The sequence below is a fragment of the Acartia tonsa genome, chromosome 9, assembly GCF_053477335.1.
Source record: "Acartia tonsa isolate MP-2025a chromosome 9, ASM5347733v1, whole genome shotgun sequence".
Taxonomy (NCBI): Eukaryota; Metazoa; Arthropoda; class Copepoda; order Calanoida; family Acartiidae; genus Acartia; species Acartia tonsa.
In genome coordinates, this window is record NC_137268.1 from 5,648,456 (window position 1) to 5,885,032 (window position 236,577).

The 236,577-nt window shown below is 33.4% G+C and overlaps 2 protein-coding genes across 3 annotated transcripts; one reads left to right on the top strand and one right to left on the bottom strand.

The window, feature by feature from the left end:
• Positions 1 to 518: 518 nt before the first annotated feature.
• LOC145328077 (uncharacterized) lies at positions 519 to 32,831 on the bottom strand. The gene is made up of 9 exons (XM_080171638.1): positions 32,705 to 32,831; positions 20,628 to 20,676; positions 16,436 to 16,524; positions 15,574 to 15,636; positions 11,975 to 12,048; positions 4,165 to 4,313; positions 3,648 to 3,723; positions 2,224 to 2,306; positions 519 to 1,001 (listed from the first exon to the last, which is right to left on the bottom strand). Coding segments are annotated over exons 1-9 (672 nt in total). The 5' UTR covers positions 32,707 to 32,831; the 3' UTR covers positions 519 to 914.
• A 32,951-nt stretch (positions 32,832 to 65,782) lies between these two features.
• On the top strand, positions 65,783 to 196,638 carry Ypel (Yippee-like). Of its 2 annotated transcripts, none has more exons than XM_080171639.1 (11): positions 65,783 to 66,044; positions 144,157 to 144,321; positions 144,901 to 144,963; positions 150,046 to 150,085; positions 159,718 to 159,796; positions 163,835 to 163,876; positions 164,263 to 164,332; positions 174,621 to 174,702; positions 187,651 to 187,784; positions 190,259 to 190,401; positions 190,853 to 196,638. In XM_080171639.1, exons 3-10 carry the CDS (start codon positions 144,904 to 144,906, stop codon positions 190,310 to 190,312), a joined length of 561 nt encoding a protein of 186 aa, XP_080027765.1. In that variant the 5' UTR covers positions 65,783 to 66,044; positions 144,157 to 144,321; positions 144,901 to 144,903; the 3' UTR covers positions 190,313 to 190,401; positions 190,853 to 196,638. The 2 variants fall into 2 exon arrangements, with proteins under 2 accessions (XP_080027765.1, XP_080027766.1); XM_080171640.1 differs by having other exon boundaries at positions 190,259 to 190,400; positions 190,857 to 196,638.
• The last annotated feature ends 39,939 nt before the right edge of the window (positions 196,639 to 236,577 follow it).

The following is a 236,577-nucleotide window of genomic DNA, read 5'->3' on the forward strand; positions in this document are numbered from 1 at the left end:
GAAAGAAATAACTATTATTACATTTATACATAAACAAATACAATTTCTTAAATTACTCTAATATAACTGGTAACTATAGGTTTCAAGCATTCTAGGAAAGCACCATCACATTTGTAGAACTGATATCCCAGCATGGCTTAGAAACCGATATAGATCCACTGGATTAGAACCAGTTCCCAGCAATACTGAAAAATAATGTATAGCATCGTATTATAGACAATTTTCTACGAATAGTAATGAAAAATTAAAACATTAATACCTGGGCTAACACAACCTGAAATAGTCTTATAATTTATCGTTATTACTATTCGCGGAAAGCTGTATATAATACGATGCGCTAAATAACTATTACAACTAATGTTTTTAAGTCTGTAAGCATTACAAAATTTAAGAATTTAGTGAAAATTATTTGGTATAAAAATAAATATAAGGATTATAATGTAAGCTTTTTTTTTGGGGGGGGGGGGGGAAGAAAAGTCTCCTCTTTACCCCCCCCCCCCATATGGACGTCTTTTGAATCAATCACATTATTAATACATTAAAAATAAACTAAAACTAATGGTAGCCAAGACTTTAAACAATATTTCAACTATTTTGATTCAAATTGTTTAGTTTTAGATCAATTTTATTTAACTAATTGAAACCTTTATTTAGGAGCAATTGAGTTTAGTCTTACTATATTCCAGGGTTCGGCAGCCGCGACTATGCATCAAATATAAAACCGTTTTGATGCTATGAAATTTTTTTTTGTACAGAAGGATTGCCATATTTGGGACAAATTTAGACTTCATGCTGATTTTAAAATTGTTAAAGGTTAATTTCTCTAAGGCTTACAAGTTGCAGACGTCGGTTGCCGAGCCCTGATATATTTTCATGTTCTATTTATTTGTGGTTCATCTGTAGTTTGCTTTATTCTATTTTTCCATTTTATTATCTTGTCCCCCATATTCTTCAATGGCAATATCTAGAAGGACGTCCCAGTCTACAGGTCCATGGTCTTCCTGTAACAATTAATATATTAGTTTAGATGTATAATCCACAGGTCCATGGTCTTCCTGTAACAATATATATATTAGTACAGATGTATAATCCACAGGTGCATGGTCTTCCTGTAACAATATATGTATTAGTACAGATGTATAATCCACAGGACCATGGTCTTCCTGTAACAATATATATATTAGTTTAGATGTATAATCCACAGGTCCATGGTCTTCCTGTAACAAAATTGTATTAGTACAGATGTATAATCCACAGGTCCATGGTCTTCCTGTAACAATATATATATTAGTACAGATGTATAATCCACAGGTCCATGGTCTTCCTGTAACAAAACTGTATTAGTATAGTTGTATAATCCACAGGTCCATGGTCTTCCTGTAACAATATATATATTAGTACAGATGTATAATCCACAGGTCCATGATCTTCCTGTAACAAAACTGTATTAGTATAGTTGTATAATCCACAGGTCCATGGTCTTCCTGTAACAATATATATATTAGAACAGATGTATAATCTACAGGTCCATGGTCTTCCTGTAACAATAAATGTATTAGTATAGATGTATAATCCACAGGTCCATGGTCTTTCTGTAACAATAAATGTATTAGTATATATGTTTGAACCAGACAATTAACTGGCCCTAGTGGTAGAGACCCTTTTCATTTGCTAGCAAATAACTTTCTTTTCTTTTGTAAGGACTCAGCTGTGTTTATATTTCCGACGCTAATAGCTGATTTCAAAGATCCAATACAAGAGAGGGACATAAGGCAAAGTTCATTCTTTTCTTTTGCTTTCATCATGTAACAAATGTAAATTATTTTTAGAAGCAAAGCTACACCTTAATTATTGTCTACATTAGGATAGATTTTCTATCAGTCTTTATAATTTATATATCTCCCTCCAAAAATATGTACGTAGTCAAAATTCCTTTCAAATTCTCATTGCTGAAATTTAAACACTAGTGACTACATATTCTGAATTTTGTCTGTATTTTAGTCTATTACAGATTACTGTTCTTTTCAATATTAAATATTTTGTACTTGTTTCTGATATCATACAAAAACATAATTAAAGAAATGTGGAATAGATGGCTGAAAAAGTACTTAATATGCTTTTTGCCACAAAGAAATAAAATCATAATTTCAAGACTAACATACAAAAAAAGACGTACGGACAGACAGACCATATGAACAAGAAGTGGTGCTACTATATAATTACCTTAGAACCCATATTAATTCTACCATACGCGTCGTAGCATTTCATGGCTCTCTCGTCGAAAAATTCAAACTGGCCCAACGCTCCCTTTTAATCCAAAATACATAATTATCATGAATCTGTAGACCGATATGGTTCTCCTTTAGAGTGATAGTTTTTACAGGTACAATAAAGGTTTATAAATATTCTAAAATAGGGAACCTATTATCTCAACCCTCCCCCCAAAAAAATTCTCCCACCTTCATTATCATTATTTTTACTTTTTCTTTTTAAAACAAAACTTGAAAGTACCACTAGAGGCCTCTTTTTAAATTAAAAAGTTATTAAATCATCTATTTTATTTTGAGATATTTAAATGACAAAGAAATCCCCACAAAAAGTGTTAAAAGAAGGTGTATCAACTTTTTTTTTTATAGCTAGCCGGTTCTTTTAGTAAGTAGTAGATGTAAAATTTTTCATAGATTTTAGATATGCAATCGTTTTTTTTTGTAGACCTCTTATTTTTTAAGTAATTTAAGTTTAAAAAAAAAAATTAAGTCGATTTTAAGGTACTAAAATGCAACAAAAAAAGAAAGAAAATGGCCATTATGAACAAAAATAGTAAGATCTTTAATTTGACACCTTACTTTTTCAATTCTGTCAGGTAATTATTGAAAAAATCGATTTTTTTAAACCCACGAGAATAAAAACTCTGAATTTAATTTTATTATTTCACAGGTAAAAAAATATGGGTTCATATATACCTTTAGAATCAGAAAAATATTACGAATTCATTGTAAGCAAAATTGAAAAAAAAAGTTTACAATATAGTATATAAACTAAAATAAAAGGAATTATATGAAAATATCATATTATATTGTACAGGCAACGTCTTAATTCTTGAATTGAGTATAAAAATGGGAAGGGGGTAAAGAGGGGGTAAAAAAGGGAAGACAATAGTGTTGCCTGAACAAAAAATATAATTGGCCATTTGTTTATTTTTTTATTTTTTTACTTTTTTTCAATTTTGCTTACAATGGATTCGTAATATTTTTCTGATTCTAAAGGTATATATGAACCCATGTTTTTTTATGTCTGTTTGTGAAAATATTTAGGTCTAAAGTTTTTATTAAACCGAGGTTAAAAAAATAGATTTTTTCAATAATTACTCAACAGAATTTTAAAAGTAAGGTGTCAAATTAAAGATCTTACTATTTTTGTTCTTACTGGCCATTTTCTTCTTTTATTTTGTTGCGTTTTAGTACCTTAAAACCGACTTAATTATTTTTTTTAAAAACTTAAATTACTTAAAAATAAGAGGTCTACAAAAAAACCGATTGCATATCTGAATTCTATGAAAAATTTTACATCTACTACTTACTAAAAGAACCGGCTAGCTATAAAAAAAAAGTTGATACACCTTCTTTTCAAATTATGTATTTTGAATTCCTTGAGTAATCTATCTTTTGTTGTTCGTCTTCTATTTGTTGGTTTCTTTGCTAGCTTGGCACATATTATATCTTCCTAGATAGATAGATAGATAGATAGATAGATAGATAGATAGATAGATAGATAAATAGATAGATAGATAGACAGATAGATAGATATATAGATAGATAAAAAGATAGATAGATAGATAGATAGATAGATAGATAGATAGATAGATAGATAGATAGATAGATAGATAGATAGATAGATAGATAGATATATAGATGGATGGATAGATAGATAGATAGATAGATAGACACATAGATGGATGGATAGATAGATAGATAGATAGATAGATAGATAGATAGATAGATAGATAGATAGATAGATAGATAGATAGATAGATAGATAGATAGATAGATAGATAGATAGATAGATAGATAGATAGATAGATAGATAGATAGATAGATAGATAGATAGATAGATAATTAGAAAGATACATAGATGGATGGATAGATAGATATTGCATAATTCTACCTGTTGTTTCGTTTTCTTCCCTGTTCTCGTGGATGCGCTGAATTTGATTACACTCGTTCTTGGCGCACTCTTCTGCCCTGTGGGTGGAGGCGCTGTCACTTTAGGGGTGGGTGCACGTGGTGGCGAAGCAGGGGGATCATCTGGATCCTCTGAAAATTGAAAGTTGTTTTAAAATTATAGATAATGTTTCCCAAGTGCATTTAAACTATACTTTAAAATAGGATGTTTTAATAAACATTTAAATTACGTTTTTACAATAAAATTATACAAAAAAGTTGAAATTAATAAAAGTAGTACTTTTGTGGTATCCGCCGAGGATAAATGGCAGACACCGGAGTTCAATTAGATTACGGCAGTGTGAACAGACGTGGACACCTTACTATAGAGAAGCTACGCTTCTCTAGCATTCACTAAATAATAATCAACATCTATTTCAGTTGTCACTTTATTGAAGGTCTAAAGAGTACTAAAGCTATATACAACAAACAATAGTTACACAGATAGGAATAAATAATCATAACATAAAAGCATTATAATACATATACAGTAGTCAGTTTGGGCAATAATGATCCCCCATCCCTGGAAAGGGTGGGGGGAATTAACAATGCAGCTTAACCATAATAAAGCTTGTCAGATTCAATCATTAATTTAAGGCATAGGGAGGGGGTCGGCAGACCCCTTCCCCAGGACTCGGGGGAGGGCCTGTGGCCCTTCCCCGAACCCCGGTCAGGGGTGCCATAGGCATGGCTCACGGTTGCCGAATACCACAACTCTCCCCTCGGAAGGCTGGGAGAGGGTTTCCCTACCAGACTTCCGACAGTGGTTGAGGCCTTCGGCCCGCTCCTTAGGGCTAAGCTATATACAAATGATAATGATTCAATGGAATCCTAGTGGTGAGTCTTTTCAGGGCTGATGGGCTCCCAACGTGGGATAGAAGGCAGAGGCTGGCTTTGGTTGGACACGTAGCTCGGCGCCGGCAGGTGTCAGGTTGGCGTGGGGCACAGCTGTTGCTGGGACGGTCAGCAGCGGGGCATTCTGGTTGTTATTGGCGGCGGCTGGGGCACTGGCTGCCAAGTTGACCGTCTGGGCGGCAGCCTGACCTCCCGAGGGGCCGCGGGGTCTTCCAGAGGGCGGTCCTGGCCTGCCTGGGCGGTCATGCCCGCTATCGGCTGATTGCATGGACACCATTTCCTCGGCTGCTTCCCGGCCGATGGGAATGGCATCCCAGTCTACTGAAAAGTCCCGAGACTTGGCATGGGTGAGCCGGGCTCTGGCCAAGGCCTTCCTGTACAAAGTTGGATGGTACAGGAACACCTGTGACATCGCATTCATGGCGGCCCGTACACCTCCTTGTGCGGCTGCCAGGGAAATGATGGTCAGGTCCCCCAGCAGTTTGAGGATTAACAACAGCAGGCACAGTATGGCTGCGCCATCTCCCCACTCGTGGATAGCTTGTCTGAACCCAGCCCAGACATCCAGGGCGGCCTCTCCTTCCTCCGCCAGTCGGTCGATATTGTAGGACACTATCCCATGGTCCCCAGTGGCTGAACAGCTACCTTGCTGAACGCATGAGCCATAGGACAGGCCGGTCAGCATGGCGCTTTTATACGCTGGGAACGCCAGCAGTTGCTGCCAGTCGTTCAACTCAGCCTGCGAATACAAGCCCCCTGAACTGAAGTCATCCAAGGGTTCTGTCAGCAGCTGCTTGGGCGTATCCAGCGGGGGTGGTCTCTTCTTAGGTGCGGGGGTTAACTCTATCCAGCCTTCCTCCGCGTGCACAGTCAGGGGGTATGTGGAGGAGCAGGGAATCTTGGTGGCGTGGCCGCTATACACTCGTGTCACGGCGTCTACAAATCCTGTGGGTTCCACTGGTACTTTGTCCCAACATTCCTTGCTTTCACGGACAACGTATTTGTTGCGTTGGCAGGTAAGTTGGAGCAGGACATCTCCCCTCAGCACTGAGAACGTGCTCCCCTGGACACGCACCGGGTGGGCCGGGTCTAGTTGCTGGAGCTTCCAGCAGTTGGCCGCTACTTCTTCTGCTGCTGTGCTTTTCATGCGTGTCTCCAGAGTAAATCCAATATAACCTGCATGTATCTGGGCCTGCAGGGGGACATCCACATCCCTGGCCGATACCCTGGGCAGCGCTGCCGCGGCTGGGTCGGCTGCCACGAACAATGCTGGGTGGTTGGTGGCATGGGCCTCAAAGTCGCAGTTCACTATTGAGGTGGGGTTGGTCATGTTGATGAAAAACTGGGCTTGATGGTCAACCAGGAACGCATCCATCACTAGGCTAGGCTGGAGGCTGCGGATCAGCCTCAAGGGGCAATCTCTCCCCAGGTGGTCCCACACGTAGGTTGCTTCCCCAGTGATGCAAGACAGCTCAGAATGGGGACATTCTAAGGCCAGGTGGTCAGATTGGGACTCCACCCGTCCATCCTCTACTACGTAGGTCTCTTCCTTGACCAGCAGCCGTCGTTCCTGGAGCACTAATTCATTGCGGTACAGCTGGCCCTCGAAGTGGACGTCCTCCCCTTCACACCCCACCCCCTCGGGGCTGTTGACAAGGGCGCCCACCATATCGAGGGTGAAGAACAGGGGATGGTTCAGCTGGAACGTCAGTGGCTGGGTCTTGCCTGGCAGCGTGTAGACTCGGTTCCTGGCCAGGTCTCAGCACGTTTCTGGATCGATCTTGGTTGGCCTCATGAGGGTGGGGACCGAGGTCACCTTGAGGTGACCCCATACCCCACACCTGAATGTCCACTGGGACACAGTGAGCTGACAACTGTATCCTGTTGTTTCCCTAATCTTGACTTGCTGCAGGACGTGTACTTCATGGCCCAGGGGCACCTCCTGGTGTAGCGGTTCCGTGCTACACATCTTTTCTTTATTGTAGGCTGTGACGTGGGTGGGGTTGGCGCAGTCCCACCCCACCAGGACGTAGCTGGTTGTAGGCCACACGGCTGCCAGCAGTAGTCCCCACAGGACCATCCACCAGTGTGAGAAGCTACCAGACGGCCATCTACCTCGCACACGCGGCTGGGGATCTTCGGCTCGGGTCACGGCTGCTTCTCGGGGCTGGACACGGCTGGGCTGCTCCTGGCTAGATACAAATTTCCATTGAGCGTTATCTTTGTGTGGCCGGGGCACCCCGATACCCTCCCCAATGACAGACTGGCAGGCAACTGGCGCTTGCCTGGGTGTCGGCTCCCCTAGCCCCAAGGGGTCCCTTCCCTTGTCCATGGCATGCCCAGTGGCATGGGGCTGAAGTGCGTGTGGCACAGGCTCGCCCTGACTCACGTCCCTCCCCTGCCCTAGGAACTCAGGTGCATGTGGCACAGGCAAGTCCTTATATCCCCAAATTTCAATCTCCCCAGCCTCTGGTGCAGGGGGCACAGGCAAGGTTGGGGTTTTACAATAGTTTGGATACAACACATTTGTTAAATTTAACTTATCCTGGCTCGACTGGAAGTGCTGGGCAGCGGGGTTCCTTCGGCTGGCAGGGGGCGCTGGATGGTGTATAGTTGGGCTCTCCCTACAGGCTGGTGGCGCTGGCTGACTGGGGGTGACGGGTGTCACCCCTTCCTCTGGGACTGCTGGCTCGTTCCAGGATCCAGGTATCTCGGTGGCGGCGACGGTTGTCGCCCCAGGCACCAGGTTGGGGGCTGGCTCGTTCCAGGATCCAGGTATCTCGGTGGCGGCGACGGTTGTCGCCCCAGGCACCAGGTTGGAGGCGCTGGATAGCACCCCCCAGTCATCGCAGGTGGCGGCGCCGGGTGGCGCCCCATACATCGACTCTGATGCGCTGGCTAGCGCCTCCTTCCTCTCGTTCAGCGGCCGCCAGGGCCTCCCCGTACACCGCCTCAGTGACGCTGGGTAGCGCCCCTCCACTCTTGCTGGGTAGGCTCGGTCGAGCAGGCTCCATCATGTTTAGGCTAAAAGGCTGGGGCCTCAGAACTTCTGGCTCGGCGATGTTGTTGGGTTGCACCAACTCCGGCCCCAGGTGGTTGAGACTGAAGCCCAGGCCAACCCGGTTGGGTTCAGCCGCGCCTCCCAGTACGTTGATCCTAGCTGGAACGGTCCCAAACTGCGGCATTCCGTCGGCTCGGCCCGCTGCGTTGGGGGCGGCTGCTTGCTGCGGTGGTGCTGGGGGCGCGCTCCCTTCCATGTGGGCTACTCTGCTGGGCTTCCCTGGGGGAGCACCCCTGTCTGCGGTGCGCCTACGGCCGGCTACCTGGTCCCAGTCAGCTCTGCACTCGGCCGCCGTATGGCCGGCATAGTGGCAACGCTCGCACTTGGCAGGACGGTCACGGCGTGGCTGGGTGCGTTTCTCCTCTAGGCTGACTTCCACAGGCGTCGGGCAGTCTTGAGCTCGGTGGCCTTTCCCTTGGCAGCGGAAACAGTGGCCTGGAACCTTGTCATCTGGAGCGACCTTCCCCATCTGGTGGAGACCCGGAGCCAAGGCGCCAATCTCCATTGGCTCCGACTCGTCGTAATGGGGCAACTGGATGCTGGCTGATCCCGTGAGCCCGTCGGTGGCGTCCACTAGGCACACACCCTCCTTCAGCTGCTTGGTAATCATTGTGACGGTGAACATGGCTCGCCTCGTGTACTCAGGTACAGAGGCGATCTCATGACTCATCATTACACGTTTCACATTAGCGTTACGAATGCCACGATTTAATTCGTCGACTAATAATTCGAGATCCTCATGGCTGTAGGAGTCCCTATACAAGGCACACTTTGTGGATATGTATGCTTGTATAGGTTCTGTCGAGTGTTGCCTGTAATCCCTAAACGCTTGTTTCAGCGTCTGGGATTCAAAGGCGGGACGAAATAACATTTCACACTCGGCCTTGACTTGGTCGTATGTCAAGGCTTGGCCTGCCTCGCCAAACAGATGAGAAGCCATTTCCGCCGCTTGCCCTACCAGTGACAGTAAAAGGACGTTGCGGCGGTTGAGGGAGTCATGGGGCGGCACGCGGTAAGCCGCCCATGACATCTCGAGTCTGCGGATGTGGGAACTCCAGGATTGCTTGGGTGGTCCTCTATACTCCGGCAGGTTACTCAGCATCAGCTTGCGGTACTCAGCTGGAGCCGGCTGAGGGTCATCCTGGAGCCATCCTGGGGCTTGGTCGCCTCCTGGCGCTTGCGGCTGCTCCATCGGGTCAACGGTTCAACGGCGGGACACAAAGTTATAAGTCAATATTATAAATGGTTGGTCACTTGAGGCTTTCTAGCCTAACAGCCAACACTGTTTTATCACTAGGTTGGTAGTTTAGTTACAAAGATATAACTTAGCTGTACTTATCACTAGTTTTATTCTGAGGTTGTAGAGTAGGCTGGTAGGGGTAGATAGCTGTGGAGGGTCTGAACTGCTGTCAGGAACTGATTTGGTTTTCCTTTATCACACTATAGATAGGGGGGAAGAAGCTTGTAATTCTTTATTTTCTAAAAATACCTCTGTTAGATGCTATGGAGTAGCTCCGCTCCTGTGTGTGTGTGTGTGTGTGAAATCTCCTGTCCTTGCAGCGCGCTTACGCACCGTCAAATCCGCGCACACAGGTAAAACGCGCACTTATCCCTCAACTCGCTCTCTCATTGGTCCGCTTTGTCCGTTGAATTTTATGATATTTCCGAACTCCGTTGCGCGACCCGTAAATGGCGCTCTGTGTTCCCGGCCGCTAGCTCCACACCGTGGGCGGACTTAGTCAAGTGTGGGTAGGAGGGGGGAAGCGCGTGAGGGGACGGGGTAAATCCGTCCGTTCCCCCTGTGAGGAAGGGGGGAGTGCTGTGGGTTTGAGGTAACTGTGTGATGAGGTAATGGTGCCCTTTCTCCTTAATCCTAGGCTTATCTGTTATGTCACATTGATTGTATTTCCTTCAATGGAGAGTGGGCCCCTCCCTTTCCTCTGGAATAAGGGGTGTATTTTTGTTGTGCTGTAGGCTTGGGTGGTTAGATTGTTTATCAAGACATTGTTATATTACATCTAGATTCTATTTTTGGCCTTATCACAATACATAACAGATTTGCTTACCAAACCTGTTCTATTTTTAGTTGTTATCACAATACACAACAAATCCAAGCCTGTTCTATTTTAGTTTTATCACAATACACAACAAATTGTTTGCCAATCCTTGCTCATAAATCTATTGTTTAACCATCACACTAGGGTGGTAATCCCTACAATGTGATATAATATCTGCTTTTCTAGATGGGTGGCTGCGCTGTAGCCTCTCAGGATACTTGGAGTTGACGTAGTTTTCTCTGCTTTGGTACACTACACTCGCATGTTGGCTCGCAGCTCGCAGCTATGTGGCGTGTTTCAGCCTATCGGCGGCAGGGAATGTCCCGTCCTGCTAGCGCCGCTTATCCAAATCCGGCTGATGGCGGCAGGGAATGTCCCGTCCTGCTAGCGCCGCTGGTTCGGATCCTGCTATCTCTTGCAGTAAGGTTGGCCTATTTTCAGCTGTTTGCACTTATTTGGCCTGTTTCAGCCAGTCCGCAGGCCTGTTTCAGCCCTTTGAGCGCTCAATTCTCCGTTAGATGTCGGCGCTTCTCGCGGTTCTCCGTCAAGTTTCGCTGTTTCACTTCCACAACTGCCGGATGCAGAGTTAGACCTTGCTATCCAGGGTGGGTAATTCAGGTTGCTTGTGTCAGTTTTGCCAGTTTCACTGCTGGGAGTACCTTAGCCTCAGCTGCGCGTCTGCTCTACACTTGTGGTTTGCCGTAATCTCACACAGCTGTCACCAAAAGTTGTGGTATCCGCCGAGGATAAATGGCAGACACCGGAGTTCAATTAGATTACGGCAGTGTGAACAGACGTGGACACCTTACTATAGAGAAGCTACGCTTCTCTAGCATTCACTAAATAATAATCAACATCTATTTCAGTTGTCACTTTATTGAAGGTCTAAAGAGTACTAAAGCTATATACAACAAACAATAGTTACACAGATAGGAATAAATAATCATAACATAAAAGCATTATAATACATATACAGTAGTCAGTTTGGGCAATAATGATCCCCCATCCCTGGAAAGGGTGGGGGGAATTAACAATGCAGCTTAACCATAATAAAGCTTGTCAGATTCAATCATTAATTTAAGGCATAGGGAGGGGGTCGGCAGACCCCTTCACCAGGACTCGGGGGAGGGCCTGTGGCCCTTCCCCGAACCCCGGTCAGGGGTGCCATAGGCATGGCTCACGGTTGCCGAATACCACACTTTCAATTTTCATTAAATGATAACAATATTGTTTAATTAATAGATCATTGAAATAAAAAACTATATCTGTTGGAATTTTAATATAGTTAATTTTCCTAATTCATTAAGACGTAATGAATAAAAGTCGTACAGACACGCCCTTCTTGAATAGTTGCTGCGATAAGAAAAAGTATTTCAGCTACATAAATCATTACCATAAAAAAAGTAAAAAATGCCAAAGGTAGATGTATATTTGGTATAAAATAGCACAAATCTGCCAAAAAACACATCCAAATTAACAACTTTGACAAAATTACATTAATTGTATTTATACCGGTTGTTAAATTTGCTGGTAATCTCAACCACCAATGGATATAGGATATGTGGATATATTGACAGGGGAATTTTTTGTATAATCATAATATAGGTTGCTTATACGGACCTATTTTATTGGTCAGTTCGTTCATTCAGGAGGAGGGGAGTGGATGGGAAAAAGGGGGTGGATGGGGGGTATCGTTATATTAGCCTGCGGCAAGAATAACTTTATTAGAGTACATGAAAATGTTGTGCAGCATCCAAGTAATAATATATTTATTGGCCTACCTTGTTCGTTTGTCTCTATTTCATGTTGAGCGCAGAAAGCTTCTATATACTCAGAAAGAACATTATTCACCTTACTAAATAAAACATATATAAAAGTAGGTGGATGTTTGCATGTCTGTCTATTATGATCTCGTATACTGTATGTAATTGTACAGTGTGACTTTAAAGCTTCTATATACTCAGAAAGAACATTATTCACCTTACTAAAGATAAAACATATATTAAAGTATTTGTATGTTTGCATGTCTGTCTATTATGATCTCGAAAACTTTATATTCAGCATGACTTTAAAGCTTCTATATTAAGAGATATAAGTTTTCCGGAATTTTAATGTAGGGAGTAGATTTGAAATCTGCATCAAATTTTAAGGATTTTTTATAAAATTCGTTTTTTGTAAAATTCTTTATCTAAAAGCGAAAATACATTTTAAGTTAATTAATTTTGACCAATAGGATAGGTGGATTTTAAACTACCTGCGCTCTAATTGGTTGAATGATGTACGACATCCAATCAGAGCGCAGATTTTTTAAATCCACCAATCACAGATGCCAAAATTAATTAACTTAATTTGTATTTCCGCTTTTAGATAAAGAATTATACAAAAAACGAATTTTATAGGGTCAAGCGGGGCATTAACCGGTAAGGGGCATTACCCACCTTCAGAAAATGACATTTTTCTCCATGTTCTAATCGACTGACAGAAAAAAACATTAAAGCAAATTTGTTCCTTATTAAATTGCCTACAAAAAAGTATAAAATGAAATTTTTGTGAGATGAATTTAAAGGGTACTTTTTGGGTCTCAAAGTCGGACGAAAATTTTTTTTTTTCAAAAATTTTTTCACCTAGGTGTATAAAGATCGACCTACACAAAAATTGGTAAGACCTAGAACTGATCCGTAAAGACCTTTTGAACTAAGAATTGCCCGCTCTTTCCTAATCCGTTGAGAGCTTAAATGTAGAGTTAATATTTTTTTCAAAAATGACCAAAGTTCGCGCGGGGTATTTTTCGGTAACGTCGAAAAAAAAATTCAAATTCGATTTTTAAGATAAATTTTCAGGTTTTCTTTGGTAAAATCTAAAATTCAATATGGGCTTTTTAAGAATTAGGCCAAAAAGTGAATAGAACAGGTTTTTTTTATATTAAAAAATTTAAATTTTATTTTTTAAGAAAATTTTTGTGAAAAAAAAATCGAAATTTCTCGTCTTTTTAAAAAGATGATTTTTGACATAGAAGGAATAGTCCGATCTTTATGAAAATTTTTGTGGATAATCCCTATAACCTATACTAATTATGATTATTTATGTTTGACTGGCCGTTTGGCCGTTTTTCATCGATTTTTTTTAGGTTGAAAAGACGTTACCCACAATGCCCCACCGTGGGGCATTTATCGGTAATTTCTTTGAGTCCAATTATGACAAACTTCTAAAAGTCCTAGGATAACGTCCTATTAGGACCTGATAGTCCTTTCCGTAAGCTTTCTAATGGTCTTGGTCCCATTTAAAAATATTAATATTTACCCCATTTTTTTTTCAAAAAACCAAAAAAATTACCGGTAATGCCCCGCCTCACCCTATAAAATCCTTAAAATTTGATGCAGATTACAAATCTACTCCCTACATTACAATTCCGGAAAACTTATATCTCTTATTCTATATACTCAGAAAGAACATTATTCACCTTACTAAATAAAACATATATTAACCCTTAACGGTCGGGGGGGGGCGTTGAACGCCCCCCCATCCGGTTTTTTCTATCTCATTTTCTGTGTGTGAAAGATAAAGAGCCCAAACTGCTTGACTTTTTAAGTATGGGTATGACACATAACTGAGAGTTGGATTTTTTTGAATATCTCCATCCTGGCGGGCACAGGATGCCAGCAAACCTGGCAGGGTCATCCAGGTAAAGAGCAAAAATATTTTTTTGACTAAAACAAAGCATTTTATCATACCAAAATACTAAAAATTCCTCTAGTAGTACATCCTTATATGAAATACAGGTGTTCAAGTCACTTTCAGGTTCCAGGTATGATCCTGCAGGTCCTGATCCTCCAGGTCTCCAGAAATCTTTAAAAGTCTCCTGTGGCCGCAATTTTTGACTTAGAGACTTCAAATTTTAAACTTAAGCTTTTCTGACATGTCTACATAACGTATTAAAATTTCATGAAGATCCGCCGCCGTTTTCCCGCTGACCGCCGACTGCGGCGGCTGGCAGCTGCCAAGTACAGCTGCGGCCGCTGAAATTTATATTTTGATATTTCAAATGTAAAATTTACACAAAGTTAAACATTTTCTGGAAAAAAATTTTTCTTCTAGCTTCAAAAATAAGAAAATTACAGCCGTTTGAAATTTTTAAGTAAAAAAAGACCTAAAAACAAAGGTTGTTAAATAAAAGGGTGAAGGAAGCGAAAATTGACTTAAACTTATAAAAGGTCGGAAATTCATTATCAAACAAGGGACTTGCACAAAAAAATTTAGCCCTCTAGCTCTAATAGGAACTGAGATAATAAGGGGGGGCGTTGAACGCCCCCCCCCCCCCCCGACCGATTAAGGTGCGGCTAGGGGCCCGACTGTAAAGGGTTAAATTATTTGTATGTTTGCATGTCTGTCTATTATGATCTCATAAACTGTATGCACAGTATGCTTTAAAGCTTCTATATACTCAGAAAGAACATTATTCACCTTACTAAATAAAACATATATTAAAGTATTTGTATGTTTGAATGTCTGTATATTATGATCTCGTAAACTTTATGTTCAGCATGACTTTAAATATATTAAAGTAGGTAAATGTATGCGTGTGTGTATGTCTGTTTATTAAGATCTCGTAAACTGTATGTACAGTATGACTTTAAAGCTTCTATATACTCAGAAAGAACATTATTCACCTTTCTAAATAAAACATATATTAAAGTATTTGTATGTTTGCATGTTTGTCTATTATGATCTCGAAAACTTTATGTTCAGCATGACTTTAAAGCCTCTATATACTCAGAAAGAACATTATTCACCTTACTAAATAAAACATATATTAAAGTATTTGTATGTTTGCATGTCTGTCTATTATGATCTCGAAAACTTTATGTTCAGCATGACTTTAAAGCTTCTATATACTCAGAAAGAACATTATTCACCTTACTAAATAAAAAAAACATATATCAAAGTATTTGTATGTTTGTATGTCTGTATATTATGATCTCGAAAACTGTATGTTCAGCATGACTTTAAAGCTTCTATATACTCAGAAAGAACATTATTCACCTTACTAAATAAAACATATATTGAAGTATTTGTATGTTTGCATGTCTGTCTATTATGATCTCGTATACTGTATGTACAGTATGACTTTAAAGCTCCTATATACTCAGAAAGAACATTATTCACCTTACTAAAAATAAAACATATTAAAGTATTTGTATGTTTGCATGTCTGTCTATTAAGATCTCGTAAACTGTATGAATAGTATTCTTTAAAGCTTCTACCTAAAGGTGAAACATAAAAAATACTCCCTTTAATTTTAATTTATTTTTGAAAATAAAGGGGAAGGGGTTCTGTGCTCTGAAGTCACTTTGAGGGAAAAGATCTAATTGTAAATAAATACCTTCCAGAACTTGATTTCTCTGTGGAATTCTTGTCTATGTTTGATTGTGCTCTAGATTGTAACCTAGAAATAGTACATTTCAGTAAAATTACCAATGTTGTAAAACAAAATTACCTCTTTTATTTATTAGTCAAAAAGTTGGCACTTTGACCCAATTAAATTCGAAAAAAGTACCCATAGTTTAAGAGACAACGAATATGATAACGTGGTTTTAAAACTTTGTGTACCAGTGTAATTTACAGTCCAATGTCCCCTCCCTCTCTCTCTGTCCTTTAGGTTTGCTGGAAATTGAAGTCTCCAAGGTACACTCCAATATCCCTTTGATTATATGATCTTTGTCTCTATGTCTTTACTGTGTCCTCTGCTTCTCGTTATCTTATGTCAGACGCCACACATAGCAGCAAGTACAAAATATTATCTTCTATTATGATAGTAAGTTGTGAGCAGTGATCGGCAGCCGCGCCTCAGCCGCGCATAAGCCTTTGTTTTAATACTGCTTGTGAGCAAAAAAAGAAATTTCAAAAAGAAGGATTGTCTGCTAAAGAGCAGGTTTAGACGTACAGCTAAATTTTAGAGTGATCAAATGACGATTTCACTGAGGCTTACATGCGGCACACTCGCGGCTGCCGATCCCTAGTTGTGAGGTCAAGACTCGAACTTGCACCCACCAGAAAAAAACGTAATTATACCGTAGGTTCAGCAAAGTCGTCCAACAGTGGGAGTAAAGGGTCGTTTAACCCACTCAAAATTCTAATAATTACATTTAATAATTACCCCCCCCCCCCTCAAACCTACCTTTAAAACTCCTCATTTTACCCCCCTCAAATAAAGAGCTTGGACGTCCTTTAGGTTGAGCTCTTACCTTGTGGAAGATCTTAAAGAAACTGTTGACATGATGACAGGTTTGGTATTATTGACGAGCACACTACGCTCCTCCGGTTCATCGTTCTTCTACAATGGATATATTATTACTTGCTGTTGCACCAGATTCTCATGTACTCTAAAAAGTGGCTAAAATAACTATGACAAATATTTTTTACTTTTGAATTAATTTTAAAATGTTGAAAAGGATGTTAACAAACATATTTCTCTCTCAGAATTATTCGAGAAAGTATATGAATTAATCAACTTTTTATTTAACTTTTAGCTTTTTCTACAATCAAATACTTGCAATAGTTATTTTAATTACTTTAATTTGTAGCATTTGTTGTCTTAATAGTGATCTTTTTATGACTGATTATAGCTACAATTTATAACAATAGTTTTTCTTGAATTGCATTATCAATATCAATGGATATAATATGCTTGGATATATTGACAGGGGTGATTTTGTCGCCAATTTAGTCCTATCATGGAACTCATTTATAGGTCAGTTCGTTTAACCAGTAGTAGGTGTTGGGGTAAAGGGGTGGATGTGAGTTATCGTTATTTTAGCCCGCTGCGTGTTTCACTTTATTATAAAACATGAAAAACTGGTGTAAGATCCAAATAATAATATCCATTGTTGCCATATCATTATCAATATCCTAATAATAACTAGCTTCCTTACAAATTTTTCTCAATAATTAGTTAGACAATACAGCGTAAGAGCAGCGTGCACATAATTTTGTCAGTGAAGTGCGCGAAGCGGTACAAGATTTTTACGCCCAAATTTTGGTTTTTCATTGGGTGAATATTACAAATTTAGATCTGTTGACTAATCAAAAATCGGTTCAGTTAGAGGGGTACCCAACGTCTCATTATACTGCTACCCAAAGTCTTATAACCACGTTGCAATTATATAAAAACCCCTAAATTGAGATTAAGAAAATGAGAAAAGTACACATTTAAATCACGCCCGCACCGCGTGGTTTAGTTTAGCAATCCTTGGTCTACAATCCCCCTGTTTTTGGTATGTGGGGGGGGGGGGTAATACTAACAACTCTTATATTTGCCCATGCACGTCCATGCGATGTAATATTATAGGCTTTGATTTCCTTTAAATTGAAAAATCATTTAAGTATCATTTGTAATTAAACCATGACAATTTATTACTTAGTGTTCCAACATTTTGTCAGTAAAATAGTAAATTTTATTATAGTATTAGTATCCGCAATATTGGTTTGCTTTTTATTATTTACTATCGGCTACGCCCCTAGAGGCCTCTAGGAGCTGGCACTTGATGTGGGGGGGGGGGATAGTTGTTTTTAATAACCAAAATTTTATTTTAGATTTTAAAAGAAAAAGTAAAAAAAAAATTTTTTTGGGGGGGGGATAGTGTTCGAACACAGTTAGTGATACAAAGATCATTTTACTACATTAAAAGTAAATAATAAAATATCTTAACTAATAGCGGCTTCGCATGAAAAAAAGCCTTGGGGAGTGGAGTCGATCCTAATTTTTTAAATTTTAGATTGAAAAAGAAAAATTAAAAAACTATTGAAGGATGGGTGATTTTCTATAAGAGATTTCTTTTGGGAAGTACTGATTCAAAGGTTTAAAACTCGTAAAATTTGAGAAAGAAATTCTTTTGCGTATTTGAATAAACGCTGTATCCATCGGACATTGATACCAATTAATTGTTATTGGGTTACAGGGATAGTACAATATAAGATGATTTAATTTCCCCCCTAATAATTAACAACCCTTATAAAATAATAATCCTAAAATTGGCCAAAATGCTTACATGGGTTCCACGACAAACGCAGGAGTACCAAACGTCGGAGTGGACAAACGCAGGAGTGTTAAAATATTAATTTAAGTAAGTAATTCTATACAGGTTTTGTTAGGTTAAGATATGAATGTTCCAATAAGCCCCCCGCAGGGGTTAGGCATTTAAAAAACCCAAAATATGGTTTAAAATAGGTTAGGTTAGGTTAAGTGTCCACTCCTGCATTTGTCCACTCCGACGTTTGGGACTCCTGCGTTTGTCCTAGGACCCTTACATGAATTGCAAAATTGCTTCAATAAATGGTATATCAATGATATGTCATCAATGACCACTTATAAAATACAATTAAGTATAATTGGACTTGAAATTTGAGGTCCAAACAATACTGCCATACGACAAATATAAAAAAAACTTGCCTAAAAGTTGTACAGTTCTTTCGTTAAGAAATGTTTACTGCAACAAGGAATGCAATATCCACAAAAAAAAGCTTTAAGTGTCAGTCAGACAAGACATACAAACGAATATAAACAAAAAATACAGAGTAACCTTATGGTCGTAGATGACAACATCCATAAAAGCGAAGCAATGAAACGGTAGGACAAACGGACATGAACACTTATATAGTGTCAGAACTGAATAATCAGAATATAAATGTAATAGAGTCGAAGCAAAATTGTAAGTAAATTTGTTGAAAAACTGCTTTATACAGGATGTTTATGGACATACTTACATATTTAGGACTTTAAGGACGGACCTACCCTAATTATAGAAAAGCTTCGCTTTTAATATAGAAAATCTTCGCTTTTAAAAAGTAGGGTCATATTACATAAACTATTGTGTTTACAGACTGTCAGGTAATAGTTATAGAGGTGTCATGCTTTCTAAATTAATTGTATCTAATTGATACAGGAATCACCATGTTAAGTTTGAAATATATAAGACAATTTTAACATGCCAAATTTTTTATAAGAATTATCTATTACGGTAAGACGGACTAACTTACAGACCTAACCTAAATATAGAAAACCTACTTTAAGATTTATAAAGTTAAGTAACATGTAACATATGCCATTCGGCATTTCAAACAAAAGTGATTTGACAAAAAGGTAAAATTTTAATTAGCAAAAAAGCGGTAAAATTCGATCTTAGCTTTTGAGATCTTAAAGGACTGACTGACAATCATCCTTATTTAATATCTAAATAGAAAGTATTTTCTATTTAGATATTTATTAGTTAGGATATTTCATTAAAACAGTTTTTTTTGCTAAATTGCATACTACATACGTATATGTATAATGTATATGATACTTAAATAAAGTTTATTTAGAAATGTTCTTTCACTTCCGCATATTGTAAAATACACAGAATGTTAATTTTTTTGCTTTTTTATTTTGAGGGGGTAAAATAAGGGGTTTGAAAGGTTTGATAGGGAGGTAACTATTTTTTTCATGTTGAGAGAGAGGGGGGGGGGGTAACTAATCTAACCCTTCCCTTTGGACGTATATAAATTGCGCTGTAAAAAAAAATGCAGTCATTGTTGTAGATAAAGTGATACATCTGTGGTAATGAATGCACACCTTTTTTTTAGGTGTTATACAATTAGGGATTTTATTTTCAACATCTTTATAGTTTGGGGCTATGATTTTTATCAGGAGAATCTTTAGGGATATGTCCATCCACAATGATAATAAATAAAATGACCCTGGACACTGATTTGCAACCAACTAATTAGAATTAAATAAAGTACCCAAAGTGTTAAATCCTCCGGATGAGATAAAAGGTTTGAAAACTTTGGGTACCACTGTAATAAACAGTCCAATGTCCCTACTCCCAGATTATTACTGAAGTCAATTTATTGGCTGAAATATATAAAGGTAAACAGGAATGTACATATCCAAGAAACAGATCTATAGTATATATGTATATACAGACAACTACCTCCCTTACTTTTTCAAAGACCTCTTTCGTCTGCTTCTAAATCATTTTCTGCTACTTGGCTGTGTTAATATAAGCGACACCATTGGTTGATTTTTAATGACCCAATAGAAAGGTTGCACAAAGCGGTTACAGTTATTTAACACTTTATCCCTCTAGTGTTTTACTCTAATATCCGATAAGATGATAATTAGACAAACAAATAACTTTAATTATATAGAGTAGCAATTTTGATAAAGAACTAATGGATATAGTCCCTTTCGTGACAACGTCTCTTAAGGGGCATTTCTTCGCATTTTCACAGTAGATTTTCTCCTATTTCTAGCCCCTGCGGGGAAATCACCTAACCTAACTTAACCTAACCTAACCTAACCTAAAATAACCTGTCAAAAGCTACTATAAAATTATGACGAAAAGCCCCTTAAGAGGCGTTGTCACGAAAGGGACTATACCCAAACTAATATTTTACCTTCTCGGGAAACCATTCTTTCTGCCAGCCATTAGCGGTCAAGAAATCCCTGAAAAATATATTTAATATTACTCAAATATATTATCCGTATAAAATGTAAAAAGCCGCTGATTTCACTTGAATCAAAAGTGGACCACAAACACGGTTTGATCTCCCCACAAGGGCCTGAAGCACATCTCTACAAAGATTTACAACGCCCCACATGGTTAGGACCCACTAGAGTTAGTTACAAAGAAATAAACAACCACTCATTATTTACAATTTGTTTACATATCCTTAACAAAAACCTTCAAAACATATAGAATTCAAATGAATAGCCCCAAAGTAAAATTAAATATCTGTTTGGTAGATCTTAGAGTAGTTTTAAATGTCTAAAACTATTTTATCTCATAAATGAATTATAATAAATCGGTTAATAATCACTTCTTAAAAGGCAATACGCTTTAATACGCCACTACTCTACGTATGGATATAATCGTCCCTGTATGAAAAAACTCAACGTTTCAAATTAGTATCACTAGAATATAAAAAGAGCTTATATCCAGCTTTCTACGAATATAACAATCATTCATACATACATTCTATATCCGCGGAAAGCTGGTTATAATACGATGCGAGAAATAACTATTCTAGTATGGCTTCGAAACCGATCAATATCCGCTGTTTTTGTACCAGCTCCGAAACTAAAAAATCATATATAGTATAGTATTACAGACAATTTTCCACTAATATCAAAATAAAAATCATATAATTAATACCAATATTGTTAGCTCGGACCCCTGGTTTTAACTTAAAAGTTTTCATTTCAATATCCGAGGAAAGCTGTCTGTAATACGATGCGATAATTAACTATTAACGTAGAAGAACTCACAAAGCCCACGGGTCCGAGTCCATGTTAACTTGAAGCTTAACTGAAGTCCTCAAATTTTTACTATTTATAGATTAAAGTAAAAAGGTCATGGATAAAATGATAAAAAAAATTCTCGAAAATTTGACAAAATCTAAATAATGAAAGAGGGGAATAGTTATTTATCGCATCGTATCATAGGCAGCTTTCCGCGGTTATTAAAAAAAAGAAAGATATTAAAATCAGTTTCGTTAGACCTGTGGGGCCGATGTCTTGGCCTAGCAAAACTGGTATAAATCTTATTATTTTTATTTTAATATTCGTAGAAAATTGTCCGTAATACGTTGCTATACAGTAAGTTTTCAGTATTGTAATGAACTGGTTTTAATCCAGCGGATATTAATCGGTTTCGAAGCTATACTGGAAAAATTACGCAAGCTTAACTATCCTTAAATCTTTATTAAGACGTTTCCCCTATTTCCAAAAATTCTCCTCCATAAAATATGTTTGCGGATCTACCACAAAAAGCGTTGTCTTATGCCGCGTTCATATTTAAACAGGGGGAAAAAAGGTACACAGAGACTAATATTCTAAAATCAAAGGGTTATGTACAAGAAAACTATAATTTGATGGATTTTTTTGTCATTAATATTTTCCTTTATTTTTCATCTGTAAAAAACAGAACTAAAATTAATCTTAAATTTTTTAATTTTACTGTCCGCGGAAAGCTGTCTATAATTCGACGCAATAAAATAACTATAATTGCATTCTACAACAGTAAACCGCAGTTAAAATCATTATAAAAAAGAAAAGAATTAAAATTGCCTGACAGAAAAGTTACTAGTAAAGTATAGTTTTTTTTAATGTACTACAATCCCTTTTTTTCTTAAGAATATTTTCTCTGTTCTAAAATTCATAAAATATAAAATACAGCCGGCATTTTTATTAGCGAAGCTACTCTAAAAGTTATGCAACTCTGTACGTCTGTCTGTCTAACTTCTTTGTCCAACAACTATATGCGAAAGTTAATATATCAGATTGTCCTACCCTATCATATTTTCAAATTGTGATGGATCTTTTTTTCGGATCCGCCAACTTACCACAAAATTGACCTTGTTTTGAGAAATAATGCGTCTGACTTATTTGAAAATCTAACCAAAACAATTTATATTCATTTTAGTATTTAAATTAATGCTGCATATGCTGTTTTTAAAAGCGAAGCTACTCTATAATTAGGGTCGGTCCGTCCGTACGTCCGTCCGTCCGTCACGGATAGCTTTTTTTCGTTAATTTAGGCATGTTAGAATTGTCCTATCGACTTCTAACTTTGCATGATGATTTCTGTAGTAGTTAGGTACAATTTAGAAAGCGTAGCAACTCTATAATCGTTAACATAATGTCCGTACGTCCATTTTAAACATGTTGATTTTTTAACTTTATTAACAACAATTTTTTATGGGATATAATCATCCGATTGATCTGATTTTTGGAGAAATGCTTCCTATTACAATAAGGTAAATATTATAAGCGAAGCATCTCTAAAATCAAGTCCTAAAAATGTCAGTATGTCCTTAAACAGAATTCGGTATTTAAGAAGTTCCGCAACAAATTTAGGTATAATTTTGTCAAAACGTATGTATTTATATTTTGTATATTCAGTTCTGACACTTCACAAGAGTTAATGTTCGTCTGTCATGCCGTTTCAGAGCTTCGCTTTTATGGATGTTGTCATCCTTGTTTAAAACATGCGTTGTGTGTTTTATAAAGTTTAAAGAGGACGTCTAAGAGGTTGGGGGGGGGGGGGTAAGGGGTGTTTACACCCCTCAAACGAATTTGGGGGTGTTTGAATCTATTATCTAGGTGCTCTGCATTTCAAAGGAAAAAAAGGGTAAAAATAACCTAAAACCATCTCAATGCTTTAATCTATAGATAAATGGCATGAAACCATTCCAGAAATTATGTGAAGCCTCCCCAAAAAGGAAAACTCAATCAGTTCAGTAGTTTTTGAAATCTTAAGCTCCAGACAAAAAAAATATCTACATGATATAATAGAACTCATTATTTAGAATTTATAATCAGCCATTTCTTAGTAGACCCATTTTATTGAAGATAAATATTTTGGTTCTAAATTTTGGTGAAAAGTGGGAGAAAAGTAGGGAAAAGTCGCCACTTAACTTTAATTTTCAAAACAGAATGGCTTTAAGAAATAGCGTATAGCCCATGAAACAACCAATATTTATACTTCCTATTTTTAGCTATAAATAATTCAGAAATGTGCTCTGAGAATTTTTTTCCAATTGGGAACACAGTTGCCCCAATACAACACCCCTTATTCATTTAGTTTAGATTTTTTTTCAGGGGGGGGGGAGGGAGGGGTGTCATGATGCACACTTATAATGTACACACCCAAGACAACTGTCGGGCTATTTTAGTTTGTAATAATGTAAACACACACAAGACAATTGGCGGGCTACCTTAGTTTGTCATAATGTATCCACACCCAAGACAACTGGCGTTCTACTTTAGTTTGTGATAAAGTATTCACACCCAAGATGACGAGACAATAATTATAGTTGAAAGTGGGCAAGACGTTTCTTCAATGGAGCAAATACTTTATATTCTAGATGAAAGCTGTAATTTTAGACTTACTGGTCCTAATTTAACGATAGTTATTTTCAGGCATACCTATAACTATCTATTCAAATAAAAATCATCAAATAAACAAGTATGACATGATCCATAAAAGCAAAGATTTGAAATAAAACGGTAGAACAAACGGGCATAAACACATAAAAGGTAATACAAAGAATGTTATTTAAAAGTATGAATCAAGTTGTATATAAACTTGTGGCAAAATTTGCTTCAAATATTGTATCTTGTTGTCATAGGAATCATTGTTCCAAAAATCTGATGAAAGGATAATTGTTGATAAAAAAGTTAAAAAAATAGCATCTTTTGAATGGATGTACGGACCTTCTGGTAACGGTTATAGAGTTGTTACACTTTCTATATTGTACCTAATTTTTGAGGAGACGTCATATTCATAATCGAATGGACGGATATTCATAAGGGAAAAGCTTCGCTTTTAAAATGTTATATTCTCTAGAATGTCAGAACACCTAATTGGGCAACAAAAATGTATAAAAGTGGGGGTGGGGGGGATTTGTAAATTGAAAGACCAAGAAATAACAAGGATGACAACTTCCATTAAAACAAATTCTAATAAAGCCGACATTTATATCCTATTATAAAAAGAAGTTAAGCTTTTTTAACTGTAGCTCAAGATTTCAATAATTACTGAAATTGAGTTCTTCATTTTAGAGAAGCTTTAAATAGGTTCTAGAGCTATATTAATTTTAGATTTAAGTCTTAGGTTGGTTTAAGCTATTTTAATCAAAGAGCTTAAATTACAGAGCCCTTAGATGCTAAGGGTACAGCCTCTAGTATGAACATAGAGAGACAGCGTTTTCACATTGAATACACAAAATTACCCCTTTTATGGATAAAAATTAATCTTGGGAAAAGTTTTAAAATTTCTGATATATATACAACCCAATCAAAATTTAATAAGAGTCCTCAACAAAAAAGAGAGCGTGTTTTAAAACTTTTGGGACAAGCATAAATTACAGTCCAAACACATAATACCATCTTCTGTGTATTGTCTAAAATATTCAATTTGTCTTGAAGGTTTGAATAAAAAGATGTCTAGAAAACAACAACCTATTAATCTACATCAGCCATTTTATGTAGATTTTTGTCAGCAAAGCTGCTCTAAAGTGATATCAACACCACAGTTATCAGCGTAAAAACGTATGTAAATTTTGTTTATTGACGAATTTTTAAACATATGAAACCTTGATTTTTTTTTATGAACAATGTCTTTTTTTCAATTTTTTCAATTTAGATTGTAAATCTTCTTTATTTTCGCCGTATTATACTCTACTTTACTTATTTTACTAAGTAAGATAATTCTCCATTATTGCTGGGCAACTTTTTAGTTTTTAACATAAAATTGCACTTGTCTATAATCTTAGTTAAGCGCGGCAGGGACATGGACATGGCAGCTGAAAAAAGTAAGAATGTTAAAAGTTTTGTTGGGAGCCAAGCTTTTGATCATGGAAATAGTTATTTCTCGCATCGTATTTTTAACGGCTTTCCGCGGATATAAAATGTACAATTATAAGATTAAAACCAGTTTTTTAAGCCCCGAGGTGCCGAAGGCACCAGCTAAAAAAACTGGTTTTAATCTTATAATCGTACATTTTAAATAAAAAATCTCTGATAAAAAAAAATTATTGCGCGCTTCGCGCGCATTTTTAATACTATATATTTAATAAAATTTAAATTACCCCCACCCCCAAAAATTTGACCCCGGGGGTAAATTTTGGGGGGGATAAACTAAATTTACCCCCGCCAACAGATTTCAGAGGGGGTAATTACCCCCCCCCCAAAACAAATTTTACCCCAGGGGCAAAAATTTTAAGGGGGGTAAAAAAAATTTGCGAGGCGCTTCGCGCGCCATTTTACCCCCCCTTAAAAAATTTTTACCCCCCCCCCCAATAAAAAAAGTTTGGACGTATATGATGCTAGACATTTTCGTATGTTTTTTCGTATGTATAAGAACCGGTTCCTATCCACCGGATTCGAGAAAAAATATTTATTTTATAACTGTTCAACTAATTATTTTTCCAGAAAAGTTTTCTTTTGCCAGCTTAAAGGACCTGTTTGCTGTATAGTGTAACGTCTCGGTCAGGGAGGAAGAGATATTGTGCTGTTTATTACACTAGTCCCCAATTTAAAAAAAAGTTTTCTTATTCGTTGGCTTAACAGTTTCAGGAACTTTTGTTGAATTTTGTTTGTTTGATTCATTAAATTGAGTGTCTAAACGTATCAACCATTAATTATGATCTACACAAGGTGTAATTTTAAGTGTATCATTATTGGGGATGTACATCAAATAGTCGGCCATTGTCTTATCCCTTTATATCCCTGTAAAAGACCTGTTTTCTATATAGTGTGACCTAATCGTTCAGAAAGACCTATGATGGGTCGTGACAAGGCAGTTTTTTTTCATATTCTACACATTGATTTTCCATACGCAAAAGTACGCAAAACCATTTACTTATAGATAAGAAATATGATAAAAATAGCCAAAATCATAGAAAAATTAACCGAATCAATTTCAGGAAAGAGCCATGTGGGACCTGGGCAGGTTTTTCGCTATTTTTCTCTACAAGTTTTGACTATTTTCAAATGTAAATAATTTTTTTTTTGCTTTTTGAAACTTTTTTTATGTAATTTAGATGTTATAAATAAATAATTTTATTATATTATTGTCAATTTGTTTTATTTTTGTTCATTGAATTAAATCATGAAAGTTTTGATTAAATAATATAGATTAATATCAGTCAAAATTAAAACCACGTTTTACATAACTCTGTGGATATTTTTCACGTTCAATAACTTTTTACAAATGCACTAAGGCAAGCGGAAAAATTGTAGCTTTCATATCCAAACAGAATGGCCGCATAAAAGTTTCTTTTAAAAAGTTTATCGTTGGTAGCGAGAGTAATTCTAAATTGTCTGGATTCTAAAGCTAAATTTTATTTTCCAGTATTTATGGATGGCTTCAAAGCCGATTAATATCCGCTGGATTAGAACCAGTTCTGAAAAATACTGTAAATCATCGCAGTATAGACAATTTCCCACGAATATTAAAATAAAAATCATAACATTAATACTATTTTTTAAGCCCGGGTCTACAAAACTGGTTTCATCTTATCTTATAATTTTTCATCCTAATATCCGCGGAAAGCTGTCTATAATACGATGTTATAATAAATAACTATTCCAATATGAACAACAAATTTTAAACTGAAAATTTCGGCACTCCTTCTGATTGAGTTACTAGATTAGGCCTACAAAGTTTTTATCTATGAAACAGCAGGGAGGGAGAGGACTTTGGGTTGTTTATTACACTAGTACCCAAACTTTTACAAGACCGTTCTCTTATTCGTTGGCTTAACAACTTTAAGGACTTTTATTATAAATTTTGATTGGTTGGTTCATTAAGTTGAGTGTCCAAACGTTTCAACAACTAATTGTAATCTACAGTTTCGGAGTAATTTTGTGTATCATTATTGGAGATGTATATCCATTTATCGGCCATTGTCTTACCCCGGCCCTTTAGATCCTTGGGTATTTGGATGTTCTATTGTTTGTTTTGTTTGTCTGAAACAACAGATCTCAAGAATAGCTAGACTGGTTAGCTTTATACTGGTCCTAAAATATTGCAAGAGAATGACTAGGTATATTATTATTGGCTGGCTAAATAAAATGTTAAAAGCAAAACTTATTTCTTCAAAGTAAATATCCCTTACGTGATTAAATTGCACATTGTCAGACATACAATAATTAACCCAACTAATAAAATAAGATAATAGTTATTTATCGCATCGTTTTGTTAGCCCTGATTGGCCGAACGCCCTGGATAACAAAACTGGTATTAATTTTATGATGTTTATTTTAATATTTGTGAAAAATTCTCGTCATTTTAGGCTGCTAATAGGAACCTCATTTATTGAACAGTTCGTTCATTCATTAGGAGGGGAAGAGATTGGGTAAAGGGGTTGGATAGGGGTAGCGTTGTTTTAGCCATCTGTGACTATCACTTTTTTTTATAGTACATCAATCTTTGGTGCAACACCCGAGTTAATGCATAACGATTGATGCCCAAGAATCTAGACGTCTGTTTGATGCTTATTTTAAATATCACAAGAACATTTTGGTGCTTTTTGTGCACCTTAGCAAAGAATTACGGTTACTACATGACTCCACTATGGCCCTAGAAGCCTCTAGGGGAAGTTAAGGGGGGGGGGAGGTGAGTAGTGAAGCCTTCCAATTTTCTGGAACTATAAGAAGCTTCATTGTAAAGGAGATCTATATCGGTTCAGCGATTAGCGAGATCCACAACAGGCAAAAAGCTTAATACTTTATTTGAAAGGAGGAAAGACCGTGTTTTTAAATTATTGCAGAACTTTCTGTAAAAATTAATCATATGAGTCAATTTAGTCAATTATTTCTTTTAATAACACAGTATTTCTTATGTTTGCATTCTACTAAAAGATTATTTATTATGTAGATATACTTGAATAGCTTGAATTTCAAGTATTGGTTTTATGTTAACTACGATACAATATTAAAATTAGAGGCTGCGCCTTAGCAGAATAGACCGTGACAAAATGCGAACCTAGTAATAGTGTCTAAATTTTTATCTTTGTGACGTAACAAAAATCGACGGATGGGAGGGGAGGTGGGAAAGGAAACCCCTAAAAAAGAGATGGATTTTTGTTACGTCACAAAGATAAAAAGTTAGACACTATTACTAGGTTCCAAAATTCTGTCTTTATGACAATTTCAATGTTTAATGCCGATATAAAATTAAGACGAAAGATCAAGACTTAATTTTCCTTATTAACAATCTGAAAAGAGGAGTGAAAGCTAACCCATGCTGGGCTACCCAGTTCGCATTATAACCTATCCTTACCAGACATAAAGCAGTAATCATACAAACGAAAAACTAACCCCCCCCCCAGGGGCGTCCAAGCTTTTTTTTTTGGGGGGGGTAAAAAATTTTAGGGGGGGGGGGTAATTCGTGTTTGGGGGGGGTAAAATGGCGCGCGAAGCGCGCCGAAATTTTTTTTTACCCCCCCCAAAATTTTTACCCCGGGGGTAAAATTTGATTGGGGGGGGTAATTACCCCCCCTAAAGTCTGTTGGGGGGGGGTAAATACTCCCCCCAAATCTGTTGGGGGGGGGGTAATTACCCCCCCCAAACTAATTTACCCCGGGGGTAAAATTTTTGGGGGGGGTAATTTAATTATGTAAAAAAAGCACCTACCTAATCTATTAAGTTAATAATAAGTACTATCTCATAACATAAAGTAGTAAGTAAGGTTTATTTGACTATAGCTTCAGATTTCATTACTTTTAATACTGAGTTCTCCTTTATAGGAAAGCTTCACATAGATCCCATGATGGTTCCACACTATTATAGGTCAATCCTTTTAGTGGTTTTAGGCTATTTTTCTCCTCCCTTTTTACCCTTTAGAAAACACGAGTTCTTAGATGCTAAGGGTGCCACTACTATTCAAATATATAGTAGTATCTCATTCTTTAGAACATAAAAATACAATAATTAACTCACTAACCAATGAACCAATATGATTTTACTTTAAAGTGAAGCGTCTTATAGGTCCTGGTAAGTTTTATAACTAGTTTTGAGACACCCTGACATCCTCCCAAAAGAAATCGCCTATAGAAATTCTTTTTCATTATTTAATGAAATATTTAATTTAGTTAGGTATCTATTTTATGGAATCTTCAGTGCTTTACAATTACATCATAGATCCCCGGGATGGTTTTAGCCCTTATAAAGGCCCAAGCAAATAAAACATGATCAAACTATTAAATTTTTTGTTATCATGGTTAAGAACTGTTTTAACTGGTTGGACAGTAAAATTTTTTTTAAAGAACATTCAATTTGGGGGGGGGGGTAAATACCCCCCCCAAAAAATTTTTTTAAAGAACATTTATTTTGGGGGGGGTAAATACCCCCCCCAAAATCGTTGGGGGTGCCTACGGCACCCCCAAGGTAGGGGTAATTTTTTTTTGGGGGGGGTATTGTTCACAAAATCGTTTGGGGGTGCCAAATGGCCCATTACCCCCCCCCCTTGGACGCCTATGCCCCCCCCCCCATTTGTCAATTTATATTAAGGGGGTTCCAATGTTCAATAAGGTATTTTGTGTGAAAGCACACCAATCACTGGGTTCAAAAACCCTTGGCTATAAGAACCTGTCTGTTTATGTTATGAGTTGCATTATTCTAAGTACTTTCTTGCTAAGCTATGCAAATACAAATTCTTAGAGAACAAAAGTTCATGGATTAAGTGTCAGATAAATAAAACATTGTTTCTAGTACGCATGGCTTCGAAACCGTTGATATCCGTTGGATTAGAACCGAAAAATCATGTATAGCATCAAATTACAGACAATTTTCCTTGGAAATTAAGATAAAAATCATAAAATTAATACCATACTTAAATGGTTTTACACCCCTCTTGGGAATCGTCACTGCTCAAATATACATAAGTATATTCCATTATTAACTATCCTGAATTTTAAGCAATTTTAAAGTTTGCATTTCGAAAACAGTAAAAGTGTCTGACTATGACGTAAGAAAAAAAAAAACAATTAACAAATGAGAAGCCAGTATTCACAATGGTAAAATATATAGCGGCCTCTCATTGGTCAATTGTTATTTTTTTCTGACGTCATAGTCAGACACTTTTACTGTTTTCTTGCATTTCTTTAATAGTTGTTTATCGCATCGTATTATAGACAGCTTTCCGCGGATTTTAGAATGAAAAAATGTAATATTAAAACCAGTTTTGTTAGGGCCCGGGCTTTCAAAACTGGTATTAATTTGAAAAAAAATTAACTGTGCTATTCATGATTTTTGCGTATGGCGGAGAACCAGTTTAAATCCTGTGGATGTTAAATAAAACTGTGCATTTCAGGAGAGCCATAGGAACAATGTAACAAAGTATAAATAGTGCACGTTTATATAATCTTTTATAAACAAAACTATAATAGCTATTTCTCGCATCGTATTATAAACGGCATTCCGCGGATATAGAATGTACAATTATGAGATTAAAATAGTTTTTTTAGCCCCGAGGTGACGAAGTCACCGGCTAAAAAAACTAGTTTTAATCTTATGATTGTACATTTCTATATTCGTAGAAAGCTGGATATAATACGATGCTAGACATAGTTTTTTCGTATGGATGAGAACCGGTTCCTATCCACCGGATTCGAATGAATACGAGAAAAGTCATTATAACGAAAACCATAATAAAATGCCATCGGCAAAATTCGAAAGTAATTACACATTAGAATCGCTCGTTCGGCTTCCTGCATAATTATCCTATTATATAAAGTAGTAAGCTTTTTTTGTCTGTAGCGAGGGATCTAGCTAACCGCTCAACCGATATGGTTCTCTTTTACAGCGAGGCTTCTTAAATGTTCTGAGATTGTTTTAGGCTATTTAATTGTTATGAGAAAGCCTGGGTATTGTTTGAGGCTATCTTTCTCCCCTTCCTTATCCCACCTAAAAAGAGTCTCTAGAGGCTAGGGGCACAACCGCTAGTTAATTTTATAATCGAATCGAGTTAGAGGCGAATCTGATCTATAATTAGGCTATTTTTGTCTGTACGTCAGTTTAATCGACCCTTTCTTTCATCAATTTAGGCATGTTAAACGTGTCCTATCGAAATCAAACTTTGATTCCTGTAACAATACGATATAAATAGCGTAGCAACTCAATAATCGTAACCAGAAAGTCCATATGTCCATTTAAAACGTGCCTATTTTTTTATATCTTTTTTTGAATTTTGAATTTTGTAAAATCACAATAAAAGATTTTGACCACCTTATTATAAGAATTAATAATTATGATAAATTTGGTGCTTATTTAGTCTGTATTTATAGCAATTTATCAGCTTTGGATCTGAGTGAAATGATATTTTGGCATGGTATAATCGTCATATTGAATTGCGACTTTAAAAGCACCATTCTAATTTATCTAGTAGTGATTCCTAGGACAATAGGACATAATTTCATGAGCGAAGCATATATATAATGAAGTTTAAAAATGTACTTGCAGGTTCATATTAATCAAGCAAATTTATGATGGATTTATGTCAAATTTTTGTTCAGACTTCTAAATAATATTCCGTTCCTTCAAAACGATGGCGCTCTATATTTGTTGGTAAATGTAAATTACCCGCGGTGAGGGGAAGGGGATGAAGGGGTATACTACTCTCCCTAAAATTATTATGGGGGATATCTGACTTTTACTTTACTATGTAATCTACTTGAGCTCAGTAGTATTATATAATTAATTTCAATAACCTAATAATTTTTATGGTCGGGTGGTCAGACATATTTACACAACTTATAGAGTAGCTGCGCTACTAATTATTTAAAAATATTTTGTCAATATGATATGGCAATTATATCCTTCTCTTAATAACATTATAAAAAATATTATTTAAGTAAAATGTATTTAATTTTAAAATGTATCATTATAAGGAACTTTTTATTTCAATTTTTTGAAATAATACATAAAAAGATCGAACTAAAACTAACAAACAAATGTAAATACTTACATTTTAACCAAATTTGTAAACGAAGTTTTCACAATTTTTAAATATGTTAATTTTGTAAAATTCTCACAATTACAAAAATGGTCTGACGTCACCCTGGTTATGAGAAAAACTGACAAAAATGCTGAAGTTTTAGATAATGGCAAGCTGATATATTGATAGATAGATAGACAGACAGGAAGAGAGAGAGAGATAACATTTTAGTGTAATATTCAGGGGGTAGTTTTGTAAATTTTGGTTTCTCACAATGCTACACCCACACACACACACACATACACACAAACAAACACACACACACACACACACACACTTTGAAGATCATTAAACAAGCCGCTTCTCTATAAATAGAGTTTGTCAAAATCCGTCTCTTAAATATTACATTTATGTAAAAAATCTTTAATATTTAATGTTTGATTTATGACCAGAAATAAATATTTAAATCAAACAAAAAAATTGAGTAATATGAGCGTAAAATATTGTACTTTTGTTATTTCTTTAGGCAAGTTAGAATCATCCCCTAGATTTAAAACTTGTCCTGTTACAATAGGCGTAGTTACTCTAAAAAGTTAACAGAAATTCTGTAAATTGCGTCAATTATGAATATTTTGATTGAAGTTTTATTGCCTCTTGGTTTTAAATGGATAGAATTGATTTTGTTTTAAAAGCGAAGCTTTTCTCTTATCAGGGTCGTTCCGTCCGTCCGTCCGGAGCGAATAGCTTTTTTCGTTAATTTAGGCATTTTAGAATTGTCCAATCGATATGACACAATATGGTACAGTTTTAATTACCGTTTTTCCTAGCGTTTCAGAGCTTCGCTTTTACGGATGTTGTCATCCTTGTTAGATAATGAATTATAGGCTAAAAAAACACTCTGTAATATCTTTTTTTCATATGAAAATACCAGATTTCATTCTTAAATATTTCCTTTTGTCTCTTTCGAAAGGTTTTACTTCAATAAGATTTTATCATCCTTCCTTATTAAGACGTAGAAAGTCCCTCAAAAAATCAGCATGTTACGTCATAAAAACGAGGGATTATCCATCTCTTTTTTAGGGTTTTTCTTTTCCACTCCTCCTCTCCTCAACCCTCATTTTTATGACGTCATTGAGGGACTTTCTTCGTCTTCATCCTTATTTTCATAGCGACGCTACTGTATAACTCAAAATGTTTATCCATTCTTAGAAACAGGTAGGGGGAAAAGTGATTTTATTTTTCAAGTTAGATGTCTGAAACTTTTTGTCCACATTCAAATTATGTGGTAGTATATTTAAGTACTAGCGGCTTCGCCCATAGCCTCTAGGGGCTTTACCCCAAGAGGTTTGATCAACCTAATTTTCTTATTTTAGATTTAAAAGAAAAATTTTAAAAAAAATATTTGGGGGAGGGGGGGGGGGGTTAGTCGACCACACTATTTTAAGTTTAGTTTTAAAAAGAATTATAAACCTTCCCGGGACCTTTGAGAACCTACCTTGTAAAGGAGAACTCGATCGGTTTAGAGGTTAGCGAGATCCTTCGGTACAAACAGACAGACAGACATTTTTCTACTTTGTATTATAGATAAGACATCCAAAGCGAACAGACAACTTTTTGGCAGTTTTTATATATTACAATTGATTTCCATATATCTTTTAAACATATACAGCCAACATATTACAGAGCATTTAAAGCAGAGCCAATCCTATTATATAAAGTAGTAAGCTTTTTTGTCTGTAGTAAAGGATCTCGCTAACCGCTTGACCGATTCTTGGTTCTCCTTTACAGTTAAGCATCTTACAGGAAAGTTTGTAACTATTTGAGGGGAGATCATTTCGACCGTCAAAAAATACCCCCCCCCCCCCCTAAATATTTTATTTACTTGAGGAGGGGTAAGAGATCGACCCTTCCCCCCACCCTGAAGTTAAATTGCCCTACAGGCTTAAAGGGGCGTAGCAGCTATGTTATAATACAAATGAATACAAATTTGTATATAACTGAAAGGTTGCGTGATTATTCTAATTTATTTTGAAAATTATATATCTTCAACAAGGGCAATCATATTCATACATATGGGCCAGAAAATAACCTATTTGTCAAATTCTAGAATTGAAGATACAGTAAACTCTCTTTAAAATCTTTGAGTTAAGGGCAGTATGCATTACATACTGTATATAAGTTTTTTTTCAATTTTATTTGGAAGAAGACTTTTAAACTATAAGAAACAATTGTTAATTCACAGGAAAACCTTTCTTGAGAGCCAAATTGAAAGACAAAACATTGGTTTTAGAAAAGTGTGTTCCTAAGATCTTTAAAGTTTTACGTTAAAAAATGGCACATCTATCATTAAAGTACAATAATAGAGGGGTCATGAGCTTTATGTAACTCTGCGCACAGAGCCAGATTGTCTGGATTATACATTTATTCTTATATGTATATACATATATTCTTCTATCAAAAGGTCATAAGAAAAGAGCTGTCGTGTTTAGTCTTATAACTACTATTTTTAACATGTCTACATTGTCTGTACCTAGGACGGGCTGGGTAAGGTTCACATTTTGTTGTCCTTTTAAGCCTTTCAAAGACAAAGTTTACAGGAAGGGCTCGGCAGCCGCGACTAAGCCTCAAATTGCAATTTTTTTTCGGAAAGAGATTTTGCCATATTTCGGTCAGGTTTAGACTTCCAGCTGATTTATAAAATAAAATTGTATAAGGTTGACACCCTGAGGCTTACAGGCTGCAGATGTGCGATCTCTGGGTTATAGGATCATCTTGTAAATTGACTTAGTACACCTAAAACAACCTAGGTAATGAAATACCTAACGGAAAAGTAACTCTTGCGTGATTTTTGTTTTGAGATATATGATAATGAGTTAAGCCTGCTTATGGGCAAATGCATTCCTCCCTTCTCATTACTAGTATGTTGATATTAAATGTAGCTGTAGTAATAATTGCCATTTTACAAGTCCCATGGACTATAAATTACACAGGTACCAAAAGTTTTATTATAACATTCCCATTCATTGACTGATGATATTAAAGGACTTTTAATTCATGAATTAGTTCGAAAAAAACTATTTGTAAAGTTTTTATTATTCTCTTGGGCAACACACCTTACTAAAGACCACCTTTTTATGAACAAAAAAAATTATTTTAGATTTATTTCGAAATTAAATATCATACCTAATTTTAATTGGTTGGTTCCAAACTAGTTGTGCCCACAACTTTAACCATTAACCCTAATCTATTTATCATCATTGGGGATGTATATTTGTTTATCGTACATTGGCCTTAAGCTTTCTGCATTTTTACTATTATTAAGTATTACTTAATTGGCTTAACTTGGTTATGACTCATTTTTCTGCGGATTTTCCATTATTAAAAGTAATTCCCTTCATAATAATAGTACTATTCATTTCATGACGTTTTTATTGGAAAGTTAAACTACATACAAATTATTACAGTATTTATTAGCAGCTACTATATAACTAGAATAGCGGCTCCGCCCCTAAGATGTGGTGAGGGTGGAAGTTGCAACATTTCTGCTAAATTACATGTTTGTTTGGAGGGAGGGGGGCGACCCAAAACAGTTGCAAACCTTCCCATGACCTATGAAAAGCTATATTGTAAAGGAAAACTATATGGATTTAGCGGATCAAACAGAAACACACAGATCCTTCACCTTTATCCAAGGATTATACATAAATAAAATATATATAATTTAAATCATCTAAATGCTAAAAAATATATTTCCTTTAAATTCTTATAATAAAATTATTAATAAAATAATTGTCCTTGATTATATTTATTTTGTTGTAATACCCAATAATTAATAATTACAACAAATCATTTTAGGTGAGTTTGTTTGTTATTTTTGATCTCTTTAACGGCTAAACCTTTAGAAATTTTAACCAATTGATTTTAACCAACAAATCAACAAACCTCTTAGCATTTGAATTAACAATAAACAATTGCATAAAATATATTATCATGTATCAAAGTATCAAAGTATAACGATGTCTTTCTGTAAGTCTTTGCGTATATTCTTCTTCCTTTATCCTTTATGCTTATAAAGTATTATAACTTCAGAACGTTTCAAGGTTTAAAGCTATATGGAATCATCAGTAAACAAGGATGACAACATCCATAAAAGCGAAGCACTGAAACGGTAGGACAAACGGACATTAACGCTTGTATAGTGTCTGAACTAAATAATCAGAATATAGAAGTATAAGAGTCGAAGGAAAATTAAAAGTAAATTTGTTGAAAAACTGCTTGATACAGGATAATGTTTATGGATATACTTACATTTTTAGGACTTGATTATAGAGTTGCTTGGCTTATAATATTGTTCTTTGTTGTTCCAGGAATCAATATACAAAACATACTGACATTTTAGGACTTGATTTTAGAGATGCTTCGCTTATAATATTGTACCTTATTGTAATAGGAATCAGTTCTCCAAAAATCAGATCAATCGGATGATTATATCCCATAAAAATTTGTTGTTAAAAAAGTAGAAAAATCAACATGTTTAAAATGGACGTACGGACATTCTGGTAATGATTATTGAGTTGCTACGCTTTCTAAATCGTACTTAACTACTACAGGAATCATCATGCAAAGTTTGAAATCGATAGGACAATTTTAACATGCCTAAATTAACGAATAAAAGCTATCCATCTCGGACGGACGGACGGACCGACCCTAATTATAGAAAAGCTTCGCTTTTAAAAATTTAGCCTTCTATCTTAAATACCAGCTGAGAAAATTACATGTTCTCTTTAACGTTACGGACTATCTGACAAACTGACAGACCTATTGAATTTTAGAGTAGCTTCGCTACTATAATAACAATATTATCAAACTAATGCATATTACTGTATTGTCATATTTTTGAAAAATGTGTGTGAAAGAAGTAAAGCTTTTCTATAGTATACTTTGACTGTATAAAAAGTCTCAAAGAGTTTAGTAGTATATATGAAAACTGCCATATAGTAACGGTTTCTTATCCTACAATGTAAAGTAGTAAGGTCGTTTTGTCTGAAGCTAAAAATCACACAAATTACTGGTCCTAATGGGTTTTGCTTTTAAGTGAAGCTTTATAGATGTCTTGGGGTGGTTTTAGGCTATTTTCTGACTCCCCAGGGGCGGAGCAACTTGTGTATTATATTTTGCCCATTTTTTGATTAATATTGGGGGAAGAAAGGGGTAAAGCTTGATAGCTCAACACTTCCTTTGCAACAAAATAAATTTCTTAGAATATTATAAGTTTAGGTGCTTTGGGTAGGGGAAATCATTGGAAGTTGAGTGTCAAACCAGTGTGGGGATATTCCCTAAAAGTAGAGCCCAATCAGCCCAGGAATAAGCAGGATCTTCAGCTTATTCAGAACCAACAGTTGTACAATGAATTTATTATTACTTGGATCTTACACCAGATTATCATGTTTTCTAATGTATTACACTTTGTAGCTGGCTAAAATAATGATCCCCCAATCCCCTCTCTTTACAACATCAACTCCTCTCCTACTGGATTAACGAACTGACCTATGAATGAATAAATGTTAATTTTTCTCCTGTTATAATATCCATGTATAGTTTACATCCATTAGTTGAACAAATATGTAAATATATATTTTTTTATTTTGTAGTATAGACTGCCATTGATTAAATTTGTTCTTGTTTTGTATGCGAATATGTAAAAGTGCAGTTATGTATTTTATTGTACATACAATATACATATAAGTTATATGTAAAATCAAGAATATAAGGATAGGAAAATGGAAGATTAATTATTCCAGCAATGCTTTGAAACCGATCAATATCTGCTAGATTAGAACTGGTTCTCAGCCACACCCAAAAGTTAATCATGGACAGTTTTCCGCAAAAATTAAAATAAAAATCTTAAAATTAATACCAATTTTGTTAGATGACATGATGTTTGTAAATCATGGAAAATAAATATAGAGGTAATCATGGTAAATGGCGATTATGATAATGTTTGATATTATAATGTGGTGCTGTTCTGATTTTGTTAAGTGTAAATCCATTCAATAGATGTAGACTATACGTAAATATTAAGACAAGAGAAAAATTGCCGTGATTTTAAGTTGCTAACATGGACCTTATTTATTGGTCGGTCGTAAATTCAGTAGAAAGGGGAGGGGATGGAGTAAATGGGAAGGATGGAGGGTATTTTTAGCTAGTTGGAAGTATCACTTTATCATAGTAGATGAAAATCTGGTGCAATATCCAAATAATAATATATCAATTGGCGTATGTCATAGATAGATAGATAGATATGTATTTCAACATAAGCATACAAAATAATAATAATAAAATTATTACACATATTCACATATTTTTATGCATAGTTTGGTACCTTCATAACCTGGGTTGGCCGTTGCATAAGCTGAAAATACCAGTTCATGACAAACATATTCAAAAAGATTTTATAAGGTTTCTAGCTACATCGAATTTTAATAAGATAATCATATTGGATATATACATATAACATATAAATAGGTTAAAACAGAACAAATAAATAAATTAACATATCCATACATCTCTAAAGCAAAACGCATTTATCTAATTTATATGATGGATTTTCAAAATAAGGATTTCATTTGATAAAATTACAGTATTTTTTGGAATTAGCTTTATAAATTTTGCATTATTATTTTAAAAGATACTAAAGGCTACTCCACTAGAAGCCTCTAGGGGCACTTAAAGTAGGAGGGGGAAAAGTCGACCTCATCCCATTTTAAATTTGAGTTTCATAAGAGTAAAAAGATATTTTTTTTGGGGGGGGGGGGGGATTGAAGACACTCTCTCCAAAAATAGTTTAAAACCCTCCAAGACCTATGAGAAGCTTCATTGTAAAGGAGAACAATATTGGTTCAGTGGTTAGCGAGTTCCTTCGGGACAGACAAAAAACGCTTACTACTTTACATAATAGGATATACAAATGATTACTTCATCCTGTGACTGTGGTTAAAAATTCTAAATAGCCTTAAACTTATCTGGATCAAAACTAGGCTTGTCAAAATTTCGAGGAAAGGACACTCCAACTTTATATAAAATCTACATAAAAGACACTTTCACCTTCTAGTTTTAATACAGGGATCTAAAGGGATAAGACAAAGGCCGTTAATTTTATGTAGGCCTCCAATGGCGATTCACAGAATACTCCTTCTGTAGATTATAATTGACACAAATCAATCAAAATTCATTAAAATTATAAAAAGTAATTAAGCTAATAAATAAGAAAAAAGGTATTATAAAACTTTAGAGGTTAGTGTAAAAAAACAGTTCAATGTCCCCTCCCTCCCTGGTTTTTTCTTAAAGCAGGTTTATTTTTTAGTACTGTGTATAATTTTATAATCTTTATCGTAAAAAAATGAGTAATTTATTTACTTTTCTAGCTATTTGAGTAAACTTATTTGTCGAGTTGAAACTTATCACCAAGCCAAGTTGAAACACAACAAGGATGACAACATCCATAAAAGCGAAGCACTGAAACAGTAGGACAAACGGACATTAACACTTGTATAGTGTCTAAACTGAATAATCAGAATATAAAAGTACAAGAGTTGAAGCAAAATTGTAAGTAAATTTGTTGAAAAACTGCTTGATACAGGATAATGTTTATGGACATACTAACATTTTTAGGACTTAATTATAGAGTTGCTTCGCTTATAATATTGTTCTTTGTTGTCCTAGGAATCAATATACCAAAAATCAGATCAAACGGATAATTAGATCATATAAAAATTTGTTGTTAAAAAAGTAGAAAAATCAACATGTTTAAAATGTACATACGGACATTCTGGTAATGATTATAGAGTTGCTACGCTTTCTAATTCGTACCTAACTACTACAATAATCATCATGCAAAGTTTGAAATCGATAGGACAATTCTAACATGCCTAAATTAACGAATAAAAGCTATCTATCTCGGACGGATGGACGTACGGACGGACGGACGGACGTACGGACCTACCCTAATTATAAAAAAGCTTCGCTTTTAAAAATTGTTGGCTTTTTTTTGTTTAAAAACTTTACTAGTTTTACAAATCAGGTTAATTTGAGACAATTCAATACTACCTCGAACATGAATAAATAACCCCTTTGTGTTCCACCCCCTCCCAAAAAAAGGGCTTGGACGTCCTTGCTTCTTAGGGAGTTTGCCAAAAATTGGTCTATTTTCATTTGCTCCATTATAAAAATGACATATTCTGTAATCTGTAAACACTATTATATACTTTTATACATAACTGCAGTTTTTGTTTATTCTTTTAATAAAAGTGCGTTTCCCTAATATTTATAGTTTTTTAAAGATTGAGGAAAATTTAACTGTTTCATCTATAATACAATGTAGAACGATGTCTGTCTGTTTGTTTGTCTGTCTGCTAAACCGATCGGGTTGTCCTTTACAGGGTAGGTTCTCATAGGTTCCGGGAAGGTTCATAACTATTTTCTTGGGGGGTGGGAGGGACACCCCCAACCCCCCCCCCCCCAAAATTTTTCTTTTCTTTTTAAAACTAAAATTAAAATAGTGGGGTGGACTACCCCCCTCCCCCCCCCCAAAAAAAAAATCCCCCCCCAAAGAAATTTTTTTTTACATTCTTATTTTAAATCTAAAATACCAAAATTTGGTTTTATAAGGACATTATAGATTTGCTACACTTTCTTAAATGTACCTAACTACCACATGAATCACCATGCAAAGTTTAGGATTGATAGGATTGTAACCTGTTTAAATTAACGAAAAGAGCGAACTGTACGGACAGACAGACGCTTTTAAAAAATTTCTTGAAATCCTCTGTAAGTAGGAGTTATTATTTTAGGAAAATATCTCTCCCTTAAAATAACTTTAAAACTTCTTAAGGTTAGAAGCAAAGCCACTGAAAAAGATAAAATCCACAATTTTAGTCGTTTTATATTTTGTTATATAAATGTTTTTTCTTTGCAAATAAAGTTCGGAAAACAATTACTCATTAGTTTTTTGCCAATTTAGTTCGCAATTTATTTGATATTAAGTCGTCATTTTTGCAATAGATTTTATTAGCAAAATTAGTACGGAACAAAACGTTTAAAATCTTTATTACGAAGTATCTTACACCAGATTTCCATGTAAGTCTTTGAATAAAGTGAAACTTGCACCGGGCTAAAATAACGATTCCCCCTTTCCATCCCCTTTACCCCATTCCTCTCTCTCCAACTGGATGATCGAGCTGACCAATAAACGAGTTCCATGTTTGCAAGCTTAATTGACGACAATTGAATCTGTTTTACGCTATTAAAATTGTACCTAACTTTTACAGAAATCACCAGAAATCAATAGGACAATTATGACATGCTTAAATTTTAAAACAAATCCTTTAAATACTCCAAAAATTATTTTTGTATAGGAAATAAACTGTTTTAGACTTGCAAAAAAAATTAGAGGCAAAATTGTTTAACAAAATCAAATTCTGCATTAAAATTTCTACGTATTATGTTTGTGTGTTACTATGTTAATAAATTGATAAATAAAATAAAATTGTGTCATTAGATTTTATCTTTCTACAATTAAGCAAAAAAACCAGGATATCTCTGTGAGTGTCTGTACTGAAGGATCTTGCTAATCGCTGAACCTATGTGGTTCTCCTTTCCAATGTAGCTTCTCATAGATCCTGAAAAGGTCTACAACTATTTTGGGGGAGAGTACTACCAACAATCCAAGACAAATCTCATCTAGAACCCCCCCACAATTTTTTATATTTTAATTTTTAAAACCACAATTAAAAATGGAGGGTCAATCGACTCCTCCCCCCTCAAACTTTATTTTTAAAACTAAAATAAAAGATTGTGTTATCGAATTCAACCATTTTAATACCCATTAAGTTAATGAGGGAAGTTCTTAGTTTGCGCAGAATGTTTTTGAGCTACTTTTGACAATTTGGTAGTTTTATATGAGCACTGATTATTTATAATTAGCAACAATGATAACAATTTATTGCGTACATGTCAAACATCAAATATCTTATCAATGAAATTACATAATCGCGTTACAGTTTTATATAGCGCTGATCATGTACTTATCATAAAATAACAAGGGTGATAATATCCATAAAAGCGAAGTTCTGAAAAGGTAGGACAAACAAAAATTAACGCTTGTAGAGTGTCAGAACTGAATCAGCATAATATTGATGCATATGTTTAAACAAAATTCTGAGTAAATGTATTGCAAAACTCCTTAAAGGCAGGATACTGAAAAAAGAACAAACTTACATTTTTTGGACTTGATTATAGAGATGCTGCGCTTATAGTATTGTACCTTGTGGTAATAGGAATCAGCATTTCAAAAATATGATGAATAGGATAATTATAACATAAAATGTTAATAAATAGCATGTTAAAAATGGACGTAAAGACTTTATGGTAATAATTATAAAGTTGTTACGCTTCCTAAATCATACCTAACTGTTATAGGGTTCACAAGACAGAAAGACAATTCTATAACATGTCTAAATTAACGAATATATCTATAGATGTATATAATGTATAGTGAGGTTGTTTAATTAGTTTATTAATTACTAATTAGTATGATTTTATTTTAGATAAATAGATAGATTATAAAACAATTATATTTTTGTAGATAGCTTTTAACATTTGAAAAGTGAAGCACGATTTGTTAACTTTACGACAAAGTATGTTTCATCATATTAACCAAATAACAAGGACTACATCATTGGATTTAGAATAAACATGGATATACTGTGGAGAAAATTAGCCGTCAATGTACGTTGCTACATGGACCTCATTTATTGGTCAATTCTTTTATCCAGTAGGAGGAAGGGGATAAGGTAAAGATGTTGGATTGGAGGTATCGTTGTTTTAGCCAGCTGGCTGCGATTACCACTTTATTAGAGTACATGGAAATATGGTGCAACTTCCAAGTTATATTATATCTATTACTACAGCGTCTGTACGGTAAGGTAACGGTTCGAATCTTGCCCTTAATGGTATAACAGTAGTTTAAAATACTACCTGTTACAAATCCAAAATTGTAATGTCTTGTCCAATTAGTCTTCAAGTAGGTTGTGGACAATCAAAGGGCCCGTTGTCTATTAGATGTTACTTTAATCATTTGCCATTTCAGCAGTTTTTTTTTCTCTATTCCGTCGATTGGTTAAAACATTCGCCAACCGAATCATAGCTTAATACGTTAAAATTTGTCAATACTGCTTCTATGTCAGATGCGCGACATTAATAGAGAGAGTTAAGGTAATGCTTTTCTTTTCAAAAACTTCATACCGTGCACAGTTAGGACTTACAAACAAAGGTCGTACAATCAAAAATGTTGGTTGTCTGCATTGTTACTAACTTGTGAATTAGTATAAAGGTCTGACCCAACGTCCACAGAATTATTATTAAGTTTTATACGATAAATAGTTATTGTTACATTTTTTTTTGTGCTACAACGTATAAAGACCTGTAAAATATATATTAAGAAATTTGAAAGTCACCATTGCGCTATATTTCAAATGGTTACTCTTTATTCTACTTTTTATTTCTAGCAGCTCTATAATTTGAAATGTACGTCTGTCCGTTTGTCTGTCCATCAGTTCGTAGAAACGTAACAATGAAAATATGAATTTCTCAGATTTTATTGAAGATAGACAGCTGAAATTTTTGGTGAAGATTCCCTGTACCGATGTGGCTCCAAAGTTAAGAAAAATATAATTTTTCGCCAATTGTCCAGTCACTGAATCTCTGTGCACTTTTATTCATCTATTCCAACTGAATAAAATTTTATTAAAAACTACTGATATTCAGATTAAATATAACGATCTTCAGAGTAGCTTGGCATCAAAACTAAATAAGTATAAAAGTTTTTTTACTATTAAAATTAAATAGTAGAAAAAAATATAAAAAATAAAGTTTATACGCCTTATTTAATTTACAGTTTAATCAACAAGGACAATTATGTTTATAATTATCGCAGCATCAAAATTTCAAATAAAAGAAGGACAACAAATTGTTATGTTGTAAGATACTAGTGGCTACACCCCTGGCATCTCGGAGCCATGTATTCTAAGTGATAAGAAAAGAAGAAAAACAGCTCCAAACCACCCAAAGTCTTATCTAAAAAATAAGTATCCTAAAACTATCCAGAAACCTATGTAAGCTTCCATAGAATAGAAAAGTCAATCGGTTAAGTAGTTATTGGAATCTTAAGCAACAGACTAAAAAAACCTTACTACTACATATTATAGGATAAGTTATAATGTAATATATAGAATAGCTTGTTTTCTTTGCCTACTATTTCATATCACTCCAATTGGTTGGCTATAGGGGAAAGGGTAAACTATTTACTCCGTGTTGGCTCCACACTGGTCGCCGGAAGGGAAAAGCAGTTTTTTGAAAGGGGCTATCTGAGATTATTACATATTCTGATTTATACATATATAGACTAATGAAAAATGCAAAAAACAAAATCAAAAGCGTTCCTTCTTGGGAGAAAATCCGGGAAAAAGATTTTAGCTATTTTTAACCTAAAATTCACATTGACAAGCCTGCAAAAAATATAAAGACATTTTAAACATGTCATTGCTCAGCACCTAGAAGTGACAGAAAAATGCTACGCATACCATTGGAAAGCTCATAACCTCTAGTTTTCATAAAGGTATATCACGTTTTTGAACTATTATTAGTTTTTGAGCTATCCTCTGAAGTATACACATGTTTTAAAAAAGCAGTTTTTTCCTGAATTTTAAGTTTGATACTTGTTACACAAACATTTTTAAAATTATATTGTTTAGCACCTAGGAGTTATATAATTATTTTATATAGGTACATTTGTATATTTTGGGTAATTTCAATTTTAGCTTAATTAAAAATTGTCTTTGAAATGCATATAGTTTGTAGTAAGAACCAAGGAGGAGGGCGAAGTTTATACACTTATAGGAAATAAAATGCAGTATAAAATTTAGCCCTGGATGTTTTTGGGCTTATTGTTATAGTTATTAACCTGATTCTTTTTGGAAAATTACATGATTTAATATACCAGTAAAACTTGAAAATTAAATTTTGGCACTTTCCTTCTAGGGGCTAATAGGGTAAAACAGCCCCTAAGACACTAAAATCTAATGTCTGAGCTTATTTTTAGAGATATCAAGCTAATTTTTTTAATGTAAATCTATTTTACATAGTTTAGCTAGGTAGCCACTAAAGATTTCATTTTTGCACTTTCCTTCTTGGGGCTAGTGGGGTATTTCACCATCCAAAACACTAAAAGAGGACTATCCACAAACCAGAGCCAGTAAAGCAATATCATCAAATGCTTTGTTGAGTTCAAAGGACAAAATAAAATAAAACTGCAGAAAAGCATCAAATGTTGTAAATTGCAAAGTACATTAATTGAAATGTTTACAAGTTACCAATCCTTTTTTAAATATACATTTTTAATCACAATGATATACTTTTGTGTCAAAGCTTTTAAACAACAGTTTGAACTCATCAAAACATTCGATGTTATTGCACCAAACAATGCAATGCTTAACATTTCAAAGTTTTTTTCATATAAAACCATGGTGAAACCTAACTTTTTAGTCGATAAAGCAAATATTAAACATAAACCTAGTATATTTACTAAAAAAATACTATGGGTCAATGCTGGAAGGTGCTTAGAATCAATTGCTCTTGTTAAGACTTGAGGTTTTTTTTTGAGATATTAAGCTGATTTTGTAATGTAAACTTCTTCACATAATTAAGCTATGTAGTGGGGGGGGGGGGAGTTTATACACTTATAGGAAATGAAATTTAGTATAAAATTTTGCTCTGGATATTTGGGCTAGTTGTTATAGTTTAAACGTAATCATTTTTTTGTAAAATCTCTTATATGATTAATTATCAATAAACATTAAGTTTGACACTTTCCTTCTAGTGGCTAGTGGGGTAAAACTTCCCCCAAAACTACTAAAACTTTAAGTTCTGGGCTGATTTTTAAAAATATTGGGCTGATTTTGTTAATGAAAACTTTTTTTTCAAATAACTTAACTAAATAATCACTATAGGTTTCAATTAGGCACTTCTTTCAAGGACTAAATTATTTTTTTTTATGATGTGAAATAAGTTTTCATTAAAGTTCAACATGAAATCTTTGAAAATAAGCTCAGAAATCATATTTTTTGTATTTTGGGGGTGTTTTACCCCACTAGACTCCAGAAGGAAAGTGCCAAAATGAAATCTGTACTAACTCCTCAGTCCAAACATGTGAAAAATTTTTACATTAAAAAAATTAGCTTAATGTCTTTAATAATCATCTCATATCTTATAACCAATCACATCGTAGAACCAACTTTAAAAAAATAATTAAAACAACAAGTCCAAAACAGCGAGGGCAAAATCTGATACTGACTTATAATTTTGATATGTTTTAGGAAGCCCTAAGAAGGAAAGTGCCACATATGGCTACATATCTAAATTATGAGAATAAATTTTAAGTTAAAAAAATCATCTTGATATCTTTAAAAGTAGGCTCATAACTTAAAATTTTAGTGTTTTGGAGGGTGAAATACCCCACTAGCCCCAAGAATGAAAGTGACAAAATGAAATCTTTAGTGACTACTTTGCTAAAATATGTCAAAAAATTTACATTAAAAAAATTAGCTTAACATTAAATATGTCCAAAAATTTTTACATTAAAAAAAAATAACTTAATGTTGTTAAAAAAAATCTCATATCTTATAATTTTAGTGTTTTGGGGGCTGTTTTACCCCACTAGCCCCTAGAAGGAAAGTGCCAAAATTTAATTTTCAGAGTTTTACTGGTGAATTTAATCATATAAAAGATTTTACTAAAAGAATCCGGTCAATAACTATAACAAAAACAACCAGGATTAAATTTTATACTGCATTTCATTTACTAGTGTATAAACTCCCCCTCTCCCTCCTTGGTTCTTACTAAAAACTATACACATTTCAAAGCTTAAATTGAAAGTACCTAAAATATACAAATATACCTATATAAAATAATATATATAACTCCTTGGTGCTAAGCAATATAATTTTAAAAAGGTGTGTTTAACAAGTATCAAACTTAAAATTCAAGAAAAAACTGCATTTTTAAAACTTGTGTATACTTTAGAGGATAGTTCAAAAACTAATAATAGTACAAAAAAGTTATATACCTTTATGAAAACTAGAGGTTATGAGCTTTCCAATGGTATGCGTAGCATTTTTCTACCACCTCTAGGTGCTGAGCAATGACATATTTAAAATGTCTTTATATTTTTTGCAGGCTTGCCAATGTAAATTTTAGGTTAAAAATAGCTAAAATCTATTTCCCGGATTTTCTCCCAAGAAGGAACGCTTTTGATTTTGTTTTTTGCATTTTTCATTAGTCTATATATGTATAAATCAGAATCTGTAATAATCTCAGATAGCCCCTTTCAAAAAACTGCTTTTCCCTTCCGGCGACCAGTGTCCAAGACTATATTATTTTTTTTTATGGAAAAACCTTCTACTTTTTATAATAGGATTGGAATTTGTGTTAACCGTTTGTTTAACCCTTAAAGACAAATTAGAGTAAATTGTGTTTTGGATATTTTAAATGTGTAAAAACGTGCAGAATGGGCTTGTATGGGGCTGTATCCTTTGATACACTCGCCAAAAATTAGGGGTTGGAGGGTCGGCACGATTCACAGAACCCTGTGCAAGCCACTGAATATGACACAGCTGGATAATATTTACATGATGAAGTATAAACGTGGAGAAGCTCCTTTTAATAGGGTTGGGCCGGATATCCGGTGTGGCCGGATATCCGGCCGAATATCTGGCCACACCGGATATCCGGCCACACCGGATATCCGGCCCAACCCTACTTTTAATTTTACTAAAACTCCCTACAAAGGGAAGCAGTAAAAAGAGTTTCTTTTTTTTGTTTGGCGTTTTTATAACATAGTAATCATTTAAATAAATGGATGTATGTGTGAACGTTTGTCAATTAAGATCTCGTTAACTATTGGAACGAAATGATTCTTCTCTAGAGGGAAGCCTAATTTAGGTTCAGAGCCTCTATTAAAGTAATGTTATAAGGATAATTGAATCTCTCAAAGAGAAATTTATGTAGTTGTTTTGATTGGACGTTATATGTTTTTATAGCTTATGTAAATTTGTATACAACCCTTTCACCCCTGCGGGGGCTTTAAAACTATTAGGTTAAAAAACTAATCATGACTAAATTTCGGGAAATAGTTATTTATCGCCTCGTATTATTGACAGCTTTCCGCGGATATTAAATTAAAAAATGATAAGATTAAAATCAGTTTAACTAAATCGACTTTAATTTTATGATTTTTATTTTAATATTGATTTTCGTGAAAATTGTCTTTAATTTGATGCTATACATGATTTTTCAGTGAAAACCACCGAAAATTCATCGGTTTCTAATCTAAACCGGAAAGTTATTTTCCAACTTTTAAGAATTCTGTGGGTCGGCTTAGTTGTTCTATTTTTGATGGCTGTAAAAAGTATGAAATCTTGGCCTTAGATCATATTTTATGAACTACAGTTGGGGACATTAAACATGTATTTAATTAATAAAAGCATGGCACATGTTTGATCAGTAAAAGGCAATAATTTGTATTTAGGAAGATTATAATTCTAATATCCTTTTAAAATCAAATTAATAGGATAATTTTATCACATAAAATTTAGTTGTTTAAAAGGGTAAAAATTAGCAAGTTTCAAATGGACGAGGAAAGGCTTTTTGCTCTCTTTAACTGTAGGTATACAATTACAACATTTGACTCAAGCACACAGACAAACAATAAACAATAACACATACACACACACACAGATTGTGTGTGTATGTGTATGTGTGTGTGTGTGTGTGTGCGTTTGTTAGTGTGTAAAGTGTGTGTGTGTGAGTGTAGGTTTCATGGTGTGAGAATTCGTAGCGCCAATTTCTTTCCTGGTAAGAAATAATAGAGTTAGGAAAAGAGTTCTTTTTTATTGAAGAGCTATTCTACAAGTAATTTGTCTATCTTATTTCGTAACTGGTGCATATTAAACCATAGACGTCCAATGGGTGTTTTGTTTACCCCCCTCAAAAATTTATTTTACCCACTTCAATTTTTTTAAAAAAAATGTAGATTACCTCCCCTCAAACCTTTTCACCCCCATCACAATAAAAAGCTTGGACGCCACTGATTCTAACTACAAATTTGTTATGAATGTACTCCATAATTTACTCCATAAATGCTACTACGTGTAGCTGATTTAAATAACTCTTTGTATATGTGTTGATTTCTAAAACTTGTCTGAGCATATTATTTTTCTTAAGCAAAATAACCTGATAAATACGCAAAAGCACTTAAATTATTTGCAAGCACATTTTTTTGTAGCATGATCAGTCTATTATTTGTTGCTTATACTTTCTTATTTGCGGGTCTTTGAACTTGTTACCCCTCTTTTTAAAACACACTTATACAACCAGGAGAGGGAGTAGTAATCTAATTTTAATCTAACAAAGATTTGAGTTATTTAGGGGTTTGGATTTTTAATATTTTGTGTATTTTTTTGTTATTAAATTTATTTAGACTTCTTTATTTTTTAAGGAAATATTTTTTTAAAATATTTTTTAGCAGTGAGGCTACTCTTAAAGTTACTTTGTCTATATGTCCGTACTTCCAACCGTTCGTCAGACCCGTAACATCATGGAAAAATGAGATTTATTCAGCTCGTAAAAAGCTGGACCTCTGATTTTTCTTGTTTTTATTCCCACCATCATGGAGCATTTTTAAGTATATAACATCCATGGGAGTCCGACATCTTACTTTTTAACTGCTTTTAATACACAAAAATGAAATTATGTCCTTTTACTGTATCCTGTATTTATGCAATTTAGCAATTTAGCATAAATTTATATATAGTTTTATTTAGACTTACAAATTAAAAGAGTCATTATCGTTTTTATTGGTTCCTTGTTTGGGAAAAAGACGAAAAAATTTTCTCCATAATTTTGATCTTTGTCAATGTGGGTTTCAACCACTTTTCGTTATAAATGCGTTTGTAACCCGCTGCCTCACCTGGCGTGTGACTTCATTTCCGCATTTTATACTAGGAATGAAAAGTAAAATAACAGGGATGACAACATCCATAAAAGCGAAGCTCTGAAACGGTAGGACAAACGAACATAAGGAATTGTATAGTGTCAGAACTGAATAATCAGAATATAAATGTATAAAAGTCGAACGAAACATAATTGTAAGTAAATCTGCTAAAAAACTGGTTAAATACAGGATATTGTTAAAGGACATACTTACATTTTTAGGACTTTATTAATATTATAGAGATGCTTCACTTATAAAAATGTACTTTGTTGTCCTTGGAATCAGTATGTCAAAAATCAGACCAATCGGATAATTTTATCACCAATAAAGTTGATGTTAAAAAAGTTAAAAAGCAACATGTTTAAAATGGATGTACGGACTTTCTGGTAACGATTATAGAGTTGATTTGCTTTTTAACTCGTACATAACTCCTAACGGAGTCATCATGCAAAGTTTGAAATCGACAGGACAATTTTAACATGCCTAAATTAACAAAAGAGCTATCCGTTACTTACGGACGGACGTAAGGACCGACCTTAATTATAGAAAAGCTTCGCTTTTAAAAACAAACAGTTATCTTTTCAATAAATGCTTTCATATAAGTAAGATCTTTAATGGTGGCGGATAAAATCGTTTTTTTATTAGAAAGAAGAAGATAAATGAATTAAAACCCAGAGGAATCTACACAGAAAAAATCAGTTGTTTATTTGTACTAACAGTCGAGAAAACGAAAGTTGTTCGTAAAGGCAGATGGACAGACAAATCAAGTCAACAGAATAATTTAACACCTCTCACAAACAGCTTAAAACCTGTACACATTGCGTTTGAAGGTGCTTTGACTTTTGTGTCAGAACCTAAATTGGGACATGGTGCATTTCATTACCCTAGGTTAGGTAACTTCATTTCACTTTTCAATAAAATCTAAAATGCAGCCGTTTTTGAGAAAATTAGATTTGAAAATTTCAAGTTCAATTTTCATCCACTAGGAGTTACCGCATAATCATGACAAGAAAAACAAAGATTATTTATTTACAATTTTGAACAAGTTTGCTTTCATAAGTTCAGCATAAAACCACTCCTTAGATGAGTGGATTCATGGCCATTTTTATCATTTGCTTTGCTAAGGTCACGGAAATTCAGCCTTAAATAAATCATATATAGAGAGGTTTTATGACAGACTTTATAAAAGAAAAGTTGTTCAAAATTTTAAATAAATAATATTTGCTTTTATTGTCATGATTTTGCGGTAACTCCTAGTGGATGAAAATTGAACTTGAAGTTTTCAAATCTAATTTTCTCAAAAACGGCTGCATTGTAGATTTTGTTGAAAAGTGAAATGAAGTTACCTAACCTAGGGTAATGAAATGCACTATGTCCCAATTTAGGTTCTGACACAAAAGTCAAAGCACCTTCATACGAACTGTGTGTATAGAACCAATGCTGAAAATTGTTTAAATTTTTAGTCCAGCTTAGCCGTTTACCAGATCTTTATGGAGTTATAAATATACAAGAATGACAACATCCATAAAAGCAAAGCACTGAAACGGTAGGACAAACGGACATTAATACTTGTATAGTGTCAGAACTAAGCGTCAAAGTAAAATCCTATGTAAATTTGTTAAAAAAAAATGCTTGATACAGGATAATGTTTATGGACATACTAACATTTTTAGGACTTGGTTATAGAGTTGCTTCGCTTATAATAACATTATACTTTGTTGTCCCAGGAATCAATATACCAAAATTCAGACCAAACGGAGGATTAGATCACATAAAAATTTGTTGTTAAAAAAGTAAAAAATCAACATGTTTAAGATGGACGTACGGACATTCTGGTTATGATTATAGAGTTGCTACGCTTTCTAAATCGTACCTAACTACTAAAGGAATCACCATGCAAAGTTTGAAATCGATAGGACAATTCTAACATGCACAAATTAACGAAAAAAGCTGTCCGTTACGGACGGACCGACCCTAATTATAGAAAAGCTTCGCTTTTAACAATTCAGCTTGTAAACAATATAGTACCTACAATAATATTTGTTTATCGCATCGTATTATAGACAACTATAAGCCCATCGGGGTTATAAAATCAAACTTAATGATTTTTTTATTATTTGTGGAAAATTGTCAATAATATGAAACGATACATGATTCTTCAATATGGGTAGGAACGAGTTCTAATCCAGCGGATAATCTATAGTACAAAGTAGCTTGATGTCTGTTAGTACGTCTGTCAGTACGTACGTCCGTCTGAAGCTTAAGATCTCGGTAACCACTGAACTGATTGGATTCTACTTTTTAGAGAATATATCTACTGGTCATGTTGGGGTTTTAAGTGGGACACACCAACCCCCCGTAAAGAACAAAAATATTCCAGCCCAATTTTTTTATTTACCTATTTTTTTTTCAATTACCTCTTGGGGCAAAGCCTCTAGAGGCAAAGCCGCTAGTAAGCCATATTGCTATACATAGTACACATTTATTTACTGGAAAGTTACTAGACTAAAATTAAATACTGTAAAATAATATTACTATGGAAAAATACTATATAGAAATAAGCTTTAAAAATCTAGTTATTTTATTCCAGTATGACTTTAAACTGATAAATATCCGCTGGATTAGCCATACTGAAAAATCATGTATAGCATCGTATTACAGAAATTTTCCGCTAGTGTAATTTTCCGCGGAAAACAGTCTAAAATACTAATCTGTCCCCTTTCATACGTAGAGTCCAAGATAATGAGGGCGCAGCCGCTAGTAAAATAAAATAAACAACTAGGGAAAGAGAGAAGAAAAAAATAGATACAGAGAGAAAAAGGTATGTGTGTCTAATGAAAAATAAAGTTCTATTATTGGATATATTATTACTTGGATCTTACACCAGATTTTCATGTTTCCCAATAACGTAAACTTGCAGTGGGCTAAAATAACGATTCCTCTCTTCCACCCTCTTTAACCAATCCCCTCCCCTTCTACTAGATTAACGAACTGACCAACATATGACAGGGGAAACAGCAACCCAGATTTATGATATTAGCTAAATAGTTCCAGTTGACACACAATTTGTCTACCAGTGTCATTTAATACAGGGAACTCTATCAGGGAGTAAGGGAAGGGACAATGCGCAATTAATTCAATTTAAGAGTATTTGCTGAAAGACCTTGTAATCCAGATTAATCCAGAAAATATGGAGGAAATTGTAAAGGAAGAGTTAATACAATACAGAAAACTATAAAATAAGAAGAAGGTTCCAAGAAAAAAGCATTCATTTGAAGATTATATTACAGCACATCAGACTGACATAACCATTCCGTAATTAATAACTAGAAAAATCTCCCTGGAACCCATTCAACCCAAAGCCCCATAACCCAAAATTTAATTGGATTTTTAGATTGTTTATTTAACAAATATCACAATAAAGTTTTATCTATGAAATTATATTTTCTGGAGAAAAAAAATTTTAAAACCAGCCACATCATAACAAAATTAAGTTTATTGATACTTGTCTGCAATATTTAAAACTAACAAACGAATTAGCAGCATTTTGTGCGCTAGTACCAAAAGTCAGTCAGAAACGGCTAAATTCTTGCATATTCCCTTTAAGCCAGTACCCAAAGTCTGAGACTCCTAAAAATTGAATATTCGATCCATTGTCTCCTCCCTGGAACTCTATGCTTTTTTAACCCTTAACAGTCGGGCCTCATGCCACACCTTTTTTGGTCGGGGGGGGGGGGGGGAAGGGGGGGTTAATCCCCCTCCCCCTATTATCTCAGCTCCTATTAGAGCTAGAGGGCTGACAATTTTTTTGCATGTCCCCTGTTTGATAATGAATTGAAGTGAATAAAAGTAAATTTTCGCTTTCTTCACCATTTTATTTAACGACCTTTGTTTTTAGGTCCTGAAGTCAAACAACAACAACAGGTCCTGAAGTCAGCGGTCGGCAGGAAAACGGCGGGGGATCTTTATAAAATTTTAATACGTTATGTAGAAATGTAATATAAGTTTAAGTTTAAAATTTGAAGTCTCTAAGTCAAAAATTTATGTCACATGAGGCTTTTAAGATTTCTGGAGACCTGGAGGATCAGGGCCTGCAGGATCATACCTGGAACCTGAAATTGACTTGAACACCTATATTTTATATAAGAGTTTTCTACTAAAGGATATTACTAAAGTATTTTGGTATAATAACATGCTTAGTTTAAGTAAAAAAAAATAAAACTTAGGCTTACTTTAGAGTCGCTGCGCTTAGACCCTGTAATAAGGACTTTCAACACCAGGTAAAAGTAAACATTCAGCGGATAGACCCTTATCCTACAGAGCTGAGCTTTAACAAAAATATCCTCATTAACCGCTGAACCGATACGGTTCTTCTTTACAGTTAAGCTTCTCATATATACTGGGAAGGTTTTTAGCTATTTTGGGGGAGGGAACTACTATCACCACGAAAAATTTCCTAATACCTACTTTTTTTCTTTTTTCTTATTGAGACTAAAAAAATGTAGGGGGGTGGGGTCGACTTCATCCCCCTGTCTGTCTGTGTGTACCGAAGGATCTCGCTAACCGCTGAACCAATCGGGCTCTCCCTAACCGGGTAGCTTCTCATAGGTCCGGGGAAAGTTTATGACTATTTTTTTTGGGGGGGGGGGGATACCACCACTAGATCTTTTCATGAAAATACCCTTTCTCGAATTTCATTCTTCTGCTAACCTAAAAAGTTACTTTAGGGGCCTAGAAATACATGTACAAAATTTCAGCTCTTTATCTCTACTGGCGACCTAGCGCCAGGCATGTAAAATATCAACAGATAACGGTAGCACGGCGGTTTTAACAATATCTCAGTAATGTGCAGGTTTTAAGCTCTTCTGCATATTTCAATTTAAACACATAAGACCAAAGATATTATATCCAAAAAATCTTTTGTCAAAGTCTACTCTACACCTAGCGCCAGTCAGTTTTCTAAAATCATGCATTTTATACCTGTGAAAAATGAAATCGCCAGCGCTAGGTGTAGAGTGGACTTTGACAAAAGATTTTTGGGATATCATATCTTAGGCCTTATGTGTTTAAGTTAAAATATGCAGAACACCTAAATTCACCTTCCAAACCATTCTCTATGCATTTTAATTTTTTTTATGAAATAACGGGATTTCAAAACTGCCTTTTGAAAAGGCCTAAAAAGTATCTTTTTTTGTCCCTTTTTTCACTGTTTATAGTTACAACTTATTAAGATATTATTCTCAGTTAAAAAAAAATTGGCGCTTCCCCCTAACAGACCCCCCCCTCTATCTCGGCTCCTGTTACAGATAGAGACGTAAAACTTTTTTCTGGTGGTTATGTGTATTTTTAGAGAAAATTACTTTTCTAGTCATAGCGGCCAGACCGCTCCTTATCCGCTTTTTAGCTGCCAGCCGCTAAATATTAAAACTGCTGTAGAGCAGCCAATTTTAAAGTTAAGAAAACCAAATTTTATGACGAACTATTATTTTTTATAACAAAAAAATACCTTTTCTGACCATCGCCGAAAAACGACAAATAACGGAAACCGCCAAATTTGGCGGTAAAATGGCGGTTGGCGGCGCTAAATAATATTTTTATTTGTTTATAGTTACAATTCATTAAGATATTATTCTCAGTTAAAAAAAAATTGGCACTTCCAGCACCAAAACCGGCAAAAACAGGCAGTTAAACTTCTGTACCCCTACTTAACCCCCGAACAAACCCCCCCCTCTATCTCGGCTCCTGTTACAGATAGAGACGTAATACTTTTTTCTGGTGGTTATGTGTATTTTTAGAGAAAATTACTTTTTCTAGTCATAGCGGTCAGACCGCTCCTTATCCGCTTTTTAGCAGCCAGCCGCTAAATATTAAAACTACTGTAGAGCAGCCAATTTTAAAGCTAAGAAAACCAAATTTTACGACGAACTATTATTTTTTATAACAAAAAAATACCTTTTCTGACCATCGCCAAAAACGACAAATAACAGAAACCGCCAATTTTGGCAGTAAAATGGCGGTTGGCGGCACTAATTAATATTTTTATCTGTTTATGATCACAATAAAAGACTTCATACAAAAATTGGCTGGTTAAGGTCCAGAAAGGGGCAACACAGTTAATTGTTGAAACTAATGTAATAGATTTTATTTAGTCAGATGCCAGACGCAGGCAATTAAATAAATTAACATTTAGAAATAGGAAAGAAAACAAAGTCATTTCTAATTAGGACAGAAGTCACTGGAAATTGATCTAATTGATCTAAGGAAGGCTACTTATGTCCTTCATCTAACAAAATCTAACTTAAGGGAGGTGACTTATGTCCCTTGTCTGACAAATTCTTACATTAGGAAGGCTGCTTATGTCCTTCATCTTGCAAAACTTAGCTTTTCTGTCCTTCACATAGCAAAACCTCACAAAACATAGCTTTTCTGTCCTTCACATAGCAAATTCTTGCAAAACATAGCAAATTCTTGCAAAACATAGCAAATTCTAGCAACACATAGCAAATTCTTGCAAAACATAGCAAATTCTTGCAAAACCTAGCAAATTCTTGCAAAACCTTGCAAATTATTGGAAAACTTAGCTTTTCTGTCCTTCACATAGCAAATTCTTGCAAAATATAGCAAATTCTTACAAAACATAGCAAATTCTTGCAAAACATAGCAAATTCTTACAAAACTTAGCATCTTCTTGCAAAACATAGCAAATTCTTGCAAAACATAGCAAATTCTTGGAAAACTTAGCTTTTCTGTCCTTCAAATAGCTAATTCTTGCAAAACATAGCAAACTTTTACAAAACATAGCAAATTCTTACAAAACATAGCAAATTCTTACAAAACATAGCAAATTCTTACAAAACATAGCAATTTCTTGCAAAATATAGCAAATTCTTGCAATAAGGGTCCCAAACTCAAAAACGAAATTTCAGCGCGATCTGACCACCGGTTCTTGAGATACGGTGACCTGGTGTCCTTGGTACTGATGGTAAGATTTGGGAAAGGGTTCAAATCCTTAGTAAATTTGGCTAAGTCCAAAAATATTTTGACACTTTTTTTGAAGAAAAAATACCCAGGTGACACCAAGCGTACCTACTGAGAGGACACCAGGTCGAAAATATTCTAAGTGTCAAAAAATTTACTAAGGATTCGAACCATTTCCCAAATCTTACTGTCGGTACCAAGGACACCATGTCACCATATCTTGAGAACCGGTGGTCGGATCACGCTGAAACTTCGTTTTTGAGTTTGAGACCCCTAATGCAAGAATTTGCTATGTTTTGCAAGAATCTGCTATGTTTTGCAAAAATTTGCTATGTTTTGCAAGAATTTGCTATGTTTTGCAAGAATTTGCTATGTTTTGCAAGAATTTGCTATGTTTTGCAAGAATTTGCTATGTTTTGTAAGAATTTGCTATATTTTGTAAGAATTTGCTATGTTTTGTAAGAATTTGCTATGTTTTGCAAGAATTAGCTATGTGAAGGACAGAAAAGCTAAGTTTTCCAAGAATTTGCTATGTTTTGTAAGAATTTGCTATGTTTTGCAAGAATTTGCTATGTTTTGTAAGAATTTGCTTTGTTTTGCAAGAATTTGCTATGTTTTGTAAGAATTTGCTATGTTTTGCAAGAATTAGCTATGTGAAGGACAGAAAAGCTATGTTTTGCAAGAATTTGCTATGTTTTGCAAGAATTTGCTATGTTTTGTAAAAATTTGCTATATTTTGCAAGAATTTGCTATGTTTTGCAAGAATTAGCTATGTGAAGGACAGAAAAGCTAAGTTTTCCAATATTTTGCTATGTGATGGACCAAAAACCAATTTTATGCAAGATTTTGCTATGTGAAGGATCAAAAAGCTAGGTTTTGTGAGGTGAAGGGTGGCTACTTATGTCCTCAATCTTGCAAAATCTTTGTTAAGGGAGGCATGTTATGCCCTTCATCTAACAAATTCTCACATAAGGAAGGCTATTTATGTCCTTCCTAGGAAGGTGACTTCTGTCCTAATTTAGGAATGACTTTGTTTTCTTTCCATGATCCTAGAAATATTATCAATTTGTCTACAAAGGGTTAAAAACAAAATCAAAATATACAAATCTAATTATTAAAAACATCAAGATGATCTTTTCCATCCTATTACATATTATCTTTCTTATTTTCCTTTTCAAATGCAAGATGTATTTTCAAAATTTAACTGTTGATAGAAAGATTCTGGATCATTGACAGAAAACGAAGTTGCCGGTGATTCTTTTGTGCTAGTATGCATAAAATGACTTTAGAAATGTCTTCTGATTTTAGTTGAAAGGTGGATACAATAAGTGAAGGACCTATTTTTATAGTATCTAACAAAAAAAAAGTTTAAAATCAGTGATAATGAGAAAAATTGTGTCTATGGTTGTCTTTATATAAACTTTTGTAAAATATTTAATATTGATATAGTGTAAAAAATAATTGTAGTAATATTACCATTCTCCCCTTCAAGGACGTCCAATGTGTTTATTAGGTGGGGGGAAGGGGAAGGATATTTTATTTAGGGGGGATAACAGGATGTCTGTTTTTATGTCTCTCTGTACTGAAGGATCTCACTAACTGCTGAACTGATATGGTTCCCCATAACAGGGTAGCTTCTCTTAGGTCCTGGGAAGGTTTATAACTAATTTTGGGGAGGGTAACACCACCTTCCCAAGAACTTGAAAATCTAGGAATCAATCTGATTTGACACACAAAAAGTGTAGAAAAGTATGAATAAATATATATGATTGATCACTTGGTACATTCTGAATAAATTTTGACAAATAAAATAAAAATGAGGGACAACAAAACTTATGTAGTACAATAAAAAAATATGGATTTTTTTGGTATAAAAAATAATAGTTCGTCATAAAATTTGGTTTTCTTAGATAAAAATATTAATTAGCGCCGCCAACCGCCATTTTACTGCCAAAATTGGCGGTTTCCGTTATTTGTCAATTTTTGGCGATGGTCAGAAAAGGTATTTTTTTGTTATAAAAAATAATAGTTTGTCGTAAAATTTGGTTTTCTTAGCTTTAAAATTGGCTGTTCTACAGCAGTTTTAATACTTAGCGGCTGGCTGCTAAAAAGCGGATAAGGAGCGGTCTGACCGCTATAACTAGAAAAAGTAATTTTCTCTAAAAATAAACATGAACCACCAGAAAAAGTATTACGTCATTATCTGTAACAGGAGCCGAGATAGAGGGGGGGGTTCTGTTAGGGAGTTAAGTAGGGGTACAGAAGTTTAACTGCCTATTTTTGCCGGTTTTGGTGCTGGAAGTGCCAATTTTTTTTTAACTGAGAATAATATCTTAATAAATTGTAACTATAAACAGATAAAAATATTATTTAGCGCCGCCAACCGCCATTTTAATGCCAAAATTGGCGGTTTCCGTTATTTGTCGTTTTTCGGCGATGGTCAGAAAAGGTATTTTTTTGTTATAAAAAATAATAGTTCGTCATAAAATTTGGTTTTCTTAACTTTAAAATTGGCTGCTCTACAGCAGTTTTAATATTTAGCGGCTGGCTGCTAAAAAGCAGATAAGGAGCGGTCTGGCCGCTATGACTAGAAAAGTAATTTTCTCTAAAAATACACATAACCACCAGAAAAAAGTTTTACGTCTCTATCTGTAACAGGAGCCGAGATAGAGGGGGGGGGGGTCTGTTAGGGGGTTAAGTAGGGGTACAGAAGTTTAACTGCCTGTTTTTGCCGGTTTTGGTGCTGGAAGCGCCAATTTTTTTTTAACTGAGAATAATATCTTAATAAGTTGTAACTATACACAGTGAAAAAAGGGACAAAAAAAGATACTTTTTAGGCCTTTTCAAAAGGCAGTTTTGAAATCCCGTTATTTCATAAAAAAATTTTAAAGGCATAGAGAATGGCTTGGAAGGTGAATTTAGGTGTTCTGCATATTTCAACTTAAACACATAAGGCCTAAGATATGATATCCCAAAAATCTTTTGTCAAAGTCTACTCTACACCTAGCGCTGGCGATTTCATTTTTCACAGATATAAAATGCATGATTTTAGAAAACTGACTGGCGCTAGGTGTAGAGTAGACTTTGACAAAAGATTTTTTGGATATAATATCTTTGGCCTTATGTGTTTAAATTGAAATATGCAGAAGAGCTTAAAACCTGCACATTACTGAGATATTGTTAAAACCGCCGTGCTACCGTTATCTGTTGATATTTTACATGCCTGGCGCTAGGTCGCCAGTAGAGATAAAGAGCTGAAATTTTGTACATGTATTTCTAGGCCCCTAAAGTAACTTTTTAGATTAGCAGAAGAATGAAATTCGAGAATGGGTATTTTCATGAAAAGATCTAACCACCACCCTCTCAAGAGAAATCGCTTCTAGAAAAAAATTAACTAAAATAAAAAATAAGTGGGGGGGTTAACCCCCCCCACCCCCCAGCAAAAAAATAAAATAAAAAAAAAATAAAAAAAACTAGTGGCGTAGCCGCCATTATATATAAACTAAGGGGAAATGAAAAAAGGAGAAAAAAATGATTTTTAGCACGTTCTCTTTTTTAAGTGTATCCAATATCTCCTCTCCAAGAATATTTATATACTAAGAAATAGAGAGAAAGAAAAACAATAGAGAAATAAAAATGTCCATGCAAGGATCTTAAAGGACAGGGCAAGCCACAAAATTATGTAAAACAAAATTACCCCTAATACAATTTTGATTACTAGCGGCTTTGCCCCTAGCCTCTAGGGGCTTTGCCCAAAGAGGCTAGGGGCAAACAAAACCAATTGTAATATTTTGGAATTAAAATAAAAATGAAAAAGAAAAAAATTTTTTTTTTGGGGGGGGGAATTGATTTTTTTTTTTTGGGGGGGGGGTTAGTCGACCCCACTATTTTAATTTTAGTTTTAAAAAGAAAAAAAAAAATATTTTTGAGGGGGAAGGGTATTTTTCATTATTGGGGGGGTTGGGGGTGTCCCACCTCCAAGAAAATAGTTATAAACCTTCCTGGGACCAATGAGAAGCTACCCTGTAAAGGAGAACCCGATCGGTTCAGCGGTTAGCAAGATCCTTTGCTACAAACAGATAAACAAACACAAACAAACAGACAGACATCGTTTTACTTTGTATTAAAGATTTGTAAAAAGATTTGATACTATTTTTAGTAGCGAAGCTACTCTATAATTCACTTTGTCTGTCCGTCAGTCAGTCAGTCAGTCAGTCAGTCAGTCTGTAAGTCAGTCAGTAAGTCAGTCAGTAAGTCAGTCAGTAAGTCAGTCAGTAAGTCAGTCAGTCAGTAAGTCAGTAAGTCAGTCAGTCAGTCAGTAACGCTATGGGGGAAACGTGATTTTCTCGGCTCCTATTAAAGATAGACAGCTGAAATTTTTAGTGAAAATTACTATGACATGTGCGCATCCAATCTATACATTGTTTTGTCCAACTGTTTATTAATTGGGGTGCTAGATCGATTCCTAGATTTTTACTTTTTTGCAATTTTCTCAATTCCTGTTCAAGATGAATGGCTGGAATTTTAGGGATTAAATAAATTCAAACTCTACATATTTCTATCAAGTTTTATTAAGATGCCTTTATTGGTTTGGGTGCTAGATCGATTCCTAGATTTTCAGGTTTCCTTGATTTTATCGATCCCTATACAATATAGACAGCTGAAAATTTCAGGGATTGAATAAGTTTAAACTCTACATATTTCCATCAAGTTTTATTACGATACCCTTATCGATTCCTAGTTTTTAAAGTTTTGTCATTTTCTTAACTACTGTTCAAGATAAACGGGTTGAGTTTAAAAAGGTTTCGTGATTTTTATTATTGAAGTTTTTTTTATAACATACTCTATAGATCATTTTCCCCAGATGTCTATTCATAATTTTGGAGCTTCGCTACTTATGGATGTTGTCATCCTTGTTTTGAAGATATCAATCATTAATAAGCAAATAAGGGTAAATTTTTTAAGACTGTGAATAGCAATTAGTTATAAAGTTTTCATTTTTTACTAGGGGCGATTTCTCTTGGGAGGGTGGTGGTACCATCCCCCAAAAATAGCTTTAAACAGTCCCAGGACCTATGAGATGTATACAGTAAAGGAGAACCATATCGGTACAGCAGTTACAGAGATCCTTTTGTACAGACGTATACACACAGACAGACACTTTATATACTTTACTAGCGGATTCGCCCCTAGCCTCAAGGGGCTTTGCCCTAAGAGGTTATTAAAAAAATTTAAGTACCTCTGGTGCTGCGACCACCAATTTTGAATTAAATATTTTTGGGGGGGTTGGGGGGTTCGGGCTGTCCCCCCCGTCCCAAGAAAATAGCTAAAAACACCACAAGACTAATAGGTATATTCCTTGAAGAGTAGAATCTAATTGGTTCAGTGGTTACCGAGATCTTAAGGGACCGACGGACAGACAGACGGACAGATAGACATCATTCTAAGAATTCCACTATTGTATTTTTTATAGTTTTTGAGGGTTATATATGTTTATATCATAAATAGGGTGTTCAACTGCTTTATACTGAGAAAACCAGCTTACTTGAAAAGGAGAAAGAGAGAGAGAGAAAGAAAAAGAGAGCGTGAGAAAGAGAAAGAGATTGGTTAAGAAAGAAAGAAAGAGAGAGTGTGAGAGAGAGAGAGAGAGAGAGAGAGAGAGAGAGAGAGAGAGAGAGAGGGTGAGAGGGTGAGAGAAAGATTCATTTCACTCAAATTAGAGCAATCTTTACTTACAATTTTAACAATAAAAAGAATAAACTAAGAACATTGAGTCATAAAATTGCATAGTGTTATTCTTAATGCGTAAATGATAAGACGAAATGAAAATATAGGCCAAATGTTATTATAATATTTTTATATCTGTTGATATAGCGAAAGCTGTACATATATATATAGGAAGAAAGCAAAAGAGCCAAACCTTCTCTTTATTTTGCACGTCCCCCCCGGTAATTTCCCTTTGAGGGGGATCCTCGATGACCCCATCCCCCTTTGTATTGCATGAAGGCAGCTTCCTGCTCTCACTTTCCCCTTTTGTTTCTCCGTATGTGGAAATCCCCCCAGGCCTAATAGGTCTCTCTCTCTCTCTATTTCCTTAGCAACTCAACTTAACACACCTCTCCTTAAATATTTTTGGATAAAGAGTACATTTCAAGGCGAAAAAAAAGTTAAGATCTCGCTAATCGCTGAATCATTTAGGTTCACTTTTTAAGGAAGGTTGACATAAGTCCTGGAATGGTTTTAAGCCATTATATGCTCAACATTCCCATCTGAATACAAAGTCCTGAGATGCTTAGGACTTAGACGTTAGAATAGTAACACGTTTTTTGGGAGGAAACTTAATTTGTACCTCTTTGCAAATTAAGAAATTTTAAGAGGATTTTTAAATTTTGTATTTTATGTGAAACCTATTGAATGGGAGCAGAGAATATGGTATATTCTAAATTTAAAAATAATAAATTCAAAATTTAGCCACATTTCCCCTAAAAGTTTTGTTCAACTGTAAGTAAACTATATTTAAGCTATTTTCTAAAACTCAAATATAGCTCTAGCTGAAAGAACCAATTCATACCCAACTGCTATAAATTACATTGCTTTAAATCTGCATTTAGAAAAGTGTTTATATTTTGTTAGGAAAAGATGTGAATATGAACATGAAACTTAACTTGGCCCTCTCTCTCACTCTCTTTCCATCTCTCTTTTCTTTCCCTTTTTCTCCTATCTCACCCCTCCCTCCCCCTCCAGTGCATGACAGAAGATATATATATGCAACCCTTCTTTTTTACCTTTCACTTCCCCACTTTCAAAAGAGTAAAGAGCAACTCCGATGGCTTAGCCTAAAAATTGCATTATTTTTTAATAACCAAATTTATATCTAAATTAAAAAAAAAAATAGCTTACATTTTTCATAAGGTTTTATTCTTGAAGAGTAAAGCTACCCATACAAAAATCACGTAAAAACCTTTCCAGGACCTATCTATCGGTCCAGTGGTTAGCACGATCTTTTGATAAAGATAGACAATCTTTCCACCTGTTTTATCGGTCAATTTGCCTATCATATTTACGAGAGGTACAGGGATCGAAAGGAGAAGACAATGGCCGATAAATTCATGCACATCCCCAATGCTGATACACAAAATTACCTCGTTTGTAGATTAAAATTAGTGGTTGAGACATTGGACACGCAATTTAATGAACCAACCAATGAAAATACAATAAATGTCCCCAAAATTTTTAGGCCAACGAAAAGGGAAACTATAAAACTTTGGGGACTACTTTATTTCTCATATTTTCAAGGGGTGACGCTTTGAACCTACACAAAAAATATTATAAAATCTTTTTAGGACCCCTAGAAATATTCTCTGAAAATTATAGATTTTTTGATATCTTGCTGTACATACTGTAGACAATAAGTAAATATCAAGGAACAACAACTTGTTCAATATAGAGCTACAATCTACACACAATTGCTTAAATGAAAGTTAGGTAAAATCATAATAATATTTCAGACTCTAGGAAGAGAAGGAACTATTGGGGAATGAACTGATCTACATCCCTTTTTTCTCCAGTTTGCTCCCTCCATAAAAGGGTATTTCAAACATCTAAAATTGGGAGAATATGAACTAATTGTACATTTTCCGATCCTTCTAATTTTGTGCTCTAAGCTTTTATAAAAGCCCTACAAAATAATGGATTTATTATTACTTGAATGTTTTACCAGATTATCATGTTCTGTGATAAAGTAAAACTCACAGCGAGCTAAAATAACAATATATCACCATCCATCCCCTTTATCCAATCCCCTCTCTCCTACTAGTGAACTAACTGACCAATAAATGAGTTCTTTGTTAGCAACCTGAATTAACGACAATTTCCACCCTGTCATAATATTCACGTATATTCTATAATCATTTACAAAAATGTTTTAACCAGCCATTATATCTAAAAGTGCGTGAGTGTCTTTTTGACAAACCTCACTTCCCCCGCGCCCCCCTCCGCCCTGCCCCCCCTCTCAGCTTGAAAATTACGCAGTTTTGGCGAAACCGTGTGTCGTGACACTTGCAACTATACATACACACACACAAACACACACAAAAACACAGCTTTTTGTTGTGTCCTATCCACAGAAAATAAATAATAACATATATCCATATATATATGTACGATATATCTACATTTAAGTGAAAGTTATTTAAAAAATGAGATAATATAATTTTGCTGTTAATATTTAACAGAATGGTGATGAAGGAAGGATAGATAGAGGCTATCTTGTAGTTATTATGTTCAAAGGTATATATACATTTTTAATTTTTTTATTTGGTGAAATTTATAATTTCACAAAGGCTTATTTTAAAGAAAAAAGCACCAAAACAAAGTTGGATTCATACAAAATAATACAATTTTTTAGAAATCTAAACTAAAGTGTAGTTTTTTTCCATATATATTATATATAAATTATTATTATTTATATATAAACCATATATGAAACTTATTATGTATGTATGTTTGTTTTGTATCTTGTACGAAATAGCTTTGAAATAGTGACATATATAGTTAGATAGATAGACAGATAGTTTAATATGTAGATGGATAGGCACATAGATAGACAGAAAGATAGATAAACTAGATAGATAGATAGACAGATAAATATATATATAGAAAGCATATTGCGAGACATATTAATAGACAGACAGATAGATAAACAGATGAATAAATAGACAAATATATATAGAGAGAAAGAAATATAAAGATAGGTATTTTCAAGACATATATAGATGGATGAACAGATAGATAGAAAGATGGATAGATTAACAGATAAATGAATGTACAGATATAGGGGTAGGCAGATTTATAAATAGACAGACAGACAGAAATATAAGAAGAAAGATTAACAAAATATAATACATAGGTTACAGAAATAGAATAATAATAAAAAAGGCATAAGCTAATTACATTAGTGCTTTCCAGAGAAGCTTCATGCATGCCTATGGAAGGTTTTAGGCTAAAAAAAGAGAGCAGGAAGTGAAAGATTGAAATCTTAGGTTTAAAAATACAATTTCTTAAAGATAATTTTTTTGTAATGTATACAGAAAAGAAAACGATTTTAATGTATACCAAACACAGTATATAGGATATATTTGCAAAAAGAGAGCGAGTAGAAAAGGAGAGAGAGTGAGACAGAGAGAGAGGGGAGAGAGAAAACCAAGAAAATGGATAAAATGAGAAATAGAGAAAACCAGGGAGGAAGAGAACAATATTTGCAACAATTTACTTCCACTTCTATTTTAAATATAAATAAGAATTCTACATTATAAAGTTGAGAGAAGAATAATTTATCCTTCTTAGTCGTATCCCTGTATGCGTGGTCTTGTGGAAATGCATTGTAATGGGTCCCGAGTCTCCATTGTCGTATCCCTGTATGCGTGGTGTTGTGGAAATGCATTGTAATGGGTCCCGAGTCGACCTAGAAAATTCAGAAAAGAGAAACATTGACATTCAAATTTTATTTAAATAAACACAAAAATAGATGGATAGATTATTAAAAAGAAAATAGATACAGTAATTAATGACTTGATAGATAGAGAGGCTTATTGATAAATAGATAAAAGGGAAATTAAATTATTAAATCTCAATATATATATCATCTATAATACAAAGTAGCTTGATGTCTGTCTGTCCGTCCGTCCGTCTGAAGCTTAAGATCTCGGTAACCACTGAACCGATTGGATTCTACTCTTCAGGGTATATAACTATCGGTCCTGTGTTGGTTTTAAGGTATTTTCTTGGGGGTGGGACATTCCCAACCCCCCCCAAAAAAATCCCCCCCCCCATTTTTTTTTTTTTTTTTTTTTTTTTTTGCTGAAGATTTCCTAGGTTCTTTAGGTTTAGTAGAAGATTTCCTTGGTCCTTTAACGAATTTCGCCTTATTTTTTTAATCACCTCTTGGGGCAAAGCCCCTAGAGGCTTGGGGCGAAGCCGCTAGTCTATAATACAAAGTAGCTTGATGTCTGTCTTTCCGTCCGTCCGTCTGAAGCCTAAGATCTCGGTAACCACTGAACCGATTGGATTCTACTCTTCAGGGTATATAACTATCGGTCCTGTGGTGGTTTTAAGCTATTTTCTTGGGGGGTGGGACACCCCCAACCCCCCCAAAATGAAAATTCCCCCCCCCTAATTTTTTTTTCAGAAGATTTCCTTGGTCCTTTTTTTTGCAGAAGATTTTCTTGGTCCTTTTTTTTGCAGAAGATTTCCTTGGTCCTTTTTTATGCAGAAGATTTCCTTGGTTCTTTTACGAATTTCGCCAAAATTTTTTTTGATCACCTCTTGGGACAAAGCCCCTAGAGGCTAGGGACGAAGCCGCTAGTATAATTTAAAGTAATAAGCTTTTTTTGTCTGTAGCGAAGGATCTCGCTAACCTCTAAACTGATATGGTTTTTCTTTACAGTGAAGCCTCTTATAGGCTCTGAGAGGGTTTTAGGCTATTTAATTTTTTCAAATAAGTCTGGGTATGGTTTTAGGTTATTTTTGTACCCTCCGAATATAGAGCCCCTAGATGCTAGGGGCGCATAAAAGGCTTAAAAGCTGATATGGAGATGGATGGATGGATAAATGTTTAATTTTGTGAGCTAGATCAATATTATTTGATAAATTGAATAATAAGATATATCAGTAAATTAAAAGATGGATTGATAGCAAAATTTATCAATGAAATAATGGATAAAAATACCTATTTGATATTTTTTGTTGACTAAAGCTTAAGATCTCGGAAACTGCTGGTCCGAATTGATTGTACCTTTCAGGAAAGCTTTATAAATATCTTTGGGTGGTTTTAGGCTATTTTTTTTACCTCCTTTGCCCTCCCATAGAGTCTAGGGCTGAACCAACTTGTTGATAATAATATAGAGATGAATTTTTAGATAAATAAGGAAATATTTTTCCATAGTAAGCGCAGCAGTAAGAAAACAGAAAATATTGAATTATAGAGTAGCTGTGCTATCTAACAAATACAACATATAAAATTTGGTTTAATGGACTTTAACAAAATGTTTAATGTTTACTGATATCTTTTTAAAAAATAGGTCAGAGTTGGGTTCTTTAAAAATCGGAAATTTAAATATGGAATGGACATACTTAAAAAAAACTACCCAGTATGTCTGCCTGTCACAGGAGAAATTTGAAAAGCTTGAATTTCTCACCTGCTATTCATACAACTGAATTGTTTAGTGAAATTTCCATTACCTTTGATTATCTTTTTTTGTGATTTCTGAAAATCTGCTCTACAAATCACTTTGTTTGGTATTTAATCCATGATTTGTTTGGTACTTCGCTACTTATAAATGTTTTTATTTCTTTTTTAAAAAGATATAATATTCACAAAAATAATTTGATGGTTCTGCTACCCTTTAGCAATGGATTTAGAAAATACATGGATATTATGACAGGGGAAAAATTGTCGTCAATTTAGGTTGCTAACATGGACATCGTTTTTTGGTCAGTTCGTTCATCCAGTAGGAGGGGAGGGGAACGGGGTTAAGGGGGCAGATTGTTATTTTAGCCAGCTAAAATTTTCACTTTATGTTATAAATAACATGAAAATCTGGTGTAAGATCCAAGTAATAATCAATCCCTTCTCGAATAACAGATTCTATTTTTAAGAATCCACCATATACATAGCTTTATTCCCATTAATGTAATATATTACCAATTTAGATATCTATAAAAGAGGTCAAGTATGTCCATAACAAACGCAGCACAACATTTCCAATAAAATTAGACAGTAAATTGTAATGCAGTTCAATTAGAAAAGAAAAGTAAACTGCTTCGAGTGAGTTATTCCTTTCTTTATCTTTTTATTTTGTTTTTTCCTATTAAGCCTCTGAGAGAATTTGTTAAGAAGTTTGAATTATTTGGAAAAAACTAGACTGATTTAATTTTGCTTTTAAATACAGATTCATAAAATCATCTTATAATAAATTTAAGGATATTGGGTTCTACTTTTTAAGTAGCTATTGATTGTTTCAGTGCATTTTATTTTATAACTCTTCGCCAAAAAAGTTCCCAAAATGCGCACACAAAAAAGAGAAAATAATCCTACAGATGCACATGAAAGTTTTGTAGTTGCTACGCATCATGGTTAGAACAACGCAGTGTGTCTGAGTTTTATAGCACAATCTTGTGAACGTGATTTTACACAAATTTGTTGGAATAAAGTAGCAGATGAAAAGAAATCAAGAGCATTATTTTCATTTTCTGCTGGGACAAAACATCACTACTATCATATGGAGCCATTTTTATAGTAGCTTTTTTTCTAAAAGTTGTTATACACTCTACCCCCTAAATTAGCTTAGCCCATACCCAGGAACAATTGGAATCTTCCTTAAAGTAGAGATCCATTAGCCGTTTTAAGATCTAATTTATCAATAGTGACATGACAGATGACTCAACTAGAACATCTGAACAAAATATTGTATTTCCCATTATAAAGTAAAAAAAGTCTTGCAATTGATTTTTCATTTGAAGTATATGTTTGTAATACAACATACTATATAATATTCTAGCGGCTTCATTTCTAGGGGATCTGTAGCTTAAAACCATTCCTATACTTAAACACAAAAGCAAAATAGCCTAAAAGCCCCCCCAGGGCATATGTCAATCTTCTGCAAAGAAGAGTCAACAGCCGATTCAGTATTTAGTATATCATTTTCTTTTTTGATTTATTATCCTCTTATTTTTTCTATATATCTTCCAATTTCCTGTCCCTGTATCCACATGTAAAAATGGTCTAATACTGTGGACTAAATAATCCCCCGCCCCCCCCCCCCCCCAACCTATATCTATCCCTCAATTCCTGTAAAACTAGACATTCTCAATGGATATAGAATACATGGATATTCTGACAGGGGAAAATTTGTCGTCAGTTTAGCATGCCAATATGGAATCATTTATTGGTCATTTCGTTTATTCAGTAAGAGGTAAGGTGATAGGGTAAAGGGGGGTAAATGAGGGGTATCTTTATTGTAGCCAGCTGTAAGTATCACTTTATCAGAGCACATGAAAATCTGGTGCTTCATCCAAGTAATAATATATCGATTTCTCTCTCTAAACTGACAATATAATTTAGATTTAGCTATCTACTACAAATAACATGAAAGAATTCTTTCCAAAGTCAGAGTAGGGAGAAATCTTAACCCTTAACAGTCGGGCCCCTTGCCGCACCTTAATCGGTCGGGGGGTGGGGACGTTCAACGGCCCCCCCCCTTTTATCTCAGTTCCCATTAGCGCTAGAGGGCTAAAAATTTTTGTGCAAGTCTCCTGTTTGATAATGAATTTTCGACCTTAAGTAAGTCAAAGTTAATTTTCGCTTCCTTCACCCTTTTATTTAACAATTTTTGTTTTTAGGTCTGTAACGACTGTAATTTTCTTATTTTTTTAGCTAGAAAATATTTTTTTAGCAGAAAATGTTTATCTTTATGTAAATTTTATATTAGAAATGTAAAAATATAAATTTCAGCAGCCGCAGCTGTACTTGGCAGCTTCCAGCCGCCGCAGTCAGCGGTCGGCGTTAAAACGGCAGCGGATCTTTATGAAATTTTTATGCGTTATGTAGACATGTAAGAAAAGCTTAAGTTTAAAATTTGAAGTCTCTAAGTCAAAAATTGCGGCCACAGGAGCCTTTTAAAGATTTCTGGAGACCTGGAGGATCAGGACCTGCAAGATCATACCTGGAACCTCAAATTGACTTGAACACATGTATTTCATATAGGGATGTACTATTGGAGGATATTTTAGTATTTTGATAATTGACTTGAACACCTGTATTTAATATGAGGATGTATTACTTGAGGATATTTTAGTATTTTGGTAAGATAAAATGCTTTGTTTAAGTCAAAAAAATATTTTTGCTTTTTATCTAGATGACCCTGCCAGGTTTGCTGGCATCCTGTGCCCGCCAGGATGGTGATATTCAAAATATTCCAACTCTCAGTTATGTGTCATACCCATACTTAAAAAGTCAAGCAATTTTGGGCTCTTTATCTTTCACACACAGAAAATGAGATAGAAAAAAACGGAGGGGGGGGGGCGTTCAAGGCCCCCTCCCCCCCACCGTTCAGGGTTAAGGGATAAGACAATAGACGATAAATTGAGATACATCAAAACCAATTGAGATTAATACCAGTTTAATTTACAGTCCAATGTTCCCTTCCTCTTTGGAGTATAGCGAGTACTTTCTGCTGTTAAATCAGGCTAATGACATTTGATGGCAAGGGAAATTTCAAGACTAAGAAACCCTACAAATATTCAGGACTCCTTGACAAAAATCGTATACCTACTCAAAATTTACATTAATTCTTAAAATAATTTAAATGATTAAAATCCCTATACTCAATATACCTAATTTAGATTAAAGGAGACTTTTTCTCGTATTCATTAGAATCTGGTGGATTAGAACCGGTTTTTATCCATACGAAAAAACTATATCTAGCATCGTATTATACCCAGTTTTCTACGAAAATAAAAAATGTACAATCATTAGATTAAAACCAGTTTTTCTAGCCCGTGCCTACGGCACCTCGGGACTAAAATAAAGTGGTTTTAATCTTTTAGTTGTTTATTTTATATCCGCGGAAAGATGTTTATATTACGTTACGAGAAATAACTATTATATTTCTGTTTTTGTTAAATATTGTCCTAGATATGAAACACTAGTTTAGTCACTTTTACTTTTATTGTTAAAAGCGAAGCTTTTCTATAATTAGGGTCGGTCCGTCCGTACGTCCGTCCGTCCGTAACGGATAGCTTTTTCCGTTAATTTAGGCATGTTAGAATTGTCCTATCGATTTCAAATTTTGCATGGTGATTCCTTTAGTAATTAGGTACGATTTAGAAAGCGTAGCAACTCTATAATCATTACCAAAATGTCCGTACGTCCATTTTAAACATGTTGATTTTTTTACTTTTTTAACAACCAATTTTTATGTGATCTAATCATCGGATTGATCTGATTTTTGGTATATTGATTTCTGGGACAACAAAGTATAATGTATTAAGCGAAGCAACTCTATAATCAAGTCCTAAAAATATAAGTATGTCCATAAAAATGTTCCTGTATCAAGCAGTTTTTCAACAAATTTACTTACAATTTTGCTTTAACTCTTATAAATTTATATTATGATAATTAAGTTCTAACACTATACAAGTGTTAATGTCCGTTTGTCCTACCGTTTCAGTACTTCGCTTTTATGGATGTTGTCATCCTTGTTAAGCTTCAAATACGTACTATGCTGGTTTTATAATAAAATTGTCAGCAGTAAAATAGATAAACTAACCAGCATTAGGATACAAACTACTAAATAAAGTTACTAGCTAGGAGCTCAAGAAAGAGCAGAAAAATAGCTTAAAACCTTACTATACATACTTCTGTACATTAAAATTAGTGGTGAAAAAGTTTTGACACTTCTTGTTTTTTTAACCCAATTAAATTTTAACAAAAGTTTTAAAGCCAAAAGTAAGAGAAAATGTTTTTAAGATTATGGGCACCAGTGAAATTTAATTCCTATGTCCCTTCCCTCCCTACGAAAACCTGAAATTAAAATTTGAACTCTTTAATTGTTTTTATGTTGATTTAAATATAATAAGATTTATGATAAGTACTTTTTCAATAATATTATAAAATAGATAAATTAAACCGCGTTGTAAACATCATTAAAGTAAAAGAATAGAGGGTCATGTTCCTATTTTGTATTGGGTCCTTAAGATCAGCTAATAGCATCGGAAATATAAACACAGATGAGTCTCTACAAAAAAAAACAGAAAACAATTTGTTAGCAGACAAAAAGGGTCACCAAAATTATCTTGTATTGTTATATCCCTGTATCCCTGGCAGTAACAAAAGAAAAGATTTGTATTGCTGCATAAATATTATTCACGGATAAACAGAAAGTTATTTTGCATCAAAATTTTCCGCCAGTAAAAAAACATAATAGTATTAATATTCCATTTTCAAAAGGCGGAGAAGCTAGAAAAAGAAATTTTCTCGGAGGTGATATAACACTGACATTAATAGCTTAAAAAACTGCTGCTATGCCAGCTGCATAACTAAAATAGAGACTGTCAGACAAAAACCATGCAATTAATGGGTAGATTTTTCTCCTTATTTATTCTAACTGTACCTTTACTTCGAACAAAATAATATATTCATATACATACTTACATATTGGAATAAAAAATAGAGGTATTACCCTGTATTTTGTTTATGGAGTGTTATACCCCCTTCTTCTGCCAAAATTTTTATAATTGCAGCTTCTCTATTACTGGAATGCGAAGGTTGGTTGACTATCCGTCGAGGAAAAAAAATCTTTGTTTATTGTCTAATTTTAAGAGCTTACAACTTTATTTCTAGAATAAATTGGTTAATATAAACTAAAATTTTTTACTGCCTTTATTGTTTATGAAAACAATTCGATAATCAATTAGTATAAAAGTCACACAAACAAAACGTATTTGTAATGCTTATTCTAGGTTAGGTTGGATAAAGTAAGGGTTAGAAGAGCCCGGTATGGATATTACCTCGTAGGAATATTACATCGTAGTTCTATAGCCACCGGTGAGGCTTAAAACTTTTATTTCTTGTTTCCTAAAATTTCTTTTATACAAGCAAAACCAATATATTGCTAGGTCCTAGCCCCACAGGGTTCTAATCTAACCTTTTATCAACCTAACCTAACCTAATATAATTAAGCAACTTCTCTTTCTTTTATGCAGAAACAAAGTTGGTTGGGTTGAGTTCTCTAATTGCATAATACAGTTACATTCCATGTTGGGAAAATTCCAGAGGAAGATAGATAGATAGATGTGGAATAGATAGATAAATGAGAGTATAAAAGATAAATTAGTCTTTTACCTAGACATGATATCTTACCAGGGCTATCTAGTAAGATTTATCAACTCAGATTACACAAAAAACAGATCTATAGTATAGATGTATAAACAGATAACTACCTCATAACCTCTCCCCCTTTTTCAATGACCATTTTCGTCTTCTAGCAAATTGTTTTATGATACTTGGATGTATTAATATTCCCATTATCATTGGTTGATTTTCAAAGACCCAATTGAGAGTCGGAAAAAGGTCATTGCGATATGAAAATACAGTTATCTAACCCTTTCTCCCTCTAGTGTTTTACTTTAATAAACAAAAGACGTTAAAAATATCAATTTATTGGAGTGTTAAGGCGCTAAAATACCCCTACAAGTTGAGACACCTAGACAAATGTCTTGCAATTAAAAGGTCTGTTGTCTGTATGGCTGTTTTTGTGCAGGGGCTGCTATTCATCAAAATAATTGAAATTGACGAAAATTAAATATTTTGTTGGAGTAAAGTTGGAGTAAAACTTGTTTTTTGTCAATTTTTTGATTGGCCATTCAAAGTTTAAACTGAAGAATTATTTGTATACCTTGATACATAACCTAAAATATTTGTACACTTATATATTACCATTTTATGCCCTCTATTTTTTGTGGCTTTAACCTTTCTTTCCTATAAAAATACCAGGATGTGTGTCTGATTGTTTATACCAGATTTAAACCTCTGGGGATTGCACGACCTTTGCCTGTAAGTCCTAACTGTGCATGGTAATGAGTTGTGCCTGTTTTGAGTCAAGTCATTCCCCTTAATATTGTTATTGATGTCACGCATCTGACAAAGCAATAGTAGATACAACTTTTAACTTCTTTAGTTTTGTTTCGGTTTTAGCCCAAAATTCGAAACCATTACCCACCTTCCTGTGGTTTCTGATTGATGGTATTTTTTATAGAAGCTTTATAATTGCAGAGGTTTTAGAGCATTCTTATACAAAAGTATTGATAGAAAAAATAAATTTAGTCCTTCTGTACTTTGTAAGCATGCAATAATTGCAATCAACAAAGAAAATTTAAGACTGTACATTCTGAAATGACCTAATAAATGTTATTATTATATAAATATACATACAGATATGTTGTAAAGCTAATGAAGTATTGTTTTTACAACAGTTTTCCTGCAATAAGATATTAGTTAGTGGCACAGCTACTCTATAACTAGTGTCTCATCATGTTACAGATCTATAGTATAGATGTATATACAGACAACTACCTCCCTTCCTTTTCAACGACCTTCTTCGTCTGCTCCTAAATTATTTTCTCGTATTCATTCGAATTCGGTGAATGGGAACCGGTTCTTATCCATACGAGAAAACTATGTCTAGCGTCGTATTATATCCAGCTTTCTACGAATATAAAAATGTACAATCATAAGATTAAAACCAGTTTTTTTAGCCCGTGCCTTCGGCACCTCGGGGCTAAAAAGCTAGTTTTAATTTTATACTTGTACATTCAATATCCGCGGAAAGCCGTTTATAATACGATGCAAGAAATAACTATTCTTCTACTTGGCTGTGTTAAGCGACACCATTGGTTGATTTTTAATGACCCAATAGAAAGGTTGCACAAGACGGTTGCGATGGGAACATACAGTTATTTAATCCTTTCTCCCTCTAGTGTTTTACTCTAATAAAAATAGAATGACCTAAAATCATCACAGGAGAATGTATATAGAATTTATGTGAACATTATGTCAGGGGGAAAATTTTCTTCAATTTTGGTTGCTAACGTGAACATAATTTATTGGTCATATCGTTCATCCAGTAGGAGGAGAGGGAATAGGGTAAAGGAGTGGGCTTGGGGGTATCACTATTTTAGCCAGCTACGCGTTTCACTTTATTAGAAAACATGATGATCTTGAGTAAGATCCAAGTAATAATAAATCAATTCACAAGAGCTATATAAAGCTTACAAAAAAATAACTCCATTGGCTCAGTAATTATTGAGATCTTAAGCTTCAGACGAAAAAACCCTACTAGCGGCCACCTCCAAATAGTTTTAAACCTTCCCAGGACCTATGCGAAGGGACATTGTAAAGAAGAACCATATCTGTTAGGCAAGTAGCGAGATCCTCCAGTACATACAAACAAAATTCATAATCAATTGCTTTCCAAACAAGGATGACAACATCCATAAAAGCGAAGCACTGAAACGGTAGGACAAACGGACATTAACACTTGTATGGTATCTGAACTGAATAATCAGAATTTAAAAGTATTAGAGTCGAAGCAAAATTGTAAGTGAATTTGTTGAAAAAACTGCTTGAAGCAGGATAAATTTTAGGACATACTTACATTTTTGGACTTGATTATAGAGTTGCTTCGCTTATAATATTGTTCTTTGTTGTCCCAGGAATCAATATACCAAAAATCAGATCAAACGGATAATTAAAACACTTTAAAATTTGTTGTTAAAAAAGTAGAAAAATCAACATGTTTAAAATGGACGTACGGACATTTTGGTAATGATTATAGAGTTGCTACGCTTTCTAAATCGTACCCAACTACTACAGGAATCTTCATGCAAAGTTTGAAATCGATAGGACAATTCTAACATGCCTACATTAACGAATAAAAGCTATCTATCTCGGACGGACGTACGGACGGACGGACGGACGTACGGGTGGACGGACGTACGGACGGACGGACCGACCCTAATTATAGAAAAGCTTCGCTTTTAAAAATTGTTTTATCATTTATTATACTTTTTCTAAAAGTATCTTTTTTGGCAATTAGTTGTTGCAACTGCGCTACTGAAGGACATGCTTGTTCTTGTAATATTGTTATTTGATACCTTTTATTGTTTTTTTTCTTGTTATATTGACAGTACTTTTGTAAATCTATATATACTAGTGACCTCTACCCTAGCTTCTAGGGATTTAATAAAAATGTGTAACGATACAATCGCTGTTTTAAAAAGATATACAAATGTATTTTTTTACAGTATAGTTTCAAAACAATTAATATCCGCCGGTTTATAACCGGTTCTAAGCCATACTGAAAAATCGTGTATAGCATTGTATTAAAGACAATTTTCTACGAATAATGAAATAAAAATATAAATACCAGTTTTGTAAACCCTACCCGGGCATTCCGGGCTAAAGAAAAAACTGGGAGGTTTTTTCTTCTTATACGTTTAGGCCCACTTCAAACTGGGAAATCTCTTGCAACTCGGGGAGGCATTATTTACCTCTCATTTACCTCTCCCTGTATCTCTGATATCGATTAAAGTCTCCGATAGAAGAAAAAAAAATGAATCACTTTTTTCCCAATTGAAAGTGGAGAAAGTTTTATAGAGCGACGGAATTGGAATATTGAGTTTCTCTTCAATCCCATTTTGTAAAATTGGGTCATATTCTCCCCCTCCCCACTTTCCTACTTTTAATAGAATGACTTATAATTATATTTGTGGTAGAGGGAATTCAACTTTATGGGCTTAGAGCTGGAAAGCGAAGCTACTCTATAGCTGGGGAAGTAAGGGGAAATACTACATATTCATTGCTTTTTAAATACCTTGCGGCTACGCCTCTAGAGGCCTCTAGTGGCACTACAGACGTTAAATAGTAATAGAGAACCAGCGGTAAAGCGAGATCCTTCAGTAATACAGACACAAACACACATTGAGACCCTGTTAATTTATTTTAATAATTGTTCTATGTATAATTTTAGGTATGTTATGCTCTTCTTGTGAATTTGCAGCTGTGTTACTTGTTGATCTGTCAGTCTGTAATTCACTGATACTTTAACATGCTCCTACAAAACACTATTGAATAAAGTAGTAGTCTTTTTTGGCTTTAGCAAAGGAACTTATATTGAACTGATATGGTTCTCCTTTACAATGAAGCTACTTATAGCTCCCGGGATGGTTTTAGGCTATTTTATTTATAAATTTAAGTCATGGTCTTCAATTACAGAGCTTTTAATGTTGGAAGCGCATTCGCTAGTTTATTTTAAATACTTTGCTACTATTAATAGACCTTCTTACTTTGTTAATAATAAATAAAAAGAAAAAAAATCAGCCTAATATATTTTGTATATATTAATCCTCAGATTAGACGATAATCTACTATACCTTTCAATGTACTAATAACAACATAGATAGATGGATATATGAACTATTTATAAAATGTTCCTGAGCGTACAGATCATACCCGCACACCATTTTGAAGCAGCATAAGAAGGCCTACAGATAATTTGGAATAGCCAAGGTCTAATAATGCACAGGGAAAGCTTCACTGAAGAAAAAACGCGTAAAATAGGTCCTTTTCGCGCATTTCTCTGCACTGCGAGATAATTATGCATTATTGATTTATGGCTATTCCAGATTATTTGTAGGCCTTCTTATGTCGCTTAAAACAGTGTGCAGGCATGATCTGTACGTTCAGCCGTTTGACAGCTAGCAGCCTTTAAAATTAATAGATTTTTCGAAAATTGCGTTACCATCAATATTTTACCGTGGAACTGCAGTAGATCCGAAAATTGTCGTCAAATTATGTTGCTAACATGGAACTTGTCAGTTCGTTCATTAAGTAGGATGAAATGATACTCTAACGATACCCCCCCCCCCCCGTAAAATCTGGTGCAATATTCAAGTAATTATATGTCGATTTTGGTAGTTTATAGATAAGATTAAGTGGGAATAGTCCCTCACGTGACAACGCCCCTTAAAAGGGCGATTCGTCGTATTTTTAAAATTGCTTTTTATACGTTATTTTAGGTTATGTTAGGTTATATTGGGTTAGGTGATTTCCCCACAGGGTTAGGCAATTGGCCCCGCAGGATTAGAGCCCCCCGCAGGGCCTAGAAATAGGAGAAAAGCTACTATGAAAAATACGAAGAATTTGCTACGAAAGCAACTTTACCCGGATAAGTATATCTAATAATGCTTTCAAAAGTAAATCAACCAAAAAAGTTAACCTTTATTCTTTATAAAATCAATATATTACATAATCTACCGAATAACCTTTACTGAAAATGTTATATTAAATTATATCCATGAATATACCAGGATAAATGAAAAGTAATATTACCAAAAATAGTACTTAAAAAGTATTATTTGGCGGGCAGAAAAAAATCATGAATATCTATTTATCGCATCGTATTATGGACAGCTTATATCAAAATGAAATTTTAAGATTAAAACTGGTATTAATGTTATGATTTATTTTAATATTCGTGGAAAATTGTCTGTAATATGATGCTATACATGATAATTCAGTATGGAAAAGAACCGGTTATAATCCAGCGAATATTTATCGGTAATACTGGAAATAGTTTTCCCTGTCAATCTGGTAGAATTGTGTCCACATACAACTTCTGCTTATTTTATTTAACACCAGGTATTGACATTTTAACCTATATAAACTAGTTCTATTACAATCTTAATTAATACTAACTAAAGAAAGCAATTTTGGTAATGAAATATAACTACGCTTTAACTGTAACTATAACATAATAGATCTTGAATATACGTGGATATTATGACAGAGAAAATAAGTCGTCAATTTAGGTTGCTAACATGGAACTCGTTTATTAGTATGTTCGTTCATCCAATTGGAGTGGATGGGATGGGATAAAGGAAGTTGATTAGGGGTATGAAATATTAGCCCGCTGTTTGTTTCACTTTATTAGAAAACATGAAAATCTTGTGTAAGATCCAAGTAATAATAAATTCAAACATGCCTCAATTGTTGATTCCACCTAGCCGTTACAGAGAATCCTAATATATAGAAAAGAATCACTGTTTAAAAAAAGTAGATTTTTAGAATATGAATACCTTAATTTCTGGCATTATTTAATTAGTCTAGCTACTACGTACGTAATATGTAATAAAAGTTTTTATATTTGTTTTTTTTCTATGACGTAGTAGGTTAGTGCCTCAATATATTAATATCATTACTGGTAAGAAAATATTCATAGTTGACACAAAATAATGTGAATTTATTGATATTTAATGTAAATAAATCTTTAAAATTGACAGAACTTTACAGTGAAGCTACTTATAGGTCGTGGGAAGGTTCATGACTATTAAGGGGGAGGGAAGGCTATTCCATTCCCGAAAGAATATAGACCTCTGGGAAAAATACCCCCCCCCCAAAAAAAAATTGCTGCATAATCATGACAAGAAAAGCAAATGTTATTCATTTTAAATTTTGAACAACTTTGCTTTTATAAAGTTCTTCATAAAACCACTCCTGAAGGGAGTTAATAAATGGCCATTTTTATCACTTGCTTTATTAACTCCCTTCAGGAGTGGTTTTATGAAGAACTTTATAAAAGCAAAGTTGTTCAAAATTTAAAATGAATAACATTTGCTTTTCTTGTCATGATTATGCAGCAACTCCTAGCGGGTGAAAATTAAACTTGAAATTTTCAAATCTAATTTTCTCAAAAAGCCCCCGCTGAAATATTTTGGTTTTACCTGGAATCATCATGGTTTTATGTCTATTTTCACCATACATAGGTCCCAGGGCTCGGCACTTACTTTTGTCTTGATTCAATTCTAGCCAACAATGCTCTGTATAAAGTTTGTAATATAGATATGTTTCAGGGAGGGAGGGGACAATGGGCTGTATATTACATTAGTCCCCAAAGTTTTATAATAACGTTTTTTTTTTCGTTGGCTGAAAAACTTTTGGGACTTTTAAAGAATTTTGATTGATTTATTTATTATGTTGAGTGTCCAAACGTTTCAACCACTAATTGTAAACTTCAGAAGGGATATTTTTTGTTTGTTTTTAATCTTTGAAGAGGAATATAACTTTATAGTTCATTGTCTTATCCCTTTAGATCCTTGGATATGTTTAGTCCTCCACTTTATTAAAGTTTAGTGGCTACGCCCGTATACTCTGTTGGGATTTCGATTAAAGGGATGAACGGTAACCCACATCCCCCCAAAAATTCTGTTTGGAGGAATAAAGAGGATGAGGGGTGATCAGCCTAATTTTCCATTGGAGGACAGTTTAGAACAATCCCCAGGGCCTATCGAAAAATAGTAGCTGGACAAAGTGTCTCAAAAATTTGCCATGTGACGTCATAAAAATGAGGGAGATGAGAGGAGATGTAGGAAAGAAAACCCCTTAAAAAGAGAAGGTTAATAATCACCCATTTTTATGATGTCACATGGCTGATTTTGAGACACTTTGTCCCGCTACAAAAATAGTCTGAAACCTGTTTTTTTTAAATTCTGTGGTAGTTAAAAGTATTTTGTGTTCAGAACCAGCAGATATTAACATTGCATTGTAATAGAAGAAAGAAAAAATATGTTTATTTGATTCTGACTAATCTCTGTAAATCTTTGAAAATTTAGGGTTAATATGTACTAATTTTCCTTCTAGTATAACTGCAATTTGTATCTTATTTCTGTTTCTTTTAAACATTAAAAAAAGTATATGGCTTCATTTTACTTACACTAATGTGGGTGTGCACCCAAATCCGCAAAATGATTATTAGCAAATAAAAAAATTATGGGTGTTTCAGCAATGAAACAGGAGGAATGGCTGTTATTGTAATAATATGCAGTTTTGATGATTTACTAATGTTATACATATGTGGAAATGTCTGCACACTACGGATATGATACTATTCTTTTCCAGTATGTGTTCGAAACCGATTAATATCCGCTGGATTAGAATAGGTTCTCAGCCCTACATGAATAACATCGTATTACAGAGAATTTTCCACGAATATTAAAATAAAATAATTACAGTTTTGTTAGTCGGTTCTTTGACCACTCGTGGCTAACAAAACGTTTAACTAGATTAGAATTTTCCTACATGAATTTTGATGTTAAATAATTTTATTGTCAATTGTCCTGTATATAGATAGACAGATAGATAGATAGATAGATAAACAGACAGACAGACAGACACAGGTAGATATGTATGTTATAATTCATTAAAGCAAACATGCGAGGATATAAATAAGAAAGGCTTAGAATAGTTATTTCTCACATCGTATTATAAACAGCTTTCCGTGGATATAGAATGTACAATTATAAGATTAATACCAGTTTTCTAAGCCTGTGCCTTCGGCACCTCAGGGCTAAAAAACTGGTTTTAATCTTATAATTGTACATTTTTATATTCGTAGAAAGCTGGATATAATACGATGCTAGACATAATTTTTCGTATGGATGAGAACCGGTTCCTATCCACCGGATTCGAATGAATACGAGAAAAATAAATATATACAAATGTAGACAGTATAGTTGCATGATAAGATAGATAGACTAGTTAGTCTCTTCTATATATAGAATATTATCCTACAGTTTTATTTTTTATCTTTTTAGGTAAGCTTTGTAATGGTCAAAAGATATTTTTATGCTATTATTTAAGGGGGTAAGTTATCTAGTGGTTTTCTATCAAGTGCCAAACTATAACCATCATCCTTATTTTTAAATAGGGAGGGGGGGGTAGTTTCTATTCCATATACCTAACCTCTTCAGGAGGCCCAGATCCTAACTTATTTTTAATTTTTAAAATTAATATATGGAGGGGGGGGGGGGGGTTCTGTGGTCTCAAGGTACATTTAGGGTAACCACTATTTTTACAAAGTTTCTCCAGCTAAAGGGTTACCCCTCAACATTTATTGCATATAAGCAAGGGGTGAAACCAAAAATGAATGTATATAATATATGTAAAAGATAGAGAGGGGATAATGCTCTGTTTATTACACTATTCGCTAAAGTTTTATGATAACATTATCTTATTCGTTGGCTTATCAACTTAGGCGACTTTCGATAGTTTGTTTCATTAAGTTGAGTGTTCAAACATTTTAACCACTAATTTTAATCTACAGAAGTGGTAATTTTTGTTTATCATCATTTGGTATGTACATTAATTTATCGGCAATTGTCTTATCCCTTTAGATCCCTATAATATGTAGGTACATAGATTAATTAAGAAAATCATGCAAGGCTAAAGAATAACAAAACCTTATATTAGATGGAAAAAACCATGGGTGTTGTACTTTCATCATGTCTTAGGATCAACTTCATTTCCATTAAATAAAATACGGTTCTTGACCGTGATGAAAAACCATATTTTGTACCTTATTTATTTTTATGTAAATATGACAAAAAATTCTAATAATAATTATATGATTTTTAGTAGCAAAGCTACTCTATAATTCGCTATGTCTGTCCGTCAGTCAGTCTGTAACGCTATGGGTTAAACGTGATTTTCTCGCTTGATCGCTGATAGTGAGTTACTTTTTAGACAAACGAAGGTTTTAAGCTATTTTCTTGGTGTGTTGGACACCATTTCCCCCTCCACCCTCTAAAATGTCTAAGTCCCCTCACAAATAATTTTTTACACAAATGATTTCAGACGAGTAAGAAATTTCACATAACCGCTAGGGGTGAAGCACCTAGCAGATTCTATAAGTATAAGTAGGTTAATAGGTCAATAAAAATAACATAGTACGTATATATATATAAATATTAAGCTGATAGACTAATATATTTATCTTATCAATATAGAGTTTTTCTTTGTTTTGTTATGAGGCTTTTTCTTGCAGTCAAGATACTCTACAATTAGTACCATGCGCTTTTCTATGTTGTGTCTATGTATGTCCAGTTAGGTCTCTTAAATAGCTGGACATGTAAAGTCATGTTTAGGGGCTTTGTCATATTAGGGTGATGGGGATCTCCTAGCCCCTAGAATAAAAAACTAACCCCCCAATAAGAAATTAAATGGGGTATTAGAATACATAATGCTGATTGTAAGTAAAGATATAGTGTAAAATTCTATTGAAAACATTATTAAAATCTTCGTTAGGTTGGAGAATTTTTTTTTGGATAGAAATACTAATGCTTAATTGATGTACAGAGTTTTTCCATTAATTAATACGTTTTTATTAACAATATTACAGTTTTATACTATTTTGATATAAATAGAATGCCAAATCGTTATAGGATTCAATTTAAAAGACAATTTCATGTACAAATTTTTCAAATCAACATGTTTAAAATGAAATTGCTGGGCTTTATGTTATAGGAATCCTATAGATTTCATTTTAAAAATCAATTTCTTAAGATGGATGGTTAAAGTATAAAATTGCAAAATAACTTCGTCATTATATTTTAGACTAAAATATAAGAATGCTTATGAATTCAGGTTTATAACGTCATTCTTTTAACTTTATTCTGTCAGCTAGACATTATATATTACCTTCTTGTATATTTCTTTTTTTTTATGTGCTTTTACATTATTGCCCTATTCATGATAAAATTTGAGAGTTTTATTCTCCTCTAGAGTTTTTATTTTAAGAAAAAAAAACTATATTTTTGTTTATGAAAGTCTTCTAGGGGTTTACCTAACCTTACTGAAAAGTATCCAAATACGTACTGCTTGGCAAATCTATTCTAAACCAAAAAGAAAAGGGTTAGCAGAGGTTCCACCTACCTTTAAAAGGTACAACATGATTTTATTAGATATATGGCATTTTTTAAAGTTACTATGCTTTGATTGGTTTGTTTCTTCTGGTTTGTTTATTTGGTTACAAGTTTAGAAAAAAGAATAATTTACATAATAACTATTATTAGGTACCTAGCATGGAATTGGCCGAACTTCGTCTCCACCTAGTTGCCAAGCCAAATTCATATAGGATAAAAAAATATCATTTTACAAGAAAAATTCCATGCAACATTGTACCAGATAGTTGGCATAACCCTTTAAGGGTTGTGGAGCCACTGGTGTACTTTGACGCTTGCCAAGCCGATACAATGTTATATGTGCAAATACAAATCTTAACAATAATAAACAATACAATATCTTTCTGTGTGATTCAGACATCCTCCTACTATCAGTTGCAACTCCTCCAAGCATAAATTCGGAACAATTAAGGAACCGAAACCTTCGTGAGAAGTCGCTATTCCCGTTGTGATCCTTTGGCAACCCTGTCCTGACTGGTTCCTTGTAACAAATTATTTAATTATAGAGTGAAATTATGTCCGTGTCTAAGGACAGTTTCACACTAGTAATTACAGGGTAACGATAAATATCTCGACAACGGCGGTCCATCCCTACGGTGTTATCGACGAGGAGATCCTCTCCTGTATGTACGGGAACTATGGGCTGGTTGTTAGATTAATTCAAGCTTTGCCCACCTACGCCCGGTCCTTCCACGCTAATATGGACGCCATCGCCTCAATGGACCGCCTGGTCACAGCTCAGCAGGACATCCTGGAGAACCTACTTGACCAAGAGCCCGTCTATGGCGCATACGGCGACTCCAGCGAGGAGTACGACGAATAGATGTGCAGGAGCTTATGTACAAGAGCTTAGGACCAGTCTACGATAAAAGTCTATTTTAAAAAATTTTCGATATCAAAATTTAAATAAATAATAAATTTTTGGCTAAAAATTCAATTAAAATTTGTTGTTTTATTTGTTAGATAGAGGTTGCGTGATTCGTTAGCTGCTAGATAAAAGGAAAACAAAATGAAATAAAATAAAATGAAATAAAATAAAAAACATGGTTAAAATGGATAAAAAACAAGCTAAGCTAAGCTACTCTATACTTAGGTATGTATGTCGGTTCCTACGGAACCTATTCCTTGTATTTCGAGATTAGAAGAGAAGAATATAGTTTGGTTAGGATAATATAATATCATTTGATAAGTTTATGCTTACAAGAAAGTCAAGGGCAAGAAATAGAAACTTTTCCTGGTTGGTTTGAATATATGAAAAAAGTTTGGGTATATTCTTTCTTGGATAAGAAAGATAATATACATTGCATTTTACTTAAAATTCGATTTTGTTTATAAAATAAGTAAAACATTTTTTCTTAAAAATATTTTTGTTATCAATTGTCTTTATTTCAAGTGGAAGACTGTTAAAGATAGTTGGAAAAGAGTTAAGAGGGGCGTGCAGGAGAAAATTTCTATTTGTGCCCGGTTCGTAAGCAAAGTTATTCCTGTTCCTCGTGCCGTATGTATGTCTGTCTTGAATAAAATTCCAAGTATTTTCAAAAATTTTGGGGAAATTGCCTAATTTATAGGCGTGCATGAACTTACAGACATTAAATTCGATTAATAGGTTGAATGGGAGTATGCCATTAGATTTAAATAATTCTGCTGTGTGAGCTCTGCTTGGTAAATTTTCAATTATTCTAATGGCTTGCTTTTGGAGTTTAATAATTGGGGCTAACAAATACATAGGGCAAGCAGTGAACAGGAGACAACAGATATTCGACTTAATGTAAGAAGTATAGAGTAACTTTAAGTGTTTTTTATCCAATAGGTGTCGCATTACTTTCATACTATAAATTATCTTAGAAACTTTACTATAGACTTTTTCAAGGTGATAAGAGAACTTCATTTTTTCATCGATTTGAATCCCAAGGTGTTTAATACTTCCCTCGTTGGTACCGCTAACAAGATCCAACTTAGTAATTTTTAATTCATTATTTTCATTATGGTTATTCATATCTACGTAAACTTCGAAGTTGGTCTTGGCTGCGAGCTCAACGGGGGTGAGTGTCTCACGGGGGGAGGAGAAGACCATACATTTGGTCTTGCGGGGGTGTATAAGAAGTTTATTGGAGTTATACCATTGGGTCAGTCTAGGGACAAGCTCTTTTGCGAGGTTTATTAATTGGATTATATTCTGTTTTTCAAGGAAGCCCATCGCGTCATCAGCAAAGAGATTGATTAAGATCTCTTCGCTACATGAAACGAGGTCATTTATGAAAATTAAAAAAAGAATAGGTCCCAGGACTGACCCCTGGAGTACGCCAATGATAATGAATTCAACGGTAGAGGAAAAGAGACCCTTAAAAAACACCCGCTGCTTCCTATTTGCATAATAACTACGGAACCACTCAAGGGCAACCCCTCTTATCCCTGAATTCTCAAGTTTACTAAAAAGGATGTCCCTGTTAATCATGTCGAAGCACTTCCTTATGTCCAAAAATATGGCCATACAGGAAGCGCTTCGACTGAGTGCCTGGGTAATCATTGTGCTTAAATTTAGTATATTATGGAAGGTTGAGATTCCTTTCATAAAGCCAAACTGGCGATTGCTAAAAAAAGACCTGTCTTCTAGAAACTTAACCAGCGTGTCACAGACGTATTTCTCAATAGGCTTAGAAAAATTATCAATGAGACTAATGCCTCGATGATTATCTGCCTCGCTGAGTGAACCAGATTTATGAAGAACAACTATTTTTGAGGTTTTCATTTTTTCTGGGAAAATGCCATTCTGGAGTGATAAATTATAAATATGTGTAAGGGGGTGGCAATGGTATCAGCACAGCGAGACAAGACAAACATCGAGACATCATTGATGTCCGTGGAACGCTTAGGTTTAATACTGCGAATAATATTAATAACCTTAAAGGACGCCTGCAAGAAATACCACGCTTAAACTGCTGAAAGACTGCCACAAGTAGACCCAATACCCCAAATTTAAAGCCTTCAGCTTCAATAACAAAAAAGTTCTAGGCATTTCAAAATAGCATTTTATGTACAATAAAAATTTTCAAAGATTTCCAATGCTTATAAAAGAAAAAACAATATTAAATTACGTCGCCTAGACACAAAATTATGACTTTATCTTTGTCAGAAACTTACATTGCCGGTAACTGATTACATTTTTTCAATAAAAACACCACATCTCATAGTCAAAATCCATGAAAAAAATTCGATTTAAATTGCATTTTTAAACGAAAATCATAGCGGAAACAAAGGGAGAAACTCAGCTGTGATTGGTTGCTGAGCTGATTCAGCCTTCTGATTGGCTACAGTACATTCGGTACAACACAAGTTAAACTTAATTTTTTTTAATGATTTTGACTATAAAAATGGGTATTTTTATTGTAAAAATATAATTAGTTACTGGTTGCCTAAATTTATGACAAAAATAAGCTTATAATTTTGTTTCTAGGCCACGTAGTTTAATTTCAAAATTTCTAACATTAGCACTGTAATTCTTTCAAAATTTTCATTGTACATAAAATGTCATTTTAAAATACCTAGAACTTTTTTGTTATAGAAGCTGAAGGCTTCAAATTTGGGGAATTGGGTCTACTTGTGGCAGTCTTTCAGCAGTTAAAGCGTGGTATTTCTTGCAGGCTTCCTTTAAAGGGGTACAAGGGTACGAAAAAGAGGGAATCCTGGCATGGGGGGGGGTAAATATTCGAAGAAGTTTTTAGGGGTGGAAGGAATTTCAGGCCTTAGGGAAGACCCAATCTGGCTAAAATAACGATTAAATTCATTGGCTATTTCTTGGTTGTTTTCAATTTTGTTTGGTCCTACTTGTAGGTACGTACACTCAGGAGAAGATTTATTAAAACCAATGACTTCTTTTAAAGTTTTCCAAAGTTTTTTTCCATCCCCGTTTGCGTCCCTAATTTGTTTCCTATAATAATCAATTTTTGCTCTTCTTACTTGCCTATTATAATTATTCCGATAGACATTGTAAATACTTTCATTTTCTATGGTTTTGTTATTTAAAAAGTTACTATACAAAATGTCTCTATGCAGTCTACAACGTAGTAGATAATCTGACATGAAGGGTTGCTGGGGTTGGGTGCGTTTGTTTTTCCGTTTTTTTCTAACTGGACACTTTTCATTATAAAGTTTAATAAAGGTAGAAATAAAATTGTTATAAGCAATGTTTACGTTGTCTTGACTTAGGACATGATTCCAGTTAGTGTGGTAGAGTGCATATTTTAAGACATTGAAGTTTTCGTCATTTAATTCTCTTTTTTCAAAAAAATCCGGAAGTTTAGGTTTATTTACTTTGTCTATTCGGAATGAATTAATGATCGGCAAGTGGTCGGAGATTTTTGAAGTTAGAACAAAAGATGACATCAGGTTTTGGATGAAGTTCCCCACCCCGAATAAATCAAGAAGGGTTGCTGTGGTTCTAGTAACTCTAGTGGCTCTGGTAATGGTATTTATGATACCGTTAAAAGAAAAAGATTCAATGATTCTCATAGAATTGCTATTTATATTATTTATTTTGAATAGGTCAAAATTGAAATCTCCCATGATAAAGTAGGGTATATTTAATGAAGCTATTTTATCAATTAAATCAAGAAACAATTCAAAGAATTCTTCAATTTCAGCATTGCTTTGGTTAGGTGGGCGATAGCAATTTAATATGCAGAACTTCATGCCATTATAGGAAAGCTTTAAGCAGATAGACTCAAGAATGTTTTCTTTAAATGAGAAACTGTCAAATAATTTATCTACTTTATAATATCTGCTTACTAGGATACCCACCCCCCCCCCCCTATTTTTTACTCTCAATTTTACATGCCAATCATAGTTATTAACCCCATAGCAATCCATATTTACATCCTTTTTTAGCCATAGTTCTTGGAAGCACAATACATTTAAGTGGATATCATGTTGTCTAAAGAAGTCTATAGTGGAGACAATGTCGTTATATTTAGAGTGTAATGACTGACAATTTAGACTGAAAATAGAGAGAAGGTTTTCGTTAAATGTTTTCAATTTTTGTACTACTCCTTGTTCATTAGAAAAAACACAATTAATTCCGAATTCATTTTCAAAATCGTTAAAATAATCACCGAAAATTGGATTCATAAGGTTCAGACCGACGTTATCGTTCAAGTTACCGTTATCCTGGTCAATTTGTTCGTTAGGGAGGTTTGTCATGGTAGGGTTGGTTCAGGAGCACCACAGGAGGAATCGTTTTAACGTCTAGTATGGACATCTGAAACACAGTAGATATTAATAAACATATAAAGATAGTTAATATATAAGATAATATCGTTGAAACGAAAAAAACTACTATATTCATTTCGATCAGGTTTAGTTTATGTGTGTGTTGGGGGTGGCAACACATTTATAAGCTAGTTTAGTTCCCCTTACTCATTCTCATTCTAGTTCCTTTATATTTTATATGATAAAACAAACAAAAACAAAAACAGAGATATGGAGGTGACTGAGACTTTAACTTAAACAAAGAAAAATTGAGTAATATGTATTAAGTATTAAGTTCTTTTGATAGGTATTAATTATTTAATCGCTAATACACCGGTTATTTGAATATTCTGACATACAGACTGTATTAATAAGTTGATAGAATAGAATACTACATGATATTATAATGTTCATATTATATCAATCAAAAAGTTCTGCTGGAAGTCTTTAAGTCATTAGATGAACAAAAAAACAAAAAGTTTGGGTTAGGTACCTTTTTTCACTGTTTAAGATACTTAACTTCATGTTGAGATTACCGCCTTCGTTGCTGTACGCTTTGGTTTGATGGCGGTGTCTCTCACCTCCTTGGTTTCTCTGGATCTGGCCCTCGTGGCAACAGGATCAGCAGTGGCCGCGGCGGAATCAGCGGCAGATGCGGCGGCAGGTGCAGCGGCGAGTGCGGCGGCAGGTGCGGCGGCGAGTGCGGCGGCAGGTGCGGCGGCGAGTGCGGCGGCAGGTGCGGCGGCGAGTGCGGCGGCAGGTGCGGCGGCAGATGCGGCGGCGAGTGCGGCGGCAGGTGCGGCGGCGAGTGCGGCGGCAGGTGCAGAAAATGCGGCGGCAGCATGTGCAGCATGTGCGGCGGCAGCAGGTGCGGCACTAGGTGCGGCGGCAGTAGTTGAAACAGTGGCAGAGTCGATGTCACCCCCATTTGTAGTGATTGGGGGGAAGGCAGCCAGGTCCTCAAGGGCTGGGGCTGGGGTTGAGGTGGGATGTTGCTGTACAGAGTTTGCTGGGTGAGCTGTGATTGTATTAAACTGTCTAGGGAAATCCTCTTCTGTTAGGTCAACTTGGTCCGAAAAAAATGATTTCCTTTCCTCAAGCGATAATTTATTGTATTGAAGGATTGGCGGTGCCTCAGATAGAAAGAAGTCATTGCTTCCAGGGATGGGCAGAGACATTTCTTTCAGATCCTTGCCGAATGGATTCAAGCAGCGGATCCAGCGGCTGCCATTCTTAAGCTGGAATTGTACATGTTGGCCAGCAACTTTGGCCCTCGAGATCAAGTTGGTGGCGTATACGAAGGTTATTGTCTTCCTGTTAAGGTCGGACATGTCCTGCTTAGCCTGTACAAATCTGTTGGGGAAGAAGGGGACCGGTGACGCGTTGTTTCTGGGGTTGAACCTCTTAATCTCAGCGTTGTAGCGGTCAAGCACGGTCTTCTTATTGTTCATCCATGCATCGAGGTAACATCTAGACATAAAACGAAAAATAAATACAGGGATTTGACCCTTAGAGTATGGGAGCATATGAGCGCGCTCAACAATATCACTAAAATGCGTAGGGATATACTCTAATTCCCCTCGTTTAACTGCGGTTTCAAGGGTGGGTCTTATGATATTTCTAAATATGACAAACTCTGTGATATTTTCGCGGCTCCATGGCTGTTGAAAATTTACTATCCTACAGCTCCAATCGCGACATCTTTGCTCTCTTATCGAGTTTTGTAGCAGCTGATATTTGACGAAATTTTCTCTCGACGTTTCGACAGAGCTTAAATAATCCTTTTGATGTGTAATCGTATCCCTAATCGCTTTTTGTTCACTTGCTACAGATTTAGCATCAACAAAGTTTTCAATACCTTCGATGGAATTTAATTTAACATCTAAATCTGAGACTCTCGATTTAATATCATTTATTTCGGATTTATTGCTGGCAAAAGTACTATGGATAAGCTCATTCCTTACCTTGGCTATATTCGCATCATATTCACGGAACTTAAGATCCAGGGCTTCGTCTAAGTTTGATTTAAATTTTGACCAATATTCAGGGTTGTCACACATATTACAGGCCATGATGAAATGAATATGGCGGATCCAAGGGTGCTTGATGAGTGTGGGTCAGCTGACCAATGGTGAGACGCGAGAATATGTTAGCCAATGGGAGAGCGTGTATGTATGAAGTACTTTGCGCCGGTAAACTGTTGCCAGACTGATAAATTATTAATTTATTAGACAGTATTTTCACTATAATGAGATAAATTGTTCGATAAAGCGATTAGGGTACACATATATATATTAAAATTCAATTCATTTAATATTAATATTTCACATTTTGTGTTAACAATTAACCGATACGTTAACACACACACATTGCCAGGCCTAAATACGAGGTGCCCTCTGGCTACAGTGTCTTCCCTTTCCTCCAACTGCGGAGTGACCACGGGCAGTGGGGAGAGGGGAACTAGTTAGAGAGAGGGGGGGGGGGTAGAACTGAGCTAACACATGGATAGGGCGGGGAGAGGACTTGCAGAATGCGTGTTCTCAGCCCGACTCTCTGAACTAAACATACACTGAAGATATGGAAAAAGTGTTAAATATATTTATAAATAGCCTAAAACCTGCCAAAAAGGCAGTCTGGCCGTCATGGTTATTTCCTTTAAAGACGGGAAATTTAATTTTGATATCTACAACTGAAAAAAATTTTGAAAATCGGACTATAAACACTGAAGATATGGAGAAAAAGTGTTAAAAATATAAAAAAACAGCCTAAAACCTGCTGAAAAGGCAGTCTGGCCGTCATGGTTGTCTTCTTTAAAAGACGGGAAATTTAATTTTGATATCTATAACTGAAAAAATTTTGAAAATCGGACCATACACTGAAGATATGGAGAAAAATGTGAAAAATATAAAAATAGCCTAAAACCTGCTAAAAAGGCAGTCTGGCCTTCATAATTGTTTCTTTAAACGACAGGAAATTTAATTTTGATATCTGTAACTGAAAAATTTTTGAAAATCGGACCATAAACACTGAAGATATGGAGAAAAATGTGAAAAATATAAAAATAGCCTAAAACCTGCTAAAAATCGGTCCGACCGCAAATGATGTTATAAAGTCAATTGTGCTCCTTAATAATGGGAATGTTGTCAAAAAATTTCTATCTTTTATAGGAGCTGAGTAAATCCCATTTCCCCCATAGCGTTACGGACTGACGGACTGACGGACTGACTGACTGACGGACGGACGGACAAAGTGAATTATAGAGTAGCTTCGCTACTAATAAGTGGATATTATGACAGTGGAAAATTTGTCGTCAATTTAGTTTAATAATTAGGGTAATAGTTTAGCCAGCTCCAAGTTTCACTTTATTAATTAGAGTACATGTTAATCTGGTGTAAGATCCAAGTAATAATAAATCCATTCTTGCAGTTCTAATAACCATTATATAACCTTATCTAAGAACCACAGGATATTTATCTAATTTGTGCTTTTATGTAATTCGTGCTTAAGCAATGCAAATAAGAAAACAATATTGGACTTTGAATCTACTCACCTCTGCTGAGTACTACAGCTCGAGACCTAGCCCTTGTTGAGAATTTTTTCTCTATTTGAAATTTTGTAGATAGTCCCCATAATGTTGAGAGTTTTTGATGGACGAATAAATTGCAAAAAGAGGGAGGAGGATTTGAAAAGAAATATGTTTGAAAGGACCTTAAAAGTTTAGTTAGCAGAATGCCTGAGCAAATAAACCGTAACGAATAATTTTAGAAAATTATCAATAGATTTCGAATACCTTTTTTATTGAGAATATATTTGACTGCCTGTCCAAGAAGTTAAATATTCTAATGACATTTAAATGAATATATAAAAAGGGCTCCTAAAATACAGAGATAGGTCTCTTGTAACTTTAAGTACATTATTCATTACTAGTGCCTTTGCCTCTGGCAGGGAATAAGTAGATAAAAAGCCTATAACCATGCCGAGAACAAAATAAAGCTTTTCTAAAAAAAAGATCAAGTTTTCAGTGGTCAGCGAGATACTACTCGACAGACAATGTATATAATATAATAGTTTACAGATTGTCTAATAACCATATGCTGTTGCTTCATTGTCTAATGTGCTGTCATGTATAGGGACTTCGGGATCTAAAGGGATAAGACAATGGCCGATAAATTGATATACATCCCCGATGATGACAGGGCGAAAAAAAGGTGAATGAGCAAACATACAGACATACAAAGAGACCAAGGATGTCCAAGGTTTTTTTTTATTTTTGGAGGAAAATGAGGGGTTTCAAAGTTTGTGGGGAATAAACAACCCTTTACCTCCACCCTTGGACTTTTACTCTACAGACAGATATAATATACAAAAAGGAACCTCGTAAAATTGTCGAACTATGACGTCAGAAAAAAATAACAATTAACCAATGAGAAGCCAGTATTCACTGTAATTGACCAATGGTAAAATATATAGCGGTCTCTCATTGGTTAATTGTTAATTTTTTCTGACGTAATAGTTCGACACTTTTACTGGGTTCTACAAAAAGCTAACTTTGTTAAACAAGGAAGATAGACATTTAATACAGACATACATTGAAATAGATAGATATAATTAATATATGGATGGATAGATAATTAAGTATGAAGAGGAAAATTGCAGGGGAAATTATAATTCTACTTTGAAAACTTCATTTCAAGTATGTGAGTACTTATACATACTATATACAGGGTCTTCCTAATTCGCCTAATTTTTAGCACAAAAAAAGCATGTTATCTTAGCTTTTCAAGGTGTCTAAAAATAAGCAGCCATGTGATGTCATTAATATAAGGGATGAGAAGAGAAGTGAGAAAGAAAACCCCTACGAAAGAGATGGATAATCTCTCATTTTTATGACATCACATGACTGATTTTTAAGACACTTTGTAAAGTTACCATGTAATTAAGAGAATATTTATATTTCTATTCTTTCTGCGGGGCCCTAACCCTAACTGGTTTAAAACCCCCGCAGGGGATTGGCCCAGTAAAAAACTACACTCTACTAATTTTCATTTTATTTAGAAAATAAATGCTAGGGGTTAACAGTGCTTAAAGCCTTAATTTCATGAATATATTAATTTTCAAAAATTTAGGTTAAGAAACACCCTGTATATGTATTATGTATGACTAGGTATTAAACTCAAACTTATCAAAGTAATAATGAAAGTACTCTAACAGTCAATTAGCGCTTTTGTTGGCATGCATAGCAATGAAATACAGCCAGAGAACATAGTTTTATCTTACAATCATACCTTTCTCCATAAGTCCTATCAATAGATCTATTGTATCCTTACACTAAAGTAACAGGATGTCTGTGTGTTTGTTTGTCTGTGTGTCTGTACCGAAGGATCTCGCTAACCGCTGAACCGATCGGGTTCTCCTTAACAGGGTACCTTCTCATTGTTACCGGGAAGGTTTTTTTTGGGAGGAGGGTACCACCACCATCCCACGAGAAATCACAATAAATCGAAATATTTTTCTCTCGAATAGAGACTCCTACGTAACATTGCAAAGTATCGTAGAATATTGATAGAGACTCTTTCGAAAGATTGCAAGGTATCGTAATATTTTTTTAAAAACCAAACATTTAAAGTGCCACTAGAGGCCTCTGGGGGCGTATCCACTAGTAGATGTATATAGTAATAATTACCAGCCTCTCTTTTCCAAAGTCCTTTTTCGTTTGCTAGCAAATTGTTTTCTGCTAATTAGCTGTTTTTATATTTCTGACACTACTGGTTGATTTTAAAAGACCCAATTGAAAGTCATCTTAAGGTCTAGTTAGTGTCCTATCTTAATTTTAAATTTATGTTTTCTTCAAACATACAAAATATTGATGATTTAGACAATTTTAAGCATTTAAAAAAAAAACTTGTAAAATGAATTTAGTGCATAAAATCTACAAAGGTTAAAAGGCATAATTAAATGTTTCTTTGAAGTTCAGAGATATTGCACCTACATATTAAATACTTTGCCTCCAAACTTTCTTCCAGTAAGAAATACTCATTATTTAGCAAAAATTCAGGTTGGCCGCTTTATTTAAATTTTAGGGGTATGTTAATCCTCTACACCTCTCGCTCGCTATGTAATTAAGTTCTGTCATTTATAAATCCTTATTTGGGCGTATCAGAATTTATAACGTTGTTTTTATTATTTATATAGAAAATCATATTCTGTTGAAATTAAAAGTTTTAGTAAATGATTCTAAATAATTTTCACATTAATCTTAAAAGCAAATTCTTTTAAATAAAATTTATTTATTATATTTAAACTATTTATATAAAATATTTTTTCTATTTCTAGGTATGTAAATTTTTCAGATTTCAGATTAATTTACACGGTAATTTTTATTCCAAGAAAAATATACAGGAATATAAGAAATATGGATGTAGAATATACGTGGTCATTATGACAGGGGAAAAATTGTCGTCGATTTAGGTTGCTAAAATAGATATCATTTATTGGCCAGTTCGTGCATCCAGTAGGAGGGGAGAGGGTGGTGTAAAGGGAGTTGAAAGAAGGGGATCATTATTTTAGCCTGCTGCATGTTTCACTTTATAGAAGATCATGAAAATATAGTGTAATATCCAAGTAATAAAACATTCATTATAAGAATTAAAATAAAACATGCAGGTATATTTAAATTTGCTAATCTACTTACTTACTGTATAAAAACGTGCCGTTGGTTTTAAATTTCTTTCATAAAGAATGCATTAGTAACAAGGATGACAACATTTATGCTAGCCAACATAAAAAAAACATATAGACAAGTTAGCATTAGATAAGTGTAAGCCTAATTGTCATAGAAATCAGCAATCAAGATAAAAAATATCATTGTAAATTTTGGTTTTAGAGTTTCTTTGCATTCAAATTTATTTCTTATTTCTACAGGAATCTTCATCTAAGGTTTATAAATGATAAGATGATTCTGCTATGCTCTAATTTACGACCAAAGTAACCCGTCAGACAGGCTAACATACACTCTAAATGTGGAAAAGCCTCTCCCCCATAAAAAGAGAAAAAGGGGGGGGGGGGGGATAAAAAGAGAAATAGAGATGTCTCTTCAAGTTTGAAACATAATTTTTACGCATTATCAAACGTCACACACATAGAAAAACGTTTCTTGTCACATCTCAAGATAATGGTATGCCTTAGCTATAAAACAGGCACAACCCAATATCATTAAAGACTTATTAATAATGGTTGCAAAATCAAAAGGTTTGCTCTTTGCGTTTTCTGTCCAATTGATGTGTCTTGCCACTAAATATATACCAATTCAAAATAGCTTTAAATTCATAGGATGATTCTTTTATCTCATTTATTACATTTTTCTTCAGTAAAACCTTTTTGCGTTTTGGAAGTCCATTATTAAAACAAATGATTTTTTAAGCTGGTAATGGGAGAAAGAGTGTGAGAGAGAGAGAGAGTGAGAGGTTAAAAAAAGAGAGAAATGGAGAAAAAACGAGGCCAAATGGAAAAGAGAGAGATAGTTTGAACAGGGAATGCGTAAGATTATAGAGAAGACACGTTTTTAAACAGACACTAGCCAGGGAGGGAGGATAAATTGGGCTGTTTATTACACTAGTTCCCAAAGTTTTATAATGTCTTTGATTTAACAACTTTTGGGACTTTTATCGAATTATGATTGGTTTGTTCATTTACTTGAGTGTCTGAAATTTTAAGCCTCTTAGCATAATCTACAGAAGGGGTAACTTTTGGGATGTTTTTCGGCCATTGTCTTATCCCTTTAGATCCCTGTACACTATAGTGGATAGAAAAAAAGAGATGAATATAGAAAGGGGAAAGAGGGAGAGGTATATATACATGCTTTAAGAAAATGAAAACTAAGCATTGAATTCATTTTCATGCTGTAGCATGTGACTAACTTATATCTACAAACAAGGATGATAATACTTATTCCACTATGGCTTTGAAACATATTAATATACGCTAAATTAGAACAGGTTCCAAGACATGTATCGTACTGTATAATAGATTTTTTCTACGACTGATAAAATAAAAATGTCTATAATATGATGCGATAAGTTACTATTTTTACACTTCCAATAGTTGTCGGGTTTTGTTTTTTTATCAAACCACGTCATATAAGAGATGTTGCTATTATTACCTACTTCTGTTTTGTCGAATGGGTGACAATTAATCTAATATATATTCTCTTCTTGTTAAAATGCCCATTAAAAATACAAGAAGAAGCACTAAAAGGTAATGTAGTCAGAAATTTTGATTCTTTGATAATTTTTTTAACATAACAGGTATAATGTTTATTGTCTTAATAAAAAATGCTGTTATATTCGAACTACTTGGATGTACACCAGATTTATATGTTCTATAATAAACTAATACTCACAGCTGGCTAAAATAATTATATCCTTACTCCATCCCCTCCCCTCATACTGGATGAACGAACTGACCAATAAATGAATAAACTGATTACAAATGTTCCCCTGTCAATATATCCATTGCTGTTATTGTTATGGGTTAATCAGTGGACTGACGTACAAATAAAATTGAAGAGTAGCTACAGTGAAATATGACATACATTAAAAGAAACATAATAACAAAAAGAAACCCTACAATTTACAATTAAAATTTCTAATCGCAATAAAAAGAACATTATACTTTTTTTGTTTTAATATCTTTCATTTAAAGAACGCAATTTTTTCTAGTATGGATTTGAAACCGATTAATATCCGCTGGACTAAAACTTGATTTCAGCCAAATTGAAAAAGTATATATAGCAACGTATTACAGACAATTTTTACGAATATCAAAATAAAAAAAAACATAAAATTAATGCCAGTTTTGTTATCATGGGCCTTCAAATACAATGCGAATAATAATTATTTTGATTTAATCTCTTTTTTCATATACTGGGATATATCAATTGTAGAAAATAAAATTGTTATTATAAATAGCATTTTATAGTACAATAAAATTCTGAGAAAAACAATGTACCTGAAAAAAAGCTGTTAATACACAATTACGTTTATTTTCTGCTGACATTATAATTTCTTCCTTTCATTAGAATTCATTGGGCTGGTAATAGAAATTTTATTCCAGAGAGAGAGGGGACAATTAGCTGTTTATTACACTAGTCCCCAAAGTTTTATATTATTGTTATCTTATTTGTTGGCTTAACAACTTTGGAGAATTCATTATGTTGAGTGTTTAAACGTTTCAACCACTAATTTTAATCTACAGAAGGGGTAATTTTGTGTATCATCATTGGGGATGTACAATGTACATCAATTTATCGGCCATTTTCCTATCCCTCCAGATACCTGATGTTATTCATATTAACCATGGATGGACATGGTCATAAAAACATAATTTTATAGAAGAAAAAAACAACAACACTTTTATTGGTTTAAAGGGTGGATACTAAGAGCTTTGAATCATACAATTAACATTCAATAAAAGTACCCAAAGATTTTGATTTCCTATAAAACTTTGGGTGCCATTGTAATTTACAATCGTTCAAGTGTTCAATGGTCAAATATATTACCACAAAAAAAGCAGCCACAAGAGTGACGGACAGACAGAAGGACATTTTCAACTAAAGAACAGCTTTGCTTCTAATATGTAAAAAAAAAGTGGAAGCTAGACAGACATTGTAACTTGATTATAAGTGTTGTATGTAGTTTTTTTTTACTAATCTCTGAACATTGTTTTATTTATTTGACCTATTTTGTCCATTTTGAGTATTTGTGTTTATTTATGTTAGACTAGCGGCTTCGCCCATAGCCTCTAGGGGCTTTGCCCCATGAGGTTCGATCAAACCAATTTTTCGTATTTTAGATTTAAAAGAATTTTTTTTTGGGGTGGGGGGAGGCATTTTTCTTTTTTGGGGGGTGTTGGGGGTGTCTTTCCCCAAGAAAATAGTTATAAACCTTCCTGGGACTTATGAGAAGCTACCCTGTAAAGGATAACCCAATCATTTAGTGGTTAGCGAGATCCTTCGCTACAAACAGACAAACAAACAGACAGACTTGGATCTTACTCCAGATTTTCATGTACTCTAATAAAGGGAAACTTGTAGCTGGCTAAAATAACAATCTCCTACATTTATCCCCTTTATCCCATTTGCTCTCCTTCTGTTGGATGAACGAACAGACCAATAAATGGTTAGTTAGGAACCTAAATTGACGAAATTTTTTCCCTGTCATATTATCCACTTATATTCTACATCCATGTATTCAACCTTTTTCAGGATATTCTTCAATTGACGTTTCCCTATCTATACCCTCTATTAAAAAAAAACAAGCATAATAATTGACAGGGTATTTCTGCCGTCCAATCAAAGTAAAAGAAGGGAGGGGCTAGAGCTATATGTACCCTTTCAACCCTATGTAACCCTGTGTCGACTTTCAATTGGATCTTTTGATATCAGCAAATAGCATCGAAAATATAAACACAGCCAAGTCCATATAAAAGGGCAGAAAGCAATTGGCAAGCAGACGAAAAGGGCCATGTAGTTGTCTGGTTTATAAATCTATACTTGTACATTTATTGGCATTCATTAGAAATGATGTTAAAAATAAATTTTAGTTGATGTACAAGGAAAATAGATAAAGATTAATTGATATACATCAAGGATTCAACATTATAAGGTTGTAACTTGTAGACGTCCAAGCTTTTTATTATAAAGGGGGGGTTTCAAAAATTGAGGGAAGTAAACACCTTTTTCCTTCCACTCACCACTTACACTGAATGAAAGACAAGGGTCGATGACAAATTAATGCCACGCTGTATCATGGGATGGGGGCGTGATTGAAATGTGTAGTATACTCCTTTGATTAAACTCAATTTACGGGTTTTTATATAATTGCAACGTAGTTATAAGACTTTTGGTAGCAATAAATTGAGACGTTGGGTATCCCTCTAACTGAACCGATTTTTGATTAGTCAACGGTCTAAATTTGTCTCGGCCAGGATATGATTAAAAGCCTAAATCGGCCAAGGAATAGCCGAGTACAATATTTTTAAACTTAAAAAATTAAAAATAAAGAGCTAAATGATTTATTGCGTCTTTCTCTTTTTATCGACAGACGCACTTGGATATATTATTTTCATAATTAATTATATGTATTTCCCATGTTAACGTCACCTTATGTGTAAATTTGGTGAGCTACATTATTGAATAGCGTTGTTAAGTTAGGATGGAAGAATTTTGTAATGAAAGCAAAAGTGGGGTAGAGGATAAGGGATGGGGTAAAACGGGTTATCATAATGTTTTATTTTCTTGACTTTAAGTTAAACTCTATCAAGACAAGGGCGTGAATAAAGGGGTTGCATGGAGTTTTATCAAACCCCCTGGAATTTTTTTTTGGGGGGGGGGGGGAGGAGGATACACCTCCTAATACCCATCTACACCCCCTTTACAAAGGTCTCTACCTCCTAAGATAAAACGAATGTATGAAACCCCCTAATCTTTCCCCTATGTATTTTCAGTCACATCCCACCTAAAACAGACAATGGGACTGAAAAGGTAAAAAAGCCACACACCTTTTTAAGTTTAAGTGAGGTGTTGAAACATCCCTTTGGCAAAACCCTCTGCACGCCACTGAATACAAAAATAAGCTACAATCTTGCTTACTAATGATAAAAAAGGTCCACAGGTTATAAATAAAATATTTATAACATTTTGCTATATTACGTTGTAGACTTCTTTCCTATTAAGGTATATGTATAATATATAAATACAGTGTGATCTAAGAAAAAGTCCATGCTATAGGGGTTGTAGCCTTTATAGTTCCATGTAATACAAAATGAGTTTTAGTACAAGCACTCTGTAATTGTCTACATCAATATTAATAAAAGAAAAGCCTTTTGAAAATTTTAAATTAAAGAAAAAAAATAAATTCCAAAATTTGGCTTACATAAGTTATTTTCCAATTATTTGATTTTTCTTCATAAGAAGATATTTAGACATATTTTAAATCTATTCGATTTAAGTAGTCCTGGACATACATCCTTATGGCTTTCATAAGATACTATCAGCTGCACCCCTAGCATCTAGTAGCTCTTAATTCGAATGGGAATAAAAGATTAAATATAACAATCAAATAGCCTAAAACCACACTGAAACTTTATGAATCTTCCATAAAATATAGAACTCAATCGGTTCATTATTTATCAAAATCTTACGCTACAAACAAAAAACCCCTTGCTACTTTTTATAATAGGATCATGGAAATGGTTTGACACCCTGTAGATGTTATAATGGTAGATATACAGGAAATGTTCGTATATTGGCAGAATCCATTTACAATATTTTTACCCCCTTTCCTTTTTGATGACGTCAAAAAGTTAAAATACCAAATTCTGTCAGAGATCTACAGGGATAAGACAATGGCAGATTATTTAATGTTTATCCCCAATGATGATATACAAAATTATCCCTTCTATAGATTACAGTTAGTGGTTGAAACACTCAGTAAGCTAATAAAAGTCCCGGGGGCAAATGTCTTTATTTAATTTTGTGGAACTTGTCCGTATACTGCGTTCTATTTGATTTTCGGAGAAGAAAAGTGAAAGAGAAAGAAGGAGAAATAGAAAGAGAAAGAAGCGATGGAGAGTAAGAGTTGGTTTGTGTGTGTATGTGTGTGTGTGTGTGTGTGTGTTTGTGTGTAGAGTAGGAAGAGTGTATTCCTAGAAAAGGAAAGTATTCCAAAAGAACTGATATTAATAATACAGTTTAGACAATAATTTTTGATTAATTTAAATCATACTTTTATTTAAAACAACACTTTAATGTCACCTCCTTTGTCTATAAGTTTTAACTGTCATTTTTAAATGTCATTCGATTGCTCCTGTTTTTGAATTTTTGACCAGAGTAAGTTAGGACAAACTAAATAAGGCAAAAATTACGCATACATGTTAAATGAAAAATTATTAAAATCATCCATTGTCTTATCCCTGTTTCCCTAAACCAAATACTTATCTCTAACCCGGAAAAGTATTTTGTCTAATATTAGAAAATCAAGAATGGCTGCTAAATCTGCGGCAACTCACAGCTGACCTTGTAAGGGGTGATACATTACCACCCTGTCGGCTACCTAGTTCCCGGCTACACAAGAAAGAAGATCTATAAAATTGTACATATAATTATACTAGTTGCTAATTTATCTTTCTTTGTGTGTCAAAATAAATCTAATCTAATCTAATCTAATGGAAGAAAGGATGTAGAATATATGTGGATATTATGACAGGGGAAAAATTGTCGTCAATTTAGAGTGCTAACATAGACATCACATATTTGTCAGTTCGTTTATCTAGTAGAATGGAAGGGGATAGTGTAAAGGGGGTGGAGAGGGGGGTGTCGTTATTTTAGCCAACTACAAGTTTAACTTTATTAGAATACATGATAACCTGGTGTAAGGTGCAAGTAATCCATTATCGGATGTCTGGACAGCGAACAAAAAAAATTTCCCTACAATTCTTATGAGTTGAATACTGCCTTTGGTAATTATTTGTAGAAAGATGCATCAATGAGTTAATTAAAATCTAATGTCTTAACATTAGAGTAAAACACTAGAGGCAGAAAGGGTTAAATAACTGTATCTCCCCATCGCAACCGCCTTGTTGAACCTTTCTATAGGGTCATTGAAAATCAACCAATGGTGTCGCTTATATTAACACAGCCAAACAGCAGAAAATAATTTAAAAGCAGACGAAAGAGGTCTTTGAAAAAGGAAGGCAGGTTGTTGTCTGTATATACATCTATACTATAGATCTGTTGTCTTAACCGTTCCAAGAAATACTTCCCCAATTATGATAGGTAAATCAACCCATAGCCCCCACCCAACCCAAAAAAAATAAATGTTTATTTCATTTATAATTTCAAATATATCTTAGATTGGCTATGAGCTGTATATTGGTCTGCAATACTCTTATCCTAATTAGTGTTTTATTTAACCTAATATCCATGGGTGTTTGGACAGAGAAGGGTGCGTACCAGTCATCCTTAGTTCTCCTGGATTGCTGGACCAGGACCTGGACAGTACACCAAGTCGATAAGGTCCTTGACTGCAATCCCGCCCGTATGAGGTAATTGAAGGTAGTGTTTTATTGCTTTTATTATTACACATTATGTAAAAATGCCCTAAATAAATTATTGAGTTGCTAAAATCTAAAATTGTCCTATTGATCCTTGTTTTTGATGTAAAAACTTAGGCAAGAAGTTGTTTATTGAAAATAAAAGAATTGATAATGTTTTGTGTTAAGTTAATGGTTCTAGATTTTGTACTTTTAAAGATTAAAGTATCTAATGGATTTATTGCCCTCTAAAGAATTAGATTAAGATACAAAGTATTGCTAAGCGGAATATCTTAGCTCCTAAACAGGCATAACTAATTTCAATGTTTGTAAAGTTTTCTCAATGGAAAAGGGGCAGTTTATTTTAAAATCACTAGTAGCTTCGCCTTTAGCCTCTAGGGGCTTTGCTTGAAAAGGGAGTTGAGATAAACCCTGAAATCTAAACCACACTAAAATGCACACTTTTAACTCTAAAACCATCACTGGACCAGTGGTTAGATCCATGAAAAGTACAGTCAGCAGTTACAGAGATCTTAAGCTTCATACTGACGGAAAGACAGACATCGTTTTTGTATTACAGATGAGATAAACTTAAACAAAAAATAACAAACTAATTTGTGGAAAATAAAACTCAAAGAAAATCTTCACGCAACCTTTGCTTTGGTATTTTTCCTTAACATAATCAATCAATAAAACCTTTTAATCTATAACAGTGTTATAAGAAATATTTAACATTCGAGAATTAAATCTTTTTCAGACAGTTTTCCACGAATATTAAAATAAAAATCATCTAATTAATACCAGTTTTCTTAGCCCGGACCTTCGACCAATGGGCCGGCTAACAAATATGGTTTAACTTAATAATTTTTCATTTTAATATCCGCGGAAAGCTGTTTTTATTACGATGTGATAAATAACTATTCTATAACAGTCTGTACACTAGTGAGCCAATTTAAAAAGGGACATTTAATTTATGTCATTTTTTAGTGATTTTAAATAAATATTTAGAAAATCTACTTTATCCAAAAAAAGCTCAAAGATACATCTAAATTAAAAAAAACATATTTTATGTATAAAAAATTAACTTGCTGCTGCGTCTATTACATAGCTGGAAGAGAAAGTAGTAACTTAAAATTAAATAAACATAGCTATAGCCTAAAACCATCCTGGGACCATGTGAATCTTTTGTACCACATGTTTGAATTAATATTTTATGTTTTTTTTGCAGGTATGTTTAAAAACATTTGTTTTTGGAACACCACTTTAATTGTGTAAATGCAAGTGCGTTCTTTTTCGTACTAGTGGCTACGTCCCTAGAGGCCTCTTTAAAAGGAAAAAGATATAACAAATTGGGGTGGAGTTTTTCGTCTAGGGGGGATTTATCTTAGGAGGATAGTTGTAACCTCCCCAGAAATAGCTATAAACCTTCCCAGGACCTATGAGAACCTACATTGTAAAGGGAAACCAAATCGATTCGGCGGTAATCCTTTGGTACAGACAGACAGACACATAGATACTTAAAAGAATAACTGTTATTGCTGCGCTAATTATAAAAATATCATTCTTCGAACTATAAAGGAAAAGGGAAGTAAATGAAAATAAGGAAATATGAATCAATAATAACCTTTTTAGAATCCTTTCAAAAGTTTACATTGAAATAAAAAGGAAAACGGGATAAAAAGTTAGAATATAAATAGAGTTCTTCTTTATAAGTTTCCATTTAGATAGAACTATCAAGTTTATATAGAAAGGAAGATTTTATGCATTTATAACATAAATTTCAAGGTGAGAGTGGACATTGGGCTGTTTATTACACTAGTCCTCAAAGTTTTATGACATTCAACCACCAATTATAATCTACAGAAGTGTAATTTTTTATGGCCAAGTTCTTATCCCTTATTCGTTTATATCTACATATCCATGAAAAAACATTGTATGACTATATAATGAGTAAGTGAGAGTGAGTGAGCGCGAGAGAGAGAGAGAGAGAGAGAGAGAGAGAGAGAGAGAGAGAGAGAGAGAGAGAGAGAGAGAGAGAGAGAGAGAGAGAGAGAGAGAGAGAGAGAGAGAGAGAGAGAGAGAGAGAGAGAGAGAGAGAGAGAGAGAGAGAGAGAGAGAGAGAGAGAGAGAAAAGAAGAAATTTATGTATTGCAATTTATTTACATTTACGTGTATTCGCAGAGAGTTTTTTTTCTTGGGATGAAGGGAGAGGTCATTAGATGATACCATAATATTCTATAGTTCTATAGATAGGCACCACGAAAACGTTTACAAAACGTCAAAAAGGTTGTTAAAATTCAGAGCCTTTTTGTGTAATACTACAGTGCCCCAACTTGAAAGACAACAATATATGACGCTAAATGTCATTAAACATCTCCAGGTTGTACAGGAATTGTAGTTTATGACATAATTCATAAAATTAAATTTACTTCCAGTCACCAACCCCTCTATCCCTGATATATTCTTTTTCTGTGCATGTTTTTCACAATTAATTGATGTACTTTTGGTTGTACTTTTTCTTTAGAAGCGCAGCTATTCTACAGGGATCTAAAGGGATAAGCCAATGGCCGACAAGTAAATGTCTGTGTGTCCCGTCTGTAGATTGAAATTATTGGTTGAAACGTATCCAAAGTTGTAAAGCTAATGACTAAGGAAACGATATGATAAAACTTTGGGGACGAGTGTAATAAACAACCCAATGTCCCCTCAATCCCTGGCTATTCTATGATTGTTTGATAACATACAACTAGTAGTCTTAGAATAAACACAAGTTGTAAAAAGTATAAATAACCAATTAAATAACAATTGCAGTTAAATGTTGAATTGAAATTAAGTCTTTTAAAATTATTTTCTCTTTTTAGAAAATAAACATTTGCAAAAACGTCCCTGATTCTACTTTACTAGAAAACAAGGATGACAACATCCATAAAAACGAAGCACTGAAACGGTAGGACAAACGGACATTAACACTTATATAGTGTCATAACTGAATAATCAAAACATAAATGTATAAGAGTCGAAGCAAAATTATAAGTAAATTTGTTGAAAAACTGCTTGATACAGGATAATGTTTATGGACATACATTTTTAGGACTTGATTATAGAGTTGCTTGGCTTATAACATTATACTTTGATGTCCCAGGAATCAACATACCAAAATCAGATCAATCGGATGATTAGATCACATAGAAATTTGTTGTTAAAAAAAGTAAAAAAAATCAACTTGTTTTAATGGACTAAATTAACGAAATAAGCTATCTCTCTGTGACGGACGTACGGACGGACCGACTCTAATTATAGAAAATCTTCGCTTTTAAAAAGTTGTAAAAAAAACTCAATACAGTTCATTCTGTTTACATAGTATTTATTTGCTATTTCATCAGAAATAGGAGTGATATAACAATGAATATAATTCAATATTTTTGTTTCTAGATTATTTGGGGGAGAGGTGGGTGGAGGGTTATTTATTGCATCGTATTTTAGACAGCTTTCCGCGGATATTAAAATGAAAAAAATATGAGACCAAAACCGGTTTTGTTAGGCTCGAGGGGCTGAAGACACGGGCAAATAAAACTGGTATTAATTTTATGATTTTAATTTTGATATAGTATACATAATTTTTCAGTATGGACTAGAACCGGTTCTAATCCAGCGAATATTAATCGGTTTTGAAGCCATACTGGAAAGTATCTTATCCCTGTATTCTTATAAAGTAAACAATCAAACATTTATCGAAAAACAGAAAAGTTAATTTTTGTACTTTCCAGTTACCGTCACTAAAATTAAACATTGATGACAGGTAAATTCAGGTTCTGTAATTGTACAGTAATTATTGGTCTTTCTTATATCTTTTAATATTTTTTAAAGGTTTATTTTTATCTCTCATTCATTGGATATGGAATTTGTGTTTTTAATTTGGTTAGTTTAATTTAGGTTTTGTAAAGTTTATAACCCCCCCCCCCACCCCTGTTGCTATACCGTGTAAAATATCTTCAAAGGTAAGGGCACCAACAAACATTAGAAAAAGGCTTAAAAATTAAGGAGATATGGTTCAGGTCATCGTATTGTGAACTAAATGTTTTTACATTGATTTTAAAAAGATTTTCCTAGTTTTTATGTCACAGTCAACTGCCAAAAAGTGGATCTATTATTTTTGTGCAGTCTGATATGTGTTGCAACGAAACACCTGACAAATTCCAGATATAAAGTCATTAAACTTTGATATCTCCAAATATATACAAATGCATATAATAGAAATAAAAACTACTCAGATATATACATATACTGGGAGATTATACTGTATTCCTTGAGTTTCCTTGAAATGGAAGTAGTCCTAACATATATCAACATTAAAGGGGTGTTAATACCCCTTACAATCCCCTTCTGCACGCCTCTGGATAGATATTATATATACACAAGTAAAAAGATTAATTAATTAGAGCTTTAAACATTTCTTTTTTTTTGGTGGGGGGTAAGGGGGGGGGGGTTATTTTGTTAGATTTTGTCTTGGATTAAAATTATATTTGTAAAAGATAAATTTTTTTTAATATGTTAACCCTTTTTTTTATATTGTTTTATGTTTCTAAAGAATTTTACCTCTATTATGTGTACTGAGAAGATAGTACAAAAGTCAAATACAAAATTTTAACAGGAAATATTTCAAACTCGGAACCAGAGTACAAAATTTGTTTTGAATTTAATATGTAGGTATACTTTAATATTCTAGCCATGTATTATTACAAATTATGATATTAAAACATATTTTTCCAGTATGGCTTCAAAACCGATTATTATCTGCTGGATTAAAACCGGATCTCAGCAGTACTGTAAAATAAAATCATGTATAGCATCGTATTACAGACAATGTTCCACGAACATTAGAATACAAATGATAAAATTTTTAGAATTTTTATTTCTGCTCCTCGGGGCTAACAACACTGGTTTTAATCTTATAATTTTTTATTTTAATATCCGCGGAAAGCTATCTATAAAACGATGCGATAAATATCTATTCTTTATATGGAAATAAACAACATCTTTTGAATATTATTTAGGTGCTATACAGCCAGGGGGGAATAGGACATTGGAATACAAATTATACTTGTCACCAAAGTTTTATAAACACGAAAACTTTGGGTACTTAATTGAATTGTTCAAACTGGTTTTAATCTTATAATTTTTTTTTTAATATCCGCAGAAACCTGTCAATAATACTATAACTATTGCTTTATTTTAATGTAAATCAATTTATAATCCAAAGTCTTATCCCTTCAGATCCCTGGCGCTATAACATACACTTAAAAGTTGAGAGTATTCCAATATTTCTCAGAAAAAAAACATACATGCATGTATTATGTATTTTTCAATAAAATACATTCAATATTCTATAAGTATTGAAGTTATAGCGAGGTAAAGCTACTCTATAACTCACTTTGTCTGCTGTCCGTCTCTTCGGGGATTTTCTCATCTACTATTAGAGATAGACGGCAGTATTTTAAACATATTATGCTATAAGACATCTAATTTCAATAAGAGAGAAGTGTGTTTATTATATAGACCACAAAATTTTTATTTACTCGATTCTTCTATCTGTCTGTAATGCTCTTGTTGACATAAATAGCTGCTCTTACAAGACCTTATAAAAATAATTCAGTGAATGATTTTTTTCTGTGATTCGCTAAATATGGTTGCTGTCATCCTTGTTCTGTAACATGGTAAGTTGAGTAATACAGTATTTTTCTTCTTTTTAAGTAAATGCACTTAGTTCAAAAAACCTTTTTGATGTTAGGCAACTTAATAATTTGGAAAAATTGCAACATGTTTTGGTTCTCATAATTAAAGAGTTTTTTTAGAGTAAAAGTTATAGTAAATATTTTTATATAAAAAAAAAAGATTTTTCTTTTGCATTATTTTATCATTTTAGTACTAGCGGCTGCGCTCCTAGATTCTAGGAACTCTATATTCTGTACTTTTAACAGTTGTAATTCTATCTCAACCATAACATTTAAAATTAGTAACTACTGCTGCTTCATAACGATCTTCATTATTAATCGCATCTGTAATAAAAAAACAACAACACAAATAAATGAAAAAAAAGCATTAAGATTTATACAAAAGTAGTGAAATTGTTAAAATATATCATAAAGAATAAAATCACAGCTGCTGTATTCTGTATTTAGGAGTAGGGAAAGTAATAAAATAGCCTAAAACCAAACTTAGATAAAAGAATTAAATAGTCTAAAACCATCCAGAGACTTATAAGAAGCTTCCATAAACTGGAGAACGCACTCGGTTCATTTTTTATTGAAATCTTAACCCTTACAGATCGGGCCCCAATTCCCACCTTAATAGATCGGGGGGGGGGGGGGGGGCACTTTGAGCCCCCCCCCTCTATCTCGGCTCCTGGTACAGATAAAGACGTAAAATGTTTTTCTGGTGGTTCATGTGTATTTTTAGAGAAAATTACTTTTTCTAATCATAGCAGTCAGACCGCTCCTTAGCCGCTTTTTAGCGGCCAGCCGCTAAATTTTAAAACAGCTGTAGAGCAGCCAATTTTGCAGCTAGGATGACCAAATTTTAGGACGAACTTTTATTTTTCATAACAAAAAAATTACTTTTTCTGATCATCGCCGAAAAACGGCAAATAACGGAAACCGCCATTTTCGGCGGTTATGGCGGTAAAACGGCGGTTGGCGGCGCAAATTAATATTTTTATCTGTTTATTATTGCTCAAGGATTTACCAAAAAAAATTATAGGTCTCTAGCTGTGATAGAAGCCACGATATTCATGATTTATATCTGTAGTAAAAGCCGGACAAAAATCGGTCATAAAGTCGGTCAGGGAGCGGTCAAACGGTCATAACACCACTTTTCTCAGAAGGTCATTGATATCTAAGTATTCACCAAAAAAATTTTTGGTTTCTACCTTATACACAAAAGTCATAATGTAGAAATTAAGATTTATTTAGAATTTTTTCTAATTTTTTTTGCTACCCAACCGACTTTGACCGGACACCACGACCGACACAGACCAGACATCCTAATAAAATCAACTCTTGCCGACGTATAATTACTAAACTTTAAAAGTCATGAAGTTACAGCTCTCCATCTTACCTACAAAGAAAATGAGATTGAAAAAACTAGAGGGGGGGGGGGGGCTCTTTGCGCCCCTCCCCCCCGATCTGTAAGGGTTAAGCGACAGACAAAAAAAACTTACTACTTTTTATAAAAGGATATGAACAGCACTAGTTTGCACTAGTTTAGAGGCAAATATATTCAGGAAAGTAGGAGACATTAGGAATTGTATTACACTACTTCCCAAAGTTTTATAATAACGTTTTCTTATTCGTTGACTCAACAACTTTAAGGACTTTGTTGAGTGTTTAAACGTTTCAACCACTATTTGTAACATACGGAAGGGTTAATTTGTGTATCAACATTAGGGGTGTAAATCAATTTATCGGCCATTGTCTTATCCCTTTAGATCCCTGAATTATATTGCATTTCTCTTAACATTATTTTCTGAGTAAAAAATAAACAAGTGAACTCCAAACTATCTTTCTCTGAGCTCTCATATTTACATGAAAACCATGAAAAACTCTCGGAACCCCCATGTCATAAGATATGTAACTACCAGAGCTGAGTGAAATTCAAACAACATGGTTTTCCTTTCTTCTCTCTCTCTGTATCATATCTGGGATCTAAAGGGATATGACAATGGCCGATAGATTGATGTAAATCCCCAATGCTATTACACCAAATTATCTCTTTTGTAGATTAAAATTTGTGGTTGAAACATTTGGACACTGAACTTAATGAACCGACTAATCAAAATTCAAGTCCCCAAAGTTGTTGAACCAACGAATAAGAAATCTGTATAATAAAACTTTTGGGACTAGTGTAATAATCAGCAAAATGTATTCTCCCTCCCTGATATGATATCGTTGGTTCCTTATCATTGTTCCTTTCTCTAACTTTCCCTGATATGAGATTGCATTGATGAATCAAGTTTGTTAGCTCTCTCTTTCTCTCGTTCTCTCTCTCTCTCAGGGGCGTCCAAGCTTTTTTTTTTGGGGGGGGTAAAAAATTTTAGGGGGGGGGGTAATTCGTGTTTGGGGGGGGTAAAATGGCGCGCGAAGCGCGCCGAAATTTTTTTTTACCCCCCCCCAAAATTTTTACCCCGGGGGTAAAATTTGATTGGGGGGGGTAATTACCCCCCCTAAAGTCTGTTGGGGGGGGTAAATACTCCCCCCAAATCTGTTGGGGGGGGGTAATTACCCCCCCCAAACTAATTTACCCCGGGGGTAAAATTTTTGGGGGGGGTAATTTAATTATGTAAAAAAAAGCACCTACCTAATCTATTAAGTTAATAAGTACTATCCTATAACATAAAGTAGTAAGTAAGGTTTATTTGACTATAGCTTCAGATTTCATTACTTTTAATACTGAGTTCTCCTTTTTAGGAAAGCTTCACATAGATCCCATGATGGTTCCACACTATTATAGGTCAATCCTTTGAGTGGTTTTAGGCTATTTTTCTCCTTTTTACCCTTTAGAAAACACGAGTTCTTAGATGCTAAGGGCGCCACTACTATTCAAATATATAGTAGTATCTCATTCTTTAGAACATAAAAATACAATAATTAACTCACTAACCAATGAACCAATATGATTATACTTTAAAGTGAAGCGTCTTATAGGTCCTGGTAAGTTTTATAACTAGTTTTGAGACACCCTGACATCCTCCCAAAAGAAATCGCCTATAGAAATTCTTTTTCATTATTTAATGAAATATTTAATTTAGTTAGGTATCTATTTTATGGAATCTTCAGTGCTTTACAATTACATCATAGATCCCCGGGATGGTTTTAGCCCTTATAAAGGCCCAAGCAAATAAAACATGATTACTCCCTCCCCCCCCAAAAAAAAAAATTTCAGTAAAATTTTTTTTTAAGAACATTCAATTTGGGGGGGGTAAATACCCCCCCAAAAAAAAATTCTTTAAAGAACACTTATTTTGGGGGGGGTAATTACCCCCCCCCAAAATCGTTCGGGGGGGGTAAATACCCCTCCAAAATCGTTGGGGGTGCCTACGGCACCCCCAAGGTAGGGGTAATTTTTTTTTGGGGGGGGTATTGTTCAAAAAATTTTGGGGGTGCCTACGGCACCCCCAAAATCGTTTGGGGGTGCCAAATGGCCCATTACCCCCCCCCTTGGACGCCTATGTCTCTCTCACTCTCTTCTCTCCTTTATCTCTCTAATTTGTCTTACTCTCTCTCTCTCCCTTTCTCTCTCTTTCTCTCTCTCACTCTCTCTTTCTCTCTCTCTCTCTTTTTCTTTCTCTCTTTCTCTCTCTCTCTCTCTCTCTACCTCCAATTTGTCTTACTTTTTCTTTCACTCAAAGTGCTCATTGATTGCACTAAAATTTTAGTAATAATAATAGCAAAAAAGCACTTTTAAAAAATTGGAACATTTTGTAGATTTAGTAATAAAACATGTTTTACATTCCTAAAGGTTTTGTGATTTTTCCAACATGTTTTTATGTTGGTTTGCGGGAAGTCAACTGCATTCTCTCTCTCTATATATATATATCCCTCTCTATCTCTCTCGTTTACTTTTTCTCTCTCTCTCTCTCTCTCTCTCTCTCTCTCTCTCTCTCTCTCTCTCTCTCTCTCTCTCTCTCTCTCTCCCTCTCTCTCTCTCACTCACTCTCACTCTCACTCCCACTCTCTCTCTTTCTCTCTGAAGCAGGATACCATAAATGCATTTCTTGAGTGTACAGAAAGTTCATTTGTCTAGCTTTATTAACTTTACTTAAATTGGTTTTCCATTATCTCTGTAGTCGCCTTTAAATTAAGTAATTTTTATATTTCTCATTTTAGATAATTTAAAATGTCTTTAAATTTATGTCTTTAAAAAAACAAGCATTTAGTTTTATGTTATGTAAGAAAAATTTGGGAAATTAGGTCATTCTGTATGTCCATACGTCAATATAAGTTATTTCGGATAACGAATGCTTATAACAAAGTTGGTGGAATCAAAGAGTTTCTGTAGAAAATTCGACTAAACTATATTTAATTTTTATAAGCAAGATTGTTCATACATACAAAATATAATTGAGAAAGAAATACTGTTCATACAGATTAAGGAAAAATATTTTTAAAAATTTATTGTTTTGCTCGATTTATAAAAAAATCAGTTAATTTTTGTTACCTAGACTTTACAAAAGCATTTGACAAATGTAAAAAAAAGGAAAACTGTCAGAAAGTGGTGGTATTAAAAACTAACTCCACTTTTGATAGAAAAGGTTTTTTAGAAAACTATAATCATAAGCATTATTAAGTATCTGTTTTCTTAAAATATCAGCATAATTAAAATTAATCTTAAAGTATTTAACTCTTATAAATATCTTTCATCTCGTACTATATCATGGCTTGCGAATATTGATGCCAAATTTGGTAGGGAGGAAGGAGACATTGGGCTGTTTATTACAGTCCTCAAAGTTTTTTAATAACGTTATCTTATTTGTTGGCTCAACAACTTTGGGTACTTTATTGAATTTTGATTGGTTGATTCATTAAGTTGAGTGTCCAAACGTTTCAACCACTTATTGTGATCTACAGTGGTAATTTTATGTATTGTTATTGTGATGTATAACAATTTATCGAACAATGTATTATCACTTTTAATCCCTGCAAATATGGACTTGTGCGAAATAATTTGCAGAGAAAATGCGGCACGTGGCTTTAGAATTTGATTAACATAATTAATTTTATACACAAATTAGGAACACATATTCTGTTAAATAATTTTGACCACGTTTTATTGAGGCCCCTAGAGGCTAGGGGCGAAGCCACCAGTAATAATATAAAGTAGTAAAAATTTTTGTTTAAAGCTAAAGATTTTGGAAACTGCTTGTCTGAATAAATTGCACTTTTTAGAGAAGCTTTTTAAAGAAAAAGATCACAGCAAGTACTAAACCAATAAGTTATTACATTTTAGCCAAATTTCTAAAAATGTGTTTCAGCTATTTTTCCTTTGTATAACCTTTTCTGATATGTTCCTTAATTTAATTTTCAGAAATTAATCTATATAATTAATTACTATTTTAGGTAGGTAAAATTTGTAATTTCATAATAAGATCTGGAAAATCCATGAAGGATTTTTAGGTATATTGAAAGCTTTTCATGCCTAACAAAAATATTAATTTAAAACCTCTGTGGATTCAAATAAAAATCAACATCATAAAAGCAAAGAGCAATTCTGTAGTACAACCTTTTACAGAAAATTTTAGCTAGGCATGCCAATTTGCGCATACTATATTACCTTTTATCTGATGTAAGTATGCTAGGGGAGCAGCCGATGTCGTTGATTCAAAAGACCTACTATACAAAAGACCTACACCTACAAAAAAATTGCAAAAAGGTCTAATGCTGCAAATGGTCTACTGTTATATCGGTATTTATTAAATTAATGATATGAATGCTTTAATTAGATTATAAACGACACAATTACGAGAATAAGAAATGAAATAATGAAATAATTGTATAAAAATCATCTTCCAATTTTTGAAGAAAAAATCTTCCAATTTTAATGGTATCCAATATAGCCATAAAACACAGGGACAAAATTAAAACCGTAGTTCCTTTCTTGTATAACTTTGTCCATGGGCTGAATTTTTAAATTCCGTCCGACAGTTTGTCCAAAGTCTGTGTTGGCTACATAACGGAATGGTTTCGAACCCGATACAACCTTGCTTTTAAAAGTCTACCCTTGTAGGTGTAGGTTTTTTGTAGTGTAGGTCTTTTGTAGAGTAGGTCTTTTGTAGGTGTAGGTCTTTTGTAAAGTAGGTCTTATGTATGGGTAGGTCTTTTGTAGAGTAGGTCTTTTGTAGGGGTAAGTCTTTTGTAGGGGAAGGTCTTTTGTAGCAACGCCCAGTCGCTAGTCATGTATATAGCAATTATTATCACCCATAATTCAAATATTATTCTTTTTTAAAAATAGCATGACGATAATTAATATATCAGGTATAACCTGGCTTCGAAACCAATTAGTATCCGCTGTATTAGAAACGGGTCTTATTCATACTGAAAAATCATGCATAGCATCATATTACAGACAATTTTCCACGAATATTTGAAAATAATCAGCCCGGGTCACTCGGGGCTAACAAAACTGGTTTCAATAAATGTTTTATAATACGATGCGAAAAATTGTTGACATAAAGCATAAAAGTTCCATTTTTGACGGTTTATAAACCAACAAATCAACAGCCTCTAGTGGATGTGTGTTACATAATTCCTAATTAATATTAGCTGTCAGTAGTGATATGCACCTTCATAAATTAAATTACCTTATATTCTAATGAATTGTACGTGTGTTTTTCAAAACCAGCTAATTTTAAACTTTAGCATTTTAAATTATTATATAAGATTATCTCTGAATGAATTTAGTAATGTTCTAAAGATATAAATAAAAAGTGTACCCTTACCATTTCAAAACATAAAATAAAATAAAAATCTAAAGGATTTTTACAAATATTTGGAAGATTTTTTAGTATATGATACTTTTAAAATATTAATCAAGGATTAGTTTTTGCAAGAGCCCTCCAAGGTATGTTAAGGAACAGTACCCCTTTTTTCGCATCCTACAGATTTCACACCCCTTTGGTGAATGTTTGAATACGCCAATGATTAGCAGAAATAGTTGTATTTTTTTCTTTTTAAAAAACTTATGGTCTGCTAATTTTGACAACATTGTATGAAGGACAAAGGTATATATGCAGCTAATTGATGGCTACCCATCATTAGCATCCAGACTTATAGGAATAGGTCATTAGCAGTAAATTATATTTTAACAAAATCAATATATTATCAATCATAATATTTTTTCAATTCTATTATATAAAGTAGTAAGGGGTTTTTGTTTGAAGCTTAATATACTGAACTAAGGGGTTGTCTATTTTAGGTAAGATTCTAATAGGTCCCGTGCAGGTTTTAGGCTAATTTATTTTCATATTTAAGACTCTAGATGCTTTTAAGCTATTTTGTATATCCTCTCTCAGCCCCCTTTAAATACAGAGCCCCTAGATTCTAGGGGCGTTGCCGCTTGTAATAAAAATAAATCAAAACAGCCTTTGAAAAAAATCAATTGACCTTTGTAAAAACGTAGTTATTATTGGACGTTATCGTCATTTAAAACAAAATTCAATCCCTTCCTCCTTGAAATATCCAAAGATATTAATGAAAGAAAAGGAAGAGTTATTAATTAATTAAGATCTATTAACAGTTTTTCTATAGTATTAGTTAGGGTCTGTACGTCGTTATGTTAAGACATTTGGTTATGCCTGAAAAAAGTGCCTATGTAAATATTTATTCAAAATTATCAACCTATAAATACAATTAATAATATTTGTAGCTACTATACAATTTTGACATAAAGTTTAATAAGCCCATTCATATGGACGTTGCGATTCTTGTTTCCCTAATGATTATTGCTTAAAATGCACTCTATATAGTGAAGTTTGATAATGCAGTAAAAAAATGTAGGGATATTTTAATTGAAAATAAATAGTTTACGTACTTCTATATATAACAAACCGGTACTGACACATTTGAGGGCATAATCGTATATACTGCTGCTATGTCAAACACGTGCCATCAATAATATAAAGAAGGTCTAATGCTCTTGCCAGTAAACATACACAGTTAGGACTTTTAGACAAAGTGCGTCTATGAAAATTAGGGTATTTATAATATGACTCCTTTTTACCTATCCTTTTATCAGTGCTACCATTTTTTCAAGGTTAAGGTAGCCTAAATAGGTTCATATCATTAATTAATCTAAAGCTGCATTGCATTGGCTACAATTTTTCAATAATAAGTGCTTTTACTAAAACCTATTATTGGCCCAGCAAACCCCTCCCCTTATTATAATTTTATATTATTAGTTGTTCTAACATTGCATTCGAATAATAGTCTAACTGTTTCGGTACAACGGCTCTTGCCTGGCCGTGTACGAGATCTTTTAGTACAAACGTACTAAACCTGCTACTTCCCACATGATTCAAAACCAGCGTAGTTACTAATACAATTTATTGTATGAAACGGTCACTCTGAAATAAAAAATAACAAAATTAATAATCAAATATTAAAATGTTAAATACTTCATAAAAGAAAACAAATCTTGTAAAAGAAAATAAATCTTTTTTCATTTGGACATAATCGTCTTTTTCTAAAAGGTTTCGTGATTTTGAATTTATATTTCAAAATATATAAAAAAGGTTAGGCTTATTTTGCTTAATATTAAATCAAAACTTGATGCGAGTTTATAATTCATAGATAAAATCATCATAGACTACTATTAAAATATTCTGATACAAAAATAAATCAATTACTTGGTCTAATTTTAATGAAAATAAAGAAATTAATTTGCCGTCATTAAGAAATCATTCCATTCTATTAAAAATGCTTTAAGGAAAGAATATTTACCGAGTTGTTTGAACATGTCAAGCCGGGAAGCACTCAAAGGTATTTTTCAGTACGGATAACACCACATTTTTGACTATACATGGGTTTTCATCTCACAGATATTCCGCACTTCTTGAAAGAAAGAATTAAGATGGATGCGCAAGCTTTTGTTTATGTTTGGTTGCGCAATTATTGTTTGGAATGCCGTGTTCAATTATGAACTTTTGAATTTAGGCGCTTTCTATACTACCAATAATGATAAGGAAAACAGAAAGGATAAAGGTTCGAATTCACAAACGAAACATACTATTATACTTCCAATACACTAACATTCAAGGAACCTATCCTTTAGGGGTATTTTCCCTGCGGGGCTTTTTAACCTTTAAAACTTAACCTAAACTAACCTGAAGTAGACATAAAAAAAATTAGGCCAACCCAAAAATAATTCTACATACTCACAGAGCCTAATTGTATGAAACTTAGCCTTTAATATATTTTCTCGTATTCATTCGAATCTGGTGAACTGGATATAATACGATGCTAGACATAGTTTTTTCGTATGGATGAGAACAGGTTCCCGTCCACCGGATTCGAATGAATACGAGAAAATATATTAAAGGCTAAGTTTCATACAATTAGGCTCTGTGAGTATGTAGAATTATTTTTGGGTTGGCCTAATTTTTTTATGTCTACTTCGGGTTAGTTTAGGTTAAGTTTTAAAAAATAAAAGAAAAAGACGATTATGTCCAAATGAAAAAAGATTTATTTTCTTTTACAAGATTTGTTTTCTTTTATGAAGTATTTAACATTTTAATATTTGATTATTAATTTTGTTATTTTTTATTTCAGAGTGACCGTTTCATACAATAAATTGTATTAGTAACTACGCTGGTTTTGAATCATGTGGGAAGTAGCAGGTTTAGTACGTTTGTACTAAAAGATCTCGTACACGGCCAGGCAAAAGCCGTTGTACCAAAACAATGAAACGGTATGAAGTCCAGTCAGCCAGACAAAGCCAGTGACAGTTACCGTACAAGTGTTGAATGTGAATAAATTCCACACGTGACTATAATTGTAATCAGTGTTAACAAAAGTGAAAATGGCACCTAAAAAGACTAGGTATGAAATATTGTCGGACAGATTGCCTAAGGCAGTTGAGGTGATAACTTATAATTGTACATTCTATATCCGCGGAAAGCCATTTATAATACGATACGAGAAATAACTATTACATAATTTTATCAAAATAAAATTATTACAAAAAATCCTCTAAAATATTTTATAAAATATTCTAAATTAGTTTTATTAAAAAGAATTTTGGTGCATATTTGAAATATTTTTAGGTAAAGGAATTTTTATTATTTTTTTATTTCTTATAATTATATTAATATTTATACTAAATATTTAATATAAACATAATTATTCTACTTATTTTTTTCAAGAATGTTATTATTAATATTTTGATACTGTTATTTTGTTATCAAAGTTGTCATTAAAATTAAGTATATCATAATTGTTTTATATATTTTTTCATATTTTCATTCAATTCTATATTTTATAGCGTTGCTTTCATATAATTATGCTTCTATACTATTTTATATCAATTTAAAACCACACAAATATCTATGTATTCTTACAATTTTCTTGCTATTTTGCAGCCACGTTCATATTAAGAAGTTTGAATATAAGAAATTGTTTATAAACATTTATAACATCTTGACTTACTGTGTTATCAGATAAAATGAAACAAATATTTTGAAATAGCAATATAATATTTTCCAGTATGGCTTCGAAACTTAATAACCACATGATTAGAACCGGTTCCATACTATATAGTTCTAAGTCATACTGAAAAATCATGTATAGAACCGTAATACAGACAATCTTTTACAAATATTAAAATAAGCAGTTTTGTTAGCTCAGGCCTTAGGTCCTTCGATGTAACAAAACTGGTAATCTTATAATTTTCATTTTAATATCCGCGAAAATCTGCCTACAATGCGATGTGATAAATTATATCAATTCATCTAAAAAGCTATTCTTATAATGACAATATGATACCATTATGATATTAATGCAAAAATGACTTTTTTGCTCTTTATAATTTATATTGTTTGATTGAAAAAACACTTTGACATATAACAGTTGTTTCCTAAGCATGGTTTTTATTCATAACAAACATTACTTTTTATACAGTTTAGAAGTGCAACTGCTACTCAAAAAGTAAGCTTAATCCGTTCGTTCCGTCCGGCCAGATTAATGGTTTTATCAGCTATAATGTAAGTTGATAGTACGAATTTTTGTGTATATATTCCTCATTTAAGGTAAATTATGAGCATTTTTTTATCAAAATAGATTTTTATTACTTGGATCTTACACTAGATTATCAATAATCATGTACTTTAGTGAAGAGAAACTTGTAGCTGGCTAAAATAACGATCCCCCCACCCACCCCCTTCAACATATTTCCCCTCGTACAGAATGAACGAACTAACCAATAAATGATGTCCATATTAGCAAACTAGATTTACGATAAATTTTCTCGTCAAAATATTCACGTGTATTCTACATCCATTTGTAAAATTGACAGTCAGACCGCTGTTTTTTTTTGTTTTGTTTGATTTTTTTATGTTAGTATCTAAGCTTTTATAAATATGATACTTTAGAACAGTTTTGTCCTTGTTGTGCTTAGTTTTGCAGCTGCTTTAGCTATTTTGGGAGGAGGGACTTTATGCGAAGACTAACTTTTGCCTCCAAATTTTTGCCTTTTAAGTACATGTTATTTTACTATGTTATTAATGCTGTAAATGTTATAAGCAAAGAAACATGATATGATATTGAAAGGAAAAGTTTAGTTTTTGTCTGATAAAAAAGATATTCTTTCAATTCAATATTTTCTTTTTAATATTTTAAAATTACATGTAAATTAGTACTTTTTAAATTATTCTAATACTTCTATGGATTTCATTTTCATATTGTCCGTATAGATGTTTTACTCGAATAGACAAAAATGTTTATATCAAATGACATAGATACAAAGATTTTAAATATTAATAGGAGAAGATAACTAATTAATCAGTTGTAGGGCTTTTTTTTAGTAGTTTTGCTACTCCATAATGTGTTCATTCGTAGTACGATTGTACGTACGTCTCATGTCTCATTATACACTTTTCTCAATATTGTAGCTTGAAAATTTGCGTTATTTCTTGATTAATTATTTGAAGAGAACTATATTTTACATAGTTTCAATATTTTATTGTATTACAGTTTATTTTCTATAATAACCTATTATCAAAATAATCTAATATATTGCTGTTTCTATTTTAAACTTAGAAGTGTTTTATCTTTTCCACGAAAGTGTCATTCTTGTAATGGAATATCACTGCAATTTTAGATTTACAAATTGTTTTATTTCCATTAAAAGAACAATATGAAATAAGTTCAAATGTTTGGTGAAAGCTGTTTTGTTACGGGGTCGTTTAGCTGGTTTGCTTTAGAATTTGTGTTGACAAAAGAATTACTTGTGGATCTAATCGAGCACTAACTTGATTTTATTAAAATTTGGCAATAAGAGTTTACAATTTTGAAATTTGCATTTTAGGAGAGTAATAATATTTAGGGACAAAGGGTTGGGACAATTCTAAATATATTTTTCTTTTCGCCAACTATGTTGTATAAAAATCTTCTTTAGTTAGCTTGAAAGTGTTTTTTTGTATAAGACGTTGTGGGATAAAATAATAACCCCCAAAATAAACCAGAAACTGTTTGTACAAATTTTGGAGAAGATTTATTTACATAACATTGTCCTATCTATTCATCCATAAAAAATACTAAATTTACATCTTGTAAATTTAAGTTTATTATTATGTGAGGATATTTAAAGAAACATAGATTTATAAGGATAATTTTGTCCAGTGTCATCGGAGTACATTTTGCTAAATAACAACAATGGATATATGATATACGTGGATATATTCACAGGGAAAAATATGCCGTCAATTTATCTTGCATATATAGACCTCATTAAATGTTTAGTTCGTTTAGTAGGAGGAAAGGGGATAAAGGATATGGATTTAGTCAGCTGTAAGCATCACTTTATCCCAGTTTCATGAAAATCTAGTGCCAACATCCAAATAATAATTTATCGAGTATAACATGAATAAAATAAACTATTAATAGGACTTTCCTAGATTTTACCTCACCTAAACTAATCTTGGGGAAGGGGAAAGGGCTATGTCCTGCTATTGAAAAATATGGGAAACTTTAAAAAAATTTCTGTATTACGCGTATCTTTTTACAGATCTTAGGAAATATAGGTTCAACACACTGTAGGATTTTGCAAAGAAGATATAATTGTTATTCTATTTTATTATTATGATATGCAAAAATTTAGATTTTTTATCTTTTATTATTTTTTAGGTAAGATTTTTCTGTAATTTATGAACAGATACTGATTCACATAATTAATACAGGTAATTTTGTCATACAATGCAGATGATATGAAATAGTTTAAGTAATAAATAAACAAAGATGACAACGAAAAAAAAAATTTCTTTGAAAGAATACATAATTCTGAAGTTAGGTTAGAGGTTTTAAAGTTATTTCAGACGTCTATATGTTATTGTAGCTAATAACAATTAAAAGTAAGTCAGACCAAATAAGATTAACATGGAGGTTATAAAAAAAATAAACTGCTATTATGTAAATTGTTATGCAATTATAATGATTTACGCTTTTGAATTTTTTTTTAATGTTTCCTGTTTAACATATGCTTTGCTCACACAGTGTTTTAGTAGGGATGGAGGGGACATTTGGCTATTTATTACACTAGTCTCCAAAGTTTTATGATAATGTTTTCTTGCTCGTTTGCATAACAACTTTGATGTGTTGGTTCATTGAGTTGAGTGTGTAAAAGTTTCAATCACTAATTGTAATTTACAGAAAGGGTAATTTTGTGTTTTGTAATTGGGGATTTTCATCAATTTATCGACCATTGTTTTATCCCTTTAGTTCCCTGGTGTCTTAGTGTGGGTCTTTCACGCCAACACCTCCCTTCCTTTTCCAGCCTCCTTTTCAAAGCATAACATCTAAATGTTTTCCCATTAAAGCTAATACGTTTGTGTTTACTCATAAACATCTTTAGATAGGTAAAGATAATATTTGATTCTTTACATCAGTTTAAAAGATTCTATTTGAATTAATTAATTTTAATTCCTTTTTTAGTTATTAATTGATTATGAACAATCTATAATCTATGATTGCTTTCTATTAAAATGTACATTTTATAATCAAATTTATATTTATGTAAAATAATTTGATATTCTTTTTTAAAAGCGAAGCTTTTCTATAATTAGGGTCGGTCCGTCCGTCCGTCACGGATAGCTTTTTTCGTTAATTTAGACATGTTAGAATTGTCCTATCGATTTCAAATTTTGCATGGTGATTCCTTTAGTAGTTAGGTACGATTTAGAAAGCGTAGCAACTCTATAATCATTACCAAAATGTCCGTACGTCCATTTTAAACAAGTTGATTTTTTTTACTTTTTAAATAGCTTTTTTTCGTTAATTTAGGCATGTTAGAATTGTCCTATCGATTTCAAATTTTGCATGGTGATTCCTGTAACAGTTAGGTACGAGTTAGAAAGCGTAGCAACTCTATAATCATTACCAGAATGTCCGTACGTCCATTTTAAACATGTTGATTTTTTTTACATTTTTAACAACAAATTTGTATGTGACCTAATTATCCGATTGGTCTGATTTTTGGTATACTGATTCCTGGGACAACAAAATACAATATTATAAGCAAAGCAACTCTATAATCAAGTCAAAAAATGTAAGTATGTCCATAATCATTATCTTGTATCAAGCAGTTTTTCAACAAATTTACTTACAATTTTGCTTTGTCTCTTAAACATTTGCATTCTGATTATTCAGTTCTGACATTATACAAGTGTTAATGTCCGTTTGTCCTACCGTTTCAGAGCTTCGCTTTTATGGATGTTGTCATCCTTGTTTCCTCCAAAAGTTTGTACAACTTGTTATTGACAAAACTTTATTGTGGCCAAAGTCTTACATTTCTAAAATTTTGCTACTTTATATTTCATGTTGTTTTTGTCTTTAATAACTCCAGACTTAATGTGTACATTTCTTATATCTAATACGCTGTGAAGTTAGATTTGGCTAAGGTGTTTGACTCTGTACATTCTAGTATTTTGTTTGTGTTTTGAAGTGCGTAGCTGTCCTGTAATTCTTGTGATTTGGGAAAAGCGTTTGACTCTGTACATTCTAGTATTTTGTTTGTGTTTTGAAGTGCGTAGCTGTCCTGTAATTCTTGTGATTTGGGAAAAGCGTTTCACTCTGTACATCCTAGTATCTCACTATTTTAAAAGGCTATCCTTTAATTTATTTGATTTGATAAAGGCAATTGACTCTATACATTCTAGTATGGTGTTCATGTTTTGAAGCAAGTATTTGATCTGTGGCGAATTTAATTGGGCTATTGTGTTTAGCTCCTTAAATAATAGTATCGTGTTTTAAAGTGCCTAGCTTTGATTTGTTTGATTTGAAAAAGGCCTTTGACTCTATTCATTCTTGCATCTTGTTTATGTTTTGAAGTAAGTTTTTACTCTGTGGCTAATTTAATTTGGCTATGGCAATTTATTAGGTATCTTTTTTTTGTTTTGCCTAGCTACCCATGAAGTTATTTGATTTGATAATGGCATTTGACTTTGTACCTTGTCGTATTTGTTTATGTTTTAGAGTAAGTGACTTCTCTGTGGCTAATTCAGTTGGCTATTACAATAGATTTTGCCCTATTTATCATTACTTAAATTTTTTCATGGAATTTTCTATCCTTGTTTCACTTTGACGCAAGAAATGGGCAAATTATTTGGGACATAGTACACACTTCAGATATCTTTCCCTTTTCATCTATTCACTCCTTTGTATTCTTAGTTACTTTCCCTATCGCTATTTTGGATGTTCAAAAAATGTTATGCGTATTCTTTTTTAAGTTGATAATTTCCATCGTATTGGGTATGACTAGTGGCTGCACCCCTACCATCTAGGGGCTCTGCATAAATAGCCTAAAACTATCCACAGACTTATACCTTAAAATAAAATAGCCTAACACCACTCTTGAACCTATATGAGGCTTTGCTATATGGGAGAACTCAATCAGTAGTCACCAAAAACTTCAGACAAGAAACCCTTACGACTATTTTTATAGGTTAATGTAAAACAGTAGAAATTTAGGATAATCCCTTAAAATCCCCCCCCCCAAAAAAAAAAAAAAATCCCCCCCCCATTTTTTTTTTTTTTTTTTTGAAGGAGATATCCTTTTTTTTAAGAATTTCACCTTAACTTTTTTATCATCACTTGGGGCAAAGCCCCTAGAGGCTAGGGGCGAAGACGCTAGTGTATAAAAAAGTAAGTATTTTGTTGGCCACCAAGCCTAGCGCAAAAATCCCCCCAACCTAGAAACATATAAATGTCAGAAACACAGACAAATAAACACATCATTTACGGAAAGGTATATGATAACTGTTGAAAAATTTCAGTTAAGACTTGCAAATCAAATGATTAGTATTTTGACGAATTGTAATGTTTGTTTAATATTTTATTCAGAAAATTTTCTTAAATCGAAATGATTCTTTTGACAACATGATTGTAATAAGAATTTAATCATTTAATAGCCGCTTAAAAAATATCTTTATTTAGATAAGACGTATTGTTTCTGTTTATAATTTACCAAAGAAAATATTTATGGAAAGAATGGTGGAAAAGTTGGGGGCATAATAGTTTTTTTTAGTAACTATCTCCCTGTCTCCAAACTACAGATCACAGTTTACAAAATTTCCAAAAATTTCTGACTTTTTTGACAAGGTTCAAAAAACACATCAGTGAACAGATTAGAATTTTACTTTTTCATTTTTAAAAGAAATTTTCTTGTTATTTTAGTAGCATAGCTAATCCTTATAATAAAGTAACAGGATGTATGTATGTCTGTATGTTTGTCTGTGTGTACCGAAGGATCTCGCTAATGATTTATTTAATTACAGATTGCAATGATATCTATAGTTAATTTTGAAAAGGAAGGAGGATATAATTTTTACCTTAGCTTATGATTAAAATTCTTAATAAGTTTTTCAAATTGTAATAAAGTCTACATTGGATTAAGAAGGGATAAAAACAAAAAAGTAAAAAATGAAACATGGACAAAATTCCAAGAAATTGAAACCTAAATTATAAAGTTGCTTCGCAACTATAATTGTGCATTTTGTAAGATAGTAATCTGTCCTATATGTAGTAGATTTGTGCAGTTTAATTGTCAACATTTATTTACTTACAGTTTACAAAATAAGATTTTAAGGAGAGAAATATTGAGGGAACTAAAGGGATAAGACAATGGCCGATAAATTCATGCACTTTTAACAGTTATAAATCTATCTCAACCATATAAATTCATGTACATCCCCCTTATTGATACACAAAAAACCTTCAATTCTATTGATTATAATTAATGGTTGACACTGAACTTAATGAAACAACCAATCAAAATTAAATAAAAAATCCATAAAGTTTTTAAGCCAACGAATAAGAGAATGTTATTATAAAACTTTAGGGACTAGTTATTAATAGCCCAAAATCCCAAACCTTCCTGGAAATACTTATCTCACATTTTCCTATTCCTCCATACAAATCTTTTCATTAAGTATGGGCTATAAGTAGGTAGGTTGGTTCGATTTTAATTATACCCTCATAGTAGCAATATGAGTTCTTAAAAACAAATGAGGCATAAAATCAATTAAAAACAGCTGTCAATAAAATCATGTAAGTAAGTTATCAACACCTTATTGTCAAATTATTTTCATAGTTTATTACAATTTATATCCCCTTTCTCTGTGCTTGCAAAAAGTAAAATTTAGGTTTTTTTTTAGGAATATAGGAATGATTAAATTAATATTAATTAAAATAATCTTTTCCCTTTAGGGTATTGTCTCTGAATTTTTTTAATCAGTGAGATCTTTCTATCATTCAAAAGCTAACAAAGTCCCAACTTTTCAACCAATGATTTTAATCTACATAAGGGTTAATTATTCAACCCCTTAGATATTCCTACTTCCAGTATTGATAGAAATAAATGGTGGAAAAATAAGTGTATTTAAATTTTCCTCCCCTTACCTATCCCTACACCCCAAAATTATGCTAAATGCCAAATATTTTTTTTCTTCAAAAAAGTGTTAATTGCAACATTGCATTGGTGAAATCCCTCTTAAATCTTAGTAGACTAAATAACTCGAACATCTTTTTTAAAATTTCAACATTACTAGCTTTCTTAAGCAAACCTTAACTAAATCATACAAATATATTATTTTTATCTAAAAATAAGAGTGAAAGTATTTATCATTTACGTTTCACCAACAATTAAAAGGATATTGATTTTTATCATTAAGACAGAAATTATTTGTAAGCCCATAATCTAGCATTTTAGGAATATATGCATAATAATCTTTAGTACACAATTTGAAGATTTATTCTGTTCTCAAAGATTTTTCAACTAGTCAATTATATAAACCCTTTTAACTAACTGGAAAAATAAGTTTTCTTTATGTCTTCAAAGGTTTTTAGGGGAATCTAAGGAGCATCCGAATTGGAGAGGGGGTGGGAGGGTGATGTATAAGTTTTTCTAAAAAAAATATTTTGGGTCAAAAACACTTTACGAAGAAGATTAAAGTCCCTTCACAGATTATGACGTAATACGATAGAATAGCCGATGAGAGGCCAGTATACATTGTAATTAACCAATGGTAAAATTTATGCTCGCCTCTCATTGGTTATTTTATCGTTTGACGTCATAATCTGTGGAGGGACTTTAATCATCTTCACACTTTACGTCTTTGCTTCGAGTAAGGACATATTGAATTATGGACATAATTGTCTTATATCTATAATACAAAGTAGAATGATGTCTATCCGTCTCTCTGTCCGTCCTACCCTTAAGATCACGGTTACCACTGAACCGATCGGATTCTACTCTTCAGGGAATATACCTACTGGTCTTGTGGTGGTTTTAGGCTATTTTCTTGGGGGGGGTGGGACACCCCAAAATCCCCCAAAAACAAAAGATCCCCCAGCCATTTTTAAAAAATTATTTAAAATAGTGTTGGAGTGGGGGATCTCCAGGTAATAAAAGATGTAATTATACCTCTTGGGGCAAAGCCCCTAGAGACTAGGGACGAAGCCGCTAGTTTTATAAAAAGACTGTTGGTGACTTTTTGTTTTACTTAGCTTGGAAGTAAATTGTCTAGTAAATATTTGTTTACTGTTAAGAATGTTGTAATACATACTTGTGACGCAACTCTGACGCATTTCATTTAAAAACGACGCATTTTTTTTCATATATGAATATTCTACAATAGGTTCAGGTACAAGTGACCAGGGTTCTGGCAAACAATATTTCGTCCCAGGGGAGGGGGGGAAGGTTAGGAGTTTTAACCCCCTTTTAGTAAATTACCCCCTCCAAAAGCCATTTTATCCCCTCTAATTCATACCGTCTTTTACATAGAACTTCCAAAGATTCCAACTTCTTGTAATTTTACTGTATTATAATTTACTGTTCTTTTATTGTTTGTGCGCCATTGCTACGCTACTTGTGGTAGTTTTCCATGTTATTTATGTATAAAATGTGCATATATATTGTTTTTCAAAACTTTACAAATAAAACTTTACTTGCTTTCAAATTTATTCACATTATCTATCTATCTATTTGTATATTTATCTATATAGCTACTATCTATCTATCAATATAGCTACCATCTATATATCTATATGTATTTTTAATCATCCATATGCAGGGGCGTCCAAGCTTTTTATTTTGGGGGGGGGGGTAATTCGGTTTTGGGGGGGGGTAAAATGGCGCGCGAAGCGCGCCGCAAATTTTTTTTACCCCCCCCCCCCAAAATTTTTATCCCGGGGGTAAAATTTGCTTGGGGGGGGGGGGGTAATTATCCCCCCTGAAATCTGTTGGCAGGGGTAAAATTTGTTTACCCCCCCCAAAATTTACCCCCGGGGTAAAATTTTTGGGGGGGGTAATTTAAATTTTATCAAAAATTTAGTATTAAAAATAAGCGCGAGGCGCGCAAAAATTTTTTTTGTTAGAGATTTTCTATTTTTTGGGGGGTATTTACCCCCCCAAAATTGTTTGGGGGGGGTAAATACCCCCTCCTAAATGGTTGGGGGTGCCTACGGCACCCCCAGGGTAGGGGTAAATTTTAAATGGGGGGGTAAAATGAAAAAAATTTTGGGGGTGCCGTAGGCACCCCCTAATTCGTTTGGGGGGGGGGTAATCGCCCCATTACCCCCCCCCCCTAGGACGCCTATGTCCATATGTATATATTTCTTTTTGTATATCTATCTATCTACATATCGAACTATATCTAGCAACATACCTAACTTTCCATCTATCTTCCAATTTATATATATATATATATTTATCTGTCTATCATATACATACCTATCTAACTATCTATCTATCTTTATATTCATCTATCTATATATCCATCTATCTGTCTATTTCTATTATAGATTCAATGTCACTTTTTGCTAATTTTCTTAAGGAACAAAAAATTATCCTCTTTCTCTCTATCTATCTCTCTACAAAACCATTCCTTTCTCATACACACTCTCTCTCTCTCTCTCTATTTCTCCCTCGCAATTCAATGTCACTTTTTGCTTCATGACTATTTAAACTGTATGTAAGAAAAGTCTCTTTTCATTCTCTCCCCATTTTTCTTTCTCTCTCCCACACACACTCTGTTTCTCTATCTCCGGTACAAGAAAATTACTAATCGAATTCCTCATCTATTATTAGAGTAAAAATGTTTTTAAGAATTTTTTTCATAAAATGACCTCAGACTTAAAAATACTACTTTTTTCAAAAAATTGCTGTAAATATTAAAGTAAAAGAATAGAGTTGATATGAATACAGCAAGTTCTTCTTACAATATAACAGAATGCGATTTGCTAATATATGGAAAAGGTCTCCACAACTTGGGCCAGGTAATTGTCTGGATTAAATATCTATAATTAAACTTATCCATTTATTCTCGGATTATTGGTTTTAAATGGTTTTAAGTTTGAATATTTACTGTTTGATAAAATGTTATTAAAAAAATATTAAATTTAAGAATTTCAAGTTGGAATATTTTTTGTGTTTTTGCAACAATACCTTCCAAGTTAGCTTGCAAAAAATAGAGGTTGTACAAAATTTTTCAACAAATATTCTTATTTAAAATGAAGGGGTAAATATAGTAAGCAATCAAGGTATGAAGTACTGAAAAATAAATAAATTTTAGTTTTCAAGAAAGAGGAACCAGCAGAAGTAAATATCTGCTTCATTATACAATAAATTACAAACATACAACTTACTTCTATACTATAAACTTTAGTAGTTAATTGTTAGATATATTTATGATATCTTAAAGCAGGTTCACTTGTATGTTTACAATTTTTATGGAAGCTTTATATGTATTAGAATAGTAGAATGTAAGGTTTGAGTAACTATTGTACATAAGTATTTTTCATAAAATGTGTTTATTATTGGTATTAAAGTAAAAGAATAGAGGGGACAGGGGTTAAATAACTGTATGTTCATAGGGTGGGGACCCTTGCCGATTTTTTTGGTTGTTTGAATATCAGCCAATAGCGTCAGAAATATTAACATAGCTACGTCGCTACAAAAGAGCTCAAATAAATTTTCTAGCAGACAAAAAAAGGTCCCCGCTACTGGAACCAGGTAGTTGTCTGGGTTATAAATTTATTTTATTGGCAATTACTTTTAAGGTTTAATATTTTGTAGTGCCAACTGTGTGCTATTCTTGATATTTGTAGTCCCAACTTTGTGCTATTCTTGATATTTTGTACTGCCAACTGTGTGCTATTCTTGATATTTTGTACTGCCAACTGTGTGCTATTCTTGATATTTTGTAGTGCCAACTGTGTGCTATTCTTGATATTTTGTAGTGCCAACTGTGTGCTATTCTTGATATTTTGTACTGCCAACTGTGTGCTATTCTTGATATTTTGTACTGCCAACTGTGTGCTATTCTTGATAGTTTGTAGTGCCAACTGTGTGCTATTCTTGATATTTTGTAGACCCAACTGTGTGCTATTCTGGTGGGTGTTAGAGGTTACAGCAAAAACTCAGTTCAGTAGTTCTTATAACAACTATAGTCAAGGAGAACTCAACCTAGACCTTCATAGATTGATAGGTAGATAGGATGAAATGTAGAATATAGATAGTTAGATTTAATAAAAGATAGGTGGATTGAATCTAGATAAACAGATAGAAAAATGATGGAAATTTAGATATAATAATAGATAGAAAGATAGATATATTTTACTCAGCTAGCTAGTTAAATGGATGTATAGATATATAGACAGCAAAAACTGTATCTACCCACTTCAGCTGTTTTTATGATCATTATTTAAGGAGAAGCTTTAAGAATTTTAGAACTTCAAATGTAGAAATAAAGACTTACACATAACAGAACTTAAATATAAGCAGTCACAAAAATAGATGGATGGACTATTATAAAGAAAATAGACAAAGACAGACTGACAGAAAGACATAAATTTGTATAATGAACAAGGATGACAACATCCATAAAAGCGAAGCACTGAAACGGTAGGAGAAACGGACATTCACACTTGTATAGTGTCTGAACTGAATAATCAGAATATAGAAGTATAAGAGTCGAAGCAAAATTGTAAGTAAATTTGTTGAAAAACTGCTCGATACGGGATAACGTTTATGGACATACTTACATTTTTAGGACTTGATTATAGAGTTGCTTCGCTTATAATATTATTTTTTGTTGTTCCAGGAATTATTATACCAAAAATCAGATCAAACGGATAATTAGATCACATAAAAATTTGTTGTTAAAAAAGTAGAAAAATCAACATGTTTAAAATGGACGTACGGACATTCTGGTAATGATTGTAGAGTTGCTACGCTTTCTAAATCGTACCTAACTACTACAGGAATCACCATGCAAAGTTTGAAATCGATAGGACAATTATAACATGCCTAAATTAACGAATAAAAGCTATCTATCTCGGACGGACGTACGGACGGACGTACGGACGGACGGACGGACCGACCCTAATTATAGAAAAGCTTCGCTTTTAAAAAGTTTAATAAATGTTGTCAAGATAATTGCATTTACTCTTGTCAACTTGTTATAGAAGAAAATTACTTTTCTCAGGAATTCTATTTATTATTTTTTTTTCTCAAGATTATCTAGCTTATTGTTAATATTGAAGATACTCTTTAATTCACTTCTTTTACAAAAAATAGCCTAAAACCATTTCAAAAATAAAATCTTAAAGTAAATAGCCTAAATCCATCCCAGGAACTAAGTGAAGCTGGCCTAAAAAGAAAAAGTCAATCATTTAAGTAGTAATTGAGATCTTAGGCTCAGACAAAAATAAAAATAAATAAAAAGAGAGAAAAAAAGGCTTTTTAGGAAGAAAAAGCGTTTTATTGTTTGTATGTGTTATGAGCGTTGGAGAGTAATTTTTAGGCTAACTAGCAATGTTACATAAAAAAGTTAATAGCTAAAAGTAAAGAGTAAATCACATACCTATAGTTTACAAAAACAATGTTTGGTTAAAAATTTAATAATGTTTACTTCTTTACTAAAGAAGTATTTATTTACAATGATAAAATTTAATGTGGAAAAAACAATACTTTTTTTTCAAAGAAAGTTATCATTTTGTTGACTTTACCTCAAAATTTGTTTATTCCTTTTTTTAAAATTCTTCAATAGAATTTTTTTTTTCTAGTTTACTTTAATCAACATTTTTTAACATTTTGTTTTTTAAAATTTTTGATGTTTTAAGCAAACACTTTTGAAATCGTGGGCGGAGATAGTGAGGGTTAGAGAGAAAGAGAGAGAGAGAGAGAGAGAGAGAGAGAGAGAGAGAGAGAGAGAGAGAGAGTGAGAGAGAGAGAGAGAGAGAGAGAGGCATAGAGAGAAAGATAGAGCAAAATATTGAAAAGAAAGATCGCAAAGGGTTAGAGTAAGAGCGATATCATTGGAGAGCGAGCGATGGAGATAAAGAGTTAAAAATGCAAAAGAGAGAGAGAGAGAGAGAGAGAGAGAGAGAGAGAGATAGAGAGAGAAAGGGTCATAGAGAGAAAAAGGGCGAGGAGAATTTTGCATCTAATAAGGGAGGTTTCATAGTTTTCAAATTGGCAGTCACAAACTTAGAGGTTTTGCGATACCATTACCCATTTGTACTCACATATATATAGATAGATACTTTGTTACTTGGATATGGATAGTACATATATTATGTACATTAATAGTGGTTACATACAAGGTTAAGGTTATCCAGTACAGTGCAGTCATTTGCATATTTTTTTATTGAATCTTTGGAGATTTTTATTTTGCTGTCTGAAAATATTATTAAAGCATATTTTCTTTGTCTTTTGTTTAAAGAAATATTTGCGTATTCTGATTTAGAATTTTTTGTCATAAGAATAAATATTTCACCCAAAAATCTTTTCAACTAGATATTTCATGTTTTTTTTTATAAATTATAACCATACTTGACTTAGAAAATTAGTCAAAAATAACTTTTCAAAATTCGATTATTATATTCCATGAATTTTGTTTATCAATTAGTAATTTTTACAAATTATATTTTTGGAGAGTCTTTTTAGTTTTTTTTTTTGATAGTGGACAGTAATATTAAAAATATAGACTCAAATTACATTTCTTAATGTAAATAAAAACTATCTAAAACATGATCATTAGTACCGTAGGGTAAATATGAATAATTACATGTAAGACACACAAAAAACTTTTCTTATTTTATAAATTTAAATATATATTATTCTCACAATGTTTTAAGGTTTCTTTGTCTGAACCTTAAGATTAGGTTCTCCATTTTAGGAAAGCTTTACAAAGGTTTCATGGTGGTATTAGTCAATTCCATTCAGATTAATGTCTTGTGATGGTTTTAAGCAATTTTCTGCACCCCTCCCTCCTACTCTTTCGATTACACAAGCCCCTAGATACTAAGCGGGGAGCAGCTAGTTGTGATAAATAGAGGTTGTTTTTGTATCCCTCAAGAAAATAAAATGGATAATATTAAATTAATTAATTTTAACCTGTTTTGCAGTAAGTAGTCATGTCATAATATTTGTGTTTTCAGCAGTTTCCTTCAACTTGAATATTTACCACAGAAACCCCTCCACCCATTATTTTGAAATAGATTAAAGTTATGGAATATTTTTTCTCGTATTCATTCGAATCCGGTGGATAGGAACCGGTTCTCATCCATACGAAAAAACTATGTCTAGCATCGTATTATATCCAGCTTTCTACGAATATAAAAATGTACAATCATAAGATTAAAACCAGTTTTTTTAGCCGGTGCCTTCGGCACCTCAGGGCTGAAAAAACTAGTTTTAATCTTATAATTGTACATTCTATATCCGCGGAAAGCCGTTTATAATACGATGCGAGAAATAACTATTCTCTGTGTTTAGTGTTTTATCTTAGATCTTAGGTTAGATTATATTTAGTAAAAGGTTCAAGAATAAAGTGAGGGGGGGGGGGGGTTCTGTGTTCGCTGGAATTTTGGGTAAAGCACCATGTTTTGTGTTTTATTTGACCCAGTAAAACTAATTTAGCGCACAATTAAACTTTTAAACAAATAATATAAATAAACATGTTTTTGCTTTTTCATTCATTTCATTTTCAGTATTAATTAAAAAGTAAAAAAATACTATTTTGGGATTTGCACTATTTTGAAAATAAAAAATTATTACAAATTTGATTTTATAACATGTTTTAATTTTTTAATATACCTTTTCAGCTTATTTGAAATAACCCAGCGGGGATTCCATAATCCCAACTTGAATTAACAAGATGTCTTCGCTTGTGTGTCTGTATGATGTTTGAACCGTTATGTTTATTCTTTTCAAAATTGTTCAGAGTCCAGAAAAGTTTTATAACTATTTCTTGGGAGGGTACTTCCACCCTCCCAAGAGAAATCATCCATAGAAAAGATCTTCCCCTCTCCTTAAAAAACAGATAGACTTATTGATATACAAAATAAGATATTTTCGGAAAAGTCCCTTTCGTGGCAACGTCCTTAATGAACGATTTGTCGTATTTTAAAATGGCTTTTTATAGGTTGTTTTAGATTAGGTTTGGTTATATTGGGTTAGGTGATTGCCCCACAGGGTTAGGTAATTGACCCCGCATGGTTAGATCCCCCCGCAGGGGCTAGAAGTAGGAGAAAAGCTACTGTGAAAAATACAAAGAACCGCCCCTTAAGGTGCGTTGCCACGAAAGGGACTATACCTGATATTTTTTCCTTGAAGAAAAATACTTTAAAATCATTTTTGTTTAAGTTTCTAGTAATAATTCTAATTTAAGTTTCTAGTAATAATTATAGTGAGAATTTATAGTAATAATAATAGTTTAAATTTCTAGTAAAATTCTAATTCATATTTCTAGTAAAATTCTAGTTCATATTTCTAGTATTCTTCTAGTTTAATTTTTAAAAGCGAAGCTTTTCTATAATTAGGGTCGGTCCGTACGTCCGTCCGTCCGTCCGAGATAGATAGCTTTTATTCGTTAATTTAGGCATGTTAGAATTGTCCTATCGATTTCAAACTTTGCATGATGATTCCTGTAGTAGTTAGGTACGATTTAGAAAGCAACTCTATAATCATTACCAGAATGTCCGTACGTCCATTTTAAACATGTTGATTTTTCTACTTTTTAACAACAAATTTTTTATGTGATCTAATTATCCATTTGATCTGATTTTTGGTATATTGATTCCTGGAACAACAAAGAACATCATTATAAGCGAAGCAACTCTATAATCAAGTCCTAAAAATGTAAGTATATCCATAAACATTATCCTGTATCAAGCAGTTTTTCAACAAATTTACTTATAATTTTGCTTCGACTCTTATACTTCTATATTCTGATTATTCAGTTCAGACACTATACAAGCGTTAATGTCCGTTTGTCCTACCGTTTCAGTGCTTCGCTTTTGTGGATGTTGTCATCCTTGTTTAGTGATAATTTAAGTTTAAAATACTACAAAGTATAATCATATATTCTGGTAAGCCGAGCGTTCTCGGCCCACAGGGTAACGAGTTCGGATTCAACGAGCCCTAGCCTTTAATTATTCTACCAAAATAAACAAGCAGGATTCAAGCATACAGAAATTATATATTTAAACTGAATAATATTTACAAGTTATGTTTACTATATATATACAACAGATTATAACAATGGTTAGGTTTGAAGGGGGTGTGGGGCGCTAGGGCTTAGCTCCCGGCGGTAGACAGGCTGTGGGGGCAGCGGTGGTAAAAGGGGAGGCAACGCCTCCCGGTTATATAAGCGCGTGAGGGACGCGTGATAGTTGCATGTTTGAGTCCCCTCCCCACATTTAGGCAGGCCAGTTTGACCGCTGGGTGCGGGGTCAACAGCGGTCATGAGATAGATGGTGATATAATAAGATTAGTGCAGGGGGTTTGTTATCATAAGTCACAGCGAAGCAACTCTGTAAACGGCCTGTCCGTCTGGGTGTCGTATTACCACAACCTCCCCTTCAAGGGTTGCGTGGCTCCTGAGCCACCAGGCCTTGAACCTGGGGATACGACAGCCTATGCCTGCGCAGGACAGGCAGTTCTTGGGGCACAGCTCGATGGAGGACAGCTCTGGCTACACAGGCTCCCTGGGACACTCGTTGCTCGGTCTGACTGTGGTTGGTTATCAGCATTGTCAGCTCCTGGTTGGCTTCTAGGCGTGGGTTGGCGACGGCCAAGCCCCGCCGCTGGAAATTTTGCCTCGTCTGCAGGATTAGTTCTGTCTCGGCTGGTAACTGGACACGGAGGCCTAGGCAGACTCTGATGGTTCCTAAGGGGGGAATGGCGATGGCAAAGGGTGCATAGAACTCCATGGGGGCGCCTGCTTGATTCAGGTTGCTGGGTCTCCTAGCTCCTACCCGGATGGGGATGGCTGTCATCAGCAGGGGGCACATGGCTTCAGCTTCATCTTCTGGGGCGGCCTCTTCCATCGCAGTGGCTGGCTCTTCTCCTACAGGCTCGCTGCTGGCTGGCAGGTTCTCCATGTCCGCGTCAGGGTTCCAGATGGCATCTCTGGGTGGCTCTGGAGCGGGCGGCGGCGGCGGTGGTTCGTTGGGCTGCTCCTGCAGGTTCTCCTCTACTGGGTCACGATCCTGGCCGCTAGGCTGTGGGGCGGCTGCGGCTGGCTGGTGCACTGGGAGCTGTCCTGGGTCGCTAGCTGCGGGCGCCGCCGCTCCAACTGGCAGCTCGGTGGCATCCTCGTCGCCGTCCATATCAACTTGGATGTCTGCTGGGATCTGGTGGGCAGTCACATCTCCAGTGTATTTGCGCAGTCGGCCTACATGCGCGGTAACTTCTGAGATCCTGGCTACTGGAGAGGCAGGTTTAATGACATAATGGACTTCTGTAGCTTTCCTCACTACTTTCCAGGGGCCAGTCCATCTCTTGGTAATCTTGGCTGCCTTCCCTGGCACCAGGCGGGGGGCCAGGTACCAGACCAAGTCTCCAACCTCATACTTGGCCGTGCCTTCGTAAGCTACCGCGCTCCTCCTGATGGCTCCCTCCTCCTTCTGCTGGATGGCATCATACACTGCATAGTAGCGCTGCAAGAGAGCTTGGACGTTGGCTGGAACTGAAGCATATTCGGTCTCTGGCAGCCGTAGTACCATGTCCACCGGAAGTTTGGCCTCTCTCCCAAAGAAGGCCAAGAACGGGGTCACGCCAGTGGATCTGCAGGCCTTGGTGTTGTATGCGAAGGCGATGGCAGGCAGGTGGGGCTCCCAGTTGTTATCGTCTCTGTCTAGGAACAGGCGCATGCCTGTGTTGAGCGTCCTATGAAACCTCTCCACTCGGTTGGACTGCGGGTTGTAGGGTGGTGGATGTGTCAGGCCAATCTCAAGCCTGGAGGCCAGTTCCTGGAATACCTGGCCGGTAAATTCCATTCCATTGTCGGAATGGATCTTCAGGGGGCATCCGAACGTGGCCAGGTGGCGGTGCAACAGGGCTTCAGCCACCGTGAGGGTGCGCTTGTTGGGGATGGCGTAGAGGCTGACAAACCGGCTGAACCCATCTTGGCAGGTGAGGATGTAGCGGTTCCCAGCCGGTGTCTCTGGCAGTGGCCCCACCAGGTCGATGAATAGGACTTGCTGTGGATACCCCTGGCGGGAGGGCACGTGGATCCCCTGCTTCAGTCTCTCCTTGGTAACTTTCTGGACACACTCAGGGCAAGTTTGTACCATCAGACGGACGTCACGGGCCAGGTTGGGCCACCAGAAGTGCATGGCAACGCGGGCGATAGTCGCGTCCATCCCAAAGTGCCCAGCCATGGGGGTCCCATGGGCTAGGAAGAACGCGTCCTGCTGGAGGGCCGAAGGCAGCAGGTATCTTGTCCTCTCCCCTGTCAGAGTCTGGTCAGTGGTGGTGAGGCAGCCATGCTCGTCAAGCCCCAGGGCTGGGAAGCGGCTGGCGTACTGCTGCTCGTCTCGTTCCTTACCACGCAGCTCAGCCTTAGTTGGGGCTTTGCCATCAGCCACCCATTGGCGGACACGGAGTAGAAGGGGGTCCTGTGTCTGGGCCTCCAATACTCTAGCTGGATCCAGTCGGGCGGCAGGGGGCCGGCTAGCTGCGGACTCCCCTAGCTGGCAAAGGTTGTGGATATACTCAGCCTGCTCTGCTAATTCTTCGGCGCTAGCCGTTGGCATGTTGGCATCTTCCCGGCGGCTGAGGGCGTCGGCGTTGGTATTCTGGGTGCCAGGCCTGTGGCAGACGGTAAAGTCTAAGTCCGCTAGCTCCTCCTGCCGGCGGGCCACCATCCCTGTGGATGTGTTCAGTGATTTCATCTGTAGCAAGGCGGAGGAATCAGTGTTGATCTGAAAGCTGCGGTAGGACAAGATGCCGTGAAATTTTCGGATCCCATACATAATGGCGGCCATCTCTCCCTTCCAGGACGGGTAGCGCGTCTCAGGGTCGGTTGTCTTGCGCCCCACGGCGGCAATCAGCCTCTCCTTGCCATCCTGGCATTGACTCAGTATGGCAGAGATGGCGCGGCTGCTGAAGTCTGTGGTGAGCTGGAACACCGCTGGCAAATCAAACCTGGGCGGTGCTCGGGTGGGGGCCTTGCGGAACTTGTCCTTGAGTTGCAGCAGCTGGGCTTCCATCTCAGGCGTCCAGGTTAGGGTCTTGGCCGTCTTCTGCCGATTCATCTCGTAGGTGAGGTCTGCATACTCTGGGATGAACAGGCGGTAGTATCCAAAGAACCCCAGCAGCGCCAGCAAATCCTTGGGGGTGCTGGGGGCTGGCCAGTCCAAGATACGGTCAATATAGTCCTCCTGCATGGCTATCCCCTCACGGCTGAGGGTGTGGCCCAGATAATCCACCTTGGATCGGAACAGCTTGGTCTTGGCTGGCTTGAGGCGGATCCCTCCCCTGCGGTGGGATTCCAAGACCTCTCGGAGCCTGGCCAGGTGGGCCCAGGTATCCTGGTGGAAGGTCAGGACGTCGTCAAGGTATGACTGGAGGTTGGCTGTGCCTAGTGGGTTTAGGACCCCTGCAATGAACCTGGAATAGACAGACGGTGCCGTAGCCAGGCCAAAGGGCATCCTTTTCCATTGATACAAGCCCCTGGGGGTGGTGAAGGCGGTGCAGGGCCGGCTGTCCTCGGACACACGGATGGTGTAGTATGCGGCCACCGCGTCTAGAGCACTGTAGACACGGTGCCCGCCAGCTCGTTCCACCAACTGCTGGATCCTAGGCAGGGGGTAGCTGTCCAGTTCCAGGCACTTGTTGAGGGCTCTGTAGTCGACGGCCCAGCGGGTGCTCCCGTCCTTCTTCTTGATGGGCACCAGGGGGCTGCTCCAGGCGGAGTCTGACGGCTCTATAACTCCCTCCTGTAGCCAGGTGTCCAGTTGTTTCTCCAGTTCAGCCTCTTGCCGCGGGTTCAGATCCCTAAATCTCTGGCGGATCGGCTGGGTCCCTGGCTTGAGGCGCAGCTGCAACTCAACCACATCTGTGCAGCCGGGGGTAGAATTGGAGAAGACGTCTCTGTATTCTGACAACATAGTCCAGACCTCCTTCTTGAGCAAGGGGTCCTTGCGTAGGAACTCATTGTCTTCCATCTCCAGGGCCTCCCACAACTCCTGCATTTCTGGAGGCTCAGCAGGTTCTTGGAACGAGTGGAGACGCGGGGGAGGAGTATCAGAGACCTCTAGAATGTCAGGTTTGACCAGCTCCCCAGCCACTGGGAGGCCAGCATCCAGCAGGAGGGGCATCTCCCCTTCATTGACCACCAGTACTCTAAACACAGTGGCGGAGCCAGGCCTGTGGGCATACAGGCCCTCTGGAATAACAAGATCCTCCCCAAACCTCTGTTCTGGGGCAGCTAGTTGGATGGCATCCTTGGTGCGATGGCCCACTAGCTCAACAGGGACCGCCATGACTCCGCGGCCAGGCAGGACCACCCGCTTGGCTGTGCGGAGCTGGGGCGGCTGGCCATCAGTTGGGGTGACAGCGCTTAGCCTATACGTGGCTGGTGCGGGGTCAGCTTTGGCTCCGGGACCCACCGGCCGCGACTTGACGGGCTCGGCTTCTGGAGGGGCTGACGTGTCGGAGCCAGGAGTGGCTCCGAGGGCGTCCGGCCACGATTTGACGGGCTCGGCGCTGGGAGAGGCCAAAGTGCTGGGTCCAGCTTTGGCTCCGTGGGCGTCCGGCCGCGACTTGACGGGCTCGGCGCTCGGAGAGGCTGAGGTAGCGGAGCCATGCATGGTTCCGGAGGCAGCCGGCCACGACTTGACGGGCACGGCGCCGGGAGAGGCTGAGGCCTGAGAGTTGAGTGTGGCTCCGGGTACATCAGACCGCGACTTGACGGGTCTGGACTCAGGCTTGGCTGGTGGACTGGCTGGAGGTCCCAGGTAGAGGGGGCCAGGTGGACACGGCTGGCCGTTGATAAAGGTGTCGGCGGAGAAGATTGGTTCTGGAGGGCTGGCAATCTCAGGAAACGTTGTTGGCAGGCTCTCCCTCGGCACCTTGGGCACTGGGGTCAACCCCATGGCTAGCAGGTTAGCTCCCTTGTGTGCGTTGAGCTCAGCGTCCACCCAGTGTGTGCCTTTCTCAACCACACGCGGCTGCTCAGGCAGGGGGCCTGGCAGAGGCCCCTCATAACTTAGCTCTCTCTCGGCTGTCTCCCGGTCAATGGGGACGCCACGGAGTGGGATAAACTCCCCACGCACCCACAAGCAAGGTGGTTGCATGTCGAAACAGAGCCTAGTTCCGAACTCCTTGAGAAAATACCCTCCTAGGTTCAGAGGGTGTGAGAGGTTCCGGACCACAGTCACGTGGTATAGATGGAGTATAAGAGTGTGTGAGACTGCCATATATAACTCTTTTAACTTTCCTATTACCTGGAGGGGCTGGCCTTCCTCATTAGCAGTCAGGATTTGGGTGATATCCGGAATCAACATGCGTTGCACGCCCATCGCGTGCATGAGGTGCTCAGAAATTACAGCAGACCCTGGTACACGGTTGCCAGAGTCAATCATGGCATCAACCTGTACATGCTGGGCAGGGTCAGGAGTAGGAAACCTCACCCTGACATGGCAGGGGAAGTGGAGGTCCTGCCCTTGAGACAAGGGGGCCTCTCGTTCGGCTGGGGTTGGCAGAAACCTTGGTGGTGGCCGAACCGCAGCTATGGTGGTATCGCTTACCATGGTGGCTTAGGCTGTAGCTTCGAATCACTAGAGCTTATTAATTATCACTGGGTCAACAATTTTATATTTATTTTTATCACTTGGTTGACATTTATACACACTTATGTGTTGTTATCACTAGGAGCTCTAGGTGTGATTCTGGAAGCACTGGCAGCAGGGAATGTCCGTCCTGCAAGGTTCAGAGGGATGACGGCGGTAGGGAATGACCCGTCCTACAGCGCCGCTGGTTCGAATCCCGAAAATGGCGGCAGGGAATGGCCCGTCCTGCAGCGCCTCGGGTTCGAATCCTGGGAGGCAGCGGCAGGGAATGTCCCGTCCTGCCGTGCCTGTGGCTCAAAATCTGCTATCCGTCGCAGTGGTAGGGCTTACTTGTGTGCTGAAACTTCGCAGCCACACATTGCCTTCTTAGGGAGACCAGCACCCAGCTGTCTGTCTCGTAGGTTTGGCCTGGGTGTCCTGGGGCTTGTCCCAGCTACACTTGCCAATTTAGACTCAGTTCTGTAGCCGTCTGAGCTAAATTATCCGATTGCCGTGGCTGCGCACCTAGCGCTACTCCTACACGACACGGAAAAAGCGTCTTAACTGGCGCTTTTAGCAGGCTAAATCTGCTTGCCGTAGGCCAGAGGCCCACATATTGCGTTCAAAATGATGGAAATTCGACCTAAAAAGGCCGTCTCACGGGTCAGTTGGCGGCTGATTGTCCCCTTACTTGCCAAAGGGTCCAATCAGAGGTAGAATAGGCTAGTTTCTGTAAGGCTCGATTGAAACACGCTGACACCAAGTTCTCGGCCCACAGGGTAACGAGTTCGGATTCAACGAGCCCTAGCCTTTAATTATTCTACCAAAATAAACAAGCAGGATTCAAGCATACAGAAATTATATATTTAAACTGAATAATATTTACAAGTTATGTTTACTATATATATACAACAGATTATAACAATGGTTAGGTTTGAAGGGGGTGTGGGGCGCTAGGGCTTAGCTCCCGGCGGTAGACAGGCTGTGGGGGCAGCGGTGGTAAAAGGGGAGGCAACGCCTCCCGGTTATATAAGCGCGTGAGGGACGCGTGATAGTTGCATGTTTGAGTCCCCTCCCCACATTTAGGCAGGCCAGTTTGACCGCTGGGTGCGGGGTCAACAGCGGTCATGAGATAGATGGTGATATAATAAGATTAGTGCAGGGGGTTTGTTATCATAAGTCACAGCGAAGCAACTCTGTAAACGGCCTGTCCGTCTGGGTGTCGTATTACCACAATATTACTGAAATTCTCAAAAATCAGTCAAAATATTGCTAAAAAATTCGCAAATTCAGTTTTGTTCTGGCCATTACTGCTTAACTTTATACAGTAATATATGATCATACTGTAGTGATAATTCTTGTTTAAATTCCTTTTAACTATTGTGTATTTCCAATTGCAGGTGTGTTACTAAAAGATGATGTTATTATCTCAAGACATAAACTCTTGATGACATGGTGTTGTGGCGTCGTGGCATAGTCTGGTGATAATATGATTATAACAAGAACAATAATATTCACGCAGTAGCGACAACCTCAAAGGGCATTCCTTGCCTGAATGACAAGGGGTAAGTGACATTTTTATTTACAATCAAGCTACTCTATATTTTATTTAATCGTGTGTCTGTATACTATTGGGTAAACTCTCAATGAAAAAAAAAATGTTAATGATTGATTCTTACGATGATAAAATATCCTTCCATCTAGAGGCGTGTGATAGGTCCCTAGCATATTCCTGTGCTTAATTACAACACTTTTTCTTTTTGAACTGTGAATTTATAATATTTTTTTTCTTTCGTAACACTGTAAGTCCAACAGCTACAATTAGTATACCCAACTTTTCGTCTAAACACCTATGTTATTCGGCAAGAAACATAAAACAGTGAACCAACCATTTGGTTTTTATTACCTATACTATAACACATAGTCGATACCAATTTTAATGTTTCTATTGTGACAAATTGTACTTCATTTGAACGTCTCTATTATGATCCGATGCTTATTAGACTTAAAACAACAGCCCCTTTACGTTAGGGGGGGGGAGGGGTGTAGTAAATAATTGCGCTTACTGCGAGTGTATAAAATTGCCATGAAGCCAAACTGAACGAGAATGAAAATTGAAATGTATCAATTCTATATATTTTCAGTAAATGCCGTGTAATTTGATCTCATCTTGCTTTTTCCTGGAGTCCACTTGGTTCAAAGAACAGGTACGTGACAAGTGCAAAACAGGCGCAGCCACTCTATAACTTATATATCTTGATATCTAAGTCTGTATCAAAAATCAAAAATATATTTTATCAAAAGCTAGTTTGAAAGGAATGATAATACTGGAGATTATAAAAATAACCGAATATTTTTATTACGGTGGTCTTGTTTGTAAATTACAAATATTTAGGAGTTAATACTCTAGGGGGCTTGGTGTCGCTTCGGGTACTAGACCTCTCTCCACACACCTGAAAACATACTCCGCTTATGATTGCGGTGTAAAGCGTCCATTCGCCCATCAGACAACCAACTCTCTGAGATGCACAACCTTTGTCTGTGCATGGTAACGAGTTGCGCCTGTTTTGGGCCAAGGCATTCCCCCCACTCTATGACGCGGTGTCGGACCGAGATTCGAACCTATCACCTTCCCGACGACGAGCGGATGCGCTACGTGTTGAGCCACGATTGCTGGCTTAATTCCAAATATTAAGATATTATTTATCCATTTTCAATAAAAGAAACACTTCTGGTAGCACAATGGATTTGTTACTACTTGGATCTTACAACAGATTATCAAGTACTCAAGTAAAACTTGGAGCTTGCTAAGAAAACGATCACGCCATTACCCCCGGCCCTCCCCTTCTACTTGATAGACAAACCGACCAATAAATGATGGACATGTTGGCAACATTTATTGACGACAATTGAACCTCTGATATAATATCCACGTATATTCTAATTTACTATTAGTATAATAGCAAATTTAAACACCTTTTTATGTCAGTTTGACTATAGCAAAGCTTTTGATGACACTAATCATTAATTACTATTAGTAATCAGTTTCAGTACAAATATTTCAAATTATAATTTTAAACATTATGAGTATTCATAATTTTGTACAAGAAATGTCAGAAATCCGTAATCATATATCAAATCTAAACGCTTGCATGACCGTTATATGACATGTACATTTTTTTCATAAAACAAGAATAACAGCTTTCATTAAGACATAGCTCGATAATCAAAAAAAAAATCAAGTTGTTGATATTGATGCTATATATTCTATTTATTTGGATTAATCAAAATTTCTAAAATTGTATAATACATAGTGAAGGTATAGATTTTTTGGTTATTTAAATCGTGCTTTAAAGTCACAGGAACCACTCCTTTATCTATTAAATTAAAAGAGTGATTTTACTAATATTAGCCTTCAAAAAAATGGTCTAGAATTGCTAACCTATCACAAACTGAATGTAAAAAATAACAAATCGCTTCTGACCTTATTCCTGTTTTATTTTTCGCTCCCACAAAATTATTTTATTTACACTTCTATATTGCGTTTTTTCTAAATCCACCAACAAATTCTTGTAATTCTCGTGCTATTGGGATTAGAGATATATATTCTACAAAAAAAGACTGACAAACTTTAAGCCGAACAAATAAAAAATAAAATTACATCTTTTTCTAAAGATACAATTTTAAATTTGAATAAGGAGGAATATTAATTAGTTTGACCAAGGTGTAATTATTAAGATGTAACTTGAATCATTATTGTATATTATTCTACTATCTACTTTTAGCAATAAAGATATTCCTTTTAGATTAAAAAATGTAGTTTTTCTAGTATTGTTTATGGGCCAAATCGTAACCTATCCCCCTTTCCCTGTACTTCTTCCTCAGGGAAGGAGACAAATATGCATGAATTAAATTATATTTGAATCATCTAATGTAAGTGTGTTTATAACTTTAATCATTTTTATATTATAATCTTCTACTTAATTTATGTACAATGGACATTAAATTAATCTCCCATATTCGAGAACAGCTTCTTGATTTTTTTCCTTTACCCCTCCCCTTGGACGTCCTTGCCCATATTACCCAATTTATACCTTTTTAAAAATTTATTTGTAAATTTGAATAGTTTGTTTTAAATTATAAGATTCTAAAAGCAGAATCTTGTTAATAATATTTGTAGGGAAAATGAATTAAAAAAGAACTTTATATATTATTTAGAGTTAAAAAGTTTTTTTTGTCTGTAGCTTATGATTCGATAACTAGAGAACCGATTGAGTTCTTCCTGTAGGTAATCTTCATTAAGGTCCCGGGATGGTTTTACGCTATTTTTTTTAGAAATTCCTAAAATTGTTTTAGGCTACTTGTCTGCTTTTCCATTTCGCTTCGAAATAGAGCCCTTAGATGCTAAGGGCGCAGAGGCTAGTAAAATAAGATAGTATACAAACAAACTTAACAAATTTAAATAAAAGTTAGAATGTATATCCCTGTATTACTACGCAGGTATACTGTTACAAACGTGCATAATTTCTTAGAACCGTGCTAGCCCCACTATGGGACAAAATTCTTTAAACTGGATATTTAGAAACTTTATAAAGGCATAAATTGTGTTAAAGAATACGATCTGTTTTGGTGTGTATTTTTTGTCGGGCAGATATTTTCAAGATATTACTTAAGAAACAGAAATCAATAAAGAGGCAGACGAAGGGGAAGGGTGGATATACACCTTGTTCATATTTATAAATTCAAATAGATGTTCAAACTCCTACGCCCCTATAAGGGTCTACATCTAACTCATACACTCTACATCAAAGGAAGTTACACACCTCTGACAAAATAAAACCCCTAAAGCTCACACCCACCTCTATTTGGGTTTTCAGAGGGGGGTAAAAAATCAAAATTATCATAAATGATAAGCATTGTCGATGGTGGTTAATTATTGTTTAATATCTATAATACAAAGTAGCTTGATGTCTGTCCGTCCGTCCGTCTGTCTGTCCGTCTGAAGCTTAAGATCTCGGTAACCACTGAACCGATTGGATTCTACTCTTCAGGGTATATACCTATTGGTCCTGTGGTGGTTTTAAGCTATTTTCTTGGGGGGTGGGACACCCCCAACCCCCCAAAAAATGAAAATTTCCCCCCCCCAAAAAAAATTTTCATATTTTTTTCTAATTTTAATGTTTTTTATGTTTTTATATATTTTTATATATTTTTATATATTTTTACTAGCGGCTTCGCCCCTAGCCTCTAGGTGCTTTGCCCCAAGAGGTGGTAAAAAAAATTAAGGCGAAATTCGTTAAAGGACTAAGGAAATCTTCAGCAAAAAAAAAAAAAAAAAAAAAATGGGGGGGGGGGATTTTTTTGTTTTTGGGGGGTTGGGGGTGTCCCACCCCCCAAGAAAATAGCTTAAAACCACCACAGGACCAATAGGTATATACCCTGAAGAGTAGAATCCGATCGGTTCAGTGGTTACCGAGATCTTAAGGGACAGACAGACAGACGGACAGACAGACGGACAGACAGACGGACAGACAGACGGACAGACAGACAGACGGACAGACGGACAGACAGACATCGTTCTACTTTGTATTATAGATATACTTTTATATATTTTTATATATTTTTATATATTTTTATATATTTTTATTAATTTTTATATTTTTTATACTTTTTTATACTTTTTTATATTTTCTTTATATTTTAAATTATTTTTCTTCTTTTAAATTTCTTTTTTTCTTTTAAACTTTGTTTTATCAAATTCAAAAAGATTGTGAAAACTTCCTTCTCCTGTGGGGGCGAAGCCCCAAAAAGACTAATGGCAAAGAAATTTTAAAAAACAATAAAAAAAAGAAAAATTTCAAAGGTTTTAAATAATATAAATTAATATAAAAAGTTATAAAAAGTTATAAAATGTTATAAAGAGTTATAAAATGATATAAAGAGTAATAAAATGTTATAAAATACAAAAAATATCTAAAATATGTAAACAAAATTTTTAAAATTCTCCCCTGAACCTTCAGAAATAAAGCCCCTAGAGGCTAGGGGCGAAGCCGCTAGTGTTTCATAAAACATTGACCTGCAAAGTTACTAAGCTCCTAATTTAAACAATTATATCATACATAATAGATGGGCTATTAAGTTTCATTATTAATTATAATATATACATATTATTAGGAGTACAGGTATAAGATAATAGACGATAAAATAAGCTATTCTCAACTTAAAATAAACAAAATTATCCCTATGTGTAATGTATATTAAAATTATGGAGAAAAATTTACTTTTTACTATTCAATCCTTAATCAACCTTAACCACAAAAAATGATTAAGCTAACTAATGGCAGAACTACATGGGACATCATCATTTACCCCTTTCTTTGCAATTTAGTAACTTAATGGGTTTTCTGAAATGTCATATTTAATAAGCAGATACATTATGTTGTTTATTATGTCTTTAATGTCTTAATTTTATTTTTTAACTTTTCTGCCATTTTTTGAGGGATCGGCAGCCGCGCATTAGCCTAAACAAATGTACTGTCTGTCACACTTAATAAGCCATGACTAGCGGTTGCGCCCCTTGAACCAAGGAGCTCTGCATTTAAAGGAATAGGGAAAGAAGAATAACAGCCCAAAACCATCCATAGTACTAAATATGAAAATCAAATAGCTTTAAACCATCCATTAAGCTTCACTAAAATGGAGAACTCAATAGATTCTGTAGTTATCGAATTCTTAAGCTGCAAATAACAAAAACCTACTTCTTTATATAATAGGATTAACTTTCAATACGCTTATAACGTAATTTTCAAATTAAGAGGACAATTCAATCATGTGGACTATCCTCTAATGTCAATAAGAATGCTATCAACTTCTAGAGTATACCTTATTGTAAGAGGAATTGGGAAATTCTGATAGGATAAATGTAAATTGATAAGTGGAAACATAAACAAACACAACAAAAAAGGTGTTGTTTTTCATAAAATTACAGTGTACTACTCGAAAGTAATCAAATTTAAAGTTAAAATTTTAAAATTTTTACTTCAAAGAATACTTTTAGATTTATAATTTACATAATTGATGATAATATTGATGTTTATGATTATCACGTTTAATAAGAAAATGTATATTTATATTATTTCACGTGGAAAGTTTTTAGAATTAAATCTTTTTTCGACGAAAAGGACGAACGCACATGGAATAGTAAAACTAAAATAATTTGTTGTCTCGCAATGAGCAAAAAAACGCGAGAAAATCTTATGTTTGAAATTCAACTGTTTTGTTTTTTTCAGGACTGCATTGATTCAGAGTGGCAGAACAGTCAAACACAAGGTAATTTTTTTAAGTTGTGTCACTACTCTACAGTTTTTTCTTTTGTATGTCAAAGAACTAAAAGCACGTGGCAGTAAGATGTTTACTATTTCTGAAGCTTTAGGGATAAAAATGTTAAGTATAACTTTTCTGCATATAAAAAATAGAAGCCTTATAATCCGTTTAAAGTTTTTTTTTCTTTATTGATAACCAGTAATGATTTTACTTAATACCACTTACAGATGCACCCCTAGCATCTTGGAGCTCTGTACCCTAAGAATCTATTAATTGCATAAAACCATCCAGAAACCTACATGAAGCTTACTTAAAATATAAAAGTTATTCAGTTCAGTGATTTTCGAAGTCCTAAGCTACTTACAATAATTGTTTATATAATAGGATGTAGTAATTTCAAAACGTACAATTAATATACAATTCAAGTACTACATAGTTTTTCTTTTAGTGATATATCCCTTCTTATTACTCTAAGTATGTAATTGAATTTATTATCAAATATACAATGCTAAAATAGCATGATTACTAGGGCGGGTTCATATCGAAATTAGACAAAGAGGGGATATGCAACAGATAAAATTAACCTTTAAAACATTTTTGACCGAAAAAGAATTTTAAAAATTTGAGTTTTAGAACGCGACCACTAAAAAATATATTTGATTACTTATTAATATGCAAAGACGACATTCAAATTTTTTTTTGAATAAGAACTATGGCTTCATGGTGCTCCCTGGAAAGGCCTTGAGGAGCTGAATCAGGAACTCCGTTTCAAAATATCTCGTTCCTTGCCTTAGAAATCACTAAAAAAACACATTTCTTAAAGGTTTATTGAGAATTTCCAATTTTTAGAGGTTTTTTAGATTTTCTCAGGCTAGGAACAAGATTTTTTGAAACGGTCAAAAGTTCCTAATTCTACTCCTCAATGCCTTTCCTGGGAGCACCATGAAGCCATAGTTCTGATTCAATAAATTTTTGACTCCCATTTACAAATAGCTATACAATTGAATGTCTGGTCGTCAGCGGTTTTAAGACTTAGGATAAATTTTAGATCATCCAGAGATGTATTATACTCATACAAATCATTTGCAGATCCCCGCTTTGGCCTCAGAATTTTTTTTTCCAAAAATCGACCCAACCTAATGATTACCCATCTATCAACCCTGTGGGTTCTTCCTACCTCTATACCCCTTACCAGGGAGGGAGCGGACATTTGGCTTTTTATTATTTATAATAACATTTTCATATTTGTTTGCTTAAGAACTTTTGGGACTTTTATTCAATTTTTGATTGGTTGGTTCATTAAGTTTCAACCCTTTATCATAAAATACAGAAGGGTAGGGTTAATTTGTGTATCACTATCATCATTTGGGATTTACATCAATTTATCCGTCATTGTCTTACCCCTTTAGATCCCTGACTTTACTAACACTAACCGTCTTCCAACTTTGAAATTGGTTTTTCAACATCAGATTTGAGTCTTGATTTCTGTCAAGGTCAGGCAGAGACAAGTATTCACCATCAGATTTGAGTCTTGATTTCTGTCAAGGTCAGACAGAGACAAGTATTCACCATCAGATTTGAGTCTTGATTTCTGTCAAGGTCAGACAGAGACAAGTATTCACCATCAGATTTGAGTCTTGATTTCTGTCAAGGTCAGGCAGAGACAAGTATTCACCATCAGATTTGAGTCTTGATTTCTGTCAAGGTCAGACAGAAACAAGTATTCACCATCAGATTTGAGTCTTGATTTCTGTCAAGGTCAGGCAGAGACAAGTATTCACCATCAGATTTGAGTCTCGATTTCTGTCAAGGTCAGGCAGAGACAAGTATTCACCATCAGATTTGAGTCTTGATTTCTGTCAAGGTCAGACAGAGACAAGTATTCACCATCAGATTTGAGTCTTGATTTCTGTCAAGGTCAGACAGAGACAAGTATTCACCATCAGATTTGAGTCTTGATTTCTGTCAAGGTCAGGCAGAGACAAGTATTCACCATCAGATTTGAGTCTTGATTTCTGTCAAGGTCAGGCAGAGACAAGTATTCACCATCAGATTTGAGTCTTGATTTTTGTCAAGGTCAGACAGAGACAAGTATTCACCATCAGATTTGAGTCTTGATTTCTGTCAAGGTCAGACAGAGACAAGTATTCACCATCAGATTTGAGTCTTGATTTCTGTCAAGGTCAGGCAGAGACAAGTATTCACCATCAGATTTGAGTCTTGATTTCTGTCAAGGTCAGACAGAGACAAGTATTCACCATCAGATTTGAGTCTTGATTTCTGTCAAGGTCAGGCAGAGACAAGTATTCACCATCAGATTTGAGTCTTGATTTCTGTCAAGGTCAGGCAGGGACAAGTATTCACCATCAGATTTGAGTCTTGATTTCTGTCAAGGTCAGGCAGGGACAAGTATTCGCCATCAGATTTGAGTCTTGATTTCTGTCAAGGTCAGACAGGGACAGGGACAAGTATGCACAAAACAAAAAAGTGTTGAAAGGAATAATACAATGCACCTGGATGCACATTCCCAATGATCATTAACAAAGTTACCCCATCTGTAGATTAAAATTAGTTGTTTAAGGTTTTGGCATTAAACGTACTGAACCAACCAATCAAAATGAAATACATGCCCTTAAATTTGGTAAGACAACAAATAAGAAACGATTCTATTAAACTTTAGGGACTAAAGTAATAAACAGCCCATTGTTCCTCCTTCCCTGAAAGAAAGTTATTTTCTATCCAAAAAAACATTTTTCTGCCTCAATTTCATTAAATAGCTTAAAATGATAGTTCCTTTTTGACATTTTAGCTTGATAACAACTACAGTATGATTTCGCAGAAATATTTTTTTAACAAAAAAGAAATACATCAGCAGAACAGGACACACAATTTTTTTTGTGTAATTGAATGAGGGAGGAAATAATTCCCTCCTCCCCTCCCCCCCCAAAAAAAAAACCTTTGTTTGGAGAATTATTGGATGATTAATTTATTTGCCATTATCTTATCTTATCTTATATGCAGAATATCTTTCTTTTTCCCTGGGCTAGACATGTTTTTATTCTGAACCTGCCTCTACTTGTCTTTCCTCCCCCTCCCTCTTTTTTCCTTAAACTATGGAATATTTTTTGTCTGAAGATTTCAATACATATGGAACTGATTTAAGTTTTCCTTTTTAAGGAAGATTCGCATAGGACACGGGAAGGTTTTAGGATACTTTGATTGATTGATTAGCCATAGTCTCTTAGGGTTTGGACCTAAGTAGTCATGGAGTAGGCTGAGACACTTTTGTATAGCCACTAGGGCTATCAAGCTCCACGTTCAAGCACATTATGACTTGACCCGCTATCTCATGAGAGCTACTCATTATTACCTCACCCTCGCCGAGTATGGCAGGTGTCCCAAATTATGTCACCGTAATGAATGACGCTCTCCGCAGAGGAGCTTGGGATAAGGGTAGTACTGATATTATGTACGTGACTATTAAGTATCCAAACTTACTCAATAATCCCCTTCTTACACAACCAGGGGAAGTTGCGTGAATGTATTCAACTGAGAAATTCGAGTTGCCACATGGGGACTAGAACTCGAACTCTCATCACCGTAGCTCAGTGCGTTACCACTGAGCTACGACGCCCCCTCTTTTTTTAGGATACTGAAATTAGGATTTAGACCTATGGCTTTGGGTTATTTTTACCACTTAAAATTAATAGATCCTAGATGCTAGGAGTGCAACCGCTAGTTTAAAAATGTTTAAAAAGTGTCATAAGCATTTCAGTTTAAAATCACAGCAAGTTGAACTAGACTTGCCTTTGGCTCCTATAAGGTCTATTTATCTTTCGTGTCGTAGCTGCTATAGAAAAAAAATTATGTCAAATAATGTTCAAATTATGTCAAAATATTGTCTTTGCTATATCTTTTTTTCAATTTTTTTCCATAGTGAAGAAAAATCCTCTACGAATTTTCGTAAGAAAATGTCAATAAATGACACACTACGACTACAACTGTGCTGTAACAATCGGTTGCAATTTTTCTTCTTCAATTTTTATAAATAAATGCAAAATAATACAGAAATAAACAAGGACATGTTGGTTTTATCCCACTAGTACAGTTTTTAAAAGACTATGGATATGACAAATATCTTGGACTAGATTTGTCATAATTCAAATTCATACAGATTTATAAGATATTTTGTCGGATTCTCTAAAACAATAGAATCTACCACTAGTCTTGTTTTAAAATAAATTTAAGTTTGTTTTGGTTTGGTTATATTAGGTGCAGGGTAACCCCGCAGGCGTAGGCAATAGGCATTGCAAGGTTCTCACTGTACATTTCTTTTGGAGCACTGTTACTATGAAGAAATGATTATTTGGACAATATTTTCCTGTCCTGTTCTACTTTTTTAGAATCCTTGTCTATGCGAATATCAACATTGGTTTTAAAAATAAAGAATCTCACGTAGAATATTATATCCATATTAGTGACACCATGGAAACTGTCCCAATTTTGTATATTTTTTGCGGAACATGTTCCAGTTACGTCATATTTTTCTTTCCCGAAAAAGAGAAAGGGGGAAAGAAAATCTCTTCAAAAGAGATGGGGAAAACCCCCTTTTCTCCCATCTCTTTTTTCTTCCCCCCTTCCCTTTTTTTCTTTCCCCCTTCCCTTTTTCGGGAAAGAAAAATATGACGTAACTGGAACATGTTCCGCAAAAATTATACAAAATTGGGACAGTTTCCATGGTGTCCATATTAGTTTACATAAAACTTTTTAAGTAGCGCAGCTACTCTATCATTGTGTTGGTCCTTACAACACAAAGGGGTTAGGATGACTAATTTTATCTTCATTTTTCATTGGTAGATTTTACAGCAGTATATAACGTGTGAAGTCATTTTAAAACATAATAGATAAAGGTCATACCGAAGAAAGAGTTGTTGTTTACTTTATCAAGCTTATCATAAATATACTATTTGAGCATTCTGTCACCTCTGTTTATTTGAAGATACATTTACTATTTAAGGATTTAAAAACAAATTATTTAGAATTTTTACTTTTTAAAATAAAATATGATCCTAAATATTTTTAATTTTCCAATAATCTTAGTATTTGTGGATATTTTGTTCTTATTCTTCAAGTGTTTTGTAAGTAATAGTTCTTAAATTGATAATTCTACATAATTTTGAAGCTTGTTATAGAGCCTATAAAAATAACGCCATACTGGCCTTCCATTAGTCAATTAAAATGTATACCGGCTTGCCATTGGCAATTTAATCGGTGTATTGGCCTATCATTGGTTATTTGTATTGAATGTCGTTATTTTTTTAGGCACTATAAAGAGCTTCCATATTTTTTCGCTTTACTGGACTTTTCTTATATGTGGCAACATATTGGGAGTTGTCGACTAGTCGGTAATCAGTAGGAGGGGGGGGGGGGGGGGGCAAGCCTTATAAACCCTACCCTCCTCATTTTTATAAAATTATTGAGGAATTTTACTTAGCTTTTTTCTTCTTTTCTACCAAGACATGGACATATATTTCCTTGTTAAATAAAGAGTGAAGTAATACTTTAAGGTTAAACCGACTTTATCATTTCAAAAGAATTTTTTTCACACCTTTTTGAATTGAGATATGAATGAAAAATTGTGAATATATTATTTTCTATTGAATGCAAGTCCTGCATATTGTCTGGGAGAAATAAAATAAATTTTCTTTCACTGTCCAGTTCAGCCAATAAATGTATAAGTATATGTGTCTAATCCAGACAGATACCTAGCCCAAGTGGTGAAGACCCTTTCGTCTGCTACTAAATTGCTTTCTGCTCTTTTCTGTATTTATTATCCTACACTATTATCTGATTTCAAAGACTCAATACATAAATCAAGACTGGGTCCACGCTCATGCACTCTCTATTCTTTTACTTTAATAGTTCAGCAATGCTCAAGGATGACGACATCCATAAAAAGCGAAGCTCACAAAATAAAAGATTTTGACCACTAATAGAGTAGCTACTACTATTCTGAATAAACATCAATGTTTTGCCCTTTTTATACGCTATTGCTAGAAATTTAGGAAAAATAACGTAATTTCAATTTAAAAAAAAAATTTGGTAAATTATTTTAGTCAAATGCTTTGTTAAATTCAAAAATACATTAATTTAGGATAATTTTTCCATATCTTTAATTAACTCAAAATTAAAGCTAAAATTGTTTGTATTTTAATATACAAACTTTAGCTTTGATAGTCTCCTTTTGAAAGAAAATAAATTTATATTAAATTTGGAAGAAAATTTTTACATCCTCAATTCAATATATATATAGTTCATTATGTAAAAATAGTTTTCAATGTGTTTTGGAAATTTCCCTAAATTAAAGATCTTTGATTTATTTACGTTGATGATTATTTTACATGGTTTCTTAAGATATACAACTCTGATACTTTAAAACAAAAAATGGAATTGAGTTGATTATACAAGTGTTATCAAGTTAACTGTTTTAGAACTTAAAAAAACGTATATATAATTATTATTAATTGTCCCCTATTCTGATTTAATTATTTCCTCAATCTGAAATCTACAGGATGCGCCCTTTCACATAGGGGCTCTTAAAGCTCTAATAGCCTTAAATTTTCCCAAGCCTTAATTAATGAAATAAAATGGATTAAAACCATAACTGGACCTATATGAAGCTTAACTAAAATGAAAAATATTCTGACAAAAAATCCTTACTACTTTATTTAATAGAATTTACATAAACAATATTTTTAAATCATTCAATTGTACTATTTCAAAATATGAAAATATATTTCAAGTGTGACAGCAATTATAATTATCAAAAAAAGGCATAAAACCTTTACCAGACTAAAATATGGAAATAGAATGGATTAAAACCTATGTGAAGATTATATACTATACTTAAGTATTTATTACATGAAATCAAATTGACAAATACAAATATTTATTGTTAATTATTACTATTGTTGAATGTTGTATCATGATGATTGTGGTCAGTTTCATAAAATGTAAGATCCATGTGATCCAGATTCCAAGAAGGCATGTAAGCTATCCACTGTTACATGAAAAGCTTACCTAATATGAAGAACTCTATCGGCTAAGCAGACAAAAAAGTCGTACTACTTTATATGATAGGAATTACTTCAATAATATTTTTTCCTAATATATAATCTTATTGAATTAATTTTTTATTTGTATAAAAAAAAATATTTCAAAATCATTCAAATGTTCTATTCCAAAATATGAAAGTATTATTCAAGTGTAAGAGCAATTACACTAATGAAAGTGAAATTACACAATATCAAAGTCTGGGCCTAGATTGTGCCATTCAAAGATGAATCCTTAAAAAGCTAAGATTGGTTGCCAAAAGAAAGTGTTTATTAGTTTAGGATATATTGGGTAGCCTCGGAAGGGTTAGGAATGTGGGGAAAAGAAGGGGGTTGGAGTGTTCTACAGACTCTTTGTAGTAAAGCACCAATTATTTTCCCAAAACTAAAATATAACCAACATTATGTTTGAGAATTGAACTCAAGTCTAGAGGTCTAGCCAGGTTTGAAACTGTGTTATTTCCCAGGTACAACATTACAAACAAAATTTCCCATTTATGATAAATAAATATTAATAAATCTTATTCCAAGTACTAACTGTTATTTTTATACATTTATCATCTACGAAAATAAATCAGAGTTAGATTTATAGATACTTTTCTTTATTAAAACTTAATACATTTTACAGTCTAATTATATCTTTTTTTAAATTTATTAGATTATTAAATCAAAAGTAAGTTATAGCCATATCAATTAGTTATGATAAAAATACAAATAAAATAGAAAAGACTTATATGTATTTGATAAAAAAAAATTTTACTTTTTTATTTCAAGTAATTTTAATAGATCAGAGCCAGATTGGTGAGGTTATTAACGTCATCATACCTATATAAAAATCCAAAAATAAACTTAAATAATTGCTGCATAATAATAGAATTATAAAAATAAAGCATTGATATTGGGGAATTTGCAGTGTCTGGTTAGAAGTCTCTGTTTTTATACTTAAGTTGCATGACCTCATCCAATTTTTAGTAGTAAAGCTACTCCTGAAATAAAAATATCTGTCTGAAACGTGTTGTCTGTTGGTCGGACGGCAATATTAATATTGAAAAGTTTAACTTTCTTAAGTGTCAAGCCATCTATAATACAAAGTAGAACGATGTCTGTCTGTTTGTGTGTTTGTAGCGAAGGATCTCGCTAACCACTGAACCGATCGGGTTCTCCTTTTCAGGGTAGCTTCTCATAGTTCCCGGGAAAGTTTATAACTATTTTCTTGGGGGGTGGGACACCCCTAACCCCCCCAAAAAATGAAAAATACCCCCCCCCAAAAAAAAAAAATTTCTTTTTAAAACTAAAATTAAAATAGTGGGGTCGACTACCCACCCCCTCCCCCCCAAAAAAAAATCCCCCCCCCCCAAAATTTTTTTTTTCTTTTTTATTTTAAATCTAAAATACGAAAAATTGGTTTGATCAAACCTCTTGGGGCAAAGCCCCTAGAGGCTAGGGGCGAAGCCGCTAGTTTAAGTAAAAAGTAGAGGGGGAGGGGTGAGTTAATTAACTGCAAGTCTTAATCCCGTGGACCCTGTGCAGAATTTCAATTGAGTCTTTGATTATCAACCAATAGCTTCGCAAATATTAACACAGCCAAGTCGCTACAAAAGAGCAGAAAGCAATTTATTAGCAGACAGAAAAAGGTCCCCAAAACTGGATCCACGTAGTTATATGGATTATATATCTATACGTCAACATTTATTGTCTAGCCGACCATAACTACTCCCTCAGGCCCTTCCTAGTTTGATGGAAAACACAAAATTTGGTCGCTTCCTGGGAAATGTTATCATCCTTGTTTTCTTTTGGAAGTGCAGAACAAAATATAGTATAACTTTGATACATAATTATCATAATAAAATAAAATATAAAATAAAATAAAATAATTATCATAATATAATTTTATTGTAAATGAAATTAAAAGTTAAAACCTACAAAGTGATAATTTTAAACAATTATATAAATATGATACAAACATAAAATAATAGAAGCTTTTTTAAAGAAACAATAATTTCCCTTTTTAATTTTTTTATAGTAATGTATCTTTAATAAAAGGTATTGAAAAAGATGCATGTTTTTTATTTAATTGATTATAAATCTGATTAGTATAATTGAAGCTAATATGATTCAAGTTCTTATGAATCAATTACCAACCAAAATGTCAACATTCAAGAGAAAAAATCTTTTTTTTTCTATAATTTTAAGAAAATAATATTTATTTGTTTGGTTTGATCCGGATATAATATAATATAAAAAAAATCATGTAATTTAATGATTTATTTTGTACTAAACAGTAAACTATGGCTTTGAAACAAATTAAAATCCCTTGGATTAGAAATCATATATAGCATCGTACTACAAACAACTTTCCACACATATTAAGATAAAATCATAAGATTAATACTAGTTTAATATTATAATTTTTCATTTTCATATCAGCTGAAACCTGTTAATAAATAGCTATTTAAAAATTGTATCTCCATTTGTTTCAGGACACTTTAATTTTTTTGTTATATGAAATGACCTTTTGTTATTTAGGAAACCTGGAGGTAGCAACAGCAGCCCCAACTAACCCTGACGGGATCATACACACTCCTGTGTGTCCACAACAACCAAGGTAAGGTAGCAACATAGGCCCAACTAACCCTGACGGGATCATACACACTCCTGTGTGTCCACAACAACCAAGGTAAGGTAGCAACATAGGCCCAACTAATCCTGACGGGATCATACACACTCCTGTGTGTCCACAACAACCAAGGTAAGGTAGCAACATAGCCCCAACTAACCCTGACGGGATCATACACACTCCTGTGTGTCCACAACAACCAAGGTAAGGTAGCAACATAGGCCCAACTAATCCTGACGGGATCATACACACTCCTGTGTGTCCACAACAACCAAGGTAAGGTAGCAACATAGCCCCAACTAATCCTGACGGGATCATATACACTCCTGTCATACTTAGGTGGTATATATTTAAGAGTCAAAATGTTCTGTCAATGAATCCTCACTCCCCTCACAATATTTCTAAAAACTGATATAATAAAAGTAAAATTGTTGACGCTATAATCAACATGATGAAAATATCCCACCATGTGTTTTTTACAATAATTTAATGTTTCTTTTTAATTCCCTTGCACATTTGACAGACTTTTACAACTGCAAAATTATATCTTTTTTTCCTTCTGCTAACAGAGGTGGAAACAGATGAATGAAATAAACTAATACTTTTTGATAGCGAAGCTTTTCTATAATTAGGGTTGGTCCGTCAGTCTGTCCGTAACGGTTAGCTCTATTCGTTATTTTAGGCATGTTAGAATTGTCCTTTCAATTTTAAAACGTTGCATGGTGATTTCTGTAGTAGTTACGTAGGATTGAGAAAGCGTTGTAACTCTATAATCGTTATCAGAATGTCCAATTTAAACATGTTGATTTTTAACTTCTTTTAACAGCTAATTTTTATGTGATTTAATTATGCAATTGATCTGATTCCTAGTACAAGAAAGTAAAATGTTATAAGCGGGGCATCTCTATAATCAATTATTAATAATGTACGTATGTCTAAAAAACAATATCCTTTGCTTAAGCAGTTTTTCAACAAATTCTTTAAAATTTTGTTACGACTTTAATATTTATATTCTGACTATTAAGTTCTAGCTTTGTACAAGTTTTGTTGTTCGTTTGTCCTACCATTTCAGAGCTTCGCTTTTATGGATGTGTTTCTTTATATTCTGACCCTCTAAATCTCTAGAGTTTTATGAGCCATTTAGAGTTAATGATAATAGAGCTGTTTGATACGTTGATATTGTTTGTTAAATCTGATAAATGTTTCTCTAGTATAATGATACTTCTCATGGTGGAAAGTATTGATCAATATTTGAGAACTTTATAAGCAATCAAAATTCACCTGTCACAATATCTATGTATTGTATCCCCATTCTATTTGGATAATTTTGGATAATTTATATCATAAGTAAAGTCTAATTTGATAAAACTAAATTTTGGCGTATTTTTCGTAAAGTCGTGTGTAAGCTGTAAATCAAATGCTCTTATTAAGTCAACATGTTGTTTTTGTTGTTGTTGTAGAAGCCCTGATTCTCTTAAGTTAGGATTCAGATACACATGAGAATCTTAGATTGGTAAGCTTCGCGCACATCTGAATGTACTACATGCTACGTTCAAGCTGACCCGCAATTCTCGTGGAAGCTACTAAATTATTACATCACCCTGGCCTAGAGTTTTGGCAGGTGTTCCATATGAAGCCACCCTAATTAATGGCACTACCAAATGAATAAGGAGCATGGACAAGGGAAAGCATTGATTAAATTTGCTTGATAGGTAGAGTCCTAAGTTCCTACAAATCTCCCTCCTTACAACCTGAGGGCATCTCAGGGAAGGTTGTGTGATCATAACTGACAAATTGCGACATCATTTGTCAACCAAGTGCAAAGGCTGTAGTGAGACTTGAACTTGGTTTTTCCAACCAGAGCGTAGTGCGCTAACCACTACTCTATGGGACGCCCTCAAGTCAACATTTTCTTAATTATGACCGTTTCATATACGTACAATTCGAATATCTAAGAACAGTTTAATTTAAGAGGAGCATTTGACTTACACACAACTGTACGGAAAATACGCATAAAAATGACCTCTTTGTACTTCTCTGGTTATTAAATCTGGAATAATACTTGGGATTCTATTGATGTATTATCTATTGTTTGACTGCAACTGAGGAAAATATTGTGTTTTGCTTCCACACAAACTTTTTTATTATGCAGTGTACCAGTTAAACCATAAAATTTACCAAAAGTCATGGATTCTTTTATTTGCAAACTTTATCTTAAAAGTTTTTGTTGGTTGTAGCCATATGTTTAAAAATGTTTAAACTAGAGGGTGGGGGGTTCTTTATTGCAATATGTACATTTGGGTGACACAACCCCTTAAAAAATCTATATCATCAAGGATTTTTGAAAGCATTTTTGTATTACAAAATAAAAAGAAACATGATTTTCTAAGCTTGTATTTGAGATAGGTTCATGAAATTTGTTGTGAAGATTCCTGGTACAATAGAGCTTCTAATTTTAACTTTGTCCACCCTTCTGTCTTCAGTATATATTTTTAGTGTTAGATATGTTTATTCTTAGAAATAAATTTGGTTTTCGCGGATTATTTAAATGATGGATGTCTAAAATTATGTGTGCATAATTTTAAAAGTTTAAGATCTTTGTTAACTGGCTAATCATGTTATTTCGAGGTTATCAAAAAGTTTAATATTTGTGAATTTAGCTATTCTTAATTATAATTTATTAAGTATTATTACATAAACACCTTGTTCTTTTCTCTTGCTCAACAAAACTGCTCTGTTTGTTTTGGGGGGTAGAATCCAAGAGGAGGTGGGGGGGGGGACTGGTAAGAAACTGCATTTTCTACATTTATGTATATTAACTTTAACATATAAGCAACTCAGGGAGGGAGTGGACATTGGGCTGTTTATTACTCTAGTCCTCAAAGTTTTATGATAAAGTTTTCTTATTCATTGGCTGAAGAACTTTGGGGACTTTTATCAAAGTTTGATTGTTTTGTTTATTAAGTTGAGTGTCCAAACGTTTAAATCACTAATTGTAATCTTCATATTGGGTAATTTTGTGTATCATCATTGGAAATGTACATCAATTTATCGGTTATTGTCTTATCCCTTTAAAACCCTGTAATTAACTACCTAGGCATAAAGTACTTGGTTGTATGTATGTATGCATATGTTTCACCTCTTAAATGGCTTGTTTTAAGCTATTTTCTGAAAAGCAACTGCTCAGTCTTTTTTTAATGTTAAAGTTGAAGGTACATACATACACAAAAAAATATAGTTTAGGTAATTTTAAGTTTATTTATATTTAAAAATTGTTCATTTTTATAAGAAAAATGAAATTTATATAATGTAAAATATACAGCATTAAAAATGCATACATGTCCCCAGATATATTATGATAAAAAAAACATTATAAATTTAGCAGCATTGCAAAAAAGTTTTACTTTACATCAAGAGAAAAAAATATAAAAAGAAATTGAATTTCAAAGAAAAGTATTTGTTTGAAATTTTGTGGAAAAAAAACCTTAGAATTTACAATATTTAAATAGCATTAGTTTCATCATTTTATTATGAAATTTTATAGGTATAAATCTTTTTTTGTGTTTTTTTTCTCATTAATATATGAACTGTATACTTAAAATATTTTTAAATTTGCTTCTAACTCTTCTGACAATCAAAGTTTATTACAGTAGTATAATCATGATTTATAACGTATGCTATTATACATTTCAGCGTTAGATTTAATCTAAATATTGTTTATTTTTTTAGAGGCAAAAATGTTTTTCTCCAGCTTTCCCAAAACAAAAAAAAACTACCTATGAATTTAAAAAATAATTTACCTAAAAATCAGGAATGGAATGGACTGTTATTTATACTGTCCTACAATGTTTATAACCACGTGCAGTCAAAATTGTTTAAAAATTTTGTCGGTTTATGTTAACTTATGATTGGTTTGTACAATTCAATAATCTTAATCTACATAATTCAAAATGTTTCATTCATTGTCCTATCCCTCCAGATTCATACTAAAAAGTTTATTTTTAAAAATATTTTATTTAATTTCAGAGTGATGAAAACGTTCCGAGCCTACCTACCAGACTGCCACAGGTAACATATTTAGGCAATATATCACTTTGTAAACTAGATGTTCTAGGCTTTCCAACGTTGTTATTTTAATATATAAAAGCCAGATACTTACAAAGAGGTACAAAAAAGCTTCATTAAATGACATATGTATAGGTAGATTAACTATTATGTAACGAGTAGGGGTTTAAAAAAAAAACCTATATTTTTATTTCATTTGATTATAAATTGATTTCTCATGAGAAAATGTTTTTTTGAACCTAATTCAAGTTTTTTTTTTGAATAAGCTCTCAAAGCAAACACCTGATTAATTGCCTTGGTGCTGCTTCTACATATATATCAAAGAAAAATATAAATTTACATGAATTGTCCTCCATTTACATGTACTTCATACCTGTGTTTTTTATCAGGACCTATTCCTGTGTGCACTGTCGAGCCCACCTGGCAAACCATGATGAACTTATCAGTAAATCATTCCAGGTAGAGCTACAGAGATAGACAGCAAGTTATAAAGATAGATAGATATATGGATAGTTGAATTTATTTAAGCTGAATGTTATTTCATGCAATTTGATTTTATACTTTTTCATTTTTTTGTAAAAAGGTATAGAAATTAAGGTGTGCTATAATTAAATATTATTAAGTATATTAATATTTATTTTTAATGATATTAAGAAGGCATTTGATATCTCTAAGTATTTATTGAACATTTAATTATATAATTCTAGGGGTAAATAAAATTGCCAAAACTAACTAACTAACACCTTCTTTGAACTGAATTAAAGATAATTAATTACTTGATATAACTACTTAATCAATACTAGCTTTGATAATAATAAAAAAAACTTCTCATTCCCAAGATCTGTTACTTTAAACATATATCCACTTTCTACTTTACTTGAGAGGAAGTATTTAGCAATTCTAATATGCTAACCTTTGTATAAAACCCTGAAAGTTATAGCAACCTTGAAATGAAGGTTGCACTGTAATAGTATGAAGTAAATCTCAAGGAATAAGATACAGGTAATTTATACATCAATTTCCATACCAAGTTGAATGTGCCCATGTAAGTACCTTAATATAAGATACTTAAAAGGATAACTTATATTCAAGGACGTCTAAGCTTTTTTAGACTTTTCAAAGGTTTAAGGGGGGTAATCTAAAGAGTTTTAAAATTTGAGTATGGTAAAATGTCCTTTAAGCAAAAAGTCAAAAAAAAGTTAATAGAGTAATAAATTTGTAAAGGAAGCCTTATTTTTGTCATTAGCTTGTATTAAGGTTTTTTTTGGAAGTTACTTATTTATCCTTGCTACTATCCTTTGAAAATAAGGTACAAAATTCTCTTTCGATTTGTTGAAACTATTTTTGAGAAAATATAGAGCAGATTAATAATTACTATATTTCTTTAATTAATTACAAAATGTTGTCTTTTTATTAAAGATGATATTTTGTGGATATTGTGTCATTTTTCCCCTTTCTATTGCAACCAAATAAGCAGACACTTGGCTAAATCCCCTGAGTTTCATTCTATCAATTTTACAACTTTTATACTGTGCACCTACTTTAGAAACAATTGGGTACACTTACACAGAAATTGGTGCTTAAATCAAATGACCCACCTTTTTTACACTGTAAAAGTGCCATTTATGGAATTTTCAGATAATGAGAACTGTCTAATATATTAACTTTTTACAGTGCAGCAATGATGTTTTAGATTTTTAGGATAGACACTATAAAATTATATTGCTATACATTTTTATTATTTTTAATTGTTGAAAAGAAAATGTATAAAAAAATTTCAAATGTTGGATCGGTCGACTTATCCCCCTCTTTTAGTGCCTCTAGAGGCATCAAGGTGATAATTTGAAGACACCGTGTAAATGAGTATTTATACTTGTGTATTATAATTATTCTCATAAATGTTAGATGCAGCAAAACAATTGAAAACAATAATAACAGCTGCAGCCACTGCCAAGGCAAGGCAAGCCCAGAGAAAACTTTGAAACTGCCTAATTTATATGTCATGTCAAACCAAATGTTAAGCAAAACTTTATTCCCAGTGTCAATTCAATGTGAATTAGACAAGAAAATGCTAAATTTCAATTTTAATTGTTGAGAAATAAATACTTTATCTTTTAGAATAATATATTTTTAAAATATTTAACATAGCCATAACATTAATAAGGCAATTGAATCTAAAAAAAAGTAACTCAAATAAAAAAGATACAGGGTAAGCTTGTTAAAAAAAGGAAGAAAAAAAGATTGGAATATAATTACAGAAGAAAAAAATTGTGTTTGTGGTTAAAATATTAATTAGAAATTGTATTATCAAATTGGGATTATCTCAAATTGAATATTTGTTGTTTTTTATGACAACTATTGTTCTTTTAGGGTGGGAATTGGGTTGAAAAGAAGAAAAAAAGACTAAACTGGCACAGCCTTCTAATTTTTAGTAGCGAAAGTACTCTATAATTTACTTTGTATGTCCGTCAGTCCGTCCGTAATGCTATTTCCATCAAGTTTCATTAAGATTTGTCGATTAATTGCGGTGCTAGATCGATTTCTAGATTTTTAAGTTTTCTTGATTATAAGGTTGTGTGAAATTAAAGGTTTGATGATTTTCCTATTTTACCGAGATTAATATTTATTGTATGACACTGCTTTATAGTATTTTTTGCCCGATAACCATTCTTGATATTTGAGCTTCGCTACTTATGGATGTTGTCATCCTTGTTACTTACTTAATTAAGGCAGTGCTACAAATTGAATTAAATATTTTTGCAATAGAAATTTAAAATGTATAGATATCCAAATTGGAATACCCAAAAAATTATCTTTATATTTATATCATCTTAGCTTGATAGGTGTAATTGTGTACTCTAAATGTGCACATTACATATTAAGAAAAACTATTTTGTCTCCAAATACTACATTGGTCATAAGTGTCAAAATCTTAATTCTTTTAAATCTATAGTTTGTTTTAATCACTTACAAACATTTCTATCAAGTTAATGACATTGAAACTACAAATGCATCTAAGAAATTTATATTATATTATCAAAATAATTTCATGACAAAACTAAATTTATTACTTTTGAGAAACTCGTAATTTGTCTAATTTTTGTGTTGATCAAAACTCGTGAAAACTTTGGGTAGTTTGTATTGCACTAACTTTAGTTTTATTCAGAAATAAAGCATTAGCTAATTGTGGGAAATAAATGAAATAATTTAAATTTATCTTTGAATTATAAATGACGTATGAATATTGGTCCTATTCCTCTATTTATTTTTACTTTAAATATGCCACATAAAAATGACCAGAAATATGCACTATTTCTAATTTTTAAATAATCAGTTTCATGATTCAATTGCAATACAATATTTTTATGATGGATTGCTAGAAAAATTACCTGTCCCTTTGTCTAAGAAATATATATAGTATATTGAATCTAAGCCAAGGTCTGTACATTGCATTTCCAGTATCTAGCAATCATTAGCAGTCAAATCATGCATCCACAGTACATTTCAAACTAAGGAGCGGGAAAAAGAGGAGGGGTAAGAAATATATGGGTAGTGTTTTATTTTATGAAGGTTACTTGTATTTATGATTTATTTTTCTTCTCATGGTTATAGAATCTATGTGAAATTAATGTAAAGTTTTAAAAATAAAAATTCAGAAATCATATTATGGTTTTAAATGGCTTGTTGAGGGCAATGAATGCCTTGAAATGATCGGATCCAGTAACATAAAATTAATGCTTTTATTTAGATTATTTAGCAGTTGTCCAAACTTTAATTTCAGAACTTTTGGTTTGAAGTCTAAAGTATTGTACATTAAGAGGTATAAGTTTTCCGGAATTTTAATGTAGGGAGTAGATTTGAAATCTGCATCAAATTTTAAGGATTTTTTTATAAAATTCGTTTTTTGTAAAATTCTTTATCTAAAAGCGAAAATACATTTTAAGTTAATTAATTTTGACCAATAGGATAGGTGGATTTTAAACTACCTGCGCTCTAATTGGTTGAATGATGTACGACATCCAATCAGAGCGCAGATTTTTTAAATCCACCAATCACAGATGCCAATATTGATTAACTTAATTTGTATTTCCGCTTTTAGATAAAGAATTATACAAAAAACGAATTTTATAAAAAATCCTTAAAATTTGATGCAGATTTCAAATCTACTCCCTACATTACAATTCCGGAAAACTTATATCTCTTATTGTACATAGAGTACATCTGTTTATTGCCCAAATCATCCTACTTATTATTACTTTTGATGTCATAATGTACAATTTTCAATAATTGAATCATAGAATAATTTGCATTTGAAACCTTAACTTAAAATTAATGAAGAATTATATTGATTATATATAAATTTAGATTGACAAATCTTATCAGATTGGCTTTAAAAAGTTTTATTTTTCTGGCAATTAAAAATATCAAGGTTTCTAAAGATATATTAGAAATGACTTTAAATTTAATGTATTAGAATTGAATAGTTTTTGCCTGAAACATTGGAACCTAGGTTAGTTGGTTATACACTGTCAAGGTTCCTAATTTGTGCAATCAACTGAATCTGATATGCACTTACAGATATATAATATTTGCATGTGTTGTGTTGTTGCAGATACTAAATAGTTACTACAACTTATAATTGATTCATAAACTGTTCTAGTTTTCAAAACAAAGCCTAAATTATATCTGCAACTGTTTTATAACTTCTCATACACTGTTAACATTATATTAAAAATATCAAAACTACTACTACTTAAAAGTTGTTTTCCTACAATTAAGTAAAATAATATGTACTGCTTTGTTCATAATTTTTAAGATTGGGTGAATTATAAATACCCTAGGAAATTCGCTAATTGTTCTTGACTAAAATAATCAGATTAAATTTGGCATGCACATTCATCTTTGTCAATTTTTCTCTCAGATTTTTAAAAATGTAAATAAAATGGAGTCTTCAAATTTTGAATAGAAAATAATTGGCAAAAGAAAAAAAGTAACTATTATGTTTGTAAATCCTTTAAAAACAAATCTTTAATAAATGTTGTATATAATCTATGTATATGTGATATGTAGCACATACCTGAGGGGGATTCTTAGTGGGGCAAAATTGTTTTCGTGAAAAATCCTCCAAAATCACATAGAAAAATTTAAAAAATCTTATTTTCATAACCCTTCTATGATTTTGTTTAATTTTTGTAGATTTTTAATGTGATTTTGGTGGATTTTTTACCAAAACAATTTTGCCCCACTAAGCGATTAGTGGGGCAAATTTTTTTAAGAATCCACCTCTGGTAGTATTTATTTAGAACTTGGGACATGCTTTTCAAAAGTATGTTAGGAGCCAGACACCATTAGAAAGTTTAAATATTGAAACATTCACTATAAAGACTTCCAGTTCTTGTTTTTGCTATCATAGAGGCTTGTTTTGGTGCAATATTCTTAGGATGTTGAAATTGCTCTATTAATTTTGAACCTTACATGGTTTGTTTATAATAAAAAAGGGTTTTTTGTAGACTAAACTGTGAACAGAAGTGATAAGCTGTGTATATTTATTAACTAAGAAACTGATCTAACACTTATGTCAAACATCTGACATAGTAGCAGAAATGACTCCCTTTTTTGTAATAGAACTTTTTTTAAAATGCTAATTTTGAATCACCACTCCAGTTTGGTTAACCATTCTGTTACTATGTGCAACTGACAATCTCAATACTATACAACTATAATACAACAATTAACAAACAATCTCAACAAATTATCATTGCAGATACAGGCAACAAAACAATTAACATTTTTAAATTGCATAATTTTTAAACATTATGTGAAAAGTAGTTCATATTTTTACCTATCAAATAAAAAAAATTAAAAATTATTTTTTTTGTAAACTTTTAGTGTAATTGACAGGAATTGTCCTAAATAGAATGTAGAAGTCAATATAGTTATTTTGCTTTAGAAAAACTTTTTCTTATATTTATGTTCTAGATAAGAAAAATAAGGTTTTAATCAAATAAGATAACTTTCTAAAAAATTTTATGGAATGTTAGATTATTTAAAATAATACAGTAAATGCAGAATACAGTTTGTCAAAATGATGATTATTTGTCACTATAACTAGCCTTACCTTCTCAAAATCTCTCTTGAATACACTCTCATTTGAATTATCTAAAGATTATAAATTGGTTACTTTTACACATATATTTATTACTTAGATATATGTTTGTAAAATTCTGCCTTTGAGTGTTGGTAACAATATATGGAGGAAGAAATGGTTCAGATTTATTAAACCAACACTGTCCTTTATCTCCCTGACAACTACAACAGAACTCTATATTTGTAACCAAACTATTCAATTATAGAGTTGTAGATCTGCTCTAGTTTACAAAGGTTTAAATTGGTCAATAACTCAGCAAATATTTCAATCTATTTTCACATCTATGTGTTATTTAAAAAATATATTTCCTTTAAATAAATATATTTCAAGACAAAGCAAAAGACACATTCAATTCTCTTCTTTAGAGTATAACCAAGAAAAAAGAGTCAATGTTTCTTATTAGAGGAAAGTGTCTCAATGATAAGATATTTTTTATTTCCATAGTAATGATAAATTACATAGAAAAATTATCTTATCACACTTTCTTTTGATTGATCTTTTAATCAATGGTTTCTATTGTTTAAACTTCTGGTTGGTGGTAGGAACAATTTCTCACAAATTTACCAAAAAATGGTGCAGCTGATCAATAAACTTTTTATGCATGATGTCCATACAATTCTGCTCATCTAAACCACAGATAATAATATGTATTTTTTAGAAAAAAGTTATTTCTGTATTGTCTTAGATTATTTCTTTTATTGTAAGTTGTATTTTTGGTAATTTTTTATGATATTAACCAATTTCAGGCGAAATTATTTGTTTGGTAAAATATGTTTTGCAGATAAGTTTTTACTGGTTTACAAGATTAACTTTATGCATCAGCTTGCCTTACACAGCTTTCCTACTCAGTTTATAACCCCCCCCCCTCCCTCCCTCAACTTTATTTTGGTGAAACCTTCATTTTGTGATTACTTTATTATTATTTTGTAGGGAAGCTATTTTCATTAATTTTATGCGTACAAGGACAATTATATCTTTATAGGCAATTATAAGAAGTGTAACTGTAGTATAAAACTTTTAATACAAATCAACAAACTGAGATTTTTTCTAAGAAGAAATGATTCGTATTTCTTAAATGTGAAGGTATGAAATTACACAATGTAATAGGTAATAAAGTTATATAAGCTGCAAAGAAAATAATATTTTCTTTCTTCTCGTAAAAGCCTCTCATATTTTTAAAAGCGAAGCTTTTCTATAATTTATATAGCTATATAGTCCGTCCGTCCGTCCGTCCGTCCGAGATAGATAGCTTTTATTCATTAATTTAGGCATGTTAAAATTGTCCTATCGATTTCAAACTTTGCATGATGATTCCTGTAGTAGTTGGGCACGATTTAGAAAGCGTAGCAACTCTATAATCATGACCAAAATGTCCGTACGGCCATTTTAAACATGTTGATTTTTTTTTATGTGATCTTATAATCCGATTGGTCTGATTTTTGGTATATTGATTCCTGGGAATACAAAGTATAATGTAATGAGCGAAGCAACTCTATAATCAGATCCTAAAAATGTTAGTATGTCCATAAACATTATCCTGAATCAAGCGTTTTAAAAAAAAAATTACTCACAATTTTGCTTTGACTCTTATACATTTATATTCTGATTATTCAGTTCTGACACTATACAAGTGTTAATGTCCGTTTGTCCTACCGTTTCAGTGCTTCGCTTTTATGGATGTTGTCATCCTTGTTAATTTTAAGGATCATATAATATTATTTTTTTCCCTTCTTACATTATGTATTGGTATTTTTTGTATTATTATTTTGTAAAAATAAATAGAAAATGTTTGTAATCTTATGTAACTATTACATTCTAATTATAAAATAAAAGACTTTTTTTCATATTTTTTTTAAATTTTATTTTTTTTGTACTATGCATTTTACAATTTAAATTACAATTCTTGCTAACAATCCAGAATTTTAAAACTAATAAGATGGTTTTTGGCATAAGCTTACATATGATTATAGCTGATTATATTCTAGAGAAACAAGTTAACTACTTGTTACTACTTCTTTCTGGAAAATGAATTCAAATTATTGAAAGAACCCAATTAAGGATGTAGTAGGTTTTGTTACACAGGGTTTGGTGGATCTGTGTTCAAAACATTTCATTTAATTATGGCCGACAAGAGTTGGGTTTTAACATCAAATCAAGCTTGCTTTTTTTATATAAATCAAGAAATAACTACAAGGGGAGTATGAACTTTTGTATGCTCCTTGTCAAAAAACATTGTGTATAATGCAAACATAAGAAATTTAGTGTCATGTCACTAAAAGATAAAGTTATACATTGTTTTTATAAAACAATGATCAATTTTATTAAGAGCCACACAATTATTGGCCAAAATAATGTTGTTTAACATTTTATAAGCCACAACCCCTTTTTGTAATTGCCATTTAAATCTCATTAACTTATAAGGTTCTTATTCTAATTCAAAGGAATTTTGTAACCATAATATTAATCATTGGGTATAATTTTTGTTTAAATCCTACTTTAGCAAATTTTTGAGGTACCCAATTATAAAAGCAAAATTTACCATAAGGGCAGGACCAAACTATTTTTTTACAGCGGATTCTTAACCTCTGATAATAAAACCTACTATGACAAATTCTTTTAATGTTTTCAGTTTCATTTTCCAGTAACCAGTGTTACATGAGCAAAATTATGTAAAATTATATGCTGAAAAATAATGTTAAACAAAATTATGATTCTCTCACTAAAATTACCAACTATTTAACTGTAATTTAGAAATGCACTATAATGTATAAGTACATATTATGTGGCTTTATGTATAAACTAGCGGCTACACCCCTAGAAGCCTCTAGGAGCCCTTTAGGAGCAAGGAGTTGAATTCGATAACCCAATTTTGTATTTTAGATTTAAAAAGGAAAAAGTAAGAAATTTTTTTTGAGGAGAGTTGTGCTACCCAAAAATAGTTATAAACCTTTCCAGGACCTATGAGAACTACCTGTAAAGGAGAACCACAACGGTTCAGCTGTTAGCGAGCTCCTTCGGTACAATCAAACAAACAAAAAAAGATATACAATATCCTGTGACTTTATTATAATGATTATGTAACTACCTTTATGTTGTTTTTTTCTTTGAAGATATTTTTTCTCAATAAATATTGTACTATTTGTGTATACATTTTTTAATGAAAAAATTTGAAAATACATACACTTTTAATTTGTATATTCGCACTGCTGTGGCAATGTTGATATATTTTTACAATATTTATTGCAAGATTCCTATCACCAGTGGTATATAGATGCATAAACTAATTCTGCTCTTGGTGTACTCTCATTTCAGTAAAGTCCAATTTTAATAAACAAAATTAGAAAGTTGTTTGTGTTTGACAAACATAATCTTTGAAACTACTAAAAAATATCCTGAAAGTGTGGACTCTTTTTTAAATTCTTAGGCAGGTTTAAAGCTATTTTATAGTATGAAGTTAAATATAAAAGTAAAGTCAGTACCCCAACCCCACATTTTAATACAATCCCCCTAAAGCTTGTTCTGTAAAGCCCATATGTACTATTATGAAAGTTTTTGTTGGTTGTGTGTTCAAAAATATATGGTGGGGCTTGCAATTTTTTATATTAACTTTACATGAGCCTACCAATTATGTGCACTATCTCTCAAGAATACAGGGATAGGACAATGGACAATAAATTACCCCATCCCCTCCTCCCATTCAGTATGATTTTAAGTCGATAGATTGAATTGATTTTTTGGAATAGAACAAAATAAAGAATAAATCTTCTCCCAACCTAAATTTTATGCTATTTTACAAGACGCAAGTTGCTTCTATTCGAACCTTTAGGGCATGGAGGGGAGATCAATAAAATAGACTAAAACCACGCTTTTTCTAGTATCGCTTCAAAATTGATTGATATCCGCTGGATTAGAACCGGTTTCCGCTCATACAGATCATACAGAAAATCATATATCTCAACGTATTACAGTTGATTTTCTATGAAGAGCAAAATAAGAAATCATAATAATTATATTAATTTTGTTCACCATAGCCGTCGGCCTCTCGGATCTAACAAAACCGGAATTAATCTTATAATTTACAATCCGCGGAAAGTTTCTGTTATACGATGCCATGAATAATATCATTATCTCATGTCCTATACCTGTCACCCTGACACACTCTAGATACACAGAGTACAATATTACTATTACAGTGTAAAATACAATCATAATTGTTAATCAAAAGGAAACAAACAATAACAAAACGTTTATGAATTATCTTCCAAATCTAAAATAGAAAATATCTAGAAGTAATAATATACAAGCGGATACGCCTTTAGAGGCCTCTAGGGGAATTTGAAGTGGGGAAGGGGTCGATTTAAAAATTTTAGTTTTAAAAAGAAAAGTTAAAAATTGTATTTATGGGAGTATTTTTGTAGGGGCGATTTCTCTTTAGAGTGTTTGGTACCCTAACCAAAAATAGCTACAAACCTTCCCAGAAAATATAAGAAGCTACATTGTAATGAAGAAACATAACAGACAGCTATACAATTATACTCATAGACATCCTGTTACTTTTATATAAGGATTTGTATAATAATTAAAATTTTTTGTTTTCAGGGAAGCCAGGGGCGTGCTTACCTGTTCAACTCTGTCGTCAATATTGGCTGTGGACCTGCCGAGGAGAGGGTTCTTCTCACAGGTAGATAGATAGATAGATATGTTCAACTCTGTTGTTAATATTGACTGTGGACCTGCCGAGGAGAGGGTTCTTCTCACAGGTATATAGATAGATAGATATGTTCAACTCTGTCGTCAATATTGACTGTGGACCTGCCGAGGAGAGGGTTCTTCTCACAGGTATATAGATAGATAGATATGTTCAACTCTGTCGTCAATATTGACTGTGGACCTGCCGAAGAGAGGGTTCTTCTCACAGGTAGATAGATAGATAGATATGTTCAACTCTCTCGTCAATATTGGCTGTGGACCTGCCGAGGAGAGGGTTCTTCTCACAGGTAGATAGATAGTTAGATATGTTCAACTCTGTCGTCAATATTGACTGTGGACTTGCCGAGGAGAGGGTTCTTCTCACAGGTAGATAGATAGATAGATATGTTCAACTCTGTCGTCAATATTGACTGTGGACCTGCCGAGGAGAGGGTTCTTCTCACAGGTAGATAGATAGATAGATATGTTCAACTCTGTTGTTAATATTGACTGTGGACCTGCCGAGGAGAGGGTTCTTCTCACAGGTATATAGATAGATAGATATGTTCAACTCTGTCGTCAATATTGACTGTGGACCTGCCGAGGAGAGGGTTCTTCTCACAGGTAGATAGATAGTTAGATATGTTCAACTCTGTCGTCAATATTGACTGTGGACTTGCCGAGGAGAGGGTTCTTCTCACAGGTAGATAGATAGATAGATATGTTCAACTCTCTCGTCAATATTGGCTGTCGACCTGCCAATGAGAGGGTTTTTCTCACAGGTAGATTGATAGATAGATAGATATGTTCAACTCTGTCGTCAATATTGGCTGTGGACCTGCTGAGAAGAGTGTTCTTTTCACAGGTAGATAGATAGATAGATATGTTCAACTCTGTGGTCAATATTGACTGTGGACCTGCGGAGGAGAGGGTTCTTCTCACAGGTAGATAGATAGATAGATATGTTCAACTCTGTCGTCAATATTGGCTGTGGACCTGCTGAGAAGAGTGTTCTTTTCACAGGTAGATAGATATATAAATATGTTCAACTCTGTCGTCAATATTGGCTGCACAAGGACTCTGACAGGAAATTGACAACTTATTCATACGTACTGTACTAAATCAATCATTACGTGGACTAATTTAACCAAATTAGGGTTTTTTTAGGTTTTTGATAATTCATACAACCCCCTTAAATTATTCATTACAATAGAATACAATTTTAAAATTTATTTACTGTATAAATGTACATAAATATGACGTTTTTACTGACAATTAGGTTGATTTTTACTCAAAGCATTTTTCTTGTAGACAATAAAATGATTATAACTTTCGTTCTATTTAAGATAAATTGATGAAATAAAAAGTATATTCAATTTTATTATGCTGAGAAGTCACTTATTGGTTTTAAGAAATAATAAACCCCTTTGAGTTGGGGAGGGGGGGGGGGGCGTTGAGTATCGAAATAATGAAACTAATGTAAATTTCTTTTTTATGGTGGGTTTTAATGATTCATATAGCAGCCAAACTTTTTTTAGGCAATACCCCTTTGTCTGTCTGTCCCTCTGTCTGTCTGTTTTTTTGTCTGTCTGTCACTCCACTTGTCAGTCTATCTGTCTAACTGCCTCTTTTTCGGATTTCAATGAATCATCTAGCATAGCCTAATTCTAATTTGTTAATGCCTCAAAAACTGTCTGTCTGTCCGTCTGTCTGTCTATCCCTCCATCTGTCTGATCATTCACAGGTTCTCTATTGGATTTTATTTAATGAATTGTCTATTATGGTCAAACTGTAATTTGATCATTCTTCTTGCCTCACGCTTGGTTTTTTATTAAATGAATAAGTTAGGGTACAATGTTTGGCACTTTCGATATAAGTAAATGATAATAAAAAACCCATAGAATGCGATAATAACTTCAGAAAAATCGAAGAAAATAGTTTTAATACTTAATTAACGTTTTTAAGTTTTTCTTCAAAAAGTTTAGATAAGATGCCTTTAAAAGTCGTCTATGATTTTGTCAGGGATAAAAATGTAACTTTAAAATAAGAATTACAACATATTTTTTCAATTAGTACAAAGTAAAATTTTGAACATTTTATTGATCAGTATATTTTTTAAAATGTGAAGTAGAAACCTGAATATTTTATCATGAAAATTGTGTTATGATTTGATTGTCTGCTAGATTACAAGAAAAAAGATACTGACAGTACTTGTTGGTTCTTTAAAAATAATTAGGTAGATTACTTTCAGAACCCCTCTTTTTGCAACGTTATTTCAATAGAACAGAGCCGTAGTCTTAGTGTACTCAATATCTAGACAGCCAACCATTGTTTTAGAATTGTTAAATTTTTTTAACTTCTGATAAAAACAGAATTAATGGTATTTTTGTAAATATTATACCTCCAAGAAATGGCTATACTTCCCAATCATATGTTGTGTGATATTTAAGAGGAATTATTTTGATATAATGTCATTAAAATATTCGTTGAAAAAAGTGCTATTCTAGCTTATACTTTACATTTTAATGTGTATGATAATTCAAATAAAAGATAATGAAGATTTATATTATATTTAATTGTTATAATTATAAAGAAAAAGCTGGAAACAGTAAAAAACTGACTTTATTTTATTGACGTAGGGAAAATTTTGTCAAATATTTGAATAAAAAAACAATACAAAACAAAATAAATTATTTTTAATATAGTCACAAAAAGGCTTAATGAGTTTAGGAAATATTTCATTCAATAATCATGTCATTTAAACTTTATCACACAGAATACAGTGTAAAAAGATGTTCTCGTTTTAATTTTAAGTAATTTCAAATGCATTTTAATACCTTTTAATGATTTATTTTTTGAAACATCTTTTTATAAAATGTTATTGATTTTTGAAGTTATATGTTAAAATGTTTTTAAATTTTGTTGGTAATTCTAAACATTCAAAAAATGATTTTATTAAATTTTCATCACTTAAATTGCATGTTTGATGAAATTTTCAACTGATAATTCAAGAAAAATCATTTAAGTTTTATTATATTTTACTTTGAAATGTTAAAAAAATATAATTATTGTCAAAAATGTAGAAGTTATACTTTCCTCAAAAAAAGACCTAAAACATGCAAATAACCACGTGTAATGAGATTTTTTTTCTTTCAGGTTTAATTTTAAGTAATTATTGATATTTTTTGTAAAAAGGATTTTATATAAAAAGTTTTAAAACTCGAGTTATGTAGTGGTTCTAAAAAAGGTTGCGAATTTATGCAATTTTCTTGCAAAAAAAATTTTCTAGGATTTTAAAAATAGCAAAGGGTGTTATTAGACGTACTTACAGATACAATTGCAAAGTCATTTTGGCCAAACACTAAAATAAAGTTTTGACATCTGAGGGTCCAACCGTGGCCTGTCTGTCTGTCTCGTCTATCTGCTGAGTTTCTACCATTTTGGTCTAACAGACTGATTCACTTAATTAACCGCTTACGGTCGGGCCCCTTACCGCACCTTATATTTTTGTATTTTTTAATGATCTACTTTATTATGCAAATCCAAAGAAGATCTATGGGAAAACGTTTATTTTGCTCTTTTTACCATTCTAGAGGACAGCTGCTGACTTCCAGTCTTATGGATGAAACTAAATACTTGTCAAAGATAAGGGTAGAATAAATTTTTTTCTGATCTTTCTTTTTTAGAAAATTCATTAATTTCTAACTTATACTGTTTTTCATGATAATTAATGCATTAATCACTTTAAAGATTTTTATTTTATCTTTAAAAGATAAATGATAAAAATACATGTTATGATTGCAATGGCCCTTTAATTAAACAATGCAATGGGTGTGTCTAAACAAGGAAGTAACATTTTCCCAATTTTTAGAAAAAAATGTTTCAATCAAAATAATTGTCTACCTTCCATAAAATAGATCAATTAAACATTTCAGTAATTATCAAAATATCAAATTTTTTTCTAGGGGCAATTTATTTAGGCATGCTGCCAGGGTGGTGGTACCCTCCCTAAAACTAGTTAAAAACCCTACCAGGACCTATTTGAAGCTACACTTTAAAGGAGAATCATATTGTGTCATGAGTTAGCAAGACTTGTGAGTTAATTATTGTGTTTTCATGTATAGGAATGAGATACTACTAAATATTTTACAGTACTTTATTATTATGTAGGTACTTTCACATTATTAAATTACAGCCCCTAAAAATTTTACCCCATGGGAGTAAAAAAAATTGCAGAGCGCCATTTTACACCCCCCCCCCCCCCCAACAACACAAATTACCTCCCCTAATAAAAAGCTTGGATGTCCCTGGTAGATTGCATAGAAAATTGGTACAGGGTTTAGAGTGTTTTGCTTCATTAATATTGTATTCAAGTATAGAGTTAAATTAGTTCTTTAGATTTCATCTATGAAAGTTCATTAAAAATCTAATTTTTAAAATATATCACTAAACTAACATGCAAACTATGATGATTCAGAATTAACCAATAAGAAATCTTTAATTCTTTAAATTTCCGAAAGAGTGTTTTCACAAAGTGACTTATTTCCAACATAGTTAAATAATTTTTATTTAATTAAAATGAAAAGTATCAAAACTATACACATAAAAGATCAGTAAAAAATCAAAAAATATAGATTTTGATTGATATATAAGCATTTTACTCTAAAAAGAATCTTTTTTCTTTTATCACATATGTTGCTTTAACAAATAGAAACAATGTACTGTAAAGCTGTACACTTATGGACTAACATAGACAAAAAATCTATGAAAATGTAGATTGCATAATGAAGTGGTTCAAAAACACTCTAAAAGCTAAGAATTTTATTCCATAAAAAAAAAATTTATGATCTGTCAAAACTTTCTCAATCTATAGTAAAAAATAAACTTTAAAATACCCCAAAAAAATTATTTAGGGGCCTATTGGTATTTTTCTACTATTTTTCTACTGGTGTCATAGTTTATTTTAATATACCTTTTAAAAATAGGTTAAAAACAATTTAAAACTAAAGATATTATACCTGAAAATCTCTACATTCACTGTTGCTGGAATTATATTTGAATATATCCATGATCTGTGCAGCTGGTTTATGTTTTCGTCGGATAATTCATTAATTTTACATTTATGTTCTGTCAATAAATTCTCACTTTCTACATAAAGATGAATTTTAGACCCTACATACTCTTCTTTAGTTTTTAATTCATCTATCACTTCGGCTTTACTTCCCATTATTGCTATTTGACATATCAATCTAAATACTAACAACTTGTTAACCCTTACAGCTCGGGCCCCAATTCCCACCTTAATAGATCGGGGGGGGGGCTCCAAGAGCCCCCCCCTCTATCTCGGCTACTGTTACAGATAAAGACGTAAAATTTTTTTCTGGTGGTTCATGTGTATTTTTAGAGAAAATTACTTTTTCTAGTCATAGCAGCCAGGCCGCTCCTTAGCCGCTTTTTAGCGGCCAGCCGCTAAATTTTAAAACAGCTATAGAGCAGCCAATTTTGCAGCTAGGATGACCAAATTTTAGGACGAACTTTTTTTTTCATAACAAAAAAATTACTTTTTCTGATCATTGCCAAAAAACGGCAAATAACGGAAACCGCCATTTTCGGCGGTTACGGCGGTAAAACGGCGGTTGGCGGCGCCGATTAATATTTTTATCTGTTTGATGTTGCTCAAGGATTTACCAAAAAAAATTATAGGACTCTAGCTGTAATAGAAGCCACGATATTCATGATATATGTCTGTAGTAAAAGCCGGACAAAAATCGGTCATAAAGTCGGTCAGGGAGCGGTCAAACGGTCATAACACATTTTTTCTCAGAAGGTCATTGATATCTAAGTATTCACCAAAAAAATTTTAGGTTTCTCCTTATACACAAAAGTCATAATGTAGAAATTAAGATTTTTTTAGAATTTTTTTCTAATTTTGGTGCTACCCAACCGACTTTGACCGGAAACCACGACCGACACAGACCAGATATCCTAATAAAATCAACTCTTGCCGACGTATAATTACTAAACTTAAAAAGTCATGAAGTCACAGCACTCCATCTTACCTACAAAAAAAATGAGATTGAAAAAACTAGAGGGGGGGGCTCTTGGAGCCCCCCCCCCCGATCTGTAAGGGTTAACTACTTTGTGAGTCATGCATAACTACTACACTTAACCCTTAAGGTTAACCCCCCCCCCCCTCCGGTTTTTTCTATCTCAATTTCTGTGTGTAAAAGATAAAGAGCCCAAACTGCGTGGCTTTTTAAGTATGGATATGACACATATTTGAGAGTTAGAATTTTTTTAATATCTCCATCTTGGCGAGCACAGAATGACAGCAAACCTGGCAGGGTCATCCAGGTAAAAGGCAAAAATATTTTTTGACTAAAACAATGCATTTTATCTTACCAAAATACTAAAATATCCTATAGTAGTACATCCACATATAAAATGTGTTCAAGTCAATTTCAGGTTCCAACTATGAACCTGCAGATCCTGATACTCCAGGTCTCCAGAAATCTTTAAAAGGCTCCTCTGGCCGCAATTTTTGACTTAGAGACGTAAAAGGGGGACATAACTGAAGCTTTTTTGATGCTGGGGGGGGGGGTTTTCTCCGGAACCACTTGATGAACCGTTCAAATTTTTTGGACTTAAGCTTTTAGGGGTATGAACATATTATGGTTTCAAAGTCAACACCCCTACCCCCACCCCCAAGCCCCCCGGGGCTCAAAACCCCTCTAAAAATGAACCTAACCTTAATTTTCTCAGAAACCATTTGACCAATAGGGATGATTTTTTAAACTTAAGCTTTTATGCTTATAAACTAACTTCTAGTTTAGAAGTCACCCCCCTGCAACCAACCCCTAGCCCTCTGGGGCTTAAAAAAATCCTATAAATGAACCTAACCTTATTTTTCTCAGACACCATTTGACCAATAGGGATGATTTCTTAAACTTAAGCTTTTGTGATTATAAACTAACTCCTAGATTATAAGTCACCCCCTGCCGCCAACCCCTAGCCCTCCAGGGCTCCAAAAACCCTAAAAATGAACCTACCTTTATTTTTCTCAGAAACCATTTGACCAATAGGGATGATTTCTTAAACTTAAGCTTTTATGGTTATAAACTAACTTTTAGAATATAAGTCGCCCCCCTGCCGCCAACCCCTAGCCCTCCAGGGCTCCAAAAAATCCTAAAAATGAACCTAACCTTAATTTTCTCAGAAACCATTTGACTAATAGGGATGACTTCTTAAACTTAAGCTTTTATGATTATAAACTAACTCCTAGATTATAAGTCACCCCCTTGAAAATAAAGGTTAGGTTCATTTTTATGGGTTTTTTTGATCCCCGGAGGGCTAGGGGTTAGCAGCAGGGGGGTGACTTCTATACCAAAAGCTAGTTTATAACCATAAAGGCTTAAGTTTAAGAATTCATCTCTATTGGTCAAATGGTTTCTGAGAAAATTAAGGTTAGGTTCATTTTTAGGGTTTTTTTGAGCCCCGGAGGGCTAGGAGTAGGCGGCAGGGGGCTGACTTCTAAACTAGAAGTTAGTTTATAACCATAAAAGCTTAAGTTTAAGAAATCATCCCTATTGGTCAAATGGTTTCTGAGAAAATTAAGGTTATGTTCATTTTTAGGGGGGTTTTGAGCCCCAGGGGGCTAGGGGATGGGGGTTGACTTTGAAACCATAAGATGTTCATACCCCTAAAAGCTTAAGTCCAAAAAATTTGCATGGTTCATCAAGTGGTTCCGGAGAACCCCCCCCCCCCCCCCCCCAGCATCAAAAAAGCTTCAGTTACGTAAAGCTTTTCTTATATGTCAACATAACATATCTAAATTTCATAGAGATCCGCAGCCGTTTTCCCTGCTGACCGCCTGCTGCGGCCGCTGAAATTTATATTTGATATTTCTAATATAAGATTTACTTAAAGATAAACATTTTCTGTAAAAAAATTGTTCTTCTAGCTTCAAAAATAAGCAAATTACAGCCGTTTAAAATTTTTAAGTAAAAAAGGTTGTTAAATAAAAAGGTGAACTAAGCAAAAATTGACTTTGACTTATAAAAGGTCAGAAATTTATTATCAAACAGGGGACTTACACAAAAAAAGATTTAGCCCTCTAGGTCTAATAGGAACTGAGATAATAGGGGGGGAGCGTTGAACGCCCACCCCATCACCAACTGATTAAGGTGCGGCAAGGGGCCCGACTGTTAAGGGTTAATAATACATATTTAATAATTCATATTAAAATCGATAATACTGTAAAAATGGTTGAATGCTTGTTTCAATAGAAAATTAGATTTAACTAATAATAATGTTGAATCTTGTACCAGGAGATTAACAAATAACCTTGTGTTGCAATAAAAAATAAAAAAAATTATTCAATTTACTTATGAAAAAAAGTGTAATACTGTATCTATAATCTTTTTGTACATAAATGATAATATTATCAGGTTATATTCCATTAATTTATAACCACCTAAATTTTTTGACACTTACAACTTTTAACAGCTCCCTTTAACCAAAATCAAGGATAGTTTATTTAAGTATGTCACCAAAACTTCATTACATAAGTAATACATTTTTACAAACTTTAAAAAGAGGATTGGGAAATATCTCCCTACCTAACATTAACTTTAATCACTATTGTAAACAATATTAAAAGTTATAAATATATATCAATCAAGATCTTTAGAGGTATTAACTGTGGTTTAATTACATATGTATGAGAGCTCATTCTTGTGTCAATCACTTTTATTTACTGATTAAAATTTGTACAGTACAGTTGTACAGAATATTGCAAGATTTTTTTTAGTTAAGTCTGGAAATTAATGATTAATTTATCTAAAAATAGATAGCATAGAATTATCTTAATCAATGGCTTAATTTTATACACCCGCCTTAAAAACCTCCCCCCCCCCCCCAACTCTTTATTTTAAGGGGTGTAAATTTATTTCCTTTACACCCCCTTGGAATTTATAGAGGGGTGTATCTGAGGGTGTAGGCTCTTGTCAAGAGGGTGGACATGGGTGGACACCTAGGGAGGTGTATCCATCCCTATTAATTTTACAAGGGTGGTGTAAACAACCCCTACACCAACCTTTTGCACGCCTTTGATCTTAACTATACTTTTAGAGTACATAATGTTGTAAATTCAGTAACTATTCTACAAAAATTATCTTCCTAAATTGATATATGATTTTCAGGGTAATCTCCGGTGGACTAAACATTAAAATTTTATGGAAAAAAAGATATCTTTGGAACATGCATGTCTTGAAATTATCCCCCCTTTGTACTCAATACGCATTATTAATTCTAAGTGCGTCAATTTTGCGTTTAAAGATACCCTTAGTTTAAGCATTAATTTCTCCAAAAAATGATGAAAAAAGATAAATATTTTTTTGATAAAATGATAAAAGTATATGTAAAATGAAATAACCAGCAAAAAAAATTACAAAATTACGTTAAATAGAACGAAAATTAGAGCGTTTTTTATGCCTTATAAAATGCGTATTTCTCATGAAAATTGTAACGATTTAGTGCAGTGAGTAAAATATTTACAAACTTCCCGCTTTTATAAGAAGCTAGAGCCTTTGTGGCTGTGGACCTGCTGAGAAGAGGGTTCTACTCACAGGTAGATAGATAGATAGATATGTTCAACTCTGTGGTTAATATTGGCTGTGGACCTGCCAAGGAGAGGGTTCTTCTCACAGGTAGATAGATACTTAAATAGATGGTAGGGTATATAAAGGGATGTTAAAGGTAGGTAGAGAGAGAGAGAGAGAGATAAATGGATGGAAATGAAGGTAAATAGATAGCTATATTGATTTCTTAGTAGATTGTTTTAGAAAAAGGTAGATAGTTAGAAAGGTAGATAGAATCATAGATAAATGGATGGATAGCTAGATAAATAGATGGATAGACAAATGGATAGATAGGTAGTAGATAGATAGATAATGGATGGATAGGTAGATAGATAGATAGATATATAGATAAATGGATGGAAAGGTAGCTAAATGTGCAGATAGAGAGAGAAATGGATGAAAAGGTAGATAGATAAATAAATAAATGGTACACCGACAAACGTCCTAATACGACAAACGTCCTACTAGGACAAACGTCCTACGCGACAAACGTCCTAAGCGACAAACGTCCTACCGCGACAAACGTCCTACTGCGACATCTCTTTAGTAAAACGTCCTAAAAATTTTCAAAAATTATGAAATAAAAAAAATCTTCCAAATTTAAGGACAAAATCCTGTAATTGTAAGAATACTTATCAATATAAAATTCAAAATGGCGATAAAACACAGGAAAATAATCTTTAACTGAAATTTATTTTTTAAATAACTTTAACCATAGGCTAAATTTTAAAAATCTGTCCGACAGTTTTCCCAAAGTCTGTGTTGGCTATCAAATGGTATGGTTTCGAACCCGATACATCCTTGCATTACAAAATTCGACCTTTAAATTTTTAGGACGTTTTACTTAAGAGATGTCGCAGTAAGACGTTTGTCGCTTAGGACGTTTGTCGCGTAGGACGTTTGTCGTAGTAGGACGTTTGTCGGTAAATTTATGGGTAAAAGGTAAATAAATATGTAGCATAATAAACTGATAGTTAGGTAGTTAGATAAATCATCGGAATCCCTAATATTTTCCTTCATATTTTCCCTAAAAATCACATACTGATAAAATGTACATAAAAGGAAATAGAGGAAAGTTTACTTTTGTGTTTAATTATTGCGGATGCTAAGAGTGACGTCACAACATATCTTATCTATTGGACATTATTGGACACAAAATTTTGACTAAAAGGAAAAATGAAGGTTGTCACAAACACTAAATTCTTGGAAGGATATGTGGAAATTTTGCAGAGCTGGATCTTTAAATCATTTCAATGGTGCGCCAAATCGGGGTGAGCTAACTTTCCACCAATGAGAGCACAACATTTTACGAAATCCCGCGCTGTGATTGGCTGAAATTCGGCGCACCCCGATTTGGCGCACCATTGAAATGATTTAAAGATCCAGCTTAGGTCTTACAGTAATAGAACTATGTTAAGAAAAAACAAATCTTGCCTAGCTAGTTCATAAAAGACTTTAAATACATTTTTAAGTTGTTTATTAAGTTGACATAAAGCATATTAAGTCGACCTCAAAAAGTCATTAAATGAGTTTATAGTCCCTTTCACAAAAAGTACCTTGTTGAGCATTGATAACCCCCCCCCCCTCCCCTCCGCGCTTGTATTCGACTTCGTTGAATTGTTTATTGCTTTATTTTAGACAGAAGTCCAACAGAATTAGAGCTCTCCAGAGATGGGTTTTTGAAAGATGAATGCCGCGTTTTTTCGATTCGCTAAGTTAAACATAGTATACAACTATTTATTTAATTATTTCGCTTTTGTTGGTACGGCCTTCATGGAAAAAATTTTTTTGCTGCATATTAATTAATGCATCTTTTTAGAGCTGTATTAGACATTATACAAATGGCTAAACTAATAATTTTGAAATTTTGAATTCTTAAGTTGTATACTCTGTTGAAATTCTATCGTCTTCGTTCAAGCAATCAATGTCTAAAAAATGTCAAAAAAACGCGGCATTCATCTTTCAAAAACCCATCTCAAGAATAGGCCCCCGTAAGGGTTAGTAAAGGAGAAAAACCACCCCCCCCCCCCCTTCCTTTTTAAAAATTATTTTAAAAAATGGGGGTTAACAATGCTCAACAATGCTTAACAATGCTTGTATCTTTAAACCTTCTTGCCCCTCTAACTTCAGAGGACAGTGAAAGTATATAAAAACGTGTCCATATAAATATTTCATTAGCATAGCAGTATGATAATAAATATAAAGGTATAGTTATATAACCCAACTGGAGGAGACCTTTTTTCGTCTGCTAGCAAGTAGTTTTCTGCTCTTTTGTAGTGGCTTTCCTATGTTTATATTTCCGACGCTATTGGAAGGTATTAAAAGACCCAATTGAATGCCAGTCCGGGTCATCACCCATTGCATTGGGTAGAGTTACATATAGCTATTATTTTACTAAAATAACATGATTAACTTAAATAATATGATATAAATACGACATTTGTTTAGGTCTGCACGCCGTGGCTGGTAGCTACTGTTATTGTTATCTATCTATCTAGGTCTGCACGCCGTAGCTGATATCAACTGTGATTGTTATCTATCTATCTATCTAGGTCTGCACGCCGTAGCTGATATCAACTGTGATTGTTATCTATCTATCTATCTAGGTCTGCACGCCGTGGCTGATATCTACTGTGATTCTTATCTATCTATCTAGGTCTGCACGCCGTGGCTGATATCTACTGTGATTATCTATCTATCTATCTATCTAGGTCTGCACGCCGTGGCTGATATCTACTGTGATTGTTATCTATCTATCTATCTAGGTCTGCACGCCGTGGCTGATATCTACTGTGATTATCTATCTATCTATCTATCTAGGTCTGCACGCCGTAGCTGATATCTACTGTGATTGTTATCTATCTATCTATCTAGGTCTGCACGCCGTGGCTGATATCTACTGTGATTATTATCTATCTATCTATCTAGGTCTGCACGCCGTGGCTGATATCTACTGTGATTATTATCTATCTATCTATCTAGGTCTGCACGCCGTGGCTGATATCTACTGTGATTATTATCTATCTATCTATCTAGGTCTGCACGCCGTGGCTGATATCTGCTGTGATTGTTATCTATCTATCTATCTAGGACTGCACGCCGTGGCTGATATCTACTGTGATTATTATCTATCTATCTATCTAGGTCTGCACGCCGTGGCTGATATCTACTGTGATTATTATCTATCTATCTATCTAGGTCTGCACGCCGTAGCTGATATCTACTGTGATTGTTATCTATCTGTCTAGGTCTGCACGCCGTGGCTAATATCTACTGTGATTATTATCTATCTATCTATCTAGGTCTGCACGCCGTGGCTGATATCTACTGTGATTGTTGTAAGACAACATTAGGATGGAAATATGAGCATGCCTTCGAGTCCAGCCAAAAGTACAAGGAGGGAAAATTCATCATTGAGTTGGCACACATGATAAAGGTTTGTTAGTTTACTTCAATAAAGCTTCCCTGATAATTAGCTTAACTAAACTTATAATAAATGTTACTTTGTGCTTGGAGCCAAGAAAGACAAAAAATGTTATTTGGTATTCATAAGGCACTTTTCAAAATATACCTGGATTTACCTTTATACCTATGCCTTTTAAAAAGTCATTAAATTTTATAACTGTACCTTTCACACAATTAAAAAGAGAGGTAAAAGCTTTAGGGTTGCCCCCCCCCCCCCCCCCCTCCTCCTAAGAATTAGGTTTTAAGGTAAACTACTCTTGAATGAAAATGTATAAGATTAAACCCAGTTTTGTTAGCCCTGAGGGGCCGAAGGCTTGGTCTAACAAAACTTGTATGCTAAACATAATTTTTTAGTATTGCTGAAAATAGGTTTTAATACAGCGGACATTAATCGGTTTGTAAGTCATATTGGAAAAGCTTATGATGCCCATTAACCATCTTTATTTAAAGCTATAGGTATAATTATATGTCCTGTTTCAAGTCTCTAATTAGATTACAAGCTTTCATAACCTATATCTACCTTTAATATTACATAACCAATATGATAAATATGTACATAGTTGTATCAATGTACTATTTTATTTGTATTTATCAGTATGATTCTATTACATATTACATACAAATACACTCTAAACAAAGAGACATTTGTTGACATTATAAATACTTCTTTTATAAAAACCTTCAAACTTATATTTATAAAAACTCTATACCTCATATTAAATGTCTTTCACTTTTTTTGATAAAATTAAAGCTCAAAGTTTAACAGGTGTTGTATATTTGTGTTGTGTAAAACTACCCATGGATCATAATGGATAAGACAATGGATGATAAATTGATGTATAATGCACATCTCCAGAAAAATTTCCTCATCTGCTGTAGAGTAATTTGGTTGGATATTACAAGTTTGGAAGCATTAGTAAAAGTGTCTAAAGTTTTAGGGCAACAAATATTGATACCATTGTACTTTTCAACCCAATATCCCCTCCCTCCCTGTGTAAACCAAAGTTGATTATGATATATATTGGCTGGGTCACTTACCAAGCCCTAGAATTTTCTCAAATAATGAATATGAAACTTTTTATCCTTTTAGCTAACTTCAATTTTAGTTCTTAGCATTTACTGAATATAAAGAATTACTAAACTTCTTAAAAATGAAAAAGGATTACACACTATAGCTTATTTTGTAAGGGGTTGGAAAGGGTTCAAAATCTCAATTCAAAATACTTAAATTTGTTTAGCTTGAATAACCTACTAATAGCAAGGATGAGTTGCTGTGTTGTGTGAATGTCCAAAGCTCACACACTCTATAATTAGATTTATGTAACACTAAAAGGCAAGTCTAGTGTTCAAATACAAAGTTTTTGGATTAAAACTATTTTATTTATGTCTATTATGCAAATGGCTTAACAGTATTTTTCAAACAGAAAGGTAAATTGTAAAGAAAGGGTCATTTTTGGCGTATTTTTCATTTTGTGTTAGCGTTTAGTCAATCTGTTCTTAATTATGAAGATTTCATGAATATTAATTTGGTCAAGATTAACTACAGTTTGACTTACTAAGCGCATTTGACTGAGCTCTAACACAATTTATTTTGTAAAGTAAGCGAAAAAGTGACCCCTTTGTACTCTTTACATCCTTCAATTTTTTTAGAATACTCAATAATTTGAATCAGTTCCAATGTATTAACTTTCTTAAAAATTTGAGAATTGTAGGTTCAGATTTTTTTTCATAAAGTAAATTATTACACACACCTTTTAAATATTAAAACAAATACATGATTTGAATTTTCATAAAACTAGCTCTAAATGGCCTTGACTTTTTAAAAAGTACCTTTTGACTTTATGCTACTAGGCAATAGTTCAGAGATTCCTTTTAGTCTATTTTTTCTGTATTATACAAAGATATATATCAATCTATTTATATTTTTACAGCTAGCTTTGTTATCTTTTACATTATGCTATCTTTAATGTGTCTTTTTTGGTTGAGTTTATAAGATCTAAACATCTTGAAAACAAGAAGAACTTTTTATTAAAGAAAAAATTTCCACTCCTTAAACCTGTCTCCTATGAAGTAATATTGGAATTATAACCTGTTCTTTATACGAAAAGAATTTATGAAAGTTTTTTTATGTCAAATGTATATTACTAAATTTAAATTGTACCTTTATTTGAAGTGTTTGTTTGTCAATGTAACTATAGGTAAGGTTTTATGTAAAATATTTGTGTAACAAATGACAAACTAATAATATAACTTTTTCAAAAATTTTAGATTTTCTTTTGACTTTTGTTACTATTGCTTGAAGACCTAACTAAATTAAAAATTACTTTCACAACAGAAATTCTGAGATATTCTGTTTATTTTTAAAAGAGTTGTAAAGTTTATAGTCAACCAGAAATTGATAAATGAAAAGTTTCTGAACTAATAAAAATCATCTTTTTCTTGTAGGAGAATGGCTGGGAGAAGGAGGAGGTGGGTGGTGGAGGTGGTCGGACCAGCTAGAAAACACACTGCCCCCTTAGTAATAGCTCACAATAATAATAGCACAGCCCAACATCAACATCTATACCACTGCGCTAAATTATTCAAAGGTAACTATCTTGCAGTAACTTCTATTACTTTACAAAAAGACTGTTCTTATTAGGGATAATTTGATATACATCCCCAATGATGATACACAAAATTACTCCTTCTGTAGATTAGAATCAGTGGTTGAAACGTTCGGACATTAATCAAATGAACCAACCAATTGAAATCTGAAAGTCCCTAAAGTTGTTAAGCAAACAAATAAGAAAACGTTATTATAAAACTTTGAGGACTAGTGTAATAAATAGCTCCCTTCCTGGTACTTACTTGAGTATTTTTTATAAAACAGTATGATTACCATATTTATAGTTGGAAGCAGACAACCCACTCCCCTCTGTTGTCAAACCTAATCCTCTTATTCATTTACACCCCTCTCCAAAAAAACATTTTAGTGGGTGTCTTTAATAATGTTCAAAACTAATAAATTTTAAACATTACCAATGTTTGTTTTTTCAGATTTGAAAATTTGAAAGCTACAGATCACCATTCAGAAAAAGAGAAACCATTTTATGTTAAAGAAAACAATTTTAATAATAGAACTTCAATCATCAATTTACAAATATATAAACAAAATCTTTTCATATACATAAAAAAATTATTTAAACCATGTGTAAAGTGACAAAATAAAACCTTTGTACTGGACTAAAGCGCACACTGCTAAAAACTAGTTTTAACTAATTTAAAACCGGTTTCAAAATCAAGATTGTGTGTTTAATTTAATTCAGTTGATTTGCTGCTTTTGTCAGGAGTGTTTTTACTAAACACATTGTGATACTTTAAGCCACTCAACAGGTCAGCTGATTAATAAACAATCTCAGTCCTCATTTATCCGATGAAGCTGTTTAAACCTACTATTTTAACAACTCAGAAACAAGAATAAGATAAAACCAAGCGCAAAGCTGCCAATGGCAAAAAGTTTAGAGAAATATGTTTTCCCCAGACCACAAAAAATGTTTAAGCAGTTCATTTTAGTGTAAGATTAACATTTAGATGGGAGACAACTCCCATCCAAATAATCTCAACACAGCCCCTGCTTCAAACATACTCATTCTTTAAAGGTTGAGACTGTGATAAAATTGGGTCTGGCAAAACTTTTTCATTTATGTTGAATATTTGTGAGAAAGCCTAATTTTTCAGTGAAAATGATTAGTAAAATTAGGTAATTCAGTGTTGTAAGAACTATGTTATATCTATAGTGTGCTTTAGGTTCCACAGAGGTGGGTTTTTAAATAAAGGAAATATACGTTTAGGTTTATGTTTTATGTTTTAAGATGAGAAATGCCGCGACAATAAACAATTTCGCGGCTTTTTTGCATTTGAAGTTTCCAACTTAGAATAAAAAACTATAAAAATAAGTACATTTTTCTATAAATGCATTTATTTTGATTCTAAGTTAGCAACCTCGAATGCGAAAATGCCGTAAATTGTTTATTGTCACGGTATTTCTCATCTTAAAACATAATTTCCTTGATTTAAAAACCCAGTTCAGTTTATGATAACCACTTCTTCCCTCCAAAACATCTTTTCATCAATTTAGGATAGATATAGGTTCATAATGATTTAGCAAAATTTTTATCCATTAAATTTTAAATAAAACCTAATTCTTAAAATTAGAAAATTAACTTTAGTATCAGCATTTAATTTCATTTACAAATCATTTCTTCTAAGACCTGAGGTTTTGAATCATTTCATCTATCATTTAGTCTTTTAAAACTTAGATTTAATGTTTTAAAATATATTTCCCATGTATGTAAAATGTATTATTTTCAGTAAATGAGCCAAAGTAAAATAAAAAAAACAACTTTTTGTCTATCTTATCCAGTATAGTTTGCACATTTGTGGCTACTTTGGCTCAGTTCAATTAATTTTGCTTGCTTCTACGTGATTTTATGCTAATCTAAAGACTGTTTCATCCAAAAATTTTATCTGTTCCTATTGCGGTGTTTAAATGTTTATATTAAGTTTTTCAAAGATGTATTTGGGAGAAAATTTATTAAAGGTAGCTATATAATATTCAAGATGGATTTCATAATAGTTTTTGTCCCTTTATAATTTTTACTTTAAAAGCAAAACGAAAATATTTTGTAAGTTTATTCTTTATTACAAGTTTAAGATTTCCTAAAATTTACCTGTTTTGAGGTCCATCTTGAACATAATTTAGATTTATCTTATACTAATTTTATATAGAAAATTTACTTCTAGTGCTGCTAACTTAAAAAGTAGACATTTTTCTTCTTATATCTCTAAAACTTGTCTCTATTATCAATTTTAATAGTTGTGTACACTTTGACACTATCACCCAGTATATTACTGACAGAATTGTTATGTAGTATCTACCTATATATATCATTATTCTAAGATTAAAATGTCTTACAACTTTGTTTTTTTAATGACTAAACTTCTGCAACAAAAAGGAACCTAAACAGAATTTATTTTGTCTTCAAATCATAAGTATTTTTTAAAAAATATTTTATTATGTTCTGTATTGATAACAATAATTATACAGTAAGGTGTAAAAAGGTATTACACCTTTTGTTTCAACAACTAAATATGTTATTGTTTTAATGTTAAAACAGTAAGGTTCAAATAGGTTTACTTAAAATGCCATTTCTGCACATCTTTTCATCAATGGAGAATAATCAAGAAAACAGAGATTATAAAAGACAAATTTGTAAGCCATTTTAATATATACACACCTAACACACATTTCTTCACATAATTGTTGTGTATTTGTGTAATGCAAAGACGACATATTTTCTCCAGTTGTTACTTGTCTTTCATAATTATATATATTGTTATATTAAACCCTATCCTAATGTCTAATTAAAACTAAATTTTAGTCAGGAAGAAATTAAATTTAATTAAAGTGGATTTAATTTGATACTTTATATTTGGAGAACTTTGAACTACAAAATGATCTTGGCCTTGTAAATTTAAAAATTAAATAAATGAAACCACTTTAGATATTTTACTTTTCTGTAATAATTTTGACCATTAGATCTTCCAAACAGAAATTCAATTCTTTTTCTAGTTTTTCATCTCTTTTCATTTGGCAAAAAATGCGCTATTTTTGATACTGTTCTTTTCTCATCTAAAAAGTTTAGATCCTAAATACTCTATTGTAATTTATAATCTGAAATTGCTGTGAATTATGTTTTAGTACTTAGTTTTCTATATTCATAGTTAATAAAATGTGATCTTTTAAAATTAGTATCTGGTGTTGCGGAAATATTATTATTTGGACTTCTACTTATTTTCAAATTCTCAAAGCAAGGAGTAATTTCAGATTATAGTAGTTGTTTTAATTCTTAAAATTTTATCTAAAAAAACTATAAAAAAAATGTTTGTGTATATTGTAAAATAACGCTTAACTCTATTCCTATAGGGAACAATTCTTAGCTTGATAATTATAGTTAGCAACATTATTACTGAGTAGTAACTTTTACAAATTAAAAGCTCATCCCTTTATTGATAAATAGATGTCAAATTTAAACAAATTTCTTTATTTTATTTCTTTTAACAATAGGTATAACACAAATTTTTCCTATATATTACCAATTATAAACAAGTTGTAAACATATTAAAGCATTTTATAATTAAAAGCCAATAAATTAAATATTTTTTTGATACCAACTAAATCATCTGACATCAACTTTTTTTGATAAACAATCATCCACATAAACATTTTAAATTTATCTAGCATTTCCAAATAAATATAAAATCTTTGTTTCATGCTTTTTTGTTCAATATAAGCTTGGATGTAGGATTGTATATAATCTTTGAAAATTATTGTTTGTATCTAGTGTACATAAAAATTAAAATGTACTTAAAATGACACAAAATTTCTCGTCGTACACTTATACCCTTCTCCTTTTCCCTCCTCTCATATTTCATAACAAATACAAGAAAACTTGTTTTTAAACTCATATTTGTACAGTAATAATAAGCGCCAGTTAAACTTGTGTATTGTAACTGTAAGGTCTGTAATGGCCTAGTGTGTATTATATTACTGAGATGGCTTTATTTGTTAATGCAAGTTGTCTGTAAATTTGTCTGATGCTTTGATATTTTTTAGTGAACATCCCAGTGATTGCTAGGTTCATTTCCTAGCATTCTACACTTTAATGTTGATATTAAGTAATTCACTTTCGAACATAAATTAACTATTTCAGTTTTGAATTTCAACTAGTTCAAATAAAAAATTATTCATTGTGTGCAAATAAAATTTTTTGTATCAACATTAAACTCCCCTGTAAAGCAGCTCCTTCCAAAAATTTGAAAAACCTTACAACATGTCCATTCTTGTACTATCATTATATTTTATTTGTAATTAGTATTATGTCTGGAGCAATCACTAGAGGTGAATGGAGATTTATTTCTGATAACTTGAAGTTGTTTCTAAGGCTTATAATTTTTGTATTGTTACAGTAAAATTTAAGCTATGCAAAGCAAAAAATATAAAATTACAACAGTAAAAGATTGGTTTAAAATGACTACTGATTATATGATCACATGACATCAGATTCTGATCATTATCTTGTACAATAAGCTTTTCATGTAAAATTATTCCTTTTTTTAGCTGTAACAATACTTTAACTGTTGGTTTTAGAAACTGCTTTTTATGATTGTATGTGGCTGTGATAATGAGAGTGAATATGTGAATAAAAACTAACTTTATATTTATAGTTTTAGATTACTTTTTATATAGCAAACATTTGTAGACACCCAGTTCTCGTTATTTATATATTTGTTTAAGGTAAGAATTAACAATTTGGGGAGAAATTTGTAGGAATAAAGTTCATGGTAAATAAGTTATAATTACATTTAAATTTTATTCATCCCCTAAAACCTAATAAACTTAAATAACATTTTTCTATTTTTATAATAATCTTTATAGGCAATCTGACCTAGACAAATTGATGAAATAATAATGTTTTAGGTAATCTTACCATATGACAACATAAATTTAATTCTTTACTAATAAATTAGTTATGTATGTACTATGTATGTATGTTTGAAAGTTAATTGTATCTATAAATTATAATTAGACACCTTTTGTACAATTTTGTTATATCTACTATAATCTATTAATAATTATAGCATTTCTTCTCCTTTAATGTCTGCCTATTTAAAAACTTTGAATTCTAAGATTAAACTTTCAAAGATAATATTAGTAGCAAAATTTTTAGTATTACATTTTTTCTTTTAAAATTAATCTTTAAAAATAATGAACTTCTTTTCCTATCTCTCAATACTTTAAAAATAGACTGAATTCAGTTAAAATTAATATTTAAAAAAAATAAGACTAAAATTTTAAATTTATCGAGCCTTTTTATAGACTGTTTTAATTAATTTAATTTAACATTTAATCAAAATATCTTAATTTTAACTAAAGAATTAAACTATAGAAATAGAATATAGTTGTTGATTTGTCTAAAGTATGTTCTAACTGTCCTATATACTATTAGTCTTTCTTTCTCTATCAATTGTAAAAGCAATATACTTTTTCCTCTCTCTTTACCATAAACATCTTTTTAAAAATTTACTTAGAAATGTAGGATTATTTTCACAATAATTTTATTTTCTCGTATTCATTCGAATCTGGTGGATAGGAACCGGTTCTTATCCATACGAAAAAACTATGTCTAGCATCGTATTATATCCAGTTTTCTACGAATATAAAAATGTACAATCATAAGATTAAAGCCAGTTTTTTTTAGCCCGTGCCTTCGGCACCTAGGGGCTAAAAAACTGGTTTTAATCTTATAGTTGTACATTCTATATCCGCGACAAAACCGTTTATTATACGATGCGAGAAAAAACTATTTTTTTTTATTTTAACACAATATTTAAAGAGAGAGGATAACTATTAATTTTTAATGAAAATTAAATTTCTTTCTTATGATCTCTACATATTTTTCTGTTAAAGTAAGAATGAAAGAATTGCTCCAAGATTATTTTTAGATCTTTAAGCAAAAAAAGGCTTTTAAATAGTGTTCTTGTCCAAATGAACTTTTTAATCAACCAGTCAAAGGCAAACAAAAGTTTTTGTTTAAGAAAAAAAGACCATTTTTGCTTAATGAACAAAAATAGTACATAGAAATTTTGAGTAAAAAATAAATGTTTTTTTGTGATTGCTAAACTATTTGTCTCTTTTGTTTAAGACAGATGGAAAATTTCTTTATAATAATATGAATATAAAAATAAACAGCAATGCTGAAATAAATGTTGTTATCATACAATTATTTGCAATTGTTTTTTTTTTTTTATTAAGCGAAGACACTCTGCAAGTTATTTTGATATTTTGTTAATTTTGATAAATCAACTGAATTTGCTTAAAAAGGTGTCAGAGTTTGATTTGTTTTAATTCTCTCCTTTATATTCTTATCTCAGAATTTTACTAAGTATTGTAAAAACAACGATGACAACATCCAAAAAAGCAAAGATCTGAAATGGAAGAACAAACGAACCTTAACACTTGTAGAGTGTCAGAACTGAATAGGCAGAATATAAGTCTAAACAAAATTGAAATTACATTTTTTGCAAAATTGTTTAACTATAACAGGATACTGTTTTTGGACAAATCATACTGAACCACTCCAGGAATCACCATCATCCATGCCAAGCGTGGACATTTATGAACTTAATTTTTTTTTTCTAAATTATTTTCTTCTTATCAATTTTGTTGTTGACTAATGCACAGTAAGTTTTGCATTGATAGGCTTGTTTACCTAAAGCTTAGAAGTCTACATGTTATTTTTAAATTAGTTCTTTCCCTCGAAGTGTCAGTCGAGCACTGACTACCAAGTTTTAAAAAAATTATAAATGAGGGTGGATAGTTTGTAACTTTTCTGCCTAAAAACTGCTAAGGGCCAAAACCCAGCATGGACTATACCTGTGGTATCCTAACCCGGAAAGGCTACCCATTACCCAATAAATCCTAACCTAAACTGATCTAAAGAACATAAAGCAAATCTTTTACCCACCTACTACTTTAATTTACCAACTATTTCAAAATAATAGAAGGGGGTTTCTGTGCTCAACAAGGCAATTTAAAGGAAAATTTATATAAATTTTCTAATCTTTAATCTAGCAATAAAACAATAAAACACTGATAACAATATTCTATAAATTTAGTTTCAATTTCTGCCATTAGAGTTTTATTTATCATAAATCAGAACACATTTTTAAAAATCTTTTTTAGAAATAAATAGATATTTTCAAAGTGTAATTTATATATTTTGCAGTATTAAAAGTTTGAAAGGCAATGGTCTAGTTAAGGAATTGTATCAAATCAACCCACAAAAAGTAGGAATAGATTTTTATAATTCTGATAATTTGTAACATTGCGATAATTACCATACACATGTTTAGATGTTTCTCTGGCGTGACCCAGTAGATATTATTTTATTTACGGGATATAATCCCTATTTACTACCTAGTTTCAGTGGTGGGGACGCTTGTCGTCTGCTAGCAAATTGCATTTTGCTCTTTTGAGACTTAACAGTGTTAATATATCCAACTATATTGGTTGATATTCATACAGTTATTTTACCCCTGCATAAAGTTGTTTAACCCCTGTCCCCTATATTGTACAGTAATCATTTCTCTTAATATCTACACATTCATTTTTTAGTAGCAAAGCTACTCTAACAGTCCGTAACGCTATGGGGAAAATGATAATCTCAGCTGCTGTTGAAACAAGACTTGGTCCGTCAGTCTGGCATTCATGTTATGAAAATATACACCTTTAAAAACGCATGTGTAAGGTTCCATGTTATTTTTTTTGTTTAATGTATGTATTACAGTTTATTGTTATTTTTCAACATAAATATTGTTTAGCTAACTATCATATATGGACACTAGCGGCTTCGCCCCTAGCCTCTAGGGGCTTTGCCCCAAGAGGTATAATTACATCTTCTATTACTTACCCAGCAGAACGGATCGAAAATTTTCGCACCTACCCAGCAGGAAAACATTTTCTCGTTTAAATAACGAATTCGCAAAATTCTTAAAAAAAAACAGTCTAATGTATTCTCAAGAAAATTACTACTGGTGCTGCTCATAGTCTAATGTGTTCTCAAGTTTTTTGAGGGGGTAAATTTTCATTTTTGAGGGGTTTGGGGGTGTCCCACTCCCCAAGAAAATAGCTGAAACCACCACAGGACCGTATATATACCATGAAGATTAGAATCCAATCGGTTCAGTGGTTACCGAGATCTTAAGCTTCAGACGGACGGACAGACAGACGGACGGACAGACAGACGGACGGACAGACAGACGGACGGACAGACATCAAGCTACTTTGTATTATATATATTTATCTTCGTGACCTTTAACACATCTGCTTTATTTTATGCCTTATCAAAAGTAGTTTTTCAACTTTGATAACACAAAGTCCAAGTTTTGTCCGCAAGATGTCTCCTTTTTTTTATAAAAAATTGCTTTTTATGATTATTCACACACATAAACAACATTTTATTTTAATTCATTTGTATAATTTGCTTGCCAAATCTAATTTATTATTAGATAAAAATATTCTTAATATAAAATTTTTAAAAATTATTTGAAAAATTGTATTCTTTTATATATATAACATCATTACATGCCTTCATTAGTTCCATCAGACCATACACAAGTTCCTTCTTGTTTTACTTTTTAGCTGGATGATAAGTCCATATTTCTTAGTTAAAGTAGCTTACCTATCAGTATCAATTTCTCAAACGGACGAGACTGCTGTCCATGACACTTTAATGTCAGGTTCTACAACCCAGAATAACTAAGGGGAACCAAATCTTTCGGGGTATGAGGTTAAGTAGCAGACATCCAACTCTTTATTTGCATCCTTCTTGTTTTACTTTTTAGCTGGATGTTAAGTCCATATTTCTTAGTTAAACTTTCTATGGGTCCAAGAAAATTTTAAACACTCAAAAAGAAAAATCACGACGAAAATATAACAACACCCCCCCCCCCCCCTAAAAAAATGGAATCCTTATAATAAAGTAAAGGATGTTTGTCTGTTTGTCTGTACCGAAGGATCTCCGTAACCGCTGAACCGATCGGGTTCTCCTTTACAGGATAGCTTATCATAGGTCCCGGGAACCACCACCCTCCCAAGAAATTTTTTTTAACACAAATTAAAAAAACGACCCCCCCCCCCATAAAAAATGGCTTATCAAATTCGACTCTCCCCTCCTCAAGTGCCCCTAGAGGCCTCTAGGGGCGTAGCCGCTAGTTATAAAGAAAGCAGGATGAATAATAATATTGCATAATAACATAACCTATAAAAAGTTGGCAGGACGACAGAGATTGGTTGTAACCAAAACATGAATGCTCTCATGTTAGGGTTAGGATGGTGTTTCGAAATTTTAAAACTCAGCATGACCATTAAAGAGACGAACTGTATTGTTTATTTTCAAATTAAAAATCTTTCATTTAAATTTCTTCTGTATACTAGTCACTAGCGACTAAGCCCCTAGAGGCCTCTAGGGGCACTTGAGAGGGGGTAGTTGAATCCCAAAACTATTTTTTTAAATTAAACGAATTTTGGGAGGTGAAGGAGGGGTCGACCCCTCCCCCCTCTAATCCCATTTTTTTTGGGGGGGGGGTAATTTCTAGGAGCGATTTCTATTGGAAGGGTGGTGGTACCCTCCCCCAAAATAGTTATAAACTTTCCCGGGACCTATGGGAAGCTGCCCTGTTAAGGAGAACCCGATCAGTTCAGCGGTTAGCGAGATCCTTCGGTACAGACACACAGACCAGACAGACAAACACACACCCTGTTACTTTTCCGTGGGAAACTACATGAAACAGTATAGGATTTTAAACTACATGTTGGCACCGAGGTGCCGAAGGCGAGCGCCTGGCACGACAAACAAGAGTTAATTCTAAGATTTTTATTTATTTTTCGTGGAAAATAGGTTCTAATAAGATACTTTTACTTACAATCCTATAATACAAAGTATTAAGGTTTTATTGGTTTTGAAACTGAAGACCTTGATTTAATACTGGTCCGAGTTGGTTGTACTTTTCTGGGTGATTTTCACTTTTTATCTTCTCCTAGTGGCTAGCAGTGAAGCAACTAGTTATATATGATTCCCCGGAAATATACTGGTAATTTGAGACAAGCCTAATATAGAATACCTTGTTCACTGTCATCATCCAAGGTTTATGATATCAAGGTCAATCAAATTATCTATCTATTTGAGACATGGGAGGGGGGTGGGAGGATAAATCGCCCCCCCCCCCCCTATACTTACAATTTTAGTTTATAAAGAAAAAAAAGGTTACTCCCTATATAAGAGATTTACCCTCTTAAGCTAATTTTACCCCATGTTGAGATTTTTTACAACCTTCAAAAAAGCTTGGGTGTCCTTGCCTATTGAAATGGAGAACTGTATGCGAGATCTTAAGCTACAAACTGACAAACTGACTGAATCAATCAATGTTCTTTACAGAAAGACCTACATAATTTTGTGATTTCTTTTACCTAACAAAATATTTATGTTATTGATCTACCAATATTATCAAAAGTTTTCAAGGTTTAACAAATCAAATATTATTTATGATATTATGATAATACAATTTCCAAATTCACATTTCATAACAAATAGTCAAAGATATTTAATCCTTGATATGAAAGTAACAGAATATCTGTGAATCTGTCTGTCTGTCATTCTGTGTGTTTGTACGCTTTGATTTTGCAAACTGCTGATATAGTTCTTGTTTACTTATAACTTCTCATAGACCTATTTTAACTATTTTGGAAGTGTACCACTACCTCAAATTCCCCAAAAAAATTTCATCTTAAAACTAAAATTAAACATTTGGGGTCGTCGACTCACCTCCCCCCCCCCCCTTGCTCTAAAGTGCCCAATGCACCGGTGTCCTGGATAGAAAACAGGTTTTTTTTGACATACGTCTCACAAAACCTATGTAGTCATGAACGAGAGACAATGATGGTTCAGTACATGACTTTCGTTAAATCACAGCTGATCATTTTTGTGGATTTTTTTGAAAATTACTTTTTTATCCAAAATTTCATAGTTTTTCCCAAAAAAATCTCAATTTTCTCACATTTGCTGCTTAGTTAGCCTAAATTTACGCAAGAAAAGTATAATAAGTAACAGCTGTACTGAAGATTGTGCTATCACCTATAACAAGATCTTTCAGAATCAATGGAATAAGATTTGTAGTCCCGAAGTTGAGTAAGAGTTAATTATTTTAAATTAATGTTCAACAATAAATTTGCACGTCAGAACTGCTTCTAGCCTCCATAGGCTTTCACCTGGCTTTAACATGATTCAATCTACCTGACTTTGCCTTTGAGTCCACAACATAAAGTTATTGCCCTCAAATTTCTTTCACTAAAACATTATCTCCTATCAATCCACATGTTAAACTTCTTGTTTAAAGACTTTAAAGTTACCGTCCCTGTCCTTCAACTTTAACAAGTATGCCTCATAATTCCTTCCACTAAACAGGGTACCTCTTTCCACCCTGGTATAGCCAGAACTCTATTCTAACCAGCTGACATGTTTCACCCAACCTATAAATCTTGATGGAAGTCAGTTTAGAATTCTGACCTTGTTTGTTAATCAACAATTTCACACACTTTTGACTCTTTCTTTATGGCACTTGTTTGCTATTGAACTTGTGGCTTGACTTTTGCCATAAAAAGGGATAACCTCAAGATTCAGAATAAACTTTCAAGTATTCTTACTTTTTACTTCCTTTGGTTTCCTATGAACCAACTACTGTCATGAGAGATCTTTCCATGAATGAAAGCCAAGACTGCCATACATCTAGCTACATGGTCTTTAAGACTCCCTTGCCTTAGTTACTTCAGCTAAGAGCTCATATCCTCTCATTCTCTATTACTCAGAAATTCACCATGGTTTCCCCCTACTCTGCTGATTGAAAGTCAGGTGGGTCTATGATTCCAAATTTAACACCACTTGATAGACAAACTGCCCTTTATTTTTGCTTTGCTAATCCTATATTTTGGTCTTCCTGTTCAACACCTTCCTAGGTCCCTTTACTACTGGTAGCTTTTAGGAAGGGTAGTATTGATCTTCTTAGGACAAAGAACTTGCCTGTGTTTATTTCCAAATTGGATTTTAAAGTTGCCATTGGAAATCACACTTGAATAAAATCCAGTTATGATCACATAACCAGCATTCACATTCACTCTAATAATAAGCTACTATTATTTTCTTCCAGCTATGAGCCAAGTGCTTTCCTGTCAGTTAGCTGCTCTTACACTATCTTAAATACACTATCTTGCAAATTATTCATCCAGCTTAGAATCCAATATGTATATATAATCATTCTGTAGGTTCACCTATGTAAAACCTTCCATGGTTCTCACTATGACATTTAATCAGTAGTAAAGACAAGCAGTGTGTACAAAAAGCAGAGACTCAATCAAGACCAGCTATAGACTGGTCTTTACAAAGATTCCAAGTTCATGTCAAACACTTACAAGTGATAATCCCACTTGATAAAAATATTAACCTTCTACTAAGCTCTTGTGAACCAAGTACTGGTTGTATATTCAATTGTAGCCTGGTATATATGGTAATATAGGACTTTAAACATGGCAACTGCGGTTATGGATATATATGTTATACTCCAAGCAGATATTGTTTTGATGTTGAGACATCAAATCAGCCAGGAACCAATATTGAGCAGGATAACTTGTTAATATTTCAAGGATAAAGATAATATGTCATGAGGCATGCAACAGGGACATGAAATATTTTTTAAAAAGTTAATTACAAGAGTTGTTTAGACATCAATTCAAATATTTACTTCAAATAACTCTTATTTCATTTCTAGACTACAAATCTTAGATTATTCAAGATTCTTAAAGATTTTGTTATTAATGATAACACAGTTTTTTAGTTCAGCTGTATTTATTATACTTTTCTTGTGTAAATTTAAGTTAACTAAGCTGCAAATGTGAGAAAATTGTGATTTTTGAAGGAAAAACTATGAAAATTTGGGTATAAAAGTAATTTTCAAAAAAAGCCACAAAAATGATCAGCTGTGATTTAGCCAAAGTCATGTACTGAACCGTCATTGTCTCCCGGTCATGACTACATAGGTCTTGTGAGACGTATGTCAAAAAAATCTGTTTCCTATCCAGGACACAGGTGAATGCCCACTAAGAAAGAAAATGAAAAAGGTAAATTAAAGATGAATTTAAATTTACAAATATTTTATGATTTAAATTACTGTATTTATGTTCCTGTCCTATAAAATCATAAAGTTTCTATATCTTCCTGTTTCTTTGTTTCAATATCTTCTACTAGCGGCTACGCCCCTAGAGGCCTCTAGGGGCACTCGAGGAGGGGAGAGTCGAATTTGATAACCCAATTTCTTATTTTAGATTTTAAAAGAAAAAGTAAAAAAAAAATTTTTTGGGGGGGGCGAAAATATTTTTTTTTGGGGGGGGGATTTTTCATTTTTTGGAAGGTTGGGGGTGTCCCACCCCCCAAGAAAATAGTTATAAACCTATTGAGAAGCTACCCTGTTAAGGAGAACCCGATCGGTTCAGCGGTTAGCAAGATCCTTCGGAACAAACAAACACATAGACACACAAACATCCTGTTACTTTATTATAAAGGTTGTCATATGTACAAATATTAGAGATACAGAGATTAAAGTAAAGCAATAGAGGAGGAATGGTTGAAATAACTGTATGAACCCACCTCGTGCACCCTGTTCCTACGTTCAATTGGATCTTTGAGTATCAGCCAATAACTTAATTAATATAATCAAATATTAACACATCCAAGTCGCTACAAAAGAGCAAAAAGTAATTTGGTATCAGACGAAAAAGGTCCATAACGTTTGGACATTCAACTTAATAACGTTTGCATATTCAACCTAATAAACCAACAAATCAAAATTCAAGTTCATAGATTCTGAAGTTTTGAAGACAAAGAATAAGAAAACGTTATTATAAAACTTTGGGGACTAGTTTAATTAACAGCCCAATGTTCCCTCCCTCCCTGAACTGTTTAGGGTCCCCATTAATTTCTTATTGATACAATTTAGGAAATGAAAATATTTTCCCACAAATATTACAGTTTTTTCCTTTCATTCATCTTACTAGAGAACTTTTAGCTATAAACCTTTACTCCTTTTAGAATTTATAAAATGTAGTAGGATATATATTCGTATAATAAATGTATAAGTAAAGATGTATAATCCAACCTACTACCTTCCCAAAGTACCGGAGACCCTTTTTCGCCTGCTAGCAAATTGGTTTCTGTTATTAAGAAGGGACTCGGCTGTATTTATATTTCCGACGCGATTGCTGATTTCAATGACCACATGCATAATAATGGGGACAGGGTCCTCTCGCTGTGGGCAGATTCACATACAGCTCAACTCCCATCTATTCTTTTACTTTAATATTTGCCTTACCAGTCTTTTACTTTTAAACGGATGAAAATGCTATTTTTGTAGGGGGGTTAAAAAATTTATCTTCTGTGTAATGAGTATTTGTTGCGTTACATTAAAAAAACTTTCTTAATTCTATTCTTTATTTGTTTATACTACTTTTGAATGTAAAATCATTTAAATACCTGAATGGATTCAAAACAAGGACATATGGGTAGAAAAATATCATTTAAAATTTAAATTGCTTAAATATATCCCCGTCCGCGGACGCCTTCCTGAAACACTTTTTGCTCGAAGCTTGATCCTCCAGGTTTTTTGCGCTGCGTCCTCCAAATAAAACTTTTTGCCGCGTGTCCTCGAAAGGCCAAAGCCAGGGTGGCAAAAAGTGTGCGGAATGTTGGGGCGCAAAAAGTGTAGAAAGTTTGCGGACTACTAATACAATATTTTCTGCTATAGTCTCGCATAAATTGATGGGTAAATTGCAATGGTTTCCAAATCGCAGCAAAGTATCAGCCACAAATTTTTTCTTCTCATAGCAATTAAGAAAAAACTAAGCTCGAAAATCAGAACCTAATGAAAAGATATACCGTAAATAAAGAATTGCTTCACTTAAAAAAAAATATAGATCAATATATATTCTTTAAAGTGATTCTGTTCTTATTCTATATTTAATATTAATTTCAAAGGCTCAGTTAGTTGCTTATTATAAGATAATGCATCATATAATGAGCAAAAATATTGTCTCAAATGGGTTTTATTTAACTGCGGTTTATGGTCTAATATATCTGTGAATACAAAATATTGCTTTAGAGTCACGTGCTAGCGTATTGAAGCATATTTATATACATACTCCCCGTTCCCTGAGAAAATCTACAGAATTGAAATTGTGATATTGGATAAAGGTTTTTTTATGGTTTTTGTGATATATTACAGTCGTATTGTAAGGTAGAAATGGAATAAAAAAGTAATACAATTAATTTATAAAGTTAAGGGTATTTAATGCTTTTCTTTCTTTAGGATAGATAGTGCAAAAAAATATGTTACGCCCTACCTTTTTGGATATCAGGGAGCAAACCTGAAGTTTTTTTTCGGGGGGTTGTAAAAATATTTTTTGTAAATCTAATATTTTCTTTAATTTTTTGGGGGAACATGACTACAAACCACCCACCCTTCTGGACATAGTATGAAATAAATTTCTTTGTTACAACAGGCATTAATTTTGTAAGTAACTTCCAAAACATGAAATCCCTCTAACGACGTTATAACAACAGATTCTATGTCAATTCGCGAATTTTAATAGAAAGACAATGTAAAATGTCTAGGCACAAAAAAGTTACAACGCGTCACACAAAAGAAACTTCTATACAAAGGTTGGTCAATCAAGGTGTAATTTGTTGGGTACAGGGGCTGCTATTCAGCCAATTAATTCCATTTGAAATTGCCGAAAATAAAATATTTTGTTGCAGTAAAGTTTTTGTTTGGTGTACCTGAAAGGGAAGTGGGTAAGAAGGGGAGAAAAAAGGGAAGGAGTTTGAGGGAAAATTTTAACTTTTCAAATTGTTTGTCAGAATCACATTTCCCTTTTCCCTGGTTGGGTAAAATAGCACCAGCCAATCCTGGTAACTCAATTGGTAATATGTATAGAGTTATAATACTGAAAGGCTAAACCTAACCTAAAGCATCACATATAATTCCAACCTCCTCCCCCCCCCCACACACACACTTAAAAAATAATATGTATTTATATTACTATTTGAAATTAAATTCAAAATATATGTATTTATCTTACTATTTAGAATTAGATTTAAAAATGTACTTTTATATAAATTTTATTTAAAATTCTTCCGCATTAGAATAATGTTCTTTTTTCTTTTCTAGGTTCATCAATCTTTCACATCATTTATAAAACATGTATTTATTTTAATGGATATAGTATTACTTGGATGTTACACCAGATTTTCATGTTCTCTAATAAAGTCAAAGTCAAACTCGCAGCAGGCTACAATAATGTTACCCCCCCCCCCTTTCAGTCCTTTACCCCATGCATTCCCTCCTACTGGATGAACGAACTGGCCAATAGATTAGTTCGAAGTTAGCAACCTAAATTGACGATATAACATCCCCTGTCATAATATCCTCATATATTCTATATCTATTTTTATTTTACACAATAAAAGTGTTATTTTAGATAAATCTTTATCTTAAACTAGCATCTACGCCTCTAGAGGCTTCTAAGGGTACTTTAGGTGGAGGTAAGGGGGATCGACCATCCCCCAAAATAGGTAAAAACCCATCAAGGACCTATGAAAAGCACCACTGTAAAGTGAAACTATATTAGTTAAGAGACCCTTCGGGACAAACATACATACAAACACAGAAGGGGTCATTTTGTTTATCAGTATTGGGATGATTGTACACGAGCGTTGAACCAGTAGTTGTCCACGGTTTTGAATTTAGGGGTAAGGAGAAGCATTAATTTTTTTACCGGAGATTTCTACATCTTGATATTTACATTAATAAGATATTACTCTATAGTCACTATAATTGCAAACTTTGATCTCAAAGTCTGAGGATATACAAACTTTCCCGATTTTGTATAATTTTTGAGGAACACGACTCCAGTGACGTCATATTTTTCTTTCCCGAAAAAGGGAAGGGGGGAAGAAAATCTCTTCAAAAGAGATGGGGAAAACCCCCTTTTCTCCCATATCTTTTTTCTTCCCCCCATCAATTTTTTTTCTTTCCCCCTTCCCTTTTTCGGGAAAGAAAAATATGACGTAACTGGAGTCGTGTTCCTCAAAAATTATACAAAATCGGGAAAGTTTGTATATCCTCTCAAAGTCTTAACTGAGAACGGTAGAGAGTTACAAATAATTTTAGACAATAACATATTTTGTTAACATGAATACTAGCGAATGCGACTGTAGCATATAGGGGTTCTTTATTCGAAAGTAGATAAGATATGTAAAGCTTTTATAAAATAGAGAACTTAATCAGTTCAGTAGTTATCGAAATCTTAATATACAAACAAAAACCTTTACTACTTTAGATCGCCACTAGCGGCTACGCCCCTAGAGGCCTCTAGTGGCAATTTAAATGTTTTTTTATATTTTTAATATGTCTATGTTGCGTTGACGGTTATGTTGTGTTGAAATCTCTTCGTAAAATCAAGAAACCTAAAAAAAATTACAATTTTTTGTTATAAATAGTTATAAGCCTTCCCGGGACCTATGAGAAGCTACCCTATTAAGGAGAACCCGGGTTCAGCGGTTAGTGAGATCCTTCGGTACAAACAGACAAACAAACATCCTGTTACTTTATTTTCAATATTGTCATTAAGCATCTGACTAAGCAACATTGTTACTGCCTCTAGCATGAGGCAAAGTGGGGAAGCTTAAGTTCTACCCATAGAAAATTTTAGTGAAATAAAGTTTTGGAAAGAGAAAACGAGTTAGATAAATGTATTAGATAATTGTCTTTAAATTGAAATAACAATATCCTTCCTTGCACTCGCTAATGTAGTACCCATAATACCAACCCCAACCCCCTTCAATATAGTTTTTATAATATCGGTTTCTTGTTCGTTAGCTTAATAACTTTGGGGACTTTTATTCTACAGAAGGGGTCATTTTGTGTATCATCAATCATTGTAGATGTACATCAATTTATCAGCCATTGTCTTATCCCTTTATATCCCTGGCTAAAAATGCATGATTTATAAATAAATTATCAAACCTATTATTATAGACAAAATTATGTATTTTGTTGTATAAATTTGAAATGGGAGAGAAGGTAATTGTAAAATATTTTTAACCCATTGTCCTTTACCTACCTAATAGTGTTTTCCTAATTCCATTTCATTCCATCGTTGGTAAAAATATTTGCTTTATATTAGTTCTATCTTTATACTGTACACTTGAATAAATAGATAGATTTGTAAATGAATATATCTTTACATAAAAGTAACAGATTAATCGAATTGATTCTAATTTACAGTGTAGCTTTTTGAAGGTCCTCGGAAGATTTTTGCAATTTTTGAAAGGGGTATTATCACCCTCCGAAGAGAAATTGCCGATAGAAAAAAAATAGAAGCAGCTTATAGTGCCTATAAAAAATGACGTCATGCATGACAATACAAAAACCATTCCAATGATAGGGCAGTATACATTTTAACTCGCCAATGGTAAAATGTATACTGGCCTATCATTGGTCATTTGTGTTGTATGGTGTCATTTTTTAAATAGGTACTATAAGCTGCTTCAAAATTGCCACCTACCCTCCAAAAGAATGTAGATAAAAAGTGATTATAGTTTTATACAACACACGTTGCGTGTTTAAATGTATTTAAATGTAGAAAATGTAGGGTATAGCATCTATGTTCAATACAAAACAATTTACATTTTTTATAAGAAAATAAATAAGAAATGGTTGTTTAAATCATTTATCTCAGTGTTAGAAAGATAAAAACACATACAAATATTTCCTCTTCCTTCAATATAAAAGTAAAAGAATAGAGGGGGCAGTGTTAGATAACTGTATGTCCATGGGGTTGGAACCATATGCCGACTTTCTATTGGGTCCTTGAATATCAGCCAATAAAGTCGGAAAGTCGCTACAAAAGAGCAGAAAAGCCATTTGCTAGCAGAAGAAAAAGGTCCCCATTACTTGAACCAGGTAGTTGAATGGGTTATACATCTATAATTCCTTAAACATCACCCGTTCTTTGAACTGAATATAATCATCAGAACCTTAATTTGGACTGAACAAGTTTTTGAAAATTAGTATTTATTTTGGTTAGTAATAAGAGAATCTTGTTTAACATAGTTATTCGTTGACAGCTTTTCGCGAATATTAAAATGAAAAAAAAATCATAAGATATAAACCAGTTTGGCTAACAAAACTTGTTTTAATTTCATCTTTTTTTATTTTGATATTCGTTAAAAATTGTCTGTAATTCAATGCTATACATAACTTTTCAGTATGAATGCGAACCTGCTCTAATCCACTGGATATTCATCGGTTTCAAAGCCATGCTAGAATAGCAATTATTATTGTTTAGGTGATTAAGAAAATCAGTCTAAATAGGATACTTTATTTTTGTGATATCATCAAAGCATTTGATAAAAAATTCGACAGGAAAACCCAAATATTAACATTATTTTTAATATGATATTATCTTGTTGTCTTTAAAATGAGGAATCTGGTGGGCAAGGGTTCAAGATATTTTGATGTTTTTTACCTTCGATAAAAAGAATCCGTTTTAAAAAAAACAAGCAAAAGAATTTTTTTAAACTATCTTTTCTGAGACAAAAAATATTTTTTAAAGAAATAATTTGAGGTAGGTTTATGAATTGAATTAATCTCCTACAAAGAGGTATAAAAAATTATACAAAATAAATCTTAGACAAGCTTAACTTTATTAAGAATATAGATGATTTACCTGTATGGCTTCGAACCCGAAAAATATCCGCTGATCATTTATTACTTTGGGATTTAAAATTCATTTATGCTAAATTTTGTGTAATTAAATAACTTATCTATACAGATACGGGGCTAATAAAACTGTTTTTTATTTTATCTTTTTACAATTTTACATACGCAGAAAGCTATATAATACGATGCGATAAATAACTATTGTATCCCTAAAAAGAAATAAGTTTTGATATGTCAGATAATAAGGAACGACAACTATAATTCCGACATTATAGAAACAATATAATCCCAAATATGACATGTGGATGTGCGATCATTTCTACATATTGCCATATTAACATTTTTTTCTATCTACAAAAAGAAAAGAGAACAAACTATTATTAGGAATATTTGTCCTCGATTTAATTTCTAAATATGGACCTCATTTATTGGTCAGTTCCTTCATCCAGTAGGAGGGGAGGGGATGATCTAAGATATGGGATGGGGGGGGGGGTATTATTATATCATATTAGGTCTTATTAGTGTAGGTATTATGTCACATTATGTCTTATGAGTATAGTTCTTATGTCACATTAGTTCTTATGAGTGTAGGTCTTATGTCATATTAAGTCTTGTAACTGTAGGTCTTATGTCACATTAGGTCTTATGAGTGTAGGTCATATGAGTGTAGGCCTTATGAAGCAACACCGTAAAAAGATGCACCCCCTCCCCCGGTAGCGAATTTTTCGATACAAGTTACATTCTACTCCCTCCAACATAAAATCTGGATAGATTCATATACAATTATTGAAGGTAGAAAGGATATATGGACCAACTACAAATTTGCATCCTCTAATACTAGAGAGTAATTACTCTACTATATAGAAGAAAGGACTTTATATCCCTTGATAACCCATCATAGCCCTTTCTTACACATTTTATGGGTGTTGGCGTTCATAATGACAGGAATAAAGAGATAGGTCAATACCAAATAAATTAATCTTGCACCCAAATCCATATAGCTGGTAATTCGGTCTTTGCAAAAACAAGAAACGGAATACTTTGAAAAGAATACTGATCTATATTACACTAACGCCTATGCCCCTAGAGGCTTCTAGGGGGAAATTAATGTTTATCGGAGGATTCACACCCACTCACTTTAAATATTAGTTTTAAAAAGAAAAATAAATTTGAGGGGTAGTATTTTTATTCTAGGGCCAATTTTTCTTTGAGTATGGAGATACCCTCCCACAAAATAGTCATAAACCTTCCCTGGACCCATAAGAAGCTTTATTGTAAAGAAAAACTTTATTGGTTTAGCGGTTTGCGAGATCCTTCACTACAGACAAATAATCTTTTTACTTCATATAATACTAGCGGCTTCGCCTCTAGCCTCTAGGGACTTTGCCCAAAGAGCTAATGAACTTGGTTGGATTCACCCAATTTTTGTATATTTGATTTAAAACAAAAATATAAAAAAATTGTAAGAGTTATTTTTTTTGGGGTGGGGGGATGTCACTGTTGACCTACCCACTTTTTAAATTTTAGTATTTAAAAAAAATTGGGGGGGGGATAGAAAATAGCTTAAAACCATCACAGGGCCAGTAGGTATAATCCCTGAAGAATAGAGCCCAATCGGTTCAGTGGTTACTGAGATCTTAAGCCTGAATCGGGGCGATCCAGTTCACCCCGGTTTGGCGCGGCAATGTCACTCGTTGAGTGCCATTGCCGCGCCACTGGGTGCACTGATTCGCCCATTCCATTTTGATTGAAAGATTGAAATCTAATAATATCTAGGTGCGCCGAACTGGATCGCCTCGCACCACTAAACGATTTAAAGATCCAGCTCCTGTAGAACATGATAACATAACCCTGACTTTTCCATATAATAATGGGTCTAGACACATAAAGACACTTTATCCCAGGGAATAAAGTATAGCCAACAAGCGAAATAATTCTAAAATAATATTTATGGGGACTGATAAAAGGTCGTCTTCACCACAATGTGTTTCCCCTCAAAAATCTCAAAGAAGTCAGCTGAAAATACCAAATATTTTTTTTTCGAATTTTATTCAGTTTTTGGTTAAAGCTGACTTCATAGTTATTTGTTGCATTGTATTATAGACAGATTTCCGCGTATTTAAAAATGAATGATTATAAAATTTAAATCTTGGCCTTAGAACTGGTTCTAATCCATTGGATATCAATTGGTTTTGAAGACATACTGGAAAGTAGATTCCAATAGGCCAGTAAAATCAGCATACAATATGCAGCCCACGCACAAAACTTTGGGTACTTTTATTGAATTTAATTGGTTGGTTACGAATTAAAAGACGGGGTAATCTATGGGAAAAGTAAATCAATTTATCATCCATTGTCTTATCCCTTGCGATCCCTGATTTTCCAGCAGTTGAAAACTATGATGCTACTACGAAGTATGAAAGCCCATTGTCTGACAGTTCACAAAGAAGAAACTCATTGTGTGTGTGTGTGTGTGTGTGTGTGTGTGCGTGTGTGGTTGTGTGTGTGTGTGTGTGTGTGAATGTGTGTGTGTGAATTTGTCCTTCAAGGAAGTCGTAAAGTCTCTTCTTTAGCAGTGATAAAGGAACAAGGATGACAACATCCATAAGTAGCTAAGCTCAAAAATGAAAAAATAGGAAAAACAGGAAACCCTTAGAATCAAGCAAATTTTAAAATCACGAAAACTTGAAAATCTAGGAATCGATCTATCACCCCAAATAATAGACAGATGGACAAAACAATGTATAGATTAGATGGGCATATGCCATAGGAATCTTCACTAAAAATTTCAGCTGTCTATCTTGTAAAGGAGCCGAGAAAATCACGTTTCCCCCATAGCGTTACGGACGGACTGACGAACAAAGTGAATTATAAAGTAGCTTCGCTACTGAAAAGAATTTGTATCTCTCTGAACCTTACTATTTTTTTCGTCATTGGGGGTTAGGGTGTCTCATCCTCCAAGAAAACCTCCACAGAAGCAGTAGGTATATATCAGTTCAACAGGTTCCGAGATCTTAAGCTACAGACAGACAGACGGACAGACAGAAAGCGTTCTACTTGTATTATAGATATTCTTTGAGTTGCACAGACAGTACATAAATAAAGAATGATGTTTCTCTCCAACAACTTCTCCTTAATCTTTTTTACTGTATTTAAGTTTATTTTTCTTTGTTTTAATCTTAATATTGTGTACCTTGTGTCTTTTTCCTCCACTCCTTTTTGTCTTTTATGGTTTTATCTATCTTTGGTATTTTGAGGTTTATATTGTTTATCTTCAAAGTTGTGTTATCATAGGATAAAGAAGTGGTTAGCTTTAGGTTCTAAGAAATGTATTGATAAACTAAATTATATTTGTATGTGCATTAAGATCTCATAAACTTTTGTATTAATAGGAGGGTACATCATCCCACCCCCTCATCGGCCAAAAAAAAGTTTAGGGTTAAGAAAAGAACACATCCAAAGACTTTTAGACATCCTACTATATTCTATATTGTGTAAGGATTTACTTACAAACTCTTGACTCATGTATTATAACAGAAGTGTCTTTGTTCTTTATTATTATACTAGCGGCTACGCCCCCTAGAAGCTTCTAGGGGCACTTAAGGTAGGAGGGTGAAAAGTCGACCTCATCCCATTTTTAATTTGAGTTTCAAATGAGTAAAAATACTATTTTGGGGGGGAGGGGGGTGAAGAAACTATCCCCCAAATAGTTTAAAACCTTTCCAGGACCTATAAGAAGCTTCACTGTAAAGGAGAACAATATCGGTTCAGCGGTTAGCAAGATCCTTAGGAACAGACAAAAAAAACTTACTACTTTATATAATAGGATTATTATATATCCCCTCTCTATATCATCTTAAACAAAAATATAAATATATTAGGCGTTCTACAATTTTCAGGAAAGTTTATTTTTGGTTTAGGGAAGTATGTATGCTAATTGAATTAAGAATAGAAGTTAAACTCCCCTCGGGAAAGGGGTTACAAAGTACAGAAAGATTATGACAAAGCAGGTAGATTCACATAACTATTAGGTATAATAGGCATAAACTAATATATGCAGTATTACTTTATACTCCTTGAATTTTATTCGCATTTATGTTACTATTGACTTCGCCCAAGAGAGGGCAGGGCGGAACCTGTCTTCTCTTCCCCCCCCCCCCCCCCCCTATATTATTTTGTTATCAAGAAAGGAAGTATAGGGAACTTTGGTATAATTTCCATTGTCCTCTCCCTCTGTCTAAATCCATGCATAAATTTGTCTGGTAGACGTCTTTATGGTTGATATCAAGTTCATGGGTAATTCCATTCAAATTTAATTGGCGAGCTGAATAAAATTTTGTTTAGGAATAGGCGAGGAATTTATATCATTTATATAATATTTTGAAATATTCTCTGAGGATTTTTTTTCAATTTTGAAAATTTGTATACCATCCTCCAACCCCCTTCCCCATAGAATCAGAATTTTACATCTAGGTCAGGTTAGGTTTATACACCTAGGGAGCCTGCGGCTAAGCAGGACAGGTGGCCGAGCGCTATGGCCATAATCTTTATTTTAAAAAAAACCCTAAGATGGTACAATAAGTTGATAAACTCTAATAATCCCCCCCCCCCCACCTTTGAAAAAATGAAAAATAAGGAGGGGGGCAAGTTTTTCGTTTATTTCTTGAGTTTATGTTAGGTTATATTTGGTACTGGTTAGCCCCGCGGGGCTGTGTTCCTTCGAATGAGTTAGATATAGAAAAAAACCTATCCCCCCAATTATATTCTAATTTATGTTCCTTTCCTAACAAACATTCATGTAGACTAGTAAAAAACGTTCAAAAACAGTTAAAAAAAACAAAAAGTAAACTTAACTATTTTTAAATCCCCAACTATTGTAAAATTTTCCATACTTACACAAAGAAAAATATGTGAACAAAGAAGTTGGTTTTATGAATAAATGGGTATATTAGATTGCTAATATAGACCTCATTTATTGGTTAGTTCGTTCATTCAGTAGGAGTGTAGGCGATGAGGTAAAGAGAGTAAGATAATGGTCTATAAAATGATGTTACACAAAATTACCCCTTCTGTAGAATACAATTATTGGTTAAAGCGTTTGGGCACTTCACTTAATGAATCAACCAATCAAAATTCAATATAAGTCCCCAAAGTTATTGAGCTAACGAATTAATAAAAATGTTATCATAAAACTTTTAGGACTAGTGTAATAAACAGCCCAATATCCCCTCTATCCTTGTAAGTGTCCCAAAAAATTTGCCGTGTGACGTCATAAAAATGAGGGATGAGAGGAGAAGTGGGAAATGAAACCCCTTAAAAAGAGATGAATCTATTGACGTCACACGGCTCTTTTTTTCAGACACTTTGTAGAGCTTCTAGAAAAATAAAAATTTAAACCTTTAAAGTTTACATTTAGCTTAGCCTCCAATGAAAGTTATCATTCTTGATTCAATATATATAAAATTAGTTGTCTGGACTCTGCTGCATATTTTCTATCTCGATGCCAAATTATTCTAATATATGGGATTAACATTCTTTCAAACTTATATCAACAAATTCTTTGGATTAGGTTTTTATGAAGGAGATAAAAAGAAAGACATAGTCATAAAGCAGCATTTTAAAAGCAAGCTTTTCAATGTTTAAAGCTGGACATCTCTATAATCAAATCCTAAAAATGAAAGTATACTCTTTTACTGTATCTTATTTATTGAGCAATTTTGCAATACATTCATGTAAATTTCGTTAAGAAAGCGTATCACCTCTTTAATTATTACTAAAAAGTCTGTAAATACATTTTCTAAGTTCTTGGCCTTTTGAAAAAAAATTAACATAATATAATTATCCTATTCCCTTGCATGGTTATGTATACGGATTACTAGAACAATTGGGTATAATATTACAAGCGAATCATATATATAATGAAGTCTTAAAATGTAATTATGTAAATATTAGGCAACCTGTAGTTAACCAATTTTGGACGTCACCGAAACTGTCCCAATTTTGTATAACTTTTGCGGAACAAGTTCCAATTACGTCATATTTTTCTTTCCCGAAAAAGAGAAGGGGGAAAGAAAAAAAAGGGAAGGGGGGAAGAAAAAAGAGATGGGAGAAAAGGGGGTTTTCCCCATCTCTTTTGAAGAGATTTTCTTCCCCCCCTCCCTTTTTCGGGAAAGAAAAATATGACGTAATTGGAACTTGTTCCGCAAAAGTTATACAAAATAGGGACAGTTTCGGTGACGTCCCAATTTTGGAATAGATTTATACAGAATTTAAGTTCTGACCTCTGAATATGAATGATGCGTTGTTACTCTACATTTGTAAATGTTTGTCTGATTTACGATAAGGATGTTTTAACATGAACAATTGTTTCCATAAGTAGCACATCTTATAAACCAAGATATTTCTAAAAAGGTTAGCAAAGAATTGAGAATAACAGATAAGACATCCATATAATTAGAAGTAATTGTACGGATGTATAATATAAAAGTTGTAATAAAAAGGTAAGATTTAAAAAAAATACTAAAAAAAGAAATAAAGACATTTTTGTCAAAAAATTATGTGTATCTTTGAAAATAAAATTATTACTTGATACGAAAACAACAATTTAGATATATTTTACCAAATCTTTGTTTAAGTCAAAAATACACTAAATTACCTACGTGTTTAAAAGTGAGGTTTTGTCATAAGATATTGTTTGTATTAAGGGGAGAGGGAGAGAAATCCCAATGACATCAACTCTTGTACATTTTTGCTGCAATTTAATCAAAAAGTAATTAGTAAACTTGATGAAAGTAATAACCAATTTCCATAAAATTTATATTAATCCAAAGAGATGCTGTGAGTATTGGTGCAAAAAATATGACGTAACAAAAAAAATTAGCCAATGAGAGGCCACTATAAATTTTACCATTGGTCAATAATGGCTTCTCATTGGCTAATTTTTTTTGTTACGTCATATTTTTTGCACCAATACTTATGCCTTAAAAACCGTTTTTTTCAAATTACCTATTTTTGGAAGATTTTTGGATCATGGCCAATTTTAAAAATCAAATTGTGTGACTTGTGTTAATAGTAGAAAAATGTTATGCATACCGTTAGAATTGTCATAAACTCTAGTTTTTGGAAATATATGTATCTTATTCATGCAATTTGTAGTATAGAAGCTACGTTGTAAAATGTGAGAAAGGTTGAAAAGTTTTAAGTGAGTTAGGACATTTTACCACGTAGCTCCTAAACTATACGTAGCACAGGAATAGTTCTTAAACACCCAAAAAATAGAGTTTATGACGATTCTAACGATATGCATAACATTTTTCTACTATTAACACAAGCCGCGCAATTTGAATTTTAAAAATGTACGTATTTTTGCACACTCTTTAAATTGGTCATGATCCAAAAATCTTCCAAAAATAGGTACTTTGGAAAAACCGGTTTTTTAAGCATAATTTGTTGAAAATAGCTAAATATTTTTTTCTTATACAAAATGCCACAACCCAATGAAGAAATTAAGATATAGATTATTAATTTCTGTCAATGGCAAGTGGGTTATATTAAGCAATACTTTTGTTCCATTAAAAAAAAACACCCTGTATAACATGTATAACATTTCCTGTTATCTGTGAAAAGTATAAAGTGCAATTTATTAATAATTGTTCACCTTACCTAACCTTCGATGAGTAGGGATATTTAGTCTCAAAATAAACTATTTCTAATATATATATAGTAAGTCTAGATCCAAAATCTATTAAATGGACCAATAATAAGACTGCGTTAGAACAATCCGACTACATAAATGATTAGAAAGTGTACACATTTTAATACGAAAGGGAAGTTATAAAAAAAAGTCAGCTTTGACATCTATGTATATAAATAATTCTTTTGATTGCCAAAAATCATCAAGATTATAATTGACATTTAACCCATGGAGGGAGAGGCCAATGGGCTGTTCAATACACTAGTTCCCAAAATTTTAAAAAATACAATCTTCTTATTTGTTGGATTTTATTGAGCTTTATTTGGTTGGTTCATTAAAATAAGTGTTTAAACGTTTCATCCCCTAATTCTGATCTACAGAAGAGACAATTTTGTATATCCTCAATGGGGATATTCTTCACTTTATCAGCCATTGTCTAATCTCTTTAGAACTCATTTAGAACTTAATTATTTTCTTTTTTATACATATCCTTATTCTGTGATAAAATCTAAATTATATTTGCAAAATTGAAACAAAGACAATTTGTATTGAATTATTTATTTCAAGGTTTTCATAACTATACTTTTTCGGGAAGGGAGGGTAAATTGGACTAATTATTTCACTAGTCCCCAAAGTTTTAAAATAACATTTTCTTATTCGTTTGCTTAACAACTTTGGGGACTTTTATAGAATTGGTTAGATTGGTCGATTCATTAAGTTGAGTGTCAAACTTTTCAACAGTCTCTAATTGTAATATACAGAAGGAGTATTTTTGTGTTTCATCATAGGGGATGTACATCAATTTATCGGCCATTGTCTTATCCCTTAGATCCCCGATACTTTCTAATAATATTACTCTCTTTGTTCTATCTAAAATTAATTTCTAATTTTAATGTTATTTAATATTACTAGCGGATTCGCCCCTAGCCTCTAGGGGCTTTGCCCCAAGAGGTAATTAATGAGAAAAAAATTAAGTACCTCTAGAGATGCCCCCACTCCACCACTAATTTTAAATAATTTTTAAAAAATTAAGTACCTGTTGAGAAGCCCCCACTCTACCACTAATATTAAATAAAAAAAAATTGGGGGGGGGGGAATTTTCATTTTAGGGTGGGTTGGGGGTGTTCCACCCACCAAGAAAGTAGCTTAAAACCACCATAGGACCAATAGGTATATACCCTGAAGATTAAAATCCGATCGGTTTTGTGGTTACCAAGATCTTAAGGGACAGACGGACAAACACACAGACAGACATCAAGCTACTTTGTATTATATTATTGTTTTCAGGAATAAGCATTAATTTAAAGTACTTTAACTGCCATCTTTAAGGAGAGTTAAGGAATAAATTAGCAGAAGACCTTGATAAAAAGCAAAACTTACCGTATCTCATTTTGCTCTTCAGTAATGCTACTTTAAATTTAAACAATTTATCTTTTAAACTTTATTTTCTTAGATCATTTGTCCTTCTATATTCGTGTGATCTTTTTATTATCGCAGTTAGGGCATTTAAAAAAGTTTTTTTTAAATCAAGGGGTTGTTTAAGTTCCGTTGTTTTTAAATTCTAAGTTTTTAAATTAAGATTTTTAGACTACGTTATTACAACGTATTTTTAATATCTGTTTGATTCAGACAAATTCCCATTGTTAGCTGCACTGCTGTTCTATGACTAGGATATTTCAGTCACAGACGAAGCCTAATCTGTACCACTTTTGCACCACTCCTAATTCCTGTGACGTCATAAAATGAGGGAGATGAGAGGAGAAGTGGAAAAGAAAACCCCTAAAAAGAGATGGAGAATAAGACGTCACATGATTCAAAAGTAGTGTAAAAGTGGTACAGATTGGGCTTCGTTTCAGTCACACACTCCGTTGCTAGATGTACATTACCTAAAATTCCTTGTTTTTTTTGTAGGTTTTTAAAGAAACTTGATATGTATTTCAGAAATTAACTTTACCCTTACATATACTTCTAAATTTACGGCATTAGTGTAAATGATACCATGTATTTTTTTTTCTTTCGGGGAGGTGTCGGGTTCGTGTATGGTCAACAATGCGTCATACTAGAGACGTTAAAAGTGGTTCATACTGCTGCTATGTCTAACACGTGATAGTGATATTAGTCATAGCTAGTGGAACCCTTAAAATGGCACAACCCATCACCAGACAAAGGACGTATAATCAAAGTGGTTTGTTGTCTGTTGGATGTTACTTAACCTAATATAAGTGGGTGATATCCCATAACAAGTAGATGAAGTAGATGATCACATTAAATCGAAGGAGAATCCCGCCCCAAAAAGGCAACTGACTAGATAAATTTGCTTAGCTAATTATTTGTATTGCTTCGCTACTTTTGGACAAAGCTGCCCTTGTTTTTAATGTAAACGCTCTAGTGACTATCTAATTGTATAACTAAGAAATGTGTTCAGCTATAAAGCTCTATATAGGGTAGAATCACTTTAACTGCTTTTGGACCGACCATAGAACCCCATTCCCCAAACTAATTTTGAGAATAATTTCGTTTACCGCCAATAGCACTCAAACTTTAAAGTAGAAAACATCAGAGAACATGGGGGACAATGGGCTGTTTATTACACTAGTCCCTAAAGTTTTTGGGGGCTTTTACTAAATTATGATTGGTTGGTTTATTAAGTTGAGTGTTAAAACGAGTTAACCGTTAATTGTAATATACAAATGGGGAAATTTTGTGTATCAACAATATATAGGCCATTGTCTTATCACTTTAGATCCCTGAGAAAATATAGTAGGGTAAAAACATAGGTATATAAATAATAATAATTCTAAAAATTCTAAAAAAATAATGCTTTCAAAAGACTTGGTCAACTTGCGATATAAGTTATTCTGTTGCTCAATAGAAATGTAATCTAGAAAATTTATTTTAGTGCTTCGTTGTCTAGAAATAAATTTATCCATCCTCCTATCTAATTATTTATCTATCTATTTAAATTTCTTATTGTTTTTTTCTCATTTCAATTTTCAAAGTTTGTCATCCATAAAAAAGAAAGGTGGAAGGAAATGCTACTCAACTTAAACTTAAAGCTAAAAAGCCTTCAACCTGCCCACCAGGACCCACATTAAACGTTTCTGAAAAAAAGTATTCAGACATCATGGAAAGAAATGATGTTTTTGATTTTTTGAAGAAAATTTTTTATTTGAACAAAAGTCAAACGCCATACATGGGTCTAAAAACTAATTTCTAACATTCAGATTTACAAAACTTGACAAAAAATCCAAAAAAAATGGTTTCTTCACCCCATGAGAGATGGGGGAGGGGAGGAGGCCACCACATAGGATGTGAAAGTCTCATGGACGGCAGCCAGCATCATAAGGTAATTCAAAGGTAAATTCTTAGTACTTGTGGCTGAACCTCTAGAGTCTAGGGTCTTTGAACTTTGATTTGGAGTGAAGAGTAGAAAAAACGCAATAGAATATCCCAAGACTTTTATCTAAAAAATTACTGAATCCTATACCATTTAGAGTCCACATTAATCTTTCCTTGTAAACTCAGTAGAATGAGTTGTTAGAAATCTTAACAGACAAACGGGCAAGGGATAGATAAAACCATCAGCCGTTTTAGCGATCTTATCATACACACAACTATCCATCTTGTATGAGTGCATTAGTTTGACCTTGGCAATAAATTCGAGTATGTTATGCAAGAAAGTTGAAAATAAGATTATATTTTAGAACATTTTTATGCAATGAATCAACAATTTTGCTAAGATATGACTTTATTTAAAATTAAACAAGGATGATTTTATTTGAAATGAATTTAAAAATTATCAATCATTTAAGATACCAAAGACTTTATTGAATAGATAACCGTCGAAGCACCCCCCCCCCCACAACCAAAATTTGAGACGTTCTTCATTATGCATATTAAACATACTTAAGAAAGTTCACCCATACCTATGATTATAGAGTAGCAGAGTAGCTCTACTTCAAAGGTATGCATAAACATACTTCTATATTTTACATAGTCAAGTAATAAGAAAGTTCAACCATACCTATAATCATAGAGTAGCTCTACTGCAAGGGTATGCATAAACATACTTGAATTTTTACATAGTCAAGTAATAAGAAAGTTCAACCATACCTATAATTATAGAGTAGCTCTACTGCAAGGGTATGCATAAACATACTTGAATTTTTACATAGTCAAGTAATAAGAAAGTTCAACCATACCTATAATTATAGAGTAGCTCTACTGCAAGGGTATGAATAAACATACTTGAATTTTTACTTAGTCAAGTAATAAGAAAGTTCAACCATACCTATAATTATAGAGTAGCTCTACTGCAAGGGTATGCATAAACATACTTGAATTTTTACATAGTCAAGTAATAAGAAAGTTCAACCATACCTATAATTATAGAGTAGCTCTACTGCAAGGGTATGCATAAACATACTTGAATATTTTACATAGTCAAGTAATAAGAAAGTTAAACCATACCTATAATTATAGAGTAGCTCTACTGCAAGGGTATGCATAAACAATAAACATACTTGAATATTTTACATAGTCAAGTAATAAGAAAGTTCAATAATACCTATAATTATAGAGTAGCCCTACTGCAAGGGTATGCATAAACATACTTGAATATTTTACATAGTCAAGGCCAAATTAAAATCTCATGCAACAATGGGCTTCTTAAAATTTAAGAGGGATAGAGATAGAAGGTGGAAGAGAGAGAGAGAGAGAGAGAGAGATATAAAAAATATTTAATTAACGACTTTCTTAAAAAGCATAAAACATTAAAAAAAACACAGCTTTTGATATTAAGTTGTGTCCCTAAATCGACTATAATAAGATTTAGTAAGACTTGGTTTTCAATTTTCTTTTATCATTAAAATGTTTAAGGTCATATAGACACCAGTTGCTTCGCCCCTATACCAGCCTGTAGGGAAAAATGGATAAGTTAAGACAAATAGTCAAAACAACTCCAAGACAATATAAAAAGAAAAAACTGTACTACTTCATATTCTAGGATAATTATAAAGTAATTGATTATCCTTCTTAAATCTTTTAAAAATATTTAAAAATGAATAGACCTTACTGTGCATTTTGATCAGAAAATGAAATATGTTTCTTGTTGTAAAGAAAAATGATTAAATATAGTTGGAAAATTTCAACCTTCAGTAACCTTAGCATTTTTAGTAGCTCAGCTACTCTATAACAAGGTTCCAGGACAAACGCACGAGTCTCAAACGTCAGAGTGGATAAACGAGTGGAGTGCTAGAATATTAATTTAATTAAGTGTTTCTATACAGGTTAGTGAGGTTAAGATTGGAATATGAATAAGCTTTCGATAGCGATGGTTTGAAATAGGTTAGGTTAGGGTAAGTGTTCACTCCTGCGTTTGTCCATTCCGACGTTTGGGACTCCAGCGTTTGTCCTAAGACCTAAAACAAGAGTGTTTCCATTCTTTTGTTTGTTTGTCCATCTGACCGACAAAGTAAATTACAAAATTGTTTGTAAAATGACAAGGCTAGAAAATATAAATTACTTATTATAGACAGCATTCCGCGGATATTAAAAGGAAAAAATATAAGATTAAAGCCAGTTCTGTTTGCCCGGAGGGGCAAAAGGTCCGGGCTGACATTAATTATATGCTTTTTTTGTACTTGTAGGAAATTTCTGCAATACGATACTATACATAATTTTTTTTAGTACGGCTAAGAACCAGTTCTAATCCAGCTGATACTAATCGGTTTTGAAGCAATACTGGAAATATTTTACAAAATATATTTCTTTTTTATGTGCTAATAGGTCCCAAGGCAAATCTTTTTAACGATCCTGCATATAAGAATATAAGAAAAGACAGAAAATTATCCTTCTCCCTCAATTCCAAGTGTAATTCTGACATTGGTAGATCTTTTTATCTGCTGCCCCCCCCCCCCCCAATATTAATTTATATTTAATTCGCTTGTTGGCTATACCTTACTCCTGGGTTTATGGTGTTATTTTATTGTTGAGTATTGAATTCTGAAATTGGTGTTTGGATTGCCACAATAAAATAAAATCTTACTGTAAAGAGTTCATACAATGTGTACATACCAGAAACAAGCATGATAACATCCAGATGAAGCAAATCTTTAATCATCAAATGAAGGGTAACAGAACACAATAAAGTAATCAATGAAAAATTCCCTAACTCTCACTTTTTAAAATTTATCTTAAAGAGGGCTGGTACTTTGAGGAAAACCTTCCCAATACACCCCCACCCTCTCCCCCCTATGTATTTTTTAGAATTTGTTCTATTACACGCCAGGCTACAATTGAATCAAGACAAAAGAAAGTGCCGAGCTCTGGGACCTATTTATGGTGAAATTAAACATAAAACCATGATGTTTCTAGGTTAAACCAAAATATTTCAGCGGGGTCTGTTTGAGAAAATTATATTTAAAATTTCAAGTTCAATTTTCATCCCATAGGAGTTACCGCATAATCATGACAGGAAAAGCAAAGATTATTTATTTAAAATTTTAAACAACTTTGCTTTTATGAAGTTTTTCATAAAACCTCTCTATATATGATTTATTTAAGGCTGAATTTCCGTGACCTCAGCAAAGCAACTGATAAAAATGGCCATTAATTAACTCTCTTCAGGAGTGGCTTTATGAAGAACTTTATAAAAGCAAACTTGTTTAAATTTTTGAATAAATAATCTTTAGTTTTCTTATCATGATTATGCTGTATGCTAGGGGATGAAAATTGAACTTGAAATTTTTAAATCTAATTTTCTCAAAAAGACCCCGTTGAAATAATTTATTTTCACCTGAAATCATCATGGTTTTATGTCTAATTTCATCATACATAGGTCCCAGAGCTCGGCACTTATATTTGTATTGATTCAATTGTAGCCTGGTATGATTACATATCTTTAGGTATCAAGCAACTAAATTTTTGACGTTAACAAAAATTATTTTGTAAATTGTATGAACATTACAAAGTATATGTGCACTGAATTAAATTGTATAGTAAACAAATTGCTAGAATTTCAAGAAAATTGTAAATTTAAAAAATAAATAAGAATTATAAATCAATGAAATTATGTGACATTTTAATAATTATGTAAAGGATAGAAGGAAAAGATTATTATTATATAAAAATCTTTTTTTATTATCAGTTGGGTAATTGAAAAAGAATTAAACAGAATTTGCTAAATTTTTATGACATCTAAATTTATAGAAAATAAAATAGAAAAATAAATATATGTGATGCTAATTTAGGTTTTGTAAAGAGTTTTTGTCAAAAAAAACTTTATTCGTTTTCAATCTTTTATTTCTAGTTAATAACAATGTATTACTTTTTCACTAGTTTTCTGTTACATTTAAATACTCAGAATAAGAAGTATATTAACTCAGTCAAAACTGATGACATTTTAAAGGCTTTGTTGTTTATATGAAATCCATTAAAATGTTTCATAGCTGAGTTATACTGAAATATTTAATACTTTTAAGAGAATGGTGACTACAAACCTTTGTATATATAAAAACTACTCAAATATTGATAGTGGGCAGTAATCAAAGTTGTATAAAACAAGAATCAGCTCATCTAATATCTACATATACGTAATATTGAGTTTAGTATTGAAGATTGGTGATGCGTAAGGCCAAGGTTTATGGACCGAATATTACATAAAACCTGCATCCTTATACACAAAGTTGCCAAATAAGAGAAGAAATTGTTACTTGAATGTCTATACTAAACATCAAATATCTAGGATATGTTCAATTTTATATAAGTTAAATTTTGCTTAGAGGGATTTTGTTTTTATGAATTTAAACTTCAAAATTATTGAGTAATTTTTTGGATATTAAAAAATACAGATTTTAACTTAGATATGTTCAGATAAATGATATGTTACTTTTTATATGTTCATTTAAATTTTCAATAAGCTAGCTTTTAAACAAAAATGATTCACATACTTGCTACTCTTTTTAAGATTTCTCCAAGAACCTATATACAATGCATTTTATTTGTGTTTTATATTGCATAGCCCCAGCTAATTACAGTTTTTATTAGAGAAGGGGATAGCTTTAGTTTCAAACCTTTCTTCTTAGTTAGGAATCCAATATCTTTTTAGGTGTTATGTAAAGTTGATATCCTTTTCTAACCTTGAATCCAAATATCTTTTTATTATGTTATTTAATCCTTACTTTTGTTCTTTTTATCTCTAGTTTTTTTGTCAGTATTCTTTATGTGTGAACTATAATATCTATGAATTTTGTTGTTTGAAAAGTAAATTTAATCATTTTCCAGGCCTGTTAAAAAAATTACATAACAGCATTGAAAAATGATGAAACTAATTGAAAAGTTTGAAAACAATTTTAATTTGTGCGCTGAAACTTAAAATTTTCATTTGGTATCATTTGTTCAATCTTATATCACAAATTTAATTTCAGAAACTATACACTTTTACTTAGTTCAAAGAGTTTTTTTTTTTCATTTCCAATTTAACAAGAATGATAGAATTAAACACAATTATTAAAAAAAAAGTTTAATGATTGTCATGGTGCATACAATACTTTCTGGTATTAATTAAAGAGATCCTTTGCTTTCTGCATTATACCTAGTAATCCTTGTCCAATGTGGATAATCAGAGCTGTAACAGACGGATGGATGGACTGACCAAGACCCTACAAGCTTTGCATTTGAGCTAAGAATATAATATTGAGAATATGTCTGGAAAAGAATCAGATATAAATGTTAATGCTGTTATATACATGCATCTCTATTTGTGATGCAACATTGTTAAAAGATTGTATGTGTACACTACAAGTTTGTGTACAATAACTCTGTGTGTACACTCAGAAATAAAGATATTAGCAAGAATACCAGCAAACATTCAAATATTATAATATAAATGAAACAACTAAATAACAGGAGTGATTTACTAACTGTTGACCAAGGATTTTTCATAAATGTAAAGTAGGGTTACATGGTTGGGGGGAATTTAATGTTGGTGTTGAAAAATAAATCTATAATTATATTTATAGTTGTGCAGTGTACCTTTTTGTCTGCTAGCAAATTGCTTTTAACTATTTTAACTATTGTAGCAACTTGGCTGTGGTAATAGTCTAACGCTATTGGTTTATTTCAAAGACCCAATTAAAAGTCAGCACAGGGTCCTTGGGGTGGGGATAACCAGTTATTTAAACCTTCCCCACTCTATCGTTTTACTCAAATTGTTGAATCTAAAAAAGATGCCATTTTTAAGAATTTATACCTATGACTTTTTTGTTGAAAGTACAAGTTTGTGTAGAGTAGAGAATAAGAATGCAGGATTGAGAATTCTTTTATTTCTCCAGGTGAACATACAACTTGGTCTGTGCATTCTGCACCAACAGTTGCACAAATTAAAATAATATTCAGAACTTTAATATTCACCAGCAATTAGCCCCTAGAGGCCTCTAGAGGCAAATAAGGGAAGTGAGGTGGGTAGTCAACCCTCCTTTTAAAAATTTAGTTTTAAAAGAGAAAGTATTAAGGAGAACTATGTTTAACCAGGCCAACTGCAAGATTTTGAGTTGTAGACACACACGAAAACATAGCAGACATCCTGTTACTTTAATTTGAGGGTTCATGCTATAAAACTCTTTTATTGCTTATTAAAATTTAAATATGATTGATTTGTTTTTCATAGTACCAAATGTTTTGTTTTCTTATAAATTTGAAATGACAACATCTTCAAGATCCCCAACTGTTCCGATTCTATTTAAACCTACAAGGAATAACAGATACATAATGCATCTATCTATCTATCTATCTAAATATATGTATATGTATATTGTATATATCTATCTACATATGCATATGTATGGAGGTATTACATCACAAAGCTTTAAATCGAATTTTAGAATTTTGTGTAGGGCCCAAACCTATTGGAATTTCAAGGACATAAGAATATCCAGGTTTATAGGGCAATTGTACTGTCTGTCTGTATAAAGGCATAGTTTACAAAGGTAGAAGAAATAAATTTGATAATAACAAGTACGTTTATAACCAATTGCTCTAGGAAATCGAAGAACTTAAAACTTTAGGGTTCTAGAGAGATAAAGGTCCTAGCTAATTTTTGCAAAATTTTTCTAAAAAAGGAGTTAAAAATAAAAAATAAAATAGTAAATTGCTAAGAAGGGATAAAAAAACACAGGGGATCATTAGATTCTTCTTATATAGTTCTGACGTTGATTGGTCAGAAAAATGTTCACATAAAATCTGTCCAAAATCACGAAAATCACGTTTTTCAATTTTGTCAATGGGGACAGTGAATAGTAGCTTTGCTACAAAATATTTAGAAACATATATTTTCTGAAGCTGTGTGTAAAATTGAGTACCTACAGATTTGAATATCATAAATATGTATAAAAATGCTAAATAAATCAATATAATATTACTTGGATGTTGCACCAGATTTTTATGTACTCTGTAAAGTGATGATGCTCGCAGCTGGCTAAAATAACAATACCCCCAATCCAACCCCTTTAACCAATTCCATCACATTCAGCTGGATGAAGGAACTAACTAATAAATGAGGTCAATATCAGCAAGCTAAATTGAAGACAAATTTTCCCCTGTCAATATATCCACGTATATCCTATATCCATTGCTACATATACTATACAAGGCATTGAATAAATATTAAACTTCATATTTTTATACAAAATTTTTCAATTGCAAACTTCAAAAAGGTTGTCGAAAAGAACTTATTTTTGTGTACACTATGTAATTTTAAGTAGACTTGTAATAATTAACTAACAAGTATGACAACTTCCATAAGTAACGGAGAAGAAAAAAATAATGAATTGTTATATAGACCAGGAGCAGGACAGGGAGATTTAAAGAGCAATTGTTAAAATCAAGAATGAATTATTGGAGAAAAATCACGAAACTTTTCTAACATATTTTTTAATTTTTGATAATTGTATTTTGTATGTTGACTAAGAGACCAACTGTAAAAGTAAATTACTTACAGGATGCTCTGCACAAAGGGAAATTTAATTTTGATACTATTGTCCACTAAAATATGAAAATCTGACCAAAAACACCAAAGGTGTGGGAAAATATGTGGAAAAAATAAAAAAGCTACCTGTCCTTTCATCCTTGATTCCAAGAATCCCTTAGAACAACAGAAAATTTAATTTTGATACTCTTATATTCAAAAAATTTGGAAATAGGACCAAGAACCCCAAAGATATATGAAAAAATGTAAAAAAAATATAAAAATAACCAAAAACCTGGCAAAAATTAGTCTGAACGCCATGGATATAGTTTAGTTAGTTAATGATGGGAATGTTCACAAAAAAATTGTGTATCTTTAATAAGAGCCGAAAAAATCACGTTTCCCCTACTTTCTATAATACAAAGTAGAACGATGTCTGTCCGTCTGTCTGTCCGTCTGTCCGTCTGTCTGTCCGTCTGAAGCTTAAAATCTCAGTAACCACTGAACCGATTGGGCTCTACTCTTCAGGGAATATACCTACTGGTCTTGTGATGGTTTTAAGCTATTTTCTTGGGGGGTGGGACACCCCAAACTCCCCCAAAAAATGAAAAATACCCCCCCAAAAAAAAAAAATTTTTTTTTACTTTTTCTTTTTAAATCTAAAATACGAAAAATTAGGTTGATCAAACCTCTTGGGGCAAAGCCCCTAGAGGCTAGGGGCGAAGCCGCTAGTGTCTATTATAAAGTAGCTTCGCTACTAATTATATTTGCCTGTTACTTCAAAGGGATGACTAAAATATTTTGAGAAGATTCTCATGACTGGAGAGTATCTGCTCTTTAATTTGCTTACACCGTCTGTCCGTCCATGCGAAGATAAGAAGCTGCCTAGAAAGAAGATATTCTGATATTCTAATCAATAGTGGTTACCGAGATCTTTTTGTAGAGCCAGTAAGACTTTCTACCTTTTTTTTATACAAGTATAGCAAATGCAAAACAAGTATATACATACAATATAAACAAAAACGTCCAAGAGTGGAGATAAAGGGGTGTTTACAGCCTAAAAATTATAAGAAAAACATTAGATTATTCACATCAAACCTTTTAAGAATTAATTTCCTCTTTTCACCCCTCAAAAAATAGCTTGGACGTCCTTCAGTATAAATTAGCTGTACACTTCAGAACAATTTACCTTAGCAATCTAAAAGTTGAAAGAAAAAATTATATATATTACATATTTGTGTTACTTATGTAAGAAAACCTATGAGGTAAGGGGAAGCCAACCCTCCTATATAGAATTTGTTTTAAAAAATAGGCTGTTACAGGCTGATGCCTAGTACAGATTTGTTAAAAAAATAGGCTAGGCTACAGGCTGATGCCTAGTACAGATTTGTTAAAAAAATCTTTGCTACATTTTTGGGGGTTGGGGGTGTCCCCCCCCCCCCCAAGAAAATAGCTTAAAACCACCACAGGACCGATAGGTATATACCCTGAGAGTAAAATCCAATCGTTTCAGTGGTTACCGAGATCTTAAGCTTCAGACGGACAGACAGACGTCAAGCTACTTTGTATTATATATAGTGGATACGCCCCTAGCATCTAAAGGCTCTATTTCGAAGGCGTATTAAAGCCTTAATCCAATTCCAAGACTCGAATTTAAAACTGAAATAGCCTAAAACCACCACGTGAAGATTCCCTAAAAGGATAACTCAATCGTTTCTGCAGTTATCAAAATCTTAAGCTACAGACAAAATAACCTTGCAAAATTATAGGATACTTACAAATACATGAACTGAATTCTATAATCAAAAGCATATACATTTGGAAAACTCTCCTAGAGGATTTTTGTTTTCCTCTTATTCTAATTGTGTAAAAGATAAAGTTTTTAAAATTTTATGAATTTCTAAATGGCACAATTATGCAATATTTCACGATTTGTTTTTAGATCTATTAATTGTCTGTGTGTTTGTAGTTGTACCGAAGTATCTCGCTAACCGCTGAACCAATCAGATTCTCCTTTACAGGGTAGCTTATAGGTCCTGGGAAGGTTTATAACTACAATTAGTTTATTATTACTTAGATGCCACACAATGTATTCTAATTAAATGATACTCACAGCTGGCTAAATTTACGATAACCCCCATCCACCTCATCCCCTCCCATCCTACTGAATTGACGAACTGACCAATAAATCAGTTTCATATTAGCAACTTATAATTGACAAATTATTCTCTGTCAATAAATTTGGTTTATAGTATTTTATAATTGTCGTCTTTACTACATGAAAACATACGCAATGACGCAATGACGCACGGATACACACATACACACACACACACACTTGCATATATCCTGGACGCAATATATGCGTCAGCGTACGCAAACACGAAGAGTTCATACATTTACGCAACTTCATTTTCATTTATTAAAACGCTTTCTACTTTTAAGTTCGCGTTTGGTTAGGATGTTATAAATAGCCTAAAACCATTTTATTAATGAAGATTCCCTTGCCAAAATTATACCCAATCCTATCTAAAGTAAGCAACATCAAATGTTCTTTTTCTCAAAAACTTTGTCTGTGGTCCATATGCGATATAAGGGAAAGCGCCCAATGTTCTTAATTCATTCACTAGCGACTTCACCCCTAGCCTCTAAGGGCTTTGCCCTAAGAGGTAATTTTAATTTTCTTGTGCTGCCATTAATTTTGAAATAACTGTCTAAAAAAATGGTGGGATGATTTTTTTGTTTTTTTCGGGGGGGGGTTGGAGGTGTCCTACTCCCCAAGAAAATAGCCTAAAACCACCACAGGAACAGTAGGTACATTCCCTGAAGAGTAGAATTAGATTGGTCCAGTGGTTACCGAGATCTTAAGGGACGGACTGACAGACGGACGGACTGACTGATAGACATCATTCTACTTTGTATTATAGATATTTGTTAAAATATGTTATTTTTATTTCATATTTTTTAAATTTTATCTGCTTTACATAAACACTTACTGACATATACATATGTACATAAATACAGACGAACAACCAAGCAAACAAACGGACATACACCAACATACAGACATGTATCTATAAAATGGTTTTTCCACACGAATAACTTTTTTTAAAACGGAACTCAAAACATTAAAATACAGTTAAATGGGCGGTTAAGTATCTTTCGGGATAAATTTATATCATTTACTAAATGTTCTGAATTTAAATTTTTCTAATAACTTATATGAATTATTTGAAATTATGTTGATTATGCCTTATGTCCTTCAAATACATCCCACGCCGAGAGAAACCAAAAAAAAGGTTTTGAATAAATCATGTATAGTATGTTTAAAAGATAGGAAGAAAAAATACTTTTATTGCATAGCATATTGGTTTTCAAATTATATAATTTATTCAATAAACAAAAATCAAACAAAATTATCCTGATAAATAGGTAAATGTATCTTACATTACTGCAAAGAAATATTTTTAATCGCGAAGTATTTCTATAATTAGGGAAGGTCAGTTCGTTTGTAAGACCGCTCAGACCAAATAGCTCAGATTGATACGTTAGGTTTAGATTGCATTAGAATCAACCAATTAATCAAACTTTACGAAATCATTCCTGTAATATTTAGGTTTAATTTAACTTAGCAAAACTATTTAATTTAGTATCTTCTGAATGTTGTAGTACTTTTTTAATTGATAACAACTCAGTTAGCTTAGACACATTATAATGTAGAAAATCCTTATAATAAAGTAACAGGATCTGTATCTGCGTATACCAAAGGATCTTGCTAACCACTGGACCAAATGGTTCTCCAATACATGGTAGCTATTCATAGGTACTGGAGAGGTTTATAACTATTTTGGGGGAAGGTACCACCAACCTCCCAAAAGAACTCACTCCTAGAATAAATGTCCCCTCCAAAAAAAAATTCAATACTTTTTCTTATTAAAACTAAAGTTAAAAGTTGTGGGACGACTCGCCCCTCCCCCCCTCCTACCTCGAGAGCCCCTAGAGGCCTTAAGTATGTAGCTTTGATAGCTTGTAAAAGTAAAGAAAGGGCATAAATTGTTCCCTTACACCCTGCAGAAATAAAACATTTCGTGTCAATAATGATTATTAGTAACAAAATAATTATTTCGCTAATTTATTCAAAAAACATTTGAATGTTTTCAGCGAACACCTATATACATATGAATACGCAAAGCAGTTGATTTTCAACCAGTTCACATAGGGGCAACAAGGGGCAACAATTCACCACCCCCAAATCAAGTTTTAAACATTCTATGAGTATTATCATACCCAATGTACATCAGATTTCAAAGGAATCGTAAAAATACGCTTTTTAAGTAAGCATTCTAATGCATGGAAGTCAAGAAATGCAAAAATTTTCTTACAGAAAAAGGCATACTTTTTGTGTTTCACCAACAATTTTAAAAGTATTATAAAATCTCTTAGAATTAACGTAATTAGACAAAATAACTTCTGATGAGTCATGCATTACATATATTTTGACAGTATAAAAGAAAAAAACACAAATTGAAGAAATTAGTCCTAAATAATTCTAGTTGAAGTCAAGATTTTAGTTTTTATTTGTTTGTTTTTTAATCAACATTTAAGAAGACAGTAAGAGGAAACATGTTTTCACCGGTTGCCACCGGCTAAAAAAACGATATTTGATTACCCAAAGACATATTTTAATCGCCAGTACTGGTTTCATTTACCCCCCCGCGCCCCCGTAGGGGTTTTTAGCCCGTTTTCTGAACGTGGGTGCACGAAAAGCTTGTAAGAAAAGGCGTTTAAATGCGCTTTCAAAGTCAAAACTTAAGATATAATTCAAATAAATAAAAGACACAGAAACATAGACATATTGGGAAATATTTATTCTGACTTAGAATTAAAGTTAATGATAAATATTTTAAAGTTCTATTGCACTAATGATGGGGAGGAGAGGGGGGGGGGGGGCTAAACCTAAATCTAAACCTCTTTATGTTTGATGTTTTAATGTAACTAAATAATCGTTTCTATAGATTATTACAAATATCAGGGATCTAAAGGGATAAGACAAAGGTCAATAAATTGTTGTACATCCCCAATGATAATACACAAAATTACCCCTTGTGTAGATTAAAGTTAGTAGTTAAAACGTTTGAACACACAACTGTAAAACTTTGGGGACTAGTGTTATAAACAGCCCAATGTCCCCTACCTCACTGCTGAAAGGTAAAGTTAATATGCAAATAACGTGAGGTTCTTATAATCATTCTAAATTGGAATTAGCAAGTAGTCTATCTGTCTGTCTATTGGTAATGCTTTGTTTTTAAATTATGTAGTTACAGGGTATTCATGTTTAAAGTCAGCAGTTTTATTTAGAAAGGGAGGGGACTGTCAATTACAATAGTCCCCAAACTTCAAAGTTTTATAATAACGTTTTTATATTCGTTAGCATAAGAACTTCAGGAAATTTAATTGATTTTTTATTGGTTGGTTCATTAAGATGAGTGTCAAAACTTTTCAACCACTAATTGTCATCTACAGACAAATAATTTTGTAATATAATTTATTAAATATGTATTTATTAAATATGTATCAATAATGGGGATGTACATATTAATCGGTTATTGTTTTGTTCCTTAGATCCCTAGGTGTTAATATATAATACAAAGTAGCTTGATGTCTGTTTGTCTGTCCGCCCATCTCTTAAGATCTCGCTAACCACTAAACTGATTCAATTCTACTCTTCAGGGAATATAACTACTGGTCTTGTGGTTGTTTAAAGATCTTTTTCAAAAATAAAAATCCCCCTCAAATTTTCATATTTCTATAATTAGGGTCGGTCCGTCCGTACGTCTGGTACAGTTAGCTCTTTTACTTAACTTAAACAGGCTAGAATTGTCCTATTGACCCCTAACTTTTCATGCTGATTTCTACAACAGTTAGGTACGACTTAGAAAGCACAGCAACTCTATAATCGTTACCAGAAAGTCCGTACATTCATTTATAACAAGCTGATTTTTACTTTTTTGACAACAAATAATGGTTTTGAATGTTAAAATATCCTATTCATCTGATTTTTTGAATACTGATTCCTATTTCAATAACGTCTATTGTTATAAGCGAAGCATCTCTATAATCAAGTCCTAAAAACGTCAGTATGTCCTTAAACAGTAACATGTATTTAATCAGTTTTAATTACAATTTTGTATAGACATGCATTAATATTCAGTTCTGACACTTCACAAGTGTTAATGTTCGTTTGTCCTTCCATTTCAGAGCTTCGCTTCTTTCATGGATGTTGTCATCCTTGTTTAATTACCTCTTGGGGCAAATCCCCTAGAGGCTAGGGACGAAGCCGCTAGTATACATATAAACAGTAAACAAGAATCATAATATCATTATAAATATAGATATTAGTTAATAAAAATTTATGTTAATCATGCCCACATTTATAATGGATTTATTAAACATAAAAATAAAGTGAAACTTTAGCTTGCTAAAATAAGGATCCCCATCCACCCCCATTTACACCATCCCCTCCCCTCCTACTGAAATAAATTCCATGACCCCAAATTTGACACTTTGAACACTAAAATCGGACTACAATTAACCTAGTTACACTTTAAAGGGCCCAAAAAGCTAGTGATAGGGTAGCTGCGCTACTAAAAAATTCTCATATTGCTCTGATAACCAAAACCCCTAATTAGACATTTTAAACACGAAATTCAAGATAGTTGATGGATAGATAGATGGAGAGATAGATGGATTGGTAGATGAATAGATATATGGATAGATAGATAGATAAGTAAATGGATAGACAGATGGATAGATGGATGGATAGATAGAGGGATAGATTGATGGATGGATAAATTGATAGTTGGTGGATAAAGAGATGAATAGTTGATGGATAGATAGATGGATCGATATATAGATGGATAGACAGATGGATAGATAGATGGATAGATAGATGGATAGATAGATATATAGATAGATGGATAGATAGATGTATAGATAGATGGATAGATAGATGGATAGATAGATGGATAGATAGATGGATAGATAGATGGATAGATAGATGGATAGATAGATGGATAGATAGATGGATAGATAGATGGATAGATAGATGGATAGATAGATGGATAGATAGATGGATAGATAGATGGATAGATAGATGGATAGATAGATAGATAGATGGATAGATAGATAGATGGATAGATAGATGGATAGATAGATGGATAGATAGATGGATAGATAGATGGATAGATAGATGGATAGATAGATGGATAGATAGATGGATAGATAGATGGATAGATAGATGGATAGATAGATGGATAGATAGATGGATAGATAGATGGATAGATAGATGGATAGATAGATGGATAGATAGATGGATAGATAGATGGATAGATAGATGGATAGATAGATGGATATATAGATGGATAGATAGATGGATAGATAGATGGATAGATAGATGGATAGATAGATGGATAGATAGATGGATAGATAGATGGATAGATAGATGGATAGATAGATGGATAGATAGATGGATAGATAGATGGATAGATAGATGGATAGATAGATGGATAGATAGATGGATAGATAGATGGATAGATAGATGGATAGATAGATGGATAGATAGATGGATAGATAGATGGATAGACAGATGGATAGATATATGGATAGATAGATGGATAGATA

Bases quoted from the DNA above. Each gene is read 5' to 3' on its own strand.
- LOC145328077 (XM_080171638.1), bottom strand. The intron at 12,049-15,573 runs GTATTTATTTAC...TGTTTTATTTAG, and splicing joins GAGAAATCAAGTTCTGGAAG to TAAGGTGAATAATGTTCTTT. The intron at 2,307-3,647 runs AATTCAAAATAC...TGGATTAAAAGG, and splicing joins AAAAGATAGATTACTCAAGG to GAGCGTTGGGCCAGTTTGAA.
- Ypel (XM_080171639.1), top strand. From the start codon at position 144,904: ATGCCGTGTAATTTGATCTCATCTTGCTTTTTCCTGGAGTCCACTTGG. The intron at 144,964-150,045 runs GTACGTGACAAG...TGTTTTTTTCAG, and splicing joins CCACTTGGTTCAAAGAACAG to GACTGCATTGATTCAGAGTG. The intron at 164,333-174,620 runs GTAGAGCTACAG...TTTTGTTTTCAG, and splicing joins TTATCAGTAAATCATTCCAG to GGAAGCCAGGGGCGTGCTTA.